Consider the following 288,358-nt stretch of genomic DNA (forward strand, 5'->3'; position numbering starts at 1 on the left):
TTCTTTAGTATAATTTGCATCATACCCAGTATTTTAGACATTAAAATAAGGGTAAAATTTAGAATATAATCACTTGTCTGCATTTTCCCAACATAATTTTTCATGTAGAATATTAAAATTTAAATTGATATTTGAATTTATAAGCTATTTTCCCTGTATACTATATGCATCTATTAGCAATAGAGACAATTTTGGAGTCGTGGTATAGTGAACCTCTCTGGCTCTCCTTGCACAAGGCTCCATGAGTCAGTCTGAGCAGTGCACGCTACCCTTGCATGACTCACTCCCCACACTCAGGCTTAGGGGTACTAACATGCAATCCTAGGACAACACTGACACTAGCACTGACATTTTAAAATTCATTCTCCCAAGTAATAAAAAAAAAATATAGATAGATATACACAGAGAGATCTGCAGCTGTACTAATTACTTCAAATAGCAGCAGACAAGGAAAATACACGCTTGCTTGCTTAAGTTTAAATTCATTTTAAGTTTGCTATATTAAATTTTAAAATTAAAAAAATATCAACTTACTATAAACAATTTAAAATATGTATAATACAATTTCATGGTCAAAACATTTGAATAGTCTATGAAAACAGGAAATACTTTCATCTGACATTTCTGTTTAGATTCTATTCATGATTTTTCAATCTGTCTCTTCCAAGAGAAACCATAAAACGGTTGTCATATTTTATGGCAACTAATTTTGTTCAGGGATTTCCTCATCACAAAAATACTTTATTTCCTATTACAGGGGAGTTAAAGAAGAAGAAAAAAAGAAACGAGAAACCAAGTGGCTTTCTCCCCACTTGTCACTATTCTCTTCTTCAAACATTCTGTACATAAGCTGTCTGAGTCTTTTGAACCATTTACAAATTGTATTTTCAAAAATTGAAGAAAAAATATTTAGAGTCTAAAAGTGTTATTTTATACACTGACTATACAATATACATTGAATACACATACAAATACATCTTAAAGATAAGGTTCTCCAAAGGTTTTTCGACATTCCATCACCCCCGTACTTGGCGGTCTATCACAGTTGTGTGTACTCTTGACTTGACTAGGTGTGAGACGATCATATGCCATCTTGTACTCTTTATCAAAAGCATCTGCAAAAATTGATAAAGAAATAAAAGGATAAAGAAATTTAGGTCTGATGTTGAAAACTATCAAGTTTCTGTAATACTACAGAAACACAACAGTAGAGGCCAAGAAGGAATTGCTAGGACATTTCTGCTATCCAAAGGACCACAGCTGGATTGCACAGACCAGTGAGAAACTTAAAAGGTTTGAAGATGCCAATTTTTAATTTTACCAGGTACAGATGTTAAAAACCACCAAATACCATATGCACATTTTTGGTACTTTGTTTTGCATACTCAATAAAAACAGTAAAAATATATAATAGCCTTTTCCCACCAGGATTAACAAAAAGTTTTTTTGCCCATATTTTCTTTACACTAATCCTTTTGTGGTTTCATTTTTTAAATTTAAATTTTGCTTCAACGGAAATGTTTTTTGGTTTGTGTGTCCTAACTTCCTATATTATGGGATACCTCTGGGAAAATAATCCAAAGATCTGAAATCACCATGTAAGGATTTTTCTTTTCCCTTTTCCACATGGCAACAGATGGAGCTAACAGACTGTGACTTTTATTTTTAAGGACATTATACCAAGGTCTGTGTGCCTTTTCCCCAGAAGATAGTCCACATGTGACAAAAAGGGACAACAGAGGTTTACACGCTTCTGCTAAAAGTTTCTCTCAGCCTAGAAATCATGCTAACTTATTGCTTATTTTAAACACATACTGGAGGAAAATTTGCCCCTCAGAGAGCCAAATGGGGTATGAATTATAACAATGTCACTAAGATCCTATTTTTCTGCTTTGGGGAGGTGACGGCCATAAAAACATCTTTCCTCTCTGAAACAGTACCACAGTGGTACCCATGAAGGCTTGTTTGAGTTGAGTCAAGTGCATAAGCAAGTGAGCTTCTCTAGCTTGGAGGTCCAGAATTTTTTACACATTCAAGGAAATCCCACCTTTGGCAGAGGGCTAGAGTAATATCTGACTACAATCTGGGCTTGTATTAGGTAGGGAATAAAGGGATGGTAACAAGGATCTGAGTAATCCTTTTTGGTATCTTCTCTGTTTCACTATAGTTAAAAGGCCTACCTCAAGTAACACTATTCATGATTTTGGTAAGTTCTGGCATCTTTCTCAAGTGGCTAGAATGACTGTCCCAATGCCATTTAATAGTCTACCTTTCCTAACTGATTTATATGTATAAATATAAAATATATATTTATATATTTATATATATTATATATTATATATTATATATATTTTTTGTTAGACGGAGTTTCGCTCTTGTTGCACAGGCTGGAGTGCAGTGGCATGATCTCAGCTCACTGCTGCCTCCGCCTCCTGGGTTCAAGTGATTCTCCTGCCTCAGGCTCCTGAGTAGAGCTGGAGGGGCTACAGGCACACACCACCACACCTGGCTAATTTTGTATTTTTAGTAGAGATGGGGTTTCACCGTGTTGGCCAGGCTTGCCTCAAACTCCTGACCTCGAATGATCTGCCCGCCTTGGCCTCCCGCAGTGTTGGGATTACAGGCGTGAGACACTGCACCTGGCTGATATATTGCCGTAGACATTTATGTTTATTTCTGACTCCCTATTCTGTACTATTGATTTTTCTAGCTCTTCCCCTGGTAGCATTACCCTGATGTAATTACAGTAGCTTCTAGAAAAGAATCACCTTCTGTTGATTTTTTCTTTTTTTATGAGACAAGGTCTTGCTCTACAGCCCAAGCTGGCATGCAGCGGCACCATCATGGCTTATGCAGCCTCGACTGCCCAGGCTCAAATGATACTCTCACCTCACCCTCCCAAGTAGCTGGGACTACAGACATGTGCCACCACATCTGGCTAACTTTTTTTCTTTTTTTTGTAGAGATGGGGTTTCACCATATTGCCCAGGCTGGTCTCAAATTCCTGGGCTCAAGCAATCCACCCACCTTGGCCTCTCAAAGTGCTGGGATTACAGGCATGAGCCACCGCACCCGGCCCCTTTCAGTTAAATAATTTTTCCTGACTAGTCCTTTTCTTGTCAGATTAACTTTTTTTTTTTTTTTTTTTGAGACGGAGTCTCGCTCTGTCGCCCAGACTGGAGTGCAGTGGCGCGATCTCCACTCACTGCAAGCTCCGCCTTCCCGGGTTCCCGCCATTCTCCTGCCTCAGCCTCCCGAGTAGCTGGGACTACAGGCGCCCGCCACCGCGCCCGGCTAATTTTTGTATTTTTAGTAGAGACGGGGTTTCACCGTGTTAGTCAGGATGGTCTCGATCTCCTGACCTCGTGATCCGCCCGTCTCGGCCTCCCAAAGTGCTGGGATTACAGGCGTGAGCCACCGCGCCCGGCCCAGATTAACTTTTAAAAATTGAAATATAACCCATATACCATACAATTCACTAACTTAAAGTGTACAATTTAATGTTTTTTTGGTATATTCACAAGATTGTACAACTATCACCATTGCCTAATTCCAGAACATTTTCATCTCACCAAAAAGAAACCTTATACCAGTTAGCAGTCACTCCCCATTCACCCCACCTCTTGGTCCTTAGCAACAACTAATCTACCTTAATATAATTACAGATTTAATATTACTAATAAAGTACAACTACTAATATAAAAATACTCTGAAAACTATTCCATGATATATAAATACTACATATTATATATAAAGCTAAATTACCTATATCAATGTTTTCTCTTCCTAGTGCCACAAGTGAGAGAAACAGTATTTCTCTGTATAAACTCCTAGGGAGAAAAAGTCATGGAGAAAATATTAGTATCCATATAGTCCATATGTTCCCTATGAAAATTTTAATGCTATTGTAAGCATGAGATATTCTAACAAATTACTAAGCAAACAATACGAATCTGCCTAGGAGAACAATATATTTGTCTAAGAGAAGGACTTACCTCTGTCTTTTAAAATGTGGACACTTATTCAGTGTCTCTAAAATCTGACTCATTGGTCCATAGACATCATTCATTTTAATGCTTTTTACCATACTTTTCAACAGTTCCTGGTTAAATGAGTTATCACTTTTTTGCAATAAATGGACCATTGGATATTTTTGGGCTGTAAAAGAACAAAACAACAGATGAAGGAAAATGTTCTGTGTAGAAAGGAGAAAGAAATTAAGCAGCAACTGACAGATATTAAGTTACAAAGCACTAAAAATAAATTAAGGGCAATAGATAAATAGGAATCCAAGAATGAAGAAAGCAAAAAATAAGACAAATAATGACAAAAAAAAAGGTCTAAAGCTTTCTGTGGTCTTAAATAGACAATAACTAAAAATACTGTTTCCCTTAATACAGCCTCTGATGCAAATTCTAAATTAGCAGCCTGGGATGGAAACAAACAAAACATAAGTAAAAAGAAGAAATTGGGATGAGCAATGTGCTGAAAGCTGAATTCTGCAAAACACAACCAACCCCTCCAGCACATACACAGCACCCCTCAAAAAACCAAACCAAACCAAAGAAAAAACCCTTAGACCTCCATAGAAGGTAGCACTAAAAAAATCAAACACTCACTCTCAAACAAAAGAGTACGATTTTGACCTGTAAGACAAAAAGTAGTACAGTAATATAAAAGTCAGTTATACATTGGTTTAGGCTATTTAAAGCAAGTAGAGATTACTCTCATATGAACAAACTCAGCATTCTATGATGGCACTTACTGTGTGCATTCCAGAGAATGTACAAGGGCTGTCCTGGATCCTGATGTAACTTCATATTGTCCCACAACATTTGTATTAAAACATATTTGCTATCTTCAGACATACAGTGGCGGGGAATCTGTGTTATACAATAAACACTCATTAATGATCCTTCCATGATAATTTTTTATAAGTATTTTATAAAATTCTTATATTTTTTACAATGTATGTGTGCGAGAGAGAAAACAGAACAGAAAAAGACTGATTTACATACATTTCATATCTACTACAGGAAGATGGGCTGTGTGGAAAAGCTAATGATCTCTAAAGATCAGATATAACAAAGTACTTGAGATCAGTGAGAAAGGTACCAAGAAGAACTCATCTTGCTCCTCTTGCTCACGATTGAAAGTCACAGAAAGATAAATCCAGGAATCTCATTCTATATCATCCAAAACCCTGGCCCAGATAACACTGAGTTCACATCTTTGTCACTCATTATGAGGTAGTGAAAATCCAAAGCACATGCACAATCATAGGCATGCAGCACAAGAAGAGAGAAGGCAAGGTTCCTGACCATTTAGTGGCAGTGGCAGTATATGAAAAAGTAAAGGCACTTTTATAAAACAACATACCAAAAATACAAATGAACATATAACAAACAAATTGCCTAAATGTTAAACAAAAACATCAGGGTAAAGGAATGACAAGAGTGGTAGCACGTGATTGCAATATGAATTTCAACAGTCCCCCTTTATCCTCAGGGGCTATATTCCAAGACCCCCAATGGATACCTATAACTGCAGATAGTACTGAACCCTATATATACTGTATTTCCCTATACATACATACTTATGATATTTATACTTACATTTAATTTATAAATGAGGCACAATAAGAAATAAACAATAAATAATAATAAAATAGAACAATTAAAACAATATGCCAGCATCACTGCTTTGTGCTTTGGGGCCATTAAGTAAAATAGGAGTTACATGAACACAAGCGCTGTGATACCATCACAGTCGATCTGCTAACAGAGATGGCTACTCAATGATTAACAGGCAGGTGGCATACACAGCGTGGATACACTGAACAAAGGGATGATTCACATCCCAGATGGGACAGCACCAGATTTCATCATGCTACTCAGAACAGCATGCAATTTAAAACTTATGAAGTGTTTCTTTCTGAAAGTTTCCATTTAATATTTTGAGACCACAGTTACCATGGGTAACTGAAACCTCAGAAAGGAAAACTGTGAATAAGGAGTGACTGCTGTACAGATATCCTCCTAAAAAAGTGTTAGGCTTGGGCTGGACACAGTGGCTCCTGCCTATAACCCCAGCACTTTGGGAGGCTGACAAACAAGGGTCACTTGAGCCCAGGGGTTAGAGGTCACAGTGGGCCATGACCACACCACTGCACTCCAGTCTGGGTGACGGGGCGACACCTTGTGTCAAAAAAAAAAAAAAAAAAAAGCCTGTTTTGAAGGAAATACAAGATGCAAATGGGCTTAACTCACAAATCTGCCTTCTAAGAGTCAGTTCCAGTTTATTCTTGAAGCAATAGCAAAAATTCAAGTACGTTTAATGTAAATTTTAGAAGGCAAACAAAAACAAAAACAAAAACAAAAAACTCTTATTGCCAGCCTGTAAGAAGAAAATATTATTTGTAAATGCAACTAAAACAATTCTATTTATCTAATGATCCAGATGGCTATTAAAAATGTTTAGCATAGGCTGGGCGTGGTGGCTCACGGCTGTAATCCCAACACTTTGGGAAGCCGAGGTAGGTGGATCATGAGGTCAAGAGATTGAGACCATCCTGGCCAACATGGTGAAACCCCGTCTCTACTAAAAATACAAAAATTAGCTGGGCATGGTGGCGTGTGCCTGTAAATCCCAGCTACTTGGGAGGCTGAGGCAGAAGAATTGCTTGAATCCTGGAGCTGGAGGTTGCAGTGAGCCGAGATAGTGCCACTGCCCTCCAGCCTGGTGAAAAAGAGACTCCGTCTCAAAAAATAAAATAAAAGAAATTCAGCATAAAAACAAACCTTACTTTTTAATCATTAGGAATATGCAAACATTACAGTGGTGACAGAAGCATTCATTGCCTTTTAATTTTTAGTCTCATACCTTTGAATACTTGTTACAGTGCTCAGAAGAAAGAATCAATCCAGGTAAGTTACTCGGCAAGTCAAGACGTCTGAAATACCATACGAGGTTCCAAAAAACAATTGGATGATGGTCCACAAAGTCTGCCACCGTTATTGCATGATCACCTTCATTTTCCAATAAGCTTTCAAGTTCCTTCCATACCACTAAAGGACTAAGATATGGAACAGTGACAGGATCGGGACTTGGAAGCTGCCATTCTAAACCTAAAGAATCCTGTTGAATAAATAAAAACCATAAATGGCAAATGCAAAATAATACTAAGCCATTAAAAAATTCAATGATTCCCATATGAGTAGAAAAGTAATATAATTGTATCATTGGATAAGAGACTCTTCTTGGCAATAATAAAGCTAATAAGACTACTTAGGACAAGGGGAACAAAATCATATGTAAGTGATCAATTTCCAAATAAAAATACAACAAAATACATACTGTAGCTCCTTGTAAAGTAGCTGGCAGGCTGCCTGTAGAAATGAGCTTCTGTCTTCCAGTATCTTCCTTATCCAAGGGGCCAGAAGTACTAATACTCCTGGCCATTGGAAATATCGGACATTTTGACATAGCTGTTTTTGATCTATTAGCAGGGATCTGAATACTTCGGGCACAAAAATTTTCCTGCAGTTTAGATTTGCTTGGGCATTGAAAAAAGAAAAAAGCATATCAGTGTCTAGATTTACTTTACTTCGTCGACAAGGATCATGTTCTCTCTCTCTCTCTCTTTTTTTAGACAGGGTCTTGCTCTGTCACCCAGGCTGGACTGCAGTGGTGTGATCTTGGCTAACTGCAACCTCTGTCTCCTGGGCTCAAGTGATCCTCCCACCTCAGCCTCCCGAGTGGCTGGGACTATAAGCGCATGCCACCATGCCTGGCTAATTTTTGTATTTTTAGTAGAGATGGGGTTTCACCATGTTGTCCAAGCTGGTCTTGAACTCCTGGGCTCAAGCCATCTGCCCACCTCAGCCTCCCAAAGTGCTGGGATTACAAGGGTGGGCTACCACACCCGGCCCTGTTCTTCTGTTTAGAATCAGAGCTAGACAGTCGGATGAGGTGGCTCACGCCTGTAATGCCAGCACTTTGGGAGGCTGAGGTGGGTGGATTGCCTGAGCTCAGGAGTTCGAGAGCGGCTTGGCCAACATGGTGAAACGCTGTCTCTACTAAAAATAGAAAAATTAGCCAGGTGTGATGGCGGGTGCCTGTAATCCCAGCTACTTGGGAGGCCAAGGCAGAAACATTATTTAAACCTGGGAGGCAGAGGTTGCAGTGAGCCAAGATTGCACCACTGTACTCCAGTCTGGGTAACAGGGTGAGACTCTGTCTCAAAAAAAAAAAAAAAAAAAAAAAAAAAAAAAAAAAGAATCAGAGCTAGACATGGCAACATGAATGAAAGGAAATGCTATTCAGGCTTCAGCTGGGAAATAGGATATATTTTTAAGTAGTATAGTCATGATAAATTTCCTTTTTTATCAAGTCAACTTTAAGTATTTAAGATTCATTTATTTATTCAAAGCCTTTAGTAGACTTCTATACAGCAGAAAGCATACTAGACCATGGGGATAGAAAGCAGAGAAAATAGGCACATATTCCTTCAGGAGTCACAAACCAGAAGAAGAAAAAGATAAGAGCTACAATAGATCTATGATGAAAGAAGGTGCACAAACAGATTTTTGGTTTTACTGCTTAAGTAATCAAGATCAAACAGGTCACATTAGCCTGCCAGTACTATACAGGCATTTTTTGGCACATGCAGCTACCAATATGGCTTTATCTGTCCGGCTATATATGGCTTATTTGGCACTTATGCAAAATGGAATTGATTTCTGCATCAGTTTTAAGTGTAGATTTACTTATATTAGGCTTACTATATAAATTTTAGTTCAATTTCACAGCTCCTATATCAGCTCCAAATGTGTTCTAGATTATTAAATATTCCTAGGTAGAAAATATTAAAAAGTAGTAGTATTGACTTAATTCCTAAAGAGACAGAGACAAGAAAATGATGGTCATTATAAACTTCAAGTGTTCTATGTATTTTTTTTACTTTAAAATACTAGTAAACATTATCATATATACATACAGCTTAAACTCTGGAGATTAATAAAGCATAATATATAACTACATATTTAAACATTTATGTGATTAGAGAATTTTAACACTGTTTTAAGAGTAAGAATTTAAGATTAGGAATCTATTATTCATAGAAATTTAAACCTGGAAATGGTCAACTAATTTTTCTGTCATACTTCTAAAATATGTGTAAATATATGTTGTCAAAATATAGTTCCACATAATCATAATTACCTATTTAGATCAAAATTCCCTTGAACAGAGACAGCAGATGTGTCAAGACCAGAGGCTGATGTTGAAATGCAAGACTGCCTCATCTGACTTGAAATGGAGGATGGAAAGTGGATATTTTCTGTTGATGGGCTTGACTTTAGAAAGTATCTGTAATGTGAATCAAAGGAACTTTTTGAGAAAAGAGATATTATAGGGAACATGATCCTTAAACATGAAGGAAAAAAAATATCATTACCTTCCAGGTCGTCTTAAATCTCTTATTTCTATATTCAGAAAGGGTAAGAAGATATTGCCACAGAATGGGCATGTAGTATTGAGATTTGAATCATCTGCTGTCCAGCCAGCCATGATTTCCTCATCATGGACAAGACAATCACAAGTTCTACACCGAGAGCAACTTGAGATGAGAACCTATGGGAGAAGACAGCACTTTATAAAGAAAGCTGGTTAATTCAGATTATGAATTAAAAACCATTTCAAGTCATAAATCCATTGGAAAATCAAAACTCAGAAGGATTCAGATGCTATACACAAACACTCGATTACATCAGGGTATTATATACTATAATCGTCTTTATTTCTGCTAAATCTATCCTAGAATTTTTGCCTGAAAGGGAGGCTTTTTTTGCTTTTAAGTGAGGATTTTTTTCATTACAAATCAGAGTAAAATTTGCTGTGGTTTTATTAATGGAAAAGTAAACTCAATCACTAATTTGTTAATACCCCAAACAGGCATTTGTAATTACATATTACAAATCAGTGTTACTCAAAGCATGGTTGCTAGACCAGTGCTGGTCTACAAACACTTACCGGATTGTGATGAGATAAATAAGAAATTGAGAGGAGGATTTATAAACTTTTTTTTTTTTTTTTTTTTTTTTTTTGAGACGGAGTCTCACTCTGTCGCCCAGACTGGAGTGCAATGACCAGATCTCAGCTCACTGCAAGCTCCGCCTCCCGGGTTTACGCCATTCTCCTGCCTCAGCCTCCCGAGTAGTTGGGACTACAGGCGCCCGCCACCTCGCCCGGCTAGTTTTTTGTATCTTTTTTTTTAAGTAGAGACGGGGTTTCACCGTGTTAGCCAGGATGGTCTCGATCTCCTGACCTCGTGATCCGCCCGTCTCGGCCTCCCAAAGTGCTGGGATTATAGGCTTGAGCCACCGCGCCTGGCCTATAAACTTTTTAAAGTACTGTGATATTGCAGTAACATCTAAGTGTGTAATCAATGTATTTTCTAAGAACATTAGCTATGACAGATTAGAAATTAAACAAAATGAAAACAACCCTGGTCTTTTACAAAGACAGTTTAATAAGCATTGCTATAGATGACTATAAATGCTGTCATTATGTTAATAAAATATAGAAATTTTCAAAGCCTCCAGAAGCTTTGTAAAGTTAGTGTTCATCATCTATGTTTTGGCTGTATGCAAATTTATTTTCCAGATTTATGCAAATTAACATAAAATAGCAACCATACTCGCAAATGTATTTGGAAGCAATTTTTACAGAAAAAATAGGGAAGTTTTAAAGTGAAAAAGTTTAACTTTTTCATTGTAAGAATGTGGGATATAAACACATACCCAGCAGAGATCTACATCAAACTTGACACAAAGAATGAAAAACCTGGTGGAAGAAGTTGACAACATAATGCCAAAACTACTCCCTGTATATTCACCAAAAAAGTATGCTTGCATAGCAAAACTGATTGTGTTATTATGTGAAATAAACACTCAAAGAGAACATTCATGAAAAAAATCCAAATACTAACACTGAAAATTAAAATGCATCTGTAGGTTGATAAAATTTAAAGTAAGCATAGATCTGTCCTAATAGAAATAAATTAGTATGACTTCAATAATCTGAAATACTGGATATCCAAAAGCCAAATTTTTACTTTACTCAGATGCAGTTCACATTCTGAAATTTCAGGTGCTACATATTTAACTTATTATTTTTTCTTTTTTTTTGAGATGGGAGTCTTGCTCTGTCGCCCAGGCTGGGGCGCAGTGACACGATCTCAGCTCACTGCAATCTCTGCCTCCCAGGTTTAAGTAATTCTCCTGCCTCAGCCTCCTGAGTAGCTGGAATTACAGGCACGCACCACCATGCCTGGGTAATTTTTGTATTTTTAGTAGAGACGTGGTTTCACCATATTGTCCAGGCTGGCGTTGAACTCCTGACCCCAGGTGATGCACCCATGTTGGCCTCCCAAAGTGCTGGGATTACAGGTGTGAGCCACTGCACCCAGCCTATGTATTTAGCTTCTATTACTCTACCTGGGATCACCAATACTTAAGAAATGTGAACTTTATAAAGCAGTATATGAAGATTCTCTTTTGCACAAAAGTGTACCTCCATTGCATAGTTCTGGAAGATATTTGTATTACTCGCGGTGAAGGAAGATGTCACTTCTGATTTCCCAGGTAAGGCAAACTTCGACAGGGATCCTGTTCATTAGTGAAAAAGAACAGAAACCATTAAAATTAATGAGAAAAGATGTAAGAATCTTTCATTTCCATAAGTTCTCGGATAAAACGTTAACCTATTCTAGTCAAAATATTAAAAGTAATTAGGAAAAACAAAAAATGAACAAGATTTTTTCAAGGCATGAACTTTTGAGCACAAACCTAAGGAAATGTGCTCTAATTCTGCTCATCCCCACATCTGAGGTGTGTTCACTCATCACTGACTTATTAAGCACTCCGTGTACAGAATACAAAGCATTCTAGTCATTAGTAATTACTATTGTGCTGTTTCTATTTTTTCATGTTTAACATACAGGAAAGTATTTAGTTCCAAGGTCTAAAAAGTATAAAATAGCTCATTTTTATTTCAAATCATGAAAAGACTTAGTGGCAATTCTCTCCTTGTAAGGGTCTTTTAAGAACTAGAATAGCTGAACATGGTGGCTCATGCCTGTGTAATTCCAGTGCACTGGGAGGCTAAAGTGGGAGGATTGCTTCAGGCCAGGAATTTGAGACCAGCCTTGGCAACATAGTGAGACCTTGTCCCTACAAAAAATAAAAATAAAGAACTAACTGGAGGTGGTGGTGTGTGCTTATATTCACAGCTACTTGGGAGATTGAGGTAGGAAGATTGCTTGAGTCCAGAAATTTGAGGTTACGACGAGAGTGTGAGCAGCAGAATGAGATCCTGACTCCAAAAAAAAAAAAAAAAAAAAAAAAGGTGAATCTTGCTCTTTGCTCTTAAATACTAGAGAATAATTCCCAATTGTATTCTTAAGAACAATAGGATATTAGTAAATATTAAAACAATAACAATGAAAAAGTAAGGGAAGTTTTGTGGTCAAATCAGTTGTCGACAGTGATTGTATCTTGTCAGTAAAACTGGAGGTAATCTATGTTATATCCTCTCAACACAATTTTTTCTCTGTCATTTCTACATTTTATGAATTTTTTTTTTTTTTTTTTTTTTTTTTTTTCTGAGACAGAATCTCACTGTTACCAGGCTGGACTGCAGTGGCGTGATCTTGGCTCACTGCAACCTCCGCCTCCTGGGTTCAAGCGATTCTCCTGCCTCAGCCTCCCAAGTAGCTGGGACTACAGGTGCACGCCACCACACCCAGCTAATTTTTTGTATTTTTAGTAGAGATGGGGTTTCACCATATTGGCCAGGATGGTCTCGATCTCTTGACCTTATGATCTGCCCACCTCGGCCTCCCAAAGTGCTGGGATTACAGGTGTGCGCCACCGTGCCCAGCCAAGGACTGGTATTTTTATAAAGATAAAGATCAAAAGGCCAGGCATGGTGGCCCACGCCTATAATCCCAGCACTTTGTGAGGCTGAGGCAGGTGGATCAGGAGTTTGAGACCAGCCTGGGCAACATGGTGAAAACCCCATGTCTTCAAAAAATACAAAAAAAGTAGCCAGGTATGTTACTGTGTGCCTGTAGTCCCAGCTACCTGGGAAGCTGAGGTGGGAGGATCACCTGATCCCAGGAGGTGGAAGCTGCAGTGAGCTACAACTGCGCCACTGCACTCCAGCCTGAGTGATAGAGTGAGATTGTCTCAAAATAAATCATAAACAAAGGTCAAAAAAATTAATGGTGTAAACTACAAGTCCACAAGAAATAAAAGGGGATGGGAAAACATGGTAAACACCACCACTGGGATGCAATCAGCATGATCCAAACTAAAGACTTGATTGCTTCAGCAAATAAATAACAAGGAAGAAAAAAACCCAAAAGGCCAAGAACTACCACTGGTCCTACTCCCTACCATGTAGAGACAGCCTAGAGAGGCAGACAGCAAGCTGAAATCTCACGCTGTCCTTTAAGATGCTTAGCACTGGTGGTAAATGCAGTTCTTCCCTTGATGCTTCTTCCCAAACCTTCTGTAATCCCTCTGCTACAGTTAGTTCAAAATTGCTTCCCAAAACCTTCTATTAGCCTTGACTAATACAATCATTTATTTGAGCAGCCTACCTTTTGTATCTAACTAATCTACAGTATAGAATATTCATTTTAATAAACATGAATCAGGCTGTAAGTTTAGTGGTATTTGCTTAGACAATGAACTGTTCATGTATGTTAAAAAAGAAGGGAGTGGGCCTAATCACCTAATTTCTTCATAAATATACAGCAAGGGGGGAAAAAAGAAGGAAAGGAAGGGGAGTAAAGACAAAAAAGAGTTAATAGACATATCAGCCAAATGCAAGTGCTGACCCTGTATGGATCCCAATGTGAACAAAGCATCTATAAAATGAGCTTTATAACCATGAAAATTTGAAACTAAATATTTGACATATATGATAAATATCACTTAAAAGTATGATGGTATTATGATTATGTTTTCAAAAAACAAAACACTTCATAAAAGAGACATCCTGTATGAGCCCATAAAATGTTCAAAACTAGCCAAGTTAATCTATGGTGTTAGAAGTTAATGTTTACCTGTAAAGAAAGAAGTGACTAGACATGGGCATGAGAGAGGGTTCTAGATGCTATGAGTGTTGTTTCTTGAGCTGAGCGCTGGTTACTCAGGTGTGCTGAACTTGTGATATGTATTTACATTCATAAAAGGATAGCTGAGTGTGGTGGCTCACGCCTGTAATCCCAGCACTTTGGGAGGCCAATGTGGGAGGATAACTTGAGCCCAGGAATTTGAGACCAGCCTGTGCAACATAGTGAGATCCCGTCTCTACAAAAAAATAGCTGGGTGTGCTGGTGCACGCCTGTAGTCCCAGCTACTTGGGATGCTGAGGCTTGAGCATGGGAGATAACAGTTGCAGTAAGCCATGACTGTGCCACTGCACTCCAGCCTGAGCAACAGAGTGAGACCCTATCTTTAAAAAAAAAAAAGGACACATTATGTTATAGATAACATAAAAGTCTTTTACTTTAGAGATACATACTGAAGTGTTTATGAATAAAATTACACATTGTCTGAGATTTGCTTGAAATAACTCATTGAGGAAGGAGAAAATGTTGGCAGCAGAGGAGAAAGAGGAACAGATAAAGTAAGATTGGTTATTTGTTGATAATTATTGAAGTTGGGTGATGGATACATGGGGGTTCATTATGCTATTCTTTATACTTTTGCGTATGTTTGAAAATTTCCATAATAAAAGCTTTTTAAAAGAGCAAAGATACAAGTGAGGCCGGGCGTGGTGGCTCACGCCTGTAATCCCAGCACTTTGGGAGGCCGAGGTGGGCGGATCACAAGGTCAGGAGATCGAGACCATGGTGAAACCCCGTCTCTACTAAAAATAGAAAAAATTAGCCGGGCGCAGGGGCGGGCGCCTGTAGTCCCAGCTACTTGGGAGGCTGAGGCAGGAGAATGGCGTGAACCCGGGAGGCGGAGCTTGCAGTGAGCCGAGATTGCGCCACTGCACTCCAGCCTGGGCGACAGAGCGAGACTCCGTCTCAAAAAAAAAAAAAAAAAAAAAGATACAAGTGAAAAACAAATATTCTATTACATCCATTCTTCATGCCATTAACCAGGATAACTTTCATATGGATCAAATATCTAAATCAGAGGTAAAATCCATATTTGTATGGCCCTGAGCTAAGAGTGTCTTTTACATTTAAAAAAGTTGTTAAAGAAAAAAACCAAAAAAGAATATGTGACAGAGGTGTATGTGGCCTGCAAAACCTAAAATATTTACTACATAATGCTTTACAGAAAAAGTCTGCAGGCCCCAGAAAATATTAAGAAGGAAACCAGGTTAAGTATCAGAAGAAAACACTGGTGGATTCTTTTCCATCTTAAGGAAAGAAAAACCTTTCTATCAACTCACAATCCAGAAGCAATAAGGGGAAAGACTGATACATTTGATGACATACAATTTAAAACTTACATATGGCAAAAAAAAAAAAAAAAAACACCCCAAAAAAACAAACTTAGATAAACTACTTGCAACTTACATAAGCAACAAAGGATTAACTCCCTAATATAAAAAAGCTACTAAAAACATTTAAAAAAGGACCAACAATTAAAATGTAGGCAAAGGACAGTCCACAGAAAAAGAAATGCAAATGGTCCTTAAACAGATTCTCAACTTCATTTATAAGAGAAATAGAAATGAAAACTAAACTGAAATACATTCCTCACCTATCAGATGGTAAAAATCCAAGTGTGCCAACGTATTTTGTTGACAAGGCTGTGGGGAAATAGGTATTCTCATATACTGGCAGTGGGAATGCAAAATAGCCTGAGGAAGGGAACTTGGCAATATCACTTCAAGGAAGAATTCTGAAGTATCTTCCAAAGACACACTGGTAAAAATATAACATATATGCATTATAGCATTAGAAAAACTGGAAACTTAATGTCCATTAATAGGGAAATGGCTACAATAAATTATGATACATCCACACATGATGTATAACTATAATTTTGTACTATATAGCTGAAAAAATGAATGGGGGACATTGCTATGTGATGATATGGAATGATCTTCAGAGTATATTAAGTGACAAAAGCAAGGGGTAGGAAAGTATTGACAGTATGTTACCTTTGAGTAAGAAGACAGGGAAGTAATAAGAAAAAAAAAAAATATATATATATATATACCTATACCTATATTTTTAAAAAAGCAACAATGGAAGGATAAACCAAAAATGAATAAAAATGGTTGTTTCTACGGATAGGGAGAAAACAAGATGTGGGAGTGGGGATGAAAGTTACACTTTTGTGAAAGCGCCTTGGTTTTATTGTTTCGACTTTGGAACTATACAAATTGTTTACAAAATTAAAAAACAACACTAAATCATAAAAAAAGTGAAAGTGTCACAATTCAAATGAAACTACAAATCAAATGCAGCATGACAGAACTGTTTGGACAAACCTTCCAAGGATGCAGAACTTTCCAGGCTTATTCGGCTGAGATCAATTCTCTTAGTCCCTGAAGTAGCACTGGTCTCTTGAGAGGAGGTAGCTCCGTCCAACTCATGGCAGACATCTTCATCTGTTAAAGAGGTAGATTCAGAATCCTGGGCTCCCACTGAAGAAAGACTGGTACGATCAGAACTTTGATCCTAAGGACATAATTATAAGCTTAATTTCTCATACATTTAAAGGTAGTTAATTAAAAAGTCACTTCTAAGGCAGAAAAAATACTTATCACCTAACTACCCAGATGATCAGCTGAACTAATATTACAACATCTAGAGAAAAAAACAACCAATTTTATAAAGGCATGCTCATTTGGACAAATGTGCTGCAGTTCAATTTTTAAGAAATCATTTTTTGGTTACAGTGAAATATATACTAGTAAGGTAAACCTTGTTGACTTTTAATCTCCATTTATTGATAATTTTCCTCTCTGACAAGGTATCACCCAAATATGAAACCACTAGAATTACGTTTTATTCTTTTCCACAATAACCCAGGTTTCAAAGATATCTATATTTCTACTTTTCATTTTTGAGAACACTGAAGTTAAAAAGTTAATTTTTTTCTGGTTATATTAAAAATACACGAGAAAATTTGGTAGCTGTAGATTTTTATATGAAAAAAATTTAATACCTGTAATTCTACCACTCAGGTAATACAACCTACTTTTCTAGTCATGTGTGTGCACATTGTTGTTATTTTTAATCAGATAGGGTAAAATTTTTTTTTTTGAGACAGGGTCCACTCTGCTGTCCAGGCTGGAGTACAGTGGGCAATCTCAGCTCACTGCAGCCTCTGTCTCCCAGGCTCAAGCAATCCTCCTGTCTGGGAGGAGTGCTCCCAGTGGCTGGCATTACAGGTGCGTGCCACCGTGCCTGGCTAATTTTTGTACTGTTGGTAGGGACAGGGTTTCACCATGCTGGCCAGGCTAGTCTTCACTTCCGACCTCAAGTGATCCACCTGCCTTGGCCTCCCAAAGTACTGGGATTACAGGCCTGAGCCGCCATGCCTGGCCGGGCTTTAACATTTTTATGTAGTAAAATATTTTCATCCTTTATGGGTTCCAAGGTCTGTATCTTGCTAATGAAGTATTTCTCCCCTCCTAAACGAGAAAAAAAATCTTTTTAAAATTTTGCACTTAAATATCTAATCCATCTAGGATTATTTTTGTTGTTGTTGTTCAGTGAAGGGCAGCAATCTTTTCCTCAAGTGGATAGCTAAGTGTACCAACACATTTACTTAATAGTCTCATTTCCCACTGATGTTAAATGCTATTTTTTCATACCCCAAACTTCTATGTACATAGACAGTTTTATTTCTGGACTTTTCTCCATTCCACTAGTCCATTTATCTGTTTTGCATTGATTAGCAAACTGTTTTATAGTTTTAGCATTAGTTTTGTTCGTTTTGGTATTTTAGAGCGCAGTCTCTTATCTTTTTTTTTCAAAGACAGAATTTCGGTCTGAAGCCCAGGCTGGAGTACAGTGGCATGATCTCGGCTCAGCGCAACCTCCGCCTCCTGGGTTAAAGCGATTCTTGTGCCTCAGCCTCCCGAATAGCTGGGATTACAGGTGCCCACCACCAGGCCCAGCTAATTTTTGTATGTGTAGTAGAGATGGGGGGTTTTACCATGTTGGCCAGGCTGGTTTTGAATTCCTGACCTTAAGTGATCTGCCCGCCTCGGCCTCCCAAAGTGCTGGGATTACAGGCATGAGCCACAGCACCTGGTCTCATACTTTTCTTTTTCAAAATTTTCTTGATTATTCTCATGTATCTTCTCTATCAATTTTAAAGCAGCTAATTATGATTTGTATTATTTAGTCACCAGGTATTTGGTTTGCTTTTTTTTTCTTGTATTTTTAAATTAGACTACCCTGACTAATTTGGTTAGAACTGATACCTTTACAAGACTGAATCCATCAGTAAATTATGTCCTTCAGTAAAGTATTATAGTTTTATTCATGTAGGTATTATATACTTGATGTTATGTTTACTTCTAGACATTTCATGTTTGTGTTCTAGTGAATTAGCTCATATTTTTCCATTACTTTTCTAACTGGCCACTGTCATATCTAGGAAAGTTGTTTTACAAATGTTTATGTTGTTTCTAGTCACCTTACCAGTTCAAACAGTTTTTTCAGTGGTAGTAGATAACCTCATTTATGAGAATATCAAGTTTTATTAAATTATTTTACAACATTTTTATCTATCATTTTTTGTTTTCAGACAGTTTCACTATGTCACCCAGGCTGGACTTCTCAGGCTTAGGTGACCCTCCCACCTCAGCCTTCCAAGTAGCTGGGACTACAGGTGCACACCACCATGCCTGGCTAATTTTTTTTTTTTTTTTTTTTTTAGCAGAGACAGCATTTCACCATGTTGCTCAGGCTGGTCTTGAACTCCTAGACTCAAGTGATATGCCTGCCTCGGCCTCCCAAAGTGCTGGGATTACAAGCATGAGCCACCATGCCCGGCCTTTATCTCTCACTTCTTTTCCTTGCCTTCTGGTACTGTTAGAATCCAGAATGCTGTTGGGTGGCTGGCACAGGTGTTTAGCATGCTTCCTTCCCTTGATCCTGACTTTATTATTTTATTATTATTATTTTGAGACAGAGTCTAGCTCTGTCACCCAGGCTGGAGTGCAGTGGCGTCATCTCAGCTGAATGCAACTTCTGTCCTCCACCTCCCAGGTTCAAGTGATTCTCCTGCCTCAGCCTCCTGGATAGCTGGGACTACAGGCGCATGCCACCACACCCAGCTAACTTTTTGTATTTTTAGTAGAGATGGGGTTTCACCGTATTAGCCAGAATGGTCTCAATCTCCTGACCTCGTGATTCGCCCACCTCGGCCTCCCAAAGTGCTGGGATTACAGGTGTGAGCCACCATGCCTGGCCTGATTCTGACTTTAAAAGAAATATTTATGACATTTCACTGTTAGGGATGGTGTTTACTATAGTTTTTTGATACTCTTATCAAGTTAACTAAGTTTTCTTCTATTTCATCTTTTAATTTTATAACATTAAACTTTTTTTTTTTTTGAGGTAGGGTTTTGCTCTGTCATTCAGGCTGGAGGACAGCGGCACAATCACGGCTCACTGCAACCTCCACCTCCAGAGCTCAAGCAATCTTCCCACCTCAGCCTCCCAAGTAGCTGGGACCACAGGCATGCACCACCACACCTGGCTAATTTTTTATTTTCTAGAGGTGGGGTTTTGCCATGTTACCCAGGCTGGTCTTGAACTCAGACTCTCTTGAATGACAGAGCTCAATGTGCGCATGTCTGCAAGCAGGTCACCCTTTAGAGTGCTTGGATGGGGAATTGGAAGAGAATGTACAGGGCAACCAAACAAAGGAAGGTTTTACTTTGGTTGGTGGATACTTCAGTATATTTTAAGTAGAGTGGGGCTTCCTTAAAAAAAAATCTGAGCTAATAATGAAATTTTGGAATTACTTTTAACCCTACTTTCTTTCCTATCTCAATACCTGTCCTTGGTATCTCTCCTTCACTCTTAGTACTTAAAGATTTCATGCCTTTGTGAACTGGAGTATTTCATTTTCACAACTACTCCTGTAAGAGGAAAAACAATGCCTAGCCAAACTATTCCTTAAGTAGTCTTTTAATTTAATTACCTGGCTGTGTAATTTTATACTTCTGCCTGCTCACCTGGGCTTCATTCACAAGAACACTTCTCATCTTGGTAGCTGATCTCTCTTATTACTACTTTGGAGGCTATACTTTCTGTATTCAGGCATTTCTATCAATCCAGTTTCATCTGCTTTCTCATTTTAAGGTATGAAAATTTCTCATCTCCTGATGGCATACTTTTCTTCTTTCACTGCTTTGATGGATTTATTATATCTATTTTTCTGTCACTTTAATGGGATTTTGAGGAGGAGGGAATACAGATGTGTATTTTAACATCCTGAACCAGAGGTCTTGTTGCTGTTTATGCATAAAAGAATTACTTAGTATAAAAAATAAGTCAAATAGTTGAATTTTTCTAATTAAAATACAGATTATGCATGTTTGAAATTATAAAAAAGAATTTTACATTGAGAGACATTAAATTCTTTATATGCAGAAAAATTAATGAGACTGAATTTCATTGAGTATAGCAACAATAACCATTTATTTAGTGTCTTCAATGAAGGCACTGTACAGACATACCTTGGAGGTATGCCAGGCTCAGTTCCAGACCAACTCAACAAAGCAAATGTCACAGTAAAGCAAACCACAAACTTATTTCCCAGTGCATATAAAAGTTGTTCACACTACACTGAAGCCTACTATACAACAACATTATGTCTAAAAAATGCCATAAACTTAAAAATACCTTATTACTAAAAATTGCTAACAATCATGTGAACCTTCAGCAAGTGGTAATCTTTTTGCTGGTTGAGGGTTTTGCCTGGATGTTAATGGCTGGTGACTGAATAGGGTGGTGGCTGCTGAAGGTTGAGTGGCTGTGGTAAAAAAGAGGACAATAATGAAGTTTGCTGCATTGACTCTTCAAGAAAGATTTCTCTGTAGCATGTGATACTGTTTGACAACTTTCTTTGCTCATTCATAAGAAGCAACCCCTCATCCCTTCAAGTTTTATTATGTGATTGCAGCAATTAAGTCACATCTTCAAGGCTCCACTTCTAATTCTAGGGTTTTGCTATTTTCACCATATCTGCATAATTCCTCCACTGAAGTCTTGAACTCCTCAAAATCATCCTTGAGAATTGGAATCTATTTCTTCCAAACTCCAGTAATGTTGCTATTTTGATCTCCTCCTATGAATTATGAATGCCATTAATGGCATCTAGAAGAGAATCCTTTCCAGAAGGTTTTCAATTTATTTTGCCCAGATCCATCACAGGAATCACTACCTTATTGTGGCTATAACTTTATGAAATGTATTTCTTAAATACTAAGTTAAAAGTAAAATTGACTCCTTGATCCATGGGCTGCAGAATGAATACTAGCATGAAAAAAATAAATCTCCTTGACATTTCTTTTTTCATCATTCAACTTGACTCCTTGACATTTTGGTTTTTTTTGAAGATGGGGGTTCAGTTCTGTCAGTTAGGCTGGAGTACAGACAGCGATCTCGGCCCAGTGCAACCTCCGCCTCCCAGATTCAAGCGATTCTCCCACCTCTGCTTCCTGAGTAGCTGGGACCACAGGCGTGTGCCACCACACTGGCTAATTTTTTGTAGAGACAGGGTTTTGCCATGTTGCCCAGGCTGGTCTCAAATTTCTGAGCTCAAGGGATCCGCCTGTCTCAGCCTTCCAAAGCGCTGGAATTACAGGCATGAGCCACTGCACCTGGTGACTGCTTTTCTATTGGAGCTCTTGCGTGACTAGATGCATTGTCAATGAGCAGTAATATTTTGAAATAAATATTTTTTTTTCTGAGCAGTAGGTCTCAACAATGGGTTTAAAACATTCAGTAAACCATGCTGTAAACAGATGTGCTGTCATCCAGGTTTTCTGTTCCATTTACAGAGCACAGGCAGGGTACCTTTAGCAAATTCTAGGATTTTCAGAATGGTAGATGAGCATTGCCTTAATTTAACATCGCCAGCTACACTACTCCCTAACAAGAGTCAGCCTGTCCTTTGAAGCCTGGAAGCCAGGCACTGACTTTTCCTCTCTCGCCATCAAAGTTCTAGATGGACATCTTCTTCCAATACAGGGCTGTTTCATCTGCACTGGAAATCTGTTGTTTAGCGTAGCCACCTTCATCAGTGACCTTACATAGATCTTGTGGATAATTAGCTACATCTTCTATATTAGCCCTTGCTTCATCCTGCACTTTTATGTTACAGAGACAGCTTCTTTCTTTAAACCTCATGAGCCAACCTCTGCTGGCTTCAAACTTTTCTTCTGCAGCTTCCTCAGCCTTCATAGAATTGAAGAGTTAGGGCCTTGCTCTGGATTAGGCTTTATCTTAAGGGAATATTGTGGCTGATTTGATCTATCCAGACCACTCAAACTTTCTCCTTTTGGGCAATAACACTGTTTTGCTGTCTTATCACTCATGTCACTTTTAATTTCCTTCAAGAACTTTCCCTGTGCATTCACAACTTGGCTGTTTGGTGCAGAAGACCTCACTTTCGGCCTTACTTGGCTTTTGACATGTCTTCCTCACTAAGCTTCATCATTTCTAACTTTTGATTTACAGTGAAAAATGTGTGACTCTTCCTTTCATGTGAACACTTAGAGGCCACTGTAGGGTTATTAATTGGCTTAATTTCAATATTGTTGTGTCTCAAGGAATAGGAAGGCCTGAGGAGAGGGAGAGAGTCAGGAGAATGGCCATTTGGTGGACAGTCAGAAATCACACAACATTTATCGATTAAGTTTACCATCTTATACGGGAACAGTTCATGGTGTCTCAAAACTATTACAATAACAACATCAAGGATCATTGATCACAAGTCACCATAACAGATATAATAATGAAAAAGTTTGAAATACTGCAAGAATTATCGAAATGTGACACAGAGACATGAAGTAACCACATGCTATTGGAAAATGATACCAATTGACTTGCTCAACACAGGGTTGCCACGAACCTTCAATTTGTAAAAAGCATGACATCTGTGTAGTGCAGTAAAGCAAGCACAATAAATGAGACATGCCTATCCTAGGCTTTAAAAAATATTATTTATTTTCATCTTTAGGTGGGATCTTTCTGACATTAGTGATTGTGTTCTCTTTTTCTAGATCAGTCTAGCCAGCAGTGTGTCAATTTTGTTGTTGTTTTTAAAGAATCAGCTTTTGGTTTTATTGATATTCTTACTCTTTCCATCTTTTCAGTTTTACTGATTTCTGCTCCATCTTTATTACTTCCTTCTTCCTACTTACTTTGAGCTTACTTTGTTCTTTTTTTCTAGTTTCTTAAGGTAGAACCATAAATCATTAATTTTAAATCACTTCTAACTACAGCATTTAAAGCTATAAGTTAAACTCTAAGCACCTCTTAGTTGTATCTGACAAATTTTGATATATTTTTGTTCATTCCACTCAAACATTATTCTAATTTCCTTTATGATTTTATCTTTGATTCAAACTATTTGGAAGTGTGTTCAGGTTTTTCTTGATCTCTTACTTATTCTTAGTGATTTGTAATGAATTCTATTGTGGTCAGAAAATATGCTTGATTTAAAAAGAAACCTTATTGGGGCTTAATTTTCATGTCATAACATTCACTCATATTAAGTCTACAATTCAATAATCTTTGTAGTAAATTTACCAAGTTTTAGAACGTTTCTAATTTTAGAAAATTTTTACCACCCCAGTAAGATATCTCATACCCATTTACAGTTTATCTCCATTGTCTTCCTAACACCAGGCAAGATTTGCCTCTTCTGGACATTTCATATCAATGGATTCATACAATATTTGGTCTTTTAAAATCTGGCTTAATTCATCACCTCAAATTTGATGAATTTGAGGTTCATCAATTTTTTTTTTTCTTTTTGAGATGGAGTCTCGCTCTGTCGCCCAGGCTGGAGTGCAGCGGCGCGATCTCGGCTCACTGCAAGCTCTGCCTCCCAGGTACACGCCATTCTCCTGCCTCAGCCTCCCGAGTAGCTGGGACTACAGGTGCCTGCCACCACGCCCGGCTAATTTTTTGTATGTTTAGTAGAGACGGGGTTTCACCGGGGTCTCAATCTCCCGACCTCATGATCTGCCCGCCTCGGTCTCCCAAAGTGCTGGGATTACAGGCGTGAGCCACCGGGCCTGGCTAGTTCATCAATTTTTTAAGGCATATTATCAGTATTTCATTCTTTTGTATTGCTCAATTATATTCCACTGTATAACACATTTTACCTATTTTCCAGTTGATGGAAATTTGGGTTGTTTCCATTTTTTGGCTTTTATGAGCAATGTTATGAATATTCACATAAAATCTGTGTGTAGACTACGTTTTCATTTCTCTTGGGTAGATTATTTAGAGTGAAACTGCTGGGTCATATGTTAAATTAATGCTTAGCTTTTAAAGAAGCTGCCAGATTGTTTTCCAAAGGGGCTGTACCATTTAACATTCCCACCAAAGAAGTATGAGGGTTCCCATTTCTTCACATCCCCTCCACTTGTCATCTTTTGGATTACAGCCATTCTTCTAGTGAGTGTGAAATGGGATTTCACTGTGGCTTCGAATACAATTAATGCCTAATAACTAATTATGTTGAGCATGTTTCATGTGATTTTCAGCCATTCGTATCTCTTCTTTGGTGAAATATCTATTTAGAACTACTTTTTACTTGGGTTGTTTATCTTCTTATTGAGCTGTGAGAGTTGTTTGTGTATTATGGATTCAAGTCATTTACTAAATACAGAATTTGCATATCTTTTCCCCAGTCTGTGGCTTTTCATTTTCTTACATTTTCATTTTTGGAGCACAAGTCTTGAATTTTGGTAATGCCTAACCTATCAATTTTTCCTTTTATAGACTGTTTCTGGTATCATACCTAAGAATTCTTGGCTTAATTCAAGGTCTTAAAAGATTTTCTTCCTGTATTTTCTTTTTTTTTTTTTTTTGAGACAGAGTTTTGCTCTTGTTGCCCAAGCTGGCGTGCAATGGTGCGATCCCACCTTACCACAACCTCCACCTCCTGGGTTCAAGCGATTGTCCTACCTCAGCCTCCTGAGTAGCTGGGATTATAGGAACGTACCACCATGCCTGGCTAATTTTTTGTATTTTTAGTAGAAACAGGGGTTTCACCATGTTAGCCACGCTGGTCTCAAACTCCTGACCTCAGGCGATCTGCCCGCCTCAGCCTCCCAAAGTTCTGAGATTACAGGCATGAGCCACCACGCCTGGCCCACAATTTTTTTTTTTTTTTTTTTTTTTTTTGAGACGAGTCTCACTCTGTCGCCCAGGCTGGAGTGCAATGGTGCAATCTTGGCTCACTGCAATCTCTGCCTGCTGGGTTCACGCCATTCTCCTGCCTCACTCTCCCAAATAGCTGGGACTACAGGCGCCTGCCACCACGCCCGGCTAATTTTTTGTATTTTTAGTAGAGATGGGGTTTCACTGTGTTAGCCAGGATGGTCTCGATTTCCTGACCTCGTGATTCGCCCGCCTCGGCCTCCCAAACTGCTGGGATTACAAGCGTGAGCCACCGCTGGCCCACAATTTTTATAGTGTGCTAGCTCTTACATTTAGACATCTTATCCATTTTGTGTTAATGGCTGAATATAAGTTGAGTGTCTACATTCACCTACAGTCATCCCTCAGTATCCACAGGGGGTTGGTATTTGCATATAACTTATGCACATCCTCCTGTAAACGTTAAATCATCTCTAGATTACTTATAATACCTAATACAATGTAAACGCTATGTAAATAATTATACTATATTATTTGTATTTATTTTTAATATTTTCAATCTGTGGTTGGTTTAATCCATGGAGGCAGAACTTGCAGATACAGAAGGCTGACTGTATTTGCATGCAGATATCCAATTATCTCAGCACCATTTTTTGACAAAAACTATCATTTCCCCATTGAATTGCCTTGGCATCTTTATTGAAATTTAAATGACCATAAACATAAGAGTTTATTTCTGGAGTCTAAATTTTATTCTCTCATCTATTCATCTCTGTTTATCCTAGCAGCACACTGTCTTGGTAACTGTAGCTTTGTAGTAAATTTTGAAATAGGGAATTGTGAGTCCCCCAATTTTTTCTTTTTCCAAATTGTTTTGGCTATTCTGGGTCCTTCTATTTTCTATATTAATTTTAGGATCAACTTGTTGAATTCTACAAAATCCTGCTGGAATCTTGATAGGGGCAATTTTGATACATATTTAGACGCCAATATAGGGAGGGTTGCAGTTAAACAATACCGAGTCTTCAATTCCATGAACAAGGAATGTCTTTCCATTTATTTAAATCTCCTTTAAAATCCCTTGGTAATGTTCTGTAACTCTACAATGCACTTTGTTTTGGATCCTTTTCAATTGACTGAGGTTTTTTAAAAGCCAAACATAGTTTATCTTGATGACTGTACTGTAAACACTTGAAAAGAACGTGTGTTCTGTAGTTGTTGAGTGTATATTCTATAAATGTCAATTATATAAAGGTAGCTGATGGTGTTGTTGAGATTTGTCTTGACCAATTTTTGTTAGTTCTTCTATCAATTGAGAGTTTTTAAATGTCCTACTAAGATTTAGAACTCCCCTTAATTCTACCAATTATTGTGTCATTGTTTTGAGGCTCTGGGATTTAGTGAATATACATGGATAATTATTGTGTCTTCCTGATGAACTGTTTCTTATAATCAATATTTTTGAGAGACAGAGTCTTGCTATGCTGCCCTGGTTGGCCTAGAACTCCTAGACCCAAGCAATCCAGACCTTCCACCTCAACCTCCTGAGTAGCTGGAACTACAGGTACACACCATAACATCCAACTCCTCATCATTTTGAAATCAGTCTGTTGCCCAGGTTGGAGTGCAGTGGCACAATCATAGCTCACTACAGCCTTGAACTTCTGGGTTCAAGCAACCCTCCTGCCTCAGCCTCCTGAGTAGCTAGGACTACAGGTATGTGCCACCATGGCCAGTTAGTTTAAAAAAAATATATCTATCTATCTATCTATCTATCTATCTATCTATCTATCTATCTATCTATCTATCTATCTATCTATCTATCTATCTAGTACAGACAGGGTCTTGCTACGCTGCTCAGGCTGGTCTCAAATTCCTGACCTTAAGCAATTCTCCTGGCTTGGCCTTCCGGAGAGCTGGGATTACCAACATGAGCCACCATGACTAGCCTAACATCTGCCTTTTAATTGAGGTGTTTAGATTGTTATCATTTAATTACTGATATGGTTACCTCTAGTCTATTTCTCTGTTCCCCCTTTCTTGGCCTCTTTAAGATTTCCTGTTCTCTGTAAGACTATTTGAATATTTTTATTGGCTTTTTGGCTACACCTCACTGTATTTTTTTAACTCAGTGCTCCAGGGATTACAATATACATATCTAATCATTTAAAGTCTACTTGGAGTTAGTTTTATATCATTTCATATTTAATAATATAACTATAATGAAGGTCTGTGGGGTAAGTCCCTTTATTACTGATGTTTACTACTGTCAAACATCTACACATATTGAAAATTCCATGAGATAATGTTACTATTTTTGTTTTGGACAATTATAGGTTTTTCTTTAAGTTTTGGAGGAAAAAAAGTAATCTTTTCTAATAACCAGCTATTTACCATTTATTTTGCATTTCTTTTATTCCTGAAGATCCAGGTTTCTCTTTGGTATCATTTTTCTTCAGTTTAAATAACTTCGTTCAGCATATCTCATAGAGCAATCCCATTGCTCATGAATTCTTTTATCTGAAAATGTCTTTATTTCACCTTCACCCCTGAAGAATATTTTTACTGGATATAGAATTCTGAGTTGACAGGTCTTTCTTTCAATGTGTTAAAGGTACAGTTCCACTAAATTCTTCCCTCCAAGGATTATGATGAAAAGTGCATGGGTACATTCAAATCTTTATGGCTCTGTAGGTAATGTATAATTTTTTGTTAATAGCTTTCAGTGTATTTTAAATTTCTTTAGCAGCCATTTTCTTGTTAGCAGGTGAATATCTGCTTTTTGGCAGTTTACTTTGATGTGTGCAGGTGTAGTTTTGAGTTTACTCTGTCTAATTTGCTGAGTCTCTTGTATCTATAAATCTGTATCTTTCACCAATTTTGGAGGTTTCAGCCATTATGTTTTCAAATCTTCAAATATCTTTTCTAACAAAATCTCTCTCTTCAATTCTTCTGGAACTCCAGTTATCCATATTTCATTTGTTCCTTTTCATATTGTCACACAAGTCCCTGAGTCTATGTTTATTTTTATAAAAATCTTTTCTCTCTTCTTCTGATTAATTTCTATTACTCTATCTTCAAGGTCACTGACTTTTCATTGTCATCTCCATTCTGTTATTTAACCCATTCAATCAGTTTATATTGGATATTATATATTGCAGTTATAAAATTTGTTTTAATAAATTATATTTCTTGCTAGAATTTATTTTATTTCAAATGTGTTTTCCTTTACCTAAAGGAACCAGTTATGGGAGCTGCTTTAAAGTTTTTCCCTGATAGTTCCAACATCTGAGTCATCTTGGAGTTGTCTTTTCCTTGAGAATTGGTCACATTTTCCTGGTCCTTTATACCAAGTAATTTTGGATTTTATCTTGGACACTGAATATTATGTTATGTAGCCTGGGTACAGTTATAATACTTCAGAGATTGTTGATGCTCTTGTCTCAGCAGGCAAACAATTGAGTTATATATTCAGACTGTAATTCATGTTTTACTTTTTGTAGGCTGTGAACTTTTGGTTCAGTTACTTAAGCCTTTTCTATTCCAGTTTGCATCTGTCCCATGACTGTGCAGGTCAAGGGGTAGGGTGAAACCTGTATGGGATTCCCCTCAAACTTTCTGCACAAAGAGGCCTCTTTCTCAGGCTTCTCTGTTCAGGAAATATGGGGTTTCTCTTGAAGTTTTATCTGCCAGAGGTGCCATGCCATGATGTGACTGCCCTTGGGGCAAAGATGCATGAGGAAAGAAAATGATAAACTCATTTCTGTGTTGGTCTCTCCCCAGAAACTCCCTGCTTTTATTTATTTTTCAGAATCCTTAGTTGTTTTTTATATTTTGTCTGGTTTTTAAGTTATAATCAGTGGGAAGGATGGGCTGTGGTGGCCTTATGTTACCACAGTGGAACCAGTATTTTCACCCCAATTCCTAAAGAATATTTTTGTTGAGTATAGAAAAATAGGTTGACAGTTATTTTCTTTCAGCACTTTAAAGACATCTTTCCAGTGTCTTCTGACATCACAGTTTCTCTTCAGAAGATCACTGCTCCTTTGCAGACAATGCATCTTTTTCTCTGGCTCAAGATTTTTGCTTTTTATTTCGTTTTCAGTTCTAAAATTTATGCTTGATTATTTTAAATACATTCCGATTATCTAGTGAAATCTTCCATCTTTACAGTTATTTTTTTATACAATTTCCTTTATATTCTTGAACATATTATAATTATTTCAAAGTCCCTTGTTAATTCAAACATATGGATCACTTTAGGGTCTCTTTCCATTATCTGCTTTCTTCATTTTTCAGCTATGTTCCTGTCTCCTGGCACAGCTATTTTTAATTGAGTGACAGACATTGTACATTAAAAACTGTAACGATTCTAGATGATGTTTTATTCCTCCAGAAAAGGCACAATCTTTTCTCTGTTGATAAGAGTAAAAGCTATTATTTTAACCAAATCACAAATGACCCGAGTCAAGTCTATGTTGCAATTTCGGTCAGGCTTAGTCTACCTCTGGTTTGTCAATGTTCCTAAGGCATACCTCTGTAAGTATTCCAGTTGAAGCCCTCCTCCCTCTGGCAGCTCCTGAACTCTAGCTATTATGATTCCAGGACCATGAAACTGCTGAGAACTTGATTTCTCACAGACGTTCTACTTACTCTTCTCATGCCGTATCAAGTATGTGGAAAATGTCTTGAAGGAAGAAAATCTTCGGTGTATTTGAGGCCCTTAAAGTCTTCAATTTTGTCTCTCTAACCCACAAGGTCCCAAAAGTTCTGATAAGGGAAAGCCTAGATTTACAACCTAGTGCTTCATGCCCATAATTAGCAAATCCCCTCAGGGAGAAAGCAGCTCTAGAACTTCAGCTCACCTCTCTAGAATCCTGCCTCTCTGCTTTCTAGTTACTTCAGCAGTTCTCTGATGACTTTAAACAGATACTTTCTCTATTTCATCTAGCTTTTTGCTCTTAGGGGAAGGTGTGTAAGTCTACTGTAAGTTACTCCATCCTAACCAGAAGGGCAAACCACATACCTGACTGGTAATTTTTGAGGGCATATTGGACACACTATCTGGAAAAAAAATCTGCATCTTGAAGGAAATATTGAAATTCAGTAAGTACTTTCATGTAACACTAATTCTTACTCCAGCTACAAATCACTGTCTTTCAAAACTGAATTACAAATATAACCTTAGTAAATTTTCTTTTCTTTGAAGTTATTATTTCAGTTCCAATTCTGATACTTAACAAAACTTACACACCCCATGAGTCCTTTTTATAAAGCTATGTTTAGGAAGAATAGTTAAAACAAGTAAGAGGCTTTTGGTGGTGATGGGTGTGTATGTGCGACAGTAAAAGTAGCAAATACTAACCAAACTTACCTTAGATGATGTGGTGTACATGGTGAATCTTGAATACCATTTGCTTGCTTTCTCTGCAACTCCTTTTCCAGCAGTGAACATACTGTTTCTTAGAACATCTAGTTTAGGTACTAGTAGTGTATCTAAGTTAAATGAAGGTGATGAGTGGGTTAATGTATCCTGAGATTCTTCCCTAAATGGGCAAGTAGGTGAGAAGGCTGGAGAAGACCAAAGTCTCTCCCTTGGCTTCTCCTCACTTTTTGTGTAACTTTTAGATTTGGTAAGTCTCACTGGCCTAGGAGAATTAGGAGGCAGACTAGATCTTCTGCATGCCTTGACCAATGGTGGACTTTTCTTATTTAATTTATCATCACATGCCCGTTGTAAATCAATGCTTGGTGTACGACTTGTCAAAGGGCTGCTCATATTATTCATATACATCACAATTTCTTCAGCTAAATCACGCCTAGCAGATGGTGTTGAAATGCTTTTGCTATCATCTTCATCCTCCTCCTCTTCTTCTTTTTGCTGCTGTTCAGTCTCAGCAACCAAAAGAGAGAGGGGATCGAATCCTGTTGCAACGTCAGTTTTTTCAAAAGGTTTTACTGAAAAGCTGCTGTTCATACGTTGAATACTCTTGGGATTTTGCGTAGCAACACATCCTGCTTTTGATCCATCTGTTTCACTGTCTAAGTCTTCTAAGTCAAAAATAACAGGAGATTCCACTTTATCTCCCAAATAGTTAGAACCATCAAAAGGCGTATCATCATCACTAGATTCCTTTTCTAGACTGTCTCTTTTTGATCTTAAAGGTGGCTTCCCAATATCAAGAGTATTTGGTCTTGTGCTTTTTGAGATAACATTTGAAAGAATTTTTGCATCAGCTCCCAATTTTTCAACTATATCTCCAGGGGTGGCTTCCTGGTTAATTCTATTGAGCATAAATCCCATCAGTACCCCTCCACTAAGATTACGGTTTCTATTTCCCCAGACCACTTGCTGCTGCAAATTAGTTTCATTGTCACTTTTATGTCTTTTCCTGAAGCATCTACTTTGAATGTTTCTTGTTCCGTTTGTATCCTCAAGAGATGATATTAAGAGCAGCTCAGGTGTGCTTTCTGAAAAACAAGTAAAGTGCTTTTAGCCATGAAAATATAATAGCAAATAGAAGTCATTTTAAATATTTAAAATTCTAGTGATGAAAACGATAATAGCAAGTACTCACTGAGTGTCTGTTATTTGACAGATACTATACTAGACACTTTACTTGTATTTCCTACTGTAAACATTCCAACATCCTTATGGGTTGAGAAAAAAGGAACACTCAGAGAGATTAATTATCTAGCTCAGAGTAACTCAGTCCTTAAGAGACAGAACTGAGATTCAAATTCAGATTTGTCCAATTATAAAGGGTATGCTCCTAGACATTAGGATGTATCGCTTTTTAAAGATGTCATCAATTAAGATTTATACTTACTAATTCCACTAAATAAATTACAATGGTTTTACAATTGTGGCTGTACTAGATGACCTTGAGATTCTGAGTCTTCCTTTTTTTTTTAATTTGGTAGACACAGGGTCTCACTATGTTGCCCAAGTTGGTCTGGAACTCTTGGGCTCAACAAATACTTCTGTTTTGGCTTCCCAAAGTGCTAGGATTATAGGCGTGAGCCACCATGCCCAGCCAAAATTGTGAATCTTCTGCTTATTAAAATGAAAAAAGAAAAAACATCCAAAACACAAAACAAAATAGATGTTAACTTTATCCATAAAGGCTATTTTTCTTTTTTTTTTTTTTTTTTGAGACGGAGTCTCGCTCTGTCGCCCAGACTGGAGTGCAGTGGCGTGATCTCGGCTCACTGCAAGCTCCACCTCCCGTGTTCACGCCATTCTCCTGCCTCAGCCTCCGGAGTAGCTGGGACTACAGGCGCCCGCCACCACGCCCGGCTAATTTCTTTTTGTATTTTTAGTAGAGACGGGGTTTCACCGTGTTAGCCAGGATGGTCTCGATCTCCTGACCTCGTGATCCGCCCGCCTCGGCCTCCCAAAGTGCTGGGATTACAGGCTTGAGCCACCGCGCCCGGCCAATAAAGGCTATTTTTCAAAACTCCAAATCCTGAATAATTTTAGCTAAATTAATGTGGCTAAATAATTTTACCCTTGCTTAACATATTGCTTGCACATTTATACCAGTCAAATGTTAATGGCCACTTTACATTTAGAAATACTGTTCACTGCTTTCTACCAAATTACTTAGATGAAAATACTAAATTTTAAGCAGAAATCTAGATCTCTGATCGCTTTAATTGTTCTTACTATATGTGGGAGTCCTCTAAAGCATTAGTCTAGGTATAGTATCATCGACTATTCTTCTTATGTGCTTTATCCACAGAATTAGCTCTCTATAGTCAGGCAGGTATTGAAAATGTGCCTTTTCTTGTCATGTGATGTATGCAAATGGCAGGGCAAGAGAAAAGAGTGGATACTAGAGGTCATAAAAGCCTACATCTAATATTACTTAATAAGCATATACCATTAACAAGAAAAATGACATATCACAGAGGCAAAGTTTATTGTTTTTTTCATCAGCTTATGATTGAGGACATAGGAAATCAAGAACACACTTTCTTCTGATATTCTGGGAAATTTTCTGCTTCACAGGTTAAATATTACTAAAGACCTGGAGGAATCTTGTAACCAAAGATAATACTCTGGAATTGCATTTGCAAGGGTTCCTTTGCAAAGTCAGTGATATGCTACGACCTGAAGACCAAGTTGGTTATCAGACTTTACCAGAGGTTTGCAAACTATACCCATGAGCCAAATCTAGCCTGAGGCCTGTTTTTGTACAGTCTCAAATGGTTTCTACATTTGCAAAGGGTTGTAAAAATCATGCACCCAGAAGACTAGGTAACAGAGATTCTATGTGCCCTGCAAGGCCTGAAATATTTACTATTCGGGGCCGGGTGCGGTGGCTCAAGCCTGTAATCCCAGCACTTTGGGAGGCCGAGACGGGCGGATCATGAGGTCAGGAGATCGAGACCATCCTGGCTAATACGGTGAAACCCCGTCTCTACTAAAAAAATACAAAAAACTAGCCGGGCGAGGTGGCGGGCGCCTGTAGTCCCAGCTACTCGGGAGGCTGAGGCAGGAGAATGGCGTGAACCCGGGAGGCGGAGCTTGCAGTGAGCTGAGATCGCGCCACTGCACTCCAGCCTGGGCGACAGAGCGAGACTCCGTCTCCAAAAAAAAAAAAAAAGAAATATTTACTATTCGGCTTTTTACAAAAAAAGTTTGCCTGATCCTAAGTTTACACACACGCTAAATTACACATGCTAGGCTGGATGCTGCATGCCTCTAACACAAAGACTGCAAACTATTTAACTTCCTTGGGCTAGGTGGCTCTATAACATAATTCCAGCCAGTTATAATAAGGTATAGTTTTTGAGGGTTTTTGGAAAAACTTCTTTCCTGACAAAAGAAATAGATACGGCTGGTGTTTCTCTTCCCATTCTTTTTGCCTTGATTGGATAGGTGATGTGTGGAGTTACCAGTGGCTATACTATAATCATGTCAAAAGAACTGATGGCAAAACCCCTAAGCCAACATTTAGAGCAAGTGGTTACCTCTGAATTTCCTATTTGAGAAAAATAAACGGCAACTTCTTTAAGCACTGTTAATCACATATTCTGAGACTTAAAGCTGAAAGTATGCCTAGCTGATATACTAGCCTTTTCTCAGATCTTTGAACATGCTGTGGGATTCCTTTCTACTAAACAGCCTTTTTATACATGCTTCCTTCTGCTTGGAATGCACCCTCTCAATTCCTCCTTTCTGATCTCTACCCTCATTTATTTTTTACTCATATTTGAAATTTAAGTTTAAAAATGATATGCTGAAGGAAGTCTTCCCTGACTAACAACCCCAAACCCAAGACATATCTATTATATGTTCTCATAGCAACCTACTGTCCTTTTTCATTGTATTTAATCTAAGAATACTTTTGCATTTACTTGATCAATGTCTTCCCATCCCTTCTACCTGCTTTCTCCATGAAGGCAGGATCCATGTTTATTTTTTGTTTCTTATTATAATATACCCCCAGTAGCACCTGAAATATAGTAGAATCTAAAAGAATATTTACTGAATGAATACTGTCTATTAGGCAGTAACTGCAGCCAACAAACCAACCTGGAATATAATACATTATATTATAATATTAATGTATTATATTATGGGTAGTTAAGGATCAAAAGTAAAGGCACACTAAAACCAGAATTAGGCTTGAGAAACATCTCAGAATTAAACTTCTCTGAGGTTGAACACTCAGTAATTCAATATGTATTTATATCAAAACATTAAATTCTCAAGATGATCATGAGGGCAGGAACAGAAGCTCACGCCTGTAATCCCAACACTTTGGGAGGCCCAGGCACGTGGACTGCCTGAGGTTGGGAATTTGAGACCAGCTTGGCCAACATGGTGAAACCTCGTCTCTACTAAAAATACAAAAATTAGCCAGGCACAGTGGTGCACACCTGTAATCCCATCTACTAGGGAGGCTGAGACATGAGAATCGCTTGAACCCGGGAGGCAGAGGTTGCAGTGAGCCAAGATTGTGCCACTGCACTCTAACCTGGGCAACAGAGTGAGACTCCGTCTCAAAAAAAAAAAAAAAAAAATCAAGATTAATGATTTAATCCAATCAAACATTAAAACATATCTTTGTTAATTCTACTCCTGTATATGTATATATATACACACACACACATGCAAACACAAATATATGATATATTTTATTTATATATATTATTAAATATATAAATATATTAATTTATATATTATTAAAACATATTAATAAATATATATATTTATAATATATATTTATATTATATATAAATAAAATATTCATATATTGTACTGCAAAACATAAATAAACCCGAAAAATGCTTTAAATCCTAGTATGTACAAGTATATAATAAGTATTCCTATATATCCCACGTATGGTCTTTGGAAGCAGTAATAAACCCACAGTACTTAACAGATGAGAGTTTTCAAGCCAAAAGCATCAAGGATAAACTAATAACTTTACTTCACACCAAAGAAATCTACTCTAGACTTTTATAAAATTCACTTGTTCAGCATATAGGGTAACTGAAAGCCAGATGATTAGCCAGATGCTTATTATTCTGACAAAATGTGAAGATCAAAGGATGGTTTACAATCATATTTAAATAAAAAAATTAAACACAGATCCTAAGAGGAGGGCAAGCATAAACAGACAGCAATGAAAGAACAATAAAATAAAGATCAAACGCAAGTTAAGAGTTATAATTAGAAAATTAGTTACAAAGGACTAAATGGTTGTGAAACAACTCTATGACACTGATGAAAAATTTTTAATGTTTATGTTATAACAATTATCTAACAAAGAAATGCAAAATAAGAGTTATAGGTGATCTAACTTTCTTTTGTTTGTCTGATAGATAGAGTAGGGTTCCACAAACTTTTTCTATAAAGGGCTAAAGAGTGAATATTGTAGTCTTCGCAGGCCACGTGGTGTCGGTCACAACTACTGAACTCTGCTGTTGCAATGCAAAAACAGCCACAGATAATACGTAAATGAATGAGCATGCCTGTGTTCCCACAACTTTATTTATGAAAACTGATGTCTGAATTTCATAAAATTTTCATGTGTACTAAATATTAGTCTTATTTTCTGACAATTTAAAACTATAAAAACCATCGTGGCTTGGTTAGCTTGCAGGCTAGTATAATAATAGGCTTCAGGGCAAATTTGGTCCTCGGGCCTTAGTTTGCCTTTCCCTGAGCTAGAGGCATATTTAACTGTGTTGCAAAAAAAACCAAACACCATTGCAGCAAGGCCATTTAAAAACAGAGATATTTCAGTCTAGATAGCACATGTTCTTCAATATTTTTTATATTACAACATCATGCAAAAGTAAGGTAACACAAAAAAAATTTATTAGGTAATCACACTACTAACACTAAAAACTCTGAATCTTACTTATGTCTATTTAATCCCCTGAAAATGGTCTGGTAAAAAAACTTTGAGGCCAAATATTATTCTACTTCTAATCTGACTGTTCTATTAACTACTGATAATTTATGTGACCTGCCAATCACTGAAGTATGCTTTAGTTTTCTCATCTTTAAAATGGTGCTAATATCCCCTCTGATACAAGCATTTCTATATTAATAAATATAAAATAATATATAAGATGACTTTGAAAAGAAAAATTATTGGGTATTGTTACTTAAACTATCTGAAGGACTATCCTTTTGCCTCTGGAAAAACAGGAATAATATGAAAACTAATAAACCATATGCTTCATCTGAAACTTAACTAGCTGTATGGTACCCTCAGACTCATCACCTCTACTGATCTCACTTTCCCCTTCCAAAAAGTACCAAGAGTCTAAACTCAAAAGAGTATACAAGCTGGAGGTTTGCCCCTATGCCTTGTATAATACAAGCTTGAACACAGCATGTTATAAAATATAGAACTCAAGTTACTAAGCTATACCATAAGAGGCTGCACAAAATATTTTTTAAAATCACCTTGGAGAATTAAGACTATTAAAAAAATAATTATTCACTAGTCATACAGATACAATTTATTCTGCACATAACACAAGTGTACTATTCAACTTACCCATGCTTTCTCCTGATATTTTATCAGCACTGTTGTTACTTGTACCAGTGAGGCGAACGATACTGGAAGAATTCTGATAACTGAGCTTAGGAAGGCAATCAGCACTTCCTTTTGCACTCTCACTCTCTGACACTGGAAAGATGAAAACAAAAATATTAATAAAATGAAATCTACATACACTGTAGGAGGTATCAAGAGAAGTTTTCAGTTCTACATATTTTTACTCGAAAACAGGTGATAAGAAAATACGGAACACCTCTATATCTGTTTGTCAACCACAAATAAGTGATTTCACTTATTTGAGGCCTTGAAGTGTAGATCAAACTACTGAATACTGATCATGCATGAGGTCCATGTATAAACTTTATATTTCCTCATTTATTGTAAAGGAGTGCTTTTGGTGGAGTGGGGAAGGGGGTAAATATAATCACAATCCATTAAACAAACTTTTTTTTTCTTTCTTCAGGTCAGATGGGTAATGTGCTGATGTTGTAACAAGGTTCAAGGGTGGCACATCTCACAAACATGCTTGACTACCCAATCATCATGCCCATGAACTACAAAAGGATCACAAGCTTTCAAATATTGTTAAATCTCAAAAAAGAAATACTGTTTCAAGAAATGTATATACACTTCCACTAAATACACGTATTTTGGGAGTCACATAGCATTCATTCTAATGGTATTTGACTTGGGAAGTGTTTTGCCACTGAGACTATATACTTCATACATAAAGCATTTGTATGAGAGTATGTGGTGGCTGAGGGGGCACATAATGGGAGACAAGAAAGAGTTATGATGGAAAAATGGAAAGTAAAACCAGAACTTTTATAAAATCACCTGCATTTTCTATGAATATAAGTTCACAATTTTATATAATATCAACTTAAACAATACCTACAGGAACTACAATCACTGCCTTTTTTATCTTTTTCTTCTTGAATGTCTTCGGTAGATGTATCCCCTCTTCTAACTTCATCTTTAGATAATGAATTATATCCAAGATCAGACTGGCCACCTGGTAAAAACAAAAAGAAACAAAACTCTATCACAAACTTCTTTAGTGAGTGCAACTGGAATTAGGAGCAACATACTAGTGTTTCGATTTTCTCATAAATCTTTTCTGGACAACTTCCAATTTAAAGCATTATTTTGTCAGCTACCCTTAAAGCATTGTTAGCTACCCCTTCCATCATCTCTATTAATATAAGAAAGGGATGATCTCGAAATAATTTACTCTTGGTTCCACACTGTAGTCAAAAGTAACTATGTACATTCACACTACTATATGAGCTCCAAAAGACACAGACAAACCACACATTCTTTATACAAGTCCATGACCTTTCTAGTTGAAAGTTTGAGTTTCAACTAAGCAATGGAGAAATCTGCAAAGAATTTATAACAGAACATTCACACATAGGTCACTAGAGCTAAATGTCTAAATGATTTTACTAAAAAATTGGATTTCTTCAAATTTGATAGGAAATTAATTTTTAAAAAATTTTAGCTGAATAATCATTGAACTGCATGTGAGTACAAATATATGGGGATGAGATAAAAATCTAGTGTTAAAGATATTGTTAAGAAAAGCAAAAGGGGCAAAGGGGCTGGGTGCAGTGATTCATGCCTATAATCCCAGCACTTTGGAAGGCTGAAGCAGGCAGATCACTTGAGCCCAGGAGTTTGAAACCAGCCTGGGCAACACAGTGGGACCTCATCTCTACTAAAAAAAAAAAAAAAAAAAAAAAAATTTAGCCAGGCATGGTGGCATGCACCTATAGACCCCAGCTCCTTGGGAGGCTGAGGTGGGAAGATCAGTTGAGCTCAGGAGTTCAAGGCTGCAGTAAACTATGATCGCACCCCTGCACTCCAGTCTGGGCAACAGAGTGAGATGCTGTCTCAAAGAAAGGAAAAAGGTCTATCAATATAAAAAAAACTTCTAATACACTGTTTTGCTAAAGAGACTCTGCATCATTTTTAGAAAATTGTTTTTACCAGATTAGTCTCAAAAGATAAGGTTTTGAATCCTAGTTCTTTATCTCAGGAGACATGTGATTTTAAGTAACAATGTAACCTTTTTGTTTGGATTTGAAGTTCCCAAATTTGTAAAACATAAGGTTGTTATTATTATATGAGACAATATATGAAAAATGTTTACAAGCTTGTAAAGCACTCTCTAAAGAAATTATATATCACTAGATATTTAGTTTAATATTTTTGTTATAATTTTGAGTTTTTATTTTTTCTAATCAAACTTCAGGTCCATTTCTAAAGAAACTATAAATAGAAAAATCTGAGAATTATCTCGATAAAATTCATGCTTTTATTAGGTTTTGCACTATTTTAAGATAGCCTTTTTAAAAGCCACAGTTAAAAGATAAGATTTCTTCGTTTGTAAGAGATAATGCCAAAGGATAACTATTATAACTGATTAAAATCACACTGCATAATCAAGGAATAAAACCAATCAAGGAAGAATAACTATGAATATTACATTTCAACAAAATTAGCTTACATTTATTAAACTTAAAAGTAGGTATAAAGCAAGACAGACCAAAATAATATTGACATTTGCAGAGATATGGGCCTTCATATTTTATTAGTAATGCTTCAATTTTTAAAGTTTCTGTCCTTTAAGAGCTTGCTCTTATCTGTAGTCAAAAGTCATGTGTAATTTTTGAAATGTAATAAAAAGAACAGAATTATATAAATAATTTATTTTTGCATGTCAATTGTAATAATAATTAAGAAGAGCTGATATACAAATCTTATACTTCTCTGAAATTAATGCCATCTTTGGTGCTATAATTCTAGCACTGAAGTATACAATTCTATATACACATATATAAATATATACATAAAATATACAATTCTATATACACATAAATACATACACATATATTATGTGTATATGTATTATACACACATTATACATATACTATTACACATACATATATAGTATTATACATATATTATTTTATATATATATAAAAATTTTTTTTTTTTTTGAGACAAGGTCTTGCTCTGTCACCCAAGCTGGAGTGCAGTGGCTTGATCATGGCTCGCTGCAGCCTCAACCTCCTGGGTTCACAATTCTCCTATCTCAGTCTCCCTAGTAGCTGGGACCACAGGCACGGGACACCATGCCCAGCTAATTTTTGTATTTTTGTAGAGACAGGGTTTTGCTATGTTGCCCAGACAGTCTCAAACTCCTGGGCTCAAGTGAACCACCCACCTTGGCTTCCCAAGGTGCTGGGATTACAGGCGTGAGCTACCACACCCAGCCTTAGAATGCTATATTTTTATATATTTAAAATTTTTTATTACAACTTTTAAAATCACTTAAGATTCAGAAGTTAAAAAAACATTACAGTACAGAGAGTTCCTTGATACTATTCACCTAGCTTCCCCCAGTGATAATACCTTACATAATCATAGTACATTGTCAAAACCAGGAAACTGATGTTGGTATAATACTATTAACTTAGATACAGAGCTATGCTTCTTTTTTAAAAAATTCTAATATCATTTTCATAATTTCAAAGAATTTATTATAAGAAAATGATAGGGTAAAGAGATCTATGTCTACGCAGAGTTAACTGGATTATCATGTATTAAATAGTAGAATAAAGTGATTTATAACCTCTCTTAAAACGTTTATTTCTATTCAAATAATAAAATTCCATATAGTTATTAAATCTAATATCAAATCAAATACTTAATATATAAAATTAAAAAGTGACAGTTAAACATATCACTGAAAATGAAAATGTAAAAAAACATAGGCTACCAAATCTAGTTTTAAAAATGTACTATAATAAATGTATACATAAGCATACACAAACCTGTACTAGATCTATCATCAGTAGCATACACTTTGATTAAACCCGTATTAAAAGGTGCCTGCTCCACAGTGTGTGTCCCATGACCACTATCCATGCTGCCATGACTAACAGCATCCAGGTCACTGCCATCTGCTTAAGAACACAATTTGACAGCATTTTACTACTCAAAGAGGTACCAAATATACACATTAATTTGTTGCTCAAGCTAATAATCCACCAATGTAATACTGAACATGAAAAGTGCCACATACTTAGCAAAATACAACTCTAACAAAGAAACCTATTGAGAGTTATTAACAAACACGAAAACAACACACACGAAGGTGGTCAGAAGTTGAAACATTTAAACAGAAGTGAAATCCGGTGGTTTCTAAATGGGAAGAGTGATATAATTTGCTTAATAACTAAAAACTAAAACATTCAATATTGTAAAACTGTTTAAAATTTCTAAAAATGTAAACTGTAGCTAGTCAATTAATTTTGAAGAACAAGTAAAACACACATCCCTTACCTGAGAGAGTTGTTTGTGATAAGTGTGCATGTTTCTTTAAAGCTCTTTTGAACTGTGTTACTCCTAAAATAACATTTCTTACTTTTGTCCAGAGAAAATAGCCACTACGACTTCTTGAAGGCCAGGTACTTTCCAAAACAGCCTATTCATTCAACAAAATAAAATAATTAGTAAAATAATTTTTATAAGTGAACATATATTGGTTTCAGAATAAAGCTAAAGAATATCAAAGCAGGCCAGGCGTGGTAGCTCAAGCCTGTAATCCCAGCACTTTGGGAGGCTGAGGCAGGTGGATCACTTGAGCCCAGGAATTCAAGACCAGCTGGGCAACAAGGTGAAACCTCGCCTCTACAAAAAATATGAAAATTAGCCAGGCATGGTGGCATATGCCTGTACTCCCAGCTACTCAGGAGGCTCAGGTGGGAAGATCAATTGAGCATGGGAGGTCAAGGCTACAATGAACCATGATTGCACCACTGCACTCTAGCCTGGGTGACAGAGTGAGACCCTGTTTCAAAGAAAGAAAAAATCAAAGTAGACTGTATAACATAAAAGAGAACTAAAGTCTTCCTTGACTGACAAAATGTATTTTATATACTTGAAAATAAATGCCAAATAACCTCCTGCATAAATTATTTCTGCCATTAAATTTAACACTGCATAATGACAAAAGTAATACTCTTTATCTGTTAAACCAAGGTATTTACCTTATTATAATAACCATAAGTAATGGCATTGGGGTCAATACCAGCTTTCCGCATTTCAAAAAGCACTCGAACTGCAAGCACCGGCTGATCATATTGTCCACAGAGTTGCATAAGAATGCGGTAGCATACCTGAAATACAAGTTCAAAATTGTACAGACACACAGATGTCACCATGTACACAAATCTAGAACAAAATAATGCATTTTAAACAATAATTGTGGCAGGGCACAGAGGCTCATGCCTATAATCCCAACATTTTGGGAGGGCAAGGCAGGTGAATCTCTTGAGCCCAGGAGTTTCTGACCAACCTAGATCACATAGTGAGACTCTGTCTCTACAAAAAAATTTAAAAATTAGCCAGGCGTGGTGGCACATGACTGTAGTCACAGCTATCTGGGAGGTTAAAATGGGAGGATTGCATCTTGAGCCCAAGAGGTTAAGACTGCAGTGAGCTGTGACTCTATCACTGCATTCCAGCCTGGGTGACAGAGTGAGACCCTGTCTCAAAATATATATATAACAATAAAATAATTGTTACCTCATCAGGTGGATCCATCTTCTTTGACTGCATTTTTTTAAGCACATCATATGCTGTTTTCAGAGCCCTGACTTTTGAATGACAGACTTTCACATAAGCTGGGAGACAAATAAACCACAGTCCATAACAGTGGCGCAGTAGACACCTAGACCACATCTGAGGGATGGAAGAGTACCTCTTTGCAATTTTATGTGCTGATTTAATTTCCTGGAAAAAAATATAAAGATCTAACTAATAAATTTATGCACTTAGGCATCTTTATTTAACTGAATGCTAAACAAGTACAAGTCACAAGCTTTTATAATGTTTCCATAACAAAATATGTCTGTAATTAAAGTGTTTTCAAGTTTCTGTTTGCACCTGTATTAAACAGCATATAAAATAAATTTCTAGGACAAGAGAACTAGTTAATTTCTTAAAGTCAGATTACTGTATCTTCAGAGTGCTTTGGGGAACACAATAATCTAGTAATAGTTATATAAGAAGTGATAAAGCATATTATAGGAGGATAAATATTCAATTTATTTCTTGTTCTAAAATTTGATTACATGAAGAATGCGATAAAGTACCTGTTTTGTTCTTCTGAACATGGGCGAAGGACTATTAGGACTACTTGATTTTGAAGGCAGTTTGTTCTTCTTTGCTTGTAGAAATCCTTCAGGTCTTTCAAATAAATTGTTCCTAAGAACTGGAAATCCATTATAGCTGTTTTAGAAAAGACAAAAAAAGGAAAAACAGTTCTCAAGCACACATAGATGATCACAGTGGTTACAGGTTAATGTAATTATAACCAATAACTTCTTCACTTAGAATTTAACTATCTTTCTTCGTCAGGCTATGATATGTACTCAATAAATATTCATGCTAATGTTGCTCTTCTTACTATAATAACTAGAAATGTAATAGCCAAATCCAGACTCAAGTTATTTTTTGAGGAAAAGAGAAAAACATAAATGAACATGACATCCAACTCCAAGGTAACTTAAGCAAACTTTTAAAAGTTAGTACTCCTGTTAATACATAGCAAACATATTAAATAATATGACAGTTGGTAAAAGGTCCACCAAACTAGGACTCTTTCAAAAAGGGCAATCATTAATGTCATTGCTTTGGATTAACATATTTACTGTTGAACTTTCCTTCTTAGAAAGATGCAAATAACAACCTTAGGTTTAGCACATTAGCACACCAGACCTTGCTCTCACATTCTCATGAATTGGTTTGTCAGGTTAGCTAGTAGGTTCAAGGCATCATTTATGAGAAAGAAAACTGAGAAGGTTAAATAAGAGGAAGAAAAGGTTAGAATAGGTGCTCTATTAGGAGGTAAACCTAATAAGGGTGCTAGATCAAGATGCTCTAGACATTTAAAAGCTAGCAGCTAGGCTGGGTGCAGTTAGTGCGTGCCTATAATCCCAGTTACTCAGGAAACTAAGGCAGGAGGAACGCCTGAGCCTAGGAATTCAAGGCTGTAGTGTACTATGGTTCTGCCAGTGAATAGCCACTGCTCTCTAGCCTGAACAACATAGTGACACTTCATTAATAAGTAAGTAAATAAGTGAAAGGCAGCAGTTAGGAAAAAGATATGCTGAAAGAAACCAAAATTGCCTCCTGAGCAATACACTTAACCTGTTTAAGAATACTATATAATATTTTCTTAAAGGCATATAAATAGTTTCCATTAGGAAGAAATCTAACTATAATAAATGAGGGTAGACAGTATTTTTTATACATTACTATAGTCGAATTCCATAGAATAAGAAAATACTAGCAATGATTCAATGTTGAGTAGGAAACAGCAAAGAAATCCAGGAAAACCATGTCCCTTAAAAAATTCATTGTATATGATAAGATAATAAGACCATTTTGTGTGTCTTATTTTAAATGCCTCATTATTTTACATAGACAATGTAAGTTTACGAGTAATCTCTTATGAGGCAGACTTTGTGATCATTAAGGACATTTACGGTGTTTTCCCAATTATGGTTATGATTACACCAAAATTATATGAGTAGTCTGAAGAAAAAAAAATGACAGATTCTAAAAAAACAGAAATGTTTCCAGATAAGTAATTTTCTTTTTATTTTTTGATTTGTCTGTTCCGTCGCCCAGGCTGGAGTGCAGTAGCTCAATCATGGCTCACTGCAGTCTCAACCTCCCAGGCTCATGTGATCCTCCCACCTCAGCCTCCTGAGTAGCTGGGACCACAGGTGTGCACCACCATGCCCAGCTATTTTTTAAAAATCATTTGTAGAGATAAGGTATTGCTATGTGGCACAGGCTGAAATAATGCGGTTTTTTTGGAAACAAAGTCTCGTTCTGTCACCCAGGTTGGAGTGCAGTGGCACGATCTTGGCTCACTGCAACCTCTACCTCCCAGGTTCAAGGAATTCTCCTGCCTCAGCCTCCCAAGTAGCTTGGATTACAGGCACCTACAACCACGCCTAGCTAATTTTTGTATTTTTAGCAGAGACAGGGTTTTCACCATGTTGGCCAGGATGGTCTTGAACTCCTGACCTCAAGTGATCCGCCTACCTCAGCCTCCCAAAGTGCTGGGATTACAGGCATGAGCCACTGTGCCTGGCCAAATTTTCTTAGCGTTAAAGGACTAAATCTAAAAGTAAAATTTAAATTAAAAAAGGTAAAACCAAACCAAAGAAACACAAAACTCTATTAGTGACACATACGAAAAAACAAATAAGCATAAAGTACAAAAGAGATTAAAAAATGAGAACTTGTTTAGAAAGAAAAAGAGAGGAAGAGAGAAATTAAGAGAAATATTTTAAATATCTTCGACAGAAGACATTTAAAAAGTGATATGAACAATATCATCACTGGATGAAAAGAGTGGAAATCAAGTGGCCTCTTATTAATCAACATTCATAAACATCTATCACATCACTTTTTCATCTGTAAAAAGAAGAATTTAATCCAAGTCATAAACAAAGATGTCTTGAAAAATCCTTTTTCAATGAAAATAACAAACTATGATTTAAAGGGTGATAGATGTGAAATGGTTTTAGAATATTTAAACAAAGTAAAAGTATTATTGGAGAATTAAGAAATCTTTTAAACTCTAAAAGAAATTACAATTTTAAGTAAAAATAAATGTATATTAGAAACTAAATAATGCATTCACCTCTATCATAGCCCTTATTTTACTGTGCTCAGGACTTTTCTCTCTTCTTCACTAGACTTGAAGGCACAGACAATGTATCATTCAAGTCTATATACTTAGCACAGTGTCTAACCACATTTCCTAAATTAACAATGACCAATTCCAATAATTCTGAATTTCCATGACTTAAAACTCATGACAAAAATTAGTAACTTAAAAAATTGTACAAATCAAGGCCACAAAGATTGACTCTAAATTAGATTTAATCTTTTTGTAAACCAAGGTTATATTAATCAGTGTATGTATGAGATGAAAAAGGATTGAAAGTGAGGAAACCAGTTTTAATGAAAAAAAAATCAAAATTCTATAATAAAAGTGCTGCATTTGAGGTGGGGAGTCTAACTGAATGTAATCAACATTTACAAGGACAGATACTTATGCAGACATCATTAGAGAGCTTCCCAAGTCTATATTATGCAAAATTATATATGTTTTCTTTTTATACCTCAAAGCTTAATAATGGATGTGGGATAAGCTTGCTTACCACCTAAAAATTAGGGATCTGTAAAGTTTGGATTTTTGAAAATACCACAGTCCTTAGAAAGCTACGTCACAGATGGTGGATTGCTTCTCTCTTTCAATCTCAAACATTCTGCCTCTTGAATACCTGTACTGTAAAGGGGGTTCTTCACCATTGGGTAGGTGGGGGATCTCAGGTGGTGTTACAAAAACAGTATGTTCACTTTTGAAAGATTCATCCAGTTCTATAAGTCGCACTTCACCGCTCTTGTCCATATCCACCTAAAGGAGTTTTAAAAACATATATTAAAAAGCCACATTGGTTAGCCAAGTGTTCACATAAAGGGAAGTGGTTAAATAAACCATCTGCACAATGGATACTAAACAGCCATTAAAAAAGAAGAGTGAGCAAGTTCTCTATGAGCGCCAAAATAATTAAGTGAAAATAGCAAAGTGCAAACTGTAAATAGTATATTACTTTCTGAATAAGAAACGAGGAAAATACACACACACACACACACACACATATATATATATTTTTTTTTTTTTGAGACAGTTTTGCTCTATCACCAGGTTGGAATGCAGTGGTGCGATCTCAGCTCACTGAAACCTCCACCTTCCTGTTCAAGCGATTCTCCTGCCTCAGACTCCCGAGGAGCTGGGACTAGAGGTGTGTGCCACCACGCCCAGCTAATTTTTGTATTTTTAGTAAAGGCGGGGTTTCACCATGTTGGCCAGGATGGTCTCGATCTCTTGACCTTGTGATTTGCCCGCCTCAGCCTCCCAAAGTGCTGGGATTACAGGCGTGAGCCACAGCGCCCAGCCTTTCATTTTTGCTTATATTTACATAAAGAAATACTAGAAAGCTACTAAGAAAAGTACCTATATGAGGAAGAGGAAAAGAATAGGGTAGACAAGGATGGAATAGGACCCAGATGAATATATATCTGTTTATATTTGAATATACCTTTTTATATGCAAATGTTTTGCATTTGAATCATGAGACTGTAATCAAGAAATATTTTTTAAATCCATGTACATGTGTGTCTGTGTGATAAAAATAGTGAATTCTATATATTTTAAAAATTTATACTAAATATAACAACTTTCCCTAAACTCTTTCAGCATATGTAGAAGTACATGTGAGTTAAACTCTAGTCACATCAATATTGAAAGCACTTTAGTAGTACTATTTCTACTAGGTACTCGATGGCAAGGTAATATCCAGAAAAAACGAAAACTTCGTAGAACCTAAACTGCCTCACAAGAGCTCATAAACTAAAGGGCATAATATTGATATTAATAAAAAAGGATGTCATACATATGACAAAATACATTTCACAGAACTTTATTAGGTTAGAAATATCATATACCATGTGGATTAAGTGGAAGAGTAGGAATTACTAACAAGTTAAACCTTTAAGATAAGGACTTAGGGCAGAGTATACCAAAAAAGAACACAGATGAGTTTTAAAAATTTTCTAACACTTAAAGGAAACAATACATTCAAAATCTTCTTATATAAATTATTGATAATTTCACAGCATTATATGCTATACTCTCTTGGATTAAATAATGTTTTTAATAGTATATCCATACAGTGAACTAGATAAATATTAGGACATGATTCAGAATTATAATAATGAGAAAAACATTCACAAAATAACAATAAATGAGAAAAGAATCAGGCTACTAAATCGTATAAATATTACGATTTTTTTTTTTTTGAGACAGCGTCTTGCTGTCACCTAGGTTGGAGTGCTGTCATGCAATTTTGGCTCACCAGAACCACCGCCTCCCAGGTTCAAGTGATTCTCATGCCTAAGCCTCCCAAGTAGCTGGGACTACAGGTACGCACCACCACACCCAGCTAATTTTTATATTTTTAGTAGTGATGGGGTTTTACCATGTTGGCTAGGCTGGTCAGGAATCCTGACCGTAGGTGATCCGCCTGCCTTGGCCTCCCAAAGTGCTGGGATTACAGGCATGAGCCACTGCACCCAGCCTATATATTATGATTCTTAATGGTTTTTTTGAGACAGGGTCTTGCTCTGTTGCCCAGGCTAAAATGCCATGGTGCAATCACAGCTCACTGCAACCTCAAACTCCTAGGCTCAAGTGATCCTCCTGCCTTAGTCTCTCAAGTAGGTACAACTACAGGCGCGTGCCACCACACCCAGCTAATTTTTCTTTCTTTTTTTTTTTGGGTAGGGATGGGGTCTTGCTATGTTGCCCAGACTGGTCTGGAACTCCTGGTCTCAAAGCAATCCTTCTGCCTTAGCCTCCCAAAAATGTTGAGATTACAGGAATGAGCCACCATGCTCAGCAAATGTTTATTTATTTAATAGTTCTCACTCTTTTTTTTTAGCAGCTTCTCCCTCTCCATATTGGCGCCTACTTTCCATTCTCCAGCCATACTGTTCTCATAACAAAGTGTGGGGTCCAGGACAACTGCTCTAGTTTTCGGTGAAGTCTATATAAATATTAAAATTTTGCACTGTAGACTCAATAGCTTGGTAAAAGTACTTCCTTTTACTTATATACCAATAAAATCTCATTTTAACATTATAAAAATAGCCATGCAATAAATCCTACATTTATCGGTTGGACATCTCTGTCTTTTGGAAAGCATGGTGACATCTGTCTCTATTGAGAGAAAAAGAAATCCAACACCCACTGAAGGATAAAATTAAAATAATTTTCATATTTTCCCACAAGACATTAATATGCTCAGAAAACACTGGAAATGGATTCTTGGGAAACCAAGAAAAAATCTTACCAGACTATTTGTTACACAAAACTGCCTTTAGTAAAGCACCATCCCACAGGAACAGATTGTAATGATTTAAAATATAATCATATGAAGAACAAGAACACATGGTTCTTAAATTAGTCATAAATGAAACACATAATTCTCATATATTGTTTTTCTTATTTCTATTCAGTATTACCCACTCCAGCTTTTTAAAGTCAGTCAAGTGTTTTGTTTGGATATACTAAGATCAAAAGAGTTAATATACCATGTAAGAATAAGTGAATAATAGTACCACACGTCTAATTTTTGTTCAATAGTAGTTATGAACCATGAGACAGTTAATGTATACTTAGTTATTTATTTTCTATAGTTAAACTGCCAGAAGTAAGAGTTTTGTTCACTTAAAAACTTAAGCTCAAAGTTACTCAACTAAGGAATAACCCTCACAAAAATTATTCTTTTTAAAGTGTTACTGATATCTAGAAAACATATGCAGATTAATAGTAAGCACTGATTTTTTGTGAGTCACTTACTGTGGTATCAAAACATGAAAGGCAGTAACAGCATTGTATAATTATTTACATTTCAGAGAGTTCTGGTTAATAACACCACCAGGGATACAATTAACCTCTGCTCTAACTACATATGAACTTTATTGATATATTTTGAGTCAGGCGCGGTGGCTCATGCCTGTAATCCCAGCATTTCGGGAGGCCAAGATGGGCGGATCACCTGAGGTCGGGAGTTCGAGACCAACCTGACCAAAACGGAGAAACTAAAAATACAAAATTAGCTAGGTGTGATGGCACATGCCTGTAATCCCAGCTACTTGGGAGGCTAAGGCAGGAGAATTGCTTGAACCCAGGAGGCGGAGGTTGTGGTGAGCCGAGATCATGCCACTGCACTCCAGCCTGGCAACAAGAGCAAAAACTCCATCTCAAAAAAAAAAAAAAAAAAAAAGAAAAAACCAAGATATATTTTTAATCTTGTGACAATTTATTTTTTCTCTAATAAGAGTCTCTTGAATTATAATAAAGCAAATACAAGTAACTATGTTTTAATGCATTAATTTTCAGTTTTGATTTTCTGAGTAGTCATTAAAATCTTTAAGTATGTTAATTCATATATATAAGTGATCTTTTGTTAGATCTAGACTTCGAATAGATAAATAACATTTTAGGAAAATAGTCTACCTAGAAACAATGATTACACATTTAATAGAATTTTATTTTTCGAGACTTCTCAGAATTCATAATCTTTAAGCAATGATTCCAGTCATCTTCTGCATGGACTATCATCACATAAACAACAGGTGGCCTACAGAAAATCCTAGACAACATAATGTATTAATTATGAGCACTAAGATATGCTCCTTAGGACGTAATACCCTAGTCAGCAAAATTACAAATCTTGTATATCTTAGATATCAATATTTATTTAAATCATGTGACTTAGCTAGGAATCCTGAGTTCTTAGCTAAAACAGAAACTTGTGAATAGGATATATAAAATAGGCCAAAAATAAAAGGGAACAATATAAGACTTCTCTCTTCTCACTGTTACTTGGATTCTGACAACTAATTCAGTGTTCTCATGTGGATTAATAAATTTACTGGCTAAAGCATGCTATTGGCAAAACCGTGGTTACCAATTTGGTCCCTTATGATTCACTAAGGTTCGCACAAGGAACAACAATTACACAAATGTATGCCACTGTTCTTAAGGGAAGCTCAGTGAGAACATATATACAACCAATGGAAGCCCAACACCTGTGAAAAAATCATTCAAAGTTCATAATGCCAGACAGAAACATCATCTTTATACACACAAAAAAATTGTTCCTATAAAAAATGTAGAGGAATTCTTTTTTAAAGCACACCTTTCTATTTATTGCCAATATTTAATTTTGTAAGCACTGATATGGTTTGGATATTTGTCTACTCCAAATCTTATGTTGAAATGTAATCCCCAATGTTGGAGGTGGGGCCTGGTGGGAGGTGTTTTGATCATGGGACAAATCCCTCATAACTTGGTTCTGTCTCTGTGGTAGTGAGTGAGTTATCTCAAGATCTGTTTTATATAAGCATACGGCACTTTCTACCACTCTCTCATTCCACCTCTGGCCATGTGACATGTTGGCTCCCCATTGTCTCCCCATGGTTTTCTGCCATAACTGTAGGTTTCTTGAGGCTTCACCAGAAGCAGATGCCAGCACCTTGCTTTATATAAAGCCAGTAGAACTAGGGGCAAATTAAACCTTTTTTTTTTTTAATATAAATTCCCCAGATGCAGGTATTTCTTTATGGCAACACTAGAATGGCCTCACAGAAGTGCCAAATAAGGCAAACACAAAACTTTGATTAAAATATTGAAAAACAAGTTCTTGGTATAATACTCAAATGAAGACAAAACTGTCAAGGAGCTATTACAGTATCTCTTCAAAATAAACAGGTTTTCACCATGAGCAGTGGCCACTCCTATAAACCCAGCACTTCGGGAGGCTACTACAAGAGGATCACTTAAGTCCAGGAGTTCAAGACCAACCTGGGCAACACGGGGAAACCCTGTCTCTACAAAAAATTAGCCAGGCATGATGGCGTACGCCTGTGGTCCCAGCTACTCAAGAGACTGAGGTGGGAAATCACTTGGGTCCCGGAGGTCCAGTCTACAGTAAGCTGAGATCGTGCCACAGCACTCCAGCCTGGGTGACAAAGGGAGGCCCTGTCTCAAAAATAAAAAATAATAAAGAAAACAACCCAGGTTTTCAAAGCTTTATAGACCAGAGCTCAACATACAAAATGCAGGGTTCCACAAGTCTGTTTGTAAGTAGGTTATTCAAAATGTAGAAAATAAATCTTCCCCCAAAACAATGTCCTTTCTGGGGTGATGAAAATAACTTTGAAGTCATGGGTTACATGGAAATATATATTTGCCAAAACTCATTAAACTTTGTACATTAATGATGTATTTACTGTTTGTGTATCTCAATAAATCTGATTTTTAAAAATGTCTTAAAAAGTGGTTAGCATATCATTCCACACATACAAAATTAATACTTCGTTGTTGTTGGTTTTTGTTTAGAGACGGGGTCTCACTATGTTGCCCAGGCTGGACTCCAACTCCTGGGCTCCCCACTCAGACTCTTGAGTAGCTGGTAGTAATTGCTCTTGGGATTAAAGGTGCATATCACCATGCCCGACTTATAAAAATTTAACATGTATTCATAGCAAAACACTGCTACCATTTGAAGTATAGCTAATCACCATTTATAACAGTGTTTCTACAGGAAGATGAATTGAGAATTTTAAGCAAGTAATGGCATGTATCCATCTTTTCCCTATTCCAAAGCATTTTCAAGAAAGAACTAGGGATGATATTTCTGGATACTTTCATTTGTTAATTCTCTAACAGCACCAGAAATAGTATTTCTCTGTATCAATCATCCCTCAAGTATTCTAAATTGAAGGAAAAGGTAGATGTCTACAAGGCTCTGAATGTGTTCCTGCTGTTCATATGTACAAATCATTCAAATATTGAATATTTCTGTTATGAAATGAGAAACCAAATGAACCATTAATCTATAAACATGAATAAAATCCAGTTACAGGCAAAAATAGTCATAATATTTTCTACTTTTTAGTTTATACAACACTACTCTGAACACTATGAGATAGGCAGCTATAATTATTTATCCTCAAAACATTTTTAAAACATACATAAAAAAACAACATATAAAGACTAAATGACTAAAGTCACAAGTATAATAGTCAAGATTAAAGTACTTCTCATTCCCAATGTAGTGTGTTGTTCCTACCATACTATTTTCCTATTCATAGTGAGAATCACTTCTCATTTTTATAAGACACATTTGGTACTTATTTAACAATCAGTAAGGCCAATTTCATGTTAAACTAAGAATTGAACCAATTTCTGAATATCAAGGGATAAGTTGTATTTTGGCTGTTGCGTTAAAAAAAAACCTCACTGATTTTCCTTCACAGTCACATAAATTTGAAAGTGATGAACTTCTTTAAATAATCTTAACATTACAAATTGTTGTGATCATATATAATAAAGCTTTCATTTATTCCTTTTTTCTATTATCATGGCCATAAGATCATGGATACAATATACCTATTTAAATACAAATTTACAGGAAAGTTTTAGTATAAGTAACTTCTTCCCTTAATCTTTGAGAGTAAGCTGCTGAGCTGATGACCTATCATCACTCCTGTATACTTTTATACTTCCTACAAAGACATTCTCCTACAGAAATACAATCAACTGGGAATTAACATTGATATATTATTACTGGAAATCAACATACTAATACATTACTACTATGTAATCCTCAAACTACATTCAAGTTTTGTCGATTAACCTAATAATGTTATGCCTAAAGGATCTAGTTCTTTTTTTTTGTTTTTGTTTTTTTGAGATGGAGTCTCGCTGTGTCGCCCAGGCTGGAGTGCAGTGGCGTGATCTCGGCTCACTGCAAGCTCCGCCTCCCAGGTTCATGCCATTCTCCTGCCTCAGCCTCCCAAGTAGCTGGGACTACAGGTGCCCGCCACCACGCCCGGCTATTTTTTTGTATTTTTAGTAGAGACGGGGTTTCACCATGGTCTGGATCTCCTGACCTTGTGATCCGCCCACCTCAGCCTCCCAAAGTGCTGGGATTACAGGTGTGAGCCACCGCGCCCGGCAAGGATCTAGTTCTTAACTAAGCACTGCATTTGGTTGTTAAGTCTTCTTACTTCACTTTAGACAAGCTTCTCCATTTTTACTTTATTTTCTTAATCTTAATACTTTGTAGATTACAGAATAGGTATTTTGTAGAATATCATTTAATATGTGTTTGGTATTTCCTTGAGATTATATAGGTCATACATTTTTGCAGGAATATTACAGAATTGAGGTTGCATTCTCATTGTAACCTATTAGGGGAACACAATGTTGACTTGTCCCGTTGCAGATGATGTTCATTTTGATAACTTGATTAAAATGGTATTTGCCAGGCTTTTCCACTATAAAGTTACTCTTTTCCCTTTTGTCATTAATATGCATTTTGTGGGGAGGTCATTAATAACTATGTAAGATCCTGCTTCTCATCAGATGACTGTCAATTGATTGATATCTGTATAGACTCATGGTTTCTTATTTTACTCAATGGGCTAATCTGTTACTAACATTTGATGCTCAAATTGTCCTAGATTTGCCTGTGGAAATCCCTTCAAATTGACTTCTGTATACGTATTTTGTTTTAACATGTCTCCATCATTCTTGGAGCAATTCTTGGTTTTCTAGCACAAGATACTTTAGGGCTTATCGGGTATTTAGAAGCCAAAATCTATACATTAGGTGTGCTCATTGCTGTTGGGGTGTGGCTGCTTCCAGGTCCACCTAATGTACAGAGGTAGGGAATATATGTGTGTATACACCCAGACACATATACTTACATCTACATTTATTTCTGTATCTATCATTGAAAACCAATGATACTACACCAAATCTCCAACTCTACACCAACACTACAGGGTTCAATTTAGTTTTCTTCACTTCTGTATTTGTAAATCTTTCCTCTCAATAAGAAACTTTATTACCTTTAATACATTTATTTGATCAATCTCCCCAATATATAACATTCTCCCATCTTTACCACCACCCCTCTCCCATGCAGATGACTTCTTCACCTTAATGTGGTTTTGACAACCCCTTCCAGACCAAATCCTGCACCACCATGCTGACACCTCTCTCATCTAGATGAAACTCTGACATCTCATTTGCTTCCCTTGCTATCCCCGTGAGGATACTCTCCCCACCCTGCTCAGACTCTGACACTCCATGTGTGGTCACCTCTGTATGAGTGCTCTTCTCATCCTGTTTAGGTTCTGACACCCTGCAGCAGTCTGCCCCTGAACATGGACACCCTCTTTAAACTGCCTGTCCTCTGATTCTACATGTTAGAACATGCCTCTCCAGGAATACTCTCCTTACCTGGCTTGGGCTCTGACATTCCAGCTAGGCTGTTCCTCTCTCTCCACCCTATTCAGGTTTTGAAACCCCTCTCTGGACTACCCTACCTTCTCTCTCTCCAGCATGAATACCTGCCTTGCTCTGTCCCACCTAATGATATTAGGACTGAACAGAAAGGTTTCATATATAAATTTAAAATTATAGAACTAACAAATTTAAGCTACAAACTCATTCTCAATTGTAGAAATATTCAGGTAAAACATTTATGATACTTTTACACCTACTTTCAGCATGTGATAACCCATCTCTGACAAAAAGGAGAGGTGAAAATTACAGATGTTTAAGTTGGAGGTGCACAGGCTGGCAAAAAATTCCTGGTTTTATAAGTGGGCAGGGAGGGTTAGGGACCTGATTGCTAAAACAAAACTTATGATTTAGTAAAATTCTACAAGGTAATTGTAAGAGGTGCATTCTATAATTTCTAGCAGGCTACCAAAACTTGCATTATAAGCAGTCAATGATGAAAATGAAATTAATTTCGATTTCATTAAAAGCTATAAATAGAAACTATAACTCATAACATTTATAACAGTAACACAAAGTAAGTTAGGGCACTGTAGATGTACCATTACTTACTTTATCTACACAATCATCAAAAAATGCCAGGCTTGCATCTTTGTCACTAACAAAAGAACATTCTTCAATGAAGCGAATAAACATCTGTGTTTTGGTCATCATGTTATAGAATTTTTGATGTGACCGGTCCCGGCTTCTTAAGAAAGCTGTTCAACATAAATATATAATGTCAGAATATATAATATCATTCATAGATTCACAGAATATTTGCACTAGAAAGAATCTGAACAACCATGTCATCTATACCTCCCACACCACTACCATTTCGCATGTGCCCTGAGAGGGGAAATGACCTGACAAAGAAATAGGAGAACAGTAATAAAGGAACATAAACCCAGATCTCTCAAATCTTCATCCAGAACTGTCTCCATTGTTCTCTCACCATCTTGAATATTATAAACTAGTACATTTGAAAATTGCTCTCTTTTCCCCCAAAAGCTTTGCATATTATATGCACATACTTGCTCTCACATTCCATATAAATATACACTATACATATATATATATATAAAAAATATATATATATATGGCTTTTTCAAAGCAGCAGTAACATTCCCTCGTATTCATTCATGTTTGTGTCTTACTTATTGAAAACAGAGAAAAGGTTTATTTCCTGATTTCACCTTACTAACTATGCTCAGTTACACTGCACTTGGGCCTTCTTTCAGGCCCAGGAATTCAAGCTCTTTCCAGTCTCAGGGACTGTGTAAACTGTTCTCTCTGCCTAAAACACTCTCCTACTTTACCTTTGTCTGGCTAATTTCTACTCATCTTTCAGATCATGGATCAGATGTTACTTCTTCAGAATAGCCTTCCGTGATATGAGGTTGTGAACTGAAGTTGTTCACTCATTATTTCCAATCGCCTATCCTCTTGACTATAAGCTCTCTGAGAGAAATAACCATGACTCTCATCTTTTACTTTTTTTTTTTTGGCCATGTCTCTTTTGCATACCACTATTCAGTACCTAGCATTCAGAGGTACTCAATATATACTTATTAAATGAATTTCTCTTTCAAATGTTAAATACTACAAAAGAAAATAAATATGTATTATAAAACTGGTTGCACTCCAGAACTTCCCAACTTTTTTTACTTCATGGCACAGATAGGAAATATTTGTAAATATTTGTAAAGTACCCAATATTTGAAAATATTCGTAAAGTATACTGAAATAAAACAAATGAGGTTATTCAAGCCTGGAGGTGACCATTCCAGGGGTTCCTCTGTATCCCCAACACTGCCCACTGCTCTGAAAGCTGAAAGTATCAGTATCTTAACACATATGTGACACACAAATGCAGTCGGTATATGGTTGGGAGGCTCTATACTTATCTTCTGCATATCTGCTAATGGAATTATATCTAATATGCCTGAAAAATAACTAGTCCTATGGAAATGGGTAACCAACAAAGCTGGTATTCACGTTCTCCTCAAAACAGGTATGTATTCTCATAAATATGAGCTATTAACACAGACAGCAAATGAGTCATCACAAAGTTAAGCTCAATGACATGAAAGCTTTAAAACTATGCAATCACTCACCTTGTAGGGCAAAGAGAGAGGCTGCATCTGTGGCTGTCTCAGATGGGGCTTGTGTTATTGGCCTTAAGTATGATCTGTAACCTTTTAAAATAGAGGCCATGAAAAACAAAAATGCCTCTTGGATTTCCAAATCTATCATGTGCAACCTCTTTCCAGAATTAAAATCATAGTCATTCATTGCTAAATCCATTAGTCCATCATCTCTCGGTCTCTGCTGCACTGTGAAGACACAGAGTGTTAGTGTTTTCTCCGAACTCACAAAACACTCATGATGGTACCAGTATAATTTTGTTGTGTTTTCAAAAGGACCCAAGCTACCTCAACTCTTTGTTTACATAACTTAATCACATTTAAACCTTAGCAAAGCCTGCCATAGCATTTTGTAGGCTCCGTTGAGTAAATTTTATCCAAATTAAACACAAAGTTACCTCTGCTTATCTCACTACTATCAGGAAAAAAAAACGTTCAGGCCAGCCATGGCAGCTCAAGCCTGTAATCCTAGACCAAGGCAGGAGGATCACTTGAGGATAGGAGTTCAAGACTAGCCTGGGCAACATAGAGAGATTCTGTCTCTACAAAAAAATTTTTTAAAGTTCATGTTCTAAAATAACTACATATAAGTTAATAATGATTATAACCCAGAAAGCAACAAAATATCAGAAAGCTGCTCAACTATAAATATATGTCAGAATATATATCATTCATAGGCTCACCGAGTATTGGCATTGTTCAGAAAGAATCTGAACAACCATGTCATCTATACCTCCCACACCACTACCATTTTGCACATGCCCTGAGAATGGAAATGACCTGACACAGAAATAAAGAGAATAATAAGAAAGGAACATAAACCCAGATCTCTCAAATCTTCATATAGAAATGTCTCCATTGTTCTCTCACCATTGAAGATTATACATAAACTAGTACATTTGAAAACATGAAAATATTTCTTTCAAAAATTGCTCCCCTTTCCCTCAAAAGCTTGGCACGTTTTGTTTGTTTGTTCTGGTTTGTTTGTTTTTTGAGATAGAGTCTCGGTCTGTCATCCAGGCTGGAGTACAGTGGCACGATCTTGGCTCACTGTAGTCCCCACCTCCGGGGCTCCAGAGATTCTCCTGCCTCAGCCTCCCAGGTAGCTGGGATTACAGGTGCCCATTACCATGCCCGGCTAATTTTTGTATTTTTAGTAGAGACAGGGTTTCACCATGCTGGCGAGGCTAGTCTCGAACTCCTGACCTCAGGTGATCCACCCGCCTCGGCCTTCCAAAGTACTGGGATTATAGGCATGAGGCACCATGCCCAGCCACTTTTCATGTTACGTGCACATACTTGCTCTCACACTCTTTCCATATGAATATATATAAAACATATATATTTTATATATTACAGATATGTCTTTTTCAAAGCGGCAGTGACATTCCCTCTTGTATTTATTCATGTTTGTGTCTTTCTTATTGAAAACAGACTTTAAAAAAAGGGAAAGAAGAACTATTGCATTTACCCTGTGCAAATTGGGCACAGGGCAAATGCAACAGTTCTTCTTTCCTTTTTTTTTTTTTTTTTTTTTTTAAATACAAGTACCTACGGAAGAACACACAAGGATTAAAATATAAAAAACAATTCTTCTTCCTGGACAATTCAATGCTAAAGTCATTAGATAGTAAACATGTAGTTTTATAGTAGAGAAGTCTAGTAGACACCACATTAGGTGATCAAAGTGAATATCTCCATCAATAATGTGACAAAACAAAATAGTGTGCGATATGACATAAGGACGCAATGAGAGGGGCACAGCATCACTTCTGTGATATTCCTGTCAAAGATGCGTGACCTGGGCCAGGTGCAGTGGCTCACATCTGTAATACTAGCATGGAGGCTGAAGTGGGAGGATCACTTGAGCCCAGAAGTTCAAGACCAGCCTGGCAATATAGTGAGATCCCATCTCTACCAAAAAAAAAAAAAATTTTTTTAATTAACTGGGTGTGGTGGCGTGTGTCTGTAGTCCCAGCTTCTCAGGAGGCTGAGGTGGGAGGATCACTTGAGCCTGGGAGCTCGTGGCTGCCATAAACTGTGATCGCCACCACTGCACTCCAGCCTGGGTGACACAGTGAGACATCCTATCTCAAAAAAAAGAAAAAAAGATGGGTGGCCTGTATTTATTATGAGAATGCTCAGATAAACCCACACCATGGACAATTCTACAATGGTAAATATAATCTTCAAAGGTGGCAGAGAATCTGAGGAACTGTTCAGGAGGAAAGGCAAATAAAGAGACTTGAAACTACATACAAAACCTGATTTGGAACTGGATCCTTTTGTTATAAAAAGAACATTATCATGATAACTGGCAAAACCTGAATGTGGTCTGAGGATTAGGATGACAGTAATGCTCGATGTTAATTTCCTGATTTTCATGGTTACATTGTAGTGATGTCAAAAAATGTACTTCGTAGGAAATACATTCTATTCAAATGTCATGAAGCATCTAATGTCAAAGGGTCAGGAAAAAAAGTTTGTTATTACTTCAAAATTTTAAAATATAAGGAACAATTAATCATCTTCGAGAGTTTTTGGAGGAGTTCTTATTATCTAAAAAAGTGAAAATACTGGAAGAATGTAAGGCATTGGAACCAGAAAGCCTACGGTTTTTTTTTGTTTTTGTTTTTGTTTTGGGATGGAGTCTCACTCTGTCTTCCAGGCTGGAGTACAGCGGCACAATCTTGGTTCACTGCAATCTCTGCCTTCCAGGTTCAAGCTATTCTCCAGCCTCAGCCTCCCAAGTAGCTGGGACAACAAGAGTGCACCACCACGTCCGGCTAATTTTTGTATTTTTAGTAGAGACGAGGTTTTACTATGTTGGTCAGGCTGGTCTCGAACTCCTGACCTCTGGTGATCCACCTGCCTCGGCCTCCCAAAGTGCTGGGATTATAGGCCTGAGTCATCCTGCCCAGCCAATGTTAATAACATTTAAATATTGCTACAATAGCTGTTGGGCTTTTCAGCTATTCAAAAGAAGTGCAAACACTTTTAGAAAGCAATTAACTAGGTAACAAATAATATTACATGCATGATTTATTTGTTCCATAAGGCAAAATTTTGTTATGTTTTGTGTCGTTAGTTTAATATCCCAATACTTATGAGCTACTTTGGAATTATCTACTTGTTATCAAGTATACTTTGTAAATATTGTTTTTATCCATGTCTATTTCCAACTACACTATACACTATGATGAATCCTCAAGGGTGTAGGCTACCTCCTATGCTTATGTTCTACCTAATACATAAATGTGAACCTCAAATACTGCATATCACTATTGACCATACTTTATATAATAAGTATTAAGTTATGGATTCTGAATGGGTCATCTGCTATACTACCAAGAAGATTAGATAAAGAAATGAAGGTTTAATTTTCCTTATCAGCAATTCTGGACAGGTCAAGATATATCCTTATATATATCCTTATATATAATAGAAATATTATTATATATAATAGAAATATTCGACATCCTAATCAATTTTCATTTTATTAATTTCTTAATGCTATTGGCAAACTTCGATTTTCAAACTTTAAGATAAGCACACAAAAAAATTAAAAAATGTTTAAAAAGATAAGCACAGCATTAAGATCCACTGAAGGTGAAAAGCTCTTGCTCCACTGAAATCATCAGTATTTTCTAATGTAGTTTACATCATTTGTCTTCGATTTTCAAAACTAACTTTCTATTCTACGTATGAAGAAAATAGGCCAGGCACGGTGGCTCATGCCTGTAATCCCAGCACTTTGAGACGTCGAAGAGGGAGAACTGCTTGAGCCCAGGACAACATAATTTGTCTCTGTAACAAATTAAAAAATTAACCAGGCGTAATGCCTCATCGTGTCTGCAGTCCCAGCTACTCAAAAGGCTGAAGTGGGAATACTACTTGAGCCCAGGAGGTCAAGGCTGTAGTGGGCCATGTTTGTGCCACTGCACTACAACTTGGATGACAAAGCAAGACTCTGTCTCAAAAGAGAAAAAAAAAACAATATAAAGGTGGAACCCCACATTTTTTTCATGGTATTTCAGTAATGGTAAAATTAACCACCTTAACATCCTTTTGAATGCTGTTATTCTAAGATGGTTCTATAAAAATTTGGAAGATATAAAATACATATTTTATAAATCTCTCATTCATCTTATAACAAATTTTGCTTTAATGATCATCTGCCTTTAAAATGGTAAAACCACTTTCTGCTAGTTAAAATAAATATTATTCTTTTATAAGTAAGGCAAAGTAATTGGAGTCCCTTTTTCAGATTAAATTACCTCCTTTAATGAAGTTATCCACTTACATTTTGCCAATTGCTGATGCAAATTATTCAGTGTGTTCATCAGATTTTTACATGGCTTCTTTGGAAGTATCTTCCAGGCTACATTTTTCTTGTCACCAATTCTAAGATTAAATAACAACAGGAATATATTTGTTACATGGTCTTTGGGAGGGGAAAGGTATATATCTGTTATATATAAAAATAGGAAAAGATTAAACACATTGAATGAAAAATGAAAAACATACAAAATATTTGCATTAACGAGAGAAAAATCCTATGGGGTAAACTGGCATGTTGAATATTTAAAAATTAATTTGTATGAGGGTAGAACCTTGTATTAAATATAGCTCACAAATTTATATTATACTGAGTAAATTCCAGTTGCTTTGGAATCTTGCTAATTACCATAAAGCTTAATGTGGTGATCTTTACTCTTAATCTCCACTTAAGTATGCTTAGACACCTAAGTATTAGAAAAATCCTACAAGTTTTTTTCTTATATACTGTAAGAAAAAGCACTACAAAAACTTTCAGTAAACTCATGATCCACAGAGCTTATCAAAATACTTTGGTATATTTAAACACTTAGTTTCTTAGTTTCCTAAGAGCATAAGTAAGGATCATTTTTGTTTCTTTCAAAAAAGAAATAACCTATAATATTAAATTACTTGAATAAAGTACATTGTGAAATACTTATATAACTATAAAAGAGGATATCTGTTAAAAAATGATAAAGCAGCTTCCCCCTTATCTGTAGTGGACACATTCCAAGACCCCCAGTGAATGCTTGAAATCACAGACAGTTCTGAACCCCATTTTTACTAAGTTTTTTCCCAAGCATATATACCTATGATAAAGTTCAATTTATAAATTAGGAATAGTAAGAGATCAATAACAATAATTTATAATAAAATAGAATTATAACAATATACTTTATATAAACGTTATGTGAACGTGGGCTCTCTCTCTCAAAATAACTTATTGTATTGTACTTACGTACTTTCAGACTGCAGTTGGCCACAGATAACTGAAACCATGGAAAGCCAAACTACGGGTAAGGGAGGAACTATTGTATCTTTGTTTCTGGGACAGGCTCCCATAATCTCCTTTATTATAGCTATTACAACACAGTTGGTCTCTAAACCATACACGGGGTAGGAGTAGAAAAGAGCATGGTGATAAAGCATTGCGAAGCATTTGGACTTAAAGATAGCTTTAATGACTCCACTTAAAAAAAAAAAAAGAAAAGACAACGTCTCATTCTGTCACCAAGGGTGGAGTGCAGTGGCATGATCACGGCTCACTGCAGTCCCAGGCTCTCACGGCTCACTGCAGTCCCAGGCTCAAGTGGTCCTCCTGCCTCAGCCTCCCAAGCAGCTGAGACTACAGGTGCGCACCCCTACAGCCTGCTAGTTTTTATTTTGTAGAGATGAGGTCTTGCTTTGTTGCCCAGGCTGGTCTTGAACTCCACACCTTAAGAAATCCTCCTGGCCTCTGCCTCTCAAAGTGTTAGGATTACAGGCAAGAGGCACTGTGCCCAGATGACTCTACTTTTTATTGAATCAGTTTTTTTATTTCAAAAGCAATGAATATTCATTTTAGAAAACTTGAACAATGTATAGAAAAAGAAAAGAAAAGTAAAACACTCATATTCTAACCACCACAGAACAACATAACACAGGTGTGTAGTGGAACTTGCTGAACTTTTTATATTCCCTAAACTTCCTACAGAACAAAAAAGGGCAAATATCACTTTGAAAAGTAAACAAAAAAAAAAGAGTGGGATAAGAAAGATTAAGCTAAACAAAAATGACTGTCTTAGAATTTGTCCCCTCTATCTTTCTACAAATGAGAATAAAAATAAAGATAGGGCAGAGTCAAACTGCAGATGTCCTGCTGTGAAAGTGTGATTACATTTACAATGTGACCAACAGGATCCTCTGTTATAGTAAGAACACAATGTAGAAACACTTCTCAAATTATTTTCTTGATGAAACTCAGTAACACAGTTTTCCCACTGTGTCTTACCATTCACTGCATAGTGCCTGTCTTGCTAGACTTAATTACGAGTGTCTTAAAAGAAAGGAGAATACGTGGTTTGCCATTTTACTCCCAGTGCCTAGCAAAAAAGGGCACTCAGGATATGTTTGTGGCGTAAATGAATGAACAACATCTTGGTATCATCTGATCACATCTAATTACTGTTATTGCCATAATTTCCGCCTCTTGTTCTTGATATCTTCGCTCTAAAACTTGGCTGGGTAAGGGCATTTTTTTTTTTTTGAGATAGAGTCTTGCTCTGTTGCCCAAGCTGGAGTGCAGTGGCACGATCTCGGCCTACTACAAGTTCTACCTCCGGGGTTCATGCCATTCTCCTGCCTCAGCCTCCCGAGTAGCTGGGACTACAGGCACCCGCCACCGCCCCCCGCTAATGTTTTGTATTTTTAGTAGAGATGAGGTTTCACTGGTTAGCCAGGGTGGTCTCGATCTCCTGACCTCATGATCTGCCTGCTTCGGCCTCCCAAAGTGCTAGGATGACAAGCATGAGCCACTGTGCCCAGCCGTAAGGGAAATTTTTGAAGTACTTGAGTTTGGTCTATGATCATCTTCTTATAAGAAAGATCATCTTATGAGTAAATGTATACTCACGATGACTTCCACTTACAAGATTACTATATTATTTTACGACATACACATATTACATAGTTACCCAATAATTAGTGGCAGAAAGCATTAGTTTTGGAGTCAAACAGTAATGGCTTTAAAACCCAGTTCTGACAGTATAAGCTATGTGCCCTTTGGTAAGCCGCTTAAAAATCTAAGCTTTGGTTTCCCCATTTGTCAGAAGAGTTAACAAGAACTACCTCTGCTGGGCACAGTGGCTCACGCCTGTAATCCCAGCATTTTGGGAGGCTGAGGCGGGTGGATCACGAGGTCAGGAGATCGAGACCACCCTGGCTAACACGGTGAAACCCCATCTCTACTAAAAAATACAAAAAATTAGCTGGGCATGGTGGTGGGCGCCTGTGGTCCCAGCTACTTGAGAGGCTAAGGCAGGAGAATGGCATAAACCTGGGAGGCGGAGCTTGCAGTGAGCCAAGATTGCGCCACTGCACTCCAGCCTGGGTGACAGAGTGAGACTCTGCTTCCAAAAAAAAAAAAAGAACTACCTCACAAAGTATGGAGAATCACATGAGATAACTTAGGCTACATATGTAGCTTTACACTTAGTACATATATATTAATTTCTTTCCCTTTCTTCAGAAATTTCTTAATATTTAAAACATAGTCTGTATTATATATACTTAAGACAGACAGGGAAGGGAAAAAGAAACCAAAAATTCCACACTTGGGATTTGTTTTTCTTTCAAATTTCAGGCTGGGGCTTCAGAAATTCTAATTGAAGGAAAGTAGAAAGCTGTCAGTTCGCTAGTCTAGTCCTCCACCCGTTTGGAGGGTGATAATGTCAAGAATTCATGAGCACAAACAACTCATGTTTCTCTGATTCTTTAACTCATTAGTGATCAAAGCAGAAAGAGTTCAGACCTCAGCAACCTGAAAGAAAAGAAAGAAAGAAAGAAAGAAAGAAAGAAAGAAAGAAAGAAAGAAAGAAAGAAAGAAAGAAAGAAAAAGTAGGAAGACAAAATTCTTCTAATTTTTAAATTTTTTGTATAAATGGGGTCTCCTCTGGCCTCAAGTGATCCTCCTGCCTCAGCCTCCCAAAGTGTGGAGATTACAGCTATGAGTCATCACACTCAAGATGAGAAAATTCTTTTAACAAATTAAGACACATTATAAGGGGGGAAATACAACTTATTACCATAATAAAAACAGTATACACTCTTACCACTGTTAATTTCAATTAAAAAATATTATATCATGTAACATTAAACTGGCAAGGAAAAGTTATATTACTTTAATATTTGAAAGTATTAAACAGTTCTGGTAAAGAATGAAATGTTGATGGTAAAGAACCATTGAATCTATTGATGCCATATGTAAAAGGGCTTTTATGCATAAAATATATTTCATATTTTCTTGGTTAGGCTTTCCATGAATAAAAACTTTTTGACAGTATGCATGCTTTATAAGAGAATATTCATTTTCTGCTAAACTTTTCTAATGGTTTAGGCACTTGAGGTTTTGACATATGACAAGACTGATAACTAATCTAAGGTTTCATAATTAAATCGAAAAGCTTTAGGCTGTCTCAACCCTTCGGGAGGCTGAGGCAGGCAGATCACCTGAGGCCAGGAGTTTGAGACCAGCCTGGCCAACACAGTGAAAACCCATCTCTACTAAGAATACAAAAATTAGCCAGGTGGCGTGCACCTGTAGTCCCAGCTACTTGAGAGGCTGAGGCAGAAGAATCACTTGAACCTGGGAGGAAGAGGTTGCAGTGAGCTGAAATCACGCCACTGCACTTGAGCCTGGGTGACAGAATGAGACATCATCTCAAAAAAATAAAAAATAAAATTTTTTTCAAAAAAAAGCTTTAAGATAAAAAGCTCTTATTTAAAAATGGAGAAAAACTGGGTGTGGTGGCTCATGCCTGTAATCCCAATGCTTTGAGAGGCCAAGGGAGGAGGATACCCTGAGGTCAGGAGTTCCAAACCAGCTGGGACAACACTGCAAGACCCCTTCTCTACAAAAAAATTAAAAAAAAAAATTAGCCAGGTATGGCCGGGCACGGTAGCTCACACCTATAATCCCAGCACGTTGGGAGGCTGAGGCAGGTGGATCACAAGGTCAGGAGATCAAGACCATCCTTGCTAACATGGTGAAACCCTGTCTCTACTAAAAATACAAAAAAATTAGCCGGGCGTGGTGGCGGATGCCTGTAGTCCCAGCTACTTGGGAGGCTGAGGCAGGAGAATGGTGTGAACCCAGGAGGCAGAGCTTGCAGTGAGCCGAGATTGCACCACTGCACTCAAGCCTGGGTGACAAAGCAAGACTCTGTCTCAAAAAAAAAAAAAAAAAAATGTGGCCAGGCCTGGTGGTACACACCTGTAGTCCTAGCTACTTGGGAGGCTGAGGCAAGAGGATTGCTTGATCCCAGAAATTTGGCAGTGAGCTATGATCATGCTACTGCACTCCAGCCTGATTGACAGAGTGAGACCCCATTTCTTTAAAAAAAAGGAGAAAAACCTACTTCACATTTACATATTTAAGTGTAAAAGCTGTACCAGCTTTGGGGCTTTATTAGACTAAATCATAGTTATTATAAGCATGTCCTGTGGGTTCAATGTGGACAGTGCATCAATTTCCTCTTCCCTGAATAGATTAAGTATGGAAAATAAGGGACACAAAACAATGCAGAATTATAAAAAGGCTTTAAAAATAGTTCCAATAGCTATAACTTACATATAATTTCAATGCAAAGAGATGAAAACATAAAATCCTTGCATCCCTAGGGTGTAAAGATAATGAAATTATGTATAATTTTACAGTTATTTTAAAATGTTACAGCATTTATTTTACTTTTTTTTTTTTTTTTTTTTTTTGAGACGGAGTCTCCCTCTGTCGCCCAGGCCAGAGTGCAGTGGTGCAATCTCAGCTCACTGCAACCTCCGCCTCCCGGGTTCAAGCGATTCTCCTGCCTCAGTCTCCCGAGTAGCTGGGAATACAGGCACCTGCCACCATGTCCAGCTAATTTTTGTATTTTTAGTAGAGACATGGTTTCACCATGTTGGCCAGGCTGGTCTCGAACTCCTGACCTCAAGTGATCCGCCCGCCTTGGCTTCCCAAAGTGCTGGGATTACAGGCGTCAGCCACCATGCCCAGCCTATATGTAAGTATTCTAATAGTATTATAAAAGACTAGAAATAGGATTGAAATATTAAAGAATGGTGTTTTAATTCAATTTGTGATTTCACCTATACTCATATCATTAAAGGGAAATAAACTTTTTCTATTTCTAACCTCAATTTCCCTTTGGCTAAATTTCTTTTTCTTTTTCTTTCTTTTTTTATTTTTTTGTGAGACGGAGTTTCACTGTTGTTGCCCAGGCTGGAGTGCAGTGGTGTGATCTCAGCTCACCACAACCTCTGCCTCCTGGGTTCAAGCAATTCTCCTGCCTCAGCCTCCCAAGTAGCTGGGATTACAGGCATGCGCCATCACGCTCAGCTAATTTTGTATTTTTAGTAGAGATGGGGTTTCTCTTTGTTGGTCAGGCTGGTCTTGAACTCCTGACCTCAGGTGATCTGATCACCTCGGCCTCCCAAAGTGCTAGGAGTACAGGCGTGAGCCACTGCGCCCAGCTCCCTTTGGCTAAATTTCTAAGCAAGCCTAACATTAAAAATGTTTCTTAAATATTGAAAGCCTGAGGATAAAATGTATAGTCTTTCCAATAAAACCTTTAATACTCTAAATCTACTCCATTGATGCATAATAAAGTCTGATTCAAAGATGGTGATTACCCCACATAACAAGGAATACAATATATCTTAAAAGAATCCTCGTTAACAATCATAAAATATACAGTTACATACATATGCTACAAAGTTGTAAAATATAGATGTAGAATCACTAAAATGTACTTACTGAGAAATAGTGTTGGTATCTACGTCAACACAACTGACATCTGGTGGAGGATCATAGAGATCAAAGTATCTTGAATCAATCCCTACTATGAATGGACATGGTGCACTCAAGACATCTGCTAAAGCCAGTGGGCAGAGAGGAACATACGGGCATGGCCAGTGGAAAGGGAAAATCATCTTGGATAAACAAAAGATAGGAGAGCATTTACCTTTTTGACACTTAAGCATAATTTATCAGCACACACAAAAAACTGTCTTTTAAGTATTACCTAAAGTCTAATGCCTGATAATGAATTAAATAATTGTAACTACAGTTAATGGTCAGGAAATCAAAACTGCTTTCAAAAAACACAAATTCATTACTCTCTGAATTTTAGTTAAGCATTAAAATGGCTTTAAGTTATATAAATAAACTAAATTTAAACTAAATTGACTGCCAATAAGAAACTGTGATACTCACAGAAACTAATGCTTCTGTCACACTAGTAAGCACGGATGGCCGTAGGGAATGGATAAGAATTTTATGTTCTGTTACTGCAAACACCAGTAGTGTCACAGCATTTTCAGGGCCTAAATTCTGGAGTAGTGTTGAAAACTTGCCACCACTGTCAATCCAAACAAAAATATATAATTATAAAATAATGATCCAAACACCTCATTATCTAAAACAATGGGCAAAAGTAGTTGATTAGAGTAGGATTTGTATTATATATGTTGATTAGGGTACAATTTGTATTATATATTCACCATTAAACATGATTGCTGCTATGATGCAGGGAAAACACTGCATCACAAACACACTATGAAAACAATGCAGTTCTGGGAGATTCCAAAATCATTCTTCTGTACTGTATTCAATATGGAAAACGAAAAGTCATCTGCTTCATTTCATGTAAAAAGATTTGTCATGTACATAATGTCCAAATAAAGAATGCAATTTATAAAAGGGATGCTTTGATTGAAAGCAAATCCTTAAATGGAAGTTTTTTGGACATGGTCTATCTTCCACTGTAATTATCAGAAAAACCATATGACTTACAGGCCCACTTCCCTTAAGGTAAATACACATTAAAACTTAATTTTATGAATAATCTTTACTACTGTAATGATAATAGTAATAGGAAATCAAGAGGTACAAAATAATGAGATACATATACAAAACAAGTTAATAATGAAAACAATAAACTTAGGCCTTCTATATAGTAACAAAATACCGAACTGACAAAGTAAATAGTTCAGTAAGCCAGCAAGTATTTTGTTTATATAATGCTAAACAACTAGTTTCACTGGAATAATCTTTTAAATAAAGCAAAACTAGTAACAAAAGCCTCTTGGTGAAACGAAAACATATGTCCACAAAAAAATTGGGGTAAGTTCATAGTAGCCAAAATGTGGAACTATCCCAAATGTCTATCAACTGATAAACAGATAAATAAAACATATATCCATACAATGAAATATTATTCAGCAATAAAAAGTACTGATGCATGAGGCAACATAGACAGACCTTGAAAACATTAAGTCAAAGAAGCCAGACTACATATTGTATGATTCCATTTATATGAAATGTCCAGTATAGACAGATCTACAGCAACGGAATGTAGATTAGTGGTTGACTAGGGCTGGAGAGGGGTATGTGTATGTTAGAGATGGGAGGAATTAAGGAAGTTAACTGCTGAAGGGTAAAGAGTTTCTTTCTAGGGTGATGAAAATGTTCTAAAATTTATTACAGTGATAGCTGCAGAACTCTGTGAATATAACTATTGAATCATACACTTTAATTGGGTGAATTATATGATATGTGAATTATAACTCAATAAAGCTGTTACCTAAAAAAGTCCTTTACGTAATTTAGAGTAACATACATAGTCTCAGTCATTGTTTCTAGTTTATTTTCAGCTCAAACAAAGGTTAAAACATTTGTCACTCTGCGCTGAGAGCTAGTGATGAAATAATCTGCAATTCTTACAAAATTAATGTCAAAGATGGCAGCTGCTCTCCCTTAGGTATCTGCTGTACAACTTAATCAAACTGTAACCATTTCTCTGATGAAAAAATTACACAGCTAATCAACTTTCAAGAAAGGATACTGTAGAGAAAACATACTTAATAATTTCTCTGAACTTTTAAGGTAAGAAAATACATTGTCCTATTCTACAATTTAGTAATTAGAACCACTTTTTTTTCTTTTGGAAATTAATTGCATTTTAAAAAGAAAAAATTAATTGCATTTGAATGTTCTTCAGAGGTTAAAGTTCAAATTAATTGTTCTCATCATCTACATATATAAATACACCCCCCCCACACACACTTACACAATAGTAGGTACTTGATGATAATAGATACACAAAATACAAAACACTATTATAAAAATTTCCTTTTTTTCGTTACTAACTGCAACCCAAACATTAAGTAAAAGAAATTTATAGTAGTAGTAGTTCAGTGAGAAGTATTCCCATCAACATTTGAAATTTTAGCTAGGAAAAAGAAAATATTTGAATATTATGCTAGATTGAGAGAAAAATAAATAGAAATGAGGTTTTACTTGCCTTAGTGGAAGAGGTGAAGACACAGGCTGACTGAGAATTAGATTATCATGTGGTGATAACTGGAAGAAGATTTAAAATAAAGAATTTGAAACATAAAGATGAACTTTAAAACATCACTTTCTGTTAAAAATATTAGAATAATGATTATGCCCATGAAGTTTCACTATATCCATTTACCAGTATCAGAACAATTTATATCACTCACTAAGATCTTAAAAAACAGCTCCTGACCCCTTCCAACTACTAACTCTTCTTACTGTGAATCCTCTTTTCTTCTGTCCTCAATGGTTTCCCTGATGCCATTTTAACAAATTCACACTGAAAGACTAAATTATTCATTTAATACCAAAATACCAGGGTCAAAAAACCTATGGCCTACATGGCAAATCCATAGATTGCCTGTTTTTGTAAATAAAGTTTTACTGAAATACAGGCATGCTCATTCTTTACATATTACCTAGCTGCTCTTGTGCTGTAACAGCAGAGCTGAATAGTTGTGACAGAGATCAGATGATCAGTAAAGACTAAAATATTTACTGTATGACCAATAACCAAAAAAGTTTGTTAACTTCCACCATAAAACAATCTTTTGTGTGTTATTTAAACTGAATGTGCTATGTATTTTCTTACACTAAATACCAGGAAACAAGACAGAAATGACATGTGGATATTCAGACTGAATATAAAGTTCAAAATAATATTTTTTAGATATTTTATCTGTATCAATATAATAATGTAATTACTCTTATCTATGTTTTGAAATTTATGCAAACATAACTTTTCCTTATATCTATTCTAATACATTTAACTTATTATATGATTGCCAAAGGCACAAACTTTCAAATACCTACAATAAATTTAGGGGAAAAAAGTTCCTTTCTGTGTATTCAAAATGTCTACTTCAACCCACTTCTTTAATTCTTGAACGCTTTCTCTAAGAAAAGCAGGAGATGTCTGGGAGGAGTCAATAAAACATTAAGGGCCCAAACTACAATGGGGAATAGTATCTGGTTCTCTCTAAATCTCATTAGGTTTTTTTCCTCATTCAAAATTGTTATTCTTATGTTACATTTTGACAGAGCCAATAACAACTCATAGGTCCCCCAATCAAAAACATAAAAACCTCACCTGAACTAAAATCCGTGGTCTCTGAGGAGATGGAAAAGGAACTTTATGCATAAAATGAGAAATATGCCTTGAAAACAAACAAAAATGTAAGTGATTCCAAAGTGAATGCCATATGATATAAAGGTCAACATGTCTCCACAAGTCCAAGTTGAGTCAAAACCCTGTGTACCTATTATTTTGAAATCCCCAATACTATGAAAACAAGTGAACAATCAAAAATCATTCATCCCATTAAAGTTGCTTCTGCTTAAACCCAGTGACTTTTCACATTAATAGGTATTCACTTCAACAACATTTGTTATCACTGTCTTAAAAGTCTGTTTAACTTTTACCTAGATAATATGTGACATATCAGTGATGTGGAAATTACCCAAAAAGTAAATTCTTACATTTACAATATGCTTTTTAGTGAATTGCTCATATTTTATATACAACAAACACTTAAAGTGCTCCAGAAAAAAATGAAACCATTTAATAGCTTCTAAAAAATGAACAGTATTCTTTCTATTAACAATACGTTAAAAATTATATTAATGATTTTGTAGGGTTTTTTCCCCCAGAATAAGACAGATAAAAAGCTAGATCTATGGATTTTGTTTTTAACACTATGGAACAGAAAAAAAGCGACCACAGTGAAAAATCTTTCCTGGGGGAGAATAAGCTATTTTATTTCTGAATTATTTTTTAAATTTTTGTTCCAGTCTGAATGTTTGTATTTTTTTTTAAAACATTATTTCAAAATCATCTTGGTTTCAGAACAAAGAAAATTTCAACTAGATAGACAATACTAGAAATTTATTAATTTACAAATATGTTTTGCCTGTTTACTATATAAAAACACACCAACAGACATGATAGGATATGTATAAAAGGCATAAAGCCACCAATGTCTACCATTAAAGTACTCATAATCTAAACAAACATTAAGCGGGGAATGAATACCACAGCATATACATCTGCTTGAATTATGAAGTAGTTAGAACAGCAGAAAACAAAGTGTGATCCACAAACCCCTAAAGATATTCAAGATCCATTCAGGGAAGATCTGCAAGGTCACAACTATTTTTATAATAACAATATGATGTTGGCCAAGTGTGGTAATCCCAGCACTTTGAGGGGCTGAGGCGGGTGAACTGATTGAGCCTAGGAGTTTAAGACCAGCCTAGGCAACGTGGTGAAACACTGTCTCTACAAAAAATACAAAAATGAGCCAGGCATGGTGGCATGCGCCTGTAGTCCCAGCTACTTGGAGGGGCTGAGGTGGGAGGATGGCTTGAGCCCAGGAAGTCCGGGCTGCAGTGAGCCATGATCATGCCACTGCTCTCCAGCCTGGGCAACAGAGTGAGACGCTGCTTCATAAACAAAAACAGGCAAGGCGCGATGGCTCACACCTGTAATCTCAGCACTTTGGGAGGTCAAGGTGGGCAGATCACTTGAGGTCAGGAGTTTGAGACTAGCCTGGCCAACATGGTAAAACCCTGTCTCTACCAAAAATACAAAAATTAGCCAGATGTGGTGGCGCATGTCTGTAATTCCAGCTACTCAGGAGACTGAGGCATGAGAATCACTTGAGCCCAACAGGCAGAGGTTGCAGTGAGCTGAGATCACATCACTGTACTCCAGCCTAGGTGACAGAACAAGACTCTGTGTCAAAAAACAAAAAGAAAAAGAAAAAAACAAGCAAACAAAAAATTATATGATGTCATTTGCTTTTTGCACAATGTTGACATTTGCACTGACAGTGCAAGAGCATTGTGGGTAAAACTGCTGGTGACTTACTATGAATCAAGGCAGTGGCACCAAAATGTACTAGTAGTTGCTATATTCTTTACTACTATACACTTGCAGTAAGAGTGTCAACATTAGCAGTAAATATTACTAATTGTATTAAGTTTTGGCTGTAGTGTACATTTTTAAAATTCTGTATGATGAAAGGGAAACTACACATAAAGAACTTCTGTTGTATACAGAAGTACAATGGTTGTCTTGATTTTGGAAATGCACTTGTACAACTAAGTTGTGAGTGAACTTGCTGGTTTTCTCCCACAGAGTGCAATTTTTGTTTGAAAGATGACTGACAGGCCAGGTGCGGTGGCTCACACCTGTAATCCCAGCACTCTGGGAGGCCAAGGCAGGTGTTTCACCTGAGGTCAGAAGTTCGAGACCAGCCTGAGCAACATGGCAAAACCCCATCTCTACCAAAAATACAAAATTAGACAGGTGTGGTGGCACACGCCTGTAATCCCAGCTACTGGCAGTATTTGCCAATAATTAAATACAAACTTTCAAGTGGAAATTAGAATTCTGCACCATGAGCCTGAAAGCTTCCTAATGCTCAAAAACTTTTCTAAGATAGGTGGTGATATTAACAAATGTGATTTTTTAATATTAATAATAACATGTGTCTACATTTGGAAGATGTGCTTAACTTGGCAAATCAGCATTTTCCAAATGACCAATGCACAATGCTACAAAATAATGCATAACTGGAAGTTCCCCCAAAGAGTCAAACAGACCGACAGATTTTTTTTTTTTTTTTTTTTTTTGGAGACAGAGTTTCGCTCTGTCGCCCAGGCTGGAGTGTAGTGGCATGATCTTGGCTCACTGCAACCTCTGCCTCCCGGGTTTAAGCAATTCTCCTTGCCTCAGCCTCCAGAGTAGATGGGACTACAGGCACCAGCAACCACGGTTGGTTTTTGTATTTCTTTTTTTTTTAGTAGAGACAGGGTTTCACCATGTTGGCCAGGCTGGTCTTGAACTCCTGACCTCCTGCCTCAGCCTTCCAGAGTGTTGGGATTACAGGTGTGAGCCACCACACCTGGCCAGACCAATAGATTTTAATGTAACTGACAAAGTTCACTACTACAGTTTTAGATTGCAAATAACTTGTAAGAAACCAACATTTGTCAAGCTTGGTGCAGCGTCAAAAAAAAAGAATATCCAAAACTTTCTGAAAATATTATTCAAAATCCCTCCCTTTTCTATCTACATATCTGTGGGAGGCCAGGCTTTCTTTGTATATTTCAACCAAAACAACTACTGCAACAGATTGAATGCAGAACCATATATGGAAGCCCGGCTATGTTCAATTAAGCTAGACATTAGAGATTTGCAAAAATGTAAAACAATGCCCTTCTGCTCACTAAAGTTTTTTTAGTTTTGGAAAAGTTATTTTTCAAAAAAGACATTTATATTAACATGTAATGGGTTTGTTATCTTTAAAATAAATAGACCTGGCGATTCCATTACTGGGTATATTGCCAAAGAAAAAAAATGCATTCATCTAATTTTTCCTTTACATTCATTATATGTAAATACGGTAAGGAATTTTTTTTTTTTTTTTTTTTGAGACAGGGTCTCCCTCTGTCATCCAGGCTGGAGTGCAGTGGCATGATCATGGCTTACTGCAATCTCCGTTTCCCAGGTTCAAGTGATTCTCATGCCTTGGCCTCCCAAGCAGCTGGGACTACAGGCATGGGCCATGTCCAACTAATTTCTGTAGTTTTGTAGAGACAGGGTTTTGCCATGTTGCTCAGGCTGGTCTTAAACTACTGGACTCAAGCAATCTGCCTGCCTTGGCTTCCCAAAGTGCTGAGATTATGGGTGTGAGCTATTGCACCCAGCCCCAGTAAGAAACATTTTTAAAGGTTCATAATAAATTTAAAGTATATGTAAAATAAGAATTTAAAAATTAGTAAAAAATTTTCAGCATTTGTCCAGATTAGGATCTCTAAACTTTACAAGAGCATTAAAAAAAAGAAACATTAATTTCATCTCATTGGAGACAAAATTATTTTAAATAACAAGACCACAAACACACAATGGAGAAATATTACCTGACTGAAATAAACCATTTTTTTCAAATAACTCTTGAGAAATCTAGTATCCATACAAAATTTACCCAGTTGCCAACACAAATTTTCCACATAATGGAAAGATCTGTCAAATGTTGAACCAAGAACACTTAACTTACTTCTCAATTGGAAGGACATGAGGCCCAGAGATGGAATAACGATACAGAAAAGTCAGAAACTTCCTGAATGCATCAAAAAAAGGCCAGTGAGAAAGAAGACAGATGCATTTGTTAGTATGAATTGTTTTGGAACTATCAGACTTCCCATCTGCTGATGTTAAACCCAAAAGAAGTCTCTGTTTTTCTGTGAGATTCTCCTCAGAGTATGGTTCATAAAACTGAATAGCAGCACCATAAACCTGCAAAACAAGTAATATATCCAGTAAATATACTTTGTATACTTTGTATCATATATCCAAATGACATCATCAGTTAAATATTTAATAAATGCTTGCTGTGAGCCAGGTGAGAGGCCAGGTATTAGGAACACAGTGATGAAGAGACACCCCTCCTGCTTTCTTGATGTATCTAAGAATTATATAGTGCTATTCTCATGTCTCCTTACTATTGAAAGAAAAGGTTATTTTGATTAAATTTATTTGTTTTATAAAGAGTGGAAGCAATTTTATCAATATTCTCTAGAAGAAAATGATTGAAAATTAATTATTTGGTAGAAAGTGAGATGAAAATTTAGATAAGGAAATACAAATTCCAGCGTTGGGCAATTCATTGAATTTCTCGGGACATCAATTTTCCTATCCATAAAATAAGGACGTTAGACTTGATAATTTCTAAGGTCCCTGCCAACTATCATGTCTATAATTCTAAACTGCATTATATATTTAATAATGTTACTTTCAAAGCTTCTTTATCACAGAAAGTGAACCAATGAAGGATCGTCATTTGATGATGAAAAAATGTTTCACTACAATCACAAAAAAGCATTTAGGTGGATGGGACTGAATAAAAATTCTCTTTTCCTGTCCCTGGATACAGTTATTTTAATCAAGTGGAAAAGTATGCATAATGCATTCAATTTAATCAGTTTTTCCCCTACTATTCTTTGCATTATAGAAAACTTGAAAATGTACAAGAAATTTGCAGATACAAATTGTCAAACACATACCTTTTCAGCTGAGGCTCCAGTTAAAACAAATGTAGAAAATACAGGGAGAGGGTATTTGCTATTTGATGGCCAACATTCAATGGTTGCACCCATTGGTAAACAAAATAGAGGAACGGATTCTGGTAGTGAGAATGACTCATAATCTTCTTGAGGATATCTACAAATTAGGCCTATAAAAACAACAATAAATATTAAGTCATCATCTCTTGAATTTAGGTACTTATTAGTTCAATGATGATAAAATGCTTTGTTATTTCACACATTTGGAATGCCAAAGCATGACATGTATGTAATGACAGTGAATACTTTGGTAGGATTCATAGAGATTTTAATCCTTGAACATTATAACTATTAACTAACTGCTTAATATTTATCAAGCTTCATCCATAAAGGCTATGTTAAAGCTAACAAGAAAAAGATATCCTACAGAAATGCACAAACATACTCCTAAAAATTCAGTTTGTGGCCACACTACCTTAGAAAGCATACTAAGTTTTTGAAATTTTCAATATGGTTTATTTTCATCTATCTACTTCATCAGCTCTCAATAACTTTCCCTCAGGGGTGCTTTTACACATTAAAATTCATATCCCATAGGAGTATATGTTAACTTCTAGCACAAATATAGGAAAATTACTCATAAAAATAGAAGAGTCACATATTTACAATGTCTTAGCAATAGTACCAACTCAAGCTCAGCTTCTAAATAACACCAGATCATATGAAGATAGAGTTTTAAGTTGCCTATGATTTCACATTAGGAAAACGGTCCAGGCATCTTCCACTGAATACATTCCAGGAAGAACCTTGTACCTCATTTTGTGGAACTAGAAACAGAAAATAGGTTCCCTGGCCATAAAGCCCTTAAAGTCAAGTAGATATTATCACTAGACAGCTACAAAGACAAAAAGATAAACTGGGGGAATGTAAGTGGTTGTTGCTTCTGCCACTAATATCTCTGTGACTTTGGACAAACGACATACTACAGGAGTATGGTTTTCTCATCTATAAAATGAGATGAAGTAGATAAACTAAGGTCCAAGGCAGTTCTAAAATCATTTAATTACATGCTAGCCAGCAAGTAGGTCCCATGAGAATCTATAGTTAACTCTGTACTACTCTCTCAGGTCATGAGGTAATAAAGTCATAAAGTAAGTATAGAAATAGTGATGAAGGCTGGCTGGGCACAGTGGCTCACACCTGTAATCCTAGTACTTTGGGAGGCTGAGGCGGGCAGATTGCCTGAACTCAGGAGTTTGAGACCAGCCTGGGTAACACGGTGAAACCCTATCTCTACTAAAATACAAAAAATTAGCCAGGCATGGCGGCATGTGCCTGTAGTCCCAGCTACTTGGGATGAGGCAGTAGAATTGCTTGAACTAGGGAGGCAGAGGTTGCAGTGAGCCAAGATCATGCCATTGCACTCCAGCCTTTCAATGGTTGCATCCATTGGTAAACAAAATAGAGGAACGGATTCTGGTAGTGAGAAGTGAGAATGACTCATAATCTTCTTGAGGATATCTACAAATTAGGCCTAGGGCAACAGAGTGAGACTTTGTCTCCAAAAAAAGAAAAAAGAAAAGAAAAAGAAATACTGATGAAAGCCAGTACAGTGGCTCACGCCTGTAATCTCAGCACTTTGGGAGGCTGAAGTGGAAGGATCACTTGAGCCAAGGAGTTCAAGAGCAACCTGGGCAATACAGCAAGACTCCATCTCTACTAAAAAAAAAAAAAAAAAAAAAATTAGCGAGGCATGGCGGCACATGCCACCATGTACTCTCAGTAGTCTCAGCAACTTGGGAGGCTGGGAGGCTGATGTGGGAGGACTGCTTGAGCCCAGGAGTTCAAGGTTGCAGTGAGCTATGATCCCACCACTGCACTCTAGACTATGCAACAGAACAAAACCTTGTCTCAAAAAAATAAAAATAAAAAAAGGTGATAAATTGTAGATCCAAAAATATCAAAGGCCGGGTATGGTGGCCCTCACCTGTAATCCCATCACTTTGGGAGGCTGAGGCAAGAGGAGCGCTTAAACAGAGGAGTTTAAGACCAACCTGGGCAACATAAGCAAGATCCTGTCTCTACAAAAATTTTAAAAATTAGCCAGGCATGCTGGGATACGCCTATAGTCCAAGGTACTAGGGAGACTGAGGCAAGTGGATACCTTGAGCCCAACAGTCTGAGGTTGCAGTGAGCTACAATCATGCCACTGTACTCCAGCCTAGGCAACCGAATGAGACCCTGTCTCAAAAAAAAAAAAAAAAAAAAAATCAAATGTAAAAGAGAAACTTGAGTCTAGAACTCTAAACACAAGCATGTATACACATGTATATGTATATATGTATATATTTTTAAAGATGGGGTCTATGTTGCCCAGGCTGGTCTTGAACTCTTGGGCTCAAGCAATCCTCCTGCCTCAGCCTCCCAAAAAGCTGGAACTACAGGCACATGCCACCATGCCCTGCATAAAAGCAATTTTTAAAAGGCTGAATCTGTTCTCTTGTAAATAAGATCACTATGTTTGATATTTTGGGGTCTCTGAAAATTGGGCATTTTGACTATGCATTATAAAACTTCAAATTGGTTTGTAATATTTTTCATTATTATGAAACATGATTTCATGTGAACTACAGCTCTTACTAAATTTAAGTATTAAAGAAATATTAATCTAAAATTAAAATACATTTTCCCATATTTCTGCTGATTTAAAAACTTAAAGATAATTGAGATATCCTTATTATTTATTTAAACCCAAGGCTTAAAATAAAAGCCCGCTTTATTTTAAAATTAATCTTTCATCAAGCATCCAATAAACATATGAGTGAAGACAAAAATGAGAATCAAAAGATATGGATTGTAGTCCCAGTTCTGATCCTAACACATCCTAGGCAGGTTTTTTTCTTTTCTTTAACCTTTCTGGGCCCTGTAATACACAGATATATGAAGTATTCCATGAAAAATTACACTTACCAGCTTTGTAAGATATAGTGTTCGTCTTTGCCACTGATTTTTTATAACACAAGTATACCGCTGATCCCCACTGGATTTAAAAAAAAAGACATATTTAATTTTTAAAAGGTAGGAACTTGATAAAAAGGAATCTCTTTGAGCTCTCTAGTATGCATTATCTAAGATGTAGTAACAAATTTCTCTCTGCTAGCTATTTTCAGTTGGCTGTTTTGTCAACATTTTATTGGGATCACTGTCCACTTTTCTTTCAGAAGTAAATTGTAACTTTTTTTTCCCTTGCAACAGCAATAACATGAAGAAAACTTGACTCTTTTAAACAAAGCTAAGCCACAACCATTTAGATTTTATTCTAAGTCCAAACTGTGGGTATAAATGATAAACTACGAAATATCAACTCAAGTGCATACCTTCGACTCCACAATCTGTTTCAGATATTGCTAGGTTTTTCTGCAACCCTTTATGCCTCAAGAGTTGTAATTTGTTAAATCCACTTCCTTATTTCCTACTTTCTCCAAAATTCATTTCCAAATCAGACTTTAATCACCACTCCTTAAAAGAATAACTTAACTTCCAATTTTTTTTTTAACGGAGTCTCGCGCTGTCACTCAGGCTGGAGTACAGTGGTGCGATCTTGGCTCACTGCAACCTCCACCTCCTGGATTCAAGTGATTCTCATGCCTCAGCCTCCCAAGTAGCTGGGATTACAGGCACGTGCCACCATGATTGGCTGATTTTTTTTTTTTTTTTTTTGAGATGGATCGCAGTGGTGCAATCTCGGCTCACTGCTACATCCGTCTCCCTGGTTCAAGTTATTCTCCTGCCTCAGCCTCCAGGAGTAGCTAGGATTACAGGAGTGCACCACCATGCCCAGCTAATTTTTGTATTTTTAGTAGAGACAGGGTTTCACCATGTTGGCCATCGTGTTGGCCAGGCTGGTCTCGAACTCCTGATCTCGGGTAATCCGTCCACTTCGGCTTCCCAAAGTGTTGGGATTACAGGTGTGAGCCACCATGCCCAGCCTCTTTTTATTCTTATTTATCATTACATGCTATATTTGCTTGTTAATGTCTTTCTGACTTGAATATATGCTCAATGAGGGTAGGGATTTTGTTTTCTTCACCACTATATTCCCACAGGCTCACACATAGTAGTTCAGTAAGTATTATAAATAACCATATACATAATTTATTTAAAAGTTTTAAAATAAGGGTAAAATAGTTTTATGAAACATATTCTTTACGCAATCCATGCAAATGAAGAAGTGTAATGTCACTGATAATTAAAAGTATATAATAAAAATTTTTATTATTACTATTTAATGTGATTTGTACAACTCTACCCCTACTACCCTGGATTGCAATAATCTCCCAAACGGTCTTCCTCCTTCCACCTTTGCTTCCCGCCACAGTCTATCACTACATAAATGAGTGATCTTTTTCAATCAAATGTCAGAGCATGTCACTGTTCTGTTCAAAATCTCAGTCTCTCTCAGAATAAAAGCCAAAGTCCTTACAATCACCTAAAGGCCCTGATCATCTACCCCCAATTCCAATCTCTTTATTCTCCTCATAATTTATTCTGCTTTAAGACACACCATTGTCCTTATTGTTCCCAAAACATGCCAGGAATGCTCCCTCCTTGAGGCCCTTTGCACAGACTGTTCCCTATATTTCAAACATTCTTTGCCTGTGATATCTGAATGACTAACTACCTGCCTTCCAGTATTACTTTCAAATAAGGGCTTCCCTGACCACTCAATTTAAAACTGCAAGTCATTTCCCACTACTCCCAATCCCCTTTTATGCTACTGTAGGTTTTCTTTTTCACTACAGTACTTACCACTTTCTAACATACTATACTTTAAAAGTTATTTGTTTAAAATTTATTATCATCTATTTTCATCCACTCTGATAAGTTCTATATTCTGTTATCATTAATACCTAAAACAGTGCCTGGTGCATTATAGGTGCTGCATAAAGTATTTGCTGAATGAACTAATCTTGGAGCAGAGGTTTCTAGGTAGAAGGAATGTCAAGAGGAAAGGCCCTGATACGGAAGTATGCCCATCATGACCTAAGAGCTAAAGAGGCAATGACAGTAGAGAAGAGTAAATGAGCTACTGATGGGAGATAAGGAAGCCAGATCATATGGGTCCTTTTAGGCTGTTTTAAGGATTTTGGCTTTTATTACTCTTGGAGATAGTGAAAGCCACTGGAGAGTTTTGAGCAGAAGACAGGCATTATTTGATTTACAGTCAAAAGGTCACTCTGAGTACTATGTTGAGAAGTGGGGGTAGGAGACAAGGAAGAAAGCAAGTACTCATAATTATTTTGGATCAGTAATCCAGGCAAAAATCATGAGAGTTTGAATATGGGTAGCAACAGTGGGAATGATGAAAAGAGGTCAGATTCTGGGCATATTCTGAAAATAGAGACCAAAAAAATACCCTATTTGATTATATGATGTACAGTATAAGAGTCAAAGACGATGCCAATGCCTGAGTAAAAGAAAGGAAGAAGCTCAATTGAGATGGAGAAGACTGTGGATAAAGCAGATTTGGGGTGAAGATAAGGGGTTCAGTTTTAGACATGTTAAGTTTGAAACATCTATTAGACATCCAAGTGAAGAACTAAATAGAGCTAAGGTGAGTGGTCTGAAATGGACACACAAACTTGAGAGATGTCACCACTTGAGGTATAGGTAATGAGAGATATATTTACGTGGCACACTTCCTCACCTCGTGGGGAGTAAACTCAAATATCACCTTATCAGAGAGTCTTCCTTTCACCATTTTACATACAATAACAAGGCTCCCTCCACCCTGCCTAGTTCTCCCTATCACCCCTCTCTTGCATTTTTTTTCCTCCTTAGCATGTATCGCCATTTGGCATATTATATATTTTCTTAACTATTATCTGAATATAACAAAGTTTACTTACATAAGACTAAGTAAACATTAATGGGTAGCTCTGAGAGACTCAAAGTATAAGCTTTTAGTGTCTGAACTTTGTATCTATTTTGGATGTACAGAAGCCTTTTTGTTGGCTTGTTTCTTGTGTAATCCTTTCAAGAATGAAATAAGAATTGTACTTACTAGAGTTATTTCTGAATAAAAAATGCATTATATACCTGTCAAAGGCCAGGTGACAAGTAGATACTTAAAGGTCAGGACTAAAACTTTGGAAAAATCATCAGTATTACAGAAAATACAGACAAGTTACATAAGTATTTTCATGTAAGAAGCCAAGTGTCTGAATATAAATTATTTTCCAACTTTGGTTTCTCTGATATTTAGTTCACACTCACTTAATAAAGTTCTCATTTATACATACTTAAAAATCTGATGAATAACAATCAGAGAAGATATCATAAATTGCATTATACAATCACTTAAAAATATTTTATCATGAAATGACAATCTGCTGAGTATTCAAAAACCTAACAAATCTTTGCTTTTCAACTTTAAGTATCTGTCAGCCTTCCAAATGATGAATAGCTAATAGCAAAATGTGGTCAAACTAAAGTGAAAGAGAACAATACTAAAATATCTCTCTTATTTAAAACACACAACACACATAAAATAATACGTTTGGCTATCTGTAAATATCTTACTAAAAAACAAAAACCCTTAATCTTTTATTTTAATATAGTTTAATGAATTATGTTGAGATTGTAGCCTTGGGAAATTTTCTCTTGATGGAAAAATATTAAAGCATTTATAAAAATAAAATCCCAACACAGCAACGAACATAAGCAACATTTAACACATTAATCTACTGGAAAAATATTTTTTAAGTCACATGAATATGTAAAAGTCAAGTAGATATTATGAATATAGGTAAACAAATTTTGGTTTATCAAATGGGTAAAAAAAATTTATAAAAATGGGTTCTCTATTGGAAAGTCCCAACTCTACTTCCCAATAAATCCAATTTGAAAAGATAGCAAGAAAATTTCAATAATAACTTTGGTGACAACAAAAAGAGAACTATATGACCATTTGGATATAGTAGAAACTAGAGGGAATATTCTAAAATGAAAAACAAGGAATTAAAAATACAGTATAAGTTACGGGGCTCTGTAGGAAAGAGAACCACGGATATTAAAATTAAGAGCGGGGCCAGGCATGGTGGCTCATGCCTGTAATTTCAGCACTGTGGAAGGCCGAGGTGGGTGGATCACCCGAGGTCTGATGTTTGAGACTGGCCTGGCCAACATGGTAAAACCCCGTCTCTACTAAAAAAAAAAAAAAAAAAAAACACAAAAATTAGCCGCGTGCGGTGGCAGGCACCCTTAATCCCAGCTACTCAGGAGGCTGAGGCAGGAGAATCCCTTGAACCTGGGAGGCGGAGGTTGAGGTGTGCAGAGATCATACCATTGCACTCCAGCCTGGGTGACAAGAGTGAAACTCCGTCTCAAAAAAAAAAAGAAATAAAGAAAATAATTAAAAGCATTTTCCAAATTTTTTTACACACAAGGTTCAGGGTGAAAAAGAAAAAGGAGTCATTGTTCTAAAACTACTTTAAACTCTCTACCAATAAGTATCCACATTGTAGTTTGCCACAGCAAAAACATACTTTCAAATTCCTCCTCTTTCCCACAGAATTAGGTACATGATTTAATCACTTGCTTTGTTAACAGTTCTACTTTTTTTCTTTTTCTTTTCTTTTTTTTTTTTTTGAGACAGAGTCTCGTTCTGTCACCCAGACTGGAGTGCAGTGGTATGATCTCGGCTCACTGCAACCTCTGCCTCCCAGGTTCAAGCAATTCTCCTGCCTCAGCCTCCCAAGTATCTGGGATTACAGGCGTGCACGCCGAGGCCTGGCTAATTTTTGTATTTTAGTAGACAGGGTTTCAGCATGCTGGTCAGGCTGGTCACAAACTCCTGACCTCAAGTGATCTAACTGCCTCAAGTCTCCCAAAGTGTTGGGATTACACGTCATAGCGCCCAGCTCAATTCTACTTTTCTAAGTAAACTCACTAAATCAAATGCTGACATTCTTGGACAGTTGTAAAACAAGAGCCATGTGGAAAGAGTATTTAAAAAACACCCGTAAGGAGACTCGGCCAGGTGCAATGGCTCACACTTGTAATTCCAGCACTTTGGAAGACTGAGGCAGGCAGATCACTTGAGGTTAGGAGTTCAAGACCAGCCTGGCCAATATGGTAAAACCCTGTCTCCACTAAAAACAAAAACAAAAAAAACAACAAAAAACAAAAATTGGCCGGGCGTGGTGGTGCACGCCTGTAATCCCAGCTACTCGGGAGGCTGGGATAGGAGGATCACTTGAACCCAGGAGGCTGAGGTTGCAGGAAGCTGAGATCATGCCACTGCACTCCATCCTGGGTGACACAGTGAGACTTTGTCTAAAACAAAACAAAAAAAACTCTTAACGAGAGTCAAAAACTAAGGAGATAGTACCACATTTGCCAAAAATTAGTTATGTGTTTTAAAGCCAGTCAAGCAAGCTACCTGGACTAAATATTCTTATTCATAAATTTCTGCAATTTTAGATCATATGATCATTCTAAGTTCTCATCCAGCTCTAAAATACTGTAATTAGGTTCTAATACCAAATCAAAGTCCAAATCATTTAAGGCTATGGTCCAAGGTTTAAAACAAAGTAATTTTCGAAAACTCTTTCCTTAAGCTTAACATGGACTAAACCAGATGCTATTATCATCCTCATTTTACAATCATGAAACAGGCACAGAGAGGGTAAGTTACTTGTCCTAGGTCACACAGTCAGTAAGGGTCAGAGATAGGATATAGACCCAGACACTCTAGAACCAGAGTCTGTGCTCTGAATTACTAATCTACACTGATTTTAATCACTATGAAATACAGAATACAGATATCCTTTGCTATCTTATTGACAGGGTTAAAACCAAATTCAGGGTCCCAAAATTTGTACTGTATCCAGCCACATATCAATACACCCCAGTTTTTCCTCTTTTTGCTTTATCTTAACCCTCAGTACCTCATGTTGCTATATCAAGAGAGGGAAAAAAAGTTTTAAAAGTCTACTTCCTGGCCGGGCATGGTGGCTCATACCTGCAATCCCAGCACTTTGGGAGGCTCAGGTGGGCGGATCACAAGGTCAGGAGTTCAAGACCAGCCTGACCAACATGGCAAAACCCCATCTCTACTAAAAATACAAAAATTAGTCGGGCATGGTGGCGTGTGCCTGTAATCCCAGCTACTCAGGAGGCTGAGGCAAGAGAATTGCTTGAACCTGGGAGGTGAAGGTTGCTGTGAGCCGAGATGGCGCCACTGCACTCCAGCCCGGGTGACAGAGCGATACTCTGTCTCAAAAAAAAAAAAAAAAAAAAAGTCTGCTTCCCTATACTTCAGAAAAAGGAACATGAATTTTTAAAAAGTCAACTTCCATAAAAACTTAATACATGCTGAAATGTGTATAAAATCTTTAGATCTTAGCAAAGTCTTAATTTACATAATTATAATAGGACACTGTAAATATCTGCTCTAACATCTTTAAGAAATTAACTTTAGACAAAAATAAAAAAAAGAAACAAAATCCACACCATAAGACAGGGTGAGAAAAAATGAAATAAAATAAAAAGAAATTAGATTTACAGCTAAGCAAAGTAACTTATGCCTGCAATCCTAGTGCTCTGGGAGGCCAAAGAGGGAGGATTGCTTGAGGCCAGGAGCTCAAGATCAGTCTGGGCAATACAATAAGACCCAGTATCTACAAAAAAATTTGAAAATTAGTCGAGCATGGTGGTACATGCCTGTAGTCCCAGTTATTTGGGAGGCTGAAGTAGGAGAATCATGTTAGCCCAAGAGTTTGAGGCTACAGAGAGCTATGATCACGCTACTGCTGTACTCCAACCTGGGTGACAGAGCAAGATCCTGTCTCTAAAAAAAAAAAAAAAAAAAAAAAAAACAAAGAAAAAGAAAGAAAGAAATTAAATTTAAAATTTTGTGATTAAAAACCCAATTGTTGGCCAGGCACAGGGGCTCATGTCTGTAATTCCAGTACTTTGGGAGACTGAAGTAAGAGGATTGCTGGAGCTCAGGAGTTTGAGACGAGCCTGGCGTATGTAGGGAAACCCCAACTCTACAAAAAAATTAAAAATCAGCTGGATATGGTGGTGCACACCTGTAGTTGATCCATTGAGCTACTCGAGAGGCTAAGGTGGGAGGATCACTTGAGCCCAAGAGGTCGAGGCTGCAATGAGCCATAAGCAGGCCACTATACTCCAGCCTGGGCAATAGAACAAGACCCTGTCTCTAAAAAAAACAAAAGAAAAACCCAATTGTTTCTTCAGAGCAGCTGCAGTAGAAAAAAAGAAAAAAAAGACCCAATTGTTGACAAAGTTATGAAAAACAAAACAAAACAAAACAATATTCTCACACTTTATTGGTAGGAATTTTAATTGGTTAAACCCTTCTGGATAAAATCTTAATAGTAAATATATGCTTTGATCCAGAAATTCCAGGACAAACCATAAGGAAATAATTAACGCAGTACAGTGCTCAGGAGTTTGGTTCTGGAGTTCTGCAGCCTGAATTTGAACCTTGCTTTAACTACTAATTGAAGGTATGACCATGGGAAAGTAACCAGTAACCACCTCTTTAACTCTCAAATTTTCTTCTTTGTAAAATGGGGAGAAAATACCTATTCAGGGTGGTTATGTGGAACTGAATTATTGAATATGAACTACTTAGAACAGTGTATAGCACAGAAGAGCTAAATAAATGTAACTTGTTTTATAGAAGATTTGGTTATAAGTATGTTCATAACAGCTTGCTTGTAACATTTTAAAAAATCAGAATCTAAAGGTCTTTACAAAAGAGGATAATAAATACATTGTGGCACATCCATTTAATACAATAATATTTAGCCATTCAATAATGTATTTAATACACTGATATTAAGTATATTTAATATTTCATAAATATATTAAAATATTAACCTCCACAATAAGCAAATGCAAATTAAAATTAGAACAATTTGTATTATATAGTCAATAATTAAAAAGTCAATAACCAATAACAACCAATGTTGGTGAGGTGTGGGAACCTAGGAAATAGCATTCTCATAAACTATGGCTGCTGGGAGTAAAAACTGCCACAGCGTTTTCAGAACAATATTTCAACACTTTCAAAATGGTCAGCATACTCATGGACCCATCAGTTCCACTTACAATTATTTATTCTTCCAGAGACACTCAAATATCTACAGCAAATGCACAGCGTTAATCAAAGCAGCATTACTAGCAATGGAAAAAACTGAAAATAACTTGTATTCATCATTCTGCATTTGTACTTTCTGGAATATTATGCAGTCATTAAAAGAATTAAGTAAAAAATTATATAAACTGATAAAGATAGAAAAAAGGCTTATATCAGAATATAAAGAAATTTCCATTATTTGAATACCATACAATCATAAAAAAAGAATGAAATCATGTCCTGTGCAGCAACATGATGCAGATGGAGGTCATCATCCTAAGTAAACTAATGCAGACACAGAAAACTAAATACTGCATTTTCTCACTTATAAGTGAGAGTTAAACATTGGGTATACCTGGACATAAAGATGGGAACAAAAGACACTAGGGACTACTCAAGGGGGAAGACAGGGAGGAAATCAAGGGCTAATAAACCACCCATTGGGTTCTATGCTCACTATCTGGGAGACGGGTTCAATCATACCCTAAACCTCAGCATCATGCAATACATACCTGTATAACAAACCTGCACATGTACCCTGATTTTAAAATAAAAAGTGAAAAAAGAAAAAGAAAATACAAAAAAATTCAAATTAAAAAAAATTAAGGATTAATTTATTATACATACCCCACATATGTGACACAAAAGGTCTGGAAGGATACAAGTCAAATTGCTCATTGTTACCCCTGACAAAACATGGAAGTAGGAACAAGAACCTTCACTTTCTCACTTTCTACTTCATAGATCTATAATTTAGATACTCCCTGCCCTCCAATATTCTTTAAGTATACATTCCTTTTTTTTTTTTTTTTTTTTTTTTTAATTCAAAACAGTAATAAAAGAACAAAGACAAGACAGTTAAGGATCATGCATGGGTGGACTTTGGCTTTTACTAAGAGTGAGATGGGAAGCCATTAAGGGTTTTAAGCAGAGTAGTGACAGGATCTGATCTATGTTTTTAAAGGATCACTCCTGTCTATGCAAAGAATACAACAGAGAGAGCAGAGTGGAAGAATTGATCAGTTAGATAAAAAACTATGGCCTGCATTTGGCCCAAGGTCTGTTCTTGTATATCTAAAGTAAGAATAGTTTTTGCTTTTATAAATAAGGGTTAAAAAAAAGAGATGACTATGAGACAGAGATTGTATGACCTGTAAAACCTAATTTATTACCTAGCTCTTTAAAGAAAAAATTTGCCTGACCCCTGGATTAGAACACTACTGCAATAATCCCATTAAGAGACAATTATGGCTTAGACTAGGGTTATGGCAATAGAGGTGCTGAGAAGTGGCCACGTTCAAGATACGTTTGAAATTATAGTTAACAGAGTTTACAGAAGAACTGAATGAGGAGAAGATAAAGGTTAAGTTTACTCCAAGGTTTTTCAGTGTGAGTTACTAGAAGAATGGAATTTCCATTTGCTAGATAAGGAAGACTATGGGGATAATCAGGAGTTCAGTTTTGGATATAATAAATTTGAGATGCTCCATTATATGATATTCAAGAAGGGATGATGAATTAGAGAAGTCCAGATTAGACAAATTTAGAAGTCATCCACACATGGCCTGTATTTAAATGATTAGATCACCAAAGGAGTATGTTTAGGTGGTGAAGATAAATGGTTTGAGGACTGAACCATGAGGCACTCCATTGTATAGGGATGGGGAGATGAAAAGGAATTGGCAAAGGCAGAAAGGGAATGACTGGTGAGGTAAAAGCAAAAAACAAGAGAGTACCTAAGAAGAAAGTATATTTCTTCTTCATGGCACTGTTTCAAGAAGGAAGAAATAATCATTTATGTAGAAACTTGCTGAAAAATTAAAACAAAGAATTGATCTCTGGATATGACAACAAGAGAAATCTTGATGGAGTGATGGAGACAAAAGGCTGACTAGAAAGAGCAAACTGAGGAATGGGGCAGAATATACTCAACTCTTTCCAGAACTTTTACTGTAAAGGATAATGAAATGCGGCAATGGAAGGAGAGGAATATGAGATCAAGAAGTTTTATAAAGATAAGAAATCTGTGCATGTTGGAAGAAAAAGGGAGGGAAAAACCGATGATTTACAAAAAAGTAGGGAGGACTACTAAAGCCATGTCCTCAAATAGGTAAATTGAGATGTGGGATCTAGTCCTATTGAGGTGTGGGATCTAGTCCACAAGTGGAAGGATACTCATTGCTTTTGTAGTGGGCAGGGGGGGTGGGGGAAATTATTTTTTTAATTAAAAAGAAGAGTTCTTTGCAGTTTCTTTTGAAAGTACAAAGTACTTTCCAAAAAATAAAATATCTAACATCTTTAAAAACACATTTTTCAATTCTGTAATTATACTATGCTGTTTTCAAAAAAAAAAAAATTTAAAATTATGCTCTTTTCATCAGTGGTTAATGTTATCAGTGCAAGTAAGTCACTTACCATACTGTTATTGAGATTCTTGTCGACTTTGCAGAACGTGTGTGGTGGGCTTTCTCCTTTACTGGGTATAATAATACATATGTCAGTGACAGCCAATGTATTCTGAGTCATGTTTTCAGAGGCTCTTCGGTAAGTGATATAAATTCTTTGTGATGAGGTACTCCCACTGATATTTGCGGGGCGTCCATAGGGAGTACTCTGAATAATTTCACAACCCTGTTTCAATCTTTCCTTCCAGTCATATAAAACCCTAAAAATAAAATTTTAAAAATGAATATACAAATACACAAAGCACTTTAAATATGAAAAGCAATGTTCTCAGGCATCATCAACTGATCCTTAAATGTAGCAGTGTAGTAAAAATATTCCAATCTTACTGCAATTTTGAAATGCATGGTCTTGTATACATCAAAGAATAACTCTTTTCCCCACCAAAAACTTTGTTTTAAGGAAAAATTCTGATAAACCATTGTTTTTATTAATACAAACCAGAGAAAAGGCACAATTAAATGTGAAGGTACCTGTTTTGGCACATCATTTAATATAGTTATTAATTTTTTTTGGTCTCTAAAACAAGCACCTTCTTTAGAAAAAGCAACTAGCATTTTGGCCAAAGTTAAAATTTTACAAAAGGTTACTTGCCCAACTGTGTAGAGTATGCTTGCACACTTTTATCTCCAATACTTTCCTTAGCTTTAAGAGAGAGTTTTAGGCTAAGACAATCTAACTTCAAATCCATCCTTAATCAAAAGTCTGGGTGAGGCACTAGGCTTTTATTTTTTCTTTGTTGGGGTAAAATCGTAGGCTTTTAGTACAGGGTGGACCTGGCATTCGTTCATTAAGTTTTGAATATTTAAGCACTTAGGGACACTAAAAAAAATAGTGCTTAAATAATATTAGTTTATTCCCTCACTGAATTCATTGATTTGTACTTTAATGCCAAGTCCTTAGCACGAGTAAAAAAATAAAAATAAAATAAGCTATATATTGTTTTTTTGAGACGGAGTCTCAGAGTCTCACTCTGTCACCCAGGCTGGAGTGCAGTGTCCTGATCTTGGCTCACTGCAACCTCTGCCTCCCAGGTTCAAGCAATTCTCCAGCCTCGGCCTCCCAAGTAGCTGGGATTATAGGTGTGTGGCACCACACCCAACTAATTTTTGTATTTTTAGTAGAGGCGAAGTTTCACCATGTTGGCCAGGCTGGTTTCGAACTCCTGACCTCAAGTGACCTGTCTGCCTCAGCCTCCCAAAGTGTTGGGATTACAGGTGTAAGCCACCGTGCCTAGCTACAAATTAAATGTGTTTTTGTATTTGCTATAAAGCTATAAATTGTGTTTTTGCATTTGCTATAAAACTTGTAACAAGCAATGTCTTCATCATCAACCAATATTCTCTCATATAAAATCCACTATAAAAATAAAATATAATGCCAAAAACTGGTCAAATTATTATTATTATTTTTTGAGATGGAGTTTTGCTCTTGTTGCCCAGGCTGGAATGCAATGGCATGATCTTGGCTCACTGCAACCTCCGCCTCCCGGGTTCAAGCAATTCTCCCACTGCCTCAGCCTCCCAAGTAGCTGAGATTACAGGCACACACCACTACAACAGACTAAGTTCGTATTTTTAGTAGAGACAGGGTTTTGCCATGTTGGTCAAGCTGATCTCGAACTCCCGACCTCAGGTGATCTACCCACCTAGGCCTCCCAAAGCACTGGGATTACAGGCATGAGCCACTGTGCCTGGCCAAATTATTTCTAATATAAGTTTTAATTTCACTTTTTGTTCTAGCCATCAACAATTTTTTTGTTTTAATCTTCTCAACATTTTGAAAATTCACAGTTAAATCCGATGCTTAATCATAGCAACTGCATGAACCCTAATGTTAGGTTAAGTGCTTATTCTTTCTTCTTTTGGTCTTGTTTTACTTTTTTTTTAACTTAAAAAAAGGGCACCTACACACAAAGAAGTTAGACAATCTAAATTCAAATTCCTACCTCCTGTTACTAGCTGCAGTTCTGTAAGCAGTTACTTAACCTCTCTGCCTTATACTCAGCTATAAAATCTAAATATTTTGGCTTCAAAGGATTCCATAAAGAAAGTAAAAAGAACCTACAGAAAATATGTGTAAATCATTTAACTGATAAGGGACTTTATCTAGAATATGTTAAGAACTCTTATAGCTAAACAAATAAAAAGACAACCAAATTAAAAATAGGGAAAGGATCTGAATAGACATTTCTCCAAAGATACACAAACTTGTCAGTAAGCACATAAAAAGATGCTCAACATCATCAGCCATCAAGTGAATGCAAATCAAGACCATATGAGATACTATCTCACACCTACTGGGGCAGCAATAATCAAAATAATATGAAATGCTGACTAGGACATGGAGAAATAGGAACCCTCATGTACCGCAAGTGGGAATGCAATATGGTACAGTTGCTTAGCAGTCTGGCAGTTCCTCAAAAGGCTGAACATGAAATTACCATATGACCCAGCAATGTCACTCCTAGGTATATACATATAAAAAATGAAAATATATGTCCACATAAAAACTTGCAAAAGAATATTCATGGCAATATTATTTATAATAGCCCAAAAGTGGAAAAGTCTCAAACATCCATCAACAGATGAATAAATTGTGTTATACCCATATGATGGAATACTATTCAGTCATAAAATGGAATAAAGTACTGACACATACTATAACATGGATGACCCTTGAAAACATAATAAGTGAAAGAAGTCAATCAAAAAAGATCATATACATAGTATGATTCTATTTATATGAAATGTGCAAAACAGGCAAATCCATAAAGACAGAAAGTAATCTAAGGCTAAGTGAGTTAGGAAATTAGGGAGCAACTATTAATGAGTACCGTGTTTCTTTTTGACATGATAAAAATGTCATAGAATTTACTGTGGTGATGGTTGCATAACTCTGAAAATACTAAAAACTATTAAACTGTACACTTTAAATAAATGAGTGGCTGTATGGTACATGAATTATATCTCAATAATAAAGCACCCCAAGTAAAGCTCTAATTTACCCCAAGATCCTTCTTTGATACACATAGTTAACAATCCATCTATAATGGAGTTGGGTGTGGTGGCTCACATCTGTAATCCCAGTACTTTGGGAGGCCAAGGCAGGGGGATCACTTGAGGCCAGGAGTTCGAGACTAGCCTGGGCAACATAGCAAGACCCTGTCTCTACAAAAAAATTAAAAACTAGCCAGGCGTGATGGCGTGTATCTATAGTACCAGCTACTCAGGAGGCTGAGGCAGGAGGATCACTTGAGGCCAGGAGTTTGAGGCTGCAGTGAGCTATGATCATGCCACTGCACTCCAGCTGGGTGATAGAGATTGACCCTGTCTCTTTAAAAAAAAGAAAATCCAGCCAGGTGCGGGTGGCTCACGCCTGTAATCCCAGCACTTTGGGAGGCCGAGGCGGCAAAGCTTGCGGTGAGCCGAGATCGCGCCACTGCACTTCAGCCTGGGTGACAGAGCGAGACTCTGTCTCAAAAAAAAAAAAAAAAAAAAAAAAAAAAATCCATCTATGCTGATCATTATAACATGCCTAAAAGCCTTTTTTCATATTTTAAAAATAATCAAAAATTTTCCAATCAGGATAATACATTAATTTTCTAGTACTTTCCTGCAAATTTTTTTCAAATTCTCTCCCCTGCCTCTAACAGAAAGAAACCCAGGCACGGTAAGACTGCTGGGAACTGTAGGATAAAGAGAGACAAAAGGAAATATGGAGAGAACACAGGTTTCTGAATACAAACTTGTCTATTTTTCTAAATCTGCCATACATCTATTAATGACCAAAATGAACAATTAATCTCAAAATCTACAAGGCATATTATTTGGATCAATAACAGTAAGTCATTTAAAAAAATACTTACCCCAGATCTGTAAGTGGAGGCTTATCTCTTCCTCTTCTATAGCAAAGGTAAATCTGTGGCCCCACAAGACTTCCATTATTAAGATCAGCTGACAATCCAGTTGGGGTACTATCGATACAAATATAATCCCGTGGGACTTCCTCCCCAAGAGATTTGATAATAACTGAAACATCTGTAATAGGTTCTTTTGGTTTAGCTACTTTATGACAAGCATCGTTGAAGTGAATTTCTTCTTCTAGAGGCTTTGAAACATCAGTTAATCCTGCTACAACAAAGTAGTCAGCAACACGAGGCCCCTTGTCTTCAATCATCTTCCATTACAGAAGGTTACATCTAAAAGGAAAGTAAAAGAGTAGTACTCCCCTATAATAAGCAAAATAAATATAAGTGGTTTGTGTGCATATAAGAACAAAAACTACAAAAAGAGCACTAGCTCCTTGATAAACACACTAGCATTATATATTTAACTTACATGTAAAAAGAATTTTTTTAACAATAAAAACATCTTTAGCAATCTTTTATTATAAAAGTAATGGATGAATTCCCAATTTTGGCAATATGGAAACCTACATTACCTAAGTAGACAACAAAAAGAGATCTTTTTAAATGCACAGTCTGGCCAGGCGCAAGTGGCTCACGCCTGTAATCCCAGCACTTTGGAAGGCCAAGGAGGGTGGATCACCTGAGGTCAGGAGTTTGAGCCCAGCCTGGCCAACATGGTGAAACCCTGTCTCTACTAAAATACCAAAAATTAGCTGGGCATGGTGGCAGGTGCCTGTAATCCCAGCTACTCAGGAGGCTGAGGCATGAGAATCGCTTGAACCTGGGAAGCAGAGGTTGCAGTGAGCCGAGATCAGACCACTGCACTCCAGCCTGGGCAAAAAGAGTGAAACTCCACCTCAAATAAATAAATAAATAAATAAATGCACAGTCGTTCAATAAGCGCTTTTAAATATAAATCTTACATAGACTTGTAAGAATGTAAGCGTAATTCCTAGGTCCCCAAAACACTGAGGAAACCAAAAGTCAGAATGCAGTCTGTAAATTACCACTGAGTGGGGAAATTTACTGATCTCCTCAATAACCAAGAGGTTTGTGTGTTTATTTTGTTTTATTCTTCTGAGATGGGCGGGGGGGAGGGCCTCACTATGTTGCCCAGGCTGGTCTTGAACTCCTGGGGTCCAATGATCCTCCCATCTCAGTCTACCAAAGTGCTGGGATTACAGGCATAAGCCACCGCACCTGATCCGGTTTGTGTTTTAGAAGGCATTAAAAGCATGGGAGATAAGCACTTCAGACCACATAGACAAAGAATTGGAACTGAGCCACCTGTATAAAGCCGAGAGTTTCAAAGGACTATTACTCCCAGCCAAAGAGTGGATTTAAAAGACCTATCCACTGACACAGGGAGATAATAAAGTTGTAGGGAGGGTGGTGGGGGAGTCTCCTCTGAGAATTCATAACAATAGGCCTATTCACACTTGGGTTTGGGGTTTGAACTTACACCATATGGATGGTCCCAGGAAACTAAGAAATTAATAACAAGTGTTCTCAGGTTGGCGGAGCACGGTGGCTCGCGCCTGTAATCCCAGCACTTTGGGAGGCTGAGGCGGGCAGATTACCTGAGGTTGGAGTTCAAGACTAGCTTGACCAACATGGAGAAACCCCATCTCTACTAAAAATACAAAATTAGCCAGGCATGGTGGCACATGCCTGTAATCCCAGCTACTTGGGAGGCTGAAGCAGGAGAACCGCTTGAACCCAGGAGGAAGAGGTTGTGGTGAGCTGAGATCGCACCATTGCACTCCAGCCTGGGCAACAAGAGCGAAACTCCGTCTCAAAAAGAAAAAAAAAAACTGTTCTCAAGCTAGTGATACCCCTTGAAAAGTAAAACAGTTCTTGAGGGTACAGCCTCAACCCAGGTTTTCCACAAACAAAGCCCAGTGGAAGACAAGCTTCTGTTCCAAAACTACAAAAGCACACACACAAAAATCTACCAGAAGTAAGTCTCAGCAGATATATCAAAGAGAATAATTTTAAATAATAAAAGTAAGAGAGTATAACAGTAATGCATGCTCACAATAGATTCAAAGAAAAAATACACAGAATCTATCATATATCTGCAGTCTCCTTTGGTTGTCTGGTATCACTTAATTTTATTTATGTATTTATTTATTTTTGAGACAGGGTCTCGCTCTGTCGCCCAGGCTGAAATGGAGTAGCGCAAACATGGCTCACTGCAGCCTTGACCACCTGGGCTCAAGCAATCCTTCTGCCTCAGCCTCCCGCGCAGCTGGGACCACAGGTGTGCACTACCGCGCGTGGCTAGTTTGTTTTTGTTGTAGAGACAGAGTCTCATTTTGTTGCCCAGGCTGGTCTCAAATTCCTGGGCTCAAGAGATTCTCCCACCTCAGTCTCCCAAAGTGTTGGGATTACAGGCGTGAGCCACCATACCCAACCTATTTTTTTCTTTAACTAGGAGAATACATTCCACAGTACCGTCATTATTTATGTATCTCTATTATAGGAAAAAAGTTTAATCTACAACAATTTCCCAGATTTTGTTTCATGTTAGACACACTTCCAATAAGTGCAAAGAAAAGATTCCATGGACAAATAAATTACGTATACACACTACAGGTCTCTTTGGATATTTACTTATATATATAAAAATACTAAATCCTTAGCAATCTTCTGATAAAGGTAGCCGATAAACTTTGCTTAACTCAGGATTTCCCAAGTCTATTTGAACAATGAACCATATTTTCCCACTTAACAACAAGAAACAACCCTAAGAAAATGCTAGTTTACAGTAAACAACCTTCCTTTGTAGACCATAAAATCTCAGGGCAAAGATATTCTTATGTAGTATATACTTGTTTACAATATAATTATTAACATTTTAATCGAAATCCCAAAACTCATTTAATTTTCTATATTGCTAATGTCATCAGTTTTCAGAATTCATGACACATTTCTTGGAATCTGTATTAATCGCTCAAATATACTGTAAGTATTCTCACTATTTTCTTTAAAAATGAGACTAGGCTGGGCAAGGTGGCTCATGCCTGTTATCCCAGCACTTTGGGAGGCCGACGCAGGTGGATCACAGGTCAGGAGTTTGAGACCAGCCCAGCCAATATGGTGAAACCCCATTTATACTAAAAATACAAAAATTAGCCAAGCACGGTGGCATGTGCCTGTAGTCCCAGCTACTCGGGAGGCAGAGGCAGGAGAATCGCTTGAACCCGGGAGGTGGAGGTTGCAGTGAGCCGAGATCATGCCACTGCACTCCAGCTTGGGCGACTGAGCGAGACTCTGTCTGGAAAAAAAAGAAAAAAAAAAGACACTAAAGAAGGATTAAATGTTTCTCCTTGTTTTATTTACATACTAATGGCACCTATGCAGCAATTTCCTTATATATAGGATTTCTACATATGATAAAGGGCTTAACCTTTTCAGAAATGCCTCCTAGATGGACACTTAAAAAGAAAGTGTTAACAACCTGTTCTTCTGAGAAGGCTATTAAATGCTGACTCATCACCCTCAGCTCACTGCATATAACAAGTGCTCCCAAAAAAAGAGCAGTTTTACCCAATTGACCATCTGTTTAAGAAAGTTGCAGAATAACAAAAGCACTTTTGTTTTTTTTTCCTCCAGTTCATTAGTCTTTGAAAACAATTTTTAAAGGGCTGCATAGTATTTTATTTTATGGAATACCATTTTTGACCTATGTGCTTACTGTAGATCATTTATTACTTCTACTTATTTTGCTAATATTTTTTAAAGGGTACAATGAATAATCTTGATAAACCTCTGGATACAATTTTAGGATTTCTTCAGGATACATTTACTGAAATAGAATTATTAGGTCAAAGGTTATATCAGCCTTTACTTATGTGCTTTCATGTGTGCATGAATTTTATATTATAAGCTCTAAATACATATAACCTTAAAAATTACTCTGGTAAAGTATTTTCATTCCATCATAATGAAGAAACTAAAACATCCTCCTTTTTCCTACACACTAACTTTACGTTTTTTAAACTAAAGCATGGCCAGGTGTGGTGGCTCATGCCTGTAATCCCAGCACTTTGGAAGGCCAAGGCAGGCAGATCACTTGAGGTCAGGAGTTCGAGACCAGGCTGGCCAACACAGTGAAACCCCATCTCTACTTAAAATACAAAAAAAAAAAATTAGCGGGGCATGGTGGTACATGCCTGAAATCCCAGCTACTCAGGAGGCTGAGGCAGGAGAATTGTTTGAACCCGGAAGGCAGAGGCTGCAGTGAGCTGAGATCATGCCACTGCACTCCAGCCTGGGCAAGAGTGAGACTCTGTCTCAAAATAATAAATAAATAAATAAACAAACTAAAGTAGACACTTACTATTGCATAAAAGAGTTTTATGTCTTGCTATGTAGAAAGAAGGGTAAGAGGCCAGGCAGAGTGGCTCATGCCTGTAATCCCAGCACTTTGGGGAGGCCGAGATGGGTGGATCACTTGAGGTCAGCAGTTCAAGACCAGCCTGGCCAACATGGTGAAACCCCGTTTCTACCAAAAATACAAAAATTAGCCAGGCATGATGGTGCATGCCTATAATCCCAGCTACTTGAGAGGCTGAGGAACAAGAATCACCTGAACACTGTAGGCAGCGGTTGCAATGAGCCAAGATCATGCCACTGTACTCCAGCCTGGGCAACAGAGGTAGACTCTGTCTCAAAAAAAAAGGGGAAAGAGAAGAGATACAGTATTTTCATGAAAACATATATTTAATAAGTTTTTTTGAGAACTACCACCTTATCCTTGGAAATAACTAGTTATAATTATAAGTACATATTTGAGATATATTAATTTATAAAATTCCTTTTCATTAGCTCTTTTGGGTATTTTTCACAAAATTTAATAATTTGAACTCATTCACAATAGAACACAGGAAATAACTACTAAAAGGGAACCGTATTCTTTACATTGAAGATTTTGTCTCTAATAAATGGTGTTGAATTAATAGTGACCCAAGGCACATCTTGAGACATCTTTCAATTGAATTACTTTGTATCATTTGTTACCCATAATTATTACGTGGAGAATATATTCCAAATTATTAAGACTTCTGGAAAATTAAGGTTTCACTGTGTTTAATACAGAAAATAGCTAACTGAAACAAATCAAAATGAAAGCCAAAAACTACTTACACATTACAAAAAGTGTCTCTCTGAAAAAGATGACAGATTTCAATGTGCGAACTCCGCAGCCTCAGAGTTTGAGAAATAACTGTATTGAAAAGAGTAAGAATTGGACTTAAATTCATTCCAATCAAATATTTCCCCCAATATGCCTGAGGATACTTAAAGTTCTGTTAATAGTGATAATTACTAAACTGACTTCATGTATTGTTTTCTTATGGTTAAGAGCCAATAAGCAATTTTTAAAAACAAGTTCTTCGGGAAACATGTTTCAGTAAAGAATAAATACATACTTTAAAAACAAAACATGCTGAAGAGAGGCAATGAGGAAAAAAAAGAAAAAACAAGCACATAAGGGGGAGAAAAAGAAAGCAAGAAGAATAAATAAGGGTACAAAAGAGGAAATGTGTACAGGGTAAAGAGCGTAAGAAAGAACAACATGCCTATTTCTGGGGCACTGTGTACAGAGCCTCATTCACATGGGAAAAATGTATACATTTAACATAATTCAAATATAGACTCAAGTAACTTCCATATAAAAAAATTTCAAAGAATACCCAAAAGTACTTTCCCTTTATTACAAATTTCAAAGATACTACAGTCAGCCTTCCGTATCCATGAGTTCCACATCCATACCATGGATTGAAAAAATGTTTTGTTGTTGTTGTTGTTGTTGTTTTTGAGACAGTTTTGCTCTTGTTGCCCAGGCTGGAGTGCAGTGGCTCGATCTTGGCTCACCGCAACCTCCACCTCCAAGGTTCAAGAGATTCTTCTGCCTCTGCCTCCCAAGTAGCTGGGATTACAGGCATGTGCCACCATGCCCAGCTAATTTTGTATTTTCAGTAGAGACTGGGTTTCTCCATGTTGGTCAGGCTGGTCTCGAACTCCTAACCTCAGGTGATCTGCCTGCCTCGGCCTCCCAAAGTGCTGGGATTACAGGCATGAGCCACCACATATGGACCGAAAAGATGTTTTTCAAAAACAATAAAAATAACAGACTGGGCTCAGTGGCTCACGTCTGTAATTCCAGCACTTTGAGAGGCCAAGGCAGGAGGATCGTTTCAGCCCAAGAGTTCAAAGCCAGCCTGGGCAATATAATGAGATCCCATCTCTTAAAAAAAAAAAAAAAGAAAGAAAGAAAGTTAGTGCCAGGCAGGGTGGCACATGCCTGTATTCTCAGCTACTCAGGAGACTGAGGCATGAGAATCACTTGAGCCCAGGAAGCTGAGGCTGCAGTGAGCCCTGATCACACCACTGCACTCCAGCCTGGGTAACAGAGTAAAGCTCTATCTCAAATGAATGATACAACAAAAAAATGTAGTACAAATTTAACAAAATAATTTGGTATAACTATTTATATAGCATTTAATGGAATTAGGTATTATAGATAATCTAGAGGTGATTTAAAGTAGACAGGAAGGGCCAGGTGCGGTGGCTCATGCCTGTAATCCCAGCACTTTGGGAGGCCGAGGTGGGCGGATCACGAGATCAGGAGATCGAGACCATTCTGGCTAACACAGTGAAACCCTGTCTCTACTAAAAATACAAAAAATTAGCCAGGCGTGGTGGCGGGCTCCTGTAGTCCCAGCTACTCGGGAGGCTGAGCCAGGAGAATGGCATGAACCTGGGAGGCGGAGCTTGCAGTGAGCCAAGATCACGCCACTGCACTCCAGTCTGGGCAACAGAGCCAGACTCCATCTCAAAACTAACTAGCTAACTAACTAACTAACTAACTAACTAAAGTATACCGGAGGATGTGTGTAGATTATATGCAAATACTACACCATTTTACGTAAGGGGCTTGAGTATATGTGGACTTTGGTATCCAAGGGGTGGAGGTTGGGGGTATCCTGGAACTAATCCTTGGAGGATACCAAGGGGCAAATGTACTTAAATAGAATCATTTATATCAAATCTCACCAAGGAACCAAAGTCTTCTGAACAAGAGACTTAAGCAATGTCATATTACGGAATTCAATATGTCAATATCATATTTTTTTAATTAAGTAATTTAGTAACTTGTAATTATGAGTCATTTTAAACACTAGATGGAAAGATGATGCCACTGACAAAGTCTTAAGAGCATAGCCAGACCAACTGTATTGTACCAAGCACTATAGGTTAGCTTTAACAACAGACACATGCACACACAAAAGGAGTTTCAGTAGGAGTCAATAGCTTCTGCAGGGAAACAAGCTGCAGCACAGAAATCATAAGCACCTCAAGAGGAAGAAACCACAGCTTTAACCAACATGGAATATCTACTAACAACCAGGAAACAGGAGCAGCTACACCCAGACACAAGATTCATCTAACTTGGTTAGGTCCTTGACGTGTGTGTGTGTGTCTGTGAGAAGTGGAAGAGAAGGGGGTGAGGGCATAAACTGAGTCAAGAATTTAATAAACACCAGGTACAGTAGCTCACATCTATAATCCCAGCACTTTGGGAGGCTGAGGCCTGCGAATCGCTAGAGCTCAGGAATTTGAGACATGACAAAATCCTGTCTTTACAAAAAATACCAAAAGTCGCCAGGCATGGTGGTGCAGTCTTGTAGTCCCAGCTCCTTGGTGGGGCTGGGATGGGACGATTGCTTGAGCCCAGGAGGTCGAGGCTGCAGTGAGCCTTGTTCACACCTCTGCACTCCAGCCAGCCTGGGTGACCAAGCAAGACCTTGTCTCAAAAAAAAAAAAAAAAAAAAAAAAAGAAAGAAAGAAAGAAAGAAGAAAAAAAGAAAGAAAAATTCGATAGTGTCTTGAAATGGAGGGTGAAAAGAATGAAAGCAAAATAATATACTCACAATCTGATTACCTTTTGAACTGCTAAATATTGTCAGGATAGATATATGTATTTTTAAAATGAGGATGCCACTCCATCTCAAGTTCCCTGAAAAAATTTCAGGGAGTAAATACGGAGTGGTAAACATATTTTTCAAGTATCTCTAAGATGTTATTGCTGACAGGTGGCAATGAAACAACGTAAATACTGACTTGCTGAAACATTTTTAAAAATTCAACATCAGTTATCACAAAAATTTCTAGTAAAAATACTATATGTATATAGAAATACTTGTAAATTTTGAAAATTATAGTGATTTTATTGGTAGAATACCAGACTTATTTAGATGTAATTATAAATAATGAATGTGCTACAACCAATTTCAAATATATTTTCTGCTACATTGTTTCTTAATATAGTAAGAACACTGTTTTGACATTAACTCTGCCCCATTATACTTAATATTTATATCATTATTCTAAAAACAGGCCAGGTGTGATGGCTCATATCTATAATCCTAACACTGGGAGGTCAAGGCAGAAAGATCACTTGAGGCCAGGAGTTCAAGACCAGCCTGGGCAACACAGCAAGACCTCATCTGAACAAAAAAATAAAATTGGCTGGGCATAGTAGCTCACGCCTATAATCACAGCACTTTGGGAGGCCGAGGCGGGAGGATCACTTGAGGTCAGCCTGGCCAACAGGGCGAAACCCCATCTCTACTAAAAACACAAAAGTTAGCAGGGCATGGAGGCATGCACCTGTAATTCCAGCTACTCGGGAGGCTGAGGCACGAGAATCGCTTGAACCCTGGAGGCAGAGGTTGCAGTGAGCCAAGATAGTGCCACTGCACTCCAACCTGGGCAACAGAGCGAGTCTCAAAAAATAATAATAATTAATTAAATTTAATTTAAAAAAATTAAAAAAAAATAACAAATGGCCAGGCACAGTGGCTCATGTCCCAGCACTCTGGGAGACCGAGGCAGAAGGACCACTTGAGTCAGGAGTTTGAGACTAGCCTGGGCAACATAATGAGACCCCATTTGTACAAAAAATTTTTTTAATTTGCTGGGTATGGTAGCGTGCACTATAGTCCCAGCTACTTGGAAAGCTAAGGTGGGAGGATTGCTTGAACCCAGGAGGTTGAGGCTGCAGTAAGCCATGATGGCACCACTGCACTCCAGCCTGGATGACAGAGTGAGACTCTGTCTCCAAAAAAAAAAAAAAAAGTAACATTTTCTTTGATGTTGAATTCACATTAGCATTCACAATAATATCAAATATTTCCATTCTGATGAATGAACTTCCAAAAACTTTAATTTTATTCCATGAATTGTATGAAAAAAAAGAACCATTATTAGAATTAACTGAATTTCCATTTGACACAGACAATGAGACTGATACAAAACTGGCATCACTTAAGTGTTTGCAAAGTTCTTCTTCTGCTAATGAAGATAACACATCACAGCTATTGCCTTACTTTCTATACATGCACAAGAAAACTCAGAATAGAAAATTTATAAAATCTATTTAGCAGAGCATCCTTTGATTGTAAATGAAAGTCATGCTCCACAAAGTGATATATGAATGTGCTTCCTGCATCTACATGTGTTAAGCCACTATCTTTTAACACAGACTTCTTTAAATTGTTTTTAATTGAAACTTTTAGTTTGAGATAATTGTAGGTTCACATTCAGTTGAAAGAAATCATAGAGATCTGGTATACCTTTCACCCCGTTTTCTTCAAATGGTAACATCTTGCAAAACTATAGCACAGCTGTATTATTGACATTGATACGATTCACCTATCTCATCCTGATTTCCCCAGTTTTATTTGTATTCATCTGTGTGTGTTTAGTTCTATGCAGTTTTATCACATGTGCATAATACAACATATCCATCACCAAAATCAAGATATAGTACAGTTCCATTACAAGGATCCCTGGTTATTGCCCTTTATAAGCACAGTTTTGTCACATGTGCATAAAACCATGTATCCATTATCAAAGACAAGATGCAGCGCAGTTCCATCACAAGGGCCCCTGGTGTTGCCCTTTTATAAGCACACACGCTGCTCTCCCCGCTTCACCCCACTATCCCTAATCCCTGTGGAGTGGTATACTTTTATCACAAAGTACATACAGCCAATGAAATGCAAAGATATATTTCTAAAAACAATACTTTCTTACAAAATAGACGCAGAAACAAACCAAAGCACAAAGTATAAGCATATTTGGTGTGCTGAAAGCCTTGTTGGTCACATTTACTCAGGCATCCAGAACATTATACTTGAACATAATTAAACAAACATATAAATACAGTTGACTCTTGAACAACATGGATTTGAACTGTGCAGTTCCACTTACACATGGTTTTCTTTCTTTCTTTTTTTTTTTTTTTGCAATAAATATGTCAGCCCTCAGTATGGGCAATTTTGCATCTGCAACCAACCTGGATCGAAAATATGGTATTATGGGAAAAGAAAGTTGCAAAAATAGAAGGCCAACTTTTTGTATCCACAAGTTCTGAACAGGTAACTGTGGGGCTTGAGTGGATTTTAGAATCCACAGGTGGTCCTGGAACTGATCCCCAGCAGGCAGTGAGGGATACTACACACAGACATACATAGGCACACAAAAGATGAGGGCAGTGAGTGATCATCCATTAAATCCCAATGAAGACCAATCTAATAAATTCTGAGATAAATTTTCCTATCCTGGCTAAGTTCCAGATTGAAAATAAGTGGACAACATAAAATAATGCTACAGAACTACAGTGAGGATTCTTACATATATAAGAACATTTAAAAAAGGGAGTCTTATACTGTGTTCAGGGGCAACCCTATCCCTCACGCAGAAATTAGGTTGCAGCTGAAGTAGCTGCTATTCCCTTGAGAATATGGATCTGTTCTAAACAGATAAGAACAGACTGGAAATAACAGTGTTAATATACAGATACCTCTTGTTTCCAGACCGACTATAAATAATTCAAAGGCAGAAACTTTGTGCTCTACTTTTGATTCTCTCACATGCATAGCAGTTATAAACACACGGTAGGTGTATAAATATTTATTAAAGGGATGAGGTCAGCACAGTAGAAAAAAATGAGAAAGTTAAAACACCACAGAATCATGGGATTTTTAGAGCTAGGAAGGTCCTTGGAGATTTTGTTTCAAGTACCTTTATTATAATTGAACAAACTGAGGCATAAAACTTAACCAGCTTGCCTGTCTAACATACCATATGTTTTACTTACTTATTCTCTCTCTTTCCACAAGATTGTAAGTTCCATGAGGGTACAGATTTTTCTGTTTTATTCACTGCTGCATAACCAGCACCTAGAACAGTACCTGGCAAATAGTATATGGGGAGTATCTGTTAAATGAATGAATATTTATTTGGGACAAAGTCTCATTCTGTCACCCAGGCTGTAGTGAGGTGGTGCAATCATAGCTCACTGCAGCCTCAAACTCCTGGGCCAAGCAATTCTCCTACCTTGGCTCCCATAAATTGCTGGGATTACAGGCATGAACCACCACACCCAGCCAGGAATAATTTTAAAAATGCAACTGATACCATTATCGAGTACCATGGGATAATCAGAAGTAAAAGAATAGATGTAAACACAGAAACACAGATACATTATTTAAATTTAGTGTTGAATGAAAATAGTAAGAAGCAGAAAGGAATCTACAGCAAAAGAGCATTTATATAAACTTAAAACATATATATTAAAGTTAGTATGATAGCTTTCAAAGACATTCAGGATGATATATTAGACAATATATTAGACATATACATAGATATTTATGTCTATATCAGATATATAGACATAAAGTTAGTATGATAGTTTTCAAAGACACTCAGGATAATATATTAGACATATGGATAACTGTGAGGGAAAGGAAATGGGAGTGAAGACGAGATAAAGGAGAATAAAATAAAGCAGGGCTTCATACATGTTAGTCACAAAAGTGTACCATGAAATGAAAAATATGATGAAATCAGTTCTCCACATCTGAGGTGCTCTTACCCCACTTCCTTCCAGAGAGAAATATTTAACCACTGGTTTCAGCAAAACTCAAATCAGTGTGGAGTGTAGTGGCACAAACATGGCTTACCTCAATTGATCCTCCCACCTTAGCCTCCTAAGTAGCTTGGGACTACAGGTGCACACCACCAAGTCTGGCCTTTTTTTTTTTTGGTAGAGATGGGATTTTGCCATGTTCCCTAGGTTGGTCTCAAACTGCTGGTCTTGAACTCATGGGCTCAAGTGATCCGCCCATGCTGGCTTCCCAAAGTGTTGGGATAACAAGCGTGAGCTACTGCACCTAGCCTGTTTTGTTTTGCTTTTTGTTTTGTTTTTACTTTTTAATTAAAGTATAACACACATATAGAAAGAAAATGTACAACTCCAGGAATTATCACAAAATAAACACATCATCCATTACAAACACCTCACAGGTCGAGAAATAGTACATCACTAGTAACAGGAAGCCCCCTCCAACTTTCCCTGAGAGAACCACTATCTTGAATGCTAACAGTAGATTAGTTTTTTTCTATTTCTGAACTTTTACATAAATGGAACATGGAAGGACCTATAAAGCATGCGGTCTTTTGGTCTAGCTTTTTTCATTCTACAGTGTTTTTTGAGATTTGGCCAAACTCATATATAGCAGTTTGTTCATTTTCATTTCTGTATAGTTTTTCATTTTAAGAATACACAATTTTGCCAGGTGCAGTGGCTCATGCCTGTAATCCCAGCACTTTGGGAGGCCGAGGCAGGTGGATTACCTGAGGTCAGGAGTTCAGGACCAGCCTGGCCAACATGGTGAAACCCCATCTCTACTAAAAAACACAAAAAAGAAAAAATAGCCAGACGTGGTGGTGGACGCCTGTAATCCAGATACTCAGGAGGCTGAGACAGGGGAATTGCTTGAATCCTGGAGGCGGAAGTAGCAGTGAGCCGAGATCGCACCATTGCACTCTAGCCTGAGCGACAAGAGCAAAACTGTGTCTCAAAAAAAAAAAAAAAGAAAAGAAATACACAATTTAATGTATCCATTTATTGTTAATTGACATTTGACTGGTTTCCAATGTGAGGTCGTTATAAATGATTACAAAGTCATATACAAGCTATTATGAGTTTTGATGCATATAAAAATGCATAGATTTTAAAAAAATATCTAAGAATGAAATTCCTAGCATATATGTATACACGCGTGCGCGCACGCACACACACACACACACACACTCAACTGTGGTAGGTAATGCCAAACTGTTTTCCAAAGTTGTTATAGTAAGACCTTATATTTGGTGAGTAAGATGGTTTAGAAATAAATAAAAACCTTTTTTCCCTCACAAGCATAAACATTCCTCTGACTGAGCTCTCTAAAATACTGATTTATTGTTCCTGTTTTAATTCATTGCTGAATACAACTATATGAAAACTATAAAATGTAGTGGGGTATAGCAGCTACATGCTCTGAAATCACTTCAGCCAAATTAGAATCCTGATTCTATCCAGCATTAGATTATCAGATATGCAAATAAGCTCATGGCTTGGGTATTTCAAAATAAGGGACCAAAAAAAGTATAAATTCAATTCAAATAATTTGATTTAAATCACTTAATGAGGTACTCATCATTTTAAAAACCAGAAATTTGCTGAGTTTGCTTATCTTTTGCTTATTTTATGGTTTGGTATTGATTTTATTTTCAATTACGTTAGCAACACCACTATTACTTCAATGTTTGGTGACTTAAAGGTTTAGAGACAGGAAATCATGACTCCGATTCTCTCATTCATTCATCTGACAAATATTTATTTAATATTGAAATGGACATGTATCAGTTTTATTTTTGACCACCCAGCATCTGAACTCCCTTTCTGTGTTTAGAAAATTTGCCACTGTATGTATCTTATAAAAAAGACTGGGTGTCCGAACCAATCATGAAAGCGGAAAAAGACCAGATATTTGGCCAGGTATGGTGGCTCACACCTATAATCCCAGCATTTTGGGAGGCCAAGGCGGGTGGATCATGAGGTCAGGAGTTTGAGACCAGCCTGACCAATATGGTGAAACCCTGTCTTTACTAAAAATACAAAAATTAGCCAGGCATGGTGGCACCCACCGGTAATCCCAGCTACTCAGGAGGCTGAGGCAGGAGAATCGCTTGAACCTGGGAGGCAGAGGTTGCAGTGAGCCAAGATTGAGCCACTGCACTCCATCCTGGGTGACAGAGTGAGACTCTGCCTCAAAAAAAAAACAAAAACAAAAAACAAAAAAAAAAAACTCTGATATTTGCTCTCCCTATTTAGGGACCAAGCACATAGATTGGTCAATTATATGCACTCATGCAGAATTTGAATCTAGAGCTAAGTAGCAAAAACAGTTTAAGATTCATTCTCAGGGCTGTTTCCACCATATAAGGATACACGAAGTCAGCAGTCTGCCACCCAAAAGTGGGCCCTCACCAGAACCTGACCTTGTTGGCACCCTGATCTCGAATCTCCAGCCTTGAGAACCATGGGAAATCAATTTCTATTGTTTATAAGCAAAAAAAAAAAAAAAATCATTCTTAGAGCAGTGATATACAGCACCCAGTGGCAATGCTCCAGCAATGGCATCCAGTGGCATCAACAGTGTGTTCAACAGGAAGAGGATATAGCATAACTTTGGCTATGGTCTAGCCTTGAGGTTTGTTTCATATTTGTTCTCTGAGTCTGGTTCTCCAGTCTTCTAGTCATTTCTGTAAGCCAACCAATATGCTTCCAATAAATTCCTTTTCTTTGTTTCAGCTAACCAGAATTAATTTCTGTCATTTGCAACCAAGAATCCTAAAATGGTACCTCTAGCATGTGCCAGGCTCTTAAGAACCAGGCACTAAAACACAAAGACAAATGAGACATGACCCTGCCTTACAGGGGTTTAATAGAGAAGGCAGACAAGGAAACAAGCAATATAATACGTGATAAGTCTATAACAGGAGTAATCACAGGAAGCACAAGAAGGACACACAGCTTAGGCTTGAGGAGTCAAAAAAGAAAGACATCATATAAATTCGGAAATATGAGTAGGTGATAGAGGAGAGATGGAAGGGGATTCCACACGAAAGGAGGAACAAGCACAAGGCATATCACCTTTTCTTTACTCATCATCTCCTTCCTAGACAGTATCAAAAGTATATTTGAATATACCTCGATAAAGTTAGAGGGAAACATATTTGAAAGATAAAAGTGACAAAAGGAAGACTGGTCACTTTTGTCACTTTTATCACAAACCTCATGCTTCAAATACACACACCACCGCTGTCACCTCCACAAATCTAGCCAAAACTACTTTCCTTCTCTCCTTCTCATCTCAGTCACTTTTCAGAACAGTCAACCTGGGCTTTTACGGCTTTTTCATTTGTTTGTTTTTGGTTGGTTGATTATTTTTAATGGGGTGGAGGAGGAATCATGAATGAGTGGATAAAGGAATTGAAAAGAGAAGTAAAGGTGTTAATCAACTGTAATCAGTGTAGTGAAGCACAAGGCATTCTGCCAACAGCCTGCACTGGTTTTCCTTAACAGTAGGTACAATTTTATGAAGAAAAATACTGATATATAATGTTTTACTGGCCGGGCGTGGTGGCTCATGCCTGTATTCCCAGCACTTTGGGAGGCCAAGGTTGGCGGATCACTTGAGGTCAGGAGTTCGAGACCAGCTTGGCCAACATGATGAAACCCTGTTTCTACTAAAAATAAAAAAATTGGCCAGGCACGGTGGCTTATGCCTGTAATCCCAGCACTTTGGAAGGCTGAGGAGGGTGGATCACCTGAGCCTGACCAACATGGAGAAATCCCGTTTCGACTAAAAATACAAAATTAGCCAGGTATGGTGGTGCATGCCTGTAATCCCAGCTACTCAGAAGGCTGAGGCAGGAGAATAGCTTCGACCCGGGAGGAAGAGGTTGCAGTGAGCCCAGATTGAGCCACTGCACTCCAGCCTGGGCAACAAGAGTGAAACTCCATCTCAAAAAAACAAAAATAAAAATAAAAAATAAAAAAATTAGCCAGGCATGGTGGTGCACACCTGTAATTCCAGCCACGTGGGAGGAGGCAGGAGAATCGTTTGAACCTGGGAGGCAGAGGTTGCAGTGAGCTGAGATCATGCCACTGCACTCCAGCCTGGGCAACAAAGTGAGACCCTGTCTCAAAAAAATAAAAATTAAATGTTTTATAAAATAACATATATATGCTATTTTCTCTAAAATTATAAAATTGCAGAATGACATTGATTTTAGAGATTATGTTTTAAAATTACATTAGGCTTACACAATGTATCATTTTTGCATTTAAAAAAATTTTTTATGGATACTTAATAGTTTTACATATGTTTCCTTTTTTTTTTTTTTTTTTTTAGAGACAAGCTTTCACTCTGTTACCCAGGCTGGAATGCAGTGGCACAATTATAGCTCGCCTTAACTTCGAACTCCTTGGCTGAAGCAATCCTTCTGCCTCAGCCTCCCAAGTAGTCACCACACACAGCCCATATGTTTAATTAAAACTATGCACTTCATAAGCTTTATAAGCTCTACCATTTTCAGTCATCCACTGCATGCATGTTCAGGCTTATACAGGAAAAACTACCATAGAAGGAAACTAACAAACCAACCACTATTAGAAAAACCCCATCTCTACAAAATTCTTTTTTAATTAGCTGGGCATGATTGCTCATGCCTGTGGTCCCAGCTACTTAGGAGGCTGAGGTGGGAGGTCTGCTTGAGCCCAGGAGGTCAAGGCTATAGTGAGCTATGATCACACCACTGCACTCCAGCCTGGGGGACAGAGTGACACCCTGCCTCAAAAAGAAAAGAAAAGAGACTGGGCACAGTGGCTTACGCCTATAATCCCAGCACTTTGGGAGGCTGAGGCAGGCAGATCACCTGAGGTCAGGAGTTCGAGACCAGCCTGGCCAACATGGGGAAACCCTGTCTCTACTAAAAATAAAAAATTAGCCAGGCGTGGTGACGCATGCCTGTAATCCCAGCTACTTGGGAGGCTGAGACAGGAGAATCACTCGAACCTGGGAGGTGAAGGTTGCAGTGAGCCAAGATCATGCCACTGCACTCCAGCCTGGGTGACAGACCAAGACTCCCTCAAAAAAAAAAAAAAAAAAAAAAAAAAGCAATAAAGGAATCTGAAAGCAAATGATCAGTGACATCTCATTCCCAATTCCCAAAATGACATCAAAATTATATAACAAAAAGTGATTTGAGTATTCTACAATATACAATTGCCTCTTAAAAAAGTAAATCGTTACTACCATATGAAGGACAGGTATGAAAAAAAGTTTTAGTTTAAGTTTCGTTAAGTTAAACACGGTAAAAATTCACTTCAGTCATACTGAACCATTTACAGTTTCTCCCTTTACACAACTCCATGCCACCTTTGCAAATTCAGTTCCTCCTGTCACAATATCTCTATTCCAATGGCCAACTACTATGTAACACCGGAGACCTGCTCTTCGAAGCCTTCCTTACCCTTTTCTCCATGAGAGACTGTCATGGAGACATGTCTCTTTTCTTATGCTTCCAGAGTATCTTGCACATATCTCTACTATGATTATCACATTAATACTCTATTTATTTCTCTGAACATTTATTCTTCTCAACTAGATTATGCATTGAGAGTAAGCAATGTTACACCCCCATCTCTGTAAACATCTGTTCTAGCACACTCCCTGGCAGAGAGTAGGCAATCAATAAATGTTCGCTAAATGAAGAATGATGTGATGTATTAATGGTATTAATATTAGGTTAAAGAAGGTATATATCATCATACACATATGCTCATAGAATAATATGACTCAAACTTCCAATTCTGCATGCGGAAGCTAATCACCTCCATTGTTTTTTTCTTAAAAAAGGGAGACATTTTTAGTCTTCACAATAATCATGTATAGATTGTGGATGAAATAAAGTTTCCTACTATATATAAAACCACTGAGCAGTATCTTTTTCATTTCATAAAAAAAATCATAAATTTTTTTATCATTAAGTATTCCTTTGTATTCACCACCTTTTAGAAAGTCTATTTACCTACACACCTATCCTCTGAGAATTATATGCCCTGTATGGGCCTGAAAGCCATGTTTTATGAACCTTTGGCTTCATCAGCCACAGCTGATTAGACATAGATACTTGCCTCAAACTGAATTTTCTCCCAGAGGTTCAGAATGAAATCACAGAACCATGAGCGAATATATGAATTTAAAAGTTAGAAGACATGTCCAGCCATGTGCAGTGGTGAAAGACAACATGCAAAGTAAGAAAAATGAAGTGGAAAAGCAGGAAGACTCAAGAGATATCATGCTACCCCAGGTAGTAAGAAAATAGCTGCATGGGGCCAGACACGGTGGCCTGTAATCCTAGCATGTTGGAAGGCCGAGGCGGGAGGATCACTTGAGGTCAGGAGTTCGAGGCCAGCCTGGACAATGTGGTGAAACCCCATCTCTACTAAAAATATAAAATGAGCCGGGTGTGGTGGCATGCGCCTGTAATTCCAGCTACTCAGGAGGCTGAGGCAGGAGAATCACTTGAACCCAGGAAGCAGAGGTTGCAGTGAGCTGAGATTGCACCATTGCACTCCAGCCTGGGCGACAGAGCAAGACTCTGTCTCAAAAAAAAAAGAAAGAAAAAAAGAAAATAGCTGCCTGGGTTATAAATTTCCAGTTCCTGGTTTCCCTTCCCCTTCATGAGTCTTGGCTGTACTTCTATCAGGTGCTGTGAAAACTCCAGCATCTTTGCCTAATGGGAACACAATTTTTTTTTTTTAGACAGTCTTACTCTGTTGACCAGGCTGGGGTGCAGTGTCACGATCTCAGCCCACTGCAACCTCTATGTCCCAGGTTCAAGCGATTCTCCAGCCTTAGCCTCCCGAGTAGCTGGGATTACAGGCACACACCACCACATCTGGCTAAGTTTTGTATTTTTAGTAGAGATGTGGTTTCGTCATGTTGGCCGGGCTGGTCTCGAACTGCTGATCTCAAGTGACCTGCCTGCCTCGGCCTTCCAAAGTGCTAGGATTACAGGTGTGAGCCACTGCACTGGGCCACAAACAAAAAATTTGATTAAACCTCAAAAAAGAAAAGCAAAATATCAGTTAATCATAGAAGCGAAAAAAAAGTTTCGTTTAAAAAAACGGCTGTTAGGCCAGGCACGGTGGCTCACGCCTGTAATCCCAACACTTTGGGAGGCCAAAGTGGGCAGATCACGAGGTCAGGAGGTTGAGAGCAGCCTGGCCAATACGGTGAAACCCTGTAGTCCCAGCTACTGGAAGGCTGAGGCAGGAGAACAGCTTGAACCCGGAGGCGGAGGCTGCAGTGAGCTGAGATTGGGCCAATGCACTCTAGCCTGGGCGACAGAGTGAGACTCCGTATCCAAAAAAAAAAAAAAAAAAAGGCTGTTAAGCTGGTATCTTCAGATATTCCTCAGCACAATAAAATGAAAAATATTCACCAAACATAGCAGGTTCAAACAATATTCTATAAATCCAACTTCAGTGTAGTTATGAGTATGAATAAAATTCTATTACAAAGTTATGGTGTCCAGAAAAAATGAGAGATTAATAGGGAATTTCTTAGACTTTATCTGAACAAATTATTTTTTAAAGAAAAATAATATCAGTTACTACAATTTTGACCAAAAATTGGGTGAGATTTTTCTTCTCCGGTGATAACACCAGTCTTACCTAACAAGCCAAAGTAACATTCTATAGTTTTCCCCACCCATCTACACCCATTTATCTTAAAAACATGACATTTCAGAGTCCTCAACTAAAATACTCAGTGGTAAAATACAGTGACCTAAAAAAAAAAAAAAAAAAAAAAAACCGTTCCCCAATACCACAGTCATTACAGCTATACCTCAGAAATACTGTATGTTAGGTTCCACATCACTACAATAAAGCCAATATCACAATAAAGGAAGTCACACAAATTTTCTGGTTTCCTAGCGCATATAAAAAGCTATGTTGCAGGCCGGGCATGGTGGCTCATGCCTGTAATCCCAGCACTTTGAGAGGCCGAGGCAGGCAGATCACAAGGTCAGGAGATCGAGACCATCCTAGCTAACACAGTGAAACTTTGTCTCTACTAAAAATACAAAATTAGCTGGGCATGGTGGCACACGCCTGTAATCCAGCTACACAGGAAGCTGAGGCAAGAGAATCACTTGAACCCGGGAGGCGGAGGTTGCAGTGAGCTGAGACCGTGCCACTGCACTCCAGCCTGGGTGACAGAGCGTGACTCCATATCAAAAAAAAAAAAAGCTATGTTGCTTTCAGCTCAGAGGAGGCCAACTTTCTTCAGTTGTCCCAAATCTAAGTTCACCTGACACCAGCCGCCTCCACCATGCCACCAAAGTTCAACCTCAATGAGATCAAAGTTGTATACCTGAGGTGCACCAGGGGCGAACTCAGCGCCACATCTGTGCTGGTTCCCAAAGACTGGCTCCCTGGGTCTGTCTCCAAAAATGGTTGGTGACAGTGCCAAGGCAACTGGTGACTGGGAGGGTCTGAGGATAACTATGAAACTGACTGTTCAGGCCGGGCGCGGTGGCTCAAGCCTGTAATCCCAGCACTTTGGGAGGCCGAGACGGGCGGATCACAAGGTCAGGAGATCAAGACCATCCTGGCTAACACGGTGAAACCCCGTCTCTACTAAAAATACAAAAAAAAAAAACTAGCCGGGCGAGATGGCGGGCGCCTGTAGTCCCAGCTACTCCGGAGGCTGAGGCAGGAGAATGGCGTGAACCCGGGAGGCGGAGCTTGCAGTGAGCTGAGACCCGGCCACTGCACTCCAGCCTGGGCGACAGAGCGAGACTCTGTCTCAAAAAAAAAAAAAAAAAAAAAAAAAAGAAACTGACTGTTCAGAGCAGACAGGCCCAGATTGAGGTGGTACCTTCTGCCTCTGCACTGATCATCAAAGCCCTCGATGAAGCACCAAGAGACAGAAACAGAAAAACATTAAACAAAGTGGAAATATCACTTTTGATGAGACTGTCAACATTGATCGACAGATGCAGCACCTATCTTTAGCCAAATAACTCTGGAACCATTAAAGAGATCCTGGGGACTGCCCAGTCTACGGGCTGCAATGCTGATGGCTGCCATCCTCATGGCATCATAGACAACATCAACAGTGGTATGGTGGAATGCCCAGCTAGTTAAGAAGCACAATGAAAAATACTTTAACAAAGGTTCATTTGACAACTAAAAGATAAAAAATATTTATACCATAGTCTAAGTATGCAATTGCATTACATCTAAAAAAAAATACATATCTTAATTTTAAAATACTTATGGTAAAAAATGCTAACAATCATGGGAGGCTTCAGCAAGTGGTAATCTATTTGCTGATGGAGGGTCTTGCTAGAGATGTTGATGACTGATCAGTATAGTTGTGGCTAAAGGTTCAGGGGGCTGTGGCAATTTCTTAACAGAAGACAACAGTGAAATTTGCCACATTGATTGACGCTTCCTTTCATGAAAGATTTCTCTGTAGCATGTGATGCTATTTGGGAGCATTTTACCCACAGTAAAACTTATCCCAGAGTGCTGGAATTACAGGCATGAGCCACCACGCCTGGCTTGTTCCCAGGTTTAAAACAAGACAAACTTACATGTGAAACCGGCCAGTCTCACGTAACTAAAGCTTAGCAAGACTGGGAAAATCTATATGTCAACAGCCAGTCCAGAGATAAAAACAAAACAAATAGTACTTTTATGAAACTTTCCAAGATTATATAGTTAGTTCTAGTATTCAGAAAAAATGAAAAATGTTAAATTTAGACTAAAACAAAGGTTTATCAAAAATTAAACACTGACTGCCATAAAAACGATTTTAGGGCCCCACAAGGTGGTGCATGCCTACAGTTTCAGCTACTCCGAAAAGACTGCTTGAGCCCAGGAATTTGAGGTCGATCTGGGGAATATGGTGAGACCGCATGTCTAGAATAAATAAATAAAAATTAGAAGAAAAAAAAAAACCTTTGTTAATCTCAAGATACAAATTCAAGAGAAGGAAAAAGGCCAGGCACAGTGGCTCATGCCTGTAATCCTAGCACTTTGGGAGGCCGAGGTGGGTGGATCGTGTGGATCAGGAGTTCAAGACCATCCTGGCCAACATGGTGAAACCCCGTCTCTACTAAAAACACAAAACTTAGCCGGGCATGGTGGTGTGCACCTGTAATTCCAGCTACTCGGGAGGCTGAGGCAGGAGAATCGCTTGAACCTGGGAGGTAGAGGTTGCAGTGAGCCGAGATTGCACTCCAGCCTGGGAAAAGCGAGACTGTTTCAAAAAAAAAAAAAAAAAAAAAGAAGGGAAAAAAAAAACTTTTTTTTTTTTTTAAGACAAGAACCTCTGTTGCTGAGGCTGGGGTGTGTGGCACAATCATAGCTCACTGCTGCCTCAAAGTCCTGGGCTCAAGTGATCCTCCCACCTCAGCCTCTACAGGGGAACCCTACCATGCCTGGTTAGTTGGTGTTTTGTGTTTGTTTTTGAGAAAGTCTCTCACTCTGTCACCCAGGCTAGAGTGCAGCAGTGCAATCTTGGCTCACTGCAACCTCTGCCTCCTAGGTTCAAGCAATTCTTGTGCCTCAGTCTGCCAAGTAGCTGGGATTACAGGCATACGCCACCATGCCCAGCTAATTTTTGTATTTTTAGTAGAGATGGGGTTTCGCCACGTTGGCCAGGCTGGGATTACAGGCGTGAGCCACAGTGTCTGGACCATTTATTTATTTTGTTTTTTTATTTTTGGAGAAATGGGGTTTAGCTATGTTGCCCTGCTTCAAACTCCTGGGTTCAAGTGATCCTCCTGCCTTGGTCTCCCAAAGCACTGGGATTACAGGCATGAGCCACCACACCTAGCAGGAAAAAAAAAAGGTTAAGTAACGATTTATTGTAACTGTTTACAATAATGGAAGAAGGCAGAGGTATCAATAATTTTTAATGACATATTGCAGACTCGAGTGACCCGTCCACCTCGGCCTCCCAAAGTGCTGGGATTACAAGGTGTGCACCACCCTGCTAGGCCCATTCTGTGCTCTTGTTCAACCTTTCTCTATAACATGCTTTCATTTATGCCCGAATAAAAAAATACAATCTTAATACAGCTACTTCCCTCACACCTTAATCCAAAAGAGGAAAGGCTATTTAAATGCTACAGTACAGATTAAATGAAGATTAAAAGTAAGTAAAGGGCATTCCTAGAGTTTAACCAGTGCTATTAATAAGAAAAGTATGCTGAATTTTAAATAAGCAACTAATTAAGTGGTACAATTAAGAAATACTAATCATCGGCCGGGCACGGTGGCTCAAGCCTGTAATCCCAGCACTTTGGGAGGCCGAGACGGGCAGATCACGAGGTCAGGAGATCGAGACCATCCTGGCTAACATGGTGAAACCCCGTCTCTACTAAAAAATACAAAAAAAAACTAGCTGGGCGAGGTGGCGGGCGCCTGTAGTCCCAGCTACTCGGGAGGCTGAGGCAGGAGAATGGCTAAACCCGGGAGGCGGAGCTTACAGTGAGCTAAGATCCGGCCACTGCACTCCAGCCTGGGTGACAGAGCAAGACTCCGTCTCAAAAAAAAAAAAAAAAAAAAAAGAAATACTAATCATCAACACCAATTTTTTTTTTTTATTATTATACTTTAAGTTCTAGGGTACCTGTGCACAACGTGCAGGTTTGTTACATATGTATACATTTGCCATGTTGGTGTGCTGCACCCATTAACTCATCATTTACATTAGGTATATCTCCTAATGCTATCCCTCCCTACTTCTCCCATCCCCACAATAGGCCCTGGTGTGTGATGTTCCCCTTCCTGTGTCCAAGCGATCTCACTGTTCAATTCCCACCTATGAGTTAGAACATGCGGTGTTTGGTTTTCTGTTCTTGCGATAGTTTACTGAGAATGATGGTTTCCAGCTGCATCCATGTCCCTACAAAGGACACGAACTCATCCTTTTTTATGGCTGCATAGTATTCCATGGTGTATATGTGCCACATTTTCTTAATCCAGTCTGTCACTGATGGACATTTGGGTTGATTCCAAGTCTTTGCTATTGTGAATAGTGCCGCAATAAACATACGTGTGCATGTGTCTTTACAGCAGCATGATTTATAATCCTTTGGGTATATACCCAGTAATGGGATAGCTGGGTCAAATGGTATTTCTAGTTCTAGATCCTTGAGGAATCGCCACACTGTTTTCCACAATGGATCAACGCCAATTTCAAATTTGTGACAGGACACCAAATGTTGGACCTCTTAGAAAGATTAATGGTCAACTTGCCATGACATTTTCAAAAGCTAGAGTTGTATCTTGCATTTTAAAACCCAGGGTTAGTTGGTTTGTTCTTTCATTCACTAATTCATAGCCTGGTGGAGGAGATATATAAATTAAAATACTTAAGAGCAACAATAGTTATAATAGCTTAGTTACTGAATATTTATTAGTTATAGACATTGTTCTAAGTACTTTACTTGCACTAGCAAACATAAGCTTCACAAACACCTTATGAAGGCATCATTAACTCTATTCACAGGGAAGAAAATGAGGTACACAGAGTTAACACAGTCAAACAGCAAAGTCAGGTTTCAATCCCAGGCAGTCTGGGTCTGGAGGCAACTACTTTATCCTGCCTCTCCACAACTATAGTTCATTCCATAAATTCTTACTGAGTGCCATCTCTGGTCTGGGTGCTTGAGCTATAACACAGTTACCAACAGATTATTCCAAGAGGGTCCCAATTCTCCAGGTAAGAGTATGGATCTGAGAAGGCATTCTAGAGAAAGTAATGCCCGGCTGAGTCCTAAAAGTTGTAAAGGAGTTAGGTAGGCAAAAAGAAAAAGGAAGGAGGAAACAAAGGCATTCCAGGCAGAAGGACTATATAAGCAATGGTCAACAATCCAGAAACAGTATGTATATTCAGCGAATTATCAAAAAGCAGCTCTGCAGAGCTGGAGTGGAAAGTAGAAGACAGAAATTACTAGAGTTAAGATTAGAGAACCAGGTATAAGCCAAGTCATGGAGAGTTTTAATGATATACTAAAATTTTATCACATTCACATGGGGAGTCAATAAAGAATTTTCAGGTTTATGTTTCAAACATACCATTCTAGCAATTCTGAGAAGGTGAATCTCAAGGAGATAAAACTGAAGACAGGAAAATCACAAAAAGGTAAGGAAATAGTTCCTAATAGAGCAGAGGTTGGAACAAGGATGCTGGGGAAGTAAATGATTCAAAAATATTTAGGAGATAAATCCAGCAGAATTCAGTAAATAAATGGATGTAAGGAATGAGAGAGAGAGAGAGAGAGAGAGAGAGAGAGAGAGAAGAAATCATGAAGGATTTCAAAGTTTCTTCCTTGGTTGATGAAGTCAACAGTAGTACATGATGTCTTTGAAAGAAAAACTATAGATAGGGAAATAAAGTCCAGTTTGGACAAGAAGAGTTTGAAGTGAAGATGATAAATAAAATAATTGAATCTGATGCTTTGGAAAGAGACTGATGCTAGAAAAAATGGCCTGGGGAGTAATAGGTAGATACACAGTAATTGAAACTACAGGGATAACTGTAGGTTAGGACAATGTGAAGGCTGAGAACAACTGGCCAACTCAGAAACACCACTGTTTATGGGACAGGCAGAGAATACACAAAAGGGGATGGCATGGTGGAAGTCATGGGGCAGAGTTTCTTGAGAAAGTATTATTGTCATTGGTTACTTTACAAGAGCAAGTTTAGTGATATGAGAAAGTAGAAATTAAACGACAGTGGGATAAAGAGTAAATAAGAGAAAAAGGATTTTAGGACCCCACAAGGGCCCTTGTTGTTGATACAGACAACTCTATCAATTTTCTCATCTGCAAAACTGAGAAAGTAGGTGACTGTGAATACTAAACAATGCACTACACAGGACCTCACATATAGTGTTACAGGCCCTCATAGACTGTTTTCATCCTTGTTCACTACACCTAGCCACATCACGTGCCTTTCTGCTCTCAAACATCCCAGGCCCCTTTGCATTGCAAGGCTTTGCACTTGATACTCCTCTTTCCTCACTCAGCTCTTCACATTTCTGGCTCCTTCTTGCTTGTCGAGTGTCAATCTCCCAAGAGAGGGTTTCCCCAAGAAGTACTCTAACGACTCTCGTTCATTCTCTCAGATCACCCTGTTTTACTTCCTTCATAACCCGTACTACTCTTCGAACTTTTCTTGTTTATTTAAAGATAATATGCCAAAGTGATTAAGAGTGCAGGCTCCACAATCAGACTGGTTGCAAACTGCAGCTTTGTCATTTACTAGCAATGTGACCTCAGACAACTTGTTTAAACTCTCTGTGTCTTAACTTCTTCATCTTTAAAATGGGCAAAATAACACACACACCCCCCCCCTGAAAACAGACAAAAATAAAAATAAAAATAAATGAGTAAAATAATTACCTCATAGACTTCTTGGGGGAGTTAAATTAGCTAAAACATACAAAGTTACTACAGGAATACAGGTACATTTTTAAGTTCTCAAATATTACATATTTAATTACAGTAATCTTAATGTTCTATCAAAGAGCATTTATCAATATGTAACAGATATTACATATTGTAATATCTGTAGCAATAATAATTCTTAGTCCAAATGTAAAGATGTCAACTAACAACCAAATGAAGAAGTGCTATTCTAAGTAAACCTCAGGAAATACTACTGATGGAAGGGATCTTTTTTTTTTTGGCCACAAAAGTTAGGAGGGAAAAAAAAAACACATCTGAAGCTAAAGATCTTTAGTTGAGCAAGGGAAATTTTTATAAGCTTTATATGTAATTACTGTGTAATTTAGATCAATTTAAGAAAAAATAAAAATAATACAGATGTTGGGGAAAAGGTTTGACTTAAGTAACTTTGGGAAACTTGAAACTGGAAACTCTAACAACAAAAAGAACTGTACATAAGCACTGCTCTTTTTTGGTAAAGGCATTTCTCATGGAGATACAGGTTAACAATTCTAAAAGTACTGCACATGGACGATGGGACTGAACAAATAACTTAATGGATGCCAGATGGCGTGAGCCAGATTTCTCACTTTTGGAGGTAATAGATAACAGGGTAAAGCTAGAATGAACTATATAGTATTGATAGTCAAAGACATCAGTATGAACTCATGTTTACCTTAATATAGATACAGATAATAGTTATGTATGTGTATACATACATATATTTTCCAGGTCTATACACTGAAAAGGTCTAGAAGTCATGATATTACAACAGCAATGAGCACACTGAGTAACCAGATCTTGGTTTCTAACATGATTCACCAAAAAATAGAACCAGGGATCCTTGGAAAAATGGCTGATTCTAGGGCTGCGGCAGGAAATATACAAGATGAGTCTGGAACTTTTTCTAGTGCCAGAAAGTAAGGAAGTACTCAAAAAAAAAAACAATGGAGTATGTCCTGTTGATAGAACAATTTGAGCAACAAAATAAATAAAGTAGTATAGGATTATGACCCCAAGTATAAAATAAACATCTATGAATCCATACATATATAAATGATTGAATAAATATATAAATGGGGAAAAAAAAGACTACCCATAGCAGAAGAATTCCAAATAATTTTATAGACAGTGCACCTTTAAGAAAATAGAGCTGGCCGGGCGCTGTGGCTCAAGCCTGTAATCCCAGCACTTTGGGAGGCCGAGACGGGCGGATCACGAGGTCAGGAGATCGAGACCATCCTGGCTAACACGGTGAAACCCCGTTTCTACTAAAAAATACAAAAAACTAGCCGGGCGAGGTGGCGGGCGCCTATAGTCCCAGCTACTCGGGAGGCTGAGGCAGGAGAATGGCGTAAACCCGGGAGGTGGGGCTTGCGGTGAGCTGAGATCCGGCCACTGTACTCCAGCCTGGGCGACACAGCGAGACTCCGTCTCAAAAAAAAAAAAAAAAAAAAAAAAAAAAAGAAAATAGAGCTAGATCCACTGAGTGTGGTCTGCACTTAGTGACTTGTTTCCAAAAAGAGTATGGGAAAACTTTACAGTAGAGAAACCCGGCAAACACTAGCTCAGCCTGGTGACGAAGGTTAACAATATCAGTGATAAGCCATACTGAGAGTATTTCCCTTTGATATGATGCAATGAGAGTGGCACTTTACCTCTGTGACTGTCCTCCCTCAAACCCATAACCCCAGTCTAACCATGAAGAAAGCATCAGACAAACCCAAACTGAGGGACATTCTATAAAATCTCTGACCAATACTCCTCAAAACTATCAAAGTTATCAAAAACAAGGAAAGTCAGAAATGCCATCACAGCCCAGATAAGGTAAGGAAAGATGTCAACTAAATGTATTGTTGTATTCTGGATAGGATCCTGGAACCAAAAAAGAACCTTAGGTAAAAACGAATGAAATCCAAATAAATGAATTTTAGTTAGTAGTAATGTACCAATATTAGTTCCTTAACGCTGACAAATTTAACAATGAAATGTCAGATATTAGCAATATGACAAGACCTCCATTTCTTACAAAAAAAAAAAAATAGGGGAAACTGGGTGCAAGGTATACCTTAACTCCCTGTAACTTTTCTGTAAATCTAAACATTTTCTATAAGAAAACATTTATTCAAATTGAATAAAAATAGTAAAAATATGAGGAAGTTATTGCCTTAACCAATCTGATTTTAGTCCCTTAAGTCATGTATAGTGGGCTGGACAAAAACAGAAATACAAGTTGTATTGTGCAAAATAATCTCAACATGGATGAACCACTTATAATACTGTATGTGTAAGTGCCTATAAGTCATTTTTTTATGTGCACACTTTGATTCCTTAATTGGTAAGCACTTCAGGAGCAGAAAACCCTCCTCCAAGCAGGAGGAGGCCACTCAAATTTGGGACTAAAGCAAAACTGTGGTACTAATTATATTAATAAAACTTCTACCTGGGCCAGGCACGGTGTCCCATGCCTGTAATCTCAGCACTTTGGGAACCTGAGGTGGGCGGATCACTTGAGGTCAGGAGTTCAAGACCAGCCTGACCAAGATGGTGAAACCCCACCTCTAACAAAAAATGCAAAAATTAGCGAGGCATGGTGGTGTATGCCTGCAGTCCCAGCTACTTGGGAGGGCTGAGGCACAAGAATTGCTTGAACCTGGGAGGCCGAGGTTGCAGTGAGTCACCACTGCACTCCAGCCTGGGTGACAAAACGAGACTCTGTCTCAAAAAAAAAAAAAAAAAAAAAATCCATATGACTTTTGTAGAGGTAAATAATTTTTTTTGTTTCTAAATGAAAGCCGAAATACAAAGATCAGAAATTTATAAAGTCTGGGCATGGTGGCTCACGATTATAATTCCAGCACTTTGGGGGGCCAAAGCAGTCACATAGTTTGAGACCAGCCCGGGCAACATGGCAAAACCTAGTCTCTACAAGAAAAAAAAAAAAAAAATTAGCCAGGAATGGTGGCACGTGCTTGTAGTCCCAGCTACTCGGGAGGCTGTGGCAGGAGGATCATTTGAGCTCAAGAGGTTGAGATTGCAGTGAGCCATGATCGCACCATTGCACTCCAACCTGGGTGACAGAGCAACATCCTGTCTCTTTAAAAAAAAAAAAAAAAAAAAAAAAAAGGCCAGGCGCGGTGGCTCAAGCCTGTAATCCCAGCACTTTGGGAGGCTGAGACAGGCGGATCACGAGGTCAGGAGATCGAGATCATCCTGGCTAACACGGTGAAACCCCGTTTCTACTAAAAAATACAAAAAACTAGCTAGGCGAGGTGGCGGGCGCCTGTAGTCCCAGCTACTCAGGAGGCTGAGGCAGGAGAATGGCGTAAACCCGGGAGGTGGAGCTTGCAGTGAGCTGAGATCCGGCCACTGCACTCCAGCCTGGGTGACAGAGCGAGACTCCGTCTCAAAAAAAAAAAAAAAAAAAAAAATTATTAAATTTCTTTTTGTTATTATGTTGTTTTGTACATGAGACATTTTTATTTTTGAAAAGTTTTAAAAATAAAATTACCAAAAAATGTAGTATACACTCACATACTCATACATAAAGCATTAACATTTTTCATTTTTGCTTCTGATTTATATTTAATAGAAAATAACTATATAATAGTTATCACATTGAATTCTGAAACACTGAAACACTTCCTCATGGTCTCAGAAGAGGAATATAACTAAACATACTTGGAGAAAGTACAATGCAAAGCTCACTATCAACAATATATACTATAGGACAAAATTACAGTAACTTGGGTCCACATTGGGCATTGTTCAAGAGACCTGGAAACTTCAAAAGCCAAATAAAAATAAGTTTTCCTAGCATTTGTAACTATGCTGAAAATACCTAAAAACAAACAAAAAAACTTACAAATCAGTAAGAAATCAAAGAATTTGATAACATTAACTGCTGGCAAGGATATGAAAAAACAGAAATTGTCTGCAATATCCTATAAATATCTTATAAAGAGAAAAATATTTATATCCTAGGACCCAGTAATTTTACAGTCAGGTATATGACCTGGAGAAACTATGGCATGTTGCTTCAGGAGCTACAGGAATACTCATGAGACAATGTTTATAATAGATAAAAAATGAAAACAATTTAAATGCTCATCAATAGAGGAAATGATAAATTGTATATATTCCTTCACTGGAACACTATACAGTTGTGTAAATAAGTGAACTAGACCTACGGTATCAACAAGGATTGAGGGCAGAAAAAAATAAAATGAAAAAGCAAGCTTTAAAATCCATATATCATGACACAATCATATTAACAGCTGCTTAAACTTACTATAACATACTTTTTTTTTTTTTTTTTTTTTTTTTTTTTTAGTGCCAGACTCAGTTTTAACTACCTTATATAAATTAGCTTATTTAGGCCAGGCACAGTTGCTCATGCCTGTAATCCCAGCACTTTGGGAGGCCAAGGCAGTAGGATCGCTTGCGCCCAGGAGTTTGAGACCAGCCTGGGCAACATGATGAAACCTAGTCTCTAAAAAGAAAAAAAATAATAATAAAAATAAGTTAAATAAATAAATAAGCTCATTTAATTTTTACAACAATTGTATGAAGTGGACACCTCTATCATCCCTATGTGATCGATGAGGACACTGAGGCATGTAAAGATTAAATAACTTACCTAAGGTCACAAAATTAAGTAGCAGAGTCAAGATTCACACCAAGGGAATATGATTTGAAATGTACTCCAATGTACATGTTCTTCAAAAGCACCCAAAGCAATGCCATGTCATTGTTCATACATACAGTTTATTAAAAAATAAACTAGAAGGATACAAATCAAATTCATTACAACAATTTCCTCTGCGAGGGGAGATGAAGGTGAGGAGGATAAAACTGGGGAGAACAAAAGGGACTTTAACATGATCTGTAATATTCAAGAAAGTATAAAGTTCTACACTGCTCTTTTAGAATTCAATGTGATAACTACGATATAAATAGTTATTTTAAATTAAATATATATCTGAAGCAAAAATGAAATATGTTAACATTTTATATGTGGGTATGTGGGTGTACACAGTTTTGCTATTTATTTTTAAAACTTTTCAAAAATAAAAATCTCTCATCTACAAAACAATATTACAACAAAATTAAGAAATTTAATAAAGTTCTGATCTTCATATTTCAGCTTTCATTTGAAAACAAAAACAGCTAAACTGTGTGAGCTTATGTATGTATATACACTTTAACATACATATGGAAAATGCATTTTTACACAGATCAAGAGAGACAGGTTTTAACAAAGTATGTCAGAAACAGTATCTCTTACTATACATTTTAATGACTCACTATTCTCAGTGAAAATAAAGTATAACACTAGTAGGAAAATTCCCTTGATATCTTTCTACCTCTTTCTTTTTGTCTCTTCTCTCTCTTGCTTTCTACTTGTGATTTTTAACAGAAGGAAGCACAAAGAAGGAACTAAGAAAGTGTCACACATTTTAAAAATAATAACAGCCATAGATGAACATATAGGCAGCCCTTCTAACTATAGGATTCCCAAACCTATAATCAAGTAATGTTTCAAAAATGTATCTGTAAATTTGTTGTCTAGAACTCACAGCACACATTCCTATGAAGAAAGTTACAAAAGCATATGAGCACCAGGAAAAAGATACTGCCTGAGGTGTCAGGCTATTGGCAGAGAAACAGGAAAACCTGAGTACACAATATGTACTGATGGTCCAAAAAGCAAAAAAAAAATTCTGACCCAGGGTCTGAGGCCAGAAATCACTATTCATTTATTTACCTTTGTAATCTCAGTAACTAGCAAATTATCTGGCATCTCATAATCAAAGACCATTGCCTACTGACTGACGAAGTAATGGGGAAATGACTAAGTAGAGGAATCCATCAACAGGTGGCACTGTCAACACAGAACAGCTTTGGTGGAAGAAAGAAAAACCTTGGTGAGAAGCAATGTTTAAAGACACAAAAATCCACATACGTAAAACTATTACAAGGTTAGTGCTGGTTATTAAGAGAACGTCTTCATCTAAATTACAAGCTGTGTCTATTATTGTATAATGAAAATAAGCACGATATTTTGGGTTACTTTTGCTAACAACCTTAAGATAATTTTCCTACTGTAGCAATAGTTATTTGGGATTTTCAGTATTTTCTCCTATGACCCTTGAAAATATTTCAATGTCTTTTTCATAATTAAAAGAGTAATAATTGGCTAGGTGCAGTAATCTCAGCACTTTGAGAGGCCAAGGCGGGCAGATTGTTTGGGTTTACGAGTTCAAGACCAGTCTGGGCAACATGGCAAAACCCCGTCTCAAAAAATAGAAAAATTAGCCAAGCATGGTGGCGCATGCCTGTAGTCCCAGTTACTTGAGAGGCCGAGGTGGGAGGATGGCTTGAGCCTGGAAGGTGGAGGTTGCAGTGAGCTGAGATCGTACCACTGCACTCCAGCCTGGGTGACAGAGCCAGGCCTTGTCTCAAAAAAAAAAAAAAAAGTAGTAATTATTCAGAACAGAGAAAAGCACAAAAACTAAAATAAAAATTACCTATAATTCTATCACCCAGGGATAGCATCTCTTACTATTTTATATATCTCCTGCAAATCTTTTTGCCATCTATACCTATATGTTTCTTTATATTCTAATTTTTCTCTTAACATTATATTGTACTTTCTTATGTCAGTACGTTTTAAAAATGATTTTTAGAAGCTGTATCCACCATATAGATTATCATTAATTTCACCATTCCCATATTATAATGCATTTTGACTATTAAAATTGTTCCACTCTTATAAAATGCTATATAAATTAACCACTTCTTGTTTCTTGTTTTCTGAGACAGGGTCTCACTCTGTTGCCCAGGTTGGAGTGCAGTGGCACAATCATAACTTGCTGCAGCCTCAAACTCCTGGGCTCAAGGGATCCTCCTGCCTTGGCCTCCCAAAGGGCTGGAATCACAGGCATGAGCCACCTAATAGGGCCTAAACACTTCTTAAATGTACATTTCTACATTGGTCTTGTAGAATTCAAAGTGATAACTATGATATACAATAATGAAGTGTGGTGTGCTTGACTCCCTCCATCCCCAGCATCCTCCCACAAATTCTACTGAATAAACAATCTATCTGGGGCATTAGATAGTAAAATAAAATAAAATAAGAAAGGAAGAAAAATGTATCAGCTATTCTCAGTCACTCTTCTTCTACCTGTGGTAGGAAAAAGGAAAAATCGCCCAAAGATAAGTCTCTGACATCGGAGAAGGCAAGAATAACAAGTCAATTTTCCTGCTAGAGCAACTTTTGTTTTCCACCTAGAACAACGCACCATCAATTTAAGTAGGAATAGCACAAGATTTGTTATATACCAAACACCTCTATCTGCATCAGTGCTTTAACTAGGTTTTTGTAGGACATAGAATGCTTCAAAAAATTCTGCAAACAACAAAATATAATGTAACTAATACCACTCAGTGGAAAACCAAGTTTTATAATAGCAATTACACTGGCCGGGTGCGGCAGTTCACGCCTGTAATCTCAGCACTTCGGGAGGCCAAGGCGGGCAGATTGCTTGGGCTCATGAGTTCAAGACCAGTCTGGGCAACCTGGTGAAATCCCGTCTCAAAAAATACAAAAATTAGCCAAGCACGGTGATGCACGCCTGTAGTCCCAGCTACTTTTATTTTACAATTCTATTAACCCCAGCTAATTCTATTTTACAATTCTGCCATAATTTTTTAAATGAATTAATAAATGTCATGTAGTCTCTTACTTCTTCTAGCCTCCCAATTATACTAAATACTATTCAAGTTACCAGAACTAGGACAACAGTTCCAGGAACTTGAGAATCAATAACTCTTTAAACCAGTGGTAATTCATGTGGAAAAGTTCAGAACAAATCAGCATCAACTTCCTGGCTCTCTTGCACAGACAAAAAACTCATATTGCTTCACCAATTTTCAAAAATGTAAATTTGTGTCTATAAGTTTAAAACTTGGGCCAAAATGTATTTATATTTATTCCCAATTTGCGACTGGTATCAAGATCAATTAAATTTCTTAGCAAGTACATTGTTATAAAACTCCACAGTGATCCCAGAATGGAAGGGGCTTAAAAAATAATACAAAACAAAAATTAAACTTCACAGTGAAGTAGGTCTATGTTTAATCATTCAGAAAAAGAAAATTATGTAACATATTATATATAATGATGATAACATATGCTATTCTGGACTGAGAGCTGTGGTTCAAAGGGAAATTGTGTAAATGAAGTAAAAATTGCCCATAATGTTTAATTCTGCCCAAAACAAAGTTTTCGAAAAAGAAGCCAAATATAATATTTTATTTTAAGTTCGAACAGGATTCAAACAGCTCAGAAATTTTGTATACTTAAGTTTTCAAAAGTCGAATCCCAGAACCACTATCAACATAAACTGAATAACTTGCTCAAGAGTCCTTGCTTATTACCCAATCTTAAGTCCCCCAGAATACTTTTAAAAATAATCCCAAATGTACTACAATAGATTAGTGTAACCGGGGCTACACTGTTTACAGGTGTCTCCACCTCCTCCCCCAAGGAGAGAAGAGGTAGACTAGGGTAAACAGAAAATAGAATGAGACTATATACACACCAAATAACAGCTTGTAATCTTGCAAGACCGCTTCTTTCACATTCGGGCTATTCTTTTCATTAATGTATAATACATTTTAAAGAATAACATATTCACAGAGTAATACAATTTCTGCCCTCACGGGTCTCTAGCTGGCTGACACGCGTTTTCTCCTTAAATAAATACATGCCTGTTGACTAATGCCTGTCCTGCTGTTGCAAACAAGAAATAACTGTCCTGTAAGACAAAAACCTCTATGGCTCTAGGCGTAACCATACATTTGAATTAAAAGCACATTGGAACAACAACAAAAATCTTCCAGCACATCTGTCATTTAAAAGCACGATAATGAAAAGCTGTCGCTGCGACCCAATTTTAGGTCACAAGCTTTTTACTGTTTTTCCTGCCCCCCCACCTCCAGAAAGCGATAAACTTCAAAGGGAATGGTGGTAACCAGGAATCGTTCCCTTCCCCCACCACACACCATCCCCAAAAAGACTAGAAAAAAACTGGCCAACTTGGACGCTGGCCGCGCTCACGCAGAACCCGTGCCCGCGGGCCGGGGAAGGCTGGACAGACCCTGGGAGGAAAAGTGGGCCTCCAGGCACCCCGGGCTCCCCCCGCCGCCTGTCTCAGATACCGAGCAGGTGGGATTCCGGGAAGCCACCTCCGACTTACGTAACGGGCTTGTCAAAATCCCAGATCCAGGACCTCCCCCTCCCCGCCCCCACTCGCAAATAACAACAGCCCCAGGCCAGCCTGGAATAGAAAATCTGGAATGAAAACACAGGAGCCCCCCACGCGTCCGACGCAGAGGCGCGGGTGCTACTCTCAGCACCGCCACGCCATCCCGGGGCGGACCGAGCCGCGGAGGACCTCCCGGCTCTCAAGAGCTCTCGGGCGGAGGTCGCGGCCATCCATGCCGCCTCCCCGAGCCCGGCCGCCCCGCTCCCGCGCCCCCGGCTGTCACCTCTCCGGGCCGTGACAGCTCCACCTGCCACCGCTGCCCGGGTCGCCGCCCCCGCACTCACCTCCCAGCTGGCTCCCGAGCGAGCAGCGGATCGAGCTTGAAGAGCCGCGCCGGATTCCCTCACGCGCGGCAGCGGGACACGAGAGGCGGAATGCCGCGGCGCTCTGAGCCCGCTTAGCTCATCCCCAGCCCGGCGCTCCGCCCTCCGCGGCACCCCCGCCCGCCCAGGCCTGCCGTCTCAGTCAGACGGGACTCCCCCTCCCCTCGCGGCCGCCACTGCCTCCGCCTCTTTCTCCGACTCCAGCCGCCGCGGCCACCGCTACCGGCGCCATTTTGGCAATGACGGAAGGGGCGGGGGCGGGAATCACGCGCGCGAGCACCAATCGAAGGCCGGATCTAGCCCTAGTGGGAGGAGAGGGCCGGGTTGAGGGTCGTGGGGTCCTAGCGCCAAACTGACGAGGGGGCGGAGAAGGTGGGCGGGACTAAGTCGCCCTACCCTGTGACGTGCAGTGTAGTTGGGGAAACGCACCGTGGTTCCCCGTCGGGTCAGGAGATCCCAAGCCCCAGGCTGGCGTGGGCGAAGCGTACAGTCCCTTCACCTTTCGCCACCCAGAAGCACAAGAGTCCAGTTCGCGCCAACTGACCTGTTTCTTCCTTCCTCTCCGGCACTCCGGGAGTCCTGAGATTGCCTTGCTCGGTTCGTAGGTCTGAGCTTCTCCACCAAGGGTGCTCAGATTCTCCAGGAAACTCCCTTCAGGGTTAGCAACCGCGGAGTAGGTTTCGGTCCCAAGATAGAAAGGTAAAGCGGGGAATTCAGGGGGTTTCTCCGAAAAGTACGTTGATAAAACCCCAGTTGTTGACTGACGGGGTGTCCATTACTTTGGATTAATTGGATACGGCCTACTTGAACCTGACTTTGGCTCTCCACCATTGATGGCTGTTGACAGATGAAGATAATAAAGCTTGATTACCCCCCACGGGGTTGCTCGGGAGTTAAATTGTATAGTACCTGTGAAGTACTTAGTATAGTGCTTGAAAGTACTAAATAAATGTTAGACGTTATTCTATGGACAAATGAAAGAAGAAACAGGACCCTAAAAATCCCTCTGCTTTAAAGTCAACTTTTCCTAAATTGCATAGCCTTTTACTAACCAAGTTTACAACTTTATTTCCTACCTCCAGTTCTTTCATTGTATTCATTCATTCAGTCAACAATCATCGATACAGAGGGTGCTCAGAGGGTGGTGAGGGAAACAAAACCTCCACCTTCAGGAAACTGCAGTTTAGTGGGAGAAGAGGGACAATAAAAAAGTACTTCAGCACTGTTTTTTTGTTGTTGTTGTTGTTGTTGTTGTTTTTTTTGAGACGGAGTCTTGCTCTGTCGCCCAGGCTGGAGTGCAGTGGCCAGATCTCAGCTCACGGCAAGCTCCGCTTCCCGGGTTCACGCCATTCTCCTGCCTCAGCCTCCCGAGTAGATGGGACTACAGGCGCCCGCCACCTCGCCCGGCTAGGTTTTTTGGGTTTTTTTGTTGTTTTTTTTTTTTGTATTTTTTAGTAGAGACGGGGTTTCACCACGTTAGCCAGGATGGTCTCGATCTCCTGACCTCGTGATCTGCCCGTCTCGGCCTCCCAAAGTGCTGGGATTACAGGCTTTAGCCACTGCCCCCGGCCTTCAGCACGTTTTAAGGGGAAACATGCTATAAAGTTTATAAAAATAACTCTGGGGCCAGGCGCCTTTGCTCATGCCCGTAATCCCAACACGCTTAGGGAGGCCGAGGCAAGAGGTTAGCCTGAGAAGTTCAAGACTAGCCTGGCAAAATGGCGAAAACCCTGTCTCCACCAAAAATACAAAAAATTAGCCGTGCGTGCCGGCGTGCGCCTGTGGTCGCAGCTACTTGAGAGGCTGAGGTGGGAGGATCGCTTGAGCCCCAGAGCCGGAGGCTGCAGTGAGCCGAGACTGTGCCACTGCATTCCAGCCTGGGTGACAGAGCAAGACTTTGCTTTAAAAAAAAACCAAAAACAAAACTGTCGAGTTGCATAGTTTAAATATATGTAGTCATCTGTATGTCAGTTAAAGCTGTAAAAAAAACTTTCAACACAGAGCCTTGCTATGTTGCCCAGGCTGGAGTGCAGTGGTGTGATCACGGCTTACTCCAGGCTCGATCTATCCTCCCACCTCAGCCTCTGGAGTAGCTGGGACTGCAGGTGCCCACCACCACACCCGGCAAATTTTTCTATTTTTTTAGAGACTATGTCTCACTATGTTGCCTAAGGCCTGTCTCAAACTCCTGGGGTCAAGTGATCCACCCACCTCAGCCTCCCAAAGTCCTGTGTTTACAGGCATGAGCCATTGTGCTCTACCTTAAAAAAGCTTCTTTTAAGGTCCAGTTGGGAACCCTTCCAGTTCTTTACCCATTGGACACAGATTTAGCCTTTCGTTAGTTGTAAGTGTTGCTATACGTATCAGGTCAATTCCTCTTTGAGGAGTAGCCTGGCGTATCAAAATATTCCACCAGCAGCAAAAGCACTCTTTTAGTTGGTTATACATATATATGTGCATATATATACACAAATATTTTCATCTACAGAGTACCAATTAAAATAGATATATAGTTGCGTGTAACGTACAAAATCAGATTCTAAAACCTTTCAGAAGTTTAAAAGGCATGAAGGTTTTTTTAATCAGAGAAAATAGCTTCTTAAAGAACAATATTAATAAACAGTAGAAAACCAATACGCAGCATTTGACTGTGTACCCAGGAAGAATCCTACCTCAGAGCCCCCCCTTAACTGTCATATCAGGAGTCCTCTCAACACCCCAGGCATATGCGACTGTAGTCACAGTTAAACCTAAACCCTAGATGTGATTTGGGCAAAGGATTCTAACAGTGTAGACATGAGCCAAATAGAATTTTTTGGATAATAAATTTTGGCACCATGCCATTTCTGAAATTGTCATATTTTATATGTGGAACTCTATCTGGCTATTTCTTAGAAGTTATTTTAAAATGCTGTGGTTTGAATGATGCATGAAGGAAAAGATGAAACCAATAACCATTTAAAGCAATGGAAGCGCAAGCTGTTGTACAGCCTAATCCTCTCCACCTGTTAAATCTATGTACCTTAATTGCTATACCAGAAGTTTCTCACACCTTTAAATGAAAACCTGGAGCCTCTATAGAGCAATCTTATTTATTTATTTATTTATTTAAAGACAGAGTCTTGCTCTGTTGCCCAGGCTGGAGTGCAGTGTCGTGATCTCAGCTCACTGCAACCTCTACCTTCTGGGTTCAAGCGATTCTCTTGCCTCCAGGGTAGCTGGGATTATAGGCACCCACCACCACGCCTGGCTAAAAATAATTTGTATTTTTAGCAGAGATGGGGTTTCACCATGTTGGCCAGGCTGGTCTCGAACTCCTGACCTCAGGTGATCCACTCTCCTCAGTCTCCCAAAGTGTTGGGGTTACAGCCATGAGCCACCACACCTGGCCTATAAATCAGTCCTTGATAGCTATGCTACAAGGCTTCCTTATGGGTGAGAAAACCTACCGGGGATCTGTGACCTATTAGAAACTATTTAGATGTGTCCCAAAGCAGAATCCACATTGACAAATTGTACTCACTGTGAAACAGTGTTTGAGTGACGTTCCAATGTATTTAATCCAGAAAGTAAAATTTATTAGCAATGTGGTCAAATTATCCGTTTGTTTCTTAAAAACACAAACCTGATGAAATTATTTTTGAAAGAAATTATCTGCCAGCCTGGGCAACATGGCAAAACCCCGTCTCTACCAAAATACAAAAATTAGTCCATCATGGTGGTGCATGCCTGTAGTCCCAGCTACTTAGGAGGCTGAGGTGGGAGGATCGCTTGAGCCTAGGAGGCAGAGGTTGCAAAAAAAAGAAAAAAGAAATTATCTGAACAATTTTCAAGAATAATAGTAAGAAAAGTCATGTTAGAAGTGACAAATTCTGTAATTCTGGCTGGGCATGGTGGCTCATGCCTGCAGTATCAGCACTTTGAGAGGCTGAGGTGGGAGGATCACTTGAGCCCAGCAGTTTGAAACCAGCCTGGGCAACATATCAAGACCTCATCTCTACTGAAAAATAAAAATAAAACAGGCCGGGCGCGGTGGCTCAAGCCAGTAATCCCAGCACTTTGGGAGGCCGAGGCGGGTGGATCACGAGGTCAGGAGATCGAGACTATCCTGGCTAACATGGTGAAACCCCGACTCTACTAAAAATACAAAAAACTAGCCGGGCGTGGTGGCGGGCGCCTGTAGTCCCAGCTACTTGGGAGGCTGAGGCGGGAGAATGGCGTGAACCCAGGAGGCGGAGCTTGCAGTGAGCCGAGATCACACCACTGCACTCCAGCCTGGGAGACACAGCGAGACTCCGTCTCAAAAAAATAAATAAATAAATAAATAAATAAAACAGACACGGTGGCACATGCCTGTAGTCCCAGCTACTTGGGCAGCTGAGTTGGGAAGACTGCTTGAACGCGAGAGTTTAAAGCTGCAATGAGCTAAGATCCCACCTCAGTATTCTGGCCTGGGTGACAGAGCAAGATCCTATCTCAAAAAAAAAAAAAAAAAAAAAAAAAAATACAAATTCTAAACCTGGTGCTTGAGAAGAGTGGCCATGGACAGGAGAGCTGTAGCAGTCTAAGCCACTGCTGTCTCTGCCCTTTTGGTGGCCATCTGAGGAGTCATTCAGCACTTTTTCAAATTTCTGAAAATGATGACTTCTCAGCATTTTTCTCAAATTAATTTTACCTCTTTCAGCAATTCCTTATAAGTTGAATTTTTACTTTTTAAATTATCTGCAGGGCAGTTGTTTTAAAAATAACATGTATTTTAACTGTCATTGACTACCAAGTATACTCCTCTGATTTTCTTGAAGTGGTAAGACAATATTTTCGTAACTTTTAACAAATTCACTTCAGAAAGCATTTGTATACAAAACACTGCGCTAGACCCAGAAGGAAAACAATGACAGATAAGCACACATTAGAGGCAAAAAGTATGTTCCTAGGCATATAACTTTAATGAAAGTCAAACTATGACAAATTATATGCTAGATGGATAAACTCGTTGCTCTGAGAGCCCAGGTGAGTGGAGTGATTAATTCTTATTGTGAGAATTGAAGGTGACAAAATAGACAAAATAGATGGCATTTGAACCTACCCTGAGAGAAGCTGGACTTTCTCTGAAGGATGAGGATATCGTTGTTTGGGGAATTGGGCTGAGGGTGGTACAAGGAAGGAAAGGTGTTTGTGTTTGTTTGTTTTCACTTTGCATCTTTATAATAGATATAACAAATGAAAGAGATGCTCATAAATTGTTGCAATGCTTTGACTCTCATTGGGAGTGGCCAAAGGTTCAAATTCTTTGGAAGGATGGATATCTGTGCTGACTTGCAGGAAATATGAGTCAGCTTTTTTCATGAACTCAGCACTGTTGTTACAGCTAGGCTATTTGGGAAACCCGAAGCAGAACAAATCAGACACCGCAAGTCTTTTCTTTTTATTGATTGGCCCAGACATGCATCCTGCAAGGGTGCACAACAGGAATGCCCTTTTTATTGTCAAGACTTGAAGGAATTCTGTCAGCAAGGGGAAACACCTGTAATTGAGAATAAACTAAAAAAAAAAAAAAAAAAAAAAACAAACCCTCCTCTTTTCTATCTATATAATCACTCAGAATAGGAGACACACACGTCTTTAGTCCATACCTCTCTCCTGCACTCCAGGATTGTATATTCAACTGCCTCCAGATAGCTCAGTCCTAAGTATACCTGAAATTCAGCATTTTAAAGGTGAAGTCATTATCTTTACCCCAAACCTGTTACTCCTATAATTTCTCATTTCCTGAATAGTTTATAGTTTAAGTCACCATGCACCTAAAAGCTAAAGCCTCCCGTGGAGGCTGAATTTTTTTTTTTAGGAGTTCGAGACCAGCCTGTCCAACATGGTGAAACCCTGTCTCTACCAAAAATACAAAAATTAGCTGGGCATGGTGGCATGCGCCTGTAGTCCCAGCTACTCTGGAGGCTGAGTCAGGAGAATCACTAGAACCCAGGTGACGGAGGTTGCAGTGAGCCAAGATTGCGCCACTGCCCTCCAGTCTGGGCGACAGACTCCATCTCAAAAAAAAAAAAAAAAAAAAGTCAAAACCTGAGTCATCAACTCCTCTTTTTCCCTTATTCATTGACACCTAATCAATCTTGAAAAAGAATTGTTGTCATCTCCTTACCATCAATAGTATCTTCTCTCACTTCATCCCCATTCCCACTGACCTAGTTCAAACCCACATCTTTCGGGTTTGTTTTTTAGCCTGAAATTTTGCAGCAGTCATCTAATTGGATTTCCTCTCTCTCTCTCTCTCTCTCTCTCTCTCTCTCTCTCTCTTTTTAGACAGAGTCTTTTTCTGTTGCTCAGGCTGGAGTGCAGTGGCACAATCTTGGCTCACTGCAACCTCCACCTCCCAGGTTCAAGTGATTCTCCTGCCTCAGCCTCCTGAGTAACTGGGATTACAGGCGCATGCCACCATGCCCAGCTAATTTTTGCATTTTTGGTAGAGACAGGATTTCACCATGTTGGCCAGGCTGGTCTCGAACTGCTGACCTCAAGTGATCCACCAACCTCAGCCTTCCAAAGTGCTGGGATTACAGGTGTGAGCCACCACGCACGTCCAAATTTTCTATCTCTTCTCTTTCCCTCTTCAATCTATCCATCCCTGTGTTGGCAGGCTGATCTTTCTAAAGAAAATATGATCAGTTGTTCCAGACATCATTCGAGATTGCTAGCTTCCTCCTCTCCTTTCTTTCTTTTCCTGGTGGAAAGCTCATCAATGTCCAGTCCTGATATTACCTAAGAGGAGCAGGGGACTAGGGCCTACGCTTGTCTCTCCCCTATCCCTCGCTAGTGTGGTGGAGATAGTCTGATTTGCAACACTTTCAGATTGTCAACTCAAGACTCTTAATTGAGAGAAAGCATTTAAGCTGCTGCTGCCCCTAAAAGCATCTTGTTCTCCTTTCCTACATATGTGCATGCAGACAAAGAAATTGATCAATTTGTTATATCAGGCTTGCCAAATCAAGGGCAAAGTTAGTCCAGAAAGGAGAAACTCTTAACAATTAGCTTATTCAAGATTTGGAGAACAATAGACTTTTAATAATAAACATTTAAATTTAAAACAAAAAAGATTTCTAAAGCCTCTGGTAAGGTGGTTACCTTGTTAATTAAATAATCCCCCAAAGCTATTTTGGACTCTCTAGTGTCAGCATCACTTTATTGTCTCCTAGAAATGGATAGCCTTCCTCTGCATTTCCCATTCATAACCCTGCAAGTATTCATATTTGGTTGTAATTATCTTAATGGCAGATTTAATTTTAATAAACATCTTATTGATGTATTAGATTTATGTCACAATAGCTTACATCGTTTAAAATTATGCTAAAAGAGAAACTAAAGGAAGTCAAATTGAGATGAGGCTTTAACTTGACTATATTAGATCTGAAATTGAAGAAAGGCTTTCATTTTCTTTTCTTTAATTTTTTTTTACTTTGTTGAGATGGTGTTTTGCTATTGTTGCCCCACCTGGAGTGCAATGGCAAGATCTCGGCTCACTGCAACCTCTGCCTCCAGGGTTCAAGCGATTCTCCTGCCTCAGCCTCCCTAACAGCTGGGATTACAGGCATGCGCCACCACGCCCAGCTAATTTTTGTATTTTTAGTGGAGATGAGGTTTCACTATGCTGGTCAGGCTGGTTTCAAACTCCTGACCTCAGGTGATTCACCCACCTTGGTCTCCCAAAGTGCTGGGATTACAGTCGTGAGCCACCACGTCTGGCTGAAAGAAAGGCTTTTAAAGATGGCACAATCAGGCAGTGCGAACTGCTCCCCACCTGTGCAGTGCTCTCTGGAAGGTAATGGATGGTACAGTTGAAGAAAAGAGATCCACAGAACCCTTGATGTCAGGCTAAAGAGAGTATATAATTATACAGGTCATTTTGGTTTTTGTTGTTATTGTTGTTGTTTTTGGTTTGTTGGTTTTGAGACAAGGTCTCACTATGTTGCACAGGCTGGTCTCAAACTCCTGGGCTCATGTGATCCTCCTGCCGCAATTTCCCTAATAATACAACTCATTTTTAACTAGCTATATGCTAAATGGGAATGGGGAATTAGTGGCATTACGAAAAGAGACAAGAAACATATTCTTCCATTTCAAATTCTGATGATCACGTAAAGTAAGTCCCTGTTTGCTGCAAGGGTAGGGCCAGGAGTTGAAATACTTAGGGCAATAAAAATGGTCATCAGTTGCAAAGGAAAATCTCAAGGTTAGACTCTAGGTAACATGTAAGACAATTGCACGAGGCTAGGGCTACATGGATTGGGCTAAATGTGAGACAGGAAATTTTAAAAAATGGATTTACAGTTTATCATCTGACCTACATCATAATGTCTTCATGAGAATGACACTCATAAATTGATTTCATGTTTCTCTGATCCAGAGCATAGGATTATTTTTAGCAGGAATGAATCTCAGAGATCATCTAGTGACCATTTCATTTTCAAAAAGTGGTCAAAAAGACCATTTTCCCTCTGTGACTTGTCCAAAGTCATATGCAGTACGCCCAATAGCATGAGAAGAGCTAGGACTAGAATCCAAATTCGTAGATTCCAATTAGTTCTTGGAATTCAGCATTCCAAACTCCCAATGAAATATGCTGGATACATAGGAAAATCCTATTTTGGAGATGAAGAAACTAAAGCTCAGAAAGGCGTAATGAGTTTTCCCAAATCACATAGCTAAACATGTTTTACTTTGTACTGTTATATACAATGCACTCTGCTAGTTGTTAGAAAAGATTACAAGACTAAAAGATTTATTTTGTAAAATTAGATTTCTATTTTGCAAGACTAAATATTGAACACTACCTAATTATTAGGGAAAGGCATGTTTTCTGGTGGTTGATAGCTAGCAAGAAGTAAGTCTTGGTGTACTACAACATTAGGAATATTTGTAAACTTTCACCTAAGGATGGGCTTCATTCAGATTCTTTACTATTAATATATTACCCCATCCGGCTGGGCACAGTGGCTCATGCCTGTAATCTGAATACTTTGGGAGGCCAAGGCGGGTGGATCATGAGGTCAGGAGATTGAGACCATCCTGGCCAACATGGTGAAACCCCTTCCCTACTAAAAATACAAAAATTAACCAGGCATGGTGGTGTGCCCCTATAATCCCAGCTACTCAGGAGGCTGAGGCAGGAGAATCACTTGAACCTGGGAGGCGGAGGTTGCAGTGAGCTGAGATCACACCACTGCACTCCAGCCTGGGTAACGGAGTGAGACTCAATCTCAAAAAAATTTAAAAAAATAAAAAAATTATATATATAGATATATCTATATATCTATGTATATACCCCATCCATCAGATGGGCAAACATTAATTAGTCTGACAATACTGAGGGTTGGCAAGGCTGTGGTGGAAAAACTGGAAATCACATGTTCTATTGGTGAGAATATCAAATGGCTCAACTCTTTTGGAAACCAATTTGGCAAATTTTAGTAAAATTGAAAATACACATACCTCGCGACCAGCCTGGCCAACATGGTGAAACCCTATCTCTACTAAAAATACAAAAATTAGCCAGGTATGGTGGCATGCGCCTGTAATCCCAGCTACTCAGGAGGCTGAGGCACAAGAATCACTTGAACCTGGAAGGTGGAGGTTGCAGTGAGCCGAGATCGTGTCACCATACTCCAGCCTGGGCAACAGAGTGAGAATCTATCTCAAAAAAAAAAAAAAAAAAAAAAAAAAAAAAGCAAAGAAAATGCAGATACTCTACAATCCAGCAATTCCACTTCTGGGTATATACTCTAAAGCAGTTTTTTCCAAATTGTGATTCATGATCCATTAGTAGATTATGAAATCAATCTAAGGGTTGCAGCAAACATTATATTGTAGCAGGACGAGCCACAGACAAAACTCCTCAGACACCGAGTTAAAGAAGGAAGGGGTTTATTCAACCCGGGGCATCAGCAAGACTCCTGTCTCGAGAACCGAGCTCCCTGAGTGAGCAATTCCTGTTGCTTTTAAGGGCTCACAACTCTAAGGGGGTGCGCGTGAGAGGGTCATGATCGATTGAGCAAGCAGTGGGTACGTGACTGGGGGCTGCATGCACTGGCAATTAGATCAGAACAAAACAGGATAGGGATTTTCACAGTGCTTTTCTATACAATGTCTGTAATCTATGGATAACATAACGGATTAGGTCAGGGGCCGATCTTTAACTACCAGGCCCAGGGTGTGGCACCGGGCTGTCTGCTTTTGGATTTCATTTCTGCCTTTTAGTTTTTACTTGTTCTTTCTTTGGAGGCAGAAATTGGGCATAAGACAATATGAGGGGTGGTCTCCTCCCTTATTCCACCTCTTTGAGACTCTTACTCAATAGTGGGCATTCTCACTTTCACTTTTACTACCCATGTCTTCTTGCAAGACAGATGATAGTGATTCATATAGTATACTTGTGCTGAAGCATTTTGGTGAACTAAGGTAGTGATGAAGCTTTTTTTTTTTCTTTTTTGTGACTGTCTCGCTCCCTCTCCCAGTTTGGAGTGCAGTGGCACAATCTCAGTTCACTGCAAGCTCCGCCTCCCAGGTTCACACCATTCTCCTGCCTCAGCCTGCCAAGTAGCTGGGACTACAGGCGCCCGCCACCACGCCTGGCTAATTTTTTGTATTTTTAGTAGAGATGAAATTTTCACCGTGTTAGCCAGGATGGTCTCGATCTCCTGACCTTGTGATCCACTCGCCTCGGCCTCCCAAAATGCTGGAATTACAGGCGTGAGCCACCGTGCGCAGGCAGGATGAAGCTTTTTATCATTTGAAGAAGTATGGGTAGCAAACAAGGGAGCAGTAAGCAGGTTCTTGTTACTATTATAACTCTTACTATAAGAGTTTTAAATTCTCCTAGTGCTGGGAACCATTTTCTAAACATGGCCCTAGGATCAAATCCATGCCACACTTGCACAGGCACATGTGCCAGTTTTGTCATATTTCTAACTATGTCTTCAACTACTTGCCCTTGATTATCTATGTGTAGGCAGCAATTAGTAAGGTTAAATTTCCTACAGACCTCTCCTTCAGCTGCTAGCAAGTAGTTGAGAGCTAGTCTGTTGTGATAGATAGCATTTCTCATCTGAGTTTCTTGCCGGGCCAGAATAGTCAAGGCTCTGCCAGTTTCATTAGTGATTATTTTTAAGACAGCTTGTAACCGTATGATTCGGTTGATCATGTAAATGGGGGTCCAGTATCCTCATGAGCTGTCTTGTGCCTAAGTAGCAGGCCTATAATATTGTATGATTCTCTCAGGGGGCCATTTATCATTTTTTCAATTTCTTGTAGCTATGCTTCTCTTTTCATGGGAAACATAGACAGGGAAGCCCAGGAGTTCACCTGTTTTTATGGGCAGTAAGAAGAAAGATGGTTTAATAGTGCCAATAACACAACTACCTGCCCACTGGTCACGTAATTTGGCATAAGCTCTATGCCTACATATCCAGTATAATCCAGTGGGGGCTGTCTGGTCCCGGTGGGACTCCAGGTGGGTCCACACAGTTTGCAACTTTGGGAATTTACTAAATGGATTTCTCTCTGTGTGATTTGAACTCCACCAAGTGACTGTTTTTGTGGTACCATTATATAGTTTCTGTCTCAGACAACTAAGTCGTCTTACGGGGTGAGTGAATTCTTTTCCTTCTCTAGCTATGCAATATTGTCTAATAATTGAGGCTTTTAGGACCCAGAAATTATCAGGGTGATTCTTTTGAACCGGGAATTCATCAGGAACTGGGTCTGTAGGTACTAATTCTCAGGCTTCCCATGGCCATTGATCTCCTATTACAGTTCTTCCACATACATAACATGAAGTGACATTGAGAGACTGGGCTACATGCTCGCCTAATTGCAAAAACAAATTTCTTGTTTTTCCTGGAATTTCTGGTACTGGTACATTTAGTTCATCATAGAAAGTTTGAAACACTGGCTCAGGAGAGCGTTTGTAAACTTCTGCTCGAACCAAGATATTTACTCGAGGATCCAGTCTGGCCCCATCGATTCCTAAGGTCACACGCTCCCCTTTTTTCCAGCGAGGATCAAGGGGATTGGTTATTACTAGCTCTAAGGGGTTACATTGTCCTTTAGTACAGGAAGGGTCATTTTTTCCTTTTTGAAGGTGGACTGGATCCTTTTTATTTTTTTTATCCAAGTGGTCTAAATGACACAAGACCAGTATTTACATTTATTTCCACACAGTCCTGATTTATGACAGATGTTATTTTCTGCCATATAGCCTCTCTTTTAATTAACAGAATCACACCTTATTCCTAACTTATTACTATTAATGACAGCACAGGCATCAAATTTTAAGGTGACTTGTTTGGGTACCCCTTTTTTTTTCTGTTTTGGCTAACACTTTACTCCTATCATTTATGAGCCCCCACCAGTCCTCAGCCCTTAATCTTATTTTAAAAACTGTGGACATGGGAGGCTCAGATGGGTCATAACACACATCAGGTTGGTCATTTCCTGGGCTACATACCTTGTATAGAATAACATTATACAAACAAGTTCTTTTTAGAGTTCCAGTACACTTATAATAACCATAAAATAATAGGACCGTAGCAACCTTTTGTCCTGCCTCAGTGACTTAATGTATACACTGGGAACAGTCTTCAGTCTGAGGAAGGTCAGTTGAAGTCCTTACTGTAAAAGTCTAAATTTTAAGGAAAATGAGTCCCGTGACGAATTTTCTCATGCTTCAGCCGTGCATGGACCAGTCAGCTTCCGGGTGTGACTGGAGCAGGGCTTGTCATCTTCTTCAGAGTCACTTTGCAGGGGTTGGTGAAGCTGCTTCCATCCACATACCACTCACAGTCTACTGATGTTTAAGGATGGTCTTGGAGGTTGGGCCTGCTAGAATAAACTGAGTCCAACACCTCTACACAGTTATGTTCAGCTGGGCTCTCTGATACCAGGAGCAAGGTGGTGAGGTTTGGGATGTTGCAAACTTCAATGGTTATGTGGGGATTTTCACATAGCAAGCTTTGGTACTTGGTTAATCTAGCATTTGTTAAACAATGATGTCCTTTGGTAGTCATTAAAGTTACCACAGCATGGGGGGTCTTTATATTCAGGTTTTGCCTAAGGGTTAGGTTAGTTTATCTGCTTCTTGTGCTAACAGGGCCGTTGCTGCTAGGGCCCTTACACCTGGGGGCCAGCCTTTGGAAACCCCATCTAGTTGTTTTGAGAGATAGGCCACTGGCCTTGGCCAGGGCCCCACAGTCTGGGTTAAAACTCCAACTGCCATTTTTTCTCTTTCTGACATAGAGTGTAAAGAGTTTTGTCAGGTCAGGTAGCCTCAGGGCTGGGTCCAACATGAGTTTTTCTTTTAACGCATGAAAAGCTTGTTGCTGTTGGTTGTAATAGATGCAGTTTATCTAATCTACATTTTTATTAACTGTCACCTACCAAAATATTGACTCAAATCCTGCAGCTAAAGTCAAGCTTTAAATTGATCTGGTATTCCTCGTGGGACTCCAATGGCGTCTAAATAGACATGAGAGTCAAAAGACCCATAAGGGGCTTCTCTCACTTATGATGTCTTATTCTTTTCTTTTTTCCTTCTGGTTGATGAAATGCCAGGGTGAAGGGGATAGCCAATTGGACTAAAGTACAAGTGCCACTCCAGTTATTCGGCAGAGTGCCCAGGAAAGGTCCACCACAACACCACCACGCATCCGCTCAGGGATGAACAAGGGCTGACTGATTGATAAACTCTTGAAAATTCTTAAGCTCACTGCATCCTTTCAGGTCTCCAAGGAACGCTAAGTTTCCTCCTTGTCGTGAGAGACACAAAGTGAACTTAGTGTTGGGAGACGGAGGCTGGATGGCCCTCAGGGGCTGACCCGCCAGGTGCCGGACTTTGGGATGTAGCAGAGAGAGCTTGGCACAACTTATTACTCCAGGCTGTAGAATCCTGGAAAAGAGCTACCATGCAGCCCACACCTGGTCGACTGGAGGACCACCTTAGTGGAAAGGGGACAATCTGGGCCTCTGGCCTGCCATGAGCACAAGCATAACAATTGCTTTTGTTTAACGTGCAGATGGAATATTTGATCCACTTTAACCAGACATTTGCATCTTGGTATTCTGTCTTAATTACTAAAGTTTGTTTTAAGTCTTTAACTTCTCTATGATCCTGTAGTAAAACGAATGTATGGTTTTAGGAAATTACAAAAACCAGTTGGGGCAGTCCATCCTTGCTCTTTAGTGGTCCATAGAACGTTGGACCAACTATGGCCTGAAAGCTCTAATCAGGGGGCAAGACTCCTGGTTGGCACTGGGGTCTTTATCGAAATCTCCCCGGATTAAATGGTCCTAGTTTACTAATGCCCAGTCTGAGGACACTCAGGAGGGACAGAAGTAATTTTCTGAAGTAGGAAGCTGTCTTTGACTTGGCAAGTCCTCACAGCGTATAACAAGGCAAGCATTAAATGCAACGGTTTGAGGCAAAATTGACTTGGTTATGTTAATAACTAGATGGTCAGCAATAGAATGAGGAAAAAAGAAACAGTAATAGAATAGATGAAAAGAGTTAAATTTTTCTTAGCTTTAGTTTGGTAGGATTTTCCCCTGGGACTATGGCCCACGACTCTGGAGGGGGTGGCGCTTTCTTGACTCGGGTGTGATGAGTCCCTCCTTTTTTTTTTTTTTGCCATATGAACAGCAGTCTTGGTGGTTAGCAATACAAGGTAGGGGCCTTCCCAGGCTGGCTCGAGTTTTTCTTCTTTCCACCCTTTGATGAGAACGTGATCTTCAGACTGGTGCTGGTTTACCGGAAATTCTAGGGGTGGTACATGTGCTAAAAGACTTTTAGTTTTTGAGAGAAAGGAGAGTGGAAGATAAACCAAGTATATAATTTTTAAGAAATTGACCTTTTGTTTTAAATGGGGGGACCTTGGCAGTGGACTTTATAGTCCTTAGTGCCTTTTTACTGAGAAATTTCCTTTAACACCTATTTTTTATTAGTTTTTAAACCAAAGAAAGCCAAATATCATTTTACATTTAACAATGCTTCTCGTATGATTTTTATACCACATAAGCTAAATTTTATCTTTATATTAGTGTGTTATTAATGTTAAATCTAATTTTAATAAAACCTTGTAGACATATTTATCTAATTTTAAATGTTTGACCATAAGGTAAGATTTTATAGACTCTTTTTAACCTTTTATAATTTTTGCTAAAGAGCAGGTTGGTGCTTTAAGAAAAACCTGTTATGCTTTTACTTTAATGTCCAGTTCACAGAAAAACTGTATGATACTTTTTTAACTTTAGCTAATATGTTTACACACAAATTTTCTTTACAATTAACGTTTTAAAACTTACTTAAACGTTCAAAACAATAATTTTTTTTTACTTTTTAATGTAGATAAAAATGTACATTCTTATGCCTCCTTATAATCCTTTTACCAAAGGTATATTTTACTTTTCTTATACACCTGGCACATAAACTGTTTTTTGTTTTCCAATAGTTCTACATTCAGGAGGCCTAGTTACTTTTAAATTATACAAGATTTTTTTCATAAATTCTTTTTTATAACATTTTCTCTTTCATGACTTTCGCAGACAATTCCAATGTGCCTCAACTTTCTGACTTATTACAAATATTTCTTTCTTTAAACAACCAGTTTATTTCAGGACAAGAATTTACCATATAATACTCTTTTTATATAAATTCCTTCTTTTTCCTTTTTTTTTTTTTAATCCTTAGGATACTTCTGAACTGGTGAGGTGTGCTCACAATGAGGTTTCCTCTAAAAGTTATTTTTTACCTTTTTTTTTTTTTTTTTTTTTAGCAAAGCAGTTGCTGCTACAGATTGAATGCATTTTGCTGCTACAGATTGAATGCATTTGGACTATCCACGGGTTACTGGGTTAAGGATTTTTGATAGGAAGGCCTCAGTGCTTTTGGGATACGCCTTTGTTTACACTGACAACAAAGTGGTATTGGAGTGTTACAGGGTTATGGAGAAGACCTTCAATTATCAATTGTAGGTTTTAAATTTACTTTGGCTTTTAAAGGAATAGGGTACACTTTTTCTTTTCTTAACTACTTGTACTCTCTTTCTTTCTTTCTGTCTTTGATTTTGTCACTTTCTCTTTGACTTTCCTTTTGCCTCTGTCTCTTCTCTCTCTCTGCCTCTCTTTCTTTCTCTCTCTCTGCCTCTCCTTCTCTCTCTTTCTCCTTAACTCCCTCTTTGTCTGTCTCTTCCTCTCTCTCTTTGCCTCTTTTCCTCTCTGTCTCTTTCCTTTCTCTCTCTCTGCTGGTCTTTCCTTGCCTCTGCCAGCCGCTTATGCTGCTGTTCTCTCAACCACTGTGTGTTGGGGGCAGGGAGTCTAAAACCAGCTGTGTCTGTGTATGAGAACTGGTCTGGGTTCCCTGGATTAAGGTTACCTTGTGCCATACCTTTGAAACAAGGGACCTGTCCAGGCTTCCTTCTAATGGCCAACCAACCTCTGATGCTGGCCAGTCTATCTTACACAAAGTTTTAAGTTTTCCTAGTGTCATAGTACTCCATAGTCTCCTTTAAATTCTTTTTTGAAAATTTTTAACATAGTTCCTAGTAGGGTAGGCTTATTTGTGCCTGACCTATGCTGCTTCGAGACAAAACACCACGCTCACACCACAGGTACACCACAAAATAAAGAACAGGTAAAAAGGGCACACACACACTTTTGCAGTTTGCACCAAACCAAAATCAAAACCAAAATCAGAGTATCCAGAAATCCAAGCCAGGTCAAAACCAAAACCAAAGTATCAAGCAATCTGAGTCAAGTCAAAAGAAACCAAAGTGCCGGTATAGGCACACCATGGGTGATCAGGCCACGCTTCCACTCAAATGGAGTAGGCAAGTTCCCAAGACCAATCCTGTCAAGCAATTCAAACCAAGTCAAAACCAAAACCAAAGTGCCGATAAAGGCACACCGTGGATGATGAGGCCATGCTTCCACACAAACGGAGTGGGCAAGTTTCAAAGACTAGTCTTACCAAGTTTTAGATGTCCAGACTCCAAGTGCCTGTTCCTTCCTGGTGTTCAGCCACTGCATTGATCTTCCACGGGGGCCTGCCACACACTGCTCTGGCAAGGCATCCCACTGGGGCAAATGCCTACTCTCATGATCCGCGTCGCTCGGGCTGGTTGGAGTCCCCCGCAGGGATGTTCCACAGGGCAGGCTTAAGACGCCTAAGGAGCTGCCCCGACCATCCACCAATCACCTCGCTTACCGGTCAGGGAACCAAGAAATGTAGCAGGACAAACCACAGACAAAACTCCTCAGACACCAAGTTGAAGAAGGAAGGGGTTTGTTCGGCTGGGGGCATCGGCAAGACTCCTGTCTCAAGAGCCGAACTCCCCGAGTGAGCAATTCCTGTCCCTTTAAAGGGCTCACAACTCTAAGGGGGTGCGCGTGAGAAGGTCGTGATCGATTGAGCAAGCCGCAGGTACATGACTGGGGGCTGCATGCACGGGTAATTAGATCGGAACAAAACAGGATAGGGATTTTCACAGTGCTTTTCTATACAATGTCTGTAATCTATAGATAACATAACCGATTAGGTCAGGGGTCGATCTTTAACTACCAGGCCCAGGGTGTGGCGCTGGGCTATCTGCTTGTGGATTTCATTTTTGCCTTTTAGTTTTTACTTGTTCTTTCTTTGGAGGCAGAAATTGGGCATAAGACAATATAAGGGGTGGTCTCCTCCCTTAATATTAAAATGAAATAGAACAGAAAATATAATGGGAAGGATTGCCTTGTGAAATTTTTTTATCTATATCTATATCTATATAGCTATATATTAGCTATCATGGTGTGCCACCTAGATTCTCCCTCTCCAATAATGAAGCATCCATTCTTCTAGCTGTTAGGAGTGTTGGCAGCCAACAGCTTTTAACTGAGTCCTCTCCAGAGCTTTCTCCAGAGAGCTTCCTGGGTGCAACTGTATCCAGTAACTGGTCTGCAGGTATAGGCCTGAAGACTGCAGGTATCTAAAGGCCTGATCCCCATGTCCAAATTTGAAATAACTCTCAGGGATCATCCCAACTAGTGTGGAATCAGCTGAGGCCTTTATTGCCACTTCATTGCAGCCCAACTTCTGCCTTTACCCAATCCTGCTTCCTTCACTTCTATGCAGGTGCTGATCCCAAGACAATCCCCAATAAATATCCTGCATATGAATCCCTGTCTCAGAGTCTACTTCCCAGGCATGTATGCATGTACAAGGTCTGAATGTAAAATTATTTCTCACTGTGAGTATTGGCCATAAAATCTTGAAAACCCCTGCACCAGAAGACACTACTAGGATGTTCATTGATTTATTGCTCATAGTAATGATTGAACAAAAACTAAATGCCTGTCAATAGAAGAACCATAGTATAGTCCTGCGATGGAAAACTATACAATAATCTGGCCAGGTGCAGTGGCTCACACTTGTAATCCCACAAGAGGCTGAGGCATGGCCGGGCGCGGTGGCTCAAGCCTGTAATCCCAGCACTTTGGGAGGCCGAGACGGGCGGATCACGAGGTCAGGAGATCGAGACCATCCTGGCTAATATGGTGAAACCCCGTCTCTACTAAAAATACAAAAAACTAGCCGGGCGAGGTGGTGGGCGCCTGTAGTCCCAGCTACTCGGGAGGCTGAGGCAGGAGAATGGCGTAAACCCGGGAGGCGGAGCTTGCAGTGAGCTGAGATCCGGCCACTGCACTCCAGCCTGGGCGACAAAGCGAGACTCCGTCTCAAAAAAAAAAAAAAAAAAAAAAAAGAGGCCGAGGCAGGCAGATCATTTGAGGTCAGGAGTTTGAGACCAACCTGGCCAACATGGTGAAACCCCATCTCTACTAAAAATACAAAAATTAACCAGGCATGGTGGTACGCTCCTGTAATCCTAGCTACTCAGGAGGCTGAGGCAGGAGGATCACTTGAACCAAGGAAGTGGAGGTTGCAGTGAGCCAAGATTGCACCACTGTACTCCAGCATGGGTGACAGAGTGAGACTGTCTCCAAAAAAAAAAAAAAAAGAAATTTTGCCCATTTTAATTGGAATATGATCTATAATTGTAATTTTAATTTACATTATCCTGATGACTAATTATATTGAATAAGCTTTTGTAAAGTTGTTTTGTTTGGTTTTGTTTGTTTTTGTTTTGGAGACAGAGTATCACTCTGTAGCCCAGGCTGGAGTGTAGTGATAGATCATAACTCATTGTAGCCTTGACCTGCGGGTCCAGCTGATCCTCCCACCTCAGCCTCCTGAGTAACTGGGACTACAGGTGTGCGCCACCATGCCTGGCTAATTTTTTGAACTTTTTGTATTTTTTGTAGAGATGAGGTTTCCCCAAGCTGGGTTCAAGCAATCTACTTCCCTCGGCCTCCCACATTGCTGCGAGTAGAGGCACGAGCCACCATGCCCTGCTAATTTTTCGAATTTTTTTGTTTTTGTAGAGATGTGGTTTTGTCATGTTCCCCAGGCTGGGCTCCAACTACAGGGCTCAAACGATCTGCCCAGCTCAGCCTCCCAAAGTACTGGGAATAAAGTCATAAGCCACTGTGCCCTGCCTCTTAAGTTTTAAACAAGAAAATATGTCAACTATTGAATGATTATGAAATCATGTTTTCTACCGTGAAAATGATACAGAAAGGATTTTCTGAACTTCCCTGCTCTAAAACAGTTGTACTCTTTGAAACCAAAACAGGAGTATTAAAAAATACAAATAGACAAACAAAAAACCCAAGCAGGGGTATTTAGTTGACTCTGTAGGTATGACATTGTGGTTTTTTGTTGTTGTTGTTGTCTGAGATGGAGTCTTGCTCTGTCACCCAGGCTGCTCTCGCTCTGTCGCCACCACACCTGGCTAATTTTTGTATTTTAGTGGGATGGGGTTTCACCATGTTAGCCAGGCTGGTCTCAAACTCCTGGGCCTCAAGTGATCCACCCGCCTCAGCCTCCCAAAGTGCTGGGATTACAGGTGTGAGCCACCGCACCTGACCTTGTTGAATTCTAAGTGCCCCATATGATACAAAAGGCAGTGGCCTGAAGACTCAGGAATGTAATAGCAATGATCTTTTTATTGCCTTTTAATTAGCGTGGCATGGTGGTGGGCGCCTGTAGTCCCAGTTACTCCAGAGGCTGAGGCGGGAGACTCTCTTGAACTCTGGAGGCGGAGGTTGCAGTGAGCCAAGATCGTGCCACTGCACTCCAGCCTGGGTGACAGAGTAAGACTCCATCTAAAAAAAAGGAAAAAAATAAAAAAAGAAAGGAGTTCAGTGAAACTGGCCAAGTTGCATTAGAAGGAGAAAATCGGTAGAGGTTAGTGTTATAATCTGTAAATATATGTAAGGAATAGATCTAAGGAAGAAACTAAAAAAAGTAAGCAGAATGAAAGTATGGCCAGTAATGAAACTATAATTTAGGGTAAGAAGTGGTTGCAGCTTTAGGAGAGTTCCCTGCTGGATTGTTTAGTTTTACTTACTTAGGTTTGGTTTTATATTCTACAAAACATATGCAAAGTCTAACACATTGCCTATGTAAATTTACTATGATCTACAAAATCTAATTTAGAAGCTTTATTAGTACTTCAACTAAAGCACATGTTTAAGGAAAAGCAGAATTTTAGAATGTTAGTAAGTCCTATGTCTAAAAACAATCAATGTAAAACAAATATTCATACTTAGAGAACATAGTGAATCTATTTATAAGGAACTACCAAATGCAAAATAGACTCTAATCAATGTTATATAGAGTTTTCCAAAGCAACAGGGAAGTGGAAATCAGCACATTTGGGGATTAGAGTCTATTGGAAATAGTTACAGATGAAAGTTTTGGGAGAAATCGATAATGCCCACCCCAGTTCTCAGAACCAAGGAATTCAAAGAATTTGAATTACTGAAGCAGAAGTTCACATGGGTAAAAAAGAATGCCATCTAGACTGGATATAACTAAGCTGCTAACTAGAGTGGCTCTGAAAATATCTTCCAAAAAACTTTGCTCTTGTCACTACTGTCACTTTGAATTAAGAGAGAAAGATATATGGCTTAAATGAGTGCACTGCCTGTGAGACAAGGTTTGTTCCATATGTTAAACAGCTGTCAAGTAAAATTTGTCATTTTCCAGGACTGAAACAAGAAAGACACTAGTGATATATGTTTTGTTTGTGAAGAGACTGTGCAAAGCTTTGTACCATGATTATTAGCTTATCATTCCTAGGAAACTTCATACCTGGGACCTAAGAAACCTCACTCAATATTTTTCTTTTTGGCCTACATTTTTGAAATGGGAAGTTACAATGCTAATTTTTTTTCAAGAACTGTGCAGATACCTCTGGGAAACTTTTGTAAGGTCCTTTTTAAATATATATAACTTTAGCTGGGCATGGTGGTATATGCCAGTAGTCCTACCTACTGGGAAGGCTGAGGCAAGAGGATCACTTGAGCCCAGGAGTTTAAGGATGAAGTAAGCCATGATCGCACCACTGCACTCCAGTCTGGGTGACAGAGTGGGACCCTGTCTCTATTAAAAAAACAAAAAAAATATATAACTTCAGAGGGAATAGGAAAAGGAATTTAATTTTAGCCAGCTGGGTATGGTAGGAGGCTCTTGTAGTCACAGCTACTTAGGAGGCTGAGGTGAACTTGAACCCAGGAGTTTGAGACCAGCCTGAGCAACATAGTGAAACCCCATCTCTAAATCAAGGAAAGAGAATTTTTGCATAGGATGAGGACTTGAGTAGAAGGCCTGGACATGAGGTAACTCATGGAAGGACTGTTTTTTTGCTGTTGTTGTTGTGGTTGTTGTTTTATTTTTTGTTTTGTTTTGTTTTTTGTTTTATTCACACCTGAGAAATTATTAAGATATTAACAAATCCTAGTCCAGATTCAGGGATACTGGGGAGAAAACCCTGACTATTTTTTGTTTGCTTTTTAACTAACTACCTTCCTTCCACTCCAGAAACAACCCCAACTATATATTAATCATTCTCCCCTTTTGCGTATTTTATAATCAAGCCTATAATTGTTTGAAGGACATCTCAGATCTTTTATTACACTACCTGTCATTCATTTTGTGAACAGTTGTCCCAGTTCTTAAGTACATAGTTTATAACAACCTATGTATTTGTGTAGGATTGTTAATTATCACCATTATCAAAAACAGTCAGATGTCTACATATATCCACACAAGTAGGCATTTACAAAGGAAATTCCACAGACATACTCCCTTTCTTCAGTCAGCCAATAATAACCTTGACCCAAGACAATTAGTTTATGTAATAGATTTCTTTTCTCTCATTTTTAATCCTAAACCCCATCTCAGACCCTGAAACCTCAAAAGGAATTGTCTAGGATCATATACTTTATTGGTACTCGATAAATGATGATCAACTGTTGTTATTCCATTAGTCTTCATAATTTTCTCATATTATAAAAAAGACAATAATTTATTTATATGAGTACTTGTCTTTAATCCTATTTTATCCTAAACTGTAGAGTCTCTGCAGGAGCTAACCACCCTAATCTTTAATAAAAACAGGGCTCATTCAGGGTAGAAGCTCAGAGAACTTATAATTTTTTTTGTTTACAGGCTTAGTGGCTCACACCTATAATCTTTTTTTTTTTTTTTTTGAGATGAAGTTTCCCTCTTGTTGCCCAGACTAGAATGCAGTGGCGTGATGTCGGCTCACTGCAACCTCCACCTCCTAGGTTCAAGTGATTCTCCTGCCTCAGCCTCCCAAGTAGCTGGGATTACAGGCCCATGCCACCATGCCCAGCTAATACTTTTATATTTTTAGTAGAGACGGGGGTTTCACCATGTTAGCCAGGCTGGTCTCGAACTCCTGACCTCAGGCGATCCACCCACCTCGGCCTCCCATGTTGCTGAGAACCACCATGCCTGGCCATACCTGCAATCTCAACACTTTGGGAGGCTGAGGCAAGTGGATCACTTGAGCCTAGGAGTTTGAGAACAGCCTGAGTGAGCAACATGGCAAAATTGTCTCTACAAAAAAATTCTTTAAAAAATTATCCAGGTGTGGTGGTCCATGCCTGTGATCTCAGCTACTTGGGAGGCTGAGGTGGGAGGATCACCTGAGTCCCAGGAGGTCGAGGCTACAGTGAGCCATGATTGTGCTACTGCACTGCAGCCTGGGCAAGAGTGAGACCTGTCTCAAAACAACAACAGCCACCAAAAAAAAAAAAAAAAAAAAAAAAAATTGGTTATTTACTAAAAGACCTTCATGTGAAAGTTACGTAAAATACTTTTTCTCCTGGGCCAGGTGTGGTGACTCACACCTGTAATCCCAGAACTTTGAGAGGCTGAGGTGGGAGGATTGCTTGAGTTGAGGAGTTCAAGACCAGCCTGGGCAATATAGTGAAACCCCCATCTCTACTAAAAATGAAAAAAGTTAGCGGGGCATAATAGTGTATGCCTGTAGTCCCAGCTACTTATGAGGCTGAGACAGGAGGATTGCTTGAACCCAGGAGGTTGAGGCTGCAGTGAGCTATGATAGCACCACTGCACTCCAGCCTGGGCAACAGAATGAGACCCTGTCTCAAAAATAAATAAATATATAAAGAATACTTTTTTTCTCCTTCTCTCTCTCTCTCTCTCTCTCTCTCTCTCTCTCTCCCCCTCTCCCTCTCTCTTCTGTCTTCTCTAGTTTGCAACAGACACAGCAGCTATGTTACAACCACAGAACAAGGTTTTGCAACAGAATGGCCTTGAAATAGAATACTGCCCAGTTGAAACCTTAAGCAATCAAAATGGAATATATGAAACCATGCCTGCTAGACTTCATGTGTTGCTTCTTGTAAGGAAAGGTATTGCCTTTTCAGGAGAATGTTACTCTTTAAGTGGTGGTTTACCCTTTCTGTATCAGAGTTCTCAATTGCTGTAATATTCAGACATAGCAGTGCAACTAAGTAAGACATAATCCTATTGTCTAAAGTGTTACTTTATGTCACTAAAATGCAGCTTCAGAAAATGTATGTGCACAACTACTTGGTAAAAGTCACTGGTAAAAACTTACTGTAAATGTCTACATACCTGAACTCCATTAGCACGTGAATTTAATAGCTGCAGTAGTGCTCAGAAACCAAAGCCTGTTTGTCAAAAATGCGTTAATCTCTTTCTCTCTCATTTTTTTTTTCTTCAAGAGGCCTCATTACTCAGGCCCCAGATGACTTGCTTGGGTTTCAAAGTGTTTTCTTTTTCCTCAGTTTTGTTTCTGATATGAAATTGAAATGATAAATAGCAACATGTGGGCCACCCTGATACACTGAAAATTCTCCTTAGGCTACACATGGTTCATGATAACTGTGTAATATGCTGCCATTAGTACTGCTTATCTGGCCATCTCAAAATATTTTGTAAACACAGTGTATCCACTCAAGGCCAGCCTAGTGGGAGTAACTCTTCCACATTTTTCTCCATTCTATATGCATAAGGTTATTTTTAATGTGGAAACTTGAACAATTTTTTTAAAGTTTTTTTTTCAGCAATTGTGGGTAGACATTTATAAAATTGACATTTTATAAAAATGTCACACGCCAGTGGCCAGCAGTTCAGTAATAGGGCTTTCGTAACCACACACAGTGCATCCAGCCAATCATCAGTCTCATACTCTATCAAATAGTTTTAATTGTGTGACTGGGGGCACTATTTTAGGACAATTAGGTGAAACTGAACCCTCAGAATAAGCACGATTCCAGGGCAATATAGAATACCAGTTTCCTTTGCTCTTTTTTTTTTTTTTTCCTATACAAGATTTTTGATTTCTTGACTGGTTGGAATAACTTATTTTAGGTGATCTTGGCATTGGTTGAATTTTTCTATAAATTAAGATTTGTGTTAAGTAGTTTAATAGAAACTCATGTACCGAATAAGCTGTTATATATAAGCACTCTTAAATCCTTCCTTATATAGCACTTGAAGCTGTAAGAAGTTACATAAAATTGTCTTCACTTAATCTATTTTGTTTCATAATGAAAAGTGATTGTTCACCTGTTACATATAACAGGACCAAAGGATGGTGAAAGTTTGACCTGAAAAGTGAAGAATCTCTTGCATTTGTGACAGTGTCTATATAATGCAAAGAAAAGTGAAGATTTGATGTGTACTCAGTTCTAGTTATTTTGAGAAATGGGGAAAATTAGTCTGGACTTTGTGGTCTAAATTATTTCATTTGGATTGGACTCTTGGGTTTGACTTTTTATATTAAAAAAATACTATTGCTCAAAAAAAAAAAAAAAAAAAAAAAAGGCAATGTGTCCATGTTGCTGATTCTCATCAGAAAAACGAAAGCAAACGAAAGCAACTATTGAAGTCTCCAGCAAGAATAAGTGACCACATATATCCTCTTACATGCATAACAAAGCAAATGTAGTCATTGAACTTGCAGGAAAGAATAATCTATCTCACACTATGATTTTCATTTAGTTTTTCCCAGATTGAAGGAAAACCTTATTTGGAAGTTTATCTGCATTTTAAAGCCCATTAATAAAAAGGATCTGGAGTTCAACTCTTATGAAAGCTCACTATGATTCTTTAGCTAAAAGTTTCTTGGCTTAGCCTTAGACTTATGATTCAGATTATTCTCGGTCTGCTGGCTTAGTTCAGAAACTAAACACCCTGTACGACTCTGAATTAGAAGTCACAAAAAAACCCACTACTTTTCTTAACTACGTGTATTTTATAAGAAGATTACGCCTTCTAAAATTAGCTCTATGATGGCAAAACAGCTGGATGAAAGGGAAAAATTCAGAGACTCGTTTTGCTGTTTCAGACATATAAATTCAACTGCCTCTTTGATTCTTAATCTCCGTATGTTTTTGTATAAGACACACAAAACTATGGTACATATGTATTTGAGTGTAATATGCATGAGTTTTTTATTTGCTGCTACATATTAGCAATCTAAAAATAGAAATACTTCTCATTTTTAAATAATGAGGTTTCATGCATAATCTTGTAAGAATGAGAATTGAACTCACTTTTTTTTTTTTTAGCAAAGTTTGCCTTTTGCCAAAAAATACTGTCAGAGACCCTGATATTGTATTTTTACCCAGTCTGACAATCTTTGTCTTGTTTTCTGAGACAGAGTTTCATTCTGTTGTCGCCCATGAAGTGGCATGATCTCGGCTCACTGCAACCTCTGCCTCCCGGGTTCAAGCGATTCTCCCTGCCTCAGCCTCCCAAGTAGCTGGGACTACTGGCCCGCACCACCATCCCTAGCTACTTTTTTTTTTTTTTGTATTTTTAGTAGAGATGGGATTTCACCATGTTGGCCAGCCTTGTCTTGAACTCCTGACCTCAGGTCATCCACCCACCTCGGCCTCCCAAAGTACTGGGATTATAGCCTAGCCAACATGGTGAAACCCTGTCTCTACTAAAAATACAAAAAAGAAAAAATTAGCTGGGCGTGGTGGAGCACACCTGTAGTCCCAGCTACTCGGGATGCTGAGGCAGGAGAATTGCTTGAACCCGGGAGGCAGAGGTTGCAGTGAGTCAAGATTGCACCATTGCACTCCAGCCTGGGTAATAAGAGTGAAACTCTCTCAAAAACAACAACAACAACAAAATTATTTACTTAATTTTTTTTTTTTTTTTTGCAAATGCAGAGAGTATTGAAACCACTGCCACAATCAAAACATGGAACACGCTCCATGAAAATTCCTTTGTGCTACCTACCCCTTTGTGATTGAACCCTCACCCCACCTCACTTTTCTGTTCTCTGCTCCTATAGTTTTACGTTTTCCAGAATGTCATATAAATGGAATAGTACAATATGTAGTCTTTTGAGTCTAGCTTCTTTCACTTAGCAGAAGTTTTTGTTTCTGTTTTTGTTTTTGAGACAGAGTCTTGTTCGGTTGCCCAGGCTGGAGTGCAGTGGTATGAACACTGCTCACTGCAGCCTTGACCTCCTGGGCTCAAGTGATCCTCCTACTTCAGCTTCCTATGTAGCTGGGACCACAGGTGTATGCCACCGTGCTCATCTAATATTTTTATTTTATTTGTTGTAGAGATGGAGTCTCAGCATGTTGCCCAGGTTGGTCTCAAACTCCTGGGCTCAAGCAGTCCTCCCACCTCAGCATCCCAAAGTACTGGGATTACAGGCGTGAGCCACTGTGCCCTGCCTGCAAAATGCTTTGCAGATTCATTCATATTCTTTTGCGTTTCAAGAATGCATTCCTTTTTAAAATATATATAATATATACATAATATATATTATATATACATTATATAATATAGACATAATATATTATATATACATTATATAATATATACATAATATTATATAAACATTATATATAATATATACATAATATATATTATATAAACATTTTTTATATATATATATTTTTGAGACAGAGTCTCACTCTGTCCCCTGGGCTGGAGTGCAATAGTGTGCTCTCGGTTCACTGCAACCTCCAGCTCCTGGGTTCAAGCGATTCTCCTGCCTCAGCCTCCTGAGCAGCTGGGAATACAGGTGCGTGCCACCACACTCAGCTAATTTTTGTATTTTTAGTAGAGATGGGGTTTCACTACATTGGCCAGGCTTTTGAACTCCTGACCTTGTGATCCCCCCACCTCAGCCTCCCAAAGTACTGGGATTACAGGTGTGAGCCACTGCGCCCGGCCTGAAAATATATTTTTTAAAAGTTCTGCAAAAAAGATAATAGCTGGGTACTGTGGCTCATGCCTGTAATCCCAGCACTTTGGGAGGCTAAGGCAGGCAGATTGCCTGAGGTCAGGTGTTTGAGACCAGCCTGGGCAACTTGGTGAAACCCCATCTCTACAAAAAATACAAAAATTAGTTGGCATAGTGGCACACACCTGTGATCCCAGCTACTCAAGAGGCTGAGGTGGGAGGATTGCTTGAGCCCGAGAGGTAGAGGCTGCAGTGAGCCGAGATCATGCCACTGCCCTCCAGCCTGGGCAACAGAGTGAGACCCTTGTCTCAAAAAATAAAAATATAGATATATGTAATTGATATTTAAAAAGAGGTGGTGTCTTACTATGTTGCCCTGGCTGGAGTGCAGTGGTTTTTCACATACAGGACCTGACTGCTGAAGAACTCATTCCTTATTTATTTTATTTTATCTTATTTCTTTTGAGACAGAACTTCACTCTTGCCCAGTCTGGAATGCAGTGATGCGTTCTTGGCTCATTGCAACCTCTGCCTCCCAGGTTCAAGCAATTCTCCTGCCTCAGCCTCCGGAGTAGCTGGGATTACAGGTGTGCTCCACCACACCCAGCTAATTGTTGTATTTTTGGTAGAGACAGGGTGTCACTGTGTTGGCCAGGCTGGTCTCAAACTCCTCACTTCAAGTGACACATTCACCTTGGCCTCCCAAAGTATTGGGATTCTGGGCATGAGCCACCGCTCCTGGCCTCATTCCTTTTTTATTACTCTTAGCATTTCATCATATGGATGTGCTACAGTTTATCCATTTACCAGTTGAGGGACATCTGGGCTATTTCCAGGTTTTGGTTATGACAAACAAAGCTGCCACAAACATTTGTGTTCAGATTTTCAGTGAACAATTTTAACTTCACTATGGTAAATACCTAGGAGTGAGAGTGCTGGGCCTCGGGTAATTCTATATTTAACTATATTTTTAAAACTGCCAGCCAAGCATGGTGGCTCACACCTGTAATCCCAGTACTTTGGGAGGCCGAGGTGGGTGGATCATTTGAAGTTAGCAGTTTGAGACCAGCCTGGCCAACATGGTAAAACCCCATCTCTACTTAAAAATTCCAGAATTAGTTGGGTGTGGTGGCAGACGCCTGTAATTCCAGCTACACGGTAGGCTGAGACAGGAGAATCGCTTGAACCTGGGAGGTGCAATTGAATTCAACTCAATTGCAGTGAGTTGAGACTGCGCCATTGTGCTCCAGCCTGGGTGACAGAGCGAGACTCCATCTCAAAAAAAAAAAAAAAAAAAAGACACTCTTAAGAGAATGAAAAGACAACTCATATAGAGAAAATATTTTTCCCTCTCTGTCTTCTCTGTCTTGCGGATATGCAAATCACATATCTGACATTTGACTTGTGTCCAGAATATATAAAGAACTCCCAGAACTTGACAATAAGAAAACAAATAGCCCAATAAAATAATGGGCAAAAGACTTGAGTAGACATTTAACCAAAGAAGAGGCATGGCTGAAAAACAGACACATCAAAAGTTGCTTAACAACATTAGTCATTAGAGAAATGCAAATTAAAACCACAAAAAAACACTACTACACAACTGTTAGAATAACTAAAATAAACAAATAAAGCTACTACAAACATTTGTGTTCAAATTTTCAGGTGAACAATTTTAACTTCACTATGGTAAATACCTAGAAGTGAGGGTACTGGGCCTCAGGTAATTCTATGTTTAACTATATATTTTTTTTTAGACGGAGTCTCTTTCTGTCACCCAGGCTGGAGGGCAGTGGCGCGATCTCAGCTCACTGCAAGCTCCGCCTCCCAGGTTCACGCCATTCTCCTGTCTCAGCCTCCCAAGTAGCTGGCACTACAGGCTCCCACCACCTCGCCCAGCTAATTCTTTTTGTAATTTTAGTAGAGACGGGGTTTCACCGTGTTAGCCAGGATAGTCTCGATCTCCTGACCTCGTGATCTGCCCGTCTCGGCCTCCCAAAGTGCTGGGATTACAGGCGTGAGCCACTGCACCCGACCATTTAACTGTATTTTTAAAACTGCCGGCCAGGCATGGTGGTTCACGCCTGTAATCCCAGCACTTTGGGAGGCTGAGGTTGGTGGATCATTTGAGGTCAGCAGTTCGAGACTAGCCTGGCCAATATGGTAAAACCCCACCTCTACTAAAAATACAAAAATTAGCTGGGTGTGGTGGCAAGCACCTGTAGTTCCAGCTACTCGGGAGGCTGAGACAGGAGAATCGCTTGAATCGGGAGGTGGAGGTTGCAGTGAGCTGAGATCACGCCACTGCATTCCAGCCTGGGTGACAGAGCGAGACTGTCTCAAAAGGAAAAAAAGAAAAAACAAAACAAAAAACTGCCAAACTGTTTTCTAGAGTGTCTGTGTCACTATCCATTGCCATTATCAATGTATGAAAGAAACCACTAGCTCCCTATTTTCACCAGCGCTCGCAATTGTCAGACTGTTTATTTTAGTTATTCTAACAGTTGTGTAGTAGTATTTTTTGTGGTTTTAATTTGCATTTCTCTAATGACTGATGTTGTTAAGCAACTTTTCATGTGTCTGTTTTTCAGCCATGCCTCTTCCTTGGTTAAATGTCTATTCAATTCTTTTGCCTATTATTTTATTGGGCTGTTTGTTTTCTTATTAAGTTTTGAGAGTTCTTTATGCATTCTGGACACAAGTCAAATGTCAGATACGTTATTTGCATATCTGCAAAACAGGGAGAAATATTTTCTCTCTCTGTATGAGTTGTCTTTTCATTCTCTTAAAAGTGTCTTTTTTTTTTTTTTTTTTCTTTTTGAGATGGAGTCTCGCTTTGTCACCCAGGCTGGAGCGCAATAGCTCAATCTTGGCTCACTTTAACCTCTGCCTCCCGGGTTCAACCCATTCTCCTTCCTCAGCCTCCCAAGTAGCTGGGACTTCAGGCATGTGCCATCATGCCCAGCTAATTTTTGTATTTTTAGTAGAAACGGGGTTTCACCATGTTGACCAAGCTGGTCTTGAACTCCTGACCTCAATGATCCACCTGCCTCAGCCTCCCAAAGTGCTGGGATTACAGGCATAATACAACATTTTTGTTTTGATGAAATCCAGATTGTCAGCTTTGCTTCTATGGATCATGTTTTTGATGTTCTATCTAATAACTCTGTGCCTAACCCAAAGTTGCGTATATATTTTTCCTATATTTTATTCTAAAAGTTTTATTTAAGTCTCTGATCCATTTTGAGTTTATTTTTTGTATAAATCCTTGTCTTTTAATTGGATAATTTAATCCTTTCATATTTGATGTAATTGTTGATGTATTTGAATTTCTAACTATCATCCTATATTGTGCTTTCTGCAGGTTCCTTCGGTTGTAGTTTACTTTCCTTTTTTGCCTTCTTTTGAATTATTTTCTTTTTCATTTCAACTTTTCTTCCTCTGCTAGTTGGAAATTTATACTCAGTTTTTGCTTTCTTTTCATGGCTAGTCAACAGTGCTATTTAAAATTTGGTTTTAGGCCCAGGACAGTGGCTCATGCGTATGATCTCAGCACTTTTAGGGACTGAGGTGGGAGGATCACTTGAGCACAAGAGTTCGAGACCAGCCTGGGCAACATAGTGAGACCTCATCTCTACAAAAACTAAACCAAAAATTAACCCATCATAGTGTCACATGCCTGTAGTCCTAGCTACTTGGAAGGCTGAGGCAGGAGAATCACTTGAGCCTGGGAGTTCAAGGCTACAGTGAGCTGTGATCATACCATTGCATTCTAGTCAGGGCAACAGAGTGAGACCCTGTCTCAAAAAAAAAAAAAAGAAAAATGAAAAGAAAAAGTGTGGTCTTAAATAATTAGTATCAAGCTGGGAGCTTGTTATAAATGTAAATTGTTAGGCCCTCCCCCAGACCTTTTGACTCCTGCTTGTTTTTTTTGAAATAAAGGTCTCGAGCCCAGGTTGGAGTACAGTGGTGCCATCAGGACTCACTGCAGCCTCAAACTCCCTGAGTCAAGGGAGTCACTACACCCGACCAGGATCGGTTTCTTTTTTTCTTTCTTTTTTTTTTTTTGAGACGGAGTCTCGCTCTGTCGCCCGGGCTGGAGTGCAGTGGCCGGATCTCAGCTCACTGCAAGCTCCGCCTCCCGGGTTTACGCCATTCTCCTGCCTCAGCCTCCCGAATAGCTGGGACTACAGGCGCCCGCCACCTCGCCCGGCTAGTTTTTTGTATTTTTTTTAGTAGAGACGGGGTTTCACCGTGTTAGCCAGGATGGTCTCGATCTCCTGACCTCGTGATCCGCCCGCCTCGGCCTCCCAGAGTGCTGGGATTACAGGCTTGAGCCACCGCAGGATCGGTTTCTTAAGTACATTATTTAGAATTTCCTTTTATGAATATTGTGAAAGCAAAATCTCTTACTTAATTTGCCTTAAATGCCTGTTTTTCATCTTCCTTTTTGAAAGCTTTTTTTTTCTTTTTCTTTTTTTTCTTGTTTTTGAGATGGAGTCTTGCTCTGTGGCCCAGGCTGGAGTGCAGTGGCTCGATCTCGGCTCACTGCAGCCTCTGCCTCCGGGGTTCAAGCAATTCTCGCACCTCAACCTCCCAAGTAGCTGGAATTATAAGTGCACGCCACCGCACCTGGCTAATTTTTGTATTTTTAGTAGAGGTAGCATTTCACCATGTTGGCCAGTTTGCTCTTGAACTCCTGACCTCAAGTGATCCACCCACCTCCGCCTCCCAAAGTGCTGGGATTACGGGTGTGAGCCACTGTGCCCGACAAAAGCTATTTTTTGAGGGGTAAAATTCTAAGTTCGCACTTATTTTTTTTTTCTCTTGTGAAGTCAGCAGTAAATCTGCTTCTGAGATAATTTGTCTCTGGTATGCTGTTGTTTCACTGTTGTGTTTAACTGAAAAGACCTTTTTTTTCCCCCCCCCAATCCTGGTTGAAATTCAGTGGACTTCTTAAATCTGTGTTTTTAAACAGATTGATCCAAAAAATTTCTTAGTCACTGGCCGGGCACAGTGGCTCACGCCTGTAATCCCAGAACTTTGGGAGGCCAAGGCGGGCGGATCACGAGGTCAGGAGATTGAGACCGTCCTGGCTAACACTGCGAAACCCCGTCTCTACTAAAAATACAAAAAAATTAGCCGGATGTGGTGGCTGGTGCCTGTAGTCCCAGCTACTCGGAAGGCTGAGCCAGGAGAATGTCATGAACCAGGGAGGCGGAGCTTGCAGTGAGCAGAGATCGCGCCACTGCACTCCAGCCTGGGCAACAATGCAAGACTCCGTCTCGAAAAAAAAAAAAATGTCTTAGCCACTGTCTCTTCAAATATTACCCTTTTGGCCAGGCATGGTAGCTCACACCTACAATCCCAACACTTTGGGAGGCCAAGGCAGTAGAATGACTTGAGCCCAGAAGCTCAAGAGCAACCTGGGTAACATAGTGAGGCCCCGTCTCTACAGAAAATAATTTTTTAAATTAGCTAGGCATGTTGGCACATACCTGTGGTCCCAGCTACTCGGGAGACTGAGGTGGGAGGATCACTTGAACCCAGGAGCTCAAGGCTGCAGTGAGCCGTGGACGTGCCACTGCACTCCAGCCTGAGTAACAGAGCAAGAACTTATCAAAAAAAAAAAAAAAAAAAAATTACCTCTTTACCATTTTCTCTCTCCTTGCCTCCCAGAACTCCAATTTTATCAATACATGTTAGATTGTCTTAATTTATCTTCCATATCTATTTACTGCTCTTTCATGTTTCCCTTCTTGTCTTTCTTTACTGAAGGCTGGATAATTTCTATTGTCGTATCATTCAGTTCGTTTATTTTTCTGTTGGCTTATGTGTAATCTGAAGTTAAATTTGTCCATTATTTTATTCATTTCATTTCTAGAAGTTCTATTTTTTAAAAAACTATTAGGCTATTTTCTATAGTTTCCTGTTTTAAATAGCTATTTTCCTTTCCTTTTTTATTTTTGAGACATGGTCTCACTCTGTCACCCAGACTGGAGTGCACCCTTGACCTCCTTGGGCTCAAGCGATCCTCCCACCTCAGCCCCGCAAGTAGCTGGGACTACAGACATGTGCCACCACGCCTGGCTAATTTTTGTGTTTTTGGTAGAGATGGGGTTTCGCCATGTTGCCCAGGCTGGTCTGGAACTCCTGGGCTCAAGCAATCCTCTTGCCTTGGCCTCCCATAGTACTGTGGTTACAGGGGTGAGCCACCATGTCCCCCTTAAATAGGTATTTTCCGTTTTTTTTGGTCAAGAGAATTAAATCGTTTATTGATTACACATGATAATAGATGACACACAAGCTTCATTCCCATCTATAATTTTATCTGGTACCATTATTCAATTTAGATATATTGCATAGGATATGCCAACAATCTATGTATTTTATTTTATTTTATTTTATTTTTTATTTTTATTTTTTTGAGACAGAGTCTCACTCTGTCACCCAGGCTGGAGAGCAGTGGGGCGATATCGGCTTACTGCACCCTCTGCCTCCTGGATTCAAGGGATTCTCCTGCCTCAGCCTCTGGAGTAGCTGGGAGTACAGGTGCAGGCCACCACGCCCAGCTATTTTTTTTTTTTTTTTTTTTTTTTTTTTTAGTAGAGGTGGGGTTTCATCTTGTTGCCCAGGATGGTCTGGATCTCCCGATCTCCTGATCCGCTTGCCTCAGCCTCCCAAAGTGCTGGAATTAGAGGCATGAGCCACCACACCCTGCCAACAATCATTTCTATAACCAATAATTCCATGATTTTGCTTGAGTAATCCGTTGTAATATGAACTTCAGGTCACAACTGTAACTATCAGTTCAACTACACCAAGGTTTCTGAAGACAATGGTTTTTCCACCCAAGCAGGTTGCATATAAATTCCAAATAGAACCTGGCGTCAGGCTGGGCATGGTGGCTCACGCCTGTAATCTCAGCACTTTGGGAGGCCAAGGCGGGTGGATCACCTGAGGTCAGGAGTTCGAGACCAGCCTGACCAACATGGAGAAACCCTGTCTCTACTAAAAATACCAAAAACGTTAGCCTGGCGTAGTGGCGGGCACCTGTAATCCCAGTTACTTGGGAGGCTGAGGCAGGAGAATGGCGTGAACCTGGGAGGTGGAACTTGCAGTGAGCAGAGATCACGCCACTGCACTCCAGCCTGGGCAACAAGAGCGAAACTCTGTCTCAAAAAAAAAAAAAAAAAAAAAAAAAGACAGAAAGAAAGTACACAGCGCCTGTACTCCCAGCTACTCCAGAGGCTGAGGCAGGAGAATCCCTTGAACCCAGGAAGCGGAGGGTGCAGTGAGCCGATATCGCTCCACTGCTCTGCAGCCTGGGTGACAGAGTGAGACTCTGTCTCAAAAAAAAATTCACCTGAAGGAATTCTAACTTCACACTGTTGGGGAAATTTACCAAGATGGCTTCAGAGTAGACTAACTTTACACAGCATATTAAAATAAATAAATAAATAAATAAATAAATAAATAAATAAATGCCGGGTGTGGTGGCTCACGCCTGTAATCCCAGCACTTTGGAAGGCTGAGGGGGGTGGATCACCTGAGGTCGGGAGTTCAAGACCAGCCTGACCAACATGGAGAAACCCCATCTCTACTAAAAATACAAAATTAGCTGGACGTGGTGGCGCATGGCTGTAATCCCAGCTACTTGGGAGGCTGAGTCAGGAAAACCGCTTGAACCTGGGAGGCAGAGGTTGCGGTGAGCTGAGATCGTGCCATTGCACTCCACCTTGGGCAACAGAGCGAGAATCCGTCTCAAAAAAAAAGACACATTTATTGAGAGTCATGAGCAGACTATTACATTTAGCAATCAACAGCATGGGTGCAAAAAAAAAAAACTACATTAAAACCCTTTGTTGGAATGCTTTATACTTTCCACAGAACAGAAACTAAAATAAGCTGTTATACATAATTAGTCACAAATACAGTCTTCGAGTTTTTTGCCCATCCACATGAGTATTTGTCTAAAACATGTCTTCTTTGTAGCAACTAGACCCTACCACCACTGTGCTTGGCTGAGTTCATGTATCTATTGTAACCTGTAGCTCCATTGGGTCACTTCTCTGGCTCTCCTCTCCTGCTAAGCTTTTTTTCCTAATTAAAATCTTCTGCCACTGCCATAGCTACTGCTGCTACTGGAACCGCCATAGCCACCTTGGTTTCATAGTTGGGCAAAGTATTGGCCTCTGTCACCATAGGAGCCAGAGCTTCTGCCTCCAAAGTTTCTTCCCTTCATGGGTCCGCAATTTGAAGACTGATTGTTGTAATTACCAAAATCACTGTAGCTTCCACCACCCCCAAAATTGCTTACATCATTACCAAATCCATTATAGCCATCCCCACTGCCAGCATATTCACCACCACCACCACCACAGCTACCATTAAAGCCACTTAAGTTTCCTCCACGACCACTTAAGTTTCCTGCATGACCAAAGTTGTCATTCCCACCAAAACTACCTCCATGACCACCACCAAAGTTTCCAGAGCCACTTTGACCTCTGTGGCTGGCTGAAGCACTAGCCATCTCTTGGTGTGACAGGGCTTTCCTAACTTCACCGTTGTGGCCATTCACAGTATGGTATTTCTGAATGACAGTCTTATCCATGGAGTCATGGTCATCAAAGGTTATAAAGGCAAAGCCCCTTTTCTTGCCACTGCCTCGGTCAGTCATGATTTCAATCACTTCAATTTTTCCATACTGTTCAAAATAATCTTTTAGGTGCAGTTCTTCAGTGTCTTTTTTTTTTGAGACGGAATTTCACTCTTGTTGCCCAGGGTAAGTGCAGTGGTGCAATCTCGGCTCACCACAACCTCCGCCTCCCAGGTTCAAGCGATTGTCCTGCCTCAGCCTCCTGGAGTAGCTGGGATTACAGGCATGCGCCACCACACCCGGCTAATTTTGTATTTTTAGTAGAGACTGGCTTTCTCCATGTTGGTCAGGCTGGTCTCGAACTCCCAACCTCAGGTGATCCACCCGCCTTGGCCTCCCAAAGTGCTGGGATTATAGGCGTGAGTCACGGGGCCAGGCCCTGTGTCTTCTTTAACGCCACCAACAAATATCTTTTTCACAGTTAAGTGGGCACCGGGTCTTTGACAATCTCCTCTTGAGACAGCTCTCTTTGTTTCCACAGCTCTTCCATCCACCTTGTGTGGCCTTGTATTTGCGGCTGCATCCACCTCCTCCACAGTGGCATATGTGACAAACCCAAAGCCCCTGGGGCGCTTGGTGCTTGGATCTCTCATGACCACACAGTCCGTGAGTGTTCCCCATTGGTCAAAATGGCTCCTCAGGCTCTCATCGGTTGTTTCAAAGTTCAGCCTCCAATGAAGAGCTTCCTCAGCTGTTCCAGTTCTTTAGGAAACTCCGCCTTAGACATGACAGCAGGGGGAAGAGAGACTTTAATGATGCTCCCTCTGTTGTGTTCATGGGCCTAAATAGGTATTTTCTACTTTGTACTTTTTTTTCTTAAAGAAGTAAAATGGTGACCAGGTGTGGTGGCTACCGCCTGTAATCCCAGCATTTGGGGAGGCTGAGGAGGGTGGATCACCTGAGGTCAGGAGTTCAAGACCAGCCTGACCAACATGGAGAAACCCCGTCTCTACTAAAAATACAAAATAGCCGGGGTGGTGGCGCATGCCTGTAATCCCAGCTACTCAGGAGGCTGAGGCAGGAGAATCGCTTGAACCCGGGAGGTGGAGGTTGTGGTTAGCCAAGATTGCGCCATTGCACCCACCCTGGGCAACAAGAGTGAAATTCCATCTCAAAAAAAAAAAAAAAAAAGGAAGTAAAATGTTTTTTTCTCCTTGTATGTGTGATAATTTAAATTTCTCAAATATTTGTAGATGTTTTCCATTTAATTCTATTGTATGTGGTTTCTTCTATCTCCTGGTTTTCATTTATATAGTAGCATTTTTTTTGAGTGCTTAATGTTTGTTACTGTGAGCTGCTCAATTTTCTTAGAAAATAATTTGTGAGTTATTGGGTACATTCCTCCAGAGAGGATTTGTATTTGTTTCTTCCACGTACCTGGGGCCAGCCTACTCAACTTACAGAAAGAGCTTGAGACTTTTAGGGACCTGTTTTGGCTATAGACCATCACAAGTCAGTCTTTCAGTGAGAGTATTTTTTTGTACTTAGTTATGCTTAATTCCACAGAAACTTTTTGTGCAGTACCCTGATGATGAATGGGTATGCTGGTTTTCATCTCCACCTAAAGGGTCCATGCTTTATTGGGAGAATGGCCTCCTATGGAATTCTCCAAGCCCTTGGCTTTACCTCCTGTATCCGGAACCACTGTGAAGCCGAAGCTGCAGTTCACCAGGTTGAGCAAATATCCTTAGGGCAGTGATCTCAGGGCCATAGCATCAAACAACCCAAGAGTATCCTTTAGGTGAATAGAATCCAAATGGTGCCTCCTGGTGTTGTACACTTGGACAGCATTGTCCATTTACCTGTCTGGATTCCTTCTTCACTTCTCTTTGACCTAATAATTTCTTTCTTTCTGGCCCAATGTCAGTGCCTCTAAGAGGTTTAAGATTTTCCTTTTTTAAATTCAGCCTTTTTAATTGTTTCCAGTGGGAGGTGCAGTCTGAATTCCTAGCCTGCCATATACCTGGAAACAGAACTCTCAAAAGTCAACTTGATATACCCTGCAAGTTATAACAATATCTGATAGTCCAATGTGTTCAATTCATAATTACCTTTTTTTTTTCTTTTTCGGGCACCAAAGCTTTAAGTAGGAATAGTTTGATGGAATTGGAAAGAATCCATAATCCCTGGTACTTAACTCTTCCCTCATGAATATTGCTAACAAATGTATTGGATTTACATTGAAATACCAAAGTAGCTCAAAGATCTCATAGTGACCTCAATTTTTAAAATAGTGACCACAGTTTAAAATGTTTCTCAGAAAATGAGTACGTTAAACCAAAATCATGTGTGTCACTTGCATGGAAAGTGCCGTGTCTCCATAGTTACACTAAAACATAACAAGTACAAAGGGGAAATGTGTTTTGGTGGTTGATAAGCTAAACGGAAGTGAGTCTTGTTGTACTATAATATTAGGAATGTTTTTAAACTTTCGCTCAAGGATGGAGGGTTTCATATCCTCCTGTATTACCCCTTGCTAAAACGTAAGTAAGCATAGTTATGGAAAAAACACATGGGCAGTCATTGCTAAGACTCAGTGTATTGATGTCATGTAGAAAAACATGATACAGAGATCTGTTTTTGTGGTTTATTTAATTGTCTTTGTTATTTATGGTATTTGCTCTGAAGTATAACTCAATAAAATTCTAACACAGAAAAAGACAAGCTGTCTTAGCCCAATATTATATTAACCCTAATCCCCACTTGGGAAAAAGTATTTTATAACACATATGAAATCAGCCTTAGAGACCATAGTATCCAATTATGCCCAGAGTGTACTAGATATTCGATAAATGTTTGTTAAGTCAATTACTTAATGGACAATATATAATGGGTTGTTGTAAATAAAGCAGAGCAGTGACTAAAATGTTGACTTGGTCATATTATGGGAACATTAAAGAAGGAAAATGCCTGGGATTCAATGCCCATTCTAGGGCCCTCTGGTGCTGTGGCTCTGGGTAATCCATAACCACCCGTGTCCCCAGTTTCTTCATTACTTGCCCTGTTCTTTGGTCAGACTGCACAGTCACTCCCTGTACATGCTGCATGATTTCCCAATTCAGGGTCCTTGTCCTTATGGTTATCTAAAATGCCCTTTCCCCATCCACTGTATGACTAAACCTATCTAGTCATGGCATCCTACTTCTTGTAATCCTTCTAGTATAAATACTGTCCCACCAAGCTTCCTTGACATCACCCCGACTAGAAGCTAACTTTTCCTCTGAGCTATTTGAATAGGATCTTTTTTTCTTTTAACTCAAATGGTGTCATTATTTAACACTTTATAGCTTACATTATGATCTTTTATGTAGATATCCATACTATACTGCTTCTCTGCTAGACTGAATGTTCATAAGGCTAGAGCCCATGCTTGCTATATTTTTGTAGTTCTCCATAATACCTAGCAAAATACATTGAAGAGTTTATGTGCTCAGTAAATATCTGTTGAATCTGAATATACAGCATAATAATGCTTTTCTTTCTCTCTTTTCTTTCTTTCACTTTCTTTTCTTTAATCTTTCTTTTATTTTCTCTTTCTTTCTCTTCCTTTACTTTTTCCTTTCCTTTCCTGTCCTGTCCTGTCCTGTCCTTTCTTTCTTTTTGATAGGATCTTACTCTGCTGCCCAGGCTGGAGTGCAGTGGCGCGATCTTGGCTCACTGCAACCTCCACCTCCTGGGTTCAAGTGATTCTCCTGCCTTAGCCTCCCCAGTAGCTGGGATTACAGGTGCCTGCCACCATATCCAGCTCTTTTTTGTATTTTTAGTAGAGACAGGGTGTCACCATGTTGGCAGACTGGTCTCAAACTCCTAGCCTCAAGTGATCTGCCTGCCTTGGCCTCCCAAAGTGCTGGGATTACAGGCGTGAGTCACTGCACTGAGTCCAATGATGCTTTTCTTTTCTTTTCTTTCTTTCTTTTTTTAGACAAATTTTAGCTCTGTCCCCCGGCTGGAGTGCAGTGGTGGGATCTTGGCTCACTGCAACCTCTGCCTCCCAGGTTCAAGTGATTCCCCTGCCTCAGACTCCTAAGTAGCTGGGACTACAGGCATGCGCCACCACGCCTGGCTAATTTTTTCTTCTTATTTTAGTAGAGACAGAGTTTCACCATGTTGGCCAGAATGGCCTCGATCTCCGGACCTCCTCGTGATCCACCTGCCTCAGCCTCCCAAAGTGCTGGGATTATAGGCATAAGCCACCGCGCCTGGCCCCAGTAATGCTTTTCTTGCTGATGACAGAGGGCTGCATCAAATTATAGCTTGAGGCCATTTATACCTTTTGGACCAATGATTGTGGAGCATTAATGGGGAATGCTGGATATAAATAAGTAAGGAAAATTGCATAAGCTATTTATCCATTAGTGGGAGAAGAAAAGAGAATACTTGGGTGGATCAGATCCCATTTCAAAGCAGAGATGAAAGTGAAATTGATGAAGCAAGAGTAGAAAGCAACAAGAGCAGCATAGGTTGGTTATTCTATTTTAGTCATTTGAGAAAGTTCTTTTCTCAACTGCTTGTTTTTAGACTATGCATAGCTGTGTATAGCTAGCATAGTATGTACCTGGTTTTGACAGATTCCCTGAGGACTTGAGCCAGAAGATGAATTGCATCTTTAGAATATGGTTAATAATTTCACAGACATAGTGTTGAGTGAAAGAAAACAAATACAATATAGTACATGCTGTCTGATTCTATTAATATGAAGTTCAAGAACAGGCAAAACTAAATTGTGGTGATAAAAGTCAAAACAGTGGTTATCCCTAGAGGGTGCTGACTAGTATAGGGCACAAAGATTCTTCAGAGGTGCTAGTAACAATCTATATGTTGATCTGAGTAGTAGTTATATGGTATATACACGTGTAAAAATATATTGAGTTGTCCACTTAGAAGTTATGCACTTTGGCCAGGCTCAGTGGCTCGTGCCTATAATCCCAGCATTTTGGGAGGCTGAGGCGGACGGATCACCTGAGGTCAGGAGTTCAAGACTAGCCTGGCCAACATGGAAACCCCATCTCTACTAAAAATACAAAAATTACCTGGGCGTGGTGGTGGGCGCCTATAATCTGAGTTACACAGGAGGCTGAGGCAGGAGAATTGCTTGAACCTGGGAGGCGGAGGTTGCAGTGAGCTGCCAAGATCACGCCAATGCACTCCAGCCTGGGCAACAAGAGCGAGACTCCATCTAAAAAATATAATTTAAAAAAAGAAAAAAAAGCCAGGCGCGGTGGCTCACACCTGTAATCCCAGCACTTTGGGAGGCCAAGGCGAGTGGATTACATGAGGTCAGGAGTTCGAGACCAGTCTGGCCAACATGGTAAAACCCTGCCTCTACTAAAAATACAAAAATTAGCCAGGCATGGTGGCGCACGCCTGTAATCCCAGCTACTTGGGAGGCTGAGGCAGGAGAATTGCTTGAGCCTGGGAGGTGGAGGTTGCAGTGAGCCTAGATCATGCCACTGCACTCCAGCCTGGGCAACAGAGTGAGACTCTGTCTAAAAAAAAAAAAAAAAAAGAAGTTGTGCACTTTACTGTAGGTAAGTTATATCTCAACTGAAAAAAAGAATCCAGATTGCCTTGTGTGTCCCTGATGAGCCAGTAAAGGATAGATTGGAGTTATGCAGTGTGTTTCCTGGAAAAAAATAAAGCAGACTTTTTAAAATTCCAGAGTTTTCTCCAGGAACCTGTGACCAGATGGCTCTTATAAATAATGCATCAAAATATGGTTAGGACTAGAAGAATTCATGATGTGTGATAAAAAGTAAACAACCAATGATCATATAGTTTACTCTTTTTGACTTTCATTGCAATTTTCTGGAAGAGTCAGGATTACTAATAAATGGTCATGCAGCAAGAATGGAATAAGTCCTGCAGCATGAGGATACTTGCTGGCTGTGAAACCTTCAATAACTTTCAGGCTTTCTGGGCACTGGGAGCTTCCTCTGCTAAGTGGAAAAATATTTTACCTGCTCAAAGATAGGGGAAAGGATCAAGTGATCTCTTAAGGCTCTTTCCAGCTTGTAAAATCTTTGGTTTGGCCGGGCACGGTGGCTCGTGCCTGTAATCCCAGCACTTTGGGAGGCTGAGGTGGGCGGATCACGAGGTCAGGAGTTCGAGACCAGCTTGGCCAATATAGTGAAACCCTGTCTCTACTAAAAATACAAAAATTAGCCGGGCGTGGTGGCACGAGTCTATAGTCCCAGTTACTTAGGAGGCTGAGGCAGGAGAATCGCTTGAACGCAGGAGGCAGAGGTTGCAGTGAACTGAGATTGTGCCTCTGTATTCCAGCCTGGGCAACAGAGGGAGACTCTGTCTCAAACAAACAAACAAACAAACAAACAAAAAAAGAGTCTTTGGCTTATGGAAATTGGAACTATAAAGAACCAACTATAAGCCGAGTGCAGTGGTTCACGCCTGTAATCCCAGTGTTTTGGGAGGCTGAGGCGGGCAGATCACCCGAGGTCAGGAGTTTGAGACCAGCCTGGCCAACATGGTAAAACCCCATCTCTACTAAAAATACAAAAATTAGTCAAGCATGGTGGCGGGCACCTGTAATCCCAGCTACTCAGGAGGCTGAGACAGGAGAATTGCTTGAACCCGGGAGGCGGAGGCTGCAGTGAGCCGAGATTGTGCCACTGCACTCCAGCCTGGGCAACAGAGTATGACCCTGTCTCAAAAAAAAAAAACAACAAAAAACAAACAAACAAAAAAACTGTAATAATAAAATCTGTAAAAATCTGTAATAGGCAACAAACAATGTAGGTGGCCACACCAAATAGAGATCCAGGCAGAAAACACCTTTTCATATACAGTGAGCTACCTGAAACAATTTGCTGCTGTTCTCTTGGGATTTCCCTATCCCTCAGCAAGTTTACCTAATAATACTTAAAAAAAAAAAAAAAAAAAAAAAGATAAGGGAACAGTTTAAGACCCCAATCAAGGAAATCATTAATTATATGGTGAGTTTGTCTGTTAGGAGTTCACATTTGCAGAGACTAAATCCATTGCAGGAAGTGGTATTTTGTAAGATATATGAGCAGAGGAGGAGCACTAGTCTAAGTCTGGCTCAAAATCTCACAGCTAGGTGGTTAGGCATGGTGGCTCACTCCTGTAATCCTAGCATTTTGGGAGACTGAGGCAAGTGGATCACTTGAGCCCAGGAGTTCAAGACCAGTCTGGCCAGCATGGTGAAACCCTGTATCTTCTAAAAATATAAACATTAGCCAGGTGTGGTGTGGCCCGCTCCTATTTTGGGGGCTGAGGCTGGAGGATCACTTGAACCCTGGAGGCAGAGGTTGGAGCCGAGATCGCACCATGACACTCCAGCCTGGGTGACAGAATGAGACTGTCTCAGAAGAAACAAAAAACAGAAAAAAAAAAAAAAAAAAACAACACCTCATAGCTAGGAGGAACTGCATGGCATCATCTCTGCTTTCAACACTGGTAAGCAAGTGTCATCTCTTCATCTTTATTTTTTTAAAGAGGCCAGTGAGGCTCCGTGAGGCTAAATGATTTGCCTATGGTCACACAACTGGGAGAAGCACAGAGTAGAGAAAAAAACAGTTCTCAGGCTTCCAACTAACTGTATCCTCCACTGCACCATTCTGCCCCTTGTCGTTCCTTTCAGATTGACTTGAACTCCATAGAAGAGCTAGGGAGGCCTTCCACTGTGCTTTGTTTGAAAAGCAATTGAGAAAGTGGGAAGCTAGTGGAACTGGGAGTCAGAGGACCTGAGCCCCTCCATTTATTAGTGACTGTGACCTTGGAAAATCATTTAACTTCTCTGAGACTCAATTTCCTCATCTGAAAAAAGACAGACTCCCACTGTCACTGAAGCAGAGATAAATGGAAGTAATTGATAAGAAAGTGCTGTGTAAATGGTAAACTAAACTGTAGCTATTAAAATGGAGACATTCGGCCAGGGGCAGTTGCACATGACTGTAATACCAGCACTTTGGAAGGCTGGGGTGGGAGGATGAACCCGGGAGCTTGAGACCAGCCTGGGCAGCATACCAAGACCCTGTCTCTTTTATGAAAAAAAAAAAAAAAAAAAAGATAATAGAAGATAAAATGGAGAAATTCATGTCTACTTAGTGAATTAATGAATTAGTGATTAGAAAACGATACACAAAATACAAAATTAAAGAAGAAAAGAAAATAATAATACAAGATAAAAATGCTCAGTGGATACATGTTAACAGCAGGGCTGCTATTAGCACACATAAAATAACCAATGATCCTGTAACAGAAGTGTCGTTTGTTTATTTATCACAACAATCTAGCATAATATAATCACTTTTAATGTCTCTCAGGAACACTCCCTAATGTGTAGATTCTCATTGTTAAAAGAACCTTTACGTGAGGACAAATGTCTCTATCTCCCTCCATACTTTGCATTATCAACCTTTTTACATTTGTGAACCCAAATGGGAAAAAAAATGGTGTCCTATTGTTACTTTAATTTGCATTTTCCTGATTGTAAGTGAGGTTTAGCATCTTTTTATTGGTAGTGTAAATTGAAAAGTAGTATAAAGCTTTATGGAAGGCTAATGGACAGTACCAAGTAAAAAAATGTTTTGGGGGGTTCACCCAGGCTGGAGTGCAGTTGCACAATCTTGGCCCCACTGCAGCCGACAGCTCACTGTATGGCCTCCCAGGTTCAAACAATTCTCATGCCTTAGCCTCCTGAGTAGCTGGAATTACAAGCGTGCACCACCATGCACAGCTAATTTGTGTATGTTTTAGTAGAGACCGGATTTTGCTATGTTGGCCAGGCTGGTCTCAAACTGCTGGACTCAAACAATCCGCCTGCCTTGGCCTCTCAAAGTGCTGGGATTACAGGTGTGAGTCACCATGCCTGACGCTACAGTTGTGGAAAAAAAATTTTTTTCTTAAATTTTTCCGAGTTGCAAGATGAGTGAGTCCAGTTAAAGCTGAACTGATCTCATACCTGTCACTAAAGTGAAGAGGAAAAAATGTAGTAAAGAATCAAAATCATCTAAAATATCTATGTATGTGTATATATATGTATGTGTTTTTTTTTTTGTGTGTGTGTGTGTGTGTGTGTATATATATATATATATATATAATTTTTTTTTTTTTTTAAGACAGGGTCTCACTCTGTTGCCCAGGCTAGAGTGCAGTGGCTCAATCTTGGCTCACTACAGCCTCAACCTCCCCAGGCTCAGGTGATCCTCCCACCTCATTCTCTCTGGTAGCTGGGACAACAGGCATGTGCCACCATGCCAGGCTATTTTTTCTACTTTTGTAGAGATGGAGTTTTGCCATGTCGCCGGGGCTAAAAATCTCTGGATATTTAATATCATGTAGAAATTGACTGATTTTTGGGAGGCTGAGGCAGGCGGATCACGACGTCAGGAGATTGAGATCATCCTGGCTAACACGGTGAAATCCCGTCTCTACTAAAAATACAAAAAATTAGCTGGGCGTGGCGGCAGGTGCCTGTAGTCCCAGCTACTTGAGAGGCTGAGGCAGGAGAATGGTGTGAACCCGGGAGGCGGAGCTTGCAGTAAGCCGAGATCGCACCACTGCACTTCAGCCTGGGTGACAGAGCAAGACTCCGTCTCAGAAAAAAAAACATTGTCTGATTTTTCTTTCGCTTTTTGTCCAGATATCAAATGGAGACAGATTGAAGTTCACCTTTCATGTCACTGATTTTAATTCCCTTAAATAATTGTGTGTTCTTTATTAATATTTTCAATTGAGCAGAGTCTATTCCAATAAGAAAAGCTCTTCTTTTTGGCACTGGCTTTTTTCCTTGATCACAAAACTATTATATGCTTAATGTGAAAAAAGGGAAAAACATTGAAAGCTACTAAGAAAAAAAAAGTAATCCCATCATCAAAAGTAAATACTGTTCACATTTTTTAGGTGTTTTTCCTTTTGCATATATATGTTCAAGGAATTGGGTTAATACTGTGCATATAGTTTTGTGTCTTTGTTTTTTTCAATTAACATTTTATTGTAAGCATTTCTGCATATCATCACAGATTCTTTAAAAATGTTTATTGTGTCATGATGATATTCCAAAGTTTGGATATACTATAGTTTATCCTTTTATCATAGGGAATTTAGCTTATTTTCTTTCTTTCTTTCTTTCTTTTTTACTATTATACATAACCCTGTGAAGAACATTCTTGTATATAATTATTTGCCTCCGTCTTTGATTATGCCCCTGGGATATATTCTAAGGAATGGAACTACAGGATTATGAAGGTTATTTTTCACTCCTGCCCCCACCCCTACCATAATCTCTGCCTTTCTTCATTCCAAAGAATTGCATCTCCAGCATTCCTTGCCCCTTGGCTTCCTTGAGATTTAGTCGGGGTGACACCAGCCGGAGATCATATATGCTAGAAGAGAGAGAAGTCAGGGTATTCCTTCCTTACTCTCTTCCTGCTTTGAGCCAGCTAGCTGCTCACCCCTCCCCACGCCCAACCTAGCCTCCTTTCTTGCGGATCCCTCCTCCACCATTCCCGGCTCTTACTGGATTCTGTAAGATTATTTCCTCCTTCTGTTCCTTTAGCCCTAGGAATGGTAATTGCTTCCCACTGTTGCTTTTCTCTGGGTGCCTTAACATCCCTGCTTACCCCTTAGCCCAGCCTACCTGTCTGTAAGTAGTTCTTTTATTGAAACCTCTTCATTGCCAGGCACAATGCTCACACCTGCAATCCCAGCATTTTGGGAGACCAAGACAGGCGGATCACTTGAGGTCAGGAGTTGGAGACCAGCCTGGCCAACATGGTGAAACCCCCACTTTCTGCTAACAATACAAAAAATATCCCGGGGGTGGTGGTGGGTGCCTGTAAACCCAGCTACTCAGGAAGCTGAGGCAGGAGAATCGCTTGAACCCGGGAGGCAGAGGTTGCAGTGAGCCTAGGTTGTGCCACTGCACTCCAGCCTGGGCGATGGAGTGAGAGCCTGTCTCAAAAAAAAAAAAAAAAAAAAAGAGTCTCTTCATTTGAACCATCCTGACTCAAATCCTTTTTCTTTTTCTTTTTCTTTTTTTTTTTGACAGGCTCACTGCAACCTCTGTGTCCTGGGTTTTAAGTGATCCTTCTACCTCAGCCTCCCGAGTAGCTGAGACTATAGGTGTGTGCCACCAAGTGTGGCTAATTTTTGTATTTTTAGTAGAGATGGGGTTTCACCGTGTGATATGAGTAGGCTTTAGTGTCCCTACCCAAATCTCACCTTGAATTGTAATCCCCATCATCCCCATGTGTCAAGGGAGAGACCAGGTGGAGGTTAATTGAATCATGGGGGCAGTTTCCCATATGCTGTTCTTGTGATAGTGAGTTCTCACGAGATCTGATGGTTTTATAAGTTGCTCTTCCCCTATCACTCAGCACTTCTCCTTCTTGCTGCCACATGAAGAAGGTGCCTTGCTTACCCTTCACCTTCTGCCATGATTGTAAGTTTCCTGAGGCCTCCCCAGCTGTGCTGAACTGTGAGTCAAATAAACCTCTTTCCTTTATAAATTACCCAGTCTTGGGCAGTTCTTTATAGCAATATGAAAACAGACTAATACACCATGTTGCTCAGGCTGGTCCTGAACTCCTGGGCTCAAGCAATCCGCTCATCTCAGCCTCCCAGAGTGCTGGGATTATAGGCGTGAACCACTGCTCCTGGCTGAAATCCTTTTTCTTTTGGGATCCTGACAGACACAGCATTAAAGAGTACTTTTGAAATATATTTTAAAATACATTCTTGATAGAAACTGTCAAATTTTATTGCAGAAAGGTCATATCAGTTTACACTCCCATTAGTAGAGTATGAAAGCCTGATGAGATGGGATCTTGAGGTTGCAATAGATTTTTGAAGGCACTCAGTTTCCTGTTTGTTATCTAGTGCCTTCCTCTCTGATGTCACTCATATACAGAAGGTTCTGCATAGGCCATCTAAAGAAAAGTCATTCATGACATAGATTAAAATACTGAGAGAAGCAGTATTATATTATGTACAAACCTGAAACTCTAAGTGCAAGAAGAGACCCTGGATTGTGTTGTGAAAACAACTCTTTTGATCGATGTATAGGGAAGAACACATTCTGGCTGGGCATACAAATAGTGTGGTTTAGTTTGGGCATGTCAGCTCACGTGCAGGTCACAGCTTAAACATTAACCCAGGAAACCAATGGGGATGCAGTGCTGTTACCCTTAAGGTCTTAGTACTCATGTTGTGGAAGAATTCCTACTTCATCTTCCTAGTCCTGACTTTAAGAGAACATTTTTTAGGAACATGGATTATGAGAAGGAGAAAGAATCCACAGAGGCATCTTTGTGGACATCCCCTACTTCTACTCAAATGAGAGGTAACCACTGGCATTTTAATCAATGATTGCTAGAACAGGGCTGAGATTTTAGCTAAGTGATTCCCATGTTTATACTGTAGCTGACTGGTAACACAGGTAGAAACATTGTGCTTTTCCATTTTCTTACAAAATAACGAGACACCTAGTGGGCACAACATGAAAATGCCGTCATGGGAGATGGTGAATTCAGTCAATACCCAGGTAAATGATATTTAATAACTGCCCCAATGTTTAATTCTACAAAAGTAGTTTGGGCCAGGCATGGAGGCTCATGCCTGTAATTCCAGCTCTTTGGAAGGCTTAGGCTGGAGGATTGCCTGAGCTCAGGAATTCGAGACTGGCCTAGGCAACATGACAAAAAATGCAAAAATTAGTTGGGCGTGGTGACGTGTGCCTGTAGTCCCAACTACCTGGGAGGCTGGGTTAGGAGGATCACCTGAGCCTGTGGAGGTTGAGGCTGCAGTGAGCCTGGATCACACCACTGCACGCCAGTCTGGGTGACAAAATGAGACCTAGTCCTCTTAGAGAAATACCCAGGTCCGGAAATCAGACCAACCATTGACTCATACTGGATAATTAAAATATATTTATTGTCATATATTTTGAAGCACTCAGTAGTTTTCAAAGTTCTTTCAACACAAAGTTTCTTTCCATAACACTAAGAACATACAATAGTCTCCCCCACTGGGCTGTGGGATCCCTTAGAAAAGAGGCCACACCAATTTCCTCCCAGCAGAAGCCTATTGTGTAGTACATAAAGAATACATAAAGAATAGGGGCTTGGGCCGGGCACGGTGGCTCACGCCTGTAATCCCAGCACTTTGGGAGGCCGAGACGGGCGGATCACGAGGTCAGGAGATCGAGACCATCCTGGCTAACACGGTGAAACCCCGTCTCTACTAAAAAAATACAAAAAACTAGCCGGGCGAGGTGGCGGGCGCCTATAGTCCCAGCTACTCGGGAGGCTGAGGCAGGAGAATGGCGTGAACCCGGGAGGCGGAGCTTGCAGTGAGCTGAGATCCGGCCACTGCACTCCAGCCTGGGTGACAGAGCGAGACTCCGTCTCAAAAAAAAAAAAAAAAAAAAAAGAAAAAAAGAATAGGGGCTTGGTAGAAGTTTGGTGACTGAACTACCCTAGCAGGTGGGATATTTCTGATTTTTTTCTAGGTGAGAAAACAAAAAATCAGGCGGGCACAGTGGCTCATTCCTATAATTCCAGCACTTTGGGAATCTGAGGTGGATGGATCACTTGAGGTTGAAGTTTGAGACCAGCCTGGCCAAGATAGCAAAACCACGTCTCTACTAAAAATGTAAAACTTAGCCAGGCATGGTTGTGCATGCCTATAATCCTAGCTACTCAAGACACTGAGGCATGAGAATCACTTGAACCTGGGAGGCAGAGGTTGCAGTGAGCCAAGATCGCACCACTGTACTCCAGCCTGGGCCACAGAGCGAGACTCTGTCTCAAAAAACAAAATGAAAAAACAAAGAGTAGAGAGAGTTGTCCTCCAGCCATGAACCACACCCTATACTCCTTGACCTTTGCCCATGCCCAAACAGACCATGTGGGAAAGCCTCCTTGCTGACATAAATGCCTACTGGCCTTCCCGTCTGTTTTGAGTTACCAGCATCCATCTTTATTCCATCACCAGGGACCCTTTTGGAAGGTCATAGTATCTTAAGTCAGGAGTGGTCAATCCACGAACCAAGCGAGGCCCCAGTGGGAAGCCTTCCTCAGAGGATCTTCCATGTTAGATCACTTGATATCATAGTCTACTTCCATCTCATGATGGGGTTAATGCACTTCTATCCTCATAGATCACATGCTCAATTAAGTACCTGGAGTGTAGATGGAGTAATAACATACTTATGTTACCAAGGTTCAGCCAAGGGACTGATCAATCCCAAGGCGTCCCTGGCCAGAGTTTGTCTTTGGAAAGTACGTTATAGAGTTCTCATCACAGAGAATGTAAAAGGGTGAACAAATCCTGAGAGGTTACCTGGGTCAGTGTTTTTCAAATTGGGGTTCGGAGACCCTTGGGAGTTCCACTGATGAGTTCTTAGGGCCTTGACATTATCTACAAGTATATTTTAGATTTCCCTCTATGCATAATTTTGTATAATTAACCTACACTTCTGGACCACCTGGCTAGCCACCACGTAAGTGATTCTTGACACAAGGTTTCACTGTTCTGCACAAACTATTTAAGATATTCTAGTACGCAGTAATCAACTAAAATAATATATAACTTTTAAAATTAAATTATGTAACTTTTAAAATTTAGATGTGGACTGAGGGTACAGTGGCTCACACCTGTAATCTCAGCACTCTGGGAGGCTGAGGCAGGCAGATTACTTGAATCCAGGAATTCGAGATCAGCCTGGGTAACATGGTGAAACCCCATCTTTACTAAAAAAAAAAAAAAAATACAAAAAATTAGCCAGGCATGCCTGTAGTCCCAGCTACTTAGGAGGCTGAGGTGGGAAAATCACCTGAGCCCAAGAGGTTGAGGCTACAGTGAGCCAAGGTGGCACCACTGCACTTCAGCCTGGGCAACCAGAGTGAGACTCTGTCTCAATCGATCAATCAATCAATCAAATAAAATGTAGATGTAATTCATATGCCATAATGCATCCTTTTAAAGTATACAATTTAGTGTTTTTTGATATACTCACAAGGTTGTACAACCATCACTGCTATATAATTTCAGAGCATTTTCATCACCCTCACATACTTCAAAAAACCCCAAACCCATTAGCAGTCCATTTCCCTCTCTCCCCAACCCCTGGCAACCACTAATCTACTCTCTGTCTCTTTGGATTTGCCTATTCTGGACATTCTATATCACTGGAATCATATGACATGTGGCCTTTGTGTCTGTCTCCTTTCATTTAGCATGCTTTCAGTATTCATCTGTGTTGTAGCATGCACCAGCACTTCATTCCTTTTCATTACCATTGTATCCCATTGTTTATCCACTGATCAGTTGATGGACATTTGGGTTGTTTTCACTTTCTGGCCATTACAAATAATACTGGTATGAAAAATTTGTAATTCTGACTTAAAAAATTGGGGTCTACAAGTCTTCAGATATGGTCTTGGGCTCTGTGACTTCTCAAATTTGAGAAATACTGAATCAGGCTCCATCGCTTAATAAAGCAAAAAATTGATCAGGTCCCACTCACAGTTAATCTATGACTAGATTTGTAGCACAAGCTGCTGTATAAGTACCGCGCGCTAACCGATTGCGCCACTGGAGCATGCTTAAGCTGCTGTCTTTCTTATCTATAAGAGGTGGACATCTTGTTTTAGGGCCTTCCTAAATCAGCTGTTGGATTCTTTCCAGGAGAGGACTGCGATTAGCAGTGTGGTTAACATTTAACTAATAATACTGATGTATGTTGGTTTAGCCCAGATGCTGGCAGCTTTTAATTCTCCAAACTCCTGGCCTGAATACTGATCATGTTTCCTCAGGCTAAAAGCCAGCAAAAAGAATCACCTGGCCAAACATCCCCATTCAGTCTGCTTTCCTTAGAATGGCCTCCCAGGGGAGCTCTCTGGGCAAACAAAGCTGTTGACCTAGTTTGAAGGCCTGGAAAATTATCATGTGAGTCACTGGGACAACAGAGCAAAGTGCCAGGCCCCTGAGAAACTGTAAGCACAGGTTTCCGATGTCATCTATGTCCTCATAGGCTGAGAGAGGAGTCCCAGAGCGGCCTGCCACTTCTCACCCAGCTGCTCCTCCAAGTGGTTTCCAAGCTCCTTGGCCCTGTGCATGGTGCCGCAGGGGCCCATTCCTGTCTTCCTCCCAGCGGGCTCTGCAAACAGCAACTCAGAGAGTGACAGCTCAGTTGTAGGAAACCAAAACAAAACCGGATACTTAGCGGAAGTCGTGTGGTGTTGTTTGGAGCAAGGCCACAAGCTCTCTCTGGGAAGGAAGTGCTGAAGCAGCTACAAAAATTTCAAACTGAAGACCAGGAATCCAGAGGCAGTATTTTAAAATAATACTCACATGAGCGAGGCAGGGCCTTGCAAAAGAGCACCTACACATTACTTAAGGAGTGTTTTATAATGTTCTAAAGATGCTACTTCCTAAATTACACAAAGAGCTAGAGAAACTTAGCCAGAAAAGCAATGTGGGTAAAACTGTTGTTACATTTAGATGGGTTGGACAGTTTGTAGCCCAGATGTCAGAAAGAGTGCTAAAACCTCCATGGGTCCTCATGTAACTTCCCTGGGCATAAAGGACTCCTTACGAAGGGTGAGTATCAAAGCAGGGGCTTCTAAATATTCAGGATAGCATGAAGACAGAAGGAGTACATGCTGACAGGACTAGGTGAGGAGACAGTTCATTCATGGCTTTTTTTTTTTTTTTTTGGTAACACTTGATTTTTCCCAACACTTATACTAGGGTCTTCATCATCAGGAGGATGTGGATGTTTAACATATATCATTAGGCCCAGGATCATTTAAATCCATGTTTGCTGAGTGCTTTAAGAGACTGAGTGATTATGAAATTCCTCCCATTGTAGGAATGGCAAATGAAAGCTCCTTAATGGTTTTAGAGGATAAGCTTTTTTGCCTGGAAGAGCTAGAAGACAATTCAATCACCAAATTTTGATGTCTTTAGCCCCACTCCTCTCGTTCTCCTCACTTCACTTCTTTCCTTTTTCCTTTCTGCCTTCTGTCTACTTCTGACAGAGTGGGAGAACAAACAGCAGATGTGCAGAAAGAGGGTGTTCACTTCCCACCCTGGTGCTGTTGCTGCAGACTGCTTTAGAGCTGCTGTCTCCTGGGCTCAGGCAAAGTGCCAGCATCAATCTTTGTCATCAAAATCTCAGTGTCTGCTCTGTGTGCCGGGTGCCCTGCAGACCCAGCGGGCCAGCTCCAGGCATGCATTTAGGTAGAAGACTGAACGGGGGACTAGAGAGAACATTCAGAATTAGACAATAAAGATAAAAGAGGGGCAGAATCAGGTAAAAGTAAATATTTCATCGGTCTGACTATGTCTTACTGATGCATACAGTAGTGTGCCAGTAACGCTGTTCATTTCAACTTTTTGCGATGATGGAAATGTTCTATATCCATGCTATCTGATAGAGTAGCCACACATGGGTACTGAACACTTAAAATGTGGAAAGCGAGGATGTTTTTATTCAGTTTAATTTTTATTTATTTGTTTGTTTGAGATGGAGTCTCGATCTGTTGCACAGGCTAGAGTACAGTGGCGTGACCTTGACTCACTGCAACCTCTGCTTCCCAGGTTCAAGCAGTTCTCGTGCCTCAGCCTCCCTAATCAGCTGAAATGACAGGTGCATGCCACCATACCTGGCTTTTTTGTATTTTTAGTAGAGATGGGGTTTCACCATATTGGCCAGGCTGGTCTTGAACTCCTGACCTCAAGTGATCTGCCCACTTCGGCCTCCCAAAGTGCTAGGATTTTAGGCATGAGCCGCCACACTGGCCCAGTTTAATTTTAATTAATTTAAATGCAAATAGTCATTTGTGGCTGGAGACTACTGTATTAGAGACACTAATATTTTGTTGTTTGTTTTTTTTGAAATAAGGTCTCTCTGTGTTTCCCAGGATAGAGTACAGTGGTGCAATCATGGCTCACTGCAACCTCCGTCGTCTCCTGGGTTCAAGCTATCCTCCCACCTCAACCTGCTGAGTAGCTAGGACTACAGGTGAGTACTACCATATCTGGGTAATTTTTGTATTTTTAGTACATACGGGGTTTTGCCATGTTGCTCAAGCTGGTCTTGAACTCCTGGGCTCAAGCGATCTGCCCACCTCGGCCTTGCAAAGTGCTGGGATTATAGGTGCTCACACCCTCACCCGGCCAAGACACTGGTGTTTCAAAAGATAACAGAGAAACATAGGAGACCAGACATTAGTGTTGGAGTTCTGGGGTCAGATCCCAGCTCTGCTTGTAAAGAAGACACTTAACCTCTCTGTACCACTTTTTACACAACTGTAAGAGGGGGCTAATAATGTTTACTTTATGGTATTGTTATGATAGGTATGGTGGAAGGAGGCTTGGATGGGAGGAAGGAGTCACTGACAAGTGTACTCTATCAACAGAACTGGCCATAAGTATCAGGAAGAGGCAGAGGCCCAGGGGATGTGTACCTTTTCACAAACCAGGCAACCCTGGATTACCAATTGTGTTGCCAAATTGTTGCAGTTGCATTAAGATGTCACATTCATAGCTCTTTTTACTTTTTCAATGTTTTCATTGGAATCTTTCACTTTTATTCTGAGAAACAGATGTTAAAAGAAAAACTGTAGCCAAATTAAATTTAAAAGAGTTTTATTGAGCAAAGAACAATTTGTGAATCGGCAGCCTCCAGAGCCAGAGTAGGCTCAGAGACTCCAGCGCAGCCACATGGTGGAAGACTTATGGGCAGAAAAAGGAAAATGACACACAGAAAAAAGAAGTGAGGAACAGAAACAGCTGGATTGGTTACAGTTCAGTGTTTGCCTTATTTGAACACGGTTTGAACAGTTGGCCACCCTTGACTGGCCAAAACTCGGTGATTGACACAAAAGTAGACTACAGCCTGTATACAGCTCTGTTTAGGTTATAGTTCAGGATGTACAGAGAAACCTTTAGGCTGAACTTAAGATATGTAAGGAGGCAGCTTTACGCTAAACTTGATTTAACACTTGTAAGGCAAAGGCTATCAGTTGGATTTTCCAGATGAGAACACAGGCTAGGCACAGTGGCTCACGTCTGTAATCCCAGCACTTTGGGAAGCCAAGGTGGGAGAATCACTTCAGGCCAAACAGCCTGGGGGACATGGTAAAACCCCATCTCTACTAAAAATACAAAAATTAGCCAGGCATGGTGGCCCACACCTGTAATCTCAGCTACTCAGGAGGCTGAGGCAGGAGAATAGCTTGAACCCGGGAGGTGGACGTTGCAGTGAGTCAAGGTCATGCCACTGCACTCCAGCCTGGGCGACAGAGTGAGACTCCATCTCAAAAAAAAAAAAAGTGCGTGACAAAACCCTGCTCTCTGGAAGACAGCAACTGCAGTCTTTACCACCAGAGAATCTCATGTATGGTTTCCACATGACTGTGAAGAAATGATTTTGTCCTGCAATCTCCTCCTTTGTCTGACTGAGTTTATAAAGCACTTGCTACTCAGGCATCAAGAGTATTTCAGCAGACCTCTGCACATCCATTTCCTTTTATTGTCATGCCTATAATTATTTAATTACCTTCTTTTAGTGCCTATAAATAAGAGCTCTGTCATCTGAGAAAAGCCCAGGAAAAACAGGACCATATAATTTATTTTATTTTATTTTAGTTAGTTAGTTTTTTGAGACTGAGTTTTGCTCTTGTCGCCCAGGCTGGAGTGCAATAACACGATCTCAATTCACTGAAATCTGCCACCTGGGTTCAAGCGATTCTCCTGCCTCAGCCTCCAGAGTAGTTGGGACTACAGGCATGCACCACTACACCTGGCTAATTTTGTATTTTGAGTTAACCTCAGGTGATCCGACTGCCTCAGCCTCCCAAAGTGCTGGAATTACAGGTATGAACCACCGCGCCTGGCCAGAAGGACTGTAGAATTGAAATTCAGGTAGGAAAACCACTTTCCCATGTTGGCATGCACAACAATGCCCCCTGTTGACTGAGGCATGCCAGCTTAAAAAAAAAAAAAAGTAAGAAAAAAACCCAACAAAATAAAACAAAACAATCCTCCCTACAATAACAGCCAGCTTTATTGAGGTATAATTGTTGTACAATAAATTGTCTTACTTAAAGGGTACAGTCTGATGAGTTTTCACATGCACTTATGCTGGTGAAACCACCACAGTCAAGATAATAAATGTTTCTATCCCAGACAGCTTTTCCATTTCAGGGCAAACAGGGTGAGCGCACCTAGTTCAATACTATGTGGTAAAAGCTATACCCTCCTTTTAAAAATAATAGTGGCCGGGCGCGGTGGCTCAAGCCTGTAATCCCAGCACTTTGGGAGGCCGAGATGGGCGGATCACGAGGTCAGGAGATCGAGACCATGCTGGCTAACATGGTGAAACCCCGTCTCTACTAAAAAATACAAAAAAATTAGCCGGGCGAGGTGGCGGGCGCCTGTGGTCCCAGCTACTCGGGAGGCTGTGGCGGGAGAATGGCGTGAACCCAGGAGGCGGAGCTTGCAGTGAGCTGAGATCCGGCCACTGCACTCCAGCCTGGGCGACAGAGCAAGACTCCGTCTCAAAAAAAAAAAAAGTAGGCCGGGCGCGGTGGCTCAAGCCTGTAATCCCAGCACTTTGGGAGGCCGAGACGGGCGGATCACGAGGTCAGGAGATCGAGAGACGATCCCGGCTAACACGGTGAAACCCCATCTCTACTAAAAAATACAAAAAAATAGCCGGGCGAGGTGGCGGGCGCCTGTAGTCCCAGCTACTCGGGAGGCTGAGGCAGGAGAATGGCGTAAACCCGGGAGGCGGAGCTTGCAGTGAGCTGAGATCCGGCCACTGCACTCCAGCCTGGGTGACAGAGCAAGACTCCGTCTCAAAAAAAAATAAAAATAAAAAAATAAAAAAAAATAAAATAAAATAAAATAAAAAAGTAATAATAATAATAGCACCAGCCCCTGCAGGGCCTTATTTATTTATTTATTTATTTTGTAGAGAGAATGTCTCCCTATGTTGCCCAGACTGGTCTCAAAACTCCTAGGCTCAAGTGATCCTCCTGCCTTAGCCTCCCAAAGTGCTGGGATTACTGGTGTGAGCCACCACACCCGGCTAAGGGCCCTCTTTATTTCAATGTCTATTCTCATTGGAAAGAGAGCCCTCCATTTGATCTGTATGTGGCCTTTCCTCCTTCCTTCCAGTTACAAGGCTTGTCATTCTGTTGAAGGCTAACTTCTGCGGTGCTCTGGTTCTTACCATCTTCCACCTTTCTAGAGATTCTTTGTTAGGGAGTCATCCCTCTCTCTGCTGAATCATCCACTTATCTACTAGTTCCTTTTCAATAGTAAAAACAAACACAAACGAAACAAACAAACAAAAAATTAGTACCTCTTTCTGCCTCCCCCTTCCTCCCTTTAGGCACCCCTTGCTGTATCTCATGCCTTCTTTTCTCGGCCAGACTTCCAGAAATAATTGTCCAAACTCACTCTCTCTCTCCACTTCCTCACTTCCCTCACTCTCTTAAAGCCACCCCCGCCACCACCACCACACAGATACTATTCTTGACTAGGTCACTCACTACTTCCCTGTTGCTCAGTCCACTGGACCCGACTCAGTCCTTATCATACTCAGACACTGCTGACCACTCTGTCCTTTAAAAAATAGCTTTGTTTTTACAAAAGCAATTGATACTTTACAAAAAAAAAAAAAGGGCAAACAATAAGTGAAAGCATTAGGAGGCTCCTCCATGGTTCACTCTGTCTCACTGCTGCAGACAGGGCCAGTACTGCAAGAACTCTCAGCAGCCAGACAGCCACCCAGTGCAGCTGCCCAATTCAGAGAGCAGCCCCAGGAAGTCCCAGAAATTAGTCACTGTAGCTTTCTAATTTGGGGAAATTTTCATTTTTTCCCTTTTTTTTTTTTTTTTTTTTTAGACGAAGTCTCACTCTGTTGCCCAAGATGGAGTGCAGTGGTATGATCTTGGCTCACTGCAACCTCCACCTCCCGGGTTTAAGTGATTCTCCTATCTCAGCCTCCAGTAACTGGGACCACAGGCACACGTCACCATGCCCAGCTAATTTTTTTGTATTTTCAGTAGAGATGGGGTTTCACTATGTTGGTCAGGCTGGTCTTGAACTTCTGACCTCGTGATCAGCCTGCCTCAGCCTCCCAAAGTGCTGGGATTACAGGTGTGAGCCACCGCACACAGCTAAGAAATTTTCATACTTGCTCTATCATAGACATTATGGAAACTATGGAAAATTTTTTTTTTTTTTTTTTTTTTTTTTTTGAGACAGAGTCTTGCTCTGTGGCCCAAGCTGGAGTGCAGTGGCATGATCTCGGCTCAGTGCAACCTCCGCCTCCTGGGTTCAAGCGATTCTCCTGCCTTGCCTCCCGAGTAGCTGGGATTACAGGCGTGTGCCACCAAGCCTGGGTAATTTTTTTTTGTTGATTTTTGTTTTTTGTTTTTGAGATGGAGTTTCGCTCTTGTTGCCCAGGCTGGAGCTCAATGGTGCGATTTTGGCTCACTGCAACCTCTGCCTCCTGGGTTCAAGTGATTCTCCTGCCTTAGCCTCCCAAGTAGCTGGGATTACAGGCATGCACCACCACGCCTAGCTAATTTTGTATTTTTAGTAGAGACGGGGTTACTCCATGTTTGGTCAGCGTGGTCTCGAACTCCCGACCTCAGGTGATCCGCCCGCCTCAGCCTCCCAAAGTGCTGGGATTACAGGTGTGAGCCACCACGCCCGGCTTTGTATTTTTAGTAGAGATGGGGTTTCACCTTGTTGGTCAGACTGGTCTCGAACTCCTGACCTCATGATCTGCCTACCTCAGCCTCCTTAAGTGCTGGGATTACAGGCGTGAGCCACCATGCCCAGCTGGAAAAATTCTACATAAATAAGTACATACATACCATGGTCAGATGCTGTGGCTCGCACCTATAATCCCAGCACTTTGGGAGGCCAAGGCAGGTGGATCACCTAAGGTCAGGAGTTCGAAACTAGTCTGACCAATGTGGTGAAACCCCATCTCCACTAAAAATAGAAACATTAGCCAGACGTGGTGGCACGTGCCTGTAATCCCAGCTACTCGGGAGGCTGAGACAGAACTGCTTGAACCCAAGAGGCGGAGGTTGCAGTCAGCCGAGATTGCACCACTGCACTCCAGCCTGGGCCACAGAGCGAGATTCCATCTCAAAAAAAAAAAAAAAAAGGAATGAATGCCATCATCCCAAACCAGGTGCTCTGGGAATGGGGTTGGCAGATTAAACAAACAAGCAAACAAACAAACAAATGTACATAACTATATAAGCAGAGAAGGGCCTATATTCAGTGACTCTTCCATTCTAGTCCTAAGAGTGGCTTTCAATCCTGCCCTAGAGATGACATGGTCCTGGATCTACGTAACTAGCCCATGTTGGTCATTTCGAGCAGGAAGCCAGTCAGGGCATGGCTCTCCTGATAGCTGCCAGTTGTGTTCCCCTCTTTAAAGCTTATCTTTAAGAGAATGACGAACGAAGCACACAGACATATGGGATCTTCGAAGGCTGATCAAGTCATTTTAAAGGCTTATGCATTTTTAGACACATACAGAAAAATGGGTTTCCTATGACCAGTGTTTTTTACCCAACATAAGAAGGAAATAAAAGTCACCACCAAAATCCCACTGCCCATAGCATCCATACCAATTTTGGTGAATATCCTTTAGACATCTTTATGCAGTACATATACCTACAGGTATATGAATATAGTTTCACATACATGAGATGATAATTTATATGTTATTCTGTAATTGCTACTTTTACTGAAAATATGCAATGGGTAGATTTCCAAGTCAATAACCGTAGACTAACACCATGATTGTTAATGATCAACAGCTATTTGTAATATTTACAAACCATGATTTATGCAACCCTTCTTCTATTGTTGGCCATTTCAGTTGTTTGCATTGTTTGATACTGTAAACTACATGTGAAAAACATCCTGTGTTCTGCTTTTGTGCAATTTTCTCCTCACGGTAATTTCTAGAAGTGGACTAGTTCAATACAATGGTGTGTCCATTTTATAGTACAGTTACCTAACTGTCTTCTGGAAATTTTACTCCAACCAACACTGGATTTAAGGACTTGTTTGCCCCACTGTCAACCACATTGAGTTTTATTGATTTCTGATTTTAGATATGGGTCTTATAGTCTGATTCTGTTTTTGGACCAACTTAAATATTTTTCTTTCAATAACTTAGTTTATTTCATTCACATAATTGTGATTGTTAGATGTGACTTTAATTCTGTCTGTTTTGTTTTCTATTATTACGTTTGCTTGGCATATATTGTTTTCTGTCTTTCAGTAAAGTATGTGTTCTTCAGATTTTTTTTTCTTCTGGTAATTTTGAGAGGATTTTACCTGCTTTAAAAAAGTTCTAGGCCGGGTGCGGTGGCTCACGCCTGTAACCCCAGCACTTTGGGAGGCCAAGCTGGGTAGATCACTTTGAGGTCAGGAGTTCGAGACCAGCCTGGCCAACATGGTGAAACCCCGTCTCTACTAAAAATACAAAAAATTAGCCGGGCATGGTGGCGTGTGCCTGTAATCCCAGGTACTAGGGAGGCTGAGGCATAAAAATTGCTTGAACCCTGGGAGGTGGAGGTTGCAGTGAGCCAAGATCACGCTACTGCACTCCAGCCTGGGTGACAGAGTGAGACTCTGTCTCAAAAGATAAAAAAAGATTTTTTTAAAGTTCTGTAAGTGGACATTTGTGCCTTTCATATATACTTAGTTTTGTTTTTCTCAAACAATGCAATATTTACTCCATTCTAATAATAATAATAATAATAGCTAACATTATGTTTACTGTGTCCTCGTAGTAACCCTATGAGGTGGATAAAAATATGTTTTCCTTCCTTCCTCCAACTTACTCATATCTCTAGGCTTGGGTCATCTAATCTGAGTGCTTTGTGTACTTCTCAAATTCCTCTGGCTGAGTGCAAGAAGATGAGGTGGGAGGATCCTTGAGCCCAGGAGTTTGAGTCCAGCCTGGGCAACAGAGTGAGACCTTGTCTCTAAAAAAAAAAAAAAAGCAAAATTCCTTTCTGCAGGGAATGATGGCTCATGCCTGTAATCCCAGCAGTCTGGGAGGCAGCACTTTGGGAGGCAGCACTCAGGAGGCAGCCATGAGAATCGCTTGAACCTGGGAAGCAGAGGTTGCAGTGAGCTGAGACTGTGCCACTGCACTCCAGCCTGGGCAACAGAGCGAGACTCCATCTCAAAAAAAAAAAAAAAAAATCAGCTGGCATATTGGTGTGTGCCTGTGGTTCCAGCTACTTGAGAAGCTGGGGTGGGAGGATCACTGGAGCCCAGGAAGTTGAGGCTACATTGAGCTGAGATCGTGCCAATGCACTACAGCCTGGGTGACAAAGTAAGACCCTGCTTCAAAAAAAGAAAAAAAGAAAAAGAAAAAGAAAGGAAAATTCCTTTGGAAAGAAAAATCATACCCTGGTGGGGTCTGAGCTGAAGTAGCTCTCCCTTGCACTACTGAGCAGCCATGATTATTTCTGTTCAGAATTATTGAATGTCCCTCCCTCACTTCCACCCCCATAATCATTGACATCCCAAAGACACTGTTTTTTTAATCAATTCAGGCTACTGTGCTATAGACTGCACTTTCACATGGATAATCCCATTCAGTCCTCATGGCAATCCTGTTAAAATGTCTCTAATCCCCCACATTAGTGACAAGAAAACTGAGTAAAATAGCTTGTGTGATTTGTCTTTGTGCTCAATACTTGGTGGGTGTTCTTAGCTACTGTCCTTTGACTGCCACATTTTATTTACTTGTTTTTTTTGTTTGTTTTTGAGATGGAGTCTTGCTCTGTCACCCAGGCTGGAGTGCAATGGCGCAATCTTGGCTGACTGCAACCTCTGCCTCCTGGGTTCAAGCGATTCTCCTGCCTCAGCCTCCCAAGTAGCTGGGACTACAGGCATGTGCCACCATGCCTGGCTAATTTTTGTATTTTTTAGTAGAGGTGGGGTTTTACCATGTTGGCCAGGCTGGTCTCAAACTCTTGACCTCAGATGATCCACCTGCCTCGGCCTCCCAAAGTGCTAGGATTACAGGTGTGAGCCACTGCACTCAGCCTACTTGTTTATTTAGTTATTTATTTGAGACAGGGTCTCACTCTGTTGCCCAGGCTGGAGTGCAGTGGTGTAGGCACAGTTCATTGCAGCCTCAACCTCCTGGGCACAAGTGATCCTCCCACATCAGCCTCTTAAATAGCTGGGACTACAGGGGTACACTACCATACCTGGTTAATTTTTAAATTTTCTGTGGAGCTCAGGTCTCCCTGTGTTTCCCAAGCTGGTCTCAAACTCCTGGCCTCAAGGGATCCTCCTGCCTCATCCTCCCAAAGTGCTGTGATTACAGGCATGACCCACTGCATCTAGCCCACATTAAAAAAAAAAAAAAAGGATAAAGCAATAAAAACCAGACAATCTAAAACATCAAATAACATCATTCTTCAAGCTTTTGCCAAATAATATACTTTTGTGTTTTTTTTTGAGACGGAGTCTTACTCTGTTTGCCAAACTGGAGTGCAGTGACACGATCTTGGCTCACTGCAACCTCTGCCTCCCTGGTTCAAGTGATTCTTCTGCCTCAGCCTCCAGAGCAGCTAGGATTACAGGTTCGTATCACCACGCCTGGCTAATTTTTGTATTTTTAGTAGAGACAGGGTTTCACCATGTTGGCCGGGCTGGTCTCGAACTCCTGACCTCAGGTGATCTGCCCGCCTCAGCCTCCCAAACTGCTGGGATTACAGGTGTGAGCCACCATGCCTGGCCCAGAATACACTTTTAATTGGATGCTATTTATTACTTGTCTCCTTGTTGAAAGAATATATATTTATGAAATACTGTTTAAAGTAACTTTTTGCATCGTAGGATGATTTTACAACTGTGTGCATCTGTCTGGATATTTTCTTCTCTTTTGGTTTTTTATTTTAATTCCTAAGATATTATCAGCTAGTGATATTTTCTTTAAGCTATTAGCAGATTTACCAATATGTTTACTAGTTCCTTTGCTCACAATTGCACTTGGCTTCCACTTTTTTCTTTGGAGTTCAATTTCTTTCTTTCTGAACATATCATTGAACAGCTCTTTCAGCAAGAATCTGTAAAAAGCAAACTGTAAAAAGCTAACTTTGGCAGCACATATACTAAAATTAGAACAATACAAAGATTAGTGTGGTCCCTGTGAAAGAATGACACACAAATTTGTGATGCAAAAAAAAAATCCTTTTTAAAAAATAAACTCAATTTTTTTTTTTTTTCCAGCTAGGGTCTCATTTTGTCATACAGGGCACAGACTGGAGTGCAGTGGTGCGAGCACGGCTCACTGCAGCCTCTACCTTTTGGGCTTAAGCCATCCTCCTGCCTCAGCCCCCAAGTAGGTGAGATTACAAAAGCATGCTACCATGCCTGGCTGATTTTTCGTATTTTTTTGTAGAGACAGGGTTTTGCCACATTGCCCAGGCTGGTCTGAAACTCCAGAGCTCAAGTGACCCACCCACCTTGGCCTCCCAAAGTACTTAATCTTTGTTATGTCTGGAAATGTCTTGAGGGAGAGCGTAAAAGTGTTTGATTCTGTTACTGTTCCTCAGCATTTGGGAGGTGAGAGTCCATAGTCTGGCATCTACTGTTGCTCATTAGAAGTCTGCTAAGTCTAATAATAGCCATGCCTTTGTAAGATAAGCTTTATCATCTCTGGTAACTTTAAGATTTTTCTCTTTGACTTTGATGTATAATTCTACTTCAATGTGTTTAGGTGAGATGTGTTGTTATTTTCGTTTGGCTAGGAGACTTCAATTTGAAAAATCAAATGTTTAACATTTCACTCATTATTTCTCCAAGTATTTCCTCTCCTTTATTTTCTTTATTTGTAACTTCTATTGGATATGTGCGGGGTCTTCTCATTTTATTCTCCACATCTCTGGCTTTTTAAGTTTCCTTATCTTGTTATCTATTTTGCTGCATTTTGGATGCTTTTTAAAATCCAGTTTTCAATTCATTAATTTTGCTTTAGCAGTGTCTAATATACTATGTAATTTGTCTGTTAAGTGCTTTTCACAATGATGGTGGTGATGATGATGATGATGATGATGATGATTTTTGAGACGGAATCTCGTTCTGTTGCCCAGGCTGGAGTGCCGTGGTGCAATCTCGGCTCACTGCAAACTCTGCCTCCCAGTTTCAGTGATTTTCATGCCTCAACCTCCCAAGTAGCTAGGATTACAGGCGCCTGCCGCCATGCCTGGCTAATTTTTGTATTTTCAGTAGAGACAGAGTTTCGCCATGTTGGTCAGGCTGGTCTCAAACTCCTGACCTCAAGTGATCTGCCCGCCTTGGCCTCCCAAAGTGCTGGCATTACAGGCGTGAGCCACTGCGCCTGGCGCACAGTGATTATATTTTTTTACTTCTGAAATTTCTAATTGGTCCTTTTACCACATTGGTACTTTTAAATATAGTGCCCTGTTTATGCCCTAAGGTATCCATTCCTTAAACATTTTAGAGAAACTTCTTTAAACATCTCTGTAGATTGTTCTACTATTTTGAGTTTTCAGGGTATATTCTTGTTTGTTATTTCTGCCTCTCCCTCTTTAGTGGCTCTCGGTGACATCTCCTTATGTGATTTGTAATTTTTCACTTTGAGCATCTATGCAGCAGAATTGTTTCCATAGGAGTTCTGTGTGCCATTTGAAGATGTTTCTAATAGGTCAGTTTCACAATTTGCTATTTCCAAGGCCCTGCAAATCTCACTAACTATGGAAGAGTTTTGTTTTGTTTTGTTGTTTTTGAGATAGAGTCTCACTCTGTCATGCAGTGGCACGATCTCAGCTCACTGCAACCTCCTTCTCTCAGGTTCAAGTGATTCTCCTGCCTCAGCCCCCTAACCCCTGTGGCTGGGATTACAGGTGTGTGCCACCACATCCGGCTATATGGAAGAGTTTTTTTGTTTGTTTGTTTTTTCAGATGGAGTTCCACTCTTGTTGCCCAAGCTAGAGTGCAATGGTGCAATCTCGGCTTACCGCAACCTCTGCCTCCCAGGTTCAAGCAATTCTCCTGCCTCAGCATCCCGAGTAGCTAGGATTACAGGCATGCACCACCACGCCCGGCTAATTTTGTATTTTTAGAAAAAATGGGGTTTCTCCATGTTGATCAGCCTGATCTCGAACTCCTGACCTCAGGTGATCCGCCTGCCTTGGCTGCCCAAAGTGCTGGGATTACAGGCATGAACCACCACGCCCAGCTGGAAGAATTTTTATGTGAAATTTTGAGCTCAAGATTTCTGCACCAGATGCAGAAAATTTTCGGGTGTGTGTGCGCATGTGTGTGCATGTGTGAGTGTGCAGTGCCTGCCTAAGGACATGAATAAATCAGTTATTTCCTTTGGCATTATGTAGGCACAGAATTAGTAGAATGGAGATCACGATTTTAAAATCTGTCTTGTTTTTCTCAAAGCTCTTTCAGCTCAATTTTTCAATTTTGTTTCAAAGTAGTAAAAACTGAGCGCCTCCTTTCATTCCTTTAGGTCGTAAAAAGCAGAATTTGTTGTTTTAAATGAAATCAACAGTTCAATACTTGAGTACTTTTTCATGCTTTCTCTGTTAGCTGTTTCTGTTTTCTCCTCTGGGATGGAAGGCAGTGAGGCTTGAAGAATAGACTTGTTGTCTATAATTTAAAGACTTGATTGGAATGCACTGTGAATTATCCTTATGAAAACATAATGATTCACTGCTTGTTGGGGAATTGGAAACTATTGATTTATGTTCTGCCTCAGGAGATATTGCTTCTCTTTGCGAAGGGTGCATTATAGGGTTTAGTCTGGGTTTGCATTCTCTGTCAACAGGCAGACTATTGCCTACTTTTAAATCTAGGATGCAAGGAAGTCTTCGTTAGCTCTGGCAGGTGAAGTTTTGACATAGAACTGCATATATTCCCACATATTTCCCTCAAATGTTAGCCCATTAGAACAAACTTTCCAGAAAATGACAGATTTCTTTGTTCAAGACATGCACTATCCAATAAGGACGTCACTAACCACATTTCACCTTGTGCACATGTCACCCTTGTGGTCAGTTGGAATTGAGATGCATTGTAAGTGCAAAATACACGCTGAATACAAAAAAGATGTAAAATATGTCATTAATAATTGTTATACGGATTACACGTTGACTATATATATATATATATATTTTTTTTTTTTTTCTTTGAGATGGAGTCTTGCTCTGTCACCCAGGCTGGAGTATAGTGGCACGATCTTGGCTCACTGCAACCTCCACCTCCCGGGTTCCAGCAATTCTTCTTCCTCAGCCTCCTGAGTAGCTGGGATTACAGGCATGCGCCACCATACCCAGCTAATTTTTTTGTATTTTCAGTAGAGACAGGGTTTCACCATATTGGCCTGGCTGGTCTCAAACTCCTGACCTTGTAATCCACCTGCCTCGACCTCTCAAAGTGCTAGGATTACAGGCATAAGCCCCCATGCTCGGCCTGATAGTATTTTTGATATATGGCCAGGCATGGTGGCTTTTGGGAGGCTGAGGCGGGTGGATCACCTGATGTCAGGAGTTCGAGACCAGTGTGACTAACATGGTGAAACCCCATCTCTACTAAAACTACAAAAGAATTAGCTGGGCATGGTGGCGTATGCCTGTAATTCCAGCTACTTGGGAGGCTGAGGCAGGAGAATCGTTTGAACCTGGGAGGTGGAGGTTGCAGTGAGCCAGGATCGTGCCATTGCACTTCAGCCTGGGCAACAAGAGTGAAACTCTGTCTCAAAAGAAAAAAAAAATGGGATATATATTAAGTTGAATGAATTATATTGTTCGTCTCACCTGTTTTTTTGTTTTTTTGTTTTTTTTTTTTTTCTTTTTTTGAGACAGAGTTTTGCTCTATTGCCTAGGCTGGAACTCAGTGGCGCGATCTCAGCTCACTGCAACCTCTGCCTCCCGGTTTAAGCGATTTGCTTGCCTCAGCCACCCGAGTAGCTGGGATTACAGGCACACACTGCCACGCCCAGCTAATTTTTGTATTTTTAGTAGAGATGGGGTTTCACCATGTTGGCCTCTACATGCTGGTCTTGAACTCCTTGGCCTCAAGTGATCTGCCTGCCTTAGCCTCCCAAAGTGCTGGGATTACAGGCGTCAGGCACCATGCCTGGCCAATTTCACCTGTTTCTTTTTCCTTTAAAAAAGAATGTGGCTTTAACTGGCAGCTCTGGTGTAATTAAAAAAAAAAAAAAAAAAAAAAGCGGCTATGTGGCCCACATTATGTTTCTATTGGACAGTGCTGCTATAGAGTGTCCTACAAACAAGGAAACCCATAAATTCTCTAATAAGAACTTCTTTCTGTCTGTCATTCTTTTCCTATACTCCCATTCACCATTTTTTTCCACAATGTCATGATTTTTGGTATAAGTTAATGCTCTACTACTGCAATCTAGGCAAATGTACAGGGGACAGTATCTCACCTGAGTGAAGTCCAAAGGTCAGCATATAGATGAACATTGGATATAATAAAAATTGTCCTTGTAAATATTTTAGGAAGGCCTCAAGCTGTCCCAATCTTTTATGAACTCTCACCCAGTTTTTCCTCTAGCATTAGGGCAGATCATTGTTTTTTCAGCTAGCATTAATAGTTGGAGAAGTACTTGTGTTTGGTACAGTATTACAGCAAAATACTCTTAAATTCAGAATCCCCCTCAGCCTGCAGAGATGCCCAACTATTAGAAGCAGAAGGTTCCTGTGGGTGCCTGAGGTTTACACTTCCTGTTCACTTGGGGTGCACATTCACCGAGTGCCAGAGAGGAGGGCCTTGCCTGCTCTGTTTATTTCTCTCTCTTACCTCCAATCAATTTTTCTCTATTTTCCTAATTTTGTGTTTGGTAAGTTCCAGTAGTTGTATTTACATACCTTAGGATGTAAAGATCTCTCTCTTCCCCAGACCCTGTAGATATATGATTCAAAAGGTATCATTAAAGGCCACAAATGAAATTGCAAAGCTAATGTGAATGTACTTAATGCCACTGAACTGTACACTTAAACATGGTTAAAATGGTAAAGTTATGTTATATATGGCTGGGCACGGTGGCTCATGCCTGTAATCCCAGCACTTTGGGAGGCCAACTCAGGTGGATGGCTTGAGCCTAGGAGTCTGAGACCAACTTGAGCAACATGGCAAAACCTTGTCTTTACAAAAAAAAATTATATATATATGTATATATATGTATATGTGTGTGTATATATGTATATATATGTATATGTATATATATATAAAATTAGCTGGGTGTAGTGGTGTGCACCTGTAGTCCCAGCTACTCAGGGAGCTGAGATGGGAGGATGGCTTGAGCCCGAGAGGTCAAGGCTGCAGTGAGCCGTGATTGTGCCCCTGCACTCCAGCCCACGCAACAGAGTGAGATCCTGTCTCATAACAAACAAACAAACAACCAAACCCAAAAGTTATGTTGTATATTTTTTACCACAATTTTTAAAAGCCATAATGAAGCATAATTACATCTTGTGGGGAAAGAATGTGGGACTTTGACATCAGACAGAATTGGTGACTGGAAATGTTGCAGATTGAGTTCACTCTTTCCAGACTGCGGATGGGGTCATCCCTGCAGCCCTTCTAGCATGTCTCCTTCAGCTTCCTATTCATTCTGTGGGCTGTTCAATATCCCTCTGACTAAGGCCCCCTTTTTGGGCTGAACTTAGCCAGTTCCTTTTGTTTGCAACCAAAATAGCCCTAACTGATGCACTAGGGTTCAGATCCTGGCTCTACCACATTTAAGCATTTGCTCTTGTGTACATCTTTCTGAATCTTGGTTTTCTCATCTGCAAATTTGCCATCATATCTTCCTTACAGGGTAGAGCCAGGGTAAAAGATAGTATATGTGCCTAGAATTTTAACTCATAGTCCAATGGCATTAGAAAACTAACAAGGGCAGTCTCTTGTCCCCTAGTTTACAGTGGTGAGTTATTCTACCAGAATGTCAAATGCCATATGTGGGAAATGTGGGAATAATGAGGATTTCCTGTTTGTCAAATTTCTATTTGTTGCTGCGCTTCAACACTGTCTCCTCTATACCGATCTTCCCTCAGGGGTTGAGGGGTAACACCATTCATGACACTACAGCATGAAATAGTGGGATGAGGGAAGGAGACAAGAATCTATCTCTCTGAAAATATCTCATCAATGAATAATCAGATGGAAAATTTTAAAAATAAAATTTGTCCAAGCGGGTTTATAGTGAAGTCTTTTAAAATAGCTGACATTGGCCAGGTGTGGTGGCTCACGCCTGTCATCCCAGCACTTTGGGAGGCTGAGATGGGCAGGTCATGAAGTCAGGAGTTCAACAACAGCCTGGCCAACATGATAAAACCTTGTCTCTACTAAAATTACAAAAATTAGCTGGGCGTAGTGGCACACGCCTGTGATCCTAGCTACTCAGGAGGCTGAGGCCGAGAATTGCTTGCAGTGAGCTGAGATCACGTCACTGTAACTCCAGCCTTGGGGGAGAGAGCGAGACTCCGTTTCAGAAAAAAAAAAAAAAATTAAATAAATAAAATAAAATAGCTGACATTGGAAAGAATGACTAATAACTGCTTTAGGATTTCGTCGTTTTTTTTTTTTTTTTTTGAGATGGAGTTTCACTCTTGTTGCCCAGGCTGGAGTGCAAAGGCACGATCTCGGCTCACCACAATCTCCGCCTCCCGGGTTCAAGCGATCCTCCTGCCTCAGCCTCCCGAGTAGCTGGGATTACAGGCATGTGCCACCACCCCGGCTAATTTTGTATTTTTAGTAGAGACGGGGTTTCTACATGTTGGTCAGGCTGGTCTTGAACTCCCACTCTCAGGTGATCTGCCTGCCTTGGCCTCCCAAAGTGCTGTGATTACAGGCGTGAGCCACCGCGCCCGGCCTTAGGATTTAGTTCTATGAAATAATTTTTGTTTTCTTTTGAGACAGAGTCTCAGTCTGTTGCCCAGGCACAGGCTGGAGTGCAATGGCACAATCTCAGCTCACAGAACCTCTATCTCCTGGGTTCAAGCGATTCTTTGTGCTTCAGCCTCCCAAGTAGCTGGGATTATAGGCATGTGCCACCACAACTGGCTAATTTTTGTATTTTTGGTAGAGACAGGGTTTCGCCATGTTGGCCAGGCTGGTCTCGAACCCCTGACCTCAAGTGATCCGTCTGCCTCAGCCTCACAAAGTGCTAGGATTCCAGGCGTGAGCCACTGCGCCTGGCCTTATATTTGTTTTGATGATTACTTCAGTCTATGTTACACTGTTGTGTATATGATAACACCTGGAATTTTAATGGGATTCTCCTGCACTTTACCACACAAAGCAAGATGGGGATAAAAATGAAAAGACTCAGTAATAAAGCTTTCCAGATGTTGTAGCTTTTATACACTCCTCCTTTGCCCCCCAAATCAACCCTTACTGCCAATATCGGAATACTTAAAAATGTTTTAGTTGAATTATTTATGTCTTTGTCTTCCTTAGGCTACCAATGCAAAAAGCTGAATGAAAAATGGAAAGGTTACTGCTGAAATATTTACAGATGGAAGGATATGATGTCTAGAATTTGTTTCAAATAGTGAGTATATGGGTGGGGCAAGTAGCTGGTGATGTCGATGGAATAGGACTGGTCACAGGTTAATGTTTTAAGGTGCTAGGTACTAGTACATGGGGCTCATTATTTTATTTTTCTATTTTGCATATGTTTAAAATTTGTCACAATGCTTTTTAAAATTGGATAATTACACTACTTAAAATATGCATGTGTGAAGCAAAGACTGAAAGGGAACAAGAAAAATAAAGTTATGGTGGTTTTGAGTAGTTGAATTATAGGTGAATTACTTTTTAAAACTTTAATATTACTCTAATTTTATCTTTCAATAAATAAATATCTGAAGGAAAAACACAAAAACTCTTTGAATGTAAGGACCAGTGGCATGCTGGAGCTGGCTTATTATCAGTTTGAGAGAACTGATGGTTAAATTTTCAGGAATTTTGCATCCTGGCTAATGTTACATGGGCAGCTTGAAATTGACCATAGTGGGAGTATTTATACCTGGAAATCAGCAAACACCACAAATCAGTACTCCCAAGAGCCAGTTGTTAAACATTTACCATTTGTGGGCTGTATTGTAAAGACTGCATTGTATACTTTTCTACCCCAAATTATCTAAAGGTCCCGAAATCAATGGGCAGGTATTTACTAATTTATTTTACACATATTTAATGAGGTTCTACCATGGGCAAGAAATCACGCTAGGCACTTTGGGGGATACAAATAATTATCTAAGAGAGGAGGATATCCTAAACTTTGTGTGAGAACATGCATGTAAAAAATTACAATACAGGCTGGGCATGGTGGCTCAAGCCTATAATCCCAGCACTTTGGGAGGCTGAAGCGGGTGGATCACCTGAGGTCAGGAGTTTGAGACCAGCCTGGCCAACATGGCAAAACCCCAACTCTACCAAAAATACAAAAATTAGCCAGGCGTGGTGGTGGGCGCCTGTAATCCCAGATACTCGGGAGGCTGACGCAGGAGACTCGCTTGAACCCGGGAGGTGGAGGTCGCAGTGAGCCGAGATCAGGCCACTACACTCTAGCCTGGGCAACAGAGCAAGACTCTTGTCTAAAAAAAAAGAAAAAAAAATACAATACAAATATGGCAATATAGGGGTGCTGAGGCAGGAGGACTTCTTGAGGCCAGGAGTTCCAGACCAGCCTGGGCAACACAGTGAGACTCCCCGACTCTATTTTTTTTTCTTCTTTGAGACAGGGTCTTCCCGAGTCACTCAGGCTGGAGTAGAGTGGTGCAATCTTGGGTCACTGCAGCCTTGACCTCCTGGGCTCAAGCAATCCTCCCACGTCATCCTCCCAAGCAGCTGGGACTACAAGTGTGCTATCACACCTGGCTCATTTTTGTATACTTTGTAGAGATGGGGTTTCACCATGTCGCCCAGGCTAGTCTCGAACTCTTAGATTCGAGCCATCTGCCCACCTCAGCCTCCCAAAATGTTGGGATTACAGGTGTGAGCTACCTCACCCAGCCTGCCCTGACTCTATTAAGAAAAAAGAAAACTTGCCATTCAGCTATAAGGAATGTAGCTGGTTGACAGCCTCCAGCTGCTAGTGACTTTAGGATCCATCTCAACTTTCTAAAATACACTGAATTGTCATGCCAGGTATGTTGGCATATGCCTGCAATCCCAGCTACGCAGGAGGCTGAGGTGGGAGGATGTTTTTGGTAAATGAATTGTATCTCAATAAAACTGTTACTAACAAAAGGAGGGAGGTTGTGCATGGTGGCTCACGCCTGTAATTCCAGCACTTTGGAAGGCTGAGGCGGGCAGATCAGTTGAGGTCAGGAGTTCAAGACCAGCTTGGGCAACATAGGGAGACCCCATCTCTACAAAAAATGTAAAAATTAGCCAGGTGTGGTGGTACACACCTGTAGTCCCAGTTGCTTGGGAGGCTGAGGCAGGAGGATCGTTGAGCCCAGGATGTGGAAGTTGCAGTGAGCGAAAATTGTGCCACTGCACTCCAGCCTGGGTGACAGAGGGAGACACTGTCTCAAAAAAAAAAAAAAAAAAAAAAAGGAAGGAAACAAGACAAAGATGTCAAGATGTCAGCCACTAGTTCTATTTTTAAATTTTAAAAAATGTTTTTCTGGAAGGATAGGACAATAAAAATACTTTTTGAAAGAGAGTTAAAAACATCATTATTTGGAGGCTATTTGATCTACTGAGAAAATGTCAAGAAAGAAAATAATATTAGTTCAGTAGAGTGGTTAAGTGGATATATACTATATATATACGTGTGTGTATGTCTTTGTCTCTTTGTGCTGCTGTAACAAAATATTGCAAACTTGGTAGTTTATAAACAATAGAAATTTCTGTCTCACAGTTCTGAAGGCTGGGAAGTTCAAGATCAAGGGGCAGGTTTGATGTCTGGTGGGGGCTGCTCTCTCTCCTTTTAAGATGGCGCCTTGTTGCTGTGTCCTCCAGAGGGGACAAATGCTATATCCTCACATGGTGGAAGATGAGAGGGCAGAAAAGGAGCAAACTCTCTTGAAGCCTCTTTAATAAGGGCATTAATCCATTCATGAGGAGTCCTTATGACTTAATCACCTCCACAAAAGCTTCACCTTTCCATTCCACCACAATAGGGATTAAGTTTCCACATGAATTTTGGAAACACACATTCAAACCACAGCAACATGTTTAGAAATAGACACACACACACACACACACACACACAGAGACACCGCCCCACCATATACCAGTTAGAAAAATACTTGATTCATAGTAATAGCAACAGCTATGAAATGCCTCTGATAAAACTTAATCTAAAATGTGTAAGACCTTTACAGAGAAAAACAAAATTCTGCTAAAATAAATAAAATAAAACTTGAATAATAGACATATATATTTATGGAAGGGAAAACTTAATATATAAATCAACTAAAAAATAAATCACTTCTTCACATATTAATCTAAGATTGCAATGGAATTACAAACAAAATCCCAATAGATATTTTAAAATTTGTCAAATTGTTTATAAAGTGCATCTGAAAACACGGATGTGAGATAAGCCTAGAAAAATTTGAAAGAAAGAAAAGAATTATGAGAAGCACTGGCACAGGGGTAGAAAAAAAATTAATAGAACAAACAAAGTCCAAAAGCTAATCCATGTACTATGGAGTCTTAGAGTGGGAAATGAAGATATAAAAATGGGATTTCAAAACAATGGGATGGGCCAGGCCTGGTGGCTTATGCCTGTAATCCCAGCACTTTGAGAGGCCAAGGCAGGCAGATCACCTGAGGTCAGGAATTCAAGACTATCTTGGCCAACATGGTGAAACCCCGTCTCTACTAAAATTACAAAAATCAGCTGGATGTGGTGATGCACACCTGTAATCCCAGCTACTTGGGAAGCTGAGGCAGGAGAATAGCTTGAACCTGGGCAGCAGAGGTTGCAGTGAGCTGAGATCGCACCGCCACACTCCAGCCTGGGTGATGGAGGGAGACTCCATCTCAAAAACAAAACAAAGCAAAACAAAACAAAAAACAATGGGATGGATTATTCAATAAATGATGTTGGGGCAATTGGATATTCATATAAGAAAAACTAATGCTAAAATAAATAAAACTTATATATGGAAAAGATTCCATTTAAAAAGTTAAAATACAGCCAGGCATGGTGGCTCACGCCTGTAATCCCAGCACTTTGGGAGGCTGAGGCAGGTGAATCACATCAGGGCGGGAGTTTGAGGCCAGCCTGACCAACATGCAGAAACCCTGTCTCTACTAAAAATACAAAATTATCTGGGCATGGTGGCGCGTGCCTGTAATCCCAGCTCCTCGGGAAGCTGAGGCAGGAGAATCGCTTGAACCTGGGAGGCTGAAGTTGTGGTGAGCCGAGATCGCGCCATTGCACTCCAGCCTGGGCAACAAAAGTGAAACTCCGTCTCCGGAAAAAAAAAAAAAAAAAGTTAAAATACAAAGAATGAACTGAAGAAAATATTTGCAACATGTATGATTGACTAGGATTTAATATCTTTAATTCTATAAAGAGCTTTTATGACTCAATAGGCAAACAATAAATATCCTGGTAGACAAACAAAAGATTGAACAGGCAATTCACACACACACAAAGGAAATGGCCATTAAACATTTAAAACTTCTCAACTTCACTTGCAAAAGAAAACTGCTAATTATAATAGAAGATGTAATTTTTATACATTAGCAAAGGTGAAATTGATGGACAGGATAATATTCCATATTTTAAAGAATATAGAGAATCAGTGGCCAGGTGTGGTGGCTCACTGGAGGTCAGGAGTTAGAGACCAGCCTGGCCCACATGGTGAAACCTTGTCTCTACTAACAATACAAAAATTAGCTGGGTGTGATGACACCTACCTGTAATCCCAGTTACTCAGGAGGCTGAGACAGGAGAATTGTTTGAACCCAGGAGGCGGAGGTTGCAGTGAGCCAAGATCGAGCCACTGCACTCCTCCCCCCCACAAAAAAAATGATAATCAGGAACTCTCAAGCATTACTAGGAATAAAAATTGGTACCACCATCAGGAAGGCATTTCTTCTAGAAATGTATTCAAAGGAAATGTTTAGAAGGATGCTCACTACGACATGTTTATAGTATCAAAACATTGAGAAGATCCTAAACGTTTATCAGTAATAGGTTGGTTAAATAAACTTTGGTTCATCCATATAACAGACGTATATAAGAGTTTAAACTCGATCTATATTTCTTACTATTGAAAGATTCAGAGAAAAAATGAGATTGCTCAACAGTGCATATTTCACTTATGTAAAAATCAAATATACATCTTCATATATTGTATATTAAAGATTCTGCATGTTAAAGAGTCTGAAAGACTATATACCAAAATGTTAATGCTATTTGAGGAAAGAAGGGGAAGGTATCACTTGTATTTTCAGTTGCAAGCAACAGAAAATTAGAGTCAAATGGACTAAAACAATAAGTGGAATATGTTGGCCAAGTAGTCAAACGCCTAAAGTCAGAGTGGGCTTTGCTGAGGGGTTGACACAGGTGTTCAACAGTGTGGTTCAGTCTTTTCTCCATCTTGCCCTTTGCCTTTAAGGTAAAAGCTTTTTTTTTTTTTTTTTTTTTTTTGAGACGTAGTTTCGCTCTTGTTGCCCAGGCTGGTGTGCAATTTTGTCATCTCGGCTCACCGCAACCTCTGCCTCCTGGGTTCAAACAATTCTGCCTCAGCCTCCTGAGTAGCTGGGATTACAGGCATGCGCCACCACGCTCAGCTAATTTTGTATTTTTAGAAAAGATGGGGTTTCTCCATGTTGGTCAGGCTGGTCTCGAACTCCCGCCTCAGGTGATCCATTTGCCTCGGCCTCCCAAAGTGCTGGGATTACAGGAGTGAGCCACCATGCCTGGCGGTAAAAGCCTCTTAAAGACATTATATTGAGTGAAATAAGTCAGACATCAAAGTATAAGTGCTGTATGATTCCCCTTATGGTATTTTTTTTTTTTTTTATTACCATAGGGTAATCAAACTCATAGAGACAGAAAGTAGAATAGTGGCTGCCAGGGCATTGTATAATGGGTACAGAGTTTCAGTTTTGCAAAATGAAGAGAGTTCTTGGGCCAAGCAAGGTGGCTTATGCCTGTAATCCCAGCACTTTGGGAGGCTGAGGCAGGAGGATCACTTGAGGTCAGTAGTTCGAGACCAGTCTAGGCAACATGGTGAAACCCCAACTCTACTAAAAATACAAAAATTAACTGGGGGTGGGGGCAGGTGCCCGTAGTCCCAGCTACTCGGGGTGCTGAGGCAGGAGAATCACTGGAACCAGGGAGGTGGAGGTTGCAGTGAGCTGAGATTGTGCCACTGCACTCCAGCCTGGGCAACAGAGCAAGACTGTCTCAAACAAAAAAAAAAGAAAAGAAATAAAAGAGTTCTGGGTATATTTATTGCACAACAATGTGAACGTAAACTGTACAGTGTAAAAATGGTTTAGATGGTACATTTTATGTGTATTTTATCATAATTTTAAAGAAAATAACATTGCATAAAAAGGTATAATAAAAGCCTCATCCTAAGGCTAGCTCCCCCTGGTGGTGGGAGAGTTGCAGCACATTGAGGCGAGGCTACAGGTGTCACTAAGGTGCTGGGTGTCTCCCTTCACCCATCATGCAGCTGAAACACGCTTCTCTCTGGTTGGACCATAACAGTATGTTTCTGGATCACGCACCCTGCTGGCATCACATTCTAGGGCTCTCTCTGGAAATTTGGGGAGAACCTTTTTTTTTTTTTTTGAGACAGTTTCACTCTTGTCACCCACGCTGGAGTGCAATGGAGTCATCTTGGCTCGATGCAACCTCCGCCTCAGCCTCCCGAGTAGCTGGGATGACAGGCATGCCCTACTACACCTGGCTAATTTTTGCATTTTTAGCAGAGACGGGGTTTCACCATGTTGGCCAGGCTAGTCTCGAACTCCTGACCTCCAGCGATCCACCCGCCTCAGCCTCCCAAAGTGCTAGAATTATAGGCGTGAGCACCACGCCTGGCTTTGGGGAGAAATTTCGGCTGTCACAATAATTGGTCATTTAGAGGATGTGGGCCAGGGGTATTAAATTTCTAATAATGTATGGGTAAATACATTACAGAATTTTCCTACATTCTGCAGAACGTTTAATGCCCTGCTTGACATTAATGTAGATTTTTAAAAACTTGTGTGTAATAATTTTAACCTAGTCTCTCATTCCATTTTATATATAAACTATTTTTGCATGGTTTTAATATAAACGGAATATCCAGATATGAGGCTAATGGGTAAATTGACAGAAAACAGTACTTAGCTACATTTGGAACTTTACCAAAAGTTGTTCACTGTTTCAGAAAATCATGTTTTCAACAACCAACACTTGTGGTATTTGAGTCACTGATTTAGCCCTGCATATTGCAATTCACACTGCATAATGCAATTCACACTGCATATTTTAACATCTCTGAAATCAGGATGTATCCTACAATCAATGACGTCTATGAAATACACTAGTGAATATTAGTCTGCATTTGAAGCTGTTGCATTGATTTCTTGCTTGGATTCTTATACCAACCTCCCAACTGGTCTCCCTGCTTCCACCCTTCTCCTCCTCCTACAATGTTTTCAACAGATTTTTCCTTTTAAAATGTAGGTCAGATCATGTCACTCCTCGGCTCAAAACCTTCTCATGTTTCACCAATTTACTCAGAATACAAGCCTTACAATGGCCCGTGAGGCCCTTCAAGATCTGGCTTCTTTACTTCTCTGACCCATCTCCTACTTCTGCTTTTATTTATAGTACCTGCTCTAATCCACCTCCCTGGTCCACTTACAGACCATGCACTTGCTAGACAAGCTTCTGCCTTAGGGTCTTTACATTAGCTATTCCACCTGCCTACATACTTTTCCCTTAGATAATCTGTGTGATTCATTCCCTCACCTCCTTTAAATTTTTGCTCAAATGTACCTTCTAGTGAGGCCTGCCTTGACTTCTCTATTTTGAACTGCAAGTCACTACCCACCTCCCTACTGCTCTGAACTCTTATTTCCTTTTACCCTGTTCTACTTTTAAAAAGTCATAACAGGGCCAGGCACGGTGGCTCAGGTCTGTAATCCCAGCACTTTGGGAGGCTGAGGTGGGTGGATCACCTGAGGTCAGGAGTTCAAGACCAGCCTGGCCAACATGGTGAAACCCTGTCTCTACAAAAACACAAAAATTAGCCGGGCATGATGGCATGCACCTGTAATCCCAGCTACACGGGAGGGTGAGGTGGGAGAATCGCTTGAACCGGGGAGGCAGAGATTCCATTGAGCCGAGATCACACCACTGCACATTGTACTCCAGCCTGGGTGACAGAGCAAGACTCCATTTCAAAAAAAAGAAAAAAAAAAAAAAGATCATAACAGTTGTCATCTTCTAATGTAATATATAACTTACTTATGTACTATGTTGATTGTTTGTGGTCTATCCCACACCGCCCTGCTAGAATGTTTGCTCCATGAGGCAAGGATTTCTTTTTCTTTCCTTCCTTCCTTCTTTGATTTCTTTCCTTCCTTCCTTCTTTGATTTCTTTCCTTCCTTCCTTCTTTCCTTCCCTGATTTCTTTCCTCTTTCTTTCCTTCTGTCTGTCTCTCTCTACCCGCCCCCCTGCTTTCTTTTTATTTTTTTTATTTTTTATTTTTTGACATGGTCTCACTCTGTGGCACAGCTGGAGTGCAGTGGTGTGATCTTACTCATTGCAACCTTTGCCCCCCAGGCTCAAGCGATCCTCCCACCTCAGCCACCTGAGTAGCTGGGGCCACAGAGATGCACCACCATGCCCAGCTTTTTTTTTGTATTTCTAGTAGGGACATAGTCTCGCCATGTTGCCCAGGCTGGTCTCGAACTCCTGAGCTCAAGCAATCTACCCACCTTGGCCTCCCAAAGTGCTGAGATTACAGGCATGAGCCACTGTGCCCAGCCTAAGGCAAGAATTTCTGTCTGTATCCCTAGTAAACAGTGCCCAGCACATAGTAGGCACTCAATAAACACTGTTACAGAAATGGTGATTCTGTTAGGTGCAAGTATCTAATTACTTCATTATGTCTTCTATTATACTTGTGCTCAAGTATTTACTTTTTTTTTTTTTTGTAGCGACAAGGTCTTACTACCATAGCCCAGGCTGGGCTCAAGTGATCCTCCTGCCTCAGCCTCCCAAAGTGCTGGGATTACAGGTGTGAGCCACCATGCCCACCATCAAGCACTTACTTATTGAAACACATATCATTTTATAATGCATTATTTTATTTATCCTTTATACTAACAGCATTATATTGATTTTTAAAGTGTGTGCACTCACCTATGCAGCACTCAAAAGGTTCTCTAAAATGATGGTTGACATCTTTCTTCAGCTCTGGTGTTTTCCTATGTAACTTTTTCTAAGTGTAATATGTACTCAACAGCTAAAATAGGATGTATGATATGCACATGCCTGCATGGGCATACAAAGATACACATACACATATATAAAATAAAGAAAACACTAAAATATCAGCAAGCTTGACTCCCAACTTAAAATTATGTGTGCTGGAAGGTATAAGATCTATTGATAAGTCAGGATGGTAAAGACAGTGTTATGAAACGTTTGTTACAATATCCGGGTTTGGATGTTAGGATTGAGACCCTCAGGGTTAGAAAATTCCAGAAGCCACTCCTGGAGCTGTGGGTAGGGATAATCCCACCCAAACTGCCTGGCTGTTTTCTGGATGGAAGGGGTGGGGTGGTGCTGGGGAGGAAACCACAATGTTGGCAGCCAGGAGGAAACAAACTTCACTTTCCAAGTTTACTGTACTTCCACATTGTTTGTGTTATTTGAATATTTTACAATGACTGTTCATTCCTTTTGTAACAAGCAAGACCAGTACAGCTTTTTTAAAATTTTAAAATCTCCTATAAAATATAGAAAACAGATAAACAAAATAATAAAAATCATCCGTAATCCTATTCTGCAGAAATAACCACTGCTAACATTTGATTTTTATAACCTTTTGTTTTCAGGCATGTGTGGACTAACATAGATATTTCAATGATGGCTCTGAATAACAGGAGTCATGCAGTTGGAAGGTGTCATTTGTTAAGATTATTCTGGCAGTCACCAGCATGTTGGATTGAAGTGGGAGAAAACTGAGGGTAGGGTTAGGTTGTAAACAAACAGTGGAGAAGAAAATCAGACCAGAGTGGTGGCTATGGGAATGGAAAAAAACATACCAAGAGATATTGTAAAGAAAGGAACCATGGGCCGGGCACGGTGGCTCACGTCTGTAATCCCAGCACTTTGGGAAGCCAAGGCAGGTGGATCACGAGGTCAGGAGATCGAGACCATCCTGGCTAACACAGTGAAACCCCATCTCTACTAAAAATACAAAAAATTAGCCGGGCGGTGTGGCACGTGCCTGTAATCCCAGCTACTTGGGAGGCTGAGGCAGGAGAATTGCTTGAACGTGGGAGGCGGAGGTTGCTGTGAACCGAGATCGTGCCACTGCACTCCAGCCTGGGTGACAGAACAAGACTCTGTCTCAAAAAAAAAAAAAAAAAAAAAAAGGAAAGGAATCATGTAGGTGACTTAGTGGTTAGTGTGAGAGTAGTGATAATGATTTTTGGCATCTGAGTATTCCAACCTTGCATTCAAGAATATCAAAGATGAGGGAGGACTTTCTGTTTTTGTGCTCTCCTTTTTCTTTCTTGATCTTGCTCTCTTTCCAGAAAACAATACAGCGCACCTGTTTAAAATGTGAAATTTGACAAGTTTTGCAATATGTATACACCTGTGAAACCATTAGCACAATAAAGATAATGAACATATCCATTATCCCTAGAAGTGTCAGCTGGGCTCAGTGGCTCACACCTGTAATCCCAGCACAGGGAGGCTGAGGCGGGCAGATCGCTTGAGCCCAGGAGTTTGAGACAAGCGTCAGCAATATAAGGAGACCCCCGTCTCTACAAACATTACAAATAATTATCTGCGTGGGGTGGCATGCGCCTGTAGTCCCAGATACTTAGGAGGCTGGAGTGGGGGAGGATCACTTGAGACTGAGAGGTCGAGGCTGCAATGAACCGTGATCTTGCCACTGACTCCAGCCTGGGCAACAAACCCAGACCCTGTCTCCAAAAAGTCTTCATACCTTTTAATCCTTCCTGTCTTTTTCTACTCTGTCCCCAGACAACTACCTATCTGCTTTCCACTTTCTGTCACCATAAGTCAGTCTGCATTCTGTAGACTTTATATAAATGAAATAATCCAATATGTACTCTTTTTTCCCGTCTGGCTTCTTTCACTCAGCATGATTATTTTCAGATTCATTCACATTGTTATGTTTATGAGTAGTTGATTAGTTTTTGTTGATGAATAATAGTCCATTGTGTGGATTTACCAAAATTTGCTTCCCCATTCACCTGTCCATGGACATTTGGGCTACTTCCAGCTTTTTCTATTGCAAATAAGACTGCTATCCGAGAATCGCTTGAACACAGGAGGCAGAGGCTTCAGTGAGCTGAGATTGTACCACTGCACTCCAGCCTGGGTGACAGAATGATACTGTCTCAAAAAGAAAAAAAAAATTTTTTTAAAGGGTGCTATGAACATTTGTGTACAACTTTTTGCATGGATATATACTTTCATTTCTTTTGGGTAAATACCTAGGGGTGGATCGATGAGGTTGCACAGTAATTATTCCTCTGTTCAAGCCTTGGCTCCACATCTAGAAGTGTCATCTTTATCTTTTTTTTTTTTTTTTTTTTTTTTTGAGGAATCTCACTCTGTTGCCAAGGCTGGAGTAAGCACTGGCGCAATCTTGGCTCACTGCAACCTCCACTGCTCGGGTTCAAGCAATTCTTCTGCCTCAGCCTCCCGAGTAGCTAGGATTACAGGCGGCCACCACTATACCTGCTAATTGTTGTATTTTTAGTAGAGATGGGGTTTACCCATGTTGACCAGGCTGGTCTTGAACTCCTGACCTCAGGTGATCCTCCTGCCTTGGCCTCCCAAAGTGTTGGGATTACAGGTGTGAGCCACCGCACCGGGCCTAAGAAGTATCATCTTTATCTTCTTTTTGCTCACCTGACAATTTAGTATTGTGGTATTTTTGTTTTTACATTACCAAAAGGTCTAGTATTTTCTAAATAAATGATTGAGAAACAAAAATGAGACTCTACTAGTTTTTTTCTCCTCCTTTGAGCGAGCATGGTTCTTATCCACATGGGAGAGTGCAGGAACCTGATGGAGTCCCACAGAGCCAAGGCCAGTTCACTCCTCTGGGAGGCAGTAGTAAACACACAGCCATATACAGAGGCACATGGTGGGGGTGTGGGGAAAGGGGAAGAGCTGGCAGTCAGTACACAGCTAAAGAAATGACTCTCTAGTGGTGGGATTTCAGAGGCCAATGGAGGTGTCTTTTCTGGGCTGGGTGTGGCCAAGGGTGAACAAGCTGATTTTGGTCTTGAAAGCCAGCCAGGCCACAGGAATTCTGGGAGACTGTTAGGAAAGAGGCAAATAGCCCCAGAGAGACAGGGATCTTGTGAAGACTAAGGACCTCACAGGAGCCCGTCCCAGTCTTGCACCACTATCAGCCCCTTCATCCTAACCTTCTGTTTTTTGTCTTTATTATGACAAAATCTGAGATTTATGTTCCTTTTAGTTTTATTTTCTTTGTGGTAAAATATACATAATAAAATTTACCATTTTAGCCATTTAAGTGTATAACTCAGTGACATTAGGTAATCTGCAATGCTGTGCAACCATCACCACTACCTCTTTTCTTTTTTTGAGATGGTCTCGCTCTGTCACCCAGGCTGGAGTGCAGTGGCATGATATTGTACTGCAACCTCTGCCTCCCGTGTTCAAGCACTTCTCCTGCCTCAGCCACCTGAGTAGCTGGGATCACAGGCATGCGCCACCACACCAGCTAATTTTTGTATTTTTAGTAGGGATGGGGTTTTGCCATGTTGGCCAGCGGTCTCGAACCCCTGGCCTCAAGTGATCCTCTTGCTTTGGCCTCCTAATGTGCTGGGATTGCAGGCTTAAGCCACCACACTGGCCTAATACATATCTTTATTTGTAAACATATATATTTATCACTTTTTTCTTTAAGGCTAGCTGATACTTTAGTTACTATAAACAAATAATCAGGCCAGGAGCGGTGGCTCATGCCTGTAATCCCAGTACTTTAAGAGGCCGAGGTGGGTGGATCACTTGAGGTCAGGAGTTCGAGACCAGCCTGGTCAACACGGCGAAACCCCGTCTCTACTGCTGGGCGTGGTGACATGTGCCTGTAATTCCAGTTACTCGGGAGGCTGAGGCAGGAGAATTGCTTGAACATGGGAGGCGGAGGTTGCAGTGAGCCAAGATCGTGCCACTGCACTCCAGCCTGGGCGACAGAGCAGGACTGTCTTAAACAAACAAAAACCCAGCTAATCAAAGATGAGAATTTCCCTGATCATATGTACAATTTGTCACCTCATAATATACTATATACTGTATATAACACAGTATATGTTCTAATATATAATATAGTATATATTCTAATATATAATACAGTATAATACAGTATATATATTCTAATATATAATAGAGTATTACATAAATTCTAATATATGTATATAGTATACATGTATATCTTCCTTGATCTTGCTGTCTTTCCAGAAAACAATACAGCATACCTGTTTAAAATGTGAAATTTGACGAGTTTTGAGATATGTATACACCTGTGAAACCATTAGCACAATAAAGATAATGAACATATCCATTATCCCTGAAAGTGTCAGCTGGGCTCAGTTACTGGGCCCAGTTACTGGGCTCAGTTAGTGGGATTACTATATACATGTATAGCGTACATGTATATAGTATACATCTTATATATATATAGTATAATATATATTCGAATATATTCTATATAATAGAAAAGATAAACAATACAAAAGACAAATTTCACCTCTTTTTAAATTTTTTACTTATTTTTATTTTACTGGAGACCGGGTCTCGCTCTGTTGCCCAGGTTGGAGTGCAGTCATGCAATCACGGCTTACTGCAGCCTCGAATTCCCTGGGCTCAGGCTATTCTCCTATCTCAGCCTCCGAAGTAGCTGAGACTACAGGTGAATGCCACCATACCTGACTATTTTTTCTTATTTTTAGTAGAGGTGGGATTTTGCCATGTTGCCCAGGCTGGTCTCAAACTCCTGAGCTTAGGCAATCTGCCTGCCTTGGCCTCCCAAACTGTTAGGATTACAGATAGGAGCCACCATGCTGGGCCAAATTTCACTTCATAAAGTCCATCAACTTTTCTCTCTCAAAAACATTTTTGTTTTTTTTAGAGACAGGGTCTTGCTCTGTTGCCCAGGTTGGAGTGTAGTGGTATAATCATGGCTCACTGTAACCTTGAACTCCTCGGCTCAAGTGATTCTCCCACCTCAGCCTCCTGAGTAGCTGGGACTACAGGGACATAGGTGCCATCATTCTGGCTAATTTCTCCATTTTTTGGAGAGATGGGGGGGGGTCTCGCTAGGTTGCCCAGGCTGGTCTTGAACTCCTGGCCTCAAGCGATACTCCTACCTTGGCCTCCCAGGCACAAGCTACGATGCCCCATCTGAAAATTGTATTGTGAGGTAAACCTAATATTATTACAAAAGCGCATAAAACTGGTATATAGAGTTTAACACAGTTATAAAGGGAACAACCCTGTAAAAATCCTTTAAGAAATAGAACACTGAGGCTGGGCGTGGTGGCTCATGCCTGTAATCCCAGCACTTTGGGAGGCTGAGGCAGGTGGATCACTTGAGGTTAGGAGTTTGAGATCAGCCTGGCCAACATGGTGAAACCCTGTCTCTACAAAAATACAAAAATTATCCGGGTGTGGTGGTGCATGCCTGTAATGCCAGCAACTCAGGAGGCTGAGGCAGGAGAATCAGTTGAACTTGGGAGGCAGAGGTTGCAGTGAGCCGAGATCGCACCACTGCACTCCAGCCTGGTGACAAAGAGAGACTCCATCTCCAAAAAAAGAAAAAAAAAAAAAAAAAGAAAGAAAGAAATATAACAATGACATGTTTATTTAACAAATGGAAACCACTACGGAAGCTTTTTGGGTCAGGCCAGTGGCCCCCAGGCTCTGCTTTATGGGATATGGAAGGGAGGAAAGTCTGTCCCTGGGGATTCTTCCTGAGACCTAGGGAATGAGGTTCACTTTCTTCAAATGAGCTAGGACAGGGAGGTGAGGATCATGGCATCCTGCCCCTTTCCCATCATAGGCTCTGGCCTGGCATCTGGCTATTTCTTACAATAATAACTCATGGTTCTCAACTTTGGTAACTACTGACATTTTGGGCCAGATAATTCTTTTTGTTGGGAGTGCTATCCTGTGTGTTGTAGAACATTTAGCAGCATCCCTGGTCCCTACTAGATACCAGTAGCACCCCCAAGTAGTGACACTAAAAATGTCTCCAGATGTTATCAAATGTCTCTGGACACAAGATTGACCCCTGTTGAAAATCACTGCATTTGGCCAGGCACAGTGGCTCTTTCCTGTAATCTTAGCACTTTTGGAGGCTGAGATGGGAGCATCGCTTGGGCTCAAGAGTTCAAGACCAGCCTGGGCAAAGATGGCGAAACCCCCTCTCTACAAATAATACAAAAATTAGCCAGGTGCGATGGTGCACACCTGTAGTCCCAGCTGCTTGGGAGGTGGAGGTGGGAGAATTGCTTGAGCCCAGGATACGGAGGTTGCCGTGAGCCGACATCGCACTACTGCACTCCAACCTGGGTGACGCGGCAAGACCCTGACTCAAAAAAAAAAAAAAAAAAAGGAAAAAGAAAAAAGTCAATGCATTCATAAATATTTATTATGTTCCATGCACACTGTTAACAGCTATACATATGTTACTTAATTCCTTCTTCCTGTTTGTCCCCATTTTGCAGATAAGAAACTGGGATTCAGCAGGATTAGATAAATTATTGAAATTGACACAGCTTTAGTGAATGACTGAGCTGAAGTTTAAACACAGCCTTATCAGTCCTCACTTTGTTTTTAACAAACATGTAAGGTTACCTCCCCAGATGTGGAGGGTGAGATATATTTCAGGTCTTGCTTCTCCCACAGTCTAAGGCTAGGCATTTCTAAATTTATAATTCCAGGCTTTTTACTAGACAGTTCCTTTTTATTTTCTTACCAACTGTATTAGTCCAGGTTCTCTAGAGGAACAGAATGAATAGGATAGACATATATATATATAAATGGGAGTTTATTAAGTAGTATTAACTCGCACAATCACAAGGTCCCACAATAGGCCTTCTGCAAGCTGAGAGGCAAGGAAGCCAGTTTGAGTCTCAAAGATGAAGAACTTATAGTCCAACATTCGAGGGCAGGAAACATCCAGCACGGGAGAAAGATGTAGGCTGGGAAGCTAAGCCAGTCTAGCCTTTTCATATTTTTCTGTCTGCTTTATATTCGCTGGCAGCTGATTAGATGGTGCCCACCCAGGTTAAGGGTGGGCCTGCCTTTCCCAGCCCATTGACTCAGCTGTTAATCAGCTCACTGCGACCTCTGCTTCCCGGGTTCAAACGATTCTCGTGCCTAAGCCTCCAGAGTAGCTGGGACTACAGGCGCCCACCACCACGCCCGGCTAACTTTTTGTATTTTTAGTAGCGACGGGGTTTCACCTTGTTGGCCAGGCTGGTCTTGAACTGTTGACCTCAGGTGATCCACCCACCTCGGCCTCCCAAAGTGCTGGGATTAAGGCGTGAGCCACCGTGCCCAGCCCTTTTTCCACTTTTAAGTACTCTTACGACAACACTGGGGTCACCCAAATAATCCAGGATAATATCCCTAATTTAATGTCAGCTGATTAGCAACCTTAATTTCATCTGTAACCTCAATTCCCCTTTGCCATGTAACCTAACCTATTCAGTCTCTGGGAATTGGGAAGTGGACATCATTGGCAGGTGGTATTCTTCTGCTTGTTCTAGGCACACTTGCCCACAAGTCTAAATCGAGAGTTTGCATATAGGAGGTAGGAGGTGTGACAATAATTGGATAAAGGCTTTTCTGGAATTACAAAATTCTCTTCAAATACAGGGAGGCCCTGCGGCATGATATCTGGCAAATCACTTGAGTCTTAGTATCCAAATTTCCGCTAAAATGGAAATTGCCATCCTTTGCTCGGCATATTAAATGAAATACTTATGTAAACGGACTTAGATTAGAGGCCTACAAATAGGACTCAAGTTCTTGATGAATCTTGATGAGGAGGGTGGGCGAAGTACTCTAAATGAAAACGAGATAGACTGAGAGATTTCCGGAGAGGAGTGAGTGACAAGCGCCTACCCGTGCATGAAGCTGGAGGTAGAAAATTCCAGCAAAAGGAATTTTCAAGTTTCATTGAAGCTTCTGAATTAAAGTTTGAGGGGCCAGGGTTAAAAAAAAAAAGGTAGTGAAGAGGCTCATTAAGACAACCCCCGCCAGGTAGCAGATAGTACCTCAAATGCAGTGGGAAATTTGTGAGTTCTTCATAGGCAAGGATTAAATTTTACATCTCCATGTTAATATATGTCATAGTTGTTCAATTACTTAGTGAACAAAAAAGTTGTTAAGGAAAAAAAAAAGCACCAATGCAGGTTCCACCGAGATTTGAACTCGGATCGCTGGATTCAGAGTCCAGAGTGCTAACCATTACACCATGGAACCGCCACGCATATGTAGTTGCCTTCGGCTCTCTGATCCTTAGACAACCCCGCCCCCATCCACAAACCCACCACTCACAGGCGGTCCCGCCCGGTTCCAGCGAGTCGCTTCCGGGCACGGTAGCTCGAGAAATAAGCAAGAGGCCACTAAGACCACGGTAGCTAGGAATTCCAGGACTCAGTTTCCCCTTTGAGCCTCCTTTAGCGACGAAAGTTTGAAGCCCCACGCATCGCGACTCTCGTGCATACCGCCCTTCTTGGGTTCAGGGACGGGGAGCCGCCCCCGGAAGTACTTCCCCTTAAAGGCTGGGGCCTGCCGGAAGTGGCGCAGCGGCAAGGAGGGGCTCTTCACCCAGTCCGGCAGTTGAAGCTCGGCGTTCGGGTTACCCCTGCAGCGACGCCCCCTGGTCCCACAGATACCACTGCTGCTCCCGCCCTTTCGCTCCTCGGCCGCGCAATGGGCACCCGCGACGACGAGTACGACTACCTCTTTAAAGGTGAGGCCATGGGCTCTCGCACTCTACACAGTCCCCGTTCGGGGACCCGGGACACACTCGGCGGACGTGCCGGCCACCCGTGCACTGATAGAGGCCTGCCTCAGCCCTTCCTTTTTGTGTGGTTCCGTCTCCTACCCAGCTCAGCTTCTCTCCTCCTCAGACAGGGGTCCCCATCACATGCCGCTCTCTGAGCGACCTCTCCGTGGGCCTTGGCTGGCCTCACAGCCCCTCCCTGCGTGTCCTTCCCCTGGCGGACTGCCTTCTCGCATATCGTCGAATTCCTTTCCCTGGGTTCTGCGGCCCCGCCGCCCCTCCCACCATCTCTCTTTTCGGGTGTAGCGCCCCCTCCCCCTCAGCGTACACCTTTCCCGGCTGGCGTCCTCTCCCGAAGCCCCTGTGACGGGTTCTTCGCTTCCCTCTTGGCCTTGCCTTCGGTGCAGACTCCCACTACAGGTCTTTTCTTATCTGCCCCCTTTCCCCCTCGAGCGAGCCTCTTTTCTGCATATCTCCTCCCCTTGTTCGGCCCCCCCTCTAAGCTTCTCGCATCCCGGGTCCAGGACCCGGTAAAATCTGAGCGGGCCAGGGGTCCCCACCCCCACCCTCCGCCCCGCGGTTCTCGCGGTCCTTAACCTTCTCTGACCGCTCCCTCCCCCACTCCCCATTTGGCAACTCTCTCTACCTTCCCTCCCCAGATCGTGTTTAGAGCTCCCTGGTCTCCGTTGCGACCCGGGTGGTGGGAGGGTAAGAGGGATCGACCATCACCCAGTCGCGCACTTGTCGCAGTGACCCGGCAGGCTGACATTACTTCCCACCTAGCCTTTTATTATCTTGCTCTCCCTACTCAGTGGCACACAACCCGGGATAACTCTTTACTCGGTTCGCGAGAAGAGGTTGCGGATGGGTGGTGGCTGTTATCCTTGCCAGACCTGAAGGCCCGGTTCCTGAGCAGGAAAGGTTGTGCGCTGCACAAATACTAGCTTGCTTTATCTCTATGGACTGGTTGCTTCCTGCTGCAACACTGGGAGGATCCAACAGGAAGGGAAGAGCCCTAGTTGGCCACATACCTTTCCCAAAAGGTTGGGGGTAGGAAGGAAGTTGTGTGCTCTTTTGGTCACATTAAATATTTATTATAAGGTACGGAAACATGTAGTGCCCTTGGATAGAACATATCGGAGGGTCAGGGTTGGTTAGAAAGAATTGCTTATTGGTTGAGTCCGGAAGGAATCCAATTTTTTTTTTTAGTCAACGAAGATAAAGGGTACATTTTTCAATAAGAAGAAAGTACAGTAGATGCTTTTATTGTTCAGTGAATGTACTCTCACTCTGATGCTCTTTCTCTGCTCCTGAATTGGGAAGGTAGCCATCAGTAGTGTGCTGAACAAAGATCATTACCACTGAGGAAGAAGCCATTGCTATTAAAGCTTTACTGTGGAGGGTGGAGTTTAAAGAGTGTTAAGCATGGTGACTGTTTCTGTCTTTGCCATTGGGTGCTAAGAATGATTGACTAAACCAAGCAGGAAAGATTTGTTTGCTTTCCCAATACTTTGCAAATCTTGTTATACTAGCCTGCTGTTGTACTCTTGTCGTCTCTTACGCCTCTGACCCAGAATATTCTATTGTATAGGGTGAATACTTTTGGTATCCCCCCTCCACCCCATGCTGGAAAGTACTTTCAGGGTACTTAGTTCATTTTACAAATACAAAACTCAGACCTGGATTACAGAAAGTATACTATAGCATACGTTTTGCCGAAGGTATCTGAGATGATGTGAAATTATTTGAATCTCTTGAGACTTTGGGGTTAAAGGGAGGTTTGTGTTTTAAAATATGGTATAATGGTAGTGTGCCTTTATAAAGGCTGTCTTTGAAGTAATTAATTCAGAACAAGATAGACCGTCAGGGTATTTCTCCTATTTGGTTTGAACTGGAATGTTGGTTATACAAGGTCCTTTTATTTTTTAACAAAGAATATTAAATATTCTGAATTGGCCTAAAGTATTTCAGCTTTTTGATTAGACCATCCTTCTAGCAACGATTGAGAGCACCGAGCTTTGGAATTAACGTAGATTTCGGTTTAGATCCTGACTCAGGTCTTATATTTACTATATGACCTTGGAAAAGTTAACTTTTCTGAGTCTCAGTTCTCTCATTTATGTAAAGGAAAATACCTGTCTCTTAAGATTGTTGTGAGAGTTAAATGAGACTATTTGTAAAATTTTAACCATGAGGACTCAATAAATGGTAATAATGTGAAAGAAGTTACTGTGGTTTTGTCAGTTTTTTTTTTTTTTTTTTTTTTTTGAGACAGGGTCTCGCTCTGTCCCCCAGGCTGGAGTGCAGTGGCACAATCAAGGCTCACTGCAGTCTCGGCCTCCTCAGGCTCAGGTGACCCTCCCACCTCAGCCTCCCTAGCTACTCTCTAGCTCCTAAGAGTAGCTGAGACTACAAGAGTGCAGCACCACGTCCAGCTAATTTTTTTTTTTTTTTTTGTAAAGACAGGGTTTTGCCATGTTGCCCAGGCTGGTCTCGCACTCCTGGACTTAAGCAATCCACCTGCCTCAGCCCCCGCCAAGTGCTGGGATTATAGGCGTGAGCCAGTGTGCCTGGCCTTTGTCGGTTTTTTGAACCTTAAATGTAGGTTCAACTACAACAGCGTTTAAATATTATTAAAAAAACATAAAACTGGAAACTTCTAATGCATTTTATTTTTCCATGGGTTATGGTTTCATTTTGTTGTGCATTTTGCTGTTTAAGATAGGGTATTAAAACTTCTGCTGAGGAGGATTTCTACTTTTTTGTTTTTGAGATGAAATTTCGCTTTTGTTGCCCAGGCTGGAGCTCAATGATGCGATCTTGGCTCACTGTAACCTCTGCCTCCTGGGTTCAAGCGATTCTCCTGCCTCAGTCTCCCGAGTAGCTGGGATTACAGGCATGCACCACCACGCCCGGCTAATTTTGTATTTTTAGTAGAGACGGGGTTTCTCCATGTTGGTCAGGCTGGTTTCAAACTCCTGATCTCAGGTAATCCACCTGCCTGGGCCTCCCAAAGTGCTGGGATTACCGGCATGAGCCACCGTGCCTGGCCAGATTTCTAATTTTTTAAAGCTCTTACAGGATATGAGTCACTTTTTTCTTTTTTTTTTTTTTAACTTCAATACTGATTATTTAGCCAATTTCTTATTTATACAAGTATCCTGCTTTAAAGTGAAGAATGATTTTATTTTAAAATAACTTTATTGTACAGAGATTTATTCACTGAGATGGACTGCAGCTGTTTGTACTTAGACTTAACCTAGCAAATGCAATAGTTGAGGAAATTGGAGTTAGTTTGTAACTAACAAGTTGAAAATAAAGGGATATTTTAATTAATAGGGGATGGAGTGGTCTAAATAGGAATGTAATGTGGGACGAGCAGTACAATTATTCTAAATTATGACCTTTATTTAAGCCCAATAGTGAGACTTTTGGTGGGAGGGAATTAGTTTTATTTTATTTAAACTTTTTATTTTTAAAACTTTAATTTTGTATTTACAAACAATGTGGTTAAGGCCCTGTGGGACGTAAGTAAGCATCAGTCATAATTTCTGTTTACAAATATTGTGTGGTAGGCACCAATCCAAAGTTACATTTTCTGAAAATACCTGGATACATAGTCTATTGCTTAAGACATTTTCTTTTCAATCACATTGGAAGTCAGTAGTAATTAACCGTCAGCTGATTGTCAGTATAAATTATCATGGAAACTTTGCTGTCTTGCATCTTGTTAGTAGTTTTTCTTTCACAAGTTTTGGTTGAGCAACTCAGATTCTGCTGAATCTGGAAAAACTTGTCTAGACTTGAGCCTTATTGTTTGCATTATATATATAATTCTTTCTCTCTCTCTCTCTCTCTCTCTCTCTCTATATATATATATATATATATATATATTTTTTTTTTTAGGCAGGGTCTCCCTCTGTTGCCCAGGCTAGAGTGCCATGGCACAGTCATAGCCCACTGCAGCCTCAAATTCCTGTGCTCAAGAAATCCTCCTGCCTCAGCCTCCCAAGTAGCTGGAACTACAAATGTACTCCACCATGCCTGGCTTCTTTTTTTTTTTTTTTAAGACTATCCTACTTACAGAAATAAAAATTTCTTTTTTGTGGAGATGGGGTCTCCCTACATTGCCCAGGCTGGTCTCAAACTCCTGGGCTCAAGGGATCCTCCCACCTTGGCCTCCCAGAGTGCTGAGATTACAAGCATGAGCCACTGTGTCCCACCTTGAATGCATTGTATATTAAAAACTTTTGAGGAGGTTGGACTGTATGAATATAGTTGAAAGAATAGAAATGTCTCGAAATTTATGAAAACCAGAATGAAAATTACCAGTTATTCTTTCAGGTGGTAACTTTTAGGGTTGAGGTACTGTCTTTGATGAATTATATTTTGGTCCAGTAAATTAGTTTGCAAGAGAAAGTATAAAACTAAATGTAGTTGAAGAAGCAGAAATTTTTAATTAAACAATGGATAATTAATATGTATATTCTGCTTTTATGCATTTAGCAGCTTGATATTTAGTATTAGGTATTTGCGATGATACTCAAATACGGTAGGTGTCTAGCTGATAACTTTTTTTTGAGACAGAGTCTTGCTCTGTCGCCCAGGCTGGGGTGCAGTGGCCGGATCTCAGCTCACTGCAAGCTCCGCCTCCCGGGTTTAGACCATTCTCCTGCCTCAGCCTCCCGAGTAGCTGGGACTATAGGCGCCCGCCACCTCGCCCGGCTAGTTTTTTGTATTTTTTAGTAGAGACGGGGTTTCACCGTGTTAGCCAGGATGGTCTCGATCTCCTGACCTCATGATCCGCCCGTCTCGGCCTCCCAAAGTGCTGGGATTACAGGCTTGAGCCACCGCGCCCGGCCAACTTTTTTTTTTTTTGAGACGGAGTTTCACTCTTGTTGCCCAGGCTGGAGTGCAATGGCGTGATTTCGGCTCACTGCAAAACCTCCGCCTCCAGGTTCAAGTGATTCTCCTGCCTCAGCGTCCTGAGTAGCTGGGACTACAGGCATGCGCCACCACACCTGGCTAATTTTGTGTTTTTAGTAGAGACGAGGTTTCTCCATGTTGGTCAGGCTGGTCTCGAACTCCCAACCTCAGGTGATCCACCCTCCTTGGTCTCCCAAAGTGCTGGGATTACAGGCATGAACCACTGCGCCTGGCCTAGTTGAGATAACTTTTTAAAACATTCATGAATTTTGAGTTATTTTCAGATTAGAGTGCTTTTTTAATAGTGTTAACATTAATTGGTTACATTAAGAAAAAAGTTCCCTTACTATCTTTATGATGGCATAAGGAGTTGAGATTGGTGAGATAATGAACATAATAATCATTAAAAGTGGAGGTCAAAAGGGAGGAAACCTAAACTTGAAAGTGCTGGAGTTGGCCAAGCATGGTGGCTTATGCCTGTAATCCCAGTACTTTGGGAGGCCAAGGCAAGTGGATCTTTTGAGTCCAGGAGTTTGAGACCCAGCCTGGGCAACATGGCAAAACCCCGTCTCTACAGAAAATACAAAAAATTAGCTGAGTGTGTTGGCATGTGCCTGTAGTTCCAGCTACTAGGGAGGCTGAGGTGGGAGGATCCTCTGAGCCTGGAAAGTCTAGGCTGCAGTGGGCCCTGTTTGTGCCGCTGCACTCCAGTCTGGGCGACAGTGAGACCCTGTCTCAAAAAAAGAAAGAAAGTACTGGAAGATTTTTTTTTTTTGAGACAAGTTCTGGCTCTATTGCCCTAGCTAGAGTATAGTGGCTCACAATCCAGGCTCACCGCAATGTCTGCCTCCCAGGCTCAAGCCATTCTCCCACCTCAGCCTCCTGAGTAGTTGGGACTACAGGCATACATCACCATGCCTAATTTTTTTTGTTTGTATTTAGTCATGTATTTTTTTGTATTTACTTTTTTTTCGTATGAGTGATTCAAAGGCCATTTCCTTAGCAAACATCCAGCCTTTTGTACTAAGAAGCAACAGTGAATGTATCCTATTGATAGTAGACTATTAACCGAAACTGAAATTTGACTTCATATCCAGAATGGTGGACCTTGGAAACTTAATACATCAAATAACCATCCTATGAAATTGAAAGTGCATTGCTTTTGTACATCACTTTAATAACTTTGACATTTTCTTCTGATAGCAAATAAAAGCATGTATATGTTTGCCATAGCACCTTTGACACCCTGTAGTTGACTTTTTAGTTAGAAATAACCACTCTTTGTGCTGCGTTGGATTCACTGTCTTCTGAATGATTTCTTGCTGAATCAGCTGACTGAGGAAGCCAGAAAGATACGCATTTGATAATGTACTCTGTCCAAGACTGTCCAGAGGCCAGCTTATATCCACTCCTGTGGCAAGGAGGGAGTGTGTAATGGACTGTCTTTGCCCTCCTACCAGAGTGCAGTGAGCTTTTAGTTTTTACCGTTCTTTCCACTCGTACCACCAAATCGCAATCTCTTTAGTAAGGAATGGTCTTATTCCTTGGCCTTATTTTTGTATGTTTGATTTTCTAGTCCTGATGTCTAAATCAATTAACTAGTTTAGATAGATAAGAAGAAGTCTTAGTAGTCAAAAGTAGGAACGAATATAATGTTTCCTGAAATGCTGATACCAATTTTACAAAGGAAAAAATGTCTAGCTCAGATTCTATAAACCTGTGAACTCATTTTGAACTTTAAATTCAGATAGAAAATACCTTAAAACAACTTAACTGCCTGTTTCTCCATTGTTTTTGAAATTCTTAAGTGTAATACCACTTTGGGTGAAAAAGAATCTCCATGTATCTACTTAGTAAGTAAACTGCTGCCTATAGAAATCACAGGAAGCAAATTCATCTAATCAAGACCTATTTTCCAAAAAATCATGGAGTCATAAGTGAAAGTGTATGCCCTCCTTGCTTTGTTTTATTTTTATTTTATTTTATTTTATTTTTGAGACAGAGTCTCGATGTGTCGCCCAGTCTGGAGTGCAGTGGCACACTCTCAGCCCTCTGCAACCTCTGTTTCCTGGGTTCAAGCTATTCTCATGCCTCAGGCCCAAAAGTAGTTGGGATTACAGGCACCTACCACCATGCCTGGCTAATTTTTGTATTTTTATAGAGATGGGGTTTTCACCATGTTAGCCAGACTGATCTCGAACTCTTGGCCTCCCAAAATGCTGAGATTACAGGCGTGAGCTACCACGCCTGGCACTTGGTTTGGTTTTGACTCACAGTATGTCAGAATTATTAGTTTCCTAGTACCCCTGTTTATCTTTAGTGGGGTGGGTTTTTTGGTAGAGGGGTCTTTAACTTTGAACCAATCTGATGAATACAACTTTTTTTTTTTTTTTTTTTTTTGAGACGGAGTCTCGCTCTGCCGCCCGTGCTGGAGTGCAGTGGCCGGATCTCAGCTCACTGCAAGCTCCGCCTCCCGGGTTCCCGCCATTCTCCTGCCTCAGCCTCCCGAGTAGCTGGGACTACAGGCGCCGCCACCTCGCCCGGCTAGTTTTTTTGTATTTTTTAATAGAGACGGGGTTTCACCGTGTTAGCCAGGATGATCTTGATCTCCTGACCTCGTGATCCGCCCGTCTCGGCCTCCCAAAGTGCTGGGATTACAGGCTTGAGCCACCGTGCCCGGCCCTGATGAATACGACTATTAAAGGTCATTTTAGTTTCTGTGTTCTGTATGGTGAAGTTTATAAACCCTGTGCCTCGTATGTTAAATGTTTTTCATATTGTCTAGGTCTGAGTCCTGAGGTCACACCCAGTCTTTGACGAAACGAAGTATATTCATTTTGTCCTTCCCTACCCACTAACAGCCTTTGTTGTTTTCATGTCTGATATATTACATTTTAATATCATAAATTGTTCATTTAGTTTAGGATTTATCTTTGAAGTTATTTTCTAAAGTAGTAAGATTGGCATACCATTGATGGTAATTAATGCCTGTCATCAGTGCCAAGTGCATCTGTGATTAAAACTGCATGTTTAAGACAGGATACTGTATCTGTGCTAAGCAGATGATGTGTGGAAGTCATACAGGTAGAAACACGCTGAAAAGAATAAATCGATTTTATTGATTGGTAACTGGTCAAGAACATGGGGTTCAACCCCCTGCCCCCATTCCTTTTAAAAAATCATATACCTTATTTTTCTTGCTTTATTTACTCTGAAGCCAGACTTCTTTGTGTTGAAAGCATAGTGGTATTCTGAATGTGTTTGCCTTGTTCATCTGACATTAAGTTCTTTGTCTTTCCAGTTGTCCTTATTGGAGATTCTGGCGTTGGAAAGAGTAATCTCCTGTCTCGATTTACTCGAAATGAGTTTAATCTGGAAAGCAAGAGCACCATTGGAGTAGAGTTTGCAACCAGAAGCATCCAGGTTGATGGAAAAACAATAAAGGCACAGATATGGGACACAGCAGGGCAAGAGCGATACCGAGCTATAACATCAGCGTAAGTCTCACAGTTTTTACGTTCTGTGAAATGGGTTGCCAATGAGTGAATTAGCTGACTTTTTGTATTGGAAAAAGAACTCTTTTTTCCTTTTAAGAATTCTAGTATTAGGAATCCTTAGAAATTTATTTATAAGTATGTTTTTAAAACTCATAATCCATATTTTGAGTTCTTCCTGGTGTTTGCTTCCATCTTGTGGTTGTTTTCTGATATTAAATATGTTTCTGTTTTCAGATATTATCGTGGAGCTGTAGGTGCCTTATTGGTTTATGACATTGCTAAACATCTCACATATGAAAATGTAGAGCGATGGCTGAAAGAACTGAGAGATCATGCTGATAGTAACATTGTTATCATGCTCGTGGGCAATAAGAGTGATCTGCGTCATCTCAGGGCAGTTCCTACAGATGAAGCAAGAGCTTTTGCAGGTTAGTGATAGGAATTCCATGATATTTCTTACCATTGTGTCTTGTGGTTTTGATACCTTTCCCGTGAGAGTAATAGGTTATAATAGTTTCCGAAAGGTAAACATGAATGCTTAGCAAGAATTGTTTTGAAAGTTTGTGATGACTGTATAGCTTTTTTGCTTTGAGTCATTAAAACAGGAATATTTTTCCACCAAAAAATGAATATAAACATTGTGTATCCTGTCTCTTTTTCTGTTATGTTTCTGTGTTTACAAAGGCTGCTGTACATGAGCTCTATGTGAGTGAAAGGTAGAGGCTCAGAGTGTCAGGGACCAATAGGGATGCAGCTGCTTAGAAGCTGTAACTTTTTGGCTTCATAAAGAATTCACATGTCTCTTGCGCCTGTTCTGGTAGGGACAGCATGCCAGAAGACAACATTGTGCATTTGTGGCTAGTGAAAGTCTTGCCTTTGCTCTAATGCTGATGCTGTGGATAACTTTCTGTAACAGTTTTTTTTGATTTCCCATGCAAGAATAGCTTTATTGTAAATAATATAGCTACAACATTCTGACTGGATATTATAGCCGATGTGGTTGATGGAGAGGATAGCAAGAGATGGAAATAGCTGGCCACTGGATACATTTTTACCACATTTTAAGTGGTGTCATTCATTACTAGTGAGTAGTATTTAGATGTAATAAGTATTTATTTTAATTAAGGAGCCAATTGACATTTTCTCACTTTTTTGTTTTTGTTTTTGTTTTTTTTTTGAGAGCCAGGATCTCACTCTGTCACCCATTCTGGAGTGGAGTGGCACAATCAAGGCTCACTGCAGCCTTGACCTCCTGGGCTCAAGCGATCTTCCACCTCAGCCTCCTGAGTAGCTGGGACTACGGGTGTGTGCCACCACGCTCAGCTAATTTTTTGTATTTTTTGTAGAGACAGGGTTTTGCCATTTTGCCCAGGCTGGTCTTGAACTCCTACGCTCAAGCAATCCGCCTGCCTTGGCCTGCCAAAGTCCTGGGATTACAGGAGTGAGCCACCATGCCCAGCCGTCTCACTATTATTTTTAATCTATTATTGTGTAAATATTAATGTGTAAGTAGGGTTGGGCATGGTGGCTCATGCCTGTAATCTCAGCATTTTGGGAGACTGAGGCAGGAGAAGTGCTTGAGGCCAGAAGTTCAAGACCAGGCTGGGCAACGTAGTGAGATCTGCATCTCTACTTAAAGAAATAATAAAGTAAGTAAGTAAATAAAGTGTAAATAGAGTGGTTCCCTTAATGTCTCATAAGTTGAGGAGGTCTTAAGTTTTAAAAAGTTCTGTTATTTTTCCTTTCGAGGGCTTGAATATACCCTATTCCTTGTTTTGAAACTTGACAATACTGACATTTTTGTGTCTCCCCACAGAAAAGAATGGTTTGTCGTTCATTGAGACTTCTGCTCTAGACTCCACAAATGTAGAAGCTGCTTTTCAGACCATTTTAACAGGTAAGACTTGCATTTTCAGATTACACCAGTAGGAACTAGAAGTTTTAGGAAGGTAATTTAAACAAACTAATCAGCAACTAAACTATGTATCAGCCAAGAATGACTATCATTTGAGAGCTACTCTAGCAAAAGCTGTTTAGAGTGCAAAATTAACTACAACCCTTGCTCACTGAGCTTCAGTTGTCCGAATTCATCTGATTTATAGTGGGAAAAATACTTGGAAAATAATTCATTCACTTCCATGATTACTTCAGTTCAGGTATTACATTCTTCATGGTCACAAACACAAAGTAATGTTTAAATGTACTTTTATAAGGTAAATATTGAGATCCCAGCTATAGAAAGATATAAATGCCCTTTTGAAATTTAGTAAAGAAAAAGCTAGGGAAAAAACATATTTTTAAAAATTATAGTGACAAAATAAAATTCTTCTATGATACAGAAGAAAGGTATCACTTGCGTATTCTATATTGTGCCATGGGAGATAATTGGTAGATAAAATCAGCCAATGATTGCATATAGAAAAGTTTTAAAAAGTAGTGGGAAAGAGATGGAGTTCATGCTGATTTGGAATGTGAATGACCAGGTCAGCCTCTGAGGTAAGAAGTGTTCACTCATATTTATCATGAAGCTATTAAAATAACCAGATTATTAGTGAGATAGTCTTAATCTTCTAATGAGTACTTTGATGGGTTGTTTTTAAATACTTTTAAATTGTATATTACTTTTAAGAACTCATGATTTAAAATGTCTTAATATATAGTACAGTTTTACGTGGCGTTGTTCTAAAAACTCTATACAGGGGTATGATTAAATGGGTTTCAAATTACAATATAACAAGTTTTGATTTATTGTTCGTATGCAGCCCCTGTATTAGAGATTAACAGATTTTAACTTTAACATATTCTTTTACTGTAAAAATGTAAGTGTAAAGTCAAAGAGGTAAGATTTGGAAGCCTGACTTGGGTTCTAGTCCTGGCTCCTCCACTTACTATTAGTTCTACAATCTTAGGCAAGTTACCTCACCCTTCTAGGCCTTAATTTCTCCATCTATAAAATTCATACATATTTTGAGGAGTTTTGTTATTTCCTTTTTGAGAGAAGTCTTATATTTATAAAATCTTCTGATAGGATTTGACTTGACTTTTGTGACCTAAAGGTTTTTTTCTCGGTAACCCTTAGCAAAGAATGGTTTGTCACTGCCCTAGACTTAAAAAATGAGTACCTGTAAAGTACTTATCTATCCCTGGTATGTAGAGAACAGTTGGTAAATTAGTAGCTAAATAGCAATTAAGGCATGAGAAAATTGGTGATTTATGTACCTATTTTATTATAATTGTTTTCTATCAGAATAGTGCTGGGGTTGGATAAACAGTCTTTGGAACACAGTAGCTTTCCTTTAGAATGTTCTCTGTCAAAGTTTCACTGATTGTTTTAAGCAAGTAAGAGTTGATTAAATATGCAGTATGTCTGCAAGTCTTTGTTTTCTTTATATCCATTTGTGTGGATTTTATTAAGTCAACATGTAGAATGCTAGATTGAGACCCAGGAGTTCTAGGGCATTACATCTTTATCACTTTGCTTCTACTCCCTGTTTAAAGTCATTGAACCTCCCTGCTCCTCAGAGTCATAGTCTTAAAACATGTGAATTAAATTACCTTAAAGATATGTGAGCATTTTAAGGCCTCAGAAAATCTCATCTGAAAAAACTTTTTAGACAGTCCTCATTGTTGGAATATTTTTTATGTTATATCAAATCTCCTCTGCTATAATTCTGGCCCATTTATTCTGATATTAAGTGAAGATGAGCTTAAGTCTTCCATCTGCAGTTAAGTATTTTATGCATCATTTTGTAACACTGAACTTCTGATCCGCTCAAACGTGAACTAGTCAGTACTTAAAATTGAGCCCTTTTGTCTTTAAAGATGAGAGCCAGGCATGTTGATGCACCCCTGTAATCCCAGCATTTTGGGAGGCTGAGGCAGGCGGATCGCTTGAGCTCAAACATCCTAACACCTGTAGAACAACACAGATGTCTGTTGCCACATGCAGTGATCTCAAAAGTTCAAAACCAGCCTGGGCAACATGGTGAAACCCTGTCTCTAAAAAAAAAAAAGAAATATTATCTGGGCATGGTGGTGTGCGCACCTGTATTCCCAGCTGAGGTGGGAGGATTGCTTCCGCCTGGGAGGTTTAGGCTGCAGTGAGCTGAGATCATGCCACTGCACTCCAGCCTTCGGGGCAGAGTGAGATCCTGTCTCAAAAAGAAAAAAAGATGAATGTATGGTTACTTTTCTTAAAATTCACTCTAGATTGAACTTTTGTTACAACTTAATTGTTGCTTGAAAGCAAAGAAGACTTTAGTTTCACTTGCTACCACTTTTCCTTTCTATATTCACTATTTCCTCAGCTTCCTGCATAAATCTCACTGTTGGTTTGTAGGATCAGAGATGTGCAGCAGACATCTGTGTTGTTCTGCAGGTGTTAGGATGTTTGTTCTAAACATTCTTCCTCCTGTATGCCAGTGGAAGTGTGAATGCATAGAGAAAACAGTAAAGAGAATAGTAACTATTGCACTTGATTCTGCCTTAAATGTTAACAGTCTTAAGGGAGTATTTATGTTGTATTTTGATATTGCTGAAAGAAAAAAAAGCTTTAAAATTTTTAAAAATTGAGATGGGGCCCAGTCTGATCTTGAATTCCTGAGCTCAAGCCATCTGCTTGCCTTGGCCTCCCAAAGTGCTGGGATTATAGGCATGAGCCACCATGCCCAGCCAAAAATTTAAGTTGTGAAATTATATATCAGAAAATTTACATGTTACTTCAGAGTTAATTGTGTTGTTGGTTTCAGAATAGACCCATGGCATTCTTGACACCCATGAATTTGAAAGTGACTCCATGAGATGATTTTGCTTGATGGTATTTTTTAGAGGTAGTTTACTAGTATGAGAGTGAGACTGGTAGATTGCTCTGCCTTTGAATTTCAGTGCAGCTTTGTCTTTTCTCAGGTTCACTAAAGGATGTTTTTAATGCATACCTTTTACTTTTTGCTTTTAACTTTGCATTTTCACAATTTCAAATTTAAAGAGATTAAAATAATAGTAAAAAGAATTTGCAAATATCCTTCACCCATATTCTACAGATGTTAATATTTTACCACATCTGCTTTATCCTTTCTCTTCTCTCTAAATATATACATATTTTTTTCGGCACCATGTGAGATTAAGTGGCAGACATGATGACCCTCATCCTTGAGTGTTTTTCAGTGTATATTTTGTAAAAACAAGGATATTCTCTTTTATAGCTACAGTATAATTATCAAAATCAGAGAGATAATAGTGCCACATCAATGTTTAATTACAGACCTTATTCAGATTTTCCCACTTGTTCCAATAATACCCTTATTAGTCAAAGTCCAAGATAAGGTCATGCATTTCATTTAGCAATCATATCTCTTTAGTCTCCTCTAATCTCGAACAGTTCCTCAATCTTTTGTTTATTGACCTTGACATTTTTGAAGGGTACAATCCAGTTACTTTGTTGCGTACCTCATTTTGGGTTTTTCTGATTTTTTTCCTCACGATTAAACTCAGGTTATACACTTTTGGCAGGAACACCACAGAAGTGTTCTCAGTGCACCATATCAGCAGGTTTGTGATAATTGGATGTCTTATTAATTACTAGTGATGTTAACTTTTACCACTTGGTTAAAGGGATGTCTGCTAGATTTCTCCATGTAATTAATATGTTCAGGATGTCTTTTTAGTATAAAGGCTATATTCTTTTTTTTTTTCCCCTGAGTCTTGCTGTGTCAGGCAAGAAGACTACCTCCTAGGTTCAAGCAATTCTCGTGTATCAGCCTCCCGGGTAGCTGGGATCATAGGCCTGAGCCACCATGTCCTTCTAGTTTTGTATTTTAAGTACAGATGAGTTTTTACCATGTTGCAGGCTGGTCTCTAACTCCTGGCCTCATGTGATCCGCCTGCCTTGGCCTCCTAAAGTGCTGAGATTACAGGTGTGAGCCACTGCCCTGCCTTACTCTACTTTTGGTATATCAGAAAATTTCCATTAAAAAATGTTAAAGAAAGAGAGATGCATTAACTGAATTACTACATTTTTCAAAATTAAGAACTAATTTCTCAGAAGTTGAAAAACAGTAAGATGTAGTCAACTGAATATGTAAAGTAACAAAAACAGACAGCAAGAGTATCTTTTCTTAGATTCTTTTGTGGGGAAAGGGGAGTGGCTAAAACTTATGTCTGAGAAGGTTGACGGTTCAAATGTGAACAGGCATTAAGGAAAGACAACTAGGATACAATAAAGACAGGCTACTAAAATTAAAATTTAAAAAAAGGATATGTAATCTTTATAGATTTTGTTTCAATGAAAAAGGATGGGATGGGAGTGTGCCAAGGCTAAAGAGAAGGATTTACCCTTCGGTCATTCAGTCAGATGAGTGGCTAAGGAATAAAGAATTAACTTCATCTTTAAGCTTTCCCTCTGATCTCAAACTGGGAGGCTCTTCTTTTTTCAAGTGTAAATTGTGTGTGTAAATTAAGATGAAATATGTGACCCACTGTAAGTTTTAACTTCTTTATAAATTGTTTTAAAGATTAAATTAGGCCGGGCGCGGTGGCTCAAACCTGTAATCCCAGCACTTTGGGAGGCCGAGACGGGCGGATCACGAGGTCAGGAGATGGAGACCATCCTGGCTAACATGGTGAAACCCCGTCTCTACTAAAAAAAAATACAAAAAACTAGCCGGGCGAGGTGGCGGGCGCCTGTAGTCCGATTCACTCGGGAGGCTGAGGCAGGAGAATGGCGTGAACCCGGGAGGCGGAGCTTGCAGTGAGCTGAGATCCGGCCACTGCACTCCAGCCTGGGCGACAGAGCGAGACTCCGTCTCAAAAAGAAAAAAAAAAAAAAAGATTAAATTAGGGGAACCAAAACAAAAAAAAGTTCTTACATAAAAAAACAAATATATGTAAAACTGGAAGAGAGGGAAAGGCAGACTTCTCAAAGAACATAGAGAAGTAAATAATTAAAGAGATCTCATTACAAAGCAAGAAATTTGAGCAGTGTTGGTGTCTGCAAGCATACTGTTTTTTAGAAATGGATTACTGCTGCATTTACTCCAGTTACCAAAAAGGATGTCTGCTAATAAAAATGCCACCAAAGCAATAAAGAGTGATTGGCTTTAAGAGGTTCCACAAGTAATTCACATACTTAAGTCTCTTGTGGCTGGGTGTGTCATTAAAAAACAACAACAACAACAAAAACCTGATAAGAAAGTAGGAAGCAGGTAACTTCTAGCTTTCTGATTAGAGGAGGTTATTTCATTGTGAGTTTTGTGGGGGTGGGGGGTAGGAACTTGCTACACTAGATCTATTTCCCTCTTTCAAAGGCATGTTCTCCTTTAAAACCAAATGAATACACCAATTCCTATGCAGTAACCCCCCCCACCGTTTTTTTGTTTTTGTTTCCTTTTTGGAGACGGGGTCTCACTCTGTCCCCAGGCTGGAGTGCTGTGGTGCAGTCTCAACCTCACTGCTTACTGAGTGAGACTCTGTCTCAAAAAAAAAAAAAAAAAAAAAAGCATTCTCCTACATAATCACAATACCATATGTTGTATCCAAGAAATTTAACATTTATACTTTGCTTTTTTTTTGTTTGTGTTTTTTTTGAGACGGAGTCTCGCTCTGTCGCCTGGGCTGGAGTGCAGTGGCTGGATCTCGGCTCACTGCAAGCTCCGCCTCCCAGGTTCACGCCATTCTCCTGCCTCAGCCTCCTGAGTAGCTGGGACTACAGGCACCCGCCACCTCGTCCGGCTAGTTTTTTGTATTTTTTAGTAGAGACGGGGTTTCACCGTGTTAGCCAGGATGGTCTCGATCTGCTGACCTCATGATCCGCCCATCTCGGCCTCCCAAAGTGCTGGGATTACAGGCTTGAGCCACCACGCCTGGCCTGTTTTGTTTTTTTGAGACAGAGTCTGCTCTGTTGCCCAGGCTGGAGGGCAGTGGTGCTATCTCACTGCAACCTCCCCTCCTGGGACAAGCGATTCTCCTGCCTCAGCCTCCCAAGTAGCTGAGACTATAGGTGGGTGCTACCACACCTGGCTAATTTTTTTTTTTTTTGTATTTTTAGTAGAGACGGGGTTTCACCATGTTTGCCAGGGTGGTCTTGATCTCCTGACCTCGTGATCCGCCCACCTCGGCCTCCTAAAGTGCTGGAATTACAGGCATGAGCCACCTTGCCTGGCCCATTTATACAGTTTTTAATGTGCAATCCATATTCATATTTATTCAATATACTAATAATGAATGTCCTTTATAGATTTGTTTTTTAATTAAAAATTCAATATCCATTTAAAGATCACATGTATAGGAGCCAAGGGAAATGTCCCTATTGCCCTCTGAAGGTTTGCTGAAAGCTCTCTGATACAGCTTTGCACCTTTCTTTTTTTTTTTTTTTTTTTTTTTTTTTTTTTTGAGACGGAGTCTGGCTCTGTCGCCCAGGCTGGAGTGCAGTGGCTCACTGCAAGCTCCACCGCCTCCCGGGTTCACGCCATTCTCCTGCCTCAGCCTCCTGAGAAGCTGGGACTACAGGTGCCCGCCACCATGCTTGGCTAATTTTTTTGTATTTTTGGTAGAGACGGGGTTTCACCGTGTTCACCAGGATGGTCTCGATTTCGTGACCTCGTGATCTGCCTGCCTTGGCCTCCCAAAGTGCTGGGATTACAGGCGTGAGCCACCACACCTGGCTGTGCTTTGGACCTTTCACAAGGTCCAAACGATAGGTAGAGGTTAGGAAGAAAAAGAATTCTGCTGTATCATTTTTATATCATTTACATTTCTTTTGTGGGAGAACTAAATAGAAACCTCTGAAAGTTTGCTGGAAAATCAACTCACAAAAGGCAGATTAATTGGAAAAAAGGCATACAAAATTTATTAACATGTACACGGGGAGAACCAGAGAGATGACCCACCTCCTGATGGCATTCAGAAGCTTATGCCATTCTGGCAAAACAGGTTATGGGAAGGAGGAGAAAAGGAATTCTGTTGAGGGGATTACTGGGGAGGATGAATGGATCAGTGGACAGAAATTAATTGGTACATTGTCTCGTGAAAGAGTCTGTTTAAGTGTGGTTACATTCTTGGTCTTACAGGGAGGGGAAGAAAAAATAATTGTTCCTTTTGGTGGGTCTGGATCTCAGGCAGGTGAAGGAACTTCAGCTTCATCCTGTGCTGGGGAGAGAGGATGAGGAGGGGCAGAAGGTCAGAGAGACCTTGAGACTTCTTTAGTTCAGCATATCAAAGTGCCATTTTGGAGTATGGGTTTCTGAGCCTCAACAGATGGATTTGTTTTGTATCTGGGATGTTGAATAGAGTAGCCACAGGTTACTATTGAGTGCTTGAAATATGGCTAGTTAGATGAAGAATTGGATTTTAAATTTTATTTAATTAAAATAGGTGGCTACTCCGTTGGATAGCACAAATTTAGAACATTTATCCCCATCTCAGTCTGGATTTATCTCATTATTTCCTCATGATTAAATTAGTTTTAAATATTTTTGGCAGGAATACATGGTGTCCTTCATAGGAATACATTGTGTCTTTCGTAGTACATCATATTAGGAGGCTAATTGTGTTAATTTGACACATTTTTAGAATTATCTTGCTTTTTGAGAGTAGTTTTTTTGAAGGGACAACTGGGAGAGTAAACAAAAATAAGGTACATTTTCTGTTCTTAAGGACTTTATAATCTAGTCAGAGGGAACAACTTTTAGGCAGTGTGGTATAAGACCAAATGTGTTACATACAGATACTTATTGTGGAGGAATTTAGTGACATTCATGTAGTTATTTATCACAACACATATTATATGTTGCAGTACAGCAGTAAGGCAGACACAGTTTTGCTCCTTACAGAGTTTAACATTTAGTGAAAAAGGCAGACACTAAATTATTTTTGTTAAGTGTCATGAAAGAAAAATAGAGTTTACATATAACATCTTAAGTTGCCTGTTTTGTATCATTCTTTAATTACAATTTAAGTTTTGTTCAGGAGGTCACTGATAAACACATTATTTTCTTTTCCCTTCCAAGAATCCATTGGGATTTTAGCATGTTTATTAAGTTGTACTCTACCGAATGCATCTGATAGTGCAAATTTATTTATTTATTTATTTATTTATTTTTGTTTTTTGAGATGGAGTCTTGCTCTGTCGCCCAGGCTGGGGTGCAGTGGCCGGATCTCAGCTCACTGCAAGCTCTGCCTCCCGGGTTTACGCCATTCTCCTGCCTCAGCCTCCCGAGTAGCTGGGACTACAGGCGCCCGCCACCTCGCCCGGCTAGTTTTTTGTATTTTTTAGTAGAGACGGAGTTTCACTGTGTTAGCCAGGATGGTCTCGATCTCCTGACCTCGTGATCCGCCCGTCTCGGCCTCCCAAAGTGCTGGGTATTTATTTTTTTGTGTGGTACAGTGTCATTGTGTGTAGGCAATTTTTTTTTTGTTTTGTTTTTTGGGGTAAAGGTAGACTGAAAATACTCTTATGGTTTACTTCGAATCCATAAGTCCATAAACTACGTAATGCTATTGGTTTACCTCTTTTATTTATTTATTTATTTTTTGAGACGGAGTCTTGCTCTGTTTCCCAGGCTGGAGTGCAGTAGTGCGATCTCAGCTCACCACAACCTCTGCCTCCCGGGTTCAAGTGATTCTCCTGCCTCAGCCTCCTGAGTAGCTGGGATTACAGGCACCCGCCATCATGCCTGACTAATTTTTGTATTTTTAAAGAGACAGGGTTTCACCATGTTGGTCAGGCTGGTCTTGAAGTACTGACCTCAGGTGATGTGCCTGGCCTGGTTGACCTTTTTAAGGTCTCTTTAAACAGAGATTTATTTGACTGGTGAACCTTTCCCTCTGAAATGGAAAAACCTTTGTTTCTTTTCTTACCCCAAGGGCAATTGTTAAAGGGTTGAACCTAATCAGTGACTGTTTGAAAATAAAACTTTAAATTTATGTATTCTCTGTTCAGTTTCCTTATGGTCTTTGATGCAAATATATCTCCTACCTCTATGGATCTTTTATCCTAACTATGATAGGTTATTCACGCTAAGTATTGTGATTTCTTTTTTCCTTCAGAGATTTACCGCATTGTTTCTCAGAAGCAAATGTCAGACAGACGCGAAAATGACATGTCTCCAAGCAACAATGTGGTTCCTATTCATGTTCCACCAACCACTGAAAACAAGCCAAAGGTGCAGTGCTGTCAGAACATCTAAGGCATTTCTCTTCTCCCCTAGAAGGCTGTGTATAGTCCATTTCCCAGGTCTGAGATTTAAATATATTTGTAATTCTTGTGTCACTTTTGTGTTTTATTACTTCATACTTATGAATTTTTCCATGTCCTAAGTCTTTTGATTTTAGCTTTATAAAATCATCTACTTGTCCCGAATGACTGCAGCTTTTTTTCATGCTATGGCTTCAGTAGCCTTAGTTTAATAAACTGAATGTTTGGATTCCTCAATTATTGTTTACTTTTTATCATGGAAGCCTGTCACTGTACGTAGGACATAATAGAACTTGATCACTTGAAGCTCAGGCCTATTGGTCTTGATCAAATCAAACTAAGACGACCTTAGAAATAAGTTACCATTTTGCCACAGAGCAGCTTATCGGTAATACACTCTTCTTTCAATGCAGTGTATATTTCCACAAATATAAGAATTGCCCTATAAACATAGCAGGATTTTGAGAGCTTGAAAATTTTCCATTATCTGGACATGAATTTCTAAAATGCCTTAATAGGTTTATGTAGTTGAGTAAATTTTGTTTTTTAATTTTTGTAAGCATCAAAGTTGATTAGAGAGGGGGGGCACTTTTTCTGGAGAATTCTCTTAGTAAACACAAGAGATTGTTACGGTTTCATTAGTAGTATGGTTATGGGGCCGTAAGTTAAACAGTGCTGCCTGGCAGGCTGGGAACTGGAGGGACTTGTGGAATTCCATCTCAGGTGCCTCTGTTGCAATGATCAGGCAGCCCAAAAGATTTAAATGATCTATAATAATTTCCAAGCAGTAGATGATGTGGCCTTTTATTGCTCAGGCAATAACTGGTTTAATGCTGGTAGTGTCAAATTTTGAAGTGTTAATTTTGTCTTAAAACCTTCCAGTAAGTGAAATGCAACCTAGTTTTATCACCATATCCACCAGCAGGCATGGATAATTATTTTAACAATGCTAATATTTGAGTTTTGCAGTATATTATGGAATATAGTCCAGTTAAATCTTTGGTTTCAGTATGTCTGAAGAATACAGTGAGAGGTTAATTTTTGCTCAAGTGGTACCACTTAAAGGCATGTATTCTTTTAGTATGTAAAATGAAATAGTACCTTGAGTTTAAATAGAATGCATTTTAGGCATTGTAGAGACCTGAAATAGTACATTGTTGAAATCCATGAAGCAATTAGTTTCTCATTCAGAAATGTGCACACTAATATTTAGTTTTGCTTTCTCGTGGATAATATTAAGCACTTACTCTGCAGTTTCCTGGAAGTGGTGTGTCAACTGCAGTGATACTATTCAGGATGGTGGGAAATCCCCCGAAATATGTATGTGTGGGCTTGCTTAGATTACTATATTTCATAGTTAATCTTTTGTCTCTTGCAGTGCTCATGATGTGTGGGGCACACGGAAGGCATTGCTGTAGTCAGTCATTTTGGTTTTCTTCTATAGCCATTTTATTATTTTAGTGTATTGGTTATGAAGATAATATTATCTGTTTGTAAATTGCTACTTTGTATTTTATGCATGCTCTGTAATTTGATTTTTTTTTTTTTTTTAGTTATTGATTTGGAATATATTCACATTCTAATAAACAGTTATAGGGGGATTATTTCTTATGTTGTCAGATTACATTTTTCCTTTGAGTGCTTTGGATGCAGCCATGGAATCCTGATGTAAAAGCATAGGTTCTTGCATTACTGAGTAAACATTGAATTGGGAGCATCAGTATGTGAATTCAGCTTTGATTTTAGACCTGCAGTTCAATTATGTTTTTCTTGGAAAAAGTATGTCCAAAAACATTAGGAAAGTAGTGTGTACTTTCATATATAACAGAGTCACCAGACCCAGGAAAAGAATCCATCTCTATTTTATTGAAAGTTGGTGGTAAATTTTTTACAAAGTAAGGAGAAAGGAGAAAAACTAAATAGTGAATTGAAAATGAATAAAGTAACTTAGAATTTTTACCCAAGTGTAGACCTAAATGTTGCTTTGGGTATGGTTGGATCTTGGGAGAATTCCAGGAAATATTAGATATTAGAAAATGACTTCAATTGCATTTCAACAGGTGTCTTTGTTCTGAGTAATATCTAAGGAGACAAACTGTCTCAAGCAAGAAACAATACATTTTTAAATATTTTGACAATTCAGGGCTTACGGCAGTTTAGAAGTATTTTGCTACTTGACCTTGATTTTCAGTTATTTTAACTTTGAATTTAAAAAAAATTTTTATTTATTTATTTTTTTTGAGATGGAGTCTTGCTCTGTCGCCCAGGCTGGAGTGCAGTGGTGCGATCTCCGCTCACTGCAAGCTTCACCTCCCCTCCCGGGTTCATCCCATTCTGCGTCAGCCTCCTGAGTAGCTGGGACTACAGGCGCCCGCCATCACGCCCGGCTAATTTTTTGTATTTTTAGTAGAGACGGGGTTTCACCATGTTAGCCAGGATGGTCTCAATCTCCTGACCTCGTGATCTGCCCGCCTCGGCCTCCCAAATTGCTGGGATTAAAGGCGTGAGCCACCGTGCCCAGCCTTGAATTATTTTTTTTAACCTGTTATATAGTCTCCTGAATAGTTAGTTAGCCGTGGTGCCTTGATTTAATCTTACGTCATTGTTCTCAAATGCCATGATTTCTTTTTAATAGTAGTTGTCATTATGTAAGGGTAAGTTATTGCCCATTGCATTGACTATGTTAAATTGTAATTATAAGAAGAGGTGCCAGCTAGTGACCTTACATCAGTGATCTTTTAAGTTCTGAAGGGTTCTGCAGAAAAGTTAGACTTCTTGAGTTTGGGTTGCCCATCAGAGCTGGTCACATTTCTTTGATCATTGAGAAAATGAATATCTTAATTTTTGTCTTTGCTGACTTGTATTTATAAAATACAAATGCTTTTAGTGGGCTTGAGCTATTGTTATAATCTCTTCCATCTACCTTAGAGAAGAAGCTGTACTACTTAGTTTTGGCCCACACCGAAAGCAAAATAATTCAAAGGCTGGGTGGATAATTAAGAACTTATTCTAACCTGTTAGGTTTCAGTTTAGGGGGCTTGCTTTGTTTGTTTTAACAGAGGAAAAAAATATAAATTGATTTTCTGATGTCTCACAAATATCACAAACCTGGAAAACAACAAAAAATGAATTTTGTAAAAGGTTATGTATGACTTCCATTTGCTCTATAAAAAAATGAACAAAGATTGTGAAAGGATCCTCTTCCACCACATCATTTAATAGGTTAGCAGAACAGATAGGGAGCCATGACACTAGCGCCAAAGAGAGATTTTTCTTCTGGTTGAGTGGTGCTGGTGCCACGCCCCTTTCTGGGATTTGACAGGTCTTTCCCACTCACCTATACAATGTGCCAAGTAAACTGGAGTTGTCATTCTAATGTTTTAAAGAATGATTGGTTCCCCCCAAACTGTAGGAGGTTGATGGTAACAATAAAGTGATACAAAATGTTAATGTCATTATAACTTATGTAAGGGAGACCATTAGGCTGAGAATCAATATGATTGAGGTTATCTATTCTCCTGAAAAGTGAATTGGAGAATAAAGAAAGAATATTTGAAAGGATGTTGTGTACTAGGCAATATACTAGCATATATTAGAAAATATGGTAAACTGTGGGTTAAAAGAGTGAAAGTAGCTGGTATGATAGAGCACTGTACTGAGTAACGAAGAGTTTGTAGTCATGGCTCTTGTGGTCATTTCATTTTTGAGCCTCACATTCTTCCAATTAATGAGAGTACCAGATTAGATAAATTCTGGGGATTCATCCCAACTCTAACTCTGTAATTCTCTGAATGAACTCTCTCTTCTATTAAAGCCAAATTATTAACATTCTAACTCAAATTTAAATTTAATAGAGAAGTCAAAATGAGGTATACACTTTGTGGAATGTTTTTGGTCTTATCACAATAACCTGATTAAAATGGTACCTTTATTTCCATGTTTACTCCTTTAAATAGGATGAAAGCTTTCAGAACATTTATTTGCAAAATGACTGTCAATATCAATAATATGCATCAAAGTACCATATATGCTAAGGGGGAGGAGCACTTGATGGGCTGCTATATTAATTGTAAATTGAGAACTGCTTGTTTTATGGCTTTTGCTGTTAAAAAAAAAAACTGCTGGCTTTTAATATATACTTTAAAATATACTCATGTCTGGGAGAGAACTTTTAAAAACATTTTGTGTTTAATTTTTAAAAAATTATTTCTTTAATGGGAATCTACAAGAAGGTAGATCAATCCACAGGCTAGCTATCCAGTAGAACCAGTGATTAAATCCAGGTGTACAGGTTTATGTGTGCATGTACATGACATACATGGTATTTTGGGGTTGTTGATATGGTGATCTAATTAATAGTCAAAACATTATTTGAATTCAAGTCTTTGACATTTATTAATTATAGGATAGTTTCTGACACAGGTGTGAGCACAAAATGTTATGTATATTGGCTAACTGCTATGTTACCAGTACCAGTGATGGTCGTGAGAATTAGCAGCCAACAGGATTCCTTTACTGTGTTTGAGTCAGTGGAACTTAACCTTGCTCCAAACCACAAAATCTCAGATCTTTTTAACTCTCATCCCAATGAATAATGTACACAATAATAATGTGTTTTTAGCGCCTATCCCCCTGTTGACAACCTCTAATCTCTCAGCATACCGTTTTCTAAGGTATCTCTAGGGAAGAGGGTACCGTTCCTTGTCATATCTTTTAAGAAGTTGCTGACCATTGTACTAGCCTCTGTGCCAAAGTGTTTCATCATATGGGCCGAAGAATACCGTAGAAGATCATGCCTGAGATGGGACAGTCTGGGAAGCCCCAAGAAGCAACACTTTCCATAGGCTGTCTTTGATGTGAAACCAATTCTGGAGGAGGCAGTTGGGGTCCTCATTTACTAGTTTTGATTTACATTAGAGTGGATGCCTAAATAACAGTACCGTACTTTGTACAGTCCCCATGCTTTCAGACCCAAGGATCTGGAAGGCCATCTGCTAGACTGGACAGTGGCTTGGGAAGCAGAAGGTGGAATGAGGAGGGAATCTGACAACTGAAGCTAAAGAGCAGAGCTTCCACTTTCTGTGGGTTTGGATTAGAGCATTGTTTATTCTTTCTAGCTCTGTAAGCCCAGGGAAGAAAATACATAATCAGCACCCCACTGATCACCAGGGCTCTCCATTTATCTCTCTCCTTTGGTAGTCACTACATTGTAAGAGCCACAAGGGCAGGGAACATGCTTTTTTCATACAGGTTGAGCATCCCTAATCCAAAAATTCAAAATGCTTTAAAATTGAAAACGTGAGCACTCACATGATGTCACAGTTGGAAAATTTCACACCTGACCTTGTGACAGGTCACAGTCAAAACGCAGGCACGCCACACACAGTTTATTCAGTGTTCCCGCATAGGTGTACAGTAACCTTTCAATCAAAACAGCATCGTAGGTGGAGACTGAAAGCCAGCTGGTGGTGGTGGTGGTTTAACTGCTGGTACAGACACTCTGGTGATGCTACTGTGCTGCTTAGTTACCCTGAACACATTCTTTTTCCCGGTATTAATGATTGATGATCATATTTTGTAAATACTAGTGTGAATGTGTGAATAAGTGTAAGAAAATGAATTACTTATTGGTAGTATAGAAATTCACAGTCAGGAATGATGGTGTTGCAAACCACCACAGATTGTCCACATGGGTGGCTGAGACAGTGACACCTTTGCTTTCTGATGGTTCAATACACACAAACTTTATTTCATGCACAAAATTATTAAAAATATTGTATAAAATTACCTTTAGGCTATGTGTACAAGGTGAATATGAAGTGTAAAATGAATTGCATGTTTAAACTTGGGTCCCATCCCAAAGATAGCTCATTATGTATATGCAGATATTCCAAAATTTGAAAAAATCCCAAATTTGAAACACTTCTGGTCCCAAGCATTTTGGATAGGGGATACTCAACCTGTATTTACATTCATAGTATCTATCTCCCCCTCCCCTTGACAATTCCATGTCAGGACAATTAGGGAGGGCCATCTAAAAGAGTGAGAGGGCTAATCTTAGGGTTCATTCTGGTGTAGCTTGGGGAGCTGAGAATTACTATTCAAATTTTAAAGTTTTTATTAAAATTATACAGAATTATATATTACAATTATATAAATATATACTTATATATAATTATACGAAAGTATAAAAGTACAATGAACCCCCCATGTATTCATCCCTTCATAGAAAGATTTTCCATTTCCTGTTGCTGCATATTGATTAAATGGGCCTCTTCTTTCTTCCCTCTGGTTAAATGAATGGCTAATGTGTCATTCCTGAGTGCACAACTTGCAGCAATTGGCCATTAGTTATCATTCGTAGTACTGAGTAATATTCTGAGACTTGTGGTGCATAATCTTATACTACTGTCAGTAAATATCTTTTTTAGTCTTAAAACTCTTGATTATATTTTGTCTTTAACTGAGATGTCAACTCATAGCTCTTGAGAATTACCTATTAGTAATCTCTTATGAATGGGTCTTCAGAATATGAGGGTTATATACATATGAGGATTATATACAAACCTTTGGAACTATGAAGGAGGAATTTTAAACTTATTTGAATGAACTCAGTAAGCTATATTTTAGCATCTGTATTTTATTAAAAAGTAACCCTGTTGCTGCTTTACCAGTTTGATCACAAGTTTATGTCTTTAAAGTTTGTAAAACAGATATACCCATAGTAACTCTACTGGATGATAACTTCTACTCGTGGAAAGCTGTTCATTGCATTTATAGAAATTAAGTGGCCCTTACACTGGCCCTTATTCATTCCATATAAGTACCTTTGTGCCTCTGGGGCTGAGCACAAACTGTAATAGTTGTCTTTGAGTCCAAATATTTGTGAAAGCTGAGAAACCCTCTAATTTTAGTATACTGAATGTATATGAGATTTTTAAATAACTTTTGAACATGAATAAAAATATGGTGCTCACATTTATTATTTTAAAGAAAGAGACTTCTCTGTCAAAAATTCCATACAAGTTTTTCACTTATTTTCAAGCATCTACTAGAATAATTTTCGTTCTTCCAGCTGTTTAAAGTGCCCAAGCAGGATGTAGGTTAGTTCTACCCTTAAACTTAAGGTGTAGATTATAAACGTGTTTTCCATTTGCAGCACAACAGTATGCATTCTTGTTAAATTAGTTTGAGAAATTTGTTTTATTTTGTACAAGGTACAATCCCTCTGCACAGTGAATATATATATTACAAATCTGTGATTTAAAAAAGTATTGCCATTTCACAGTCTCATTAATACTACTGTACAATAATGGTTTTTCTTTCATTCATTTTAATTGTACACATATTTGTCTGAAAATTTAGTTTCTGAAAAATAATTGAGATCTTTCAAAGTCGCCCATAAAATGCACAGTGCACATGTTTAGGCTGACCATGAACCTATTTGTGATGGTGTTAGAAGTTTCTAACAGTTGCTTTGTAAGATTGAAATGTCTTTTACTGATAACTCTTCGATAGGTGAAGGCAGTTATTGTCACCATAATCACACCTTCTGCCTTTCCCTTCTCTGTATTGCCTGGTTTGACTTGTATTATATTTCCTTAAAAAGTCATGGAATGCTAGACCTGAAGGGTTATTAGAGCTGTCTTCCCACTCTCTGTTTCTCCCCTTTTTTATGCATAGAAAAAAAAGGAGCCCAGAGAGGGCAACTAACTTGACCAGAGTAACACTGAAGTCTCTTGATTCAGTGCCTAGCCTTTCCACCTGTTGCTGAATACCTTTGCCCAGAGGATAGTTGACAAAAGAGGCGAAACTTGAAACTTGAGTGATGCTGCTTGTTTGTAGTTTGCCAGGCAGCAGTTATTATACATGCAGGATAAGGGAAGAAGAGAAAACCTGGGATTGAGTTGAAGTTTCTCCTTGCTGATCTGACATCTTCATGCTTCTTCATCTTTGCTTCACAAACACTTGCTGCCCTGAAATACTGAGGTAAGCCGCTTACTTATATTTCTTTCTACATATGTATGAGAAGTATTTACTTGGGTCTACAAAGTAATTTTCTAATATTTATATTTTAATAAGGCTTTTTTGGAAAGTAAATTTACTATTGCTAATCAGTTGTTCCCATGCACACATGCAGCATTCATGTAAGTATTATATATTTTCCTCTAACAGTAAAATTTGCTTATGCCTTGAGTGACGTGGGAAGGGGAGATGTACTCATTTATTTATTTTTTTGCTTTTTCTGATTATTGCCCAAAGTATTGTGTTCCATGGCAGGCTTCCAATTTCTATCAAGGGTTTCAGAACTCTCATACTTGCTGTAGCAGTATTCCAGCTTTGTAATCATTTAGTTCCTCTTCTGTATATCTTTTTGGAAGTGTTTTTTACTGGCTGGACTGTACCAGTGAATAGAGTGGTACAGGAGTAGCCATTAGCTTCCTAGGTTTGCCCTTTTTGTTTTTAATTCTTGTGAGAAGGTTCTCTTTAGGGCTTGGGATTTGACTTCATTTGGACTCATCTGAGCCTCAGTTTATCTATGTTCATAGTGGAAGGTACAGACACATATGAATACTGGGATCTGGAGCATTAGCTCATTGTAATGCATATTGGGCTAGCTCAGTAAGTAGTAGTTTTAAGATAGAAGGTGGAAGGACTTCATATCCCCTGCTGTTTACAGTAACTTTTTACATCACGTTACAGCAGCTGGTTACAGTTCATTCTTTTTTTGATCATTTCATTTAGTTCCATCAAAAAGCGTAATGTACTTTAAGCAATGTAAATTTCCTATATCCACATTTGTCCAATTTCCTGTATACTTTTAGGTTTCATACTACATCAATCCTAAGATTTATGAGGAACTACTTGGAAGCAAGTATTCCTTTGAGTCAAGGGATGCTGACCAAATAAAATGAGGAGGCCAACTAGCCGTCTTTAGGGATACTTAATCCCAACCAGTCTGTGACTGCTTACTTAAAGGATCATCTTAGAGCTCTGTTTTACATGGAATGATTCAGGTGTTGAATGGACTAAGTAGGTATGACATAGCCAGCACTGACTTGTAATGTCCTTAAACTTTGAATTGGCAAAATTTGATAAAGCTGCCCTAGGAATCTTGTTGCAGACTTGTTGCTGCACTTTGGATACGTGTGTGTGTGTGTGTATGTGTGTCTATGTGTCTGTGTGTCTGTGTGTGTATTTAAACCTATCGGGGCACAAGAAAGTAAAGTCTTGTTTTTTTAAAATGGAAGTTGTCAGCATAAGACTATATACTAGATTCTGTAATCTTGGCTGTTGTAATTTGATGGACCAGACACATATGTACAGATATTTTAAGACTGTTCTATTTAAGAACAGTTCATGTCTATGTACTAATTGTCTTCAGTAATAAAACAGATGTTGATGATAACAGCAACCAAAAGTACATATACGTTTTAGGTGCTTTAAAGTAATCCTCTTCCTTCCCCAGTCTCCTTTTTGTCCTAGGAAGGTTTGTTAAACCTACATGTTTTTAAAATATCACGTTTCAGATAAATATATATGTATCAGCTATATTTAGCTGATGTTGATGAGTTGTTATATCTTAAAATGTTTTAAAAATCATATCCAGGGCATTTGGGGCTGAGTGGGTGATAGGATTTGCCTTTGAGAACACAATTCCTTGAACAATTATCCCAGTCCCACCTGGACGCTCTTCTTTAGTTCCAGGTGAACGTAATAACTAACATGCAGCTGGAGCCAGTCTGTACCATTACTTCAAGTCAAGGGATTGTCTTCTTTCAGAGAGTCAGAATATTCAGTAGAGCACACTGCAAGAGAGAAGCTTATCCCTCTTAAGATTGCTTGTCCTGGGATGGCCCATTGGCAGGGCTCTGTCTTACTGGGAGGAGGTCATAATGACCAGGAATATGGCTGTTCCTAGGTAGGTCGTATGGATTCTGGATATAGCTGGAGTTATGACCGCGACCTTCTTGGACCACACTGACTGTGGGCTCTAAGAAATATAGTGAAAAATGAGTTCAGAGAACAGATTAGCTTTGGTTGCCTTGTTGGAGAGGAAGAGAGTTCTGCTTAACTTGGGGAAAGGAGCTAGGGATTTATAAATCTATGACAAATACATGAGGCTTAGGATTCAGGCTTGCTCAGGAGATGGAAAACTAAGTGAATGTGCTGTCAAAATCCAAGCCTCTCGTCAACACAAAAGGATTTAAAATATCCTAGAGGTAGGAGTCTTATCAGTGAGCCCAGGGACATAAACTGGGAGAAGGCAGAAGGTGATTTAGAAACTTGTCAATGTCTCTGATTGCTTTCTTTTTTAAAATGAGATTTGTATCAACAATCAGTTGAAGTGTGTGTGTGTGTGTGTGTGTGTGTGTGTGTGTGCGCGCGCGCGCGCACGCACCCACTTTCCACCCCCGGTATTTGTTTCGTATTAGTCCTAGTGTTTTTTAAAGCAGAGTTGGTACAATAATTTGTACCAACTAATAATTTTGTTGGTATATAATAATTTGTACCAACTTAATAATTCCTGCATTAGTGAGGGAGGGCAGTCCTAGGAAAGACAGTTCACCTTAGAGATGCCTTAAAAAACAACAAAAGAAGGATGTGTGGTCAAGATGGGGTGAGTGGAGAGGGCTTGCTTTTACTTCAAATGCTGCATTATTGCCCTGACTTCACTAAGTTACTTATTTGAGACACCTACCAACTTCATATATATTTTTATTAGATGTCGACAAGGATGGCACATCTGTGTACGGAGACCCCATGTGCACAGGCGACTTCATTTCTACATAGCTGCTTTCTGGAAGCTTGCAGGTGAGGATGGGTGGGTCCTTAATTGTGGCGTAAGGGTTTTCACTGCTATTCAAGGAACAAGTACTAGAACTGCACACGGATTCTTTCATGTAATCTGCAAGGCAAGAGAGAGTTCTTAGGACAAACAAGAATACAAGTCTTCATGTTAATATCAGAAGCAGACTGTAGTTGAGTTTATGTGCCTTCAGGATCCTAGGGCTGGAAAAGCCAGGATAATCCCAGATTGATTTACTTATTAAATGTGTTGAGAAGTGCTCTCCCAGGTAGGCAGAGTTCTTTTTCCAAAGAAACTTATGTTTTTGGAGGACAGGAACATTTTTGTTTTTAGTAGTCAGGTATTAATTCAAGATATGCATAATATGCTTTGACATGTATTATTTAATTTTTGTAAATTCTTGCAAGGATTGCTGATAGTTGCATTTTATGAGATGAAGCCTCAGAGATATGAAGTGACTTAGCTAAAGTCACACAGCTAGTAAATGTCAGTGCCAAGACTTGAATCCATGCCTTTGGACTCCTTGGCCTGTGCATTCTGTGATGATATTCTTGTGAATTCTTCTTTTTTGAGATGTTGCCTAGGCTGGTCTCAAACTCCTGCGCTTAAGTGATTCTTCCGCCTCAGCCTCCTGAGTAGCTGGTATTATCAGTACGTGCCACCACACCTGGCTTGAATTGTTTTCGATGACTGAGAAGCTTAGGTTCAGAAGAAGTAGGCGTGCATGTTTTAGCACAGATGTCAGCAATTTGACAGCCTATAAGTGGCAGACTCTTAGCAGTATCCCTGCCCTCCAGGAGCTCATGATCAGAATAGGGTAGACTGAAGTGTAATTGAGGTGTAAAAAGCACGTCAGTCTTAAGCTAGCCTTTGGAAAGTTCCTGTTTTCTAGCAAGCCTATAACGTGTTCTTGGGTTGTTTATCCTGTTCTTGTCAATGCTAACTGAAACCCATTTCAGCAGCATCTTTCTGATACTAGAGCTCATGCTTCCTCTCCTGCCACCTCTCAGTTGTATAGTTGTACCATCCCCAAGACTTCAGAGTACAAAAGGATGCAGGCTGGTTTCCAAATATGAAATGTAGCTTCACTGGAGGAAGAAAGGTTCTTTAGTGACTAGGAGCCACGGAAGGAAAGGGGATTCCCTCTTTCAGCCTCTATACCATTCTCCTGCACATAGTCCCAAGCAAGGCAGGATTTGCCTGGAAAGAGCAGTAAACTCTAATGTAGCAGCTCTGACCTTCATCTGTGAGGCTGTGCTAGACAAGGGAACTAGACACAAGCACTGGGTTGCTTGAGTTGATAGAAGTGATCTAAAAGGCATCTCAGCACTAAATTTCTGTGAAAGGTAGCAGATGGTGAAATTCTTGGATGATCTGTCACTAGAACTACCACAGTTTACATTTTGGGTTGCTATTTATTTATGCTGTCTGTCTCCAACTTGTGAGAGTAATGAAAATGGTAAAAAGTGAAAGTGATAATGCAACTCAGTGGATGACTTAGATGTACCTTGGGACCCTGAAAGCCAGAACACTCCATATGTACAAAGTAGCTAGATGTATGCCACCACAAGTAGTCTTATTTCCCATAAAAGGCAACTGGTTGGAAGAGGATTTACTTTTCTGTTAAAGTAGATGTCCATTCTGTTGATGTTTGTTTCAGCAGGTAGTATTTCCTCAATCTTGTACAAAAATATGTTCACCCATTAGTTCCTTTAAGTGTTTACAACACTCTGTGGTATAGGTAGAGCAATAATTATCTCTCTCCTCCTCCTCTTATTGCTTATGAGGAAGTCATTGCTTATGAGATTTAGAGTGGGAATTGACTTCCTCAGGATCACACTACTTATCAGTAGCAGAGCAAACTCTGTAGAACTAGGCGCAGAGCACTTTCCATCACAATTTAGCCCAGAAGTTGAGAGGGATGTTGGCTTTAGTCATGTCTTAAGATTGTGGCCTCTTTAGCATATGACTCTAGAGAGAAGGAGAAAATATCCTTGCAAGACACTGAACGATCTCAGCCAGCACCAGCATGGCCTAAAGGGAGGCTAGATAGGCCTAGATGCTGGTTGAGGCTCACATGGGGAAAAGGGGCTGTGGGCCCTTGACTGTGACCTGCCCAAGCCACATAAATTTGCCTCTTAGTGGGTGTTTAGTTTTTTAGTACAAGGAAGTGGTGGTAAGTCCAAGAACCCCAGCGTGGCCCATCTGTCCCACTTTGGGTTCTCTGAACTCACCAGCTAAGGAGTAAGGCAATAGGGCACAGAGCTTCTGGTTTGGAAGCTGATGACTAGTAGTATTTAAAGAAGGGCTATTGCAGCTGCCTCAATGGCATATTTTTTAACACACAAGGAATAACCACTTTACGTAGCACTTACAGTCTTCATTCCAGTTAAGTCATTTGAAACTTGTTACATCGTGAATAGGGCTGGGCAGAAAGGACTATTACTAATTTAGAATGAGGAACGTGAAGCTCAGAAAATTTGCTAATGTAATTCCTAATGTTAGTAAGTAGTTTAGTCAGGACTCAACACCATCTTCTCTTGATACCAATCAAGATGTTTTCCTTCACTACATGTCTTGTTATCCAGTGCTCCTGTCCATATCTCTAAAGGCAAACTGTATCTGCAGTAGCTCCACCTTACCCTTAACAAGGAATGTCTTTGATCTATGGGGCCAAGCCCAGCTGAGAGAAAAAGGCTAAGCTCTTAAGCTTTTTGGGGATATCCCATGACTGACTGAGTTAGGGCAGTAGGAGAGCCTTTGAAGCTCAATGCCTAAAAGAACCTCAGCCAGTTGATAGTGCCTCTTCTCATTTTCACCAGAAAAGTGAGGGCTACTTTAAAGTTTTGGGGAATAAATTGTTGGCTTTGGAGCAGGGGATGAGCCTATATGGATAAAAGAGAAGTTGATGTTTGCGTGGGGGAGGGGCTAAGCTCAGGGAGAAGTATCTTCCATATGGGGCAGAGGATGGAGCAATGCAAGTGTGTGTTGGCTGGGTGGTGAGAAAAGGGTGTTGAATTATGGACTCATCCGTACCCCATCTCTACTGGGACTGGAGAATGGGGAAGGGCTGGGCAAGCTGGAAACTCCACCTCAGGAAGCCAGTTTGTTCTCCAGCTGAGTCATCCACCTGCCTGTGAGAGGGGAGGGCAGGGTGAGTGGAAGAATAACCAGCTGCTCTTAGATACTTCCTCATCCTTTTATAGCCCCACCCCTGTCCCCAGTCCCAACCCTTCAGAGCATTTTGCAAAGAAAGAGGAAGCATCAACCCAGGCTACCCAAGCTCTGGGAGTCACTCCTCCAAGGCTTGTCGTTCGCATCAGGATTGGTGGCTTGGTCCTGTAATGCCCTGGCATTTGCTCTCATCTGGTTCCTACCTCCCCACATAGTCATACACTATCAGAGACAGAGGGGGCTTATGAGATGAACTATGTTTTCATTTTATAAAGGGAGCATCAAATCCAGAGAGAGGCAGTAACTTTCCAGGGCCACCTTGTGTGTGGGATCTGAGCCCACCTTGGCTTAAGGGGCATGCTAACCTCCACCAAGGCTCAGCTTAACTGTTAGGGAAAAACCCAGGCATTGAATATCCATCTCTTGCTTCTTGGCTTGCTACTATTAATAGAAGGCCACACTGCTTCTTCTCTTCCTGGGCCATAAATTAGCATCTTTCTCTTGATGGAGAGATAGGAGGGAGGAGGTCTTGGGGTCAGAACACTGGCTTTAAAAATAATCTTCTGGATGTCATTGGGCTCCTAATTACCTAAGCCCCAAGTTTATGCAAAGAGAAACTTGGAAGTTAGATGGCAAGGAGCACAACGGGCGGGGGTGGGGGGAAGTGGCAGCAACAGTGGGCTCAAGGATTGCAGCATCATAAAGGCGATGGAGAATAGCTGGGAGGATTTCTTCTTTAGCAGTTTGAAATGGCTGACAATTGAACACCAGGCAGTTTGTTGCAGAATCATTGTGCTGGGGGGAGAAGGGGAAATAGAAGGGTGTTGAGCAGTGTAAGTGGTCTCACTGAACCTCCAGGATGACAGTGAGTGGAGTTCTTCAGTAAGTAACAAGGGAAAGGGCAGGCATTGACTAAGGCTTTTATTTTATTTTATTTATTTTATTTATTTATTTTTTGAGACGGAGTCTCAGTCTCGCTCTGTTGCCCAGGCTGGAGTGCAGTGGCTCAATCTGCTCACTGCAAGCTCTGCCTCCTGGGTTCACGCCACTCTCCTGCCTCAGCCTCCTGAGTAGCTGAGACTACAGGCGCCCGCCACCACGCCCAGCTAATTTTTTGTATTTTTAGTAGAGACGGGGTTTCACTATGTTAGCCAGGATGGTCTCGATCTCCTGACCTCGTGATCCTTCCACCTCGGCCTCCCAAAGTGCTGGGATTACAGGCGTGAGCCACTGTGTCCGGCTACCTAAGACTTCTAGAATGTCAGAGATTGAAAGGGCCTTAGAGATGCTGCTAGTACAACCCCATTGTTTTATAGTGGAAGAAACCAAGACCCAGAAAACAGTGCTGTGACCTAGTCAGCACCACACAGCAAGAACTAGGACTACAACCCACATTCCTTAACTCCTAGGCTAGGGCTTTTTCCCCCACTGAGTTCAGAGAACACTGAGACTCTTAATTCTTAGTAGTTCTGATTTGGTTTGCCCCAGTAGTTTCAGGAACTAGTTTCATTTGTGCTACAGACTAGCTTATTAAATGTTTATTTGGGGGGCGTTAGCCAATTAGTGGAATTTATTCCATGTTTTGGTAAGTATTGCTGTAAAGTTCTGAACTGTGACATTGTATTTTCCTTTTTTTCAGTTCTTATTCTGATGTGTTGGTCCCCAACACCTGCTGGTACATTTGCTTACATAGCTCTCTTTTCTCTTTAAAGGATGATTGTAGCCAGAGTGGTAAAATAAAATCTGGCTGCCTGCTGAGCCCTCCCCTGCACTCAGAGGTCAGATATGTGATTCTACGAAATAGGAATGAAATGTATGCTGAGGCAGAGACACTGCTTTCCTGAGCTTTGTTTTACATGTGTCTTTTTTTACATGTTAAGCTTTGAGCTTTGTTGTATATGCGAATTTGAAAGTAACCACCCTAATCACAATGTACAGGACAACACAGTGCATAGGAAAGTTGTGTGTTCAGTTATTGGAGTTTCTGGGCCTGAGTTTATTCACGCTTGATTCATGCGTGGTCTTGAGCTAGAAAGGCCCTTAGAGATCTTTCTGCCCAATCCCCATACCTTTTAGAGAAAGAAACTGAGGTGCCAGGTCATAGTCATGAAATAGAACTGTTCTTTGTTTTCGGCCTTACCTACTGTTCTTCATTTGGATGGTTTAAGTCAAAACACACAGAAAATTGCCAAAATAATGCTTCCAAGGGAATGTCTGTTGGCTGGCTGGGAGACTGGGGATGACCTTTTGTCCTCAGACAGTTCTCTTGGGCTGTGCATATCCTAACAAAGGCTGATAGTGACTCAGCCTCTTGTTCAGAACGCAGTACTCACCACCACCCCCTACCCTGAGCTCACCCCACATCTAATAACCATTTCCCCAAAAGGACTGTAGACGACTAGCTGTTCTTGGTTAGGGAATGGTTGTGTCTTGGTGTATGTAAAGCTAGGTCCGAAAGACTAGAACAATAATCAGGGACATCTGGGTCAGTCTAGACCAGTGTTTGGGGAATAAGCTGCATAAGGATACCCTGAGGGTGCTCTTCATACATGCAGATTCCAGGGCCCCACTCTAGATCTGCATCAGAGTTTTGAGGAGATGGGGCGTGAACATCTGTATTTTTAACAAGCTTTCCAGGTGATTCTGGTACACTGTTAGATTTAGGATATGCATTGGGACCTTTGCTGTCGTATCTCAGTTTGGCTTAAGCTCTTTTTTTTTTTTTTGAGACAGAGTCTTGCTCTGTCGCCTAGGCTGGAGTGCAGTGGCGTGATCTTGGTTCACTGCAACCTTTGCCTCCCGGGTTCAAGCAATTCTTGTGCCTCAGCCTCCCAAGTAGCTGGGATTACAGGTGTATGCTACCATGCCCAACTAATTTTTGTATGTTTAGTAGAGACAGGGTTTTGCCATGTTAGCCAGGCTGGTCTTGAACTTCTGACCTCAAGTGATCTGCCCACCTCAACCTCTCAAAGTGCTGAGATCACAGGTGTGAGCCACTGTGCCTGGCCTTAAGCTGTTTTAAATAGACCTCCGAGACAAAAGAATAGCCCCATTACATTAGTACCACCTTTACAGTATGCAAAAACACTTCCCATCTGTGATTTTATTGGTTACTCATGATAACCTTGTTAGACAATGGGACAGGCATTAGACAATAGGACAGGCAAAATTATCCCAACTTTGCAGATGAGGAAACAGCCTTGGAGAGCTCACAGTCTAAGGTCACAGTTAATAAGCAACAGAGTGGCAAGTAACAGAGTTCCAAAGCCCCCTATTTCACACATTCTGGCATTTAAACCTAGGGCAGGACCTGACCTTTCATCTTTGGCTTCACCTGTAGACTTCCTAGAGGGATGATCCAACTTGCAGTTCCCATGTGTTAGGGATTTGTCTTGGCTTCTCTGCTCTTGGAGGCAGAGATCTCTTGAGGTTGGAGTGCCATACAATATTAACACTGAATATCATTTTCATTCCTTGTGCCCCCAGAAAGCCAGCAGGTGCAGGGTGGCATTCCTTGCTAGTGCAACGACAGGAGGCCTCTGGGGCAGGTAGATCAACTTTATTTCAGATTTTATAATCAATTTAACTCGTACTAATTGGTTGGATAATGATGCTTTACATTTCCGAAGACATTTAGTTGGCATCTATAAAAAACCCACAAGCATTTGCTAAGCAGGTGCAACTGAAATCGAAAGATGAATTCCATTATTATTATGATTGCTCCTCCTGGGCACAGCTACCCAGCAGCCCCAGGCCCTGTGGTCTTTTGACCTTTTGTGGGGGCAGACACACGCAGTTTCTCTCAATTGGAATTCCTGGCCATTTCAGATCTGCACTCTTTATCTTGCTAAGCCCTCTGTAATAAGACATCGGGATTGGATACTCTACCTTTGAAGCCTTTGTCCATAATGTATGTGTTCTGACGTCTATCCATTCCACAAGCACCTGTGAAAAAAATAACGTAAGGCAAGAAAATATGGGGGTGAGGTTTACTTAGACTGCTTGTGTTTGTTCTTTTTTCTTGCTTTTCCCCACTTTCTCCCCTACCCAGAAAATAAATAGTTGTTTATTGCTAGAAAATGATTCTGGGTTTAATCTACCTGAAATTATTTTGATAAATGATTCTGGGTTTAATCCACCTGAAATTGTTTTGATTATAGGAATTCTTAAAAGGCTCATAAGCATTAAGGTGAACTACAGCGACCCCTGGCATATTCAGCACTCCTTCCCTTTAACCTTCACCCTAGGGGAATGTCTTTCAGAAAGTAATAAAAGGCCGTTCTGATGCCACCTGCATTCCCTGCAGGTGAAACTCCAGGCTCCAAGGGTATAGGATAAGGAATGAAGCAGAACCAGTTCTTAGCTTGAGGGAAAGTTGTAAGACATTACAAATCACAGTTCTGTTGGAATTTGGCATGGGTTTGAAGATAATATTTATCACCTCTCAGCTCTGGTCCTGTCTGTCCTCTCCTGGATCCAAGGCTTATCTGAGGGGAGCCAGAGAGAAAGAGGGAGACAGGTGGCTGAGGTTCTTGATTAGTCGTCTTTGTAGGATGTGCAGACATTCCCTCCCATAGCCAGTTCTCTTAGTTACTCATTTTTTGGGGTGGACCATTTGCACATAATGTAGAGTTGTTTTTGGAAAGTATTACCAGTGTTTTCAGCCCCAAGGATTCCTTTCTACCTTTTGGCTGTCAGTTTTTTCCTAAGCTCCAACAACGCATGATGGCCCTGAGCCTCAGCCAGAGGCTTCAGGGACTAAGCTTGGGTTCTTTGCTACTGGTGATCCCAGAAAAGAAATTGTTTGGCATTTCTAGGTTAGGACAGTAATGACTGGCTCAAAGAGCAATTTTTTCTTCCAGCTTTGAACCGAGGACACAGTACCAAGCGAGGCCTGCAGCAAGTACTTACTAAAACACAGTTTGACATTCCATGACTCTTCCCAGTTTCTCACACTGAAGACCATCCTGTTGCTATTTAGATGCCTCCCTATAGCTCCTCTACATAGAGTTCCCATGTTGAATTTGAAAGAGTCTACTCCCATCTGCCTACCTTCCACACATTACTGAGGGATACAGCAGAACCAGGCCTAAGTTTTTCTTTCAAGTTTGCTATTTTTCTTTTCTTTTTTTTTTTTTTTTTGAGACGGGGTCTCGCTGTGTCACCCAGGCTGGAGTACAGTGGCGCAATCTCCGCTCACTGCAACCTCCACCTTCCAGGTTCAGTCGATTCTCCTGTCTCAGCCTCCCGAGTAGCTGGGACTACAGGCATGTGCCACCACTCCCAGCTAATTTTTTTGTATTTTTAACAGATGGGGTTTCACCATGTTGGCCAGGCTGGTCTTGAACTTCTGACCTCACGTGATCTGCCTACCTCAGCCTCCCAAAGTGCTGGGATTACAGGTGTGAGCCACCTCACCCGGCCTCAAATTTTTTCTGAAAGGTGTATAGGTACCTGTGTCCTTCAGAATCATGACTGCAACTGCCTATATGCTGGCATTAGTTCAGCACTTTATACAAAGGACTTCCTTTGCCCTCCCTGAGGGAAGGTGGCTAGGGCATTAACTTTTCCTTTTTACAGAACAGGGAACAGGCCCAAAGAGCAGCAGTGACTTGTCCAAAACCACACCGGCAAGTGAGAAACTGAGTTACAGTTACAGCCCACATCTCTCGAAGTATTCTCTCGCATTGGACACCAGCCTGCCTGGGTGTAAGACAAACGCCAGCGCATGGTGCTCTGGTTACACTAGTTGAAGAGAGAGATCTGTAAAGCAGGAGAAATCTGGCCTGGCTCAGAGGATGCTCCCTTGTGGAAAGAGATACAGGGTGGTGGTGGTGGGGCTGTGTGTGTGTATATGTTGGGGGAGTGGGAGAGATTATAGTTAGTGGGGTTATTAAATGCCCTGGATACTATCCAGGGGACCCACAGCTAAGAATACAGCCTCCTGAGTATAGGCCCAGGGTCCATGCAGCCCATGCCTGCTCAGTGGGCAGATGAATTCAGAACTTTCACCCTTCCTCGTGTTACTGGACCCAGGGACCTGCAGGGGTTGGTAGAGCAGCTCAGTTTCCTTAGAGTTCTAGGAGCCTGAGGTCAGGCCTAGAGTTGTCCAGTGTGCCAAGGCCCTGCCCCAGTGTGCCCCAGAGGAGCCACTTTGTAGGGAGGCCACATTCTCTGTTCATTCATTGTGCTTATTCCTATGATACCTTATGTAACTCCTACCCACATGTTCCCATCTCAGAGCTAACTTTCCAAGTCTCTTGTGTGTGTCTCTCCCAAGCCACCAGGTTTCAGCCCAGGCTGTACTCAGTACATGAGTACAGATGATGTTGGTTGATACATCCTACCCCAGCCTCTGCAGATCCCTGTTTGACAACCCTGCCCTGTGATCTGAGAAAGCTTGGCTTGGGCCACTGGGGTTTCTGGAGTCTCTGGGAAACATTGGACTTTATTAATTAGCCAGAGAGCTAACTCCCTGTTATCCACTCCAGCAGGGCCCAAAGAACCCCAAAGATGTCACCATCCCCAAGTCATTTTTGAATGATGTTGGGTTGTATTTTGTGGCCTGTAGGGAGGGCAGTTTTGTTGTATCTTCTCCACCCTAAGTAGCCCGTTTGTCCACATCCACCATTCACTGTGGGAACAGAATGGGTGATGGGGAAGATCCAGACAGGTTTCCATCTTTAGATAGGGGATTGAGCTGGTAGACATGTTAGGAGGGAAGAGGGCTTAAAAGGGAGAGTTCTGGGACCATGGGGTGGAGGTCAAGGTGCAGGGATGGGGATTAGGGCAGGTGCTGGGTCTGGTCTGGCATGAGGGGGTGGAGGGTAGGGCTGGGGTCTGACCTGGTGAGTGTGGCTCAGCGGGGTGGCTGAGGTGTCTAAGTTCAATGTAGAAGTCCTCGGGCGGGTACCTGGCCTCCAGGGCACTGATCTGGAAATGGGAGTCTAGTGAGAGGAATGACAGGGAGGAGCCATTATTCCCAGGGCCCTGGTATGGCAGGGAAGAGGGTAGGAAGTACACAAGTGGGCCAGGGTCAGGGTGAGGCAGGCTGGGAGGACTTGGGGGCCTCTGTGTATAGCATCCAGAGGGGCTGGGGCCAGGGGCTCTGTTAGAGCCAAGGTCATCTGCCTTGTTTCCCCTCTCCCTCCCTCCCTCCGTTCCTTCCTCCCTCCCTCTGCAGGAATTAGTGCTCCTCCACCAGGGAGGAGGCAGGGGAAAGAAGCCCTTGAAAGGAGTGCCTTGGTAGGGCCTGGGTCGTCAGGCAGAGGTTCCTATCCAGATGGTGAGTGTCTTTTGCTTCCATCTAGATTCCCTACATCCTGGCCCTGGTTTTCTCCCTTGTGGTCCCTGGGTAATAGCAGGGACTTAGCCCTAATATAGTAATGGAAAGGGATTCTAGGGCTTCATCTGCTTGTAAGAGCCGAAATTTCTCCCTGGGGGAAACCATGTTCAGGACTCATAACCCTTTCCCTTCAAGCTGGGTCCCTCTCAATATGGAAGAAGAATAGGGTGGGACATGATGGTGGGGACCAGACTCAAACCACTACTGACCTAACACGTTCACATAGCTGTAGGGGGTCCAGCCTGCTGTGTCTCTGTCAAGGGACTTGTTACTGAGCTGTTTGGAGAGTAGGAGAGCCAGTTAATATATAGTGCCCCAGGTGCCCTTCCCCAATCTTCACTTTGCGTAGCTTCAGTGCACGCACCCTGTGATAATCCTGACCCACCTGGGTCCTAGGCCATTGAAAGAAAGGGCAAGCTAGGTGTTCCATGACAGGCCACCATGGTGTGGTTGATGCCAGTGGGAACAGAACATACCCCACCCCAGGTGTTGGGCTGAAGTTGTAGGGTTCCCAGGCCTCCTGGGGTAGCTTGAGCCAAGCTGGCCCTGATAGAGGAAGCAGATTAGCTGGGGGGTGGGCCTTAGCTTTAGGAGAGGGGCCTCTGGTGACGTCCCAGCTGCAACATGAGGCCATCTCCAGCACAGAGGGAAGTCTTGAGGCTGCCTGCAATGTCACTGTTACCTCTGCCACCTGATCTTGATTAGGGCTGAATGTGAGATTTTCCTTTTCCTGTGACCAAAGGAAAGCTTCAGAATAGAGTATCTTGAGGTTTATGTTGTCATCTTTCCTTTCTCTACATTTTCACAGCTGCCCTTCATATGAGGCAAGGATGGTTATCCTCATTTTACAGATGGCGACCTGAGTCCTGACTTGTGTGCTTTGCTTGTGAACACACAAGGAGTCAGTGACAAAGCTGTGTCTGGAACTCAGGTCTCAGCTCCCAGTGCCATGTCCTTTCCATGTCATCACAGCTGCCTGCCTCTGCTGCAGATGCCCTATCTGTTAGACTGAGGGGTCCTTAACCACATAGAGCCACTCTGGGCCCCTGGGTTGAGGTGACCCAGAGGGTCACCAAGTTGGCTACTCTGCAGTAATTCCAGCCCCTTACCAAAAGAGGGTGGAGGCTGAGAGTGGTCTTGGGGTGTTGGCTTGATAGTGGTTGCCCTTGAGGCTGTATATCTGTGTTACTGTTGCTGGACCAGGTCTGTAGGCCGATGGTCATTCTCCACGGGACAGGGAAGAAAGGACTCGTAGATCTCTAGGGCATAGCCCTGGACAGTGAAAGCCATGCTTTTGTCCCAGAATGGGTATTATGGGAAGCTAGGAATCCTGAAATTCCCACTCCCACCATGGCCCTGCTCCCCACTGTTCTGTGTCTGTGGGCATGGGCACAGGTGGGTATCCAGAGGTATGCAGCATGAGCCTCTCAGACCTGTCCTCAGGGACTGTTCATCCTCACTTCTTGTTTCCCGCTCTGCCTGGTGTGAGTCTGGGCACATTAAGGGAGCTCCCATATGTATTATCTACACATAGGTGCGGAGACATCCTTGCCCAAGGGCCTGTGAGTATAAGAGGACATCTTGCCAACAGCCAGGGTTATGCTGGAAGCTGTCAGGGAAGGTCCTGTCCAGAAGGGTGCACACCTACCATGAAGACCTACAGAACTCACTGTCCACAGAACACTGGCTGTGGCTGAAGTTTGGGTTCCACATCCCTTGTGTTGATTGAGATTGCAACAAATGGTTATGAGTGGGTACTGATGACATGGTTATGTTCACATTGTTAGGTAGTTATCTGAATAACAGTAGTTACTCTATAATATGCCAGTTGCACACCTTGTGTTGGTAGCATACTGCAGTGATTTGTGATAGGTGGTCTAGTTTTTTTCTTTTTTTTTTTTTTTTTTTTTTTTGAGATGGAGTCTTGCTCTGTCGTCAGGCTGGAGTGCAATGGCATGATCTCAGCTCACAGCAGCCTCCACTTCCTGGGTTCAAGCAATCCTCCTGCCTCAGCCTCCCAAGTAGCTGGGAATACGGGCGTGAGCCACCACGCCTGGCCTACAAGGTGGTCTGGTGTTTTGATTACATGCTGACATGTGGCAAAAGTGTCTACATGATTATAGGTGATAAAGCTAATACGTGATTACATGACTTGGTACCAGTTGGTTACAGGATGCAGGGGTATATGTTATAGTGAGTGATGCTGTGGGTTGGTTACACAGCACTTGGCTCCACATAACATGCTGGCTCCATTACATGCTTCACAGAGTGTTTACATGTACCATGGATCACAGGGTTGCTTTTAATGTATTGGCAGTCAGTTCTACATGGACCCTCCATGTGGGGGATGCAGTTCCTTCCTGGGCAGAGGTGAGGGTTAAATGAGAGGGCAGTGAGTGGGGGCTGGGGAATCAGGGGCCCGGTACCTTGGTGGGGCTGTTCCTGTCCAGAGTGCTGGCCTGGCTGGTGGCAGGCCCCCCACATGCCAGTGCGTGGTAGCTGGAATTGGAAAAGCAGTGGGCATGGCTGCTACTTTGAGACAAATCTGGGAAGAGAACAAGGTGCCACATACCATCATACCCCTGCCCCTGGTATGAGATACCCCCAGTACTAATGCTTGGGCTGGGAGCCTTGAGAGAGCCCGGCAAAGACAAACAGCCAAGTACCCCATCCCCCAAGCTTCCTGGCATCCACTACCCCTACCGAAATCTGGAGAGCCTGATTTGCTGCTTCCCTTATGCTGGTCCTCCCTGCAGCATGGCAGAATGCAGGATAGGCTCGCCAGTGCCAGGGCGGGGCACCATCAACTGGAGCCTGGATGGGGCATGTTGGCTTTGATAGCCTTACATGTTTCTGAGTCCCTATTTAGGGCTGGACTCCTGCTTCCTTCTAGGGTCACATCCTGGTAATGAGATCATAAAGAGAACCTCACTCCTCTTGACTCCGTTCTTCCCTCCTAAGGATTCCAGAACCTCTCCATAGGGCCAGGGAATACCAGAGGAATGGCATAGGAAACCCTAGCCAACCTTCTCAGTATAGTCATAGAAGAAAATCCCCAAATCTCCCGTGTGGGGGATGTCTGCTTGCTGTAGTGTGGCATGTAGACCAGGAGCTCCTTGAAGGCATGGTGTGCACTGGCCTGCCTCTGTCTACCCTGCAGTGCCTAGCATGAAGCTGGACATACAGAAGGCAATACTTAGCAGGAATGGGCTGAAGTGATTTGGGTTTTCTAAGCACAAGGTCCAGGAGGCTGCAGATGAGCCATGAGCCATGCGCCATGGAGCCACCTGGAGAGAGCTGTCACCTTGTGCCCACCCAGACGGGCCCAGCCTCGCATGGTCCATGACTATAGGGCAATTTCAGAGCATTTTGGCCTCTACTTTTTAGCCAAATATGAAGCAAAAAAACCTTTCTTATTTCCAAGGCAGCAGTCCAGGGTTCAGGGGAAAGGAAGGATATCGCCCAGCAGCCCCACCTTGACCCCACTCAGACTCCCAATTAAAATGCCTATTGGAGCTGTTAACCACATTCGTGGATGCACTGGGCTCTGGCACACTTGCCAGAGGGACATTGTTCAAACTTTCAGACCTCCCCCAAGTCAGGTAGTGTCCCCTTCCACTGTACTAATAGGGCCCTCTCTAACTGGGAACTGGGAAGGAGGGTTGTCCTGAGGCCTTCACCAGGGAAACAAATGGACAAGCTCTGGGCACTGGGCTCCAAGGTCTAGTCTCCTGAGGTGGTACAGGCATCAGGTTGGGGAGACGGTCCCCTGGAGAGCTTAGGAAAGTGACTGGTTAGTGTGGGTGACCCTGAGGCCGAAAGCTGGTGGGAAGGATAGGGAAGCTCTGGGAAAATGGGAGGAGGCTCCCAACCATAGCTGCTCAGAGCTAGGGACTCAGGAAACAATTTCCTCTTGGAACCCCAGATACCTTTTCTAGGTAGGCTCCTGCTCCCCATCCCCACTGTCACTCTAGGGGAGACTGAGCTACATCCAGCCATAGCAGTCAACCCTACAGGTACAACCATTCCTGGGGTGTGTGTGTGGAGGGGAAGAGGAGGAAGGACAGGAGCATGGCCCTTACCTGAGAGGGAGTAGTCGGTGCTGGTCATCCTCATGGCAGGTGTGTAGGAGACGCGGGGAGCCAGGTCTCGGCCCTTCTCTTTCTGCCGCCGCCGATGCCAGGCAAATAGGCCCAGCAGCACCACAATGAGGAATAACAGGAGCATGATGCCTGTGACAGCACCCACCGAGTGCCGCTCTGCACCCAGTGCTGGGCTGATCTTGGTGTAGGGATTCAGCTCCTCCATCATGAGGGCAGCTGCGGGCAGAGGGAGGGCCTGAGCCTGGGGCTGGCCTGCTTGCACTTCAGGTCTCCTGGGCCCGGGCTTAGATGCCCGTAACCCCTCTAATGTTAGGAGACCTGGTTCTGGCCTTGGCCTGATTTCCTCAGTCTCTACGTGACTACCCCCAGCCCTCACTGTGCCTTCGTCCCTAAAGGGGTGGGAGTCCCAGGGTCATGACAAGGAACAGTTGTGACTGTGGATGTGAAACAATAACAAATATTATTTTACTGTGTTCCAAAAATGAGTTAACAGATATTAATTTATTTACTCTTCAGCAGCCCTATGAAGGGATTAGTATTTTCCTTTCACAGATGAAAAAACCAATTTTACCAAAGGTTAGGTAATGTGCCCAAGATTACATAACCTGTAATTGGTGGAGTCAGGAGAAATTGAACACAGCTCCTCTCCCTGCTTCCTAATTGTGTGGCTCAGAGTCCCTGGTTTGCTCGTTTGTAACACGGGGACAATAGCCCCACCCTCCCCAGTCATTGTGAGCACCAAATGATAGACTGGCAAGGAAAGCTCTAAGTACTGTGCTATTATTTCCAGGTTTACTGCCCGCAGGACCCCTCTTGGTGATGTATGTGAGGGCTGCCCCTGCCTTCCATGCTGATGCTTAGTCTAGGGGGCTGTCCTGCCAGGCCCGCAGTGTCTGGACTTCTTGACTGTTGGCTACTGGCTGAACTGAGCTGGCCAACATCACTAGGGAGGTAAATGTGCTGCATTATCGTTCTCAGTGATTTATCCTCAGAATGCAACGGAAATCTGTCTTTTGGCTCCTTTTCTGTAATGTGGATAATTGAGAGTCCATTTTCATCCCCCATGTAGAACCAACATGTTTGTAGCACATTATATAACAAAGCCAGCATTTATTGGAGTGTTCACTTATGGGCCAGGCACCATGCTGAGTCCTTTACTCATACTGTCTCAACTTGATTCTCACAGCCTGACCTTGGGACTCCATCCCCTTTAGGCCCTATGAGGTATTGTCCGACTGTAGGGCTAGAGCCCAGGTTGAGCCCCTTTGGGCTCCTCAGCCTTCAGAGTAACCTTGTGTTATGGGGGAAGACGATTAATCTACTCTTCCCACTTTGCACGTGGAGTAACAGGCCTAGCAAAATCAAATAACCTACCCAAGGACACCTAGCAGGTAAGGCAGAACTAGAACTTGGCAGATATTCTAACTTGGTCTGGTGACCTTTCCATAGTACTAGCTTGTGGCTACCCTTGCTTGGCTCATGGGAAACTTGCCAAGGGCAAGCCTGGGGAGGCTGTGACTGAGAGACTGCCTGCTCCTTATGCCTCTCCAGCTCTTGGAGCCTCTGCAGCCCACCCTATTCCTGCTGTCCTCACAAATGTGAATAAAGGGAGGTGTCATCAAATCCAGCTGTTCCAGTTGGAATCTCCCTAGAGCCTCCATAGGGCCCTTTCCACAGAGCCCAGGGGCTCTGCCACCTGTGTATTACCTTGGTCACACCTGATTCCTTTGAAGCCAGGGCTGCAGTAACAGGTGCCGGTGACATGGTCACAGGTGGAGTTGTTCATGCACTCACATAGCTGCTGACACCCATAGCCAAAGGTTCCTGGAGCACATCCTGTGTGGCACAAAGAGTTAGGGTAGAGGACCCACTCACTCTCCACCCCTCCCATTCCATGTGTAGACAGCTATGGCAATAAGCCTGTTCTGCCTCCCACCGAGTGAAGCCTATTCCCTTAGCTCCTGTTGTGCTTTGGCTAGATACTTGGGGGTGGACAGAGCATTTATAGCACTGAGTGGGGGACACAGGGACAGAGGAGGAGAGAGCAGGGCCCACTCACCCCTACTTCCTCCTCATGCAACACATTTCAGCAGTATCTTCCACCTGCCAGGCCCTAATCTGAGTGCCATAGGGACTTTAAAGAATAATAAAAAAAGATCTGCCTCCCACTATTCTCTCATTACCTGCTATGACCTCTGCCCTGCCCTAAATGCCCCCCATCTCCTCCCAACTGACGGGAGAAATTCTTCAAACAATAATGTAGGCATGACATTCCTCAGCAGTTTTCCTTGGAAGTTGCCCCCAAAGTCAAGGGACCAAGGGGTACAGAGCCCTGAGTGAGTGGACCTTGAAGCGGGAGGCATCCTCTGCAGGAGGCTGGAGCCCAGCAGCATCACCCAGGATCAGGGGTCAGGACAGCTTACTCTGCTCACAGTGTTGCCCGGTGAAGCCTGTGCGGCAGGTGCACTTGCCACTGATGTGGTCACAGCTGGCGCCATTCTGACACTGGCATACACGCCCACAGTCCTTCCCAAAAAATGCTGCTGGGCAGCCTAGAGAAACAGGATTTCCAGTGATGAGAGTTGCTGCTGGGTGAGGATAAGGGGTGCAGCGGGAACCAGACCTGTCTTCTGTCTCTTTTTTTGCTGAGCATGGGATGAAGACTAGTGAGGCCCTGCACCAGAGCTGTCTCCCTGCTCAGGATCTTCATGCTGAAGGGGCAGGGGCTAGATGATCTTTGCCTTTTCAAGACAGAGGGGATGTGGAACCACAGGCCAGGCTAGGGTCTCCTTCCTGTGTGGCCACAGGCTGCTCCTCCCCACTCTGGGCCCCACTGTCCAAGGAGGGTCTGGTCTTGGTGATTGCTGGGGTACCTTGCAGCCCCGACCTTCCAGGACTTTGGGCTTGTCAGTCCCCTGAATCCAGTCAGGTCTGGAGCTGCCCCTGCAGAGCTCCTCAGTTCTCATGGGGGCAGGAGTCAGGTACTAATCCTGGGGCCGCCTTCCTTCTTCCCTCCCTGCTGGTCTGGACAATGCCGACACTGGCCAGTAGGCCGCAGCATGGGATTCTAAGTGGCTGGGAGGCCAGGAGGTGGGGCTTACGCTGTGTGCAGAAGAGTCCAGTCCAGCCAGGGGTGCAGTGGCAGGCCCCGTCCTCGGCGCTGCAGCTCGCCCCGTTGTGGCAGCTGCATGTGTGGAAGCAGGCAGGGCCCCAGAACCCGGGTGGGCAAGCTGGGATGTGGGTGAAATGCAGAGGGTGAGGGGAAGGCAGAGAGGGGCAGTGGAGAGGGAGAAGAAGGGGGAGTACACGTCAGAGCCAAGATGCCAGGATGGACCTGGCTGACATTTCCTGGCTTTCAGTGGCTTCACACATTGTTCCCAGAATTCCTGCACTTACCTCTTGGCTTAGTTACCCAAGATTCCCATTAAGCCCAGATTCTCTACCCACTCTCGAAGTGTTTGATGCTGACTCAGCAGGGCTCTGAGGGCCCCTGAGCCTCCCCTCTCAGGGGACTGATTTGGAGCATGCGGGTAAACACTGTGGTTTGCCATGTATGTACTGTGTGTGCTTCCCCACGAGAATGGGGACTTTCCTAGGGCAGGAGCTCTCTCCTCTCAGTTGGTGAGCTCCTGACAGCGGAGCCTATGTCTCCTCATCAGAATGGAAATTCCCTCAGCCATCTAACTAGGACCTCCCGGAGGGTACTGGCTAGGTCTCACCCATCAGACAAGGAGCTCCACAGGGTCTCTGTCCTTAGTTTGGGGGCTTCTGGAGAGAGGCTGTTCCCTTCACATCAGATTGGTGCGCTTTACATGAACAGCCTCTAGGACATCATTCACATGGGCCACCCAGAGGGCACCGTACTCTCCTGAAGTGGCTGCCCTGGCCTCATCTCACTTCCCTACTCCCAAACTCAAGCATGCCGTTGCCCCTCCTCTTTCCCATCCAAACTCAGGGGCTACTCCTTGCCCAGGTGCTAATGGAGTATTGAGCCTCAGAATTCATAGCATTAATGGTACTGTCAACAATATCAATACCTTTGATACCAGTAGTTAATACCAATGATCAATTCTAATAATCCATCATGTTAGCTATAGAGCTAAATGGGGCTTGTTCCTACATGCAGAAGATTTCATCCCTCGAAGTGGAGGCACCAGGACAGAGAGGTTTTGGGCAAGAAAGGGAGAATTTTTGGGCCTGACTCCAGGTAAGGGCATTCCCAGGTAGTAGCAACTTACCCTGTGAGCAGTCCTTGCCAATCCATCCAGGAAAGCACTGACAGGAGCCATCGATAGGGCTGCAGGTCCCATTGTTGGCACAGGAGCAAAGCTGGGCACAGTCCTGCCCAAAGTGTCCTCCAGCACACACTGTGGGCACAGGGCAGCCTGGCACCCATCCTCCCACCTGTGTTCCTCTGACCTCCACCCACAGCCTCATCCCTAGAAGTTCCCAAGCCACAGCCACGATCACCCAGGGGTCATGGATCTGGATGGAAACCGTGCCCACCTTGGTACCCTCGTCACCCTTCTCCATTTGCACATAAATGAGTTGCCCCTCTCATGCCTACAGCTGCATTCTTCAGAAGGCTCTATTATGATTGCCTTTAAGAACAGCCTGAGGCCCATGGAGGTAGAATCACCTGACTTAGGCCTCACAGATGAGAAGTGGGAGGCTGAGCACTATACTTCTGGACTCACAGTCCAGTGCTCCCTGTGCTGTTCCACAGCCTTCTGCTTCCATTACTACTTTCACCAACATCACAGATTCCACAACCACAAGGGTAGAGAATGTGTACAGCTGGACAGAGAGGGATAAATGCTGTGTGGCAGGCCTGCCTGCGGTTTGACTGTTAAAGGACCAGCCCTGAGTGTCTGTCCCTGCCCGCCTCTTTCCTCTGACCTGTTGCTCAAGCCTCTCAGCTCAGCATCCTCCTCACAAAAGCCCTCCTGAGTTCAGAAGGCCCTCTCCACCACTGGTATTTCCAATTTGAGTCACTTGGAGGATTTTGGTCGCAGACTTTCCTGGAGGAGTCACTCCTTTGTCCCTGGAGGAAGAGCTGGTTTCCTCAGTCAGGCTGCAAAGCTCTTTTAGGACTAGGCTTGAGTATTCGTTGAGCACTTAACCTTTTATTTCCCCTTGCAATTCATGCCCCACCTGCTTCCTACAGCTGGAGCTCTCTAAAGCACAGCTTTCTTCATGGCACTCCTATGTCCTGCTCAGAGAGCCTCAGTGGGTTCCCATTGCCACAAAATAAAGTCGATCCTGGAGAGCAGCACAGAGGATGATGGGAATGTGTTGATTCTTGAAGATACATGACTTCGCCAGGGCCCAGGTCTCTCACATCTTGGGCTGAAACCCTCTGCTTTACACCACACTGCCTCATATTGGTAGTTCTTCCCCAGCCAGACTGTGGGCCACTAGTGGCTAGGATCTGCATCTACTCAGTGCCTCTCCTGGACATGATGTGGTAGTTGAGACAAATAATAAAGGCAGTACGGTGGACCAGACTCTCCAGTCCAAAGCCTTGAATTTAGGTCCAAGTTTTCTTTATGTATTCAACAAACATATACATGACACTTAAATGCATCAGACACTGTTCAATGTGCTTCACAAATACAGGCATACCTCAGAGATGTGGGTTTGGTTCTAGATCACTGGAAGTGAATATTGCAATAAAGCAAGTCACAAATGTTTTGGTTTCCCAGAGCATACAAAAGTTATGTTTACATTGTACTGTACTCTATTAAGTGTGCAATAGCTTTATGTCTAAACAATGTACATGCCTTGATTAAAAAACACTTTATTGCAAAAAAAATGCTGACACAGACACAAAGTGTACACATAGTGTTGGAAACATGGCACCGACAGGCTTGCTTAAGGCAGGGTTGCCACAAACCTTTGGTTTTTTGTTTCGAGACAGAGTCTCACTACGTTGCCCAGGCTGGAGTGCAGTGGTGCAATCTTGGCTCACTGCAACCTCTTCCTCCCAGGTTCAAGCGATTCTCCTGCCTCAGCCTCCCCAGGAGCTGGGATTATGGGCACGCGCCACCATGTCCGGCTAATTTTTGTATTTTTAGTAGAGACACGGTTTCACCATGTTGGCCAGGCTGGTCTCGAACTCCTGACCTCAAGGAGTCCACCCACCTTGGCCTCCCAAAGTGCTGGGATTACAGATGTGAACCACTGCACCCAGCCAAACCTTTAATTTGTAAAAAACAAGAAGATGCAGTTTCTGTGAAGCACAATAAAACAAGGTATGCCTGTATTTAGTTCACTTAATCTTGGAATACTCTTATTATGTAGTCTCATTATTATGCCCTATCATTAACTCTGCTTTATACATGAGAAACTGAGGCAGGTTAAGTAACTTGCCCAAGGTCACACAACTAGGAAGTTGTACCGCTTGCTGGCTAAGTGCCTTTGAGCAAACCACAACACCTGTCCTAGTCTGTGTTTCCTCATCTTTGAGGTGGGAATGGGAGCCCTCACCAACTGTCCTAGGGCCATGGTTAGTAGCTGTGGCAGGCTGGCTGATTTGGGGCCCTGTGCTTCCCCGGCAGAAACCTTAGTTCCCTTCCAGGAAGTTCTGTTGCCAAGAGGGTGACATGCATCTCACCTGTTTGCAGCTCAAGCTCCAGCTTTTTGAAAAGCAGGCTGCCCAGCCTCTTTCCTACCTCTGGGAGGTACTTGATTTGGGGAACCCAACCCCAAGTCCTGGCCCTCTGTGGGGAGTAGGGTGTCAGTGCTGCTCCCCCTACCCTACCTGCAAAACGAACTCTGAGCTTCTCTAACAAGACAGTCTTATCTTTGAAGTCTTTCTCACATATATGAGGCCAAGAAATTTACCCACAGAACTGCTAATACGATCAATCTAATCCATTAATTGGTTGACTTCTTAGCTGAATCAAGAGTAAGGCAAAGAGAGGGGCAGTGGACAGAAGGGGGGCTGGTGAAAAGAAAACATCTGGTTAGATTTAATCTATGTTTAATGATTCTGCATAAGCAGTGTCTATAATTTGTAACTCGCTGGAAAGCCAGTCATTAGAAAGTGTCAGTTCAATTTTTTACAAGGTTTGAGACTTAACCAGGGCAGTTGCCATTAATAGCAAACTCTATTAGATCTATATGTGGGAAATACTCATTAGGCCAGTGGGCGATAAATCAGACAACGCAGCATCTGAGAGTTACTCCTCGGGCTGCATGGGTCCTAATTTAGACCTAGACTATCTGTATTGATGGCCGAGTCTCCTATGTTTAATAAGTAAACTTCGACATGTCAGGTTATGATTAAACCATCCTAGGAGGGCTGCAAGTAAATGAAACTGTCACATATGTTTCCCTGGGGCTCAAACTTCTCAGGACCTCAAAGCATCATGTAGTAAACTTTCTACTCAAACATATTAACAGCCCACACACTTGCAAAAATAGCCCAGCTCAGTAGTGATTATTCATCAAAAGAATGGGTTCCCCTGGGAGGTAGTGAGCGCTCAGTCAACAGAAGTATTTAAGCAGAGTCCAGATGAGATTTCTTGCATAGATGACCTTGAAGTTGCTTTTAGTCCTAAGTTTAACAGAGTGCAAGTTCTGTAACCTTGTGTTCAAACCTGTTCTGAAGGCCTCAGCCTACCTTCTAACCCCCATTGCCCACCCCCAGCTACCATATCCATCAGCTGTTCCCTGTAGCATGCCCATGTCTCTATGCTTTGCCTAAGCTGCTTCCTCTACACAGAATGCTTTTCTTCCTTTTCCACCTTTCAAGCTAAGGCCCAGCTGAAGTCCTGCATGGTCCATGGAGCCTTCCCCCAAATCTATACTGTCTCGTCCTAAGAAAGCCAGGGATGGCAATAGGCAATGATGTGTGGAGGCAGCTCCCACCTTCTCACTGGTTGTTCAATATTTGGGAATTTTGTGAATGATGTTAAATCATTGGTACCTTGAAATCAGCCATGGTAGGAATATTTATATTTTTAAAATCTGCAGATGTTACAGATCAGGGTTTTTCCCCCACACAGAACTGGCAGGGCAGAACACCAATGCAAATAAGCTTTATATTGCTTTTCAACTCCTGCTGAGTGGTAGCAGTTCTTGGAGTTGGTATTGTGAAGGATTCTGAGGTCAAATTAGGAAAGCATGTGGGGAGGGATTAGGGATGGTGGCCTGAATATGACACGGAGAAGGGCTTGGAAGTTGCCATCTCCAGCCCAAGCCAGAGCCAACTCCTCTGCACTCCCACAGCATTCTCTGCCCTTTACCTTTGGCACTCGGCACAGACCACATGGTGCCACTTCTGATGTAGATCTCCTCTATGCTTAAGTCACTTTTCATCCCTTTAGCATGCATATTGGAATCAGAATTTGTTTCTGCCACTTGCTAGCTACGATATCACAGATAAAGCATTTCACCTCTGAGCCTGTTAACTGCGTTAGGGCCTTTGTCTCATGCCATGTGGGGCAGTTCTCATAAAGGCAGCCCAAGTCCTGAAGAGGGAAGGAGCTACCTTTACAGAGTATGATGAAAATCCCTAAGCCCTTCCTTCCCTGCCACTTTCCTTCCAGAACCTCTCACCTCCCTGCCCTGTACCATCCTACTGGAGACAGTACCTTGGTTGCAGAGAGCTCCAGAGAATCCTGGGAGGCACTCACAGATGCCGCTGACATGGTGGCAGGGCCCGCTGCTGTGCACACAGAGGGGGCATGGCTGGGCGCAGCTGTGGCCGTAGAACCCAGGGTCACAGACTGAGGGTAAAGGGAAGATGGTGGTCAGCAGCCCAATAGACCCCAGCCAGCCTAGCTACCCTTCCTGTTCCACACTTCTCAAAAACATAGGGAGACCTGCATCCTTCCCGCATCTTGGAGGGTGCATCCCTTTCTGCAGAGAAGAGCTGTGGTGTGGCCCTGTTTCCACTGAGTAGCTGGGCTGGGCCCCAAACCTGGGGACAGAGCAGCCAGTGCAGAGAGAGGAGACTAGAGGGAAGGAAGAGATGGGGGCTGATTTAAGAGCCCAGCCTCTGTCAGGCCAGGGCTAGTTCTAGTTGGGAGGGCTAGGGAGGATGAGCCCTCTGAATTTTTCGGGGTCAGGGGATCAGCCTTACTTCTCTGGCATAAGGGTCCTCGGAAGCCAGGGGCACACTCGCAGCTTCCATCCTCTGGGGAGCAGGAGCCTCCATTCTCACAGCTGCAGGAGACAGAGCAGTTGGGGCCCCAGCGGCCAGATGGACACGTGCTGTCACAGCGGATGCCTGTGGGCCAGAGGCAGACTCAGGTCAGTGGTAAGAGAGGTGAGGGCAGAGGGAAAAATGGAGGGAAGGGGGACAGTGCAGTATGAAGAGGTAGAGGCAGCATAGTGCATCCAGGAATGTAGAGGAGAAACTCAGCTGAGGCTTGGCTGGTCATGGAGGATTTTCAGGAAGAAGTGATGTCCAGAGTTTAAAAGTCAAGGAGGAATTGACCAAGCAAATGAAATTGTATGTACAAAGAGCAGGAGGCAGGAGAAAGAATCATGTCTTGAAAGAAATTGCAAATAGTGAGTGTGGTTGAACCACAAAGTGCAAAATGGGGTACGGCAAGAGATGAGATTGTGGGAGTAAGAAGGGACCAGATCACAAGGGCCTCTTCTGTATGGCATTCAAGAACAGGACCAGGAGAAACCAACTATGGGCAAGTAAGTGCCAGCTGGGAGTGAGCCATATGCCCACGCACATTAGCCCAGGAGCTACTGGTGCTGCTGGGTCCCTGCCAGCCCACCCAGGGAGGGGCTCAGAGAGTAGGTGGGGTCTCTGCAGATTCTTCTGACCAGACTCCTCAGCGCAGTATGTGTATCATTCATGCACACATACAATAGAAACCAGTGCTTTGCAAAAATTACATTTACTGTCACTATGTATGATGGACTCTGATGTTTTCTCTGTACTATGATGTATTCTATTTCAGTTTTTAAAATGCCAGTTGTAACCCAACAATTTGATTTAGTGAACCTCAGTTTGACAGTGGCCTATGGGGGAATGGATGGAATTTCTCAATAAGAAAAAGGAACAAAGTCTATAATAGTTTTTTTGGGCTCAGGTAGAGGAAATGTGTGTTAGGTTCCCTACAGCCTGAAGGCGAAGAAGGAAGTTTAAAAGGCCTGAGGCTGGATGCCCCAACTCTGGGGTAGGTTTTCTTCCCAGGCAGAAAGGCTTCCATTCTGACATGCATTAGAGAAATGGAACATATGAGCCCAGGAGATTGGCTTGGCTTCAGAAGGTGAGTATCAGAGGCTCAGAGAGGGGCAGAATTAGTTGAAAAATCATGTCTAACTTGTTATAAGGACAGCGATTGTGGGAAAGAGAAAGAAAGAGGAGAAAGACACTTGTGCCCAGTGAACAGAGCCAGCCCTAGCAGCAGCATGAGAGCAGTGGGACCAATTTGGAGGCAGACTGGAATTGTACAAGCCCACCTGGGCTGTCGAGGAGAGGGGAGGGAGGGTGGAACCACTGGAGAGGGGAGAGGGAGGGGCATGCAACAGGCTTTACTCATCCTCCTGTTCCTCAGTCTAGCCCAGCATCTGCGCTCCCTCCCTGTAGTGTCTCAGTTTTGCAGTAGGGTAGAGGCTTCAGATGCCACTCTCTGGGAGATGGTTGCAGGTGGGTAGGTGGGGGGTGGGCGGGGGGGCAAGTGGTTTCCTCCCCAGGGAATGGGATCTGGCAGCCATATTTTACCCATTGACAGGGGTCTCTCCCAGTGGTGTTTCAGGTGCCCAAGAGGTGAACCCTGGACAGGCATCATAGATTGACTAAAGGGAGTTTGGGAAAGTGGAAACCATAAAACTGTTCAAAGTTTTGGATCCATCTTCAAGTTTCTCCTTTTCCTGGGCATAACAAAGCTGTGATCTGCCATAAGGCTTTTTTTTTTTTTTTGAGACGGGGTCTCACTCTATCACCCAGGTGGGAGTACAGTCACCCAGGTGGGAGTGCAGTCACCCAGGTGGGAGTGCAGTGGCATGATCTCAGCTCACAGCACTCTCTGCATCCCAAGTTCAAGCAATTCTCCTGCCTCAGCCTCCCGAGTAGCTGGGATTATAGGTGTGAGCCACCACAGCTGGCTAGCTTTTGTATTTTTACTAGAGACGGGGTTCCTCCATGTTGGCCAGGCTGGTCTTAAACTTCTGATCTCAAGTGATCTGCCCACCCCAGCCTCCCAAAGTTCTGGGATTACAGTCATGAGCCACTGCACCAGCCTAGGACTTCTTTTGCCTGTGGTTGTTGGAAACCCAGGATTCAGACCACAGGCCTAGGGACTGTTCCTTGCACTGAGGTGGAGCTTTGCTGCCTACAGGGCCTCCAATTCCACTGCACACCAAGCACTCTGCCAGCTGACCAAGGCACATGTGTCACACATAGACACTGCTCTTTCCTGAAACTATAGGTATTACTGTGTTCATAAAACACAGATGTGAAAGCACCACTGAATTCATGGCAGCTGGTTGCTATTGTGTTTATCCTAGCCAATGGCCATTAAAAGTATAGCTACTCTCATTGTGGAATCCTTAGTGTTTTCATGTCACAAGCGGTCCTCGTTTATGGAGATTGAGAACCATGAGTGTACCATGTTTATTCTCAGACTGTAAGTGTCTGCAAAGTCCCACTGGGTTCTAGGACTTGGCAGTTATTATATTCTGGGCCTGTTTCCGTGGGATTGGGGCTCCTGTTTGTGGTGGTTCTATATGTCCCAAGACCTTCTTGGAGCTTAAGACATGGGATCTAAGTGGAAAGAAGGGTCAAGGATTTCCCCATACGGAGTGCCCAGTTCCAGAAGCGACTTACTGATACGATCAAAGGGGCTGGCCTTGGCCTTGTGGGAGGCTCCCAGCTATAGTTTCTGAAGAAGCAGCTTCAGTTACCTTCCTGGGCCCCAGTTTTCCCCACAGTTGGATAGGGATAGTCTCCCTCAGAGGTCCTTTCCTTTCTTACTCTAGGGAATCCCCTTACTTTATTTTTCAGGAATCTTCCCCACCCCCACATCTATATTGGTGGGTAAACCTAGGCTAGGGATCCATACATGATGATCTCTGGTTCATGCAATGAAGCCAGTAGCCACTCAGCATCCCATATCCTTCAGGGTCCGTTTCAGGTCCTTCAGGGTCCATTCCTTCCCCAGGAAGCTTTCTTGGATGTCTGCCCAGGGAGACAAGCATCTCTTTGATAACCAGCAGCATACAGCTTTGTCTGTACCTGTTACTTGAAAGCTTCATACACATGAGTCCTGTTTCCCCTGCCAGCAATGTGAAGACAGGGACCATGGCTTACTGACACTTCTGACTTTGCTTACCTAGGTGCTCCTCATGGACAGGATGCCATCTTGGTCATTTTTGCATCTTTGGTGCCCAGCACAGTGTTTGGCACACAGTAGGTACTCAGAAACTTTTGCTTTTTACCATTTACTGCTGAGTTTGGTAATTGCTTGAGTCAATAAATGCTAGTTGATTGAATAAATGGTTCCCCCTTAAGATACAATCCTGAGTCTCTCATCCTATTGGCCCCAATGTCCTGAGACCCCAGACAACTCCTTTTCCTTATCTGTGGCATGAGAAGGTTGGAGGAGATAAAGTCTCCCCCACTTTAAGGGGAAAAATCATGAATGGTTATAGGCCAACTTCTTCCAGTTTATTTCAATAAACATTTAATAAGCACATATTATGTGCAGGGCAAGATGAATAAGACAAAATGCCAGTTATCAGTAAGCCTATGGCTTATGAGGGTAAAGGGAAGACATGAGCACATCTCCGGGCAGCCCCAAACCTGTGCCGAGCCAAGGAATGAGCAATGTGCCAGGGACTGGGAGATTAGGCACAGATTTTTCTTGAGGCAGAGGTGAGTGGGGAGGGCTCAGTGGGAGGCCCATCTCTGTCTCTCATTGGCCCCCTTCTACATGACAAACCTCAGGACATCAATTGCTTCTTTGAAAAGACTTCAGGACCACATTTGGGGAAATTAGGTTTAGAACAGCAGAGGCCTTGCTGAAAGATTGTTCACCAAAGACAGAATTTTTAAGCACTAGATGTCATTAAAATCTTAATCGGCTCACTCAAAATTAAGGCAATGAAAAATTAAAGTTGATTTCCACTTGGCTTCTGCTGAGATTCTAGGGTGCCAGTGACCAGGGTGGAGCCTTATTCTTTACTGAGGGGCAGGAGCCAGCAGGGCAGGGGAAGCCAGACCAGAGATACTGCAGAGGAAGCAATGTCCCTGGCTCTTGGCTGCTTAGAAACTTTCTGGTTATGAACACAGGCTGTGCAGCAACCTGGTGTTAATTATTAATCTGATAATCTACACTGCCAGAAATGACTATTATTTTTTTCTCTTTGCTGCTCATCACCTTGGGACTGGCTAGTAAGTTCACTCCTGAAATGCTTATTAAGCACTTCCTGTGTTCATGGCCTACTTTTACTGAGCACTTACTATGTGCCAGGCACTATTAGCACTTTATAGGTAGTAACTCATTTAAGCTTCAAAACAACCCTGTAGTTGCAAGGATAATTATCTGTATTTTAGGGATGGAGAGTTCAGGCCCTGAGAGGTTAGACAACTTGCCCAAGGTCATAAACCCCAGCAGTCTGGCTCTAGAGCTGGGTTCTTAACAACCATGTTATCCATATCTCTGTGGCAGGCAGTGGATACAATGGTGAATAAGGCATATGCCTCCATAGAGCTGATGGCCACATTAGGGAGGCAGATGATAAACAGTTACCACAATTATCATTGAACTCTGATTTAAGTACCACAATAGGAAAAATGTAGGGTAGAAGAATTAATAAAGGGGATGCTTTTGTCTTGGTCAGGTGGGGGGTAGGTATCATAGCGGGGCAGTGCCTTCCTAGAGGAAGAAAGCTTTACATTGAAATCTGGTAGACAAGGAGTTATCAGGTGAAAAAGGGAAGGAAATGATCCAGGCAGAGGGAATGGCATGTACAACGGCCTGGAGTCAGGAAGGTGGTTGGCTCCCTGAAGCAGCAGACTGTGGCCCTGGTGGCTGGAATGTAGTGAGCCACAGAGTGAGCAGAGCGAGGTGGAGGAGTCAGGCAGAGCCAGATCCCATGGGCCCTGGGCCATGGTAAGGATTTAAAGTTTTATATAAGAGTCGTGGGAAGCCATTGAGGCATTCTGAACAGAGACTGAAATGGCAGGTCTGAGTTTGAAAAGTTGACTCTGGCCACCAGGTGCAGAATGAATGCAGCCGGGCAAGATCGGAGTCCAAGGCAGTGCCAGATGCGGGATGGTGCCCAGCAGACCGTGTGGTGGCAGTGGGATGGAGAGAAGTAGATGGATTCACCTTGTATTAGGAGGCAGGCTGACAGGATAGATATAAGGAGCAGAATTCTGAGACTGGACTAAGGAGAAAGACCCTTGTCCCCTTCTCCATCATATTCTCTAGATTGAGCACTTAGACCCACCATATGTCAGCTTTTGACCTACTGGACTCCAGTGCCTTGGACAGAGCTTATACCTAATAGATATTCAATAAATACTTGAATTAAATGGAATGGAGAACTGGAACCCAGAGCAGATAAAGGGAAAGATGCATATTCAGGGATCAAGAAGAAAGGTATTGAAGAAGAAAGAACGGTCAAGAGAAGTAGAATACCAAGAACCCAGTTTCACAGTACCTGGGTGGTGGCACAGCAAGGGAAGGTTACCTGTCCATCCGGCCAGGCAGCAGCAGTGGCCTGTGACAGGGTCACATCCATCAGCATGGCTGCAGTCACAGTGTTCACTGCAGTTCAGCCCAAATGTGCCATCCTGTGGAGAAGACAGGGAGAGAAAAATGATCAGACCCAAACTTCCAGAGGTTTGTGTTACTTCTATGGATCTTTTCTTTAATTTTTACTTTCGGAGGGTCCAGTGAGATCTACTGGATCTGGATGACAAAACTGAGCCAGAACCCCACAGGGATGTAGGGAGACTGGGGCTGGGGCACAATGGGGACACGTTTTGTAAGTGGGAATCAACACAGCCATGAAGACACTCTGAAGAATTATTTGGCTGCATTAACAGGAGTATGAGGTTGGGAGGGAGGGTGATACTCCTGCTGTACTTTTCGGTGGTCAAGCTCAAAGGCCTGTAATGATCATTAACTAAAATTGTAAATGAAAGTGCACTTTGCAAATTGTAACACATTGATCACATGTGAGGAATGACTATGATTTATTATTTGTTGCTGGGGAAGAAGGTAGTCACCAATTCTTATATGCTCATTAGGTATCAAAAGCCTCATATACCTCATTTTTCTTAATCCTCACAGCAATTCCATGATATGATTCCATTATATTCCCACTTTAAAGATGAGAAACAAGGTTAGAGAGGTGAAGTAACATGCTCAAGGTTACAAAGGATGTGACAAAGCCAAGATTTGAACTCAGGATTGCAGGACTCCAAATTACTCATTAAGGAGTGCATTGCTCACTTATCCAACAATATATCAATGGGTTTAACTTATTTGTATCTCAGACCTATAAGATCCAGTGATTAAGTCTGGGTGGTTATTGTTGAACAGTGCTTGCTTTAGTCGCCACACACTCTGATCATAAAAGTACAGACTGTTGGAACCAGAAGGAAGCTCAGACATTATCTACCAAGGAATGGCAAGTCTCGTGGATTAGTAAGGGTTGTCTTATAGCACTGGGTTGTGAAGGAATCTGAAGCTGCATTTGAGCTCGAGTGCCAGTCAATAGTGTTTACCAAGAGCAACACGGGAAAAGTGATGCCATGTCACCACATCTGCCAAGTATTTGCCATTTTATAGATGAGAGGGATGAGGGCCAAAGTAGTAAAATAGCCACAGAGAAGTTAGGACTAGGACTGTAACCTAAATCTAAGTGTCCCATCACCTAGCTTAGTGCTTTTCTCTGTGCACTCTTGTGGACAAACTAACACCAGGGAAAGGGCGTGAGAGAATGCTAAGCCCAACCTGTCCCTCCCCACCCTGGCACTCACCGGGCAAGGCAGCTCACAGGTGTCTCCCAGCCAGCCAGGGGTGCAGGAACAGGAGCCATCTATGGGGCTGCAGGCTGCCCCATTGGCACAGGTGCAGCTCTCGTTGCAGTTCAGGCCCCATGTCCCACTGGGACACGGCAGGGTGCAGTCCAGGCCCTGCCACCCTGAGGGGAGGGAAAGGGACTGTCACTTCTCCGGGTCCAGTGTGTCTTTTTGCCCACTCCCCCTAGCTCTACACACAGCATCCCACCCAAACCACTGCTTTCCTGAGGGCTGGGTTAGAACACACATTCCACACACAGTTCAGAAATTCAACAGAGCTGTTAGGAGAGCTGGGGCTAGAACCCAGGTCTCCTGCCTCTGGGTGCTCACTGTTTGTGCTCCAGGCAGATGATCCTACCTGGAACAGGTACCACCTCAGGTGGGGAGTGCTGTCTCTGCCCAGGCTGGAGTCTGGCAGCTTAACTCAGGGCCCTCTGTTTGAGGGACAGCTGATTCTCCATTTTTAGGCTGGTCACTGGCCTCTTTGCCTACTGCATCATTTCTCCCCTTCTCCCCTTCCCCGCTTCCCTGTTTGTGATGGGGGCTGGCCCCTGCGGGATGCATATCCCAGGATTCTCGTCAGCTGGCTCCCAGCTGGGCTGCATGTGGGAGACCTGCCCACAGACTGGAGAGTGGAAGCAGGAGAGATAGGTGTGTCCTTTTTTTCTTTCTCTGTCTGGGGCCTCAGGCGGTGGCGCAGCCCCCTCTTTCTATGTCTCAGTGCCTACCAGGTACCCTTCACTCCCAGGCTCTGGGAACTCTTTCTTTTGTTCCTCCAACCCTAGGAGCGATAGCAGCTTCTCCCACAGGTATTAATGTCTGGGTTGCATACCTTCCCTGTGTGCTCTTCAGCTCTTTGAACATTGCAATGAATCCCCTCATTACATTCCTGCTATTGAAGTTCCTGGTATGGGTTTCCTTGCCTGGAACCCAACCAATATAGGCTTCCTGACCTTGCATGTGGGTGGGGCTGGGACAGCCCCACCTCAGCTGGCAGCACCACCTGGGCAGTGTGCTCATATGTGGGGGATGAGCTTGGGGGAGAGGGCACATTACCTTCCTTGCAGGTACAGGAGCCATCTACTGGGGAGCAGGTGCCACCATTGTTACAGCTACAGATGGACGAGCAGTTGGGGCCGTAGGTCCCTGCTGCACAGGAAACGGCACAGACCTCTCCCTGGAAAGGGAGGGGTTGAATTTTGGATCAAAGATTGCTCCACGTTGGATGGCTGTGGTAGGCAGGATAATGACCCCTGCTGCCCCCAACATGTTCATGTCCTAATCCCTGGGATCTGTGAATATGTTACCTTACATGGCATAAAGGGACTTTGCAGGTGTGATTAAGGACCTGGAGATGGGGAGAATGTCGGGGGTTATCCAGGTGGGCCCAATATAATCACGAGTACTTCAGAGTAAAAGATGACCAAAGAAGGTAGGTCAGAGAGATACACCATGAGAAGCCCTCCACCCGCCTGTGCTGACTTTGAAGATGGAGGAAGGGGCCAGGAGCTGAGGAATGCAGTGGCCTCTAGCATCTGGGATCAGCAGCTCTTTTACAGTTAGCAAGAAAATGAGGGCCTCAGTCCTGCAACCAGAGGAGCTGAATCTGCCAACAACATGAGTGAGCAGGAAATAGACCCTCTCCTAAAGCTTCCAGGAAGGAACACGGCCTGCCGGCACCTGGGCTTCAGCCTCATGAAACCCATACCAGACTTCTGACCTTCAGGACTGTCAGATAATAAATTAGTGCTGTTTGAAGCCACTAAGTTGTGATTTTTTACAGCAGTAATGGAAAACTAATATAACCGTTTTCAGTTATTGGAGGGGTCAGGCCTCCAGACCACAAATCTAGAGGACCTTGACCCCAAAGTCTGTATTAGGTTGAAGCAGCACCAAGTCTAACCCGTTGTCTCCCAATCTGATTTCTCACCCACAACCCCATGACACGAGTAGTAATATCCTATCCGTATTTGCCTGAGCCTCAGAGAAGTTAAATGTAAATGATAGCTCATGCATATTGAGACCTTTCTCAATATCGTGTAACACACACACCATCTCATTTAATTGTCACAGCACTCACACGAGATAGAAGCTACTGCCTCAGCATTATTCTCACCTAACAGATAACTGCATGGAGAAGTTACTTAACTCTGCCAAGGTCACAGAACTAAACCCAGTTGCTCCTTGTTGGAACCCAGGCTGGCTGCTTAACCATTACATTACCGGGGATCCTAAACTGGCTGCCCTGGAAAACATTCTGAGATAGAGATTAGTGAGCTCTTGAGAACAATCCCGATGAGGGAGGTGGTCAAGGCTGAGGAAAAGTTGAACCGAGGCACAGTTACAGTAACTTCTGCTGATCTGGCAGGAAGCTCTGAAGCTGAGATGACCCCTGGAGTTGTCCCACATGGGGGAAAAGGAGGGAAATCCTTTATGCCCCCATCAATCACTGGCCATCCACTGGGATGGGGGAAGGGGCCATGACTCCTCAGGTGAGTCAGCTGACTTCAAAGGCAGTGTCTATAGAGGGCCTCACCTGGGAGCCACTAACTTTCCGGCAGCTGGAGAAGAAAGTGCTTCTGTCCTGAGGGGTGAATCTGGGCATCCACTCTACCGGTAAGTGGGTACGCTGTTAGCTCCAGTAAGGAATTTGGAGGAGGGGCAAGTTACAGGGTAGGGAGACCAGGAATGGAGGTTTCAGAGGCGTTGAGTGGTGGGAGCATTCAGTTAATCAGAAGAGTAGGGTAAAGGGGATGCAGATGGGAAGAGGGGTGTGGACGAGAGTGCAGAGAAGTATGAGCTGGGAATGCTCCAGGGGCGGCTGAAGGGTGGAGTGAAGGAGATAGGCAGAAGGGGGGCTGGGAGCCTAGAATGCCAGGGGAGGGAGTTCGGACTTTCTTCCCTGGGTCCCCCAGGACATGCTTCCCCACTTAGGAACCTACTGTGGTGCTGTCTACGCTGGAGCAAGTGGTTGCTGGATGTTGACTTCCCACCTCCGGCCCCTAGGGAGTGTCTCCAGCCAGCGTCTTAGGCCTTACGCCAAAGCTTCCCGTGGGAATCCTGGTAATAAATCTGGGCCCCACTAGCTGTGTGACACCGGATATGTACTGCCCCTCTCTGAGTCTCAGTTCCCGCATCTCTAAAATGACAGGCGTGGCATAGAGGAGCTCCCTTCTCAACTCTAAGGGTCCAGGCATCTGGCTTCACTCCTATGTGGGCCACAGAGAGACCCGCGGGTGTGGGTCTTTGCCACAGAGAAGTTCCTCTCCAGCCCTTTTCTGCTTCTGTCCCACCCTCGGAGTCAGGGAGTGTGAAGTTCTATCCCAAAGGCCCCACGGTTCCTGCTCTTTCCCCCGCTAGTCCCCAGCAGGCCTGACCAGCTGGAGTCTGTCAGCTTTCCTATTACCCAGAAAACTCCAATTTCTCCAAGATAATAAATAGCACATAAGAATCTGTTTAACCTCTGAGGGTCTTGGCCTGGGTGCAGACCGTGGGCACAGCGTATGCCTGTCTGCCTGAATCTGCTGTCAGAGAGAAGGGGTTTCTCTCCCAGAGTCCTCATTAGTGTCCCCAATCCTGATCCCCCTGCAAGGCCTCAAGTTGCCTGTGAGCCCTGTTGCGGGTCTACTGATGGGGCTCAGAGAGGCCTCCTGCCCTGGCCCTGATCCATGGGACAGGATGCCGGGAGCCCAGCTTGACACATCTGCTCCCAACAATGCTGTGTCAGTTTTCTCCCAGAGAAGCCTACGCCTGGTCTTTGCAGCAGTCCTGGGAGGCCACCAGGCTGAGGTGACTTTCTGCTTCCCAGAGAAGAAAAGGGAGAGTCAGAGAGGGGCAGTGGCTTATCCAGAACCCCCGGTGTGTTAGTGCCAGTGAAGGTGAAGGAGAAAGAACCAGATCTTCCATCCTGAGAGGCAATAGGGGTGAGGGAACAGAGGGTGGACTCTGGTACCATCCTGCTTTCACAGCTTATTCACCGTGTGACCATAGGCAATTTACTAAACCCCCTGAGCCTCAGTTCCCACATCTGTTAAATGGAATTGAAATGTCTCCTTTTCACAGGATTAAGAGGATTAAATTAATTATCATTTGTGTAGTAGTTAGAATAGTGCCTGATGGGTAGAAAGCACTATACAAGCTATTAGTGCTAAGATATACCATCTCTTAGGGAAAGAATACACAAAATCCTCCTAGGTTTAAATTTAAGAAGGAAGTTCTGGAGGAGAGATCCACTTCTCAATTAAAAAATGCCAGCCCTGAAGGAGAGGAGGCAGGGTGGGTACCCGCGGCAGGGGGGTTGGGGAGAGTCCTGACTCCATGCCCCTTGTTTACCTTTTTATCACCTTCTCTGGGCTGGCTCCCTGTTCCCCCTCACAGCTGACACAGGCTGGAACTTTTATCACCACACACTACAGGTATGGTCTTGGAGGACGGAATGACCATTCCCTGAGGGCCACTGTTCCAAACACTTTGCATTTGTCAGATCCTCTGACATTGTGAAATATGTATTAGGTCTTCATCCAGTTTCCCGCCAAGCAACTCCTGGAATCCTTAGAATCTCCAAAGTGAGGTTTTTTTGTTTTTTTTTTTGTTTTGTTTTTGTTTTTTGTTTTTACCCCCGAGACGGAGTTTCGCTCTTGTTGCCCAGGCTGGAGTGCAGTGGTGTGATCTCGGCTCACCGCAACCTCCACCTCCCGGTTCAAGCGATTCTCCTGCCTCAGCCTCCTGGTAGCTGAGATTACAGGCATGCACCACCACGCCCAGTTAATTTTTGTGTTTTTGGTAGAGACGGGGTTTCTCCATGTTGGTCAGGCTGGTCTCGAACTCCCGACCTCAGGTGATCCACCCACCTTGGCCTCCCAAAGTGCTGGGGTTACAGGTGTGAGCCACTGCACCTGGCCAAAAGTGAGGTCGTTTTGTATGCTAATGACTGATGGCTGCTTCAGGATGGGGACTGGTCACCAGAAAGGCCAAGGCAGGATTAGAAAGTTGGGACGTACAGCCCCACCCACTGAAGGGGGAAGGTATAAGGAAGAGGGGCTAAAGGTTGAGTTGATCACCCAAGGCCAGCAAGGTAACCAATGATTCCCATGTAACGAAGTCTCCATAAAAACTCTAAAGGACAGGGTTTGGAGAGCTTCTGGATAGCTGAACATACGGAGGTTCCGGGAAGGTTGTACACCTGGAGAGGGCATGGAAGTTCCACACCCCTTCCCACATGTTTTGCCCTCTGTATCTTTTCATCCATATCCTTTGTAATATCCTTGATAATAAACTGGTAAATGTGTTTCCCTGAATTCTGTGAACCTCTCTAGCAAATTAATCGAACCCAAGGGGGGAGTTGCAGGAAACCTGATTTATAGCCTGTCAGTTAGAAGCACAGGCAAGGCCAGGCGTGATGGCTCACACCTGTAATCCCAGCACTTTGGGAGGTTGAGGCAGGCGGATCACAAGGTCAGGAGATTGAGATCATTGTGGCCAACATGGTGAAATCCCGTCTTTACTAAAATACAAAAAAATTAGCTGGGCGTGGTGGTGCCCGCCTGTAGTCCCAGCTACTTGGGAGGCTGAGGCAGGGGAATCGCTTAAACCTGGGAGGCAGAGATTGCAGTGAGCCGAGGTCATGCCACTGCACTCCAGTCTGGGTGACAGAGCAAGACTCCGTCTCAAGAGGAAAAAAAAAAAAAAAACACACACACACACACAGGCAAACAGCCTGGAGCTTGTGACTGGCATCTGAAGGCAGGAAGGGGAGCAGTCTAGGGCCCTAAGCCCTCCACCTGTGGGATCTGACGCTATCTCCAGATAGATAGTGTCAGAATTGAATTGGAGGGCACCCAGCTGATGTCTGCTGCAGAACTGATTGATTGCTTGTTGCTGGGGAGAAATCCCCACACATTGGTCACAGAAGTCTTCTGTGTTGATTGTTGTTGAGTGGGAGAAGAGAAGAAACTGTGTTTTGTTTTTTTTTTTTTTTTTTTTCCAGTCAGCTCCTAACAGCAAAAAGTCCAAATGGGGAATCAGACAGTTTCTAAAGTGCACCGCTCTGCCCTGAAGGAATGTAACCTTGGCACAGCTAACTTCGAGCACTCTCCTCTTCCACCTCACTGCCCTGGCCCCCTGGCCTCAGTACCAATGCATACCAGGTTCTAACACCTCAACGAACACAAGTATTACACTAACAGTTAAAGTTTTTTGTCAAATTCCCTAACTTCTAGCCTCTGATCTGAGGGTGAGGCCTGGTCTGTAATTGGCCAGTCTCTGGTGATTGATGTTCATAGCAAGCCAATCACCAGCCTATCTCAGATTAGACTGTCAGCTCTCCCTACCCCAGCGCATCCCCTGACCCAAGGTACAGTAATACCTTTTTGATTTGGGGGACCACTAACAAACAAGCCTTAATGTGATGGTCTATGTGGGCAGTCAGTATAGACATCTGTGTGTTTCTGTGGGTGTTTGCCTTGGGTATGTCTGTGTACATTTTCTCCTGGGTGTCTTCCCTGACACTCCTTTCCAGCCCACCAGCCCTGCCCTGGTGGGAATTGGGTGCATACATAGCAACCATCATCCTAGCACCAGAGGGTTGTGGTTGGCTCAGTGCCTCCCTCCACCTCGGGGCTGTGAACTCTGTGGGGATGGATCTGATTGTATTCATGTCTAGATTCTCAGAGCTTGGGCCCCTGCTGGTACATAATGGATCCTCGATAAATGTTTAATTGAAATGAGATGTTTGTGTGTACATGCTGGCTTCTATTGTGGACAGGAGCAGAAGGACTGGGCACTTTCCATATGCTTTCTCTCGTATGCCAGGCAATTCAGCAAATGTTTGCTGAGTGAGGGCCAATTCTGAGCTAGCCATGTTGCAGGCTCCAAGGGCACAGAAGAGACTGGGACCCAGTCTCTGGCCTTGGGCAACTCCCAGGCAGTACCCATGCAGGTATAGTCATGCCTACATCCAGGTATGTTTCTTTGTCCACTTATTTACTCTCTGCCTCTCCCAGAGAGACTAGAAGCTTCAAGAGAAGAGGGGCCTTACCTATTTAGGTTCCCCAGTACCTGGCACAGAGTATGGGAATTTTCAAATAATGTGTGAGTGAGGGTCCCTGGTAGGCTGGGTTCTGTGGTCCTCATCACACACAGGCAACAGAATACTGTCTCGTCTAAGGATGGGCCCCACGCTAACACACTGACTCTGAGCCTCCATGGGGCTCTTGTGAGAAGGGAAAGCCAGGAGATCCTGGTCTGTGCTTCCGTGCCTCACCCCATCACTCCCTGCCCAACTCTGCCTACCAGAGAGCGAGAAGCACAGGCAAAAATTATATAGTTGGCCTCTAGAGCATCCATTCTGGGAGACAAGACGTTCTGAGCTAAACAGACATCAGAGATGATCAAATCCACCATGAGCCAAAGTGGGCCCACAAGGCAGAGCTGGGACTTGCAGGCCACTGCTCCCAGGGAACTGGCTGCAAGGATTTTTCTGTCTACACCTGCCTCCCTCCAGCCTAAAGCCTGACCCAAACCAGCCCTCAGTTCATGTCAGTTGATCTTGTCACATACTGGAGAAAAGGCCAGGATGAGAGCCAGGGTTGTGAGCTGAGGAGTTTGCATCTGGCATGTCATATGCTTTGCTTAGCCTAGCAACTCTGCCCACTCCCCCAGCCAGGCCTGTCCCCTAAGGTCCTTTATTGAGGTTGTTCCCCTAAAATCACCATCTCAAATTCCTGCTGGAAGTAGTCTATCTTCTTTTTGGATAAACTAATGTTAATGCCCGGTAATGTACAGGCCTTGGTTTCTTTATCAATCATCTGAGGCTATTGAAACCAGTCTCCCCAACTTTTCACCACTAAGGACCCTTTTTGGTATTCTCCCCCTACAAAGCCCTCTCTGTTTGAAAGACATTGCAGTCCCTCTGGGCTG

At 40.8% G+C, this 288,358-nt stretch overlaps 3 protein-coding genes, 3 non-coding genes and 1 pseudogene across 25 annotated transcripts in view; 2 read left to right on the forward strand and 5 right to left on the reverse strand.

The window, feature by feature from the left end:
- Window positions 1–462: 462 nt before the first annotated feature.
- DENND4A (DENN domain containing 4A) lies at window positions 463–130,801 on the reverse strand. 18 transcript variants are annotated; one of them, XM_077939600.1, is made up of 34 exons: window positions 130,710–130,801; window positions 105,809–105,902; window positions 99,787–99,865; window positions 94,594–94,926; window positions 90,678–90,927; window positions 80,060–80,129; window positions 77,090–77,259; window positions 76,084–76,322; window positions 72,111–72,177; window positions 70,983–71,041; window positions 68,894–69,038; window positions 68,435–68,610; window positions 61,913–62,013; window positions 57,580–57,798; window positions 56,036–56,181; window positions 46,821–46,954; window positions 43,608–43,743; window positions 43,039–43,245; window positions 42,501–42,629; window positions 41,794–41,935; window positions 41,283–41,411; window positions 38,339–38,455; window positions 37,438–37,569; window positions 30,783–31,879; window positions 16,531–16,720; window positions 11,575–11,669; window positions 9,458–9,633; window positions 9,223–9,369; window positions 7,357–7,555; window positions 6,883–7,137; window positions 4,766–4,883; window positions 3,996–4,158; window positions 3,766–3,830; window positions 463–1,115 (listed from the first exon to the last, which is right to left on the reverse strand). In XM_077939600.1, exons 4-34 carry the CDS (start codon window positions 94,902–94,904, stop codon window positions 979–981), a joined length of 5,721 nt encoding a protein of 1,906 aa, XP_077795726.1. In that variant the 5' UTR covers window positions 94,905–94,926; window positions 99,787–99,865; window positions 105,809–105,902; window positions 130,710–130,801; the 3' UTR covers window positions 463–978. The 18 variants fall into 18 exon arrangements, with proteins under 18 accessions (XP_077795726.1, XP_077795720.1, XP_077795724.1 ...); XM_077939594.1 differs by having other exon boundaries at window positions 41,283–41,414; XM_077939598.1 differs by having other exon boundaries at window positions 41,283–41,414; window positions 94,594–94,956.
- Window positions 37,903–38,006, reverse strand: LOC114680039 (small nucleolar RNA U13). The gene has a single exon (XR_003732114.1). It is a non-coding gene; the product is annotated as a small nucleolar RNA U13 (small nucleolar RNA).
- Window positions 130,802–165,051: 34,250 nt separating the features above from the next.
- Window positions 165,052–167,838, reverse strand: LOC714076 (heterogeneous nuclear ribonucleoprotein A1-like; annotated as a pseudogene).
- A 26,392-nt stretch (window positions 167,839–194,230) lies between these two features.
- On the forward strand, window positions 194,231–194,334 carry LOC114679811 (U6 spliceosomal RNA). Its single transcript, XR_003731907.1, has one exon. It is a non-coding gene; the product is annotated as a U6 spliceosomal RNA (small nuclear RNA).
- Window positions 194,335–218,791: 24,457 nt separating this feature from the next.
- TRNAQ-CUG (transfer RNA glutamine (anticodon CUG)) lies at window positions 218,792–218,863 on the reverse strand. Its single transcript has one exon. It is a non-coding gene; the product is annotated as a tRNA-Gln (tRNA).
- Window positions 218,864–219,199: 336 nt separating this feature from the next.
- RAB11A (RAB11A, member RAS oncogene family) lies at window positions 219,200–240,550 on the forward strand. Its single transcript, NM_001261789.1, is given in 5 exon segments — window positions 219,200–219,356; window positions 227,617–227,812; window positions 228,047–228,240; window positions 229,629–229,709; window positions 238,853–240,550. Coding segments are annotated over 5 exon segments (651 nt in total). The 5' UTR covers window positions 219,200–219,316; the 3' UTR covers window positions 238,993–240,550.
- Window positions 240,551–245,965: 5,415 nt separating this feature from the next.
- MEGF11 (multiple EGF like domains 11) overlaps window positions 245,966–288,358 on the reverse strand; it is a 383,043-nt gene continuing 340,650 nt past the window's right edge. Inside the window, exons 11-25 of one of the 3 annotated variants that reach the window (XM_028851053.2) lie at window positions 281,498–281,618; window positions 280,400–280,563; window positions 279,103–279,205; window positions 273,524–273,670; window positions 273,033–273,167; window positions 268,671–268,799; window positions 267,534–267,662; window positions 266,856–266,984; window positions 266,140–266,268; window positions 264,412–264,648; window positions 262,756–262,874; window positions 260,539–260,605; window positions 259,830–259,931; window positions 256,873–256,929; window positions 245,966–249,909 (exon numbers count right to left, since the gene is read on the reverse strand). In XM_028851053.2, coding sequence (XP_028706886.2) covers window positions 249,686–249,909; window positions 256,873–256,929; window positions 259,830–259,931; window positions 260,539–260,605; window positions 262,756–262,874; window positions 264,412–264,648; window positions 266,140–266,268; window positions 266,856–266,984; window positions 267,534–267,662; window positions 268,671–268,799; window positions 273,033–273,167; window positions 273,524–273,670; window positions 279,103–279,205; window positions 280,400–280,563; window positions 281,498–281,618 — 1,992 coding nt within the window. In that variant the 3' untranslated portion in view covers window positions 245,966–249,685. The remainder of the gene's footprint in view (window positions 249,910–256,872; window positions 256,930–259,829; window positions 259,932–260,538; window positions 260,606–262,755; window positions 262,875–264,411; window positions 264,649–266,139; window positions 266,269–266,855; window positions 266,985–267,533; window positions 267,663–268,670; window positions 268,800–273,032; window positions 273,168–273,523; window positions 273,671–279,102; window positions 279,206–280,399; window positions 280,564–281,497; window positions 281,619–288,358) is intronic. The other 2 variants (XM_077939611.1, XM_077939610.1) reach the window with 2 other exon arrangements.

Source organism: Macaca mulatta, chromosome 7 (genome assembly GCF_049350105.2).
Source record: "Macaca mulatta isolate MMU2019108-1 chromosome 7, T2T-MMU8v2.0, whole genome shotgun sequence".
In the NCBI taxonomy this organism is placed as follows: domain Eukaryota; kingdom Metazoa; phylum Chordata; class Mammalia; order Primates; family Cercopithecidae; genus Macaca; species Macaca mulatta.

What these genes read in the sequence shown, in the direction of transcription:
- DENND4A (XM_077939595.1), bottom strand. Translation starts at nt 94,904, where the DNA reads ATGATTGAAGACAAGGGGCCTCGTGTTGCTGACTACTTTGTTGTAGCA. An exon ending in CCTCCACTTACAGATCTGGG is followed by an intron (nt 90,928 to 94,593) that starts GTAAGTATTTTT and finishes TTTTATTTTTAG; the next exon opens with GGTTTTATATGACTGGAAGG. An exon ending in ATCACAAACAACTCTCTCAG is followed by an intron (nt 41,415 to 41,793) that starts GTAAGGGATGTG and finishes TGTGTTCTTAAG; the next exon opens with CAGATGGCAGTGACCTGGAT.